The sequence below is a fragment of the Mixophyes fleayi genome, chromosome 1 (assembly GCF_038048845.1).
Source record: "Mixophyes fleayi isolate aMixFle1 chromosome 1, aMixFle1.hap1, whole genome shotgun sequence".
NCBI classification, from domain to species: Eukaryota; Metazoa; Chordata; class Amphibia; order Anura; family Limnodynastidae; genus Mixophyes; species Mixophyes fleayi.
The window spans coordinates 41,804,179-42,092,536 of NC_134402.1; the positions used below are offsets into that span (position 1 = coordinate 41,804,179).

The 288,358-nt window shown below is 39.6% G+C and overlaps 2 protein-coding genes across 3 annotated transcripts; one reads left to right on the forward strand and one right to left on the reverse strand.

Annotated features, from left to right (window-relative positions):
- The first annotated feature begins 19,945 nt into the window (after positions 1-19,945).
- Positions 19,946-50,222, forward strand: ZNF518B (zinc finger protein 518B). 2 transcript variants are annotated; one of them, XM_075194667.1, is made up of 3 exons: positions 19,946-20,139; positions 25,257-25,346; positions 46,268-50,222. In XM_075194667.1, exon 3 carries the CDS (start codon positions 46,506-46,508, stop codon positions 48,342-48,344), a length of 1,839 nt encoding a protein of 612 aa, XP_075050768.1. In that variant the 5' UTR covers positions 19,946-20,139; positions 25,257-25,346; positions 46,268-46,505; the 3' UTR covers positions 48,345-50,222. The 2 variants fall into 2 exon arrangements, with proteins under 2 accessions (XP_075050768.1, XP_075050767.1); XM_075194666.1 differs by lacking the exon at positions 25,257-25,346.
- Positions 50,223-54,928: 4,706 nt separating this feature from the next.
- Positions 54,929-213,644, reverse strand: CLNK (cytokine dependent hematopoietic cell linker). The gene is made up of 20 exons (XM_075188878.1): positions 213,581-213,644; positions 213,446-213,486; positions 178,168-178,204; positions 141,204-141,306; positions 130,491-130,597; positions 130,371-130,410; positions 128,156-128,244; positions 122,842-122,893; positions 115,439-115,492; positions 113,416-113,534; positions 110,720-110,842; positions 110,008-110,127; positions 107,130-107,219; positions 102,634-102,880; positions 101,654-101,769; positions 91,369-91,615; positions 89,872-89,978; positions 73,018-73,095; positions 69,463-69,618; positions 54,929-55,406 (listed from the first exon to the last, which is right to left on the reverse strand). Exons 3-20 carry the CDS (start codon positions 178,174-178,176, stop codon positions 55,254-55,256), a joined length of 2,010 nt encoding a protein of 669 aa, XP_075044979.1. The 5' UTR covers positions 178,177-178,204; positions 213,446-213,486; positions 213,581-213,644; the 3' UTR covers positions 54,929-55,253.
- Between the last annotated feature and the right edge of the window lie 74,714 nt (positions 213,645-288,358).

The following is a 288,358-nucleotide window of genomic DNA, read 5'->3' on the forward strand; positions in this document are numbered from 1 at the left end:
GGATGCTGAATTGTTACAATTTATTTTCCTGAGGTAAACACATTACTCCAAAATAAGCTATTATAAATAAATAAGCTATTAATAACACATTCCCAAGCATAGTGTTTAAATCCCAAATAAGTAACTCTTACAATTGATCCACTCAATTAATATGTAACTCCAAAATGACAAGATAAAGATATAAAGTACATTAGTTATCACCATACAATAGAGTCAGCCATTTGTTGTGGGTTAAACCAATTATGAGACTACAAAGGATCAATTTACTAGGGGCCACTGATATCATAGAGAAACTTCATGGTCAAATATTAATCAAACACTGTTATATACGATATTTATAGCCTACAATCGTATATGAATTGTTTATGTTAAGTCTTCAAACTCATATATAACCATGTAAACGAATATTAATCTGTCCCCCATATACAATTGATATCTCTCTTTCCTGTGTTCTTAATGCAGCAGCCAGCTTTTTGATACAATGAGTTACCCCGTGTCTCCGCAGGAGGAGTGGTAATGTTTTTCAGTTCTGTGAATAAAATTCAGTAGTTGTCAAGATGTCAGAAAGTTGTTGTCTTGTGAGAACTGTGTAGAGTGTAGCAATAGGGTGGTTAGGATGGCGGTTGAGGAATTTGATAAGCTAGCTTGAAGAGGTGGGGGGTTTTCAAAGAAAGCTTCAAGGTTTGAAATGTCGAAGTCAGCAAATTGGATAAAGTCATTTCAATTAATATCAAGCAGATTTGGTTGTCTTTGTCGGAAAAGATGCGTATTGCACGCTACAGCGTGGAAGGGCGTACGCAGCCACAACACGTGGCAATAGCGGTTTTTACACATTTACACACATTCGCACCAATACGCATCTTTGTAAATAGTACACATTAATTATAGTCGCAACACATAGTTATTTATGTCGAAATATAGTAGTGTTTATGTGTATTATTATAAGTTATATGCTCATTAGTAATACATATGGTACAGGTTAAAGAAAACGTGTCATGTCTGGTATCATATTGATCCCCTTTACATCAGCAGCTGTCCGGTTCATTCGGCGAAGAGATCGCACATTGCATACTCTAGTTATTGATGTTAGGGAGTAAACTTTTAATATGATGCTGACTATAAAATGCTAATGGACTAGTTGAAACTGGAATCTTGGCTGGAAGAAAGGAGCACATCCCCTGGAGAGATGACCCCCACCTTTGGATTCTTTAGTTTGAACTAGCCTATGATCTGCAACCCCCTGGACCTTCCTGAAATCTGGACCAATAGAAGCAAGCCATACCAGCTGCATTGTTTTACTGTATTTCTGTTTGCATATAAGCAGAAGCTTTACATCTAGTGTTCAGTCATCTTGACCACAGACTTCAGACCTGAATGACTGCTCACTGGATCCAGAGCGCCTGCGATAAGTAACGGCTGTACTTATTATTATTTCGCTTCAATTATTCTGCTACTTTTTGAGAATAAATATTTGTGCATTGGAAACACAAATCGAGATTCGACAATCGTTATTGGATAGTGACAAAATGTGCATAACAGAAAACAAGAGGAAAGTCTTGTTGTTCGAGGAAGGGAAGTCGGTGCAACCCAAAAAAAGTAATGGAAGCAGTTAATTGGTGTGGATGAGAAATGCAGATCTTAAGCAGATTGGAGGTGTTGAGTTAGGAGATATTTTGAGACAAGTGAAGATCTAAAAATAAAATAGATTGTAGGGCAGGGAGCAGTGTTCCCTCTAAATTAAGCAATCTGGCAATGATAGAGTTAAACCTGTAACTTACTAGGAGACATCCTGCAGATTGTGAATGCAAACATTTCGGGTGGAGCCCTCATTAGAGTGACCTTTTAACTCTTTCCTTTCCAGATTGCTCAGCTTAGAGGGAACACTGGCAGGGAGTCTAGTTTGTGGACGATCAGTAAGGATGGTATTCCAACAGGCGATGTGGGAGATGACTGCAGGACTTAAAATTTTTGCAGTGTGAAATATGTATGTTTCTTAGATATATCGAACAGGATTTAGATATAGATTGGATGTGAGGAACAAAAGATAGTTGTGTATCAGAGATCTGAGGCCAATGAAGGATAGATAAATTTGGCTACCATCCGCATAGAGATGATACTGAAATACAACGGAGTGTATTCATTTTCCAAGAGAAGTGGTATAAATAGAGAAGTCCAGAGGACCTAGCACTGAGCCTTGTGGTACTCCAAGTGATAAAGGAAGTGGAGAGAAAGTTGATCCAGAGAAACTAACCTGAAAGATCGATTAGATAGAGAACCAGGATAAGACAGTGTCCTGAAGACCTAGGAATTGTAGCGTTTGTATGAGAAGAGAGTCGTCAACAGTGTCAAATGCAACAGAGAAATCCAAGAGAATTATAAGCAAGTAATGGCATTTAGATAGAGCTTTGATCAAATGGTCAACCTTAGTCAGTGCAGTCGCTGTGGAGTGTTGGGAACAAAAGACTGACTGAACCTATAGGTTGTGTTAGGAAAGAAAGCATTTCAGGCAAGTGTAGGTAATGCTCTCAAGAAGCTTGTCTGGGAGCTGAGAGATGGGAGAGTAATTTGAAAGGTTGGGTCAGGTTATTTCAGAATAGGTGTAATCACCATATGCTTGAATAATGACAGAAAGATACCAATCAAGAGGGATTGATTACAGGTTTTATTTAAGGTTAGGATGAGCACAGGAGACAGGGATTGACTGATTTGAAAAAACAGTCAGTATTTAATTTATGTGCAAAACAGAATACTAATTTGCACCCCTTGCACCCCTTGCATTGTAACATGGTTTTGTCCAGGAGTCTTAAATAAGAAGTTTAAGATCCTTAATGAATCAGGCCCAGGGTGAGGATGTTACAATTAGTGAAAACAAATAGGAAAAAAATTGGGTGTGTTGCAGGGAGGTTAAAGGATGATAACATTCTAAAGATAATGCCATGAAAGGCTATTAAGAAAAGCATTTTTTAAACATTGGTATTTAAGAATAAAGGGCCAGAAACTTAGGGAAATAAACTTAGGAAAAGCAGAGAGAAAAATATAAAATAAAATAAAAAATACCTAGTTGAGCTATTCAGTGCAGTTAGAGAAGAAGTGCAGAGTCAGGGTGTAGTAGATGAAGATTATTTCTGGATGTCTTCAGATGTTCAATGTTTGTTCAGTTTTGTTACTTGCACTTTGTGAGAAAAATACTTAGGACCTGATTCATTAAGGAAAGTAAAGCAAATAAATGAGTAACATTTGAACCTTAGCAAAACCGTGTTACAGTGCAAGGGGTGCAAATGAGTTCATTATTTTGCACATAAGGAAAATTCTGGCTGTTTTTTCATGTAGGACATAAATACGTGATAGCTTTATTTTTAAACTGAAATTTATAGTTGATCTAGGACATGCTCTACCCCAATTATAAATCTGTCCCCACATTTTAAATTTACCTCCCGCTCCAATACAACATGGTTTTGCCAAGGGTCAAAGTTACTCATTTCTTGCTTTACTTTCCTTTGTGAGAAAATATGTCATTGGAGTGAGAAAATACAATTAAGCAACAAAATTGAACAAACATTGAACAATATCTGAAGGCTTTCAGAAATAATCTTCATCTACTACAACCTGACTCTGCACTTCTTCTCTAACTGCACTGAATGGTGCAAATAGGTATTTTTTATTTTACTGGAGGGCATTGGGACCCACTTGGCTTGCTTCAGACAGGCCTAGTGAGAAGAGAGGAGTGGAGTACAGAACTAGACAATTAGACCCATCTTTTATCTCATCAAACCCTACCTAAAAATAAATTGTTTTGCTTTAGGTGGAGTTATCCTTTAAAATTAAGACTGGTTTCTAGGTAGTTATCCATTTTCTACCCTAAAATGTATCTTTTTCTAGTATAGAGATTTTCTAGATTTCAGAAAGGCAATGTGGACCTACAGATCTAGGGCCTGATTCATTAAGGATCTTAAATTAAGAAGTTACTAATTTAAGTCTCCTGGATAAAACCATGTTACAATGAAGGGGTGCAAATTAGTTTTCTGTTTTGCACATAAGTTAAATACTGACTGTTTTTTCATGTAGCACACAAATATCAACTTTAAATTTCAGTGTACAAATAAGCTATCAAGTATTTGTGTGCTACATTAAATAACAGTCAGTATTTAATTTATGTGCAAAACAGAAAACTAATTTGCACCCTTTGCATTGTAACATGGTTTTATCCAGGAGACTTAAATAAGAATCTTCTTAATTTAAGATCCTTAATGAATCAGGCCCCTAATCCCATAATCCTACCTTGCACATCCAGCAAGACTGACCATGACTGAACCCTATCTACTGTAGACACAGGGCATCTGTTGCTTTTAGCCCAGTGTGCCACAAAAGTCACACCTCTTTTACACATTCTATCCCCACCTGCTGCATGAAACAGGACTGGATTACAATTTTGGGGCCAAACAAGAAGACAGAGTTTTTCAGATTTCTATTTTTTTCTTCCTGGTTACTTCTAAAATAAACATGGGGAAACAGATATCCACCTTCATGGGCAAATGCAAGATTTGAGGAGGAGGATTTCCATGCCACGCCACCAGTGGGTGTAGCCAGCATGCATGGGGGAGTGGCTATAACTTTATACAGTGCTAGGCTGCTCCCCAACTCTTCCTATCCCCTTCAAATACATGGGCAATGCTGCTTGCCCTACTGTTAGTTGCATGCAACTCCCCCTTCATGAGCAGAGCAGTGTGACACAGGACATACCTCCCAACTGTCCCTGTATTTGGGACAAAGCCCTGACTGAGTGGGTCAGTCCCCAAACTCAGTACTGACCCGCCAGAATCAGGACAGTTGACAGACTGTCCTGCTCTCTCCTACCTTTTCTCACTACTTGTTGCTGCTTCTCGTGTTCTAAGCTCAATTGCTGCTTGTCTGGATCGTGGAATTTTGTGTCCCTGTTTGGAAAAAGGACAGATACATGAGATATAGAAATCCCAGCAATGAGTGAACACTGTAAGGCTCCCTCCCTCTATGCAGTCCGACATTAAATAAAAAAAACACGTTTTACTATTAGTCCTCCCTCCTTGCAACCAACCCAACTGTATATTTGTAAATTAATTTTATTCACCTGTAATAAAAAGACCTATTTCCCCCAAACAACCCCAACATTAAATTAATAGTAATCACATTTAATAAATAAACCTATTTCCTCCCAAACATTAAATAATTAGCATTCACTCTTAAGAAATAGCAATCCTTCTCCCAAACTCAGCCAAACATTCAATTAATAGCATCCAAATCACCCCAACATTAAATTATTCATCTGACCCTAAATTAATAAATCTGCACCAATCCCACGATTAAACTAAATAGTCCCCATCACCAAATACGAATCCTTCCCACCAATAAATTAAACGCTCCCACCCAGGCCCGGCGCTACTAATAGGCAGCGCTAGGCAGCTGCATAGGTCGCCGGGCTCTGGGGGGCGGCACTGAAATACTACACATTGAGTAATGCTGCGCGGCGGCCACTGAGTTTACCTCCCATGGCCGCAGCAAAGCTTCAGATCCATGGCGGGGGTGGGGTGATTGATCGCCGCCCCCCACCCATGATTTGACGCACTGTGCCTCCCGCCCCTCTTCCCTCACTGACTGTTGGGAGTGATGGCATCTTCAGGTCCCGACAGTCAGTGAGCAGCCCGGCAGAGAAGAGTAGCAGCATGGAGAAAAGGTCCAACAGGTAAGTAAAAAAAATATGTTTAGCAGGGGGGTGGCATTGTTAAGCAGGGTGGGGGTTGGGTGCTGAAGGGGGGCATTGTTAAGCAGGGTGGGGGTTGTGTGCTGCGGGGGGGACATTATTAAGTGGGGGCGGCGGTGTGCTGCGGGGGGACATTGTTAAGCAGCGGAGGGCCAGTGTTCTGCATTGTTAACCAGGGGGGGGCAGTGTGCTGCATTGTTAACCAGAGGATACCTCCTCTCTAAAAATCCTATGCTTGCCACTGGGCAGCAGTGGAGTCTGGACAGTGATCTGCATGAAACATCACTGCATCTGGACCGTGGTGGAGGTAAGGCTTATCTTCTTTTTTTTTTTTTAAACAAAACTTAAGTTTGTGAGGGTGTGGGAAGTGGGTATTTCGTGTGTGTTGGGTGGGGTGGCGGTAGTGTGAAACTTTGCCTAGGGCGCCGAGACACCTTGCATCGGCTCAGCATTAAACGATTTGCCCCTACTCTTAGCCTACTATAAAATTAATATCTCACCCTCCACATTACATTAAGAGACACCCTCTGCACATACACTGCCCATACACACATATACATTAACAGCCAGGCTCTATTTTTATTACAGAATCCAAGTGCTGCAAGCTACATTTACACTGGGAGTATTAGAACTTCTACATTAAAGCCCCCCCCCCCTCCCTTACATGTGTGGCACCTCACAAATCAACCACAGCAATAATAATAAAAGTCGCAGATATATAATTATTTTATGTTTCTATATGTGTACATAAAATATAATTTTCCATTCTACCTAATGAACAGGAAGGTGCTGAAACAAATAGCACTGGTGATATAAATAGAGCAAAACAGTTATTAACCACAGCAGTGCTTTAACCTTATTTTGAGTATAACACCCAAAGATTAAGTCATGTTTGCACCTCTGGAATTGTTTTGATTACCTCCCTGTGTTCCTTGCATAGAAAACTTCATGACTGTGGTGAAACAATTTGTAAAGTCAATTAAGTTGTGAAGTGACAGTTCAATGTTTGTATGTTGACCTTGGGGTGAATAATACTTGCTGGTCTAAGAAATTAATTTACTGGTTGTTCGGCTTTGGCTAGAACATATTATGTAGTTGCAAAATACACAGGTATAAAAGTTTTTATTTTATTTAGCAAAGCACACAAGTTTTAATGACACCATTGTATAATTTTAAAATTCTATCTCTATGTACATAAACAAGTAAACTGCACGTATCTGGGCCCTCAATGTTTTTATTTGCATGTAAATAAAGTGCAGGAAAGATTTTTGAACATGTCATGGCCTCACAAGTGTACATGTAATACAGGAGGAAGTATTATTTGTTTCTAATGATCACACTTACATGACACACACACACACACACACACTATCACACTTCTGGTATCACAAACGGAACCCAATAGCCAGGTAGTTCTGAAATAAACAGGATTTATTTTGATATATAAATAAATCTCAAGAGTCCAACAAGAAATGTCCAAAGTCTCAACAAGATAAAGGTCTTGTAGAAGTATCAAGGAATTGTAGTCCAAATCACAAGGGAGCAAGGTTCTGTGGAAACATCTGGTTCAGACACAAACACAATACTCGAGCAAAGGCTTCATAACAGGAAGTGCCTTTTCTAGGCCCAAACAGGAAATGAGATCGAAGATGGAATTTTCATGAGACAGTCCCGGCCATCTTGGATAAGGGCTATTGTAAGGGCAAGTTCATAACAGAGATCCAAGATGGACACTTGATGAGGCAATCACGGGCATCTTGAATGAGGGCAAATCTAAGGGCAAGTACATAACAGGATGCCAAGAGTCATCTTCTGGCCCATACCCCTGCCAACGTAGCAGATACTGTAATTAATTTCGAAATATACAAGAGTCCAGGATCTTTTTGACTATAAATTCCTCATACTCATCAACTTGAATTGGCTCAGGAGGAGGCAATGAGCGACCAGGAAATGAATTCTTAACTGAAGGTTTTATTAATGACACATGAAAAACAGGATGTACCTTCATGGAATCAGGAAGATCCAATCGAAAAGCCACTGAACTAATCTGTGCAATGATCTTATATGGACCAATAAACTTACTTCCCACTTGGCAGATGGTACCTTCATCCTTAAATGTCTAGTTGACAACCATGCTTCATCACCAATATTAAAAGTTGGAGCAGCCCTTTGCATAAGAATCAGTCTATCTTCCACAGCAGGAATTGGAGAGTCACAAGGTAGATTAGGACATATATTTGGATGATATCCTAGATTAGCATAGAAAGGGCTAAATATTGTAGACGAATCTAGAGAATTATTGTATGCAAACAGCCAAGATGAGGATATCAACCCAATCATCTTGTTGGTGAGAAATATAACATCTAAGGTATTGCTCAAGTGTTTGGTTTGTTCGCTCCGTTTGTCCATTGGACTGTGGATGAAATGCAGTGGACAAGTTCACCAAAATGCCAAGGGATTTGTAAAACTGTTTACAAACTCGTGATGTGAATTGAACGCCTCGGTCTGACACCACATCATTAGGAACGCCATGCAAACTAAAAACTTCTTTTATAAGTAAGTCGGCTGTTTCTTTTGCTGTAGGAGTACCCTGGCAGGGTATAAAGTGAGCCATCTTTGTCAGTCTGTCGATTACCACAAAGATAGTGGTCATATTCTTAGATCTCGGAAGGTCTACAATAAAGTCCATGGAAATGAAATCCCATGGACGTGTAGGTATTGGCAAAGGTTGTAATAGTCCGAAAGGAGAAGACACCAGGAGTCTTAAATCTGGGACACGTTGTACAAGAGGATACATATTTTGCTACATCTTCCTTATAGTTGGGCCACCAGAATGAACGGCTTAACAGTTCTTGCGTTTTCTGGAGTCCTTTATGGCCTGCTAATTTAGAGTCATGGAATAGTTGCATGACCGTTAACCGTGCTTTTTCTGGAACGTATAGTTAATGTGCCAAATGCCAAACTCTGTTGTCATAAGTTAATTTAACATTTTTTAGAGGATTCATGAGGGTAGAATCCGTATCATATCCATTCTTGATCTCTGTTGAGGATTCTCCACATAGGCTCTTGAGAGGGCATCAGCTTTTCCATTCTTCAATCCAGGTCTATAGGATATTAGGAAATCAAAACAGCTTAAAAAGAGAGCCAATCGAGCTTGTCAGGGAGATAATCTTTTTACTGATTTAAGGAATTCCAAATTCCGATGATCGGTGAGGACTATCACTGGATGCTTTGCACCCTCTAAAAGATGTCTCCATTCTGAAAAAGCAGCTATAATGGCAAGAAGTTCTTTATTTCCCACATCATAGTTCCTTTCAGGAGCAGTCATTTGCCTTGAATAAAAAGCACAGGGGTGAAATAACATATTTTCTCCTATTCTTTGTGAAATTACTGCTCCTATAGCTGAATCCGATGCATCAGTTTCCAAAACAAATGGGAGTGTAGGATCCGGATGAATTAATATAGGAGCTGACGCATATTCGATTTGGAACATCAAATATCTGATTCATTGCATCCATGGAATTAGAAAGATTTTGTAATATTGGACTTTTTGCTTCTATCAAAGGAGAAGCCCATGCCAAGGCATCATCTTTCAACAATAAAAGAATACAACGTACTTTTTGTACATCAGTCAAAAAATAAGTAGGATGTAAATCAAAATGCATATTACATTGATTAATAAAACCTCTGTATTTTTTACGATCACCTGAAAATCGAGCCGAAGGTAATGGGAGTGTGGGCTGATGTACTGCAGCCGAATGTGCTACAGCATTAATTTCTTGAAGCCACTCTTGTATGTCTGTAACAACTCCATTTTGTAGCGCTATTTGATCTTTGAGTTCTTGAACATTTATTTGCAACTCAGTTACCTGTTGGTTTTGCAGTTGAAAATTATTTGTATACTGGGTCTCAAGTCCTTGAAATTTTGCATGAAATTCCTGTAGCTGTCTTAAGGCAGAATGCATGTAGAAACTCAGATCTGAAAGTCGCTGTAAAGCAGTTGGTTCTGTACCGGCGGGGTCCGTCATTTTGGGCTTGAGTATCCTGTCACATTTCTGGTATCACAACAGGAACCCAATAGCCAGGTAGTTCTGAAATAAACAGGATTTATTTTGTTATATAAATAAATATCAAGAGTCCAACAAGAAATGTCCAAAGGCTCAACAAGATAAAGGTCTTGTAGAAGTATCAAGGAATTGTAGTCCAAATCACAAGGGAGCAAGGTTCTGTGGAAGCATCTGGTTCAGACACAAACACAATACTCGAGCAAAGGCTCGAGATCCAAGATGGAATCTTCATGAGACAGTCCCGGCCATCTTGGATAAGGGCTATTGTAAGGGCAAGTTCATAACAGAGATCCAAGATGGAAACTTCATGAGGCAATCACGGCCATCCTGAATGAGGGCAAATCTAAGGGCAAGTACATAACACACACACACACTCTTACCTTATTCTTCTGGTGCTGTCTTTTGTCTCCTGGATCACCCATATGCTGACCGTGTTGGAGGAAGCGGTGTGAACACACTGCAGGGTAGAGAGAATACACAGCTGGGGAGACGTTCCGCAGCTACAAGTAGTAAAGTGGCTGGTGCCAGGGGAGGGGCCAGCCACTGCAAGAATACGGCACCACAGGCAGGAGAGGGGTTTCGAGACACTAGGAAACCCCCTTCCTGGGTGCGCGACTGACTTTATCACAGAGAAATATGATCTATGGAAACTGGGACGTAACGCCAAGTCAACTTTATCCGAGAGGCTTTGCCAAAAGTTGGCCAACAGTGTTTCATTATTCCATCCAAATTACAAAGCTAACATGCAAGCATTGAATAGCGTGTTGACCAACTATGGAATTCTGTTGCAGACAACAGGCGAGGAGAAGCAGAAGAGACCAGGTTCATCTAATGCATTGCGGAAAATGGCAATGAAGGTAGCATAAATTAGGTCATTCTACTCCCAAAAAGGGTAAGGCCCAGGCAAGTGCTTCACCAGAGAATAAAGAGATGATGTGGGTTACTTTTACTTGCTTGAAGATATAGTTCAAATTGAAAGGCACATTGGTTAAGTAAACTTCTGCATTTTCTGTAACAAGTTGGCAATATGAAAGGAAGGGTCCAAAAGAGCTAAAATAGATTACAGGATATAAGTAAGGTCCAAAACCACAGCAAACTGTCATGGACTGTTGGAGATGTATGTGAGTGTGATATATTCCAGAGTTAAACATCACAAAATATAAAATATAAAATATGAATGTTGATTCTTCTCCTCAGAAATGAATTGTCCGAACATGTGCCAAGCAGTAAGCCAGGAGGTAACTTACTGCTTAATGACTTCAAAGTCGGAGGATGGTTTATAGTGCTGATATAGCCTTTACCATTTTCCCTAGCAGACCCCTTGCTGTGGCTTATGTACAAGAATGCAGGGTAGATTTATCAAACTTTCTAAGGAAAAGTGGAGGTGTTACCCATAGCAACCAATAAGATTACCGCTATCACTTATCTCGTACATTCTAGAAAATGATAGCTAGAATCTGCTCTATTTGTTATAGGCAAGACCTCCACATTTCCTTTTTAGAAGGATTGAAGATCTACCACTGCCTGTTTCAACAGCCATAGATAAAACTTTATAACATAGCAAATGCTGTAAAGTAGCGTGGTCTTTCCAAAATGCATTATATATTTTTATAGAAAATTTGACATCAACACACACCTCTTCAAATTCCATGTTGTACAATATTTCTGTACATATCTAAAATTTGAGGAGTGAGGACTTTAACATAAATTATCCGCAAAGTTAAACCTTTGCGGGACCTCCATGGAGGAAAGTATCGCCTAAAGTATTAGATCTATTATATTCATGTTTGTTATTTATCTGTATGTAAATATGGAACCTGTTTATTGAATGCAAAATTACATTTCTATGAGCTACAGGCCCAAATATATTTCCAAATAAATAGTTATGAGTAAGAAATGTGCTTTGAATAGAAGTGCCACAGCCCCCACTTGCATACACATGCACCTCTCCCTGTGACATCACAGTTTAATAGTCCCTGAGACTGAAGTCAAAAAGTTACCCGGAGACCAATATGATGGAGTATGATCCATAAATGTACATGCTCAGAGATAATTATTTTTAAGTTTCTATTTCTGTATTTTCTCCTGTTACTTTTAAGAAGCTTGTTTTGCATAATGTTATTGCATATCACTTTGTTATTCTACTTGTATACATTAAAAATTGTGAGTATTCCTCAATTAGTAAAGTTTTGTCTTTATGTTCTTACCAGACTCCAAGCCAGACAGCTTGGCTATTATAACCTCTACATAACTATATATAACACAGGGTACTTTTTAGGTTAATGATAACGGTGGTTGATTTAACTTTTAATTGTAGTTTTGAGGGAATGACCAAAGGCTTCCTGTACGAGCGTCAGCTCTTGAAACAAACCTTGGTTGTGTCAGATTTGAATTAATAGTGAATACGAGATATAAAAAAGGGGAGGGGGGTTAATCATTTTTAAACAAAACAGGCTCAGGTGAGTGCTATTTTGTGACAAATGTGGAAAGCAGAATGTGAGGTCACAAGCTCAATGTGGACTTCCTGCTCTTAGTATTTGGCGTTGGCTTACCTGAGGTGCCGACTCTACTGGATGCCCCAGATTCATCTCTCTAAGAAGCGATTTTTAACATGATCAAAATACAAACACTCAGATTTACAAAGCTGTAAAAACCACCAGCAAAACAGCTGGTTGTGAGAGGCGAGATTGCTCAAACTGCAAGCTGATTGCCCCCATTATGGGGGCAATCATTATCTATTGTTTGAATGAATTTATAATTAACCTTAATTTATTTTTTATTACATTATGGGGTCAATATTATTATATTATATTATGGAGCAATATGAGTATAGTTAAATTAAGGGGACAATACTATTTGATTGCTAAAGGGGGCAATAACTATTTATGATGCACACATATGGCACTACATAATGCCTCCATAATATAATACTATAATATTGCCTCCTTAATGTAATGACAAATAAAATTTACCCCCATAAGTTAATTATAAATTCATTTTGCCCTTTAATGAGTATTGATTGTCCCTATAATTAGCATGTTTGAGCTACCGAGACAATCAGAGGTAGGTATTCAAAAAACCCTGTCTTTTCTCTGGCGGTTTTGATGATGGTCTTGATTAAACCTCTGTGGTTTAGTTGTGTTCAATCCGCCACACATCACAAACCTTTTAACATCCCAGCCTAAAACCGTCCTATATTAAATGCGGCAGTTTAGAGCACTAAACTGCTGGCGGTTAAACCGACACCAAACATGAGTGTTAGTAAATCTACCACTTAGAGTTTGAGTAAATTACCTTATTATTTGCTATTGATATTAAACCCTTAAGCAACTTGACTGTGAATTGTGAGCACTGCAAACGTATTTATTTAAAACATTTGGAAGTAAAGATGGAATCTTGAACGTTTCAAAATATTTTTTATATTACTGGTCCTTTTAGAGTGAGACATGATTGAGTTAACAGTGCTTAAAAAGAGAACTATTTTTAGTACTAGAGCATCAACTGAAATTACAGTGGAAAGTGGGAATGGATAGTTCACCTTTAGGGACAGATGATATGAGTTTTTATCTCATAGTTAAAGTGGCAACCAAAGACTGGAATTAAGAACATTTGAATCAGTAGGAGTACAACAGAAATTGAAACAGGTTATAACACCTGGGGGTAAATGTAGCAAGCTGAGAGTTTTCCGTGGGATGGAAAAAGTGGAGATGTTGCCTATAGCAACCAATCAGATTCTAGCTGTCATTTTGTAGAATGTACTAAATAAATAATAGCTAGAATTTGATTGGTTTTTCAAACCGGCCGGAAAAATCTCAGCTTGATACATTTACCCCCTGGAGGTTGAGTAAGGCTTAAGAAATGTTATTTTGAAATAAAGTTAAGCTGAGAGGGCTGCCGCCTGATTTTTCTTATTTGAATAAACATGTAATAATTAGGCAACCAACAATCAGCTTAACTCCTATTTCCTACTCTTCCGGAATGTCCCAGAGACTCCTGAATTTTGGAGAATTTTTAAGGAGAGTAGGCAACCCCCCCTGATTCCACCTTTCCTTCTTTTAAAGAGGGTGAAAAAGGTTCTGAGTTCTATCATCATGGCCCAACACCCCACTGATGATGATGATGCATTTACCTCACTCCACTGTGGAGCAGGGCAGTTGTGATGTCATCACACACACACACACACACACACACACACACGCACTTGTCCTTTGGATCGTCCTTCTGTATTCATAGGCCAGTATGACTTAAATTTACTCATGTTTCCGTATTTGTTTTAACATATGCAAATGTAAAACAACACAGAGAAAAACAGAAAGCAAATATTCCTGGTTTTTCACAAATGATTTCACCAGCTCTCTAGGCTTTGGCTAATGAGTAGTTATGGAAAAAAGGATATTATTGGTTCTGTTTAAACATACAGATTCATATATTAAGCTACTGCTTGTAAGCTATAAATAAAAATAAAAATGTTTATTTGAAAAAAGATTTATAAAGAAGTGGCAGTTGCTCAATCAATTTATAGGCTATAGCAGGTGCTTGTAAGGGTGGGGTTATCCTGAAAGGAACAAACACACAGAGAGATCCCCAGCACACTGCTATAGCCAGCAACAGATCTGCCATTTCTACTGTAGATAAAAGTGCAAAAGTCTTAGTTGCACACATTTGCAAATGTATGTTAAATACACCCACCACTCCACGGCGCTTTTGCTAATAGGGTGGTCCTAACTCTAAACAATGAGAGTCCCATATATTTGGGCCATACATATGTGTTTTTGAAAAAATGTTTGTAAGTTTTTTTTCACATTCTACTTATTTTACTCTAGGACAGACGGCTACCACTGAGCACCATGCACAGTTTTAAATCCTGGCTGTAAGATATAGTTTCATTCTTTATTATTATTATTATTATTATTATTATTATTATTATTATTATTCAGAATGTCTGATGTGACAATATTTTATTTGTTTCTGGGTACAGCTTCCTTGCTGTCTTCTGCCGGGTACATATGATTATCATGTGCTATACTATGCTAGCACATTAAAATATAGCTATACTATAATGTACTAACATAGTAAAGTACATTATAATGAGCGATAGCTGTCACAAGGGTGTGGAGAAGCTGGATGAAAGAACTCTGTCAGATGCTATAATTATAACATTTTACAGCCAGGACTCAGAGCTTTGCATATTGATCAACAATAACTGTTACAAAATATGTATACCTATTGTACTGTAGTAAAATAACTCACTCTAAGAGGAGATAAAGCAAAAATGAAGTGAAATATTGGTGTTATTCTGGCACAGGTTTGCCAAAGAGCCAATAGCACTGAAATAATGTATGTATTACTCATGACAATAAAGCATAACCCTTCTTGTAGCATATCATCACAAAGCAAGAAAGTTCAAGAAAAATAAATTCCCTTTTGAAGGAGTCTCACTTCAACAGACTTGGGGCCTGATTCATTAAGGATCTTAACTTGAGAAACTTCTTATTTCACTCTCCTGGACAAAACCATGTTACAATGCAAGGGGTGCAAATTACCGTATTTTTCGCTCCATAAGACGCACCTGACTATAAGACGCACCTAGTTTTTAGAGGAGGAAAACATACACTGGCCCCTTCACTCACACAAAATACACTGGCCCCTTCACTTGCACAAAATACACTGGCCCCTTCACTTGCACAAAATACACTGGCCCCTTCACTCACACAAAATACACTGGCCCCCTCACTCACACAAAATACACTGGCCCCCACTCTCGCTCACCAACACACACACACACTATATAACACACTGATCCCCACTCTTAGACACACATGCTATGTTAGCACACTGGCACACACACAGTATAGCCTCCAGCACACACACAGTATAGCCTCCAGCACACACACACTATAGCCTCCAGCGCGCACACACACACAATATTGAGCTTTCCCCATAACTTACCTTATTCCCTCCGCGCGCGATGTCTTCAGCACTTCGGATCCTCCTGATCGTTTGCCCGCCTATCTGTGAGGACCTAGCTATCACATGGGACGTGCACCACATGACAGGTGCCGTCCCATGTGATAGCTAGGTCCTCACAGATAGGCGGGCGGACGATCAGGAGGATCCGCAGCCTGGCCGGGACCTGCTTCTCTGTAAGTTTTCTTTTTTATTGCTTGCAGTATTTGCTCCAAAAGACGCACATACTTTTCCCCCCACTTTTTTGGGGGGGAAAAGTGTGTCTTATGGAGCGAAAAATACGGTAGTATTCTGTTTTGCACATAAGTTAAATACTGACTGTTTTTTCATGTAGCACACAAATACTTGATAGCTTATTTGTACACTGAAATTTAAAGTTGATATTTGTGTGCTACATGAAAAAACAGTCAGTATTTAACTTATGTGCAAAACAGAATACTAATTTGCACCCCTTGCATTGTAACATGGTTTTGTCCAGGAGACTGAAATAAGAAGCTTCTCAAGTTAAGATTCTTAATGAATCAGGCCCTAGGTTTTACTTTACCCTTTCAAGGATCAACAATAGGAAACAAACAAGGATGTGTGTAACAGAGTGGAGAGTGTCTCGTCTTGTACATTACAGTTTATATTGAATGGGAGACATATAGCTTGTTTTCATCATGGAGGCTGTATATGTGAGCACAATGTGATGGTCACCATCATCACCTGTTCCTCTTTGTCTGGAGTGTGTTTTTGATGTTTGGAACAGTGGATTGCATTGACTTTCGTTATATAAGTGAAGCTGTGCTAGTACCTTACTGTTTTTTTTGAAGTCCAAGGCGCGTGGCTCCAATCATTCAGTGCAAAACTCAGACTGTGCTGGAGGCTTGGACTTTGGACCCTCTCCAAAAGGAGAAGGACCCTGTTCCTTCCATCCCCCCCAGGAGTCAAAAGGCACCAGAGAGGGACAAGGGTCTTCAGGCCTTCCTTCAAAGCTAGGGAGAGGGCAGCACAGTGGCTTAGTGGTTAGCACTTCTGCCTCACAACAATGGGGTCATGGGTTCGATTCCTGACCTGAGCCTGTCTGTGTGTGTGTTAGGGAATTTAGACTGTAAGCTCTATTGGGGCAGGGAATGATGTGAGTGCATTGTCTATACAGTGCTGCGGAATTAGTGGTGCTATATAAATAAATAGATGATGATGATAGAGAGCTTCATGACATCCACAACCTCTTGAGCCAAAAGGCCCATTAGGAGGCAACAGTCTTCAGGCCTAACTCATCCACAAGGTTCGGTAGGGTCACTTCTCCCAGGGCAACCTTCCCCTGAGACTGAAGTCTTCAATCCCCTGTAAGGGGGGGAATCCAACAAATGTGGGAAGGATGGTGACTTATAAGGTTCCTTTCTTTCGCCTTCGAAAAACCTTCAAAAAACACAAACACAGAAAAAAATGTGCCAAGTGTATGTATAGTACCTTACAGCTAACATACAGACAGCACATTGTGGAACCCATAACTCAGATACTGTAAAATAATTTAGGGATGAGTCTTCTAACAGGACTAACTAAAGAGAGATCCTAACAAAGGGTCTGATTCATTAAGGATCTTAAATGAAGAGGATTCTTATTTCAGTCTTCTGGACAAAACCATGTTACATGTGCAAATGAGTGTTCTGTTTTGCACATAAGTTAAATACTGTCTGTGTTTTCATGTAGCACACAAATATCAACTTTAAATTTCAGTGTACAAATAAGCTATCAAGTATTTGTGTGCTACTGTAACTCCCCGTACTTAGATTACTAAATATTAATGAGCCTATACTAAGGCTTTATGATCGTTCAGATTAAGTCTAGATTAAGATTTTTGATTTCCGCTGGTATTATGTAAGAAATTTTAATGAACACATGTGGATTTTATATTACAAATAAGCCATTTTCATTTTTATTACATATTTTTTGCCATGATTCAACTAGAATTTTTTTTACCATCTTGAGCGATTGTATGATTATTACTATTAACTAACAGGTTTTTATTTTTTATTAATTATATGCACTCTCCATACCACAGTGCCGTTTTTCATATAGTTTTGTCTTTATTAAGGCTTACCGATATTCCTTTTTTTAAACAGCTGCTGTGATTGGTATTGAAGTAAAGTAAGATTATTTTAGAGCGCTGAATATTGTAAATAGTATACATTTCAATTATAAACTTAGTAATTGAGCTCAGTTTACTTACACCGCTGACAAACTGAAAATTAAATCTTAATAGAAGTTGCTCACATAAATATGACATTTTAAAATATTTTATTTTTTTCTATTCAAGGTCAGATATTCAGAATTGGAAATGCTTTTCGGGAGGCAATGTTTTCTTATGTTGGCCACATACAGGCTCATTTTTCCAATTCTGTTTTTAGTTTGGCCACATGGATTAGTGGCCAAATTGGACAGACGACTCCTTTCACTTTTGACTGCATCACTTCCATCCATACAAAATATTTAGGGATCACATATGTGGAAAAAAAATGACCAGATATTTGCCTTATATCTTCCAATCATCATCATTTATTTATATGGCGCCACTAATTCTGCAACGCTGTACAGAGAACTCACTCACATCAGTCCCTGCCTCATTGGAGCTTACAGTCTAAATTCCCTAACACACACACTAGGGTCAATTTGATAGCAGCCAATTAACCTACCAGTATGTTTTTGGAGTGTGGGAGGAAACCGGAGCACCCGGAGGAAACCCACGCAAACACGGGGAGAACATACAAACTCCTCACAGATAAGGCCATGGTTGGGAACTGAACTTATGACCCCAGTGCTCTAAGGCAGAAGTGCTAACCACTGAGCCACCGTGCTGCCCAATGTTTTAGATATGTAAAAGGAACTCATACTGTATGTCCCAAAACATCCAACCACCCCTTCCCATATTTGTTTTGTCCAGCTATGACATTGTCTTAGGCAGAATGGCAGCTGGAATGGCAGCTGTGAGGTGCCTAACTGCCTCCTTGAATTTTGGACCAAGTGCTCTAAAAGCAAAAGGGACTAAATATCCATAAACCAAAGGACATGCTCCCATAGGAGCAGTTCACAGGACTCCCAGATAAACATTTAATATATTTTTATCTTGTACATGTTTCTTTTTTTATTTCTTATATCAGCTCTTTCTGTATCTGCATATACACATTATGGAAGCTCCCACCTTACACTGAGAATGGATCAGGCTTTAGACAGATGAAAGCAGCAGGGGCAATTATGTTTTGGTGATATACTCACATTCCACATTATACTCCAAAAACCCTGCATACACTGATATTGTTGACCATTAATTACTACAGATGAGCCTGGTTTGCTATATACTGTAAGCTATATATTATGGAAACAAATACCTTAAAGATAAAATTAATAAGTAATACCTGGACCTAAACTTTATTAATTTCCTTGGCGCGCTAATATTTATGCAAACATAAATTAAATACATTCAACACTAGCAACAAGGCACATCTGAAATGCAAGCCAGGCATGTTAATGTTAATAAATCAGAATATAAAAAATGAATTGCAACAAAAAAATACAAGGCACATGTCTTGTAGCAACTGGCAAACAAGTCCATTATGCTACAATGGTCCTTGACAACTTCACCTTACATTATACATTATACAGTGCATTGATGATCCCAAGGCAGCAGAGCCAGCAAGACTACCACACAGTGCTTTCTATGGTACTTTGAGTAATTTATTTAAATTTTAAGTAGATATTGCAATGGCAACCATTTACCTAATCTTTGCCAATCTAAATAATATTAATATAATTAATATTAATAATATTGGCTAAGTGTCAACTCTAAACCTTAGGTTTCTATATTTGCAAATGTTTTGTATATCTTTTCTATCTACAAAGTGGGACATGAAGAGTTATTTTAATAAACCACATCCACAAGGTATGTTAGCCTTGCTATATGGAAACGATACACATTTTAAACACTAGGTCATTTCTTTCAACACTCTTACAGGGCAACACTTTCACCCAGACAGTTGACACTATTCCACCATAACGTTTTATTGTCTGAGCTCCTTGCTGACGTTCTTTGTCTAGTTGACCACCAGGTGGCACTGTGACATCCATCTCCCAACCTATCCCTATCTCTCAAGCTAAACTATCAGCCACGCCTCCTGTAGAGTTCTACTGGAGACATTGGGCCGGCCGGCCAATCGGCGAGCCGAGTTCTGGGTCTCTGACGTCAGATCGGACAGGGCCACGAGCCGCTTGTCTTGAGTCCACGGGGGGCTGTGCTGGCGGTGGTCGGTACACAGCGGAATTAAATGGTTTTTTGGGGATCGTTTGGATCTACAATCAGGACAATAGGAGGAAGGAGCGGCGGTGTGCACGGAGGTGAGTGGGGGTAACTGGCTGCGGTGCGGGGAGATTGCTAGCACTGAGCCCGCATGTTGCAGAGCAGGAAGGAAGAGGCGAGGTGGCATGTGCTGGGTTAATAGCAGCCGTGTGCAGGAGGCTGGGGGCGGGGTACAGGCTGTAGATCTATGTGGACAGAGAAGGGATCTGGCTGAGCCCAGCACCTAATGTTTCCCAACGCTTTTTGTATCCAGCACAAATTCTATTCAACTCAATGGTGATCCCAGCGGTGATCTGTGCAGGTGATCATTGCTGCAACTGTTTCACATAAACAATTACTTAAGGAACAATTTAATCTCTTTTGAAACTATTGCTGGAAACAAAGCAACTTTGTAGCTTCTATATTAGATATGTCTTCTAGATAGAGCTTTTTATAGATCCTTTGGCTGTACCAGTGCAGTTTATATACGATTTTATGTAACACTGAAACAATCCTAGGAATAGAATACAACTTGCATCTAAGTAACATGTATAAAGTTTCCATGCATCCTTTATTCCAACTTAGACTGAGGGGATCATTCATAACAGCCAGATCTAAGTTTAAAAAGCACTGATGTGTCAATCACGTTTTACTTAAGTAAAAATAATAGTTTTAAATCCTATTTAACCTTTATAGGTGCTTTAAAAGTGGAACAATTGGGAAGATCAGGTACCCGTCCCAGCTGCAGTTTGTTTTTTTAACATACATGGTATTTATAAAAGTATGTTGTAAATATGGGATTTTTACCCACATTTTTTTATGCCAGGCAAAATGCAACTGAAAACTTGTATTTAAAAATGTGACCAGTTCTAGTAATGAGGCTGGAAGGAGCATTAGACTAGTGATACAATTGATAGTTTTGGGGAACCATGAGAAATGCTGTTCTTGTGCTAATTGATATTACTCTTATCCAGGTACTGTAACAATTACAATGTGCTTGGACTGAGGCTAAACTCTACAAGTGCCTTTTATAGGTTTTAAGACCATTCCATTCATCTGTAATATTTATATTAGAACTTTATAGACAAATCTGCCTCTTGCATTAAATCTTAAAGTTGGTCTTGGGCCCCAAGTTTAGATTTTAACATATGTATTTACTTTTAACAGCGATAATAATTTCACTCAAATATAACTATTAGCAACAGTTTTAATTTTCCAATAACAACACTATAAATTTAAAACAATGATGGCAGATTTAATTAAACATTTGAATGGCTAAATGGGCTAAAACCTCTACTCATATTTGGCATGTCATTTTTTTCCCCACAGTTTTACACAAATGTAGCTGTCTGCACCCCATATTTGTGTGTATATATTTTACACACCGACATACAAGTGGTAGACGAAGAAATAGAAAAACTAATATGAAGTTGTGAAAAGTAAATGTTTCAGTTTCACGCATTCTGAGGTTGCGTTATACAGTCACGAAATATTGAGACTGAGAAGGAATAATTACAACCATGGAAGTATAATGGTTATTAGTTAGAATTTTTACTTGACTTTATACACTAGCATGCAATTGTTTGGAATCATTATAAAATAGCTTGTTTTTTTGAAAGAATTGATACCTTTTTTTTAATCAAGATACAATTAACTTAATTTAAAAATATTGTTAAGACATTACTAATAGTGCAAATGACTTATGTTTTGACATTACTAACTTATAATGTATTATTAACATATGACTGTAAAGCCCCATATTCAGCAGCCGTTACTCCAGTGTCCTAATTCTGGGTTCAAAAATGGTCAAAACAAAATGGCTTTCACAAGAAACCCATCAGTTTATTGTTGTTTTGAGAAATGAAGGCGATTCCATGTATCAGATTGGCAAGAAACAATTTCATTCAAAGGTGTCTACTACTGTCTTGAGAGAGAAAAGGGAAACTGGATCTCACCAGAACTGAAAAAGAAGCAGAAGGCCTTGATGCACAAGAGGATAAATACATCAGAGTCTGCAGCTTGAGAAAGATGCCTTATAGGTCCTGAGTTAGCGGCTTCTGTAAACAGTACACGCCAACTACCAGTGTCATTTGAAACAATAAAAAGATGGATCCCAGATGTTGGCTTTATAGGTAGAGTTGCAAAGATAAAGATGTATTTCAAACTGGCAAATAGGAAACAAAGGTTAAATTGGGCAAAAGAACACAGACATTGAATAGTAGATGACTGAAAATTAGTATTATAGACGTGTTTGGCTCCAAGTGTAGAACATATGTGAGTCATAGAGCAAATGAAAGGATGCTGAAGGAGTGCTTGATGTCTTCTGTTAGGGCAGATAGAGGTAATGTAATGGTATCGGGCGGTTCTCATGCTAGTAATGTGGGAGATTTACACACACAGAATAATGAAGGTCACCACTCTATTCTACAATGTCATGACTGTAGTCAGCGCTTGATTGGTTTGAATTTCAGCATACAGTAGGACAGCAATCCTAAGCATACGTCTAAGCTATGCCAAAACTATTCGGTAAAGAGACACAGCCGGAGTACTGTCTTCGAACTGGCCGGCACAATCTCTAGATCTGAGCTCTTGTGAGGTGAGTTTGACCATAAGGTCTTGGAAAAATGCCCTACGAGCCAGTTACACCTCTGGGAAGAGCTACTGAGGTTGTGGGTACAAATTTCCCCCTAAATATCTGCAGAACTGACACATAGATTGCCAAACGTCTGCCAAGCTGTAATTGTTGCAAATGAAGGATTCTTTGAATGTAAAGACTTATGAATAGAACATGACATTGACAATGTATTGACTATAATTTCAGGCCATCTTAATGATACCTTCATTAAAAAAATAAGGTAGGTTGTCAAACCTACCAAGTAGTCAAGAAACAGTACAGAAAATCGTAGGCAAATGAACGTGTCAAGACCTTTTAAAGCGGCGAGTGGGAGAGATGAGCAGTCCACTGGAGAGATTTTAAAGTACTCCCGTTTAGAGCAATTTTATACCCCAGTCAGCTCCACATAAAACTGTTCTACATAAGAGTACAATATGTGATCATACATACATCGGTGGATGGCTTTTCTAATGTTTGTTTCCTTCAAGGGCACAGGCCTCTTAGAATATTTTTCTCTCCAATATTAGGCGTAATCATATTTTATCTATTACAATGCGATGTCCTACATGTTTTCATAAGCATTTCTCTTGGACCTTCCAATGCTAACAATATTACCGGAGAAAAGAACACAGTATATAATGATAAAAAATATAGTGTTAGTATGTGAATATAAAACATTAATCGTTAAAATGTCTGTACCTATCTGTTTAGGGCATTATATGTATGGTAAAGCCATGCAAAAGTTACTATAAAGCCCTGATTATATATATATATATTATATTAGTATGTAACAACAAAATTTAAATGGACATTGTGAATTGTTAACTACATTTTTAATAAGTCTCTTAATAGAGCATTGGACCATGAAAGTCATTCAACTGATGTCTGGTTGATAGTAGTGGTAAAGGCAGTCACAGGCATTATTCCAGAATATCCCATGAATGCTTGATTGGGTTAAAATCTGGTGGCGGAAAACGACATGACACGTGGATAACATTGGTCTTGTGCTCATGGGTGCTATATACATATGCTATATGGATGGGATCATTGCATCTTGGACAAAACCCTCCTGTCAAGAATCAAATGCTGCAACAAGAGGTGAAGTAGATTACTCTGTACAATTAAGTAGCGATTACCATTGACTTTGCTTTCTGAAAAAATGGCTGCCCCCAATCCACGCCCCACAACATTAAGGAACACCTGGAACCCTTTGCTATTGGAAACCAGGATTAAGTGTTCTGTATGATGATGACCTGTATACACTTCTATTAGACTAGAACACCATGAAGGATGATGCTTCTGACCATATTAAGTTCCTCCACTACTCTGTAGTTTATTGCCTGTGCTTTTTCATCATGGAACTCGCAAAGCTGCATTGCAATGATTAATGCATGAGCCATACCTGTGTGGAACCCTTTCCTTTAAATACATGCTTGGTGCCCCTTATTTACACAGTTGTTTCCTACCACTACCTGTGTGTGTGTGTGTGTGTATATGTGTATATATATATATATATATATATATATATATATATATATATATATATATTTATATTTTCCCAGGCTGTTCGGCTCAGGGCTTGTGACTCCATTCCCCAAAGAGGCACAAGAGTGCTGTGGCTCATTCCAGCCCCCTTTTCTGGCCCTATTTGGTGGTGGGAATGGATAATTAACAAGATTAGGACTGATTTATAAGGGTGTCTTTATATTATGTATAAATAGTACCATCTTACGTAATCATTTTTGCTTACGTTGGCATGGTATGCCACTTACAACCAAGTGATGGTGTTTAGGTTTTTATCTTTACTGGAGCACATAAGACAAGTGGATCCTATGCTGATTTTGTGCTTGTTCAGGATCTCCTTACCTCTGTCATTATTATATTTGTAAGAATCTTCTATAAACCTATGTGTAACATTTTATGCCATGTTTTACACTTATGTAATATAATTAGTGACCTGAATAATGTTCTGTGATGGAATGCATAACTATCAGTGAAGGTAAAATCAACTTAGATCACCCCAAATGCAAATCGTTTTGTTTCAATTTGTGTTGTATCCGGCATACATCTTATTGTAAAGTGAAAATATAAAAGTGGTCCATTCGGAGCTCTTACTGCTTTGTGTCTTTATATGGTCACAGAGATCCTTGGTGACTTTCCTATATTCTACAGCATGGGGACCTGCTTTTCAGTATTATACATTGGGATTAAATGTGGATGTGTTAGAAATCCAACACCATTATTCCACCTGCTAATGACTTTCTCTGGCCATACATTTTCCTTTACCTTGTGCTCGTCTACCAGTCAAACATTCTTCTTTGTTATCGCATATTGATGTAGAGATTCTGTAAAATTATATTATTGTTATGACCATTTCTATTCAAATAAAAAATCTTTTACCAATGTGTTTCACCCCCCCCCCCCCAATAATTTTATATACATAGGAACATTTACACAACAAAACAATTGTTTTGGAGGGTAATTTTAAAAAAGATATGTTTTGTTAATAATGGGTAAAAATCTTTTGGGCATATTTTTGATCATTTGATGTTTTTTACACAGGGAATGTACACTCATACTGGACATTTCTAGACACCCAGGTTCACTCTTCGCAGTCAGGAAAAGACAGGAAGAACTATAATTTTAATCGAGGTAGGAATCCTGATCAGTATTACATTTGGGGGTAGATTTACTAAACTGCGGGTTTGAAAAATTGGAGATGTTACCTATAGCAACCAATCAGATTCTACCTATCATTTATTTAGTGCATTCTACAAAATAACAGCTAGAATCTGAAAACCTCATCATTTTTCTCCATCACCTCATCCTTCATCTTCATCGCCACATCCTTCATCAAGCTACTTAAAGTGTTAAAAAACTCCCCACTGTCACCCCTGGCAACCACCAACCACTCCCAACTGTCACTTCTCCTTCAAGAAATATATAGGTCAGTGTATAACTCTGCCCAGCAGGTGGCGCTGCAGCTTGTTTTTTTTTTTTTTTTTTCCACACACGCCACTAGGCATTTATATAGTAGATTCTATTCAGAATACAGTGTGTTTGACATCTAATGGATGAGAACTGCTTCTGATTGTTCTGGCCAGGTGCTCCTGTGCAGATGAGAGAAAGTGGTGCTTGGGAGAGGGTTAGGGCTTGTACCTACATACTGTTTTGTGAACAAGTAGACAGTGGGTGGGCAGGTCAACCTCACAAGTTAACCCCATTGCTGCTGATGCTCTTCTCATCCCCTGTGTTGTCTATTTTGACACTTTTTGGGCTGGTCACATTTCAACATCAATATCCGTAATTTGATTATGCAGTACCCACACAAATTAATCTCAGTTTTTATCAGCAGTCCTTGCATTTTCAGAATATAACATTCATTTGTTTATACCCCTTGAAATGGAAAAGAAAATCGACTGAAAATGACCAAAAAAAGTGTTCTTGGTTTTTATTGAAATTTTTGCAAGAAAGTGAACCAAAAGCAATTTTGTATGTCAAGAAATAATTTGCGGTTCTTGGTTTGCGTTGACATAAATTACACGTTTTGAAACCAGCAAAAAGCAGGATACCACATATTTTTTTTGCTAGTCTGCACTGTCTTGAATGAAATGCAAATGTAGGAAGATAAAACAAGGCATACTATTTGGAAAACTAGACAATCTACCACATCACATGAGGTTACTTCTGAGTCAGAATGGTGAGATCTGGGCATAATAACTATCCCCCGCTTCCCCGAAAGATCTCTCCCCCCAAATCTGGGCAGTAAAACACCCCTACCCCATCCCTTGACTGCTTAATGTTTTCTGTAGTGTAGGTGTTATTGTCTGGTGATCAAATAATAACTACAAAGTAGCCAAATAGCTTGAAATGGGGGCTTCCCTCTTTCATTTGATGGTACCCCTGAGTTTATTAAAGTCAGGATGGGGGGGGAAAACTCACCATACCCTGGCTCTTCAGGTTTTTCTGGCACAGTGAAGTTATCCGTATGCAACTCTTCTGACAGGAAATACCAGTGTTGGATGGTTATGTATTATTTCTACATTTTTTAACTCCTTCAGTGCCAAGGACGATGGGGGGGGGCTTGTTCTTGGCTCTTTAGGGGATATGTGGAGGACAAGTCCCAATTTTCCTTATCACTGAAGGGGTTAAAGAGATTGTCCACCATATAAAATTTTTTTGGACACTTGCTTAAATAAAGGTATTTTTATTTACTTTCCTGACCACCAATTTCTGATGCTGATATATCCTAACATTTAGCAAAGTCAAATGTGTTGAGGTTGCTAGTTAGACATTCCTGGCATCTATCCAAAGAATGTTTAACTATTAGTACATAAGGCCTCAATGACGTGGAGACATTCTGTAACTCCTATCTCAGTGCTTTCTACAGGAACAGTAGGCACGTTCTCCACACTACATGCTGGTGCATGTCGATGTATGGTGCCACGATTCCTACAATATAAGGAAACTCTGCTCCTATTTTATCGGCCACCAAGTGTGCATTCTGGAAACTACTGCCACTTTCAGTTGTTCAGTGCAGAACTAGAAGATATTAAAAGTGTAATGTAATACATTTTTGTATTTTAGATAAGTTTCCTGACGCACGTTTTCAAACTCTTGGGTGACAGCCCTTGTGTTATATTTTCATAAGAAGGCAAATAAACCATTGCTTACAGTGACTGGCAGAACTGGAAAATGTGAATACAAAATTATTGGTGTTCCCTTTTAGATGTAGAGAGATGTACACCACATAAATAAAATTAAATTTAAATGCAATTATTTTATGTGAAATCAAGGCATGGTATGATATCCAGAAAAGGCATTAAATCACTGGCTGTTTACAAGTTTAGTTCCCTTTGGGGTAGTCTGTTAGGCAAAATAAAATACATACCTTCCTTTTGAAGTCTAAATTAAATGCAGAGGAATCCTATCTAAACCTTGTCAACTACAGGGTTAAAAAAACAGCAATACCAAAGCACCTCCTATAATGCAGCAATATTTTCTTTTGCTCTCCAGTGTGTCAGCTGCAAACACACACCCAGATTCACATTGAGACAGAAACCTCAGATGCCCATTTAATAGAAGCTGATTAAAGATAGGTCATTAAGGGACTCTTCACCTGCCAGTCACACAGCCCACCCTCCCTATAACGAGTCATTTAAGAACCAAAACAACAGCATTCCAGGATTTGTACTTGCTGTATATGAAAATAGGCCATTAACCCCTTCGCTGCTGAGGCTTCTCTCACCTAAGTTGTTGCTATTTCGGCTGGTTACATTCCAACATCAATTATCTGTAGTTTGTCAGGCAGTACCAGCACAAATTATACCTTGTGGTCTCAGACTTTTCAGAAAACCTCTTGTCCTCAGTACGGGTCTAGGTAGAAAAGTTCAAATTTCAAATCTTTGTATTCACTTCAAATATATTTACATATGTTAATTGGGTCTCCTGTAAGGAACGTTTTTCCCCAAAGTAAACAAACCTAGTTTTTCTTGCCTTACCTCATAATTTAACCCTTAAATTCCCTTTATTAATGAGGTTTCCCACTTCTGAATCCTTTCTCGTTCTCCTAAGGCCTTGTTGCAGTGTGGTTCCCATAACTGTACCCCAGGTTTACATGTGTTCTAACTAATGACTGTGGTACCGTGGTGATTACATTGTATGCATTTATTCCCATTTTTATGCATCACAGGATTTTAGTTGCCTTTGCAGCCACTACCTGTGTGTGCGGCTTCTCCTCTTTTCCACCTCAAGTTTCCAGAATTGTATTCCATTTCATGTGAATGCAGCATAGTAATCTACATAACCTAGCTGCATAAACCTGTTTGTATCTGCATTCAGTGTTGTCTGCCTTTTCACGGGTCAGTTTGCCACCTCATCTAAATCTTTCTTTTGTAACTGTCCTCTTTTGTGTTACCTTACATAGCTTAGCGTCATCAGACAATATGGATACGCAGTTTCTAGCCCATATACAAGGTCATTAATAAAAATCTTAAAAAGGACATGGTCCAATAATGATTCCACCACTAATAATTTTAGCCAATTCTGCATATATTCCATTTTTAACTATTCTTTGTTTTCTATCCTTTAACCAGTGCTCTCCCTATATACATACTTCTTCCCCAGATATGTACATACTTCTTCCCCTAGTGCTCTCCTCTTATGTACCAGACTGTTAAGTGGAACAGTACTGAATGCCTTTGCAAAATCCAAATATATCACATCCGTTGCATTACCAAGATCCAGTTTGAAACACCATAAACTTAAAGCTACACCGTAGCATGCTAGAGCCTATGCAGGTATGGCCTCACCTATAACAATATACAGCAATGACAGAAGAGATAGGCAGCACAGAGTAATAACACAGCAGCTTATACTTTAATGTCTTGGCTTTTATTCAGGAGTGCATCTTTTAAGACACCAATGTTTCAGTTCAGAGAGGGACCATTTTTCAAACATTACATAGAAAAGCCCCCTATTTAAACCAATAGGCCTGACTTGTGGGCGTGACTGCTCAATTTTCAAAATTGCCACTGTATACATCTATAAGCAGATTACATTTTATTAAATTCATTATACCGGTGTATTAACACTAAAAAAAAAATGTGTATAGTTAAAAAAAATAAAATAATAAAAAAAAATGAATCTAATGATCACAATACTAGTATTCAAGTAAACTAGTAGAGTCACATGCTGCAACTAAGGTGACCAAATTGACATATGGGAGGATTAACCATCGTGATCTCAAGAAACCATACATTGAATGGTTTCTGGCAGGGTTGCCAACTCTGAAATGAAAAACAAGCCCAAACCAATCCTAAAAAGCCCCAAAAAAAAGCCCAACTTACAGAGGACAGGGGTGTTACTGTAATGAAAACCACAACGTGTATTTATTATTAAATACATATAAAGATTTTTGCAATCTGTCTTCAATGTTTCCTCAATAGAACATTGGATAAAATACCAATAAGATACTATACCATGTTTCATACAGCATCTGGTACAGTAAAACATTGACCAATTGTGTTCTCACTGCTATTAAAATGCATTGAATGAGAGTTAATAATTCCAATACTTTATTCATCTACTATGAATGGTGACCAGTCAGGGACAAATACAAGATTACAAGTGAATGTAATTAGAATAATACTCTGTTTCCATGCAGTCAGAGGACATGCAGTTTAACCTTAGGCAATTAATGTGTTAATATGTTAACCCTTAAACAAGGTCACATCTTAAATTCTGGAATGGTCCCGACTGTGCCAGGGTCAGTGATACTAATATTCTACATAGAGACAGAGCACATATAATATACAACAAGGAGGGTACCACTGCACTAGGTATCGCTATTCCAGTATCAAAATATAATTACAAATGTTAGAATAGTTTACTGGGTGGTAATATAATATACAGTATACATAGAGAATATTCAGTACAAGATACATATTACAGACAGATGTACTGACACAAGTGACTCCTTTCTCCATTTTGAATCCCCCTGGTTATTGGGGCCCTCAGCTATACCCACCCCATGCATTCCTGCACAGGTCCCCCCTAAACCACACATGGAGATCTGAATGTCACATGTTCTTAAATCCCCGGCTCTCACCTCTTGCTAGTTCTGCTGCTTCCTTCAGCTGAGAGCTCCCGCTAACACCCACCTGCCAACCGCTGAGGTCACGTCCACTTAAGAAGAGGCCGGCAGCGTCCAGCACTGAAGTGTTCATACACTCAACAAGGCAATAAAGCTTTTTTTTAAAAAAAAAAGTGCCGAGCTTGTAAAACCCAAAAAAACGCAACCCGCGGCAAGCTGAAAGATAACGCAACTCAAAAATAAAACAAGCAACTATGGTCAGGAAATAGCAGTCACAACAGTAAATAAACTGTAACACTTGGTTATCAAGGTAACCAAAATGGCTGCTGTACAGTCACATGACTAAACCTACCAATGGGTGTACCTAACATCTAATTCATAGTGGAGAAGACAGATAAGGTCTAAGGCACAATGAAAATGGCTCCATTTGTTCATGTATGTTAATGTTACAATCCAGTTAAACAGAAACCATAATACAGTACACAGTAAAACATTTCATTATGAACCGAACGATGGAATCGGATCACATAAGATGTATAACTACATGATGCCACAAGGATAGGTACAATAGCTCCATTTGTTTAAATGTAATACAGTGGTACGACTCATTTAAACAGAAATCACAATACATTCCCTTTGCTGTCACTAAAGGGGTAGGGAATGCTATTGGGTTTGTGCTCTTAATTAGATTTCCTCTAATGGTATGAATGAACACAACAAGCTATAATCTTTTATTTAGCTTTTATTTGTATGGGGTTTTCTTCCATGTAACTTAAGGGTCCATTTTAAGTAATATCCAGTATCATTAATCCTATGGTTCAGCTGCAGGTGTATTTATTTGATGTATGTGTTTGTTTTTAGGATTTGCTTGGGTTTTTCTTACCATTACCTCCTGTTGCCCTTCATAAAATATTCTATTATAAACATAATATTTCATTTGGATACTTTTTCAGATGTACATATATATTTATATACTATTATTATACAAAGAAAATATACCGATTCATTATAATATAAAAAAGATTTTGTAGTTAACATATACTATACTGTTATATATTCTAATACCTTTTGTCAGTTTGATAAGATCGCTAGGCTTATAATGAAAGGCGATTTTATTATGTGTGCATTATAATACATAATGCACACATAAAAAAATCGCCTTCCTGTTTGACTAGGCTGCACGATTATGTCGTATATAAACACATGGGGGTAAATGTATCAATCTCCGGTTTTGTCAACTCGCGGGAGTTTGGCGAGATGACCGCTTAAATTTAAAGCTTTAAATTTAAGCGGTCATCTCGCCGAACTCCCGTGAGTTGACAAAACCGGAGATTGATACATTTACCCCATGGAGTTATTTCTACTGACCATTGGACAATTTGACATCATGCAGTTATATAATGTAATATGTTAGGTCACTTGAATAGATTGTTGGGATTAAAATGGAAGTTGTTTTACTATGTGCGTAGTGTGATTCACCCATTATATCATATGTAAATTTTGATTGGTTCTTGGACGTCATCTACCTCCCGTCTCCTAGTAATTAGATGTTAAGTGCTTTCTTTGATTGGTTTAGTCATTTGATTGCAGAGCAGCCATTTTGGTTCCTTTGTTAACCAAAAGTTACCGTTTATTTACACTTGTTCACTATTTCTTGGTAAGCAAATGGGATGAGCATTCATTGTTTCGCCAAATTGTGTGATTGTATGGTGGTTATCATAGTTACATCAGCAACCAGATGCAGTTCATTGTGATCACATGATTGTAAAATCATCCTGTATGTTAATTTGAAAGCCTTTGTTACAGCATACTAGTTGTAATAAATTACTAGTAACCTAATAATTTTATTAATATATTTTTTAGACATGTATATTTTCATTTTTAAACACCCATATAATGAATTGAATTGGATATAATATGCTTATATGTATGCAACGTCACCTATTGAAAATAGAGTAGCCACTCCCACAAGGCGGGACTTTGGTACAGTTATAGGAGTTTTTTTCCATGTACTTTTTTTTGCGTAACCATGTGACAGGGTCTTTTTTTGACCCATAACATTGACATTTTACAAGATGCAATATTGAATAAAAGGCAGAACAATGTTTTTGCTGGTTAACACTGTATTATCACATTTTCTATAATATGTTTCAGAATCCTATCCCGTAGACACTCTTCACATGACTTATCCCCAGCAGTGGTTAGACTCGCAGGTCTATGATTTCCTGGTTCAGATTGGTACCACATCTGATCCACTGAACCAGTTCGGAAGTTCTGCTATAAGAAATAGCAGTCCATAAATGACGAAACTTAGTTCTTTTAGTCATGTGGGTGCTGTCTGGTCCTGCTGCTTTATCTTGTTTAGACAGCTGCATTGTATCTGCACCTTGGGTATTAGACAAGTAACATTTAATAGTGTCTATTGGTTATTGCTAAACTTTCGTGAATACAGACTGAAAAACATTTTAAGATCAGTTTTCTCTTATCTTGTAGGATTTTCGTTTACACTTTAAGTGACCTTATGTTTGTTGCTGTTTATGTATCTGAAAAAGATTTAATCATTAGATTAAATCACTTGCTTTCTTTTGCAATCCATTTTTCAGCTTTAATCTTTGCCAACATAGTCTCCCTTTTACATGTTTTTCATTTTTACAAATTTACTTTCCTTGACTTTCCCCCAAATTTCCTGGCCGATCATGACTTTCATCCAGCTAAGTCTGTCAAGCCAACTACATCATAGTTCTCTTCCAATATCATTAACTCTAGTTCACCTATTTTGTATTGGAGACTTGCTATATATTTCATAGTTTTACTGCGTTATTTTATGCACCCCTTTATTGCCATGTCTAAACCCTTCTAGTCCCTCCCCCTTTTACCTTCACTGAGCCCCGTTCCCTGTCTACACTATACTGCACACTGCTTCTGTCTTCACTTTTCCCCAGTGCCTAGTATAAAATCTCAAGCATTTTAGCCAACTGCACATTCCCCTTTGAGGTGCAGCCCCTCCTTGAGAGCCTGTGGCTGAAAGAGAACCTGCCCTTCATACAGCACTGTTCTCAGCCCTATATTAACCCCTCGGCTGTCTTTCATGTGTAGCATGTAATGCAGGTAGCATTTCTGAAATTATTGTATTGCCCTTGTTTTAGTTTTTGCATCCTAATTCCATGAAATCATTTTTCAGGGCTGCCCATCTAACTATTAACATTGGTACTGCATAGTGCTATAACAGTAGTTTATTTTTATTTTTTGCAAATGTTTACTACTGTAACTACATTTTTTGTAATGCAAAAACAACAGAATGCTGCAAATACAGGAATTGTTTTTTGGTTTTTTTCGTTTTACTTTTGGCTCATTTTGCGCTTTACTAGATTCTATACCAATTTCTCTTGGTTCTTTGAAAAACATAGAAGTGGAATTCAACTGTAATTTCTAAGGTCTTGCTGATCAGGTAGTTATGGCGGCGACCCATCTGCTAACTTGCAGTGCATAAATTCACTGTATAGGTTTGTGGATTCATACAGGGCCAGTGATGGCACAGAATATCAGTAATTTGATAGGCCAGCAGGGTGGCACAGCAGTTAGCATGCTGTCACATAGAGCTGGGGCCATGGGTTCTTTTCTGACCAGGGCACTATGTGGAGTTTGAATTTGATCTCCATACTTGCGCAAGTCTCCTCCTGGTGCTCCAGTTTCCTCACACAGCCCAAAACACACCTCAATGATTCATATCTGAAAACTTTACTTTTGAGGTTTAATGGTCATTTAAATACTTTACAGCTAATGGTTGGTGGGTCCTCGGGGAGCAAGTCCAGGGGTCTAAAGTAAATACCAGACAATTACATTTCTTCTAGGTATCATTGGGTGAAGCGGCGGAGATGTGTGATGTCATTAAGAGCAATGATGTCTGTCCTCCATTTTAAAACTACTTCAACTGCTACAGGGGTACCTTCATTTTAGACAGGAGTCTGCTCTTTCAATCTTGCACCTTAGTAGATATTGTCTGTTGATCACTTTTTATTTAGTAGATGTATGAAAAATATATTCCCAACACTGCTGATATTGCACTACCCTCAAAAATGTGCATTTCTATATTGGGTTATAATCAGTGGTCGAAGTGGGGGGGTATGTAAATTGTAAGTGCATAGAATTTGATAGTTTTACAATGAACACAGTAGGAGAAGTGGCGGTATGACATACCACTGTATACACCCCACTTCTACCACTGTATATACTGTATATATAATGTAAGTGACTGGAATGTGATAGTGTTACAATGAAGGCAGTAGGAGAAGTGGCGGTCTGACATACCACTGTATACACCCCCACTTCTACCACTGTATATACTGTATATATAATGTAAGTGACTGGAATGTGATAGTGTTACAATGAAGGCAGTAGGAGAAGTGGCGGTATGACATACCACCGTATACACCCCACTTCTACCACTGTATATACTGTATATATAATGTAAGTGACTGGAATGTGATAGTGTTACAATGAAGGCAGTAGGAGAAGTGACGGTATGACATACCACCGTATACACCCCACTTCTACCACTGTATATACTGTATATATAATGTAAGTGACTGGAATGTGATAGTGTTACAATGAAGGCAGTAGGAGAAGTGACGGTATGACATACCACCATATACACCCCACTTCTACCACTGTATATACTGTGTATATATAATGTAAGTGACTGGAATGTGATAGTGTTACAATGAAGGTAGTAGGAGAAGTGGCGGTATGACATACCACCGTATACACCCCCACTTCTACCACTGTATATACTGTATATATAATGTAAGTGACTGGAATGTGATAGTGTTACAATGAAGGCAGTAGGAGAAGTGGCGGTATGACATACCCCCGTATACACCCTCCCTTCTACCACTGTATATACTGTATATATAATGTAAGTGACTGGAATGTGATAGTGTTACAATGAAGGCAGCAGGAGAAGTGACAGTATGACATACCACCATATACACCCCACTTCTACCACTGTATATACTGTATATATAATGTAAGTGACTGGAATGTGATAGTGTTACAATGAAGGCAGTAGGAGAAGTGACGGTATGACATACCACCGTATACACCCCACTTCCACCACTGTATATACTGTATATATAATGTAAGTGACTGGAATGTGATAGTGTTACAATGAAGGCAGTAGGAGAAGTGACGGTATGACATACCACCGTATACACCCCACTTCTACCACTGTATATACTGTATATATAATGTAAGTGACTGGAATGTGATAGTGTTACAATGAAGGCAGTAGTAGAAGTGACGGTATGACATACCACTATATACACCCCCACTTCTACCACTGTATATATAATGTAAGTGACTGGAATGTGATAGTGTTACAATGAAGGCAGTAGGAGAAGTGACGGTATGACATACCACTGTATACACCCCACTTCTACCACTGTATATACTGTATATATAATGTAAGTGACTGTAATGTGATAGTGTTACAATGAAGGCAGTAGGAGAAGTGACAGTATGACATACCACCGTATACACCCCCACTTCTACCACTGTATATACTGTATATATAATGTAAGTGACTGGAATGTGATAGTGTTACAATGAAGGCAGTAGTAGAAGTGGCGGTATGACATACCACTGTATACACCCCACTTCTACCACTGTATATACTGTATATATAATGTAAGTGACTGGAATGTGATAGTGTTACAATGAAGGCAGTAGGAGAAGTGACGGTATGACATACCACTGTATACACCCCACTTCTACCACTGTATATACTGTATATATAATGTAAGTGACTGGAATGTGATAGTGTTACAATGAAGGCAGTAGGAGAAGTGGCGGTATGACATACCACCGTATACACCCCCACTTCTACCACTGTATATATAATGTAAGTGACTGGAATGTGATAGTGTTACAATGAAGGCAGTAGTAGAAGTGACGGTATGACATACCACCGTATACACCCCACTTCTACCACTGTATATACTGTATATATAATGTAAGTGACTGGAATGTGATAGTGTTACAATGAAGGCAGTAGGAGAAGTGGAGGTATGACATACCACCGTATACACCCCACTACTACCACTGTATATACTGTATATATAATGTAAGTGACTGGAATGTGATAGTGTTACAATGAAGGCAGTAGGAGAAGTGGCGGTATGACATACCACTGTATACACCCCACTTCTACCACTGTATATACTGTATATATAATGTAAGTGACTGGAATGTGATAGTGTTACAATGAAGGCAGTAGGAGAAGTGACGGTATGACATACCACCGTATACACCTCACTTCTACCACTGTATATACTGTATATATAATGTAAGTGACTGGAATGTGATAGTGTTACAATGAAGGCAGTAGGAGAAGTGACGGTATGACATACCACCGTATACACCTCCACTTCCACCACTGTATATACTGTATATATAATGTAAGTGACTGGAATGTGATAGTGTTATAAAGAAGGCAGTAGACGTGGGAGTATGTCATAACACTGTACTCCAGACCACTTCCACCACTAGTTATAATGGTATGGGACCAACTATTTTATGAGCTGGGTCATTTAGTTTCCTAAATGGTGTGCCTTGTTGACCTACCCATATAATCCCTACACCGTTTTGGCCGTATTTAGTGTTGTAAGCATTTTGTGCCCCACACTTGAGTATATAAATTCTGCTGTATAAAGATAGGTCCACACAGCCATATTTTTGCATCTGTCATGGAAATATATATTTCTACTCCACATGATGGGGTAAAGATGTGATTTCACAGTCTTCGTGGTAAATGCAAAAGTCTATTTACTTTAATAGTTACCCTGTTTGTACACAATTTAATGTAGTGAAGTGCCTTAGTAGTGCCTTGATAGTCATCTATTTTTTTTTTTATAAATCCAAAATTCTAATTACAATGAGCCGTGTCCCCATTCCTATCAAACTCCGCCCACAAACAGGTAAATTTTAGGTAAAACTTCACCCATTTTTTCTTTTATCAAGGCCTGACCCTTTTGTGATGCACGATTTAGGATTTTCTGACAAATTTGGGACAGTTGGAAGTTATATCAGCATGTATTTTTACAACCGGCCTCCAGTACCTGGGAAAGAGATGCTTTTTTTTTGAGTAACTGGGTGTGCTTCCAAATCTCTTACACTTGCTTGCCCCCCTGTACCACACCTCGAAGTATAAGGGCTGCAAGTCTAAGATGCTATGAAAGCTAGATTTGCATAAGTGTGTGTGCATGCGCAGTATGGTAATATTTACACCACAAAAATGGATGTGTGGCCAACCTCTAAATAAGGCCCTTTTCGTATTATATGCAAAATATGCCTTATTTTGTAGTGTTAATATTATTAGCACAACTTGTGTGTATGATCCTGAGTTTGTATTTTGGAAAGGTAGATGGCGAGACTGTAACCTCAGTATTTTAAGGCGGAGTTTAGCAAGAAAACAAACACATGTTTATACCATACTTGTCAACTCTCCCGGAATGTCCGGCAGACTCCCGCATTTCGGGTGGGTCTCCTGGACTCCTGGGACTGTATGGCAATCTCCCGCATCTGCCCACTTCCTAGTGAAGTGGACAGAATTAGGGCCAAAATGCTGCGATTCTCTGGGAAACCGGGTCCAAAAGGATGCAATTTCAGAGCCCCGCCCCCGCACATCCACCTCCCCTGGGAGGCTCCCGGAAGCTAACTGCAAAAAGTTGGCAAGTATGGTTTTATACTTGCCATCCTCACAAGTTTATTAGGAAAATAATCTCTTGATATTAACAATCATCATTTATTTATATTGTGCCAGCATATTCCCTAGCGCTTTACAATTGGGGGCAAACACAGTAATAAAACAATACTGGGTAAGGCTGGGTACACACTACAGAAATGTCCGACCAATGTGTTATCTATAACGATTTTACCAAGGACTGAATAAAAATAAATTCCTGATCAGCAGCCCTTTCATGTGTACACACTATACATGTTTTACGCGATTTACCTTCAGATCTGTGCTCTTCATCTGTCATAACCATCGGCTGAAAAAGATTGTGTGTGTATACACACTGCTGAATTGGAACAACATTGTTCCATCGTTGAGTAAGATTTTTAGTTCAGTTTAACTCTTTCTTTGTGTTTTGGAACGATCATGATTGCACGGTACACACATCATCCTCATCTATTTATTTATATAGTGCCACCAAGTCCGCAGCGCTGTACAGAGAACTCATTCACATCAGTCCATTGGAGCTTACAGTCTAAATTCCCTTACATACACACAGACCGAGAGAGACTAAGGTCAATTTAATAACCGCCAATTAACATACCAGTATGTTTTTGGAGTGTAGGAGGAAACCCACGCAAACACGGGGAGAACATACAAACTCCACACAGATAAGGCCACGGTCTGGAATCGAACTCATGACCCCAGTGCTGTGAGGCAGAAGTGCTAACCACTTAACCTGCGTGCTGCCCAATATCGGGCCAATTAGTAATTTATTGTCTGATTGGCCCGATCTGCTGAAAATACTGTAGTGTGTGCCCAGCCTTACACAGACAGAGTTAGGATGGTTCTGCTAGCGAACGTACAATCTGTGGGACAATGGGAGTTTGATACATACATTTTACCAGTGTGTGCTATGAAATTGGTCAGTATAGGTATATAGTAAATACTTTTTCAGTATTGGTTCTTATGATGAACATTATATGTTGGTAGGTCAGTTTGTGAGTACTTCACAGGCATGTGGAGTAAGTGATTTTATTTTTTAAATTTCAAACAATGTAAAATCTATAAACCTTGGTGGTGATTAAGAATGATGAAGCACATTATTGGGGCAGTTGCTGCTTTCATAGTGGCTTTGTATAATACTGTATGTAAGAATACTTCACATAGTCATTGTCTGAGCGCTTTCATAAATCTTCACGCTGACATGAATAAAAGCAGCCATAAAACACAGCAGGCGAAGGATTCCTTAATCCTTTGTTAGCACCGGGCTGTTGAACACATGGGAAGAAGAGTAAAATATGGGTCAGACCATTTTCTGAATGCTTTTCACGTTTTGGTGTGAGCAGGCCCTTAGTTTATTGAAGGTCTCTCAATGACTTTACCTATAGAGGTGAGCTTTTTTTGGGTGAGAAATAGTTAGGGCTCTTCGAAATGTTCCCAAGAAATAGTAAAAGAAAATAAAGAAATACAATAATAGATTTGAAAGATAGAATACTGTCTTTATAATATGGTGGTATAATATATTCTGTCAGGACAAGGTCATCTAGTCTTCACTAAACATAGTATTTGATCAATTTTAATCTTAAGCTAAAATTAAAATTGCTATATATTATTGGTCATTTTTTTTTCTTTTTTAACCAAAAAATAGTTCAACATGGAGAACCATGGGTTTGAGTCATTAAGGAAAGTAAGGCAAAAAATGGAGTAAGTGTTCTCCGGGACAAACCATGTTATAATGCAAGGGGTGCAAATTAGTTTATTTTGCACGCAAGTTAAATACTGAATGTTTTTTTTTTTATCTAGCACACAAATACTTGATAGCATTATTTCTACTCTGAAATTTAAAATTGATCTATGACATGCCTCACTTATCCCAACTATAAATCTGTCCCCCCATTTTAAATTTACCACCCCCCCCCCTCCAATGCAACATGGTTTCTCCCAGGTGCAAAGTTACTCCTTTTTTATGCTATGCTCCTTAATGACTCAGGCCCCATATGTGAACTTCATTATTTGTTCATCATGGTGTGCTACTACCTTTTTATAAAAACAGAACATTTTGGTATTTCAGTCTGGAGAATTCTGGTTTGTGTTATTACCATATCAATAAGAAAAGTATAAGAAAAGATTTCAGCAATCATTGCTGTTTCCTAGTCTGGATATTTGTACTATAAGACAGAAATAAAGTCCGATGCACAGTGTGCAATACATTTGTATTGTCATGCATTCAGGTGGGCTACATTCTCACTTGCATCAAAAATAACTAACAAAATAAAGTGTTACAATTTCTCTCCGTAAAGAGGTGAACATACTCCAATTTGTGTACAAATATTAAAGTAAGTTATATGTAAATTGGAGACTTCCAAATTATGAAAGCAATGGTTAAACAAAACAAAATAAATCCCTTTTTAAATAATTTCAAATCATATTGTCCAATCTATTAGGGTGCAAATAAATAAAAATGCCACTCAACAATAATGTGGATTATATTTAACAAACAATGACAAATGACGTAATATTTACTGATGGCATCCGAGATCATTAAATACTATGATGGTAACTCACAGCGCTAAATGGTCCAAATACATAAAATGCCAGCATCTAACATGGATAGCTGTAACATAAGAAAATATACATAGAGCAGTACAGTCTCAACATATTATGGAGATTAATAGGATGTCTTTTAAAGGTGATCCCTCTTCCACAATGTGTTCTAGGTGGCTGATTATTGGATAACCACGTGTGGGAATCCCCGAAGGGTATGTGCTTACAAGATGGTTTCTTTAAAATCTGCACATCAACCAAATTACTGGTGAAGAATACGAGATCCTTTGGTGCTGTAGTCTCCAGCAAAAACCATATGTACAAAAGATAAAATCATAACATAATACCGTTTATTACAAATGATACAATCATTTAAAACACAGAAATTGGTCTGCTTCTAGGAGCGTACCTCACAGCGGAATAAAAACAGCAGATAGATATTAAAGATGGGATCAGTTACCACACAACAGTCGGTTCTCAAAGCTGCATCATTCCTCCAGTAGTCCTAAACGATAGTCACCCCTGTTGAATCAACGCGTTTTCAAATCCAATGGATTCTTTATCAAGATCTTGATATCCAATAATCAGCCACCTAGAACACATTGTGGAAGAGGGATCACCTTTAAAAGACATCCTATTTATCTCCATAATATGTTGAGACTGTACTGCTCTATGTATATTTTCTTGTATATTTTCTTATGTTACAGCTATCCATGTTAGATGCTGGCATTTTATGTATGTGAACCATTCAGCGCTGTGAGTTACCATTTTTTATTGCTATACATGTCTTTGGGGAGCAGGTGGCTCCCTATATGTTAACTTGGGCTGCTCTCTGGTGACAAATCAGCGCCTATTCTTGATTTTAACTTTTGTAGACCATTAAATACTATGATGTTTGCAAGTTAATTATTTGAAAATAATCATTGGCAACGTCCATACAAAACAAAGATAAAAATTATTTAGAAGGATCCAATTAATGAATTGAAATAACCTTTTGTATCAAGTTTACATTCCAACGAGATCACTTTTAATTGAACTTTTTATACTGTACCTTTTTTTAGTGGAATTCTTAAAAGCCATATAACATTGTAATTATGAATTTTCTAAAAAGGTTTTGTAAAGTAATCAACATTAAAAAAACACCACTTTTCAACAATGTTTTTCCTCATGTAAACTCACTTATCAGTTGTCCCTGTGTGTTAATCATCGAACATGTATAAATTGTTTTAATTAAAATTGACCCCAATTGTTCACAACAGGCAGAAGTTCTATAGAATCTTTATTCAAAGGGTAATTTGATCTTTAAGGAACCTGTGAATTTAAAACTATAGAACAGTGTGTTCATTTTAGGGACCAATCTGATTCACTTCTCAAATAAATGGATTCCGCCTTGGTCCACTTGTAAGAAGATAATTTCACTATTATTGGAAAGGATGTTGATAATTCCTTTATAGATGGTACCTGGATTTTTGCAATTTCTTTTCTCTCCTTTTTGGCTTCTCTTCCCTCCACTTTATACACTGTCATTGGGATTTACACATAGCATTATGAAGCTAACCAATCACGGATTAAAAACCTTGGTCATTCAAAAGTAGAATGTTTCTTCAATTTTGGAGATTCTTCTAGTGACTTGAATATATTGACAGCATCTAGTACAGAATTAAATGATTATGTATCCATGTCCTTCCCTGGACAAAGCAATGTTTTGTGATTGGTGCAGTTACAGGGGATTGCAACATCGTATAAGCCAATAAGAAGCCTGATCAAGAAGAAAAAAAAGCTATTTCATAAATCCAAGTTTAGTGCAGTGATCATTTTATTCATTCATGCTAGAACTGCAATTTTTCTTATTCAATGCAATATTAAAGCTGACTGTTGCTTGTTGTTAATGACTATGATTTTTGAATTAAAGCATATTTATTTTGGATTTTATATGAATTTTAAGAACACAGGATTCCACTAAAAAGGGGCAATATAAAAGTTTAATCGAGAGAAGTGCTATCTTTGGAATGTGAACGCATACACAAGTTATTTTATACTCACAGCTGTTAAGTGTATTGTTTTAAAATAAAAATAAAAAAATCCTCTGACCTATGCACTTATCCAATATCTAATATAACTTTCACTTGCAAATCTCATGATTTTTTTTTTTATTAATGATCTATTGACACTATCAGCGACTATTATATAATTTTTCATGGTTTGTAATAGTATTTGTTTTTAGCAATGAATTGATAAGAGGTACAACCCTTTTATTTCGGTAGATGAAAGTGCTTAATTTTTATCTGATCACTCGTGTCACAGTTTGAATCCTCAATTCATGTATAACTAAAGTTTAAATATCTTGTACTGAAATTGTTACACCGTCCTACTCACAGATCTATATATGTGTGTGTATATATATGTGTGTGTATATATATATATATATATATATATATATATATATATATATATATGTGTGTATATAATATTCATATCGAATTGTTGAAATAAGTCCTAAAGGAGCGCTTTTGCCAGCTCCAGAAATATTACAATAAATATTCTACCATGAACCAAATGACAAACCACTATAGAGCTTGACATATATTAAAAATTATAGTTTTTAATCCGAATTAAATAACAAATTTAAATGATCAAACCCTTCTACTCCTTTTCTTTATATCCTCAACCTGCGGACAATAGGACTTTAAAATGTTAATAAGGTCACACAAAGGAGAGTGCATAGAGTGTATTAGTTAAAACATGAGTTGGCTAAAATAGATCAATACTGTTTACTAATGAAAGTGCTTATCTGTATTTACTAGGCAAAGACTAGGGGGTAAATGTATTAAAGAGCTATTTTTGCAAATTGCTGTTATTCGGCGACTTTGACAGCTAAATTTAAAACGGCAATGTGTTTAAAGGCAAGATTTGCTTTTAAGCACATTGCCGTTTTAAAGGTAGGTGTCAAACTCACCGAACATCAGCGATTAGCAAAAATCGCTCTTTAATACATTTACCCCTAGGTATTCTCAACCTACTGAAGTGAGAGGATTAACTACCCAAGCAGGAACAAATATTGTTGGCTCTTTGGAAGAACTGATAGATGTTTCTCTCCGCACATATCCAGTGGAAGATATGAGATTGACTAATATTGAGTTGTATTTTATAGTTCACTATTGACATTTTTATCTGTGCTTCTATTCGTGATTTTATTTTCTATTATCCAGTGATTGAGGGGCCAATGATTCTCCACTGTCACAGCCTAGCACAGACCCTTATGTTTTTCTAAACACTCCCACTTCTCTACAGTCACCAGTTGAAGGATCATGTTGGTGAGGTTTAGATGATTCTAGTCATTGTTTCTCATTATCAGTGAGGCAGGCAGAGGCACTGAATCCTGGTTAATCCTCCTAACTGATGGGGATGGCTGCTGGGATCTCACACTCACTACTGTGTATTACTTTTCTAAAACGCCTTTGTACACTTTTCACACACAGCTTAATGACTCTCTGCTATATTCATATGTCACACAATAACCCACGTTGGAGCCGTGCTTGTGATACCTTGTAGGGTTTCTGATTTACGAGCCTCTCCAGAGGATGTGCTGAATGTGATCGCAGATGGAATGGACATTATTGCTTCTCACAATGGTGGTAGATCTGTTTCATCTCCCTCCATCCCGTTTGATGAACTTTAGAGTGCATAGATTCCACGTGCTCATCTTTATAAGGACTTTTCCAAAGTTAAAGGAGCTTGGGCTTTGTACACACTATATAAAAGTTCTCCTGATGCGATATCCTTAACGATTTTACCAATGATTAAAAAAAAAACAAAAAAAGTCCAGAGTGAGTTATGTGTACACACTAAATATATTTTAAATGATTTACCTTTAGATCTGTGTTCTTCATCTGTCATAACCATCGGCTGAAAAGATCGTTACTCTGCTCACTCCATAGAGATCTATGGACCTTGCCGGTCATGAGTGCAGACACACTGCAGAATTGGAACAACATCGTTCCATTGTTCAGACATTTTTAGTTAAAAAAATCAAATGAAATGATGCAATGCACTTTGGAACAATCGTTCATCGTTGCAGAGTACAATCTAATACAGTATCGGGCTGGTTGGTTGTCGTTTGATTGGCACGATAACCGGCTGAAAACACTGTAGTGTGTACCCAGCCTTACTCGTCACCAGATTGGAAAGATCTGACTACTGTCTACTTAATATAGACCTGTTGATGTTGTTACTGGTTTTGTAACAATTTCCTGACTATTGGAGACACTTTTGTCATTCTTTCTTGCGTTTGAGATGCGAATTTAACTAAACTTGTCTCCTACTGGCCTTCTGTTCCCAACCCTCATTTTGCATATGTAACACACCTCTCGGCTTTCTCCCATACAACAGCTTAAAAGAACTAAATGCTGTAGAGGCATGTGGGAGATTCTGAATCCCCCCTGATGATTTCTTCAAAAAGCAGAAAATCCCAGGCCAGAATAAAGGAATATGGTAATCTAGGATATGCCATTTTTGGATTCTAGGAGACAAGATTGTTGTTGACACCAGCATTAGCTCACTGATGAATCCACTACAGTCAGCACATCCTTTCCCTCACTAGTTCAGAAACACAGAAGAGATGTGGCTGTCAATCTCCTGGACTTGTAGTGCAATAGCTGGGATAGGTCTTGTTTAACCCAGTTCATTGGATCCTAAAGCATTGCTTTGAGTACAGTGCATAGCCTATGACCAGGACAATATGTAATGTCATTGTGGGTTCACTGGCAAATATTGTACTTGAAGGGTGGCCAGATTGTAGAGTTTAGGGGACTGTATTCAGGGCCCCACATAGAACTTCAAATTACTAGATCCGATATAATTGTGGTCACCTATTAACAAAATACAACTTCCAGCGCTACATTTTCCAGCTATATCAGCCTAATGACTTATTAGCTTGGATGCTTTGCATTTAAGTACACAAAGTAGTAAAAAACTTGTTATTGGTGTAAAGTAGGAGTTTTCAAAATGCCAAAATGAGTCTGGTCATTACCAGACCATCCAAACAACAATTTGTTTCCACTGAGTTTAGAGGTGTTTTCAAACCTGATATCCTTTTGTCATAAGTCATGCTCCCACCTCTTAATTTGTGTATACATATATAGATGTAGTGTAATAATAAGCGTGTTTTTTAACAGTCATATATTTAAAAAAAACAAAACGGTTCTTTAAAACTCTTGATGTTTGATCTTTCTTTATTTAGACTTCGGAAGGGACGTGTAAAGTACAAGATTTGTTAAAAATGACTATTTTCTTCAACTTTAATGGGAGAATATACCAATGTCTCTGAATTAAAATAAACTAAAATGTCGAGCAAGAGTCTTTCAGACAGATTTGTTATTTTCGATACTTTGAGATAGGACTGCATATCTGCTGTGTAGATACAATTGTTTTCCAGTTCACAGACCTGAGTATATTCAAGGTCAACAATCAAACAAATCAGCCTAGAAGATAAACGTGACCGTGGATTTACCCTGTACAATAGCTAGTAAAATGGTACTTTTTCAATGGTATTTAGCAGTTTTTCTGTCTACAACAAAGGTTGCCATAATGTTTAATATTTAACTTTATATTGCAAAATGTGTTAAAATGTAACTGTTGTAGATTTTTAAGCATTGTTTGTCAGATAACTATTATTGAAATGTTTTTTCTTTTTTTTCTCAGGCCCTGGATAACCCGAGTACTTTGAAAAAAAGTCACTACGTAATTGAATAACTCACAGCAATCTAAAATAGGAAGAGAGAACGATTTTATAAACAAAATATATTCCTTTTCTAATGCTGCATTTGTGATTTTATGAGCAGTTCTCGGAAATGAATGAAGATGTAAAGGAATCGTAACCCCCCCCTCACCCTCTACCATTTCTTCAAGCTAACAAGAAAACTTTTGTACAAGGAACAGGATGAATAGCATGCTACAAATGCAATCATTAGAAAAGTACAACTGTGAAAAATGCAGATTTTCCACCAAGGACCCAAACAAGTATAAAAACCACGTGTCTCTTCACAATGATATCAAATATGCTTGCTCACATTGTACCTTTGTGTCCTACACGAAAACTGAGTTTCAAAGACATTTGGTGTCGCATACTGGGAAATTTCCATATACGTGTGAATACTGCGGATACGGGGCTATAAGAAACGACTACATTGTCAAACACATAAAAAGAATTCATGGCGATGGCAAGATACAATGTTCAGTGAGCACTGTTGAAAACGAGTCTAAAAACGCTTCCGTTAACATAGTACAAACACAAGTGAGAGGCAACCTACAAGAGATTTTGCCGAATAGCCCTTTTGTAACTGAAGACATTATCGATCTAACAACAGAGGTGGACAATTTCATCTTGACAAGTAATGGGTTCCATTCGAATGGAAATAATGTTGGTAATATACATGCCAGTCAAGTGGAAGTTGAAGTAATTTCGCCAGTAGACCAAAATTTGTACCCCTGGATGCCGTTAACAGTGGTTGCACCAACAACGTTTAGGGTGCCCGCCAACTGTATTGCTCAGGTCATGGAAGTGAAACCCATGAACAGTACATACCATTTAATTTTAAAATGTTTGGAGCAGGTTGACTCATTTGTGCCAAATGATGGAATTAAGAAGGAAAACGTATACGAACCAAAACGTTTGGCATCCATTGTCCCATCTGTGAAATGCTTAGAAAATCCAGGTAGATCTTCATCGCAAGAATGTACGGCATTTCTTGATGGTTGCAATGAGAATAAATTGCATACAAAAAATACCGCCACCGTACCAGAGGAGACTTCTAAACCCAACGTGATGTGTACAACTGCTAATGATAATGCAATTATTAATACTATCAATGGTATTACTGATGGAATCATTAATGATATGGATGCGGCTTCAGACGGACCAATTATTTCATCTGTGTTCTCTCTCAGTTCTGCTTCCCAAAACGTCATCGAAGGTATACATTGGGAATGTCCAACTGCCAGCCCTGAAACAAAGCCATCAAATAATAACCTTGATACCATGCACTCCTCTTTTATTATACCTGGAAGCAAACATGAACTTTCTATACCAGCGACTGAGTCAAATTGCCAAATGGAAATTGAGAAATCAGACAAGCAGATCCAAACAACCGTGCTAAAAACGGAGCACGATTCACCTGAACCTAAAACAAATGTATTTGAACAAAGTATTGATTGTGAAAAACAGTTTAGCAAGCCGGCACTGATCTATGACCGGAAGCCTGAAAGCCAGACATCCCTTTTCTTTCAGTGTAACAAGAAAAGTGGACGTAAATCAAGCCGTCTCATCAAGACGGAAACTGATCTGTTTAGTAGGCCTCAGACACTTTTCTTATCTTGTGATCGAAGAATCGTTATGCAGCCACTTTCCTGTGTAATGCAGAATGGTAACCAGTCGCCTTCTCCAGTGTTGGCTGTGAGTAAGGTTACAGAACAAGAATGGGCCACACTTAAAAAAGTAAAAAAGCAAAGTTCCAAAGCGAAGGTTAAAACCCTTCCTAAAAGACTTGCGTCCCCAACTTTGAGCGGTAGATCACAGCAGATTTTGAAAACTCTCAGACTGTTTCCTGCTAAGGTTGATCAATTGACACAAACGCCATACACCAATCAACCTGTAGTTGTATTAAACCATCCTGACCTGGAGTCCCTAGAAATATCATATATTATGAAAGCAATCAATCTGTTTAAGAGTAAAATGATAAAGATAACCTTGTCCAAGCAAATGTGTAAGAAAGATGTATGAAAAAAAACAACATATGGGCATAAGGGGGTGGAAGGGGTTAAGTGTTAGTCGGCACATGCATTTTCAAAACATTTTACATGTGCATTAAAGCCTCATCAAATTAGTTTCCAACGTATTATCTCTGGAGCATTTAAAATTACACACATTGATTAAAGCGACTACATAAATTTATGAATTTGCTCCTTAAGTTCTATGGGGAATACACTCTTCCAATTAAACCAGTTAGGGTGTATACATACTGGCATGTGTGTTCTGGTACCCCACCGTCTGAATATGTCTACATTCACCGTGTTTTTGGCGTAGCTGACAGGGATGTAACCATTGATATTTATTGCTCAGTATAGATTGACACATTTCATATCATGAAACCTATTGGAACATTACAATAGGCATGTTTATGGTACGTTCATCACTTACAAAGTACCAGCCTGTACTAACACTGCATTTAACTTACAGATCAATAAATCTGGTTACATCCACACTCACTTGGACAGAGAAGAACCTAATTAAGCGTTGCTCAATATTTTATTAATAAAGTTTGATAACAATGTAAAAGAAAAAACTCCAAATTTCTAGAAGCCGTTATAGCAGGTTTGATCAATGTTCCAGAATGCGCATTTTGAACTTGTTCAATGATCAGTTTTACTTGTAGTAGGAAAGTGCAAAAGTGCAAGAACTCTATCTGCTCGGTTACATGTGCAACTTGAAGATGCGACATAGTTGCTCCTACACAGATCACTGTCCACCCACCGATGCCAATGAAGCCAGTTGAGGCTGTTGCTAAAAGTACAAATTCCCTTTTTTTTACAGTTGTTGCCTTTATTTATTTGGGGGCTGACAACGTATTGAATTATGTGATTAAAAGGGACAGCTCAAAGAATTTAAATTCTAGAGGTCAACTGGGGCTATTATAGTTGCGGAGGAGAGAATTCCTACGGAAGTGTTTAAGGGAAAATGTACCTTATTTAGTGACCATTTATACTAAAAGTATTAGTGATTGCTTGATTTACCAGAGATGGGAGTACTGGTGCTTATATGCATTCTTTTCAAATTAAGGATGTCCTGTCCGTTTAACCAAGTCTTTGTTGTCTGAGTGATACTAAAACTTCCTTTGTAAGAAGAGAATGACATCACCTTAAAACAGTGTTTCTCAATCCTTAGAACCCCATAGCCGTACACATGTATCATATGCACAGATGTATTCATTAATGACTAGCACATTACTAGACTAATTAATTTGTGATTCTGTGAGGAGACCTGGAGAACGTTTCAGAAACGCTACAGCTAGTATAGATACTTGCCAAATTATATTAAACAGTTAAAGAGGGCTGTCTCCGCCTCCAAAATATTTTCGGCAGATATAAAAGTCACTCTCCCAATGAAGAGGGTAATCAAACCGCTAAATACAATATTGGGGAATTCGGAAATGGACTGGATAGAGTTTGTACTATGAAGTCTGGTTCTCTCATCTTGTCTAGAGTACAAAAACTAAAGATGCCACAATGAGTATTATGTGTGAAAATATTGTTGAGTTAATGGAGGTGGAAAGTATGCTCATTGTAACAAGTCCCCTTTAATATGTTTAACATTATTTGAGTTAATATTAACTTGTTCAAATTGAACATTAAAATGGTTTTATTTGCAGTTTTATAAGATGGATACTGTGATAGGTAAATTCAGGTTCTAGACTGAATTGTATCATAGATTCTGATGACGTTTGTCTTTAGTGTGTGTTTTATTTTTCGCCCTCCCCCCAACTTTTGGTTTGGTTTGGCTTTTATTTTGTGAAGACAAATGTTCTAGTTTATTTATGAAACAAATGTTTTGATTTCATGAGTCATGATAAATTGTTCTGAGGTATTTTTTACATCAAAAAATTTAATTGTGAAATAAAGTTTTTTGCAAAAATATTTATTTAAAGTCTTTTTCGGAATATTTTTTTTTTCTCTCTATAATTTTATTAACCCGTAGCTAGAAGATGTGTCTAATTAATAAAACACTTCTGTCCTTCAACTCTTGGGTCAAGAGGCAGGATCACTCTGCTTAATGAATCTTCAGTGTTATTGCACATTAGTAACATGGTCCATATGCAGATTATATTTTATGGCTTATGTCCCCTGATTAAGGGACTTGGGACATTCAGTACACGAATGTGCTTTTTTTTTTTTTTTTTTTTTTTTTTATAAAGGTTAAAACAATAGGGAAAAATAGTTTTACTGTTTTGAATAGATGAAAAGGTATTGATAATTTGTTAATAAACTGAAGTAACTATATAAAATATTTTCTTTTTGTTAAAGATGGAGTAAGCCATATTTATTTAAATAGCCAATTTAGTTTAAGACGGTATAATTTTCAAATTTCTATTGATCTCCTTTTGCACAAAAGTTGTTGAGTCTGAGTCATTAAGGAAAGTGAGACAAAAAAAGGTGTAAATGTTCTCTGGGACAAACCATGTTACAATGCAAGGGGTGCAAATTAGTTTATTATTTTGCACATAAGTTAAATACTGGCTATTTTTCATGTAGTACACAAATACTTGATAGCTTAATTTTTACAGTGAAATTTAAAGTGGATTTAGGACATGCTCTACCCCAACTACTTGTCCCCACATTTTAAATTTTATCTTCCCCCTCAAATGCCCAGGTACAAAGTTACTCCTTTTTATGCTTTGCTCTCAATGACTCAAGCCGTACATGTCTGCTGTGTTACTGTTGACATAAGTCATTTAATCTTAGACCTGCATTTGTTATCACTAGCCCCCACCCACTCCCCTGTTAGGCTCAATGGCTTTTTACTCTTCATTGTGCTGGGAAACAAATTTAGTTAATTTTTTTATTTTTTTTTATTTGTATATCTCATCAAGTCTTTAACAGTACTTCTAAACAAAAAGAGCACTTTCTATAACTAGTGCATCAAAACTATTTTAAACCGCAAAAACGAAACGCTTTCAGCTAACTTTACAAATAAAGGATATATTTGTTGTTAAACAGCCTGTTAAAAGTAACCAACTTAATGCCATAATTACTAACACTCTAGACTATTTTTTTTAATTTGTAGATTGTAATGGCAGACATTCTAGCATTCACTATATTGAGTTAACACATTTACATTTTTTTTTTTCCTTCAGGTAAACTGAATTCATCTGTTTTAAGATTACTTTAATCATTTTGACCATTGTGATCTTAATAAAGGGTTTAGATTTTTGTGAATATGGCTTTGCGTAAAAAGGGACATTAATAACACTTTTCATCTAACTCTGCTCTTGTGCATGTGGTCCCTCATTATCAAGGTGTTTTTGTTAATATGAAGCGCTACGCTCCGTCTCCCATCTTGGTAGTGGTGTCCCCTGTGATCGGTGAAGACAGGAAGTGGGGCAGCTTCCAGCCGTTCACAACTCTGTACTCAACATGCACAAACAGGAAATTGGGCTCTCAGCTGGTTCTTCCAGTGACAGTTGAACTGTAAAGACATCATAACTAGAGCTGTCTTTTTTTTACTGTATATAGATATATAAAGTGAGAGGGGGCACAAAATATGTATGAACAACTTGTTCTCTGACATTTCCCACAATATAAGCTTACTACAATCTGCATATATGAATGTACTATAATAGAGTTAAGTACATCATACTGCCTGTCTGTTAGTCAGTTTCAACTGTCAGCAACTGTATATACAGTATGTATATATCATATGTTACAACAAGTTCTGAAATAAAACCGACAAATTGGTTAATTCTAAAAGCTTCTTGTGGTTTAACATCTACCACCAATGCTGCTGACACCTCTTACATATAACGGCACAAGTACCCTGATAACACAAGTCTGCGAAATTTAAGGTATTGAAAGCTTTTTTAATAATACTTTTTTATACTCCTGTGTACATCAAGAAATAGTATATATAAAAAAAAAACAAAGACACATTTACCTATAAGGGGGTTACATACATTTTTAAGAAAAAACAAGAAGTTTAATTGTTCCTGACATATTTATTGTGAAATGCGAAGAAGTGTAGATGATATCACTGTGTTTGTCTTTATTACATAATAAAATAACAATAAAATCAAACAGTAATAGAAACAAAACCATAATTATTGAAAACGTTAATATCCTGTTTTTTGTTTGTCTTCAAACTTCGTTTTTTTGCTTTTCACCTATAAGTTTTTTTTCTGTGTATCATCCAGCAGTAGTCGGCAATCATAATGACGTCCCAACGGCCCTGGTATCTTCTTTATACATCTTTAACGTCTTGGTGGAACCGTTCACCCTGTTCTTTACTGTAGTTTCGGATTATTCGGGAAATGCTCAATATGGAAATTCACAAAATATACCTTTAAACTCATATTACAGCCAAGGTTTCTGTAACTAGTAAGCATTTGCCTGACAATTTCTTTGTAATTTGGATCCTTGATATTGCCTAAAAATTTTGACATCACTTGTTTGAACGAAGTCCACGTCGAAAGTTCCTCAATATTCTTTACACGCCCGAAATGTTCATCTTTTATTAAGTTTGTAATGTTGGGGCCTGTTAAAATGCGTTCCTTCAGTTTATCATCAGATATGTTAGGGAATTTGGTGCAAAGATATTTGAAAGTTTCTCCGTCTTTAGGCAGTGCTTTTATAAATGGTTTCATCCGTCCTAATTTTATACGTAGAGGTGGAATTAAAACTTTTATTTGGATCTACTAAACTGGATTTGATGACATTATTTTTTTCCAATTTCCAAACTTTTTAGAGCTGGCTAATTGTTTTTTTTGGCGATGTAAATTTTTAGCTCTGCTATCCCATTCACAGAGAAAACATGGGAATTTGGTGTAAACTTGTTGCTGGCCAAGTACCATGCATACAATTTTAAGATCTCCACATATTAACCAGTTGTGCCTTGCATATCTAATCAACATTTTTCAAATTTTCATATGTTTCTTTAAGATAGACTGAATGTGCTAATGGTATTGACGCATATGTGTTGCCATTATGCAATAAAACAGCTTTTAAACTTCTTTTTGACAAATCTATGAATGTATATGTACTTTGTGTGTATGTGGTGGTAGGCAGGGGTTAAAATGAGCCAGCACAGGGCAAAACTGTGTTGCATCTGTTGTATTTGGTTCCACCTTCAACAGCTGACCTTGTAGTTGTGTGTACAATGTTCCTTTAGACAGTATGGGGTTTAGGCCCTTTGTAAATTTCAGCTCCAGGCCCAGGTTGACCTTAATCTGGCACTGGGCGGGGGGAAGTTTTATGACGAGAACTGAATTGCAACGTTCTATACTACCGAATGAATTTATATAAGACAATGTTTTATAATAAATGTAGGCAGAATACATGTATTATTTTAAAGAATATGAAAAAAATGACTTATTCATAAATACAAGTTTTGCAGAAATGTGATGTGATATGCAAAATCTGGAGACATTTTCGTGTCCAGAAGCCAAAAATCTATAAGTATCACATAAATGCATTAAAAAAGCTTTTCCATCGCAGACCTGTGTGATAGGTTTCTACCAATAGTTTTGACTAGGCTCAGAGGACCTTTATTGCTATTGTTTATTTTCTGTTTACATTTATTCATCGGAAAGATAGCCAGAATTTTACAACAGCGCAAAGTATTTCAGGATATTTGTTTGTTGATCATAAAATGAGGACAGAGTTGCACGTGACCGGGGCAGTGTCATGATGTGGTAAGGGGAAGAGGGGCAAGAAAAAAAAGCTATAGCCAGTTTGATAATGGCAGTGTCCCTATAGGGATGCTAGTAGTGAAGAAGATGAAACCACTCTTAAAATAGTGCAGCCAAAGTATTCCTTGGCCCCTTTGTATGTGTTTTCTGGCCATATGTGTAGCCAATGAATGACTATACAGATTCACTAATAATTGTAAACCAGATGCTGCTGTAATGGAATATTTCTGCAGCAGTGACCACAGTATAAATGATCTGAGGATCACTATGTTAATAGGGAACTTCAGAACACAAAGAGGAAGGATTGGGAATATATATCCATGCAAATATACATTACCCTGTACTGTGGCCTAGAGAGGAGAGACAGCTGTTTTATGTGTCATTGTCATTTTAATCAGTCTAGTGTCATCTTTATTAGACTTGGGAGATCTGCTGTCCTCTAACCTTCTGATCAAAGACTGATTAACAGTTCAAAAGACTCTGCCATCCTCCTGTGGTCCTCACTTCACACCTATGCATATAATGAGCCAGGCGTTTGTATCTCCAGCTCACATGAATAAATAGCTGGCCTTTCAGAGTCTATATTCTATCATGCCTGACCACGAGAGCTAACTAATCTCAGTAGCTTGCCATTTAATTCAGACAGCCAATTAAGGTGTTCATGTTCATGCTCCTTCTGCATTCTACCCAGAATGCAATGTGAGAAAATATTCTCAAATCTCATTTTTATGCCTATTAATGTATAGTGAGTGAGTGACACTTGCAGTTCTGGTGTCTTCACTGAGTTCGTGTTATTCATGATATGCTTCAAAAATATATAGATACATTTATAGAATTCAGTTCTTTCAAAATCACACTTAGAAAAACAGGCTTTACAATGAAAATATTTTAATTATCTAAAATGTCTTTCCACTTAAACTATATATACATGTTCAGAAAAGCAGAGCAGAAGTTATTTATCAAGTAACAACATATTTGCCATAAGGTTGGATTTTATGAATAGAAGTGGAAGCTGACTGCCTAAACCATGAACCTTAAAATTAATTATTATACATACATTAAATGCAACAGTGGTCAATTTATAATCATACATTATAGTGGAGTGCTTGTTTGGTATCACCAAGCTTTAAATTAAATTATCAATTAGAAATGGGAGTGCCATCATTTTACTCAGGCACTAGAGCAATACAAGGCACATGTTGGCTTCAAGTTAATGGTAGAAATATAAACGCCCTTCAGAGAGACAATGAAGACCTGTGATTCGTCAGAATAGGTGGACGAGTTAGAAAACATTGCTGCCCTTGAAAATGCCTTCTGCTTTTTCCATCAACAAGTAACAGGGGAAAATTCCTATGGAATTCAATCATTTCCTTCACAGAGTTGAATTTCTGAAAATTGAAAAAAGAGAATAATAATTTTTGTTACGCAAATAGTGCTGGTTACAATTTCAATAAGAATATATTACTACTTTTTTTCCATCTGGTGGGTAATTACTAAATTGTAGGATGGCATAACAATCCATGTTCTCAATCACAAATATCTTTATAGGTATTTAAAGGAAGGTAATCTTCATTATAACACATTTTGGGACATGTCAATTTCAATGTTATTGAATTTTGCAGACAATTCCTTTTAAAAAAAATAAATAATTTTTTTTTGAATTTTTTATGATTCTCTGTTCTTAGATTCTGGTTAGCCTGCTTGTTATAGTTGCTGGGCTGTCCACAAAGGACTCTGCCCTAATCAAAAATTCTATTGGTGTTACGAGCCGCGGCGGTACTCACAGCCGCCGCGGCTCGCTTCTGGCTCTCCCTGGCGTCCCGGCCGTCACCTTGACGACCGGGACCTCATTTCCTCTTCCTGCCCGGCCGTCACCAAGGCAACGGCCGGACACCTCTACAATAGCGCTGCGTCTCAGCGGTAGGCGGGCGCATGCGCATGACAGGCATCCTGTAGGCTAATTTAATTAGTGAACTGATATTACAGGCATTAGCCTGCATCTGTGTATTTCAGGGACAAGCCCTGATTGGCCCTGCTCTGTATGAGTAATTAGCCTGCAGCAGTGTATCCAACTACTGATTGGTCTGTATTGGTAATTAATGCAATGAGGTCTGGTGCCTCATTGCCGGTTATAGCTTCTGCTACCCAGTCTGCTGACCTGCTTGTTCCTGTCTATTGAACTTCTACTGATCTCCCGTGTATGACCCTTGGCTTGGATTTGGACTTCGCTTGTGTATCCCGTGACCCTGACCTCTGGCCTGTTTACCCTTTCTCCTGTTTTGCCTGTGACCCTTGACACCGGCTTGTTTACTGGAACTGCAACCTGCTGCTGGCCCTTGACCTCTGCGTGGACCTCACTCCGCTGGCCTGGGTTCTCCCCAGCCGGTACACACTTCACGACCCTCTGTCAGTCTGCAGCCCAGTCTGTCCCCACCATTGGGGGCTCCAGTGAACACCTGATTGACAGAGTAGACTCCGGGTTGTGTTGTGCCGGCTGGAGGGGTTCCTAACATTATAACCGCCCATAAACAGACGTTCCGAAGACGAAGTTGAGATGGATGGAAGCGGAACTTCCCCGTCTCCGGCGCAAGCCCTAGCAGGCCATGTGGAGTCCCTGTACCAAATGATCCAGGGATTGTCTGAGCGTATGTCCGTCCAAGAAGAAGCCGCGAAAACCTCACAACCCACTCCGAGTTCCACCTGTGAACCTAAGGTGAATTTGCTGGATCGGTTCTCTGGAAATAGATCCCTGTTTCGGAATTTCAGGGAGAGCTGCAAGCTCTATTTCCGGTTGAGACCCCGCTCCTCTGGTTCAGAGCAACAAAGAGTCTGGATTATCATTTCCCTCCTACAAGGTGACCCCCAGTCCTGGGCCTTTTCTTTGCTACAGACAGTCCTGCCATGCAGTCTGTAGATGCTTTCTTTGAGGCATTAGGTCTACTATATGATGACCCGGATCGAATGGCCTCCGCAGAAGCTCATCTACGGGCCTTGAAACAAGGCCGGCGGTCGGCAGAGGAATATTGCGCTGAATTCCGTAGATGGTCCACTGATAGTGGATGGAATGACCCCGCCTTACATAGTCAGTTCTGTCTCGGCCTGTCGGAACAGATTAAAGACTCTTTGGTGCAATATCCATCGCCTACTTCTCTGGAGGATCTGATGCACCCCTCCATCAAAATCGACAGGAGATTTAAAGAGCGGAAAACCGAAAAGGAGACATCTTCACCTCCATCCGCCTTCATTCCTGTTTCCACGGATGGTGAGGAACCTATGCAATTAGGAGCGTATCGTCTCTCCACTGAGGAAAGAGACAGGAGACGATCACAAGGCCTATGTCTCTACTGTGGCACAAAAGGCCACTTCTCCCGTTCCTGCCCAAATAAGCCGGGAAAAGAGCGTGCCTAGGGAACGAGGGGAAAGTTCACCTAGGTCTACAGATTGTCTACCCGAAAAATGCTGTATTGATCCCTGCACAGCTCACGTTCAGTGCTCGTACTGTGGACCTGTCGGCCTTCATTGCTAGTGGAGCTGCAGGCAACTTCCTTGACATCGGGTTCGCCCGCGCTGCTGGAATTCCGATTGGTAAAACTCAAGTCTTCTATTACTGTCTGTGGCTTAGATGGCAGTCCATTACCAGGCGGCAAGATTACCTGGGAGACCCCGCCACTACAATTGAACATTGGAGTTCTCCACTCGGAATCCATAGTCTTCCTCCTTAACGAATGTCTGTCAGTTCCTTTGATTCTGGGCAACCCCTGGCTATCCCGCCATAACCCTGTCATGGATTGGGTAAAAGGAGAAATTGTCCAGTGGAGCTCTTATTGTACACAGTCTTGCTTGACCCTACCCCTGCATGTGATTCAGCCTATTCCGGAGTAACTTCCTTCACAGTATTATGACTTCTGGGATGTTTTCTCCAAAAAGGCTGCTGACACTCTACCACCGCACCGGGATTTCGACTGTGCCATTGAGCTCATTCCGGGTTCTAAATTACCCATGGGATGCTTGTACTCTCTCTCTGGTCCAGAGACCAAATCCATGCAGGATTACATTGACGGAAACTTGGAGAAAGGCTTCATCAGGCGATCCAAGTCTCCAGTAGGAGCAGGGTGCTTCTTTGTATCCAAGAAGGACGGTGGACTCAGACCCTGTATCGACTACCGAGGGCTGAATCTCATTACGGTCAAGAACACCTATCCCCTTCCTCTCATCTCCGTACTTTTTGACCAACTAAGAGGCGCAACTATCTTCACGAAAATTGATCTTCGTGGTGCCTATAACCTCATACGTATTAGAGCAGGTGATGAGTGGAAGACGGCATTCAACACGCTCTCGGGCCACTATGAATATCTGGTCATGCCGTTTGGTTTTAGTAATGCCCCTGCAGTATTCCAGGATTTGATTAATGAGGTGTTACGTGAGTTTCTGGGACACTTCGTTGTTTACTTGGACGACCTCCTCATATATTCAGAATCGTTGTCAGTACACCAGGGTCATGTCAGACAAGTCCTACAGAAATTGCGAGAACACCATCTCTACGCTAAACTCGAGAAATGCGAGTTCGAGGTCCAGAAGGTATCCTTCCTAGGTTATATAATCTCCTCAGAAGGTTTTTCCATGGACCCAACCAAGGTCCAAGCAATCCTGGACTGTGTACAGCCGAATAACCTCAAGGCGGTCCAGAGATTCCTGGGTTTTGCCAATTATTACAGGAGATTTATTGGCGGCTTTGCTGATATCGTGGCCCCTATCGTCACCTTGACCCGCAAGGAAAGCGATCCAGCTAATTGGTCTCAACAAACAATAATGGCTTTTGAAACCCTGAAGAAAGCCTCCGTGTCTGCTCAGGTCCTTAGACACCCGGATCCTAAGGTACCGTTTATTCTTGAAGTTGATGCCTCTGACGTTGGTGCCGGGGCCATCTTGTCACAAAAAGATCCCCATACTCTCCGCCTACATCCATGTGCCTATTTTTCCCGTCAGTTCTCTTCAGCGGAAACCAACTATGATGTTGGAAATCGAGAACTGTTAGCAATTAAATGGGCCTTTGAGGAATGGCGACATAGGTTGGAAGGCGCTGCACATCAGATCTCCGTTATAACGGATCATAAAAATCTACAGTATATACAGTCGGCCAAACGACTGAACCCTCGACAGGCTCGTTGGTCACTGTTCTTCACCCGTTTTAACTTTATAATCACCTATCGTCCAGGTTCTAAAAACGTCCGGGCAGACGCTCTGTCCAGAAGTTTCCTGGCACACCATGCCCCAGTTACTAGTCCAGAGCCTATTGTTCCTGTGCCTATGATCCATGCTGGGTTAATCCAAGACTTGAGCTGTACCTTACAAAGGTTCCAGAGGTTGGCTCCTGATAATACTCCGGTAGGATGCTTGTTTGTCCCAGTTCATCTAAGAAAAGCAGTCCTGGCTGAAGCACACAATAGTAAGTCTGCTGGACATCCTGGAGTCTTCAAAACATTGGAAATCCTTTCCTGTACTGTATGGTGGCTGTCTTTGTCTGCTGACGTCAAGAGTCACGTCCTGTCTTGTAAAGTTTGTGCCAGGAACAAAGTTCCCAGGACTCGCCCAGTAGGTCAGTTAGTTCCGTTGGCCGCTCCTGCAAAACCTTGGACACACTTGTCCATGGACTTTATAGTTGATCTGCCATCCTCTGCGGGACACAATACCATTTGGGTCGTGGTAGACCGGTTCAGCAAAATGTCGCATTTCATTTCATTAACCAGGCTTCCTACTGCTCGAGATTTGGCCGTCTTGTTCATTCAACACATCTTCCGTCTCCATGGACTCCCTACTGACATCGTCTCCGATCGGGGTTCTCAGTTCATAGCACAGTTCTGGAAATCCTTCTGTACCCTCCTTGGAATCAAGATTAGTTTGTCTTCCGCATACCACCCTCAGTCAAATGGGCAAACTGAAAGGATTAACCAGTGTTTGGAGAAGTTTTTACAATGCTACACATCGGAGTTCCATGACAACTGGTCCTCCTTTTTGCCCTGGGCGGAATTTGCCTGTAACAACTCCTGTCACTCATCTACCAAAACCTCTCCGTTTTTTTGCAATTATGGTTTTCACCCCAGATCTAACTCCTTGTATTCACTTCAGCCAGTCGGTATCCAGGAGATCCGCTCCACTGCCAGGGATCTCAGAGTTATCTGGAGGAAAGTACACTTATCATTGAGAAAAGCCTCACCTGTTGCAAAAATTTTTTCGGACCGACACCGTACCACCTGCTCCCTTAAGTTTGGCCAGAAAGTGTGGCTGTCTACAAAAAATATCAGCCTCAAACAGCCTTGCAAGAAGTTGGGCCCTAAGTTCATCGGGCCGTTTCCCATCATCAAGCAGGTGAACCCCGTCGCATTTAGGTTAAAAATTCCGGGCTCATTAAGAATCCCCAACACATTTCACTGTTCTCTTTTGAAGCCGGTATTATATCCGAGTCAAATCCAGTCTTCAAGTTTGCCTGGGAGAAATTCAAACAGACAACCAAGATACGTTGTTCAGAAGATCCTGGATTCCAAAAAAGTGCAAGGTCAGGTGCACTTCCTAGTGCAGTGGAGGAATCGTGGGTTAGAAGAGCGGTCTTTGATTCCACGGAGACAACTCCATGCTCCTAAGCAGCTGAAGGAGTTCTTCAGGAAATTTCCAAGAAAACCTGGGTGTCGGGGTTCCTCAACCCCTCCTCAAGGGGGGGGGGGTACTGTTACGAGCTGCGGCGGTACTCACAGCCGCCGCGGCTCGCTTCTGGCTCTCCCTGGCGTCCCGGCCGTCAGCTTCACGACCGGGACGTCATTTCCTCTTCCTGCCCGGCCGTCACCAAGGCAACGGCCGGACGCCTCTACAATAGCGCTGCGTCCCCGCGGTAGGCGGGCGCATGACAGGCAGCCTGTGGGCTGATTTTAATTAGTGGGCTGATATTACAGGCATTTGCCTGCATCTGTGTATTTCAGAGACAAGCCCTGATTGGCCCTGCTCTGTATGAGTAATTAGCCTGCAGCAGTGTATCCAACTACTGATTGGTCTGTATTGGTATTTAATGCAATGAGGTCTGCTGCCTCATTGCCGGTTATAGCTTCTGCTACCCAGTCTGCTGACCTGCTTGTTCCTGTCTATTGAACGTCTACTGATCTCCCGTGTATGACCCTTGGCTTGGATTTGGACTTCGCTTGTGTATCCCGTGACCCTGACCTCTGGCCTGTTTACCCTTTCTCCTGTTTTGCCTGTGACCCTTGACCCCAGCTTGTTTACTGGAACTGCAACCTGCTGCCGGCCCTTGACCTCTGCGTGGACCTCACTCCGCTGGCCTGGGTTCTCCCCAGCCTGTACGCACTTCACGACCCTCTGTCAGTTTGCAGCCCAGTCTGTCCCCACCATCAGGGGCTCCAGTGAACACCTGATTGACAGAGTAGACTCCGGGTTGTGTTGTGCCGGCTGGAGGGGTTCCTAACAATTGGTAGATATATTTAATGAAAGCTGGGATGTTTTATTATTCAATTATACCTAGTTTTATATTTCTCGCCATTGCCTTGGGGGTGGGGCTATGATGGTGTGAATCTCATCATCAAGGCTCCTCCCACTTTCCAAGTGAAGGTTCTAGGAGGGTGACCTGCTCTGCCAAGATTCTGGAAGAACTTGGCAATATTCAGACATTCTGGGGATTAAGCAAGTAAATTTATACCAGATGCAATTCTCATTGCTGTTCTGTATGCTTGCGATATTTAAAGGTAGCTATGTATACTTTATACATTATAGAATGGTATTGTAACGTTCAGATGTTATGTTAGGAGCGAGCTGTCCTACGAGTACAGAGGAAGGTCCTATTAACTGTCAAAATGTATCTCTAGTGTGTTAATGACTAAAGAAACCACAAACACTACACAACTTTTAATCACTTCAAGGACATGTTATCTAGCTACTATTGTAACATTTCTCCCCCCCTACAACTGTAGTTCCAAACTGAGAACAAATATATGAAACTTACTGATCCTATATCCATTTAGTATTCCATCCTGTGGTAAGCAAAGATTCTTCAAAAAGTTTAATGCTGGCTTTACATTTAAGTGCCATTAATACCTTTTTAAATAATTTGTGGGAATTGTAAATATTTTACATTTAATCTACAGCTATACTCTTAGTGACATCCATTAATAATGCTATAATATGGTTTACTAAAAATGATTTATTAAAAAATTAAACCTGGATTAATTTGATATATTATGACTTACAGCAAGCAATGTTTCCTTTTATTTAAGTTTGTATCAAACACATTCGGCCCTGATTCATTAAGGCTTGCAAAACAAACACAAATTGCGTTGTCTTTTTTTCTTTTTTTTTTTTAACTTATGTAAATTGAACCACACCCCATAAAATTTATTAGGATGTTATGACTGTGTACTGTACATAAAATGTATTTTTACAGTTGCTTCTGATTGCAGATTGTTCTCGCATGCATAGGAAACAGTCATTATTAGTAATGGGCACTTACACCAGACCTGTAACTGGTGCAAGTGATAAGATAGAAAAACACGCACCTGAGAGATGCCCAAAGCTTGAATTGAACATTGCTATGTGCGCTTTTATTATTATTATTAATATTTATTTATAAGGCGCCACAAGGCATCCGCAGCGCCGTACAGAGACAAACAAAATCACGATCACAATGGGAGACAGCACAGTACAGTAAACACAGCAACTCAGTACGCTCAATGCACAGCTAGAGAGGGCGGGGAAGGGGGAGGGAGGATCCGCAAACGACGGGGCCCAAGAAGGAGGGCGCGGAAGACAGGGAGACCCCCAGGGGGGAGGAGGGAGCGAGAGTGGACGTGGGGTGGAGGACCCTCGAGGAGGAGGGCTAAGTAGCTGGAGAGCAGAGTTAGAAGTGGTGGAAACAGGAGGAGAGATGGCCCTGCTCAGAGGAGCGTACAATCTAAGGGAAGGGGTGGACAGACAGAGAGACGCAGGGGAGAGAGGGAGAGTAGTGGGACAGAGGCAGAAGATAAGGTAGGAAGTTAAGTGGGAGACAGAAAGGCTTTAAGAAAAAGGTGGGTTTTTAGGGCCCATTTGAAGCTGGACAGATTAGGGAAAGTTCTGATGGAGGGAGGGAGCTTGTTCCAGTGGAGGGGGGCAGCACGGGCGAAGTCTTGGATACGCGCGTGGGAGGAGGTTATAAGGGGGGAAGAGAGGCGATGGTCAGAGGCAGAACGGAGAGGGCGGGATGGAGCATAAATAGAGAGGAGGGTGGAGATGTAGGGCGCAGTGGAGTTGGCGAGGGCCTTGTAGGTGAGTGTGAGGAGCTTAAAGAGGCTTCTGAAGGGGAATGGGAGCCAGTGAAGGGCTAGGTAGAGGAGGGAGACAAAAGAGGAGCGGCGAGAGAGGAAAATAAGCCTAGCTGCAGCGTTAAGGATGGATCGAAGGGGATCGAGATGAGAGTGGGGGAGGCCAGTGAGGAGGAGGTTGCAGTAGTCCAGGCGGGAGATGATCAGAGAGTGGATAAGGCATTTGGTGGCATCTTGGGAGAGGAAGGGCCGGATGCGAGCGATGTTGCGCAGCTGGAAGCGGCAGGATTTAGCAAGAGAGAGGATGTGGGGGCCAAAGGAGAGAGAGGAGTCGAGGATGACACCAAGACAGCGAAGTTGGGGGACAGGGGAGATAGAGGTGTTGTCGACAGTGATGGAGAGGTCAGAAGGGGATGGAGTATGAGAGGGAGGAAAAACTATGAGCTCAGTTTTGGCAAGGTTAAGTTTGAGGAATCGAGAGGACATCCAGGAGGAGATGGCAGAGAGGCAGGCGGACACCCTGGAGAGGAGGGAGGGAGAGAGATCAGGAGAGGAGAGGTATAGTTGAGTGTCGTCAGCGTAAAGGTGGTAGCTGAAGCCGAAGGAGCTGATGAGTTCACCCAGGGAGGAGGTGTATAGAGAGAAGAGTAAGGATCCTAGAACAGAGCCCTGAGGGACCCCGACTGGAAGGGTGGATGGGGGGGAGAGAGACCCAGAGGTGGTGACAGAGAAGGAACGCTTGGACTTGGCACGCCCCTACTGTACATTGACTACTTGCATAAGCCTAGTACCCTCCATGTTTTGCCCATGAATCAGTAGGCTCTAATAAGGGTCCTTTGTGCTCGAAGGTGAATTGGATGTTGCTGTGTTCACTGGCTTATGGTCCAGTTCTGGGCATGTGCAGAGCGATTTTATGCAAAATACAGCACATATCTGCATTTACGCTCCTTAATGAATCAGGCCCAGAATGTTACGAGCCATTCCTAATTGAGATGACTCTTGTGGTGTTGTCCATCTACTGCATTACCCACTGCATCCCAGTGAAAAAAAGCATTTCTTATTATTATTACATTTATCTGCATTTTTTTTGACCAATTTACATGTATGTTAATCAGCCTTTTAACAACTGGCCTTCTCACCCACCCAACCTATGCATCTGTCACTACAGCCCTAATCACAGCGTGCGTGAATTACATGTCTGGGAGTCAGGATGAATAGGGGAACGGCATGTATGTGATTTGGTCAAAACTAGTAATAAAACTGTAAAGTTATTTTTTTAACAAAATATAACCCACTTGATTCTGCCACCAGAGACGAGGTACTAACCCCACCTAATGGCAAATGTGCCCTTAAGTATGTCCTTAATATTTTACAGAAAACTATGTTACATAGAAATTTAACCTGGAAGCAGTAAGTTTTAGGGTTATGGGAAATGGGTGTAAATCTAATAAATATTATTTGCATGTGATACAAAACAGGAGTTCTTATTGAATTTGAGATTGGAAATTGGAGAGATTGTCATTGGGTATTCTCTTATGGTTTTGTAAGTTTCTTTTCAGAACAGAAAGTCATGTTTGTCTATAATTGAATAGAAATGTTACATTAAGCTGTCTGTACTTAGCAGGCGATAAGGGGGAATGTCATTTAAAATTTCTGAAATTCCATTCCATTAATCAATTTGTAGTTATCTTTTTTTCTTTAGGCGAGCCTAGTATTCAGTAACTTATGAATTAGAGATTAGTGTGAGAAGTTTACTGATTATATACACCAACATAGCCACATAAAAAACAACATGTGAACCAATGAAACGGGAGAGGAAAGAAAGTGAGTTCACATTCAAGTTTGCAAAGTTATCTGAACTACAGACTGTAGTGCTTTGGAAGGTGTGACAATACTCTCTGTGCATTGTTATACTCTGTAACAGGCATTAATATAAATAGTGTAGGTAGTAGGAAAAGCAAATACTTTATACTAAAATATTATTATTAATTTTTATTTATAGGGCGCCACAAAGTATCCGTAGCGCCGTACAGGGACAAACAATGGCACAGTACAAGGTGAAACAGCACAGTACAAGTAACAGTAAGCACTATAACTCTGGGGGCTCAGGCACAGCATGAAAGAGAGGGAGGGAGGGGAAAAGTGAGTATAGGCAGGTAACGATGGCCCAAGAGGGTGGGCACAGATGACAGGTTGAGAGTCACTGAGGGGAGTGGAGAGAAGCGAGAGGAGACAGAGGGCAGAGGGGCCGAGAGGAGGTGAGCAGAGTAGCTGGAGAGCGCAGTTAAAAGTGATGGAAACAGGAGGTAGGAGAGCCCTGCTCAAAGGAGCAAACAATCTAAAGGGAGGGGAAGACAGACAGACACATGGATGAGACGGAGAGACGGGAGAAACGGAGACGGAGTCGAGGAAGGGGGAGAAGGGAAGAAGGGATGAGAAAGAGAGGTATATAAAATAAAATACACCACACAATAATTAGAGATACTCCGGCTCGGTTTTCTGAAAACCGAACCCACCCGAACTTAGGGGATCCGAGTAGGCTCGCTAGCTGGCTCGGCACTTTTGCGCAAACTCATATCTGAATCGAGGCAAAGTGTTAATGTTGCGTGGTCGAGATCGCGCAGATTTTGGATTCAGTGCCATTGCTCACACAAAAACAGGAGGGGTAGCAGTGTTCTTGTCACTTCACGGAAATTGACTGGAAATGATTGGAAATTAATGTTATTGAGGTTGATAATAATTTAGGAATAAAAAAAGAGCCAAACTATAAGATTTTAGAAGAAAATAGGGATCCAAAGCCCGTGAGGCCAGTTTTGCCAAAACCAAAACACGGGGGTCAGTGAACATCTCTAACAATAATAGAAGGTCGCACTAAAAAAATGCACGGTCTCTGTCATCACCTTGTCACAGAAAAGGCGATTCTGGGAATATAATGTTATAAGACACATGAACAAGACTAGCATTAATGTACTTTTAGCAATTTTTTTTTTTTTTTATATAACTATTTTGATTGGTCATTCGAAAAATACAGAAAACACAACCATTGAGGCTTGTTGGGCGCAGTCCCCGCACTCACCATTGGTGCCAGGGGTCTCATTGCCGTGCGCATGTGTGTCCGCTCGCGTCTCCATTTTCAAGCAACGGAATGCTTCTCTGCACTTCCTGTCGGCGGTCAGCTGTTCGAGCTGTCTGTTCCACTATTTAAACCTGCCCCCAACACTAGGTAGGCGCCAGAGTATCTAGGTCTTCCTATGCTGCATCGTTCCAGGCTGTTTCCCTACTCTCTGACTGACCTCCTGTTTACCGATCCGGCTTCCTCTGGTTCTGCTTCTGAATCTCCCTTTGGCTGTTTGCTCCTGCTGAATCTGACCTTTAGGCTTGCTGACTCCGATTTGCCTTTCCCTTTGATACCAACGGTTTGACCTCTGCCTGCACAACCACGTCTGTTCACCATCCACTCCACTGATGGATAACTTGGAGGGCCGCGACGTGCTTGTCCCTTGCAGCACACTTCAAACTCCCATGCAGGGGTCCCTGGCGAAGACTGGGCGTGTTTAAACTTTGCGCAACCTAGCTTAGCAGCGCAATTATCAGCAAGTGGCCTTCAGGCCCTGCATCTCGTGACAAGGCTGTGATGTGCACAGCAGAGAACCACAGCCTGGTCAGGCTTAGGAAAAATGGTGGAATCTATTTTTAGCAATCTTACACTAGTGGCCAGACACACACACATTAATTTTGGTTGTACAATAGAATTCTTGTTTTAGGGCATAGATATTTGTTATGAATGAGCAAAAGAAAAATCCCATGTAATCAAATCTAGATGACTAAAATGAATCACAAATTATTGGAACAATGTCTGTGAATGGCCCTTGGCGTGTGTTCGTATGCCTGTGATTTTATAAGATTAAAAGCTCCATTTGGGCAGGTTCTGATGGACATGCTTAAAGTATAGTCTATTACGAAGTATTATTTGTATAAATATTCATAACAGTAATAATAAAAATCTTAACTATAATTTTAACAAGACCGAGTAAGCTCAAACTATTCTATTTTACACATACTCTGCAATAGAAAGTATTTTGATTTTTTTATTTCCAGAACAGATCAGATATTAACATAATGTGATTGTTCTCTGTGCCCTTAAATTGTTTATAGAGATTGTTTATCCAGCAATGCGTTTGTCCGTTGAGAAGAAAGAAAGAATAATCTATGAGTAACCAATATTATGAAATTGCCTGTGCAGAAGCCTGACACTAAATTGGCTTCCACAGACCTTTTACACTCCTTATCTTATCCTGCACACCAAGGATTTCACTTTTCGTTTGGCACATTCTGGTTTAAAGGTTACAACTCATGATGTCCCCTTCAGTTTTTCCATTGCATAAGAGCAAAATAATGTTTTCTATAATGTTAGCTGCTACTCGAGAGGCAATCACGTGTTTGTTGTCTTCCGATTTAAAATAAATAAGATAAAAACAAATGCAACGTGAATGTGAGAACTTTTAATGGTTATCTAGAATTAAAGAAAATACAATGAGAGCTGACTATTTACTTTTTCTGTTAGCCATTAATAGGTTTAGCATTTATCACAGGTTTTATGTTTTTGTGCTTTTTTAATTTGTGGACAAAAGTGCATGTTTTTTGCCCCTTACCCCTCCCATTATTTACAGGATATCTGTCTGGTTTAGGACAGATGAATTTTAAAATATTAACGATTCCTGATATCAGTTTACAGAGAAAATTTGCATTAATGTGTATGTAGTCTCCTCCCTGTTATCATTATTAATTATTGTAGCTATCACTGTTGTATATGTTTTATTTATAATAGTGACAGTTCCGTGTACCTGAGTATTAATGTGAAATGTATTAAAACATATATATATTTTTTTAAATGTATTTAAAATGATCTAAGAAGACCCCTCACCTGGCAGTGTGTGAACGGGGTACAATGGTCCACTGAGTACATTGTTAAAAGTAATAGCAAGGTCTAGACTGATTCACCTGCAAGATAACTGAATCAATCTGGACTGGTTAAAGGGACAAGAACATGAATTACCTCCTGTGACCTCTCTGTGTTATACTGTATATAAAGGGCAAAAATACTCCATGTAAGTGTATAACATCTTCACTATCACAATTAATAAAGATCCTGCTCTTTTCCAGTGAGACGACTTTACATGTTGTGTTCTTGTGACCTACAGATAAAAGCCAACGCTCTAATCCATCCCCCGACTGTCCTATGTTGAACCCGGTATCCTGAGCCAATGCCTTGCCCGTTACCCAGCAGTCCTGATCCAAAGTAAGCAAACAGGAGGATCAGCAAAGAAGTGCTGTAAAAGCTGCACACCAACTAGAAGCAAGCGGTTCCAGAGGATGGTGAAGCAGTCTGGTGGTGCTGGTGTACGGTTGATACCACCAATAAGCGTCAGGTGGCCAAGTATCACCATTAGAGATAATCAGTAATGGCAGGTTACAGCCAGTAAAGGAAACTCCAAAACGATCTGTAAGTCCCTGACAAAGTAAGCCCATCCCATGTCCACAGTATGCAATAGATGTATCTGTAAATATCACATACTGTATGTTCTTGGGGTATATTTTTAAGACATTCTATTGATAACTTTGTTTTGATTTTTCAAGGTTTAGGTGTAACAGGTTATGTATGTGTTTATTATGTGACCTCACTGAATACTGTACAATTCTGTGGGATTCCTCCAATTTGAGCAGACCACTGAACACTTGGAACTGTTCAGTCTGGTCACCCTCATTATGGCAGGATCTTAATGTTTGTGCTTAGCTTAAGTTGTACATGTGACCAGCATTATAAAAAGTAGAAAAACGTGCTAAAGTCAAATAGTTAACAAACTGGGAAACAAAGTAAAACTAAGTTTGAGCAATGGCTTAAATATGTCAAATGTAAAATATACCCTATTTCACTTTGACCTCTGTAGAACATAAAAAAAAGCATTGAGAAGGCTTTTTAAAAAGATATTGCAAATACATAGAGAAATTAAATGATATCATAATTTTTGCAAATGAATACGAAAATTGGGATTGGGACTCTATTCTGGGATCCCAGTGCCTTGCAACAATGGCTACAGTGCTAGCAGTATACTTCTGTAATATACTGGAAATTTGTTGTTTGACTTACATGGTTTCCTCGGAGACCTGTCCCAAGAGCATACTGTTGACTGTCTTCTAGGTAACGTATTTTGATGTGGTACACTTTATTTTCATAGTACACGGATAAAACATAAGGTTCATTAAACGAACAGTGACTGTTGTCCCTCACAAGGAATACTCCATCCTGTAATTACATATCAATGAAAACTTTTTTTTAAACTTTTTTTTTTTTTTGTCACAAACTAGTTTACGAGAACAATTCAGTGGATCATCATTTATTTTGAGGAATGTGTTAACTATACATATTATAAATGTCTGTCAACTCAATAAGGTTCATTTACTAACTAGAAAATATGAAGCAAATTTAATTAGGTGCAATTGTGCCTATTTGCCTGCCTATCTACACATAGGTACACATCCATTTTTTTGGTTTGGGAACTGGTCTCAAGCAAACACAATGTATCAGCGCTTGTGGGGTTGCGGCCTTGGATGGAAATGCTCATGGATGTAAAAAAGTAAAACCATCACTTTTACGACCTGCCAACTAGAACTTTATTTTTGCTTAACTCTACATGTTCAAATTTCAAATACAAATGTAACCAAATGGTAGAATGTAAGGCATACAAAACAATCATGGTGAAAAGACAATAGAAGATAAATAAAAACTGAAGACATACAGAAACAAAAGAAACTTGTAAAATGGTAAAACGTCAAAAACATTTGGCTTAAGTTTTTTAGAATAAAGGATGGAAATAGGAGGGAAAGGGAGAGGGAAATAGAAAGGTGGTGTAGAATAGTACCTTGAAAAGGTGTATAAGGAGTTTTTCCAGTGGGGGTGCTTCCAACCTAGTGGATAGTCGTAGTGGTACCTTGCTCATCTGCTACTAGAGAAGCAAAATGCTAAAGGGTGGGGAAAAAATGATGTAGCTGAAAGCATTTGAAAAATTTAGAGAAGAGGTTGGTGAATTTTGTTTCCAGATCCACCAAGGGTAGAAACGTCCCCTACTGTAAGAAGTCACCAGGAAACCTTGCTCCCACCTGAATACAAGTTGAATCTTGAGAGATTATAGCAGAGAGACCTGCTGGGAAACCAGAGTTATCCCAAAGAGGTAAGATACAGGAGTGATCTAGACTGTTTAGATAAGCCCCAGATACAAGAGAGGGATGTCCGCATTAGATAGTAAAATTCAATCTCCATCCAAGATCGCGAGGATGGAGGGGCGAAAGAGGCCACAATTTGGCTCAAATGGGCAGCCCAATAATAAATCCTTAGTTCTGGCAAGCCTCTCCATTTAAATTTAGTAAGTTTCTTTAGGAGGTCCAGCTTGGTGCTGGGAGACTTAATATTCCAGATGAACTTTGCTAAGTGATTCTGAAATAAGCAAGCTCAGATAAGGGAACCATGCTAGAACTTTTAAATCACTCCCTTGATTAAATAAAAGTTTTAATATATTAATTGTAAAATACTGCTTGTTCGAGCCTCACTTATATTTTAAATAGGTCATGAGAATGATGTAAGATCAGCTCATCCTTTTCTTACAAATTAGAAAGAGTTATAAATTTGTGGAGGTAGTGGGAAGGTGGTCTTGAGGAGTGTCATCATACCGAGAACAAGATTCTTTTAAAGATCTACTGGAATAGATAAGCTGCTGGACCTAGTGAATTCAACAGTGATTGTTGTTGCCATCTCTGTTCCTTGATTGGTAATTTCTGCTGCCTTCTTTGCGGTAGCAGCTGCCACCATAGCTTCTGTGAACTTGGGGAACAATTGTCCTGGCTTTGTGTCGAACAGTGAGTATGATGCCTATTAAAAATACTGGGTATACAGCTACTCCAGAACCAGAATATGAGGAGGTTCAGTTAAGATAAATGATGGTGACCAGTCACAGTATCATCATCATCATCGTTTATCTATAAGGCCCCACAGATTCTTCTTATAGTATAACAAATGTGAGTACAATAAGTATTATGACAGATGCAGATAATAGCAGTGACATAAATACAATTATGCATAATATCATCGCCTTGGACGGACTCGATCTAGCATTAAAAGCATAAGATAGCGCAGGATTCAGCTAAAGCCATGACGACAAGGTCGTACGAAGGACAGATATGATTCATGAGGAGTAGAGGACCCTGCCATTGAGAGCCTACAATCTAACCACACACATTTTCCCCACCATCAGCTACAATTGTTATCTTGCTACTTTATATATCAATTATTCCAGCACCACGTAAAATGTAAACTCATTTGAGCAGGGCAGTCTTTAAATTCTGTTTCATGTCATTGTATATAATATATTTGTACCATAATCTCCTCAATGCACAGCATTGCATAATATGTTGGTGCTTTAGAAATAAAGGATAATGATTACAACAACCTTTCAGTGTAGAGCACGCGTGGTTAGTGAAAAAAAGCATCTCATTAGAAGTAAAGGCCAAGGTTAAATCTCAGCGCTGGAGATATGTAGGAAACAGGACATTTCTGGAGAGAAAGAGGGTTGGCGGCCACTCTATATACCAGCAATGTTACTCCCAATACCCAAACTCTACTCCTTGAAGCTCATTTAAACATCTGGTCCTGAGAAACACAGCCTTGTATTGCAGGTTGGTACAGACTGAGGTGATTTCCTACTTTTAGCAGCCATTCTACAATGGCTCCCTAACTCTTCCCATAAGAAAAGCTTAACTTTGCATCTGTGCAGCCACCATCATCTTCATCCATATCCTCGTCATTGTGGGAATATACATTGAATTCGGCTGTGAAATGGGTAGATCCGGCACCAATATTTTAGCCAATGCTTTGCTGCAGTGTAATCTTCAGAAACCAGTAGGGTAGACATTTCAGCTTGATATTTAACTATACAGGGAGCTGATGACACTGGTGGAAATACCAGGGGTCTGGCTTCACAAGGCTCCAAAACTATTCCTTGGTGTCAACAAGGACATGGTTGGGACATTGGTAACATTACCATGATGATATCATCAGGACAACCAAGCAAGAGGAAATCAGAGAGATGCAGGGAAGATCTGAACGAAATCTTCCCTATAAATAACACTAATAGAACCATGCTAACTGGATCTAATACTAGTTGGCTTGTCATTTACTATTAAATAAAGTGAATACACCAAATTTATCTTTGCTGGTGGGGAAGACCTTTATGAAGTCTCCTGTTCAAGGTTTCCCTGTGCTTTTCACACATTAAAGGTATAAAATACAAAGCTTGTCTAGTGACGGTCACAGGGTTATAGTGACATGCTATTAACATGCATGGTGAAGAATGCTGATTCTAAGCTCTTTTGCATTGGTTTGGTTGTTCACTATTCTCTTGTGCAATGACTCTCAGAATGTGTTAAAAGTGCAAATGGGTTCATTTCTTACATCTGGTCAGAGGTGGTATTAAGACAAGGTTGCAAAAGTAACTTGCACACCCATCAATCAGCACACATTGCAATTCAGTTGCAGATGTGCTCATTAAGTTAATAGCTTAATGCACAGATCTGACACAACACTTCTGAAAATTATGTGTTTGCTGCCTGAGGAAATGAGAATAAGTTTATATAAATTAAAGTTAGATCTTACCTTGTTTTCTTCATACAGTAGACTTTCTGCATTATAGCGATTATATTTTTTAAGGTACCAATTAGTTGTTCTTAGCACCTAGAAATAAAAAAAGTTACAAAAAATGATATTAAAGGTGGCCACACCCACGCATACATACATATGTGTATATATATATATATATATATATATATATATATATATTTATGTGTGTGTGTGTGTATATATATATATATATATATATATATATATATATATATATATATATATATTTTGGGCAGCACAGTGGCTTAGTGGTTAGCACTTCTGCCTTACAGCACTGGGGTCATGGGTTCAATTCCCGACCATGGCCCTATCTGTGAGGAGATTGTATGTTCTCCCCGTGTTTGTTCTTGTTTCCTCCGGGTGCTCCGGTTTCCTCCCACACTCCAAAAACATACTGGTAGGTTGATTGGCTGCTAACAAATTGACCCTAGTCTGTGTGTCTGTCTGTGTGTGTGTTTGTGTGTGTCTGTGTTAGGGAGTTAGACTGTAAGCTCCAATGGGGCAGGGACTGATGTGAGTGAGTTCTCTGTACAGCGCTGTGGAGTTAGTGGCGCTATATAAATAAATGGTGATGATGATGATAAATATTCCTGTAATTTTCTTCAGATACGAACCCAGCATGAGGTGGCAGACAAGGAATCTGTATACAAATAAATACTGGAACAAGACGCTTTAGTGAGCCACCATTTCAGTTTATTCAGTAACTTCCCTGACACTGATGAAAGTTTCTGGGTAAACTGTATCGTTGGATCAGTAAAGGGTCATGTTTAGTATTTGGCTGTCTACAGATTCCCTGAGTGCCGTCTCATGCTGGGTTCGTATCTGCAGAAAATTACAGAAAGGCAGCAGGGTCAGTAATAATACTTTATTTTTGCGGGTGCCTGGTATTTGGATTATATCGCTATATATAGGAAGGAAAAAACAGAAATCACTGAGAGAATGCAAAACAAGTTAAGGATAATTTATTTTAGAATTGCTAGAAGCATTCCGAGACCTGTTTGGTCTCTTTTTCAAGCTTTGAGAAGTACTTTTTTGACTCGATGTTTTACTTATATAGGGTCACTGCCCATTTCTTTCTATTACATACATAATGCTACATTACCTGATCCAGATAGTTTGGAAATTACCATGTACTTAGCTATTAAAATTGTCTCAAAACTGGCCAAACACCCAGGTTCCAGTAAGACTGTGCAGGTACTTTCTAGACTAGTTCAATGGTCTATTTATAGAAGAGTGTTTGGGAAACATATATTGTATCCTGATACTGAAAATAACTCAGACCTCAGGGGGCTGGTTACCCTGTGAGGCTGTGTCCAAACTGTATAAAAAGAGAGAACTTGTACACTGAAATGTATCATCATTCTTGTTCCATCTGACCTGATCACTGGTACCTTAAATCAATGTAACTGCAAATAAACATCACTTGCTTCAAAGGCCTGCTTGAAAACATCTTCCATGCTGAAAATTCTGTGACCTACAGATTAGACTCAAAATCTAATCCGTTTCCGGCTGTCTGAGGTTTGGACCCAGCTTCCCACCACCACCGCTCTGTCCGCTACCCAGCAACTCTGGCCAGTGTGATCCACCAGAGTAACCCCAATCCATAGTAAGCGGTCAGGGGTACCAGCCAAGGTGTACCAGCGAGGGGGTACCCTAGCAGTGACAGTTACACAGAAAGAACCCGGTACTGGATGCTGGTAAGGAGTCCAGTGGTGGCAGCATTTGACAGTCCCTCCTACTGTGGTTAGAGGCCACATTTGGGAAAACGATAGGGAACGGTAGCAAAGTAAGCCCAGCCGGTTGCCAGCAACAACAGACCGGGAGGCATAGACTGTCCATCCCGTCACAGATTTCTGACAGCATGGTGGCTAAATGGTTAGCACTTCTCCTTTACAGCACTGGGGTCATGAGTCAATTCCCGACCATGGCCTTATCTGTGTGGAGTTTGTATGTTCTCCCGTGTTTGCGTGGACTTCCTCTGGGTGCTCCGGTTTCCTCCCACACTCCAAAAACATACTAGTAGGTTAATTGGCTGCTAACAAATTGACCCTAGTCTGTGAGTGTTAGGGAATGATATAGCCTTGTTTTTTTTATCTGAAAGATCTGGATATTTAGTGCTCAGGGTAATTGGCCAAATGTCATGGTGCACCATTTGTGTAATCTAATGAAAACCATATACACATGGTAAACCACATATACATGAAAGATACACAAACCGTTCCTGTATTATTTTGCCATGCAAACTACATGCTCTTTGAGCTATCTTACTTGTCGGAACAGGAAAAATAAATGATTAAAGAAAACATTACACTGATCAGCCAATCACAGGTAAGAAAACGCTCATTGTGTGTCGGATGCATCTCAGGAGTAGTCCGATTGGGCCATAGGGCTTTTTTAATTTACCATATGGATATTCCATCTTCACATTGAATTATGTTAGATCAAGAAAGGGTGAAGAATTTAGGTAGGTAATTAAGAAAACATAATTTATTTAGAATTTACGATGGACATAATAATTTATTAATTAAGGCCACAGTATTCATTTATTATTTGATATCAGGAGCATTAATATTTATTTAAAATACTATAGGGACACTAAGATTTATTTGGCAACTGCTGAGAGCACTATTCTTTATTTAATATAATACTGGGGGTACTTTTTTTCATTTAATATAATGCTAGAGCACTATTCTTTATTTAATTCACTACTGAGGATTATTCTTTATTTAATATATTACTGGGTGCACTATTATTTATTTATAAACTACTGGAGACACTATTCTTCAATTAATATAATACTGGACACTATTCTTTATTTAATATAATACTGAGGACTATTCTTTATTTCATCATCATCATCATCACCATTTATTTATATAGCGCCACTGATTCCGCAGCGCTGTACAGAGAACTCATTCACATCAGTCCCTGCCCCATTGGAGCTTACAGTCTAAATTCCCTAACATACACAGAGACACACAGAGAGAGACTAGGGTCAATTTTGATAGCAGCCAATTAACTTACTAGTATGTTTTTGGAGTGTGGGACGAAACCGGAGCACCCGGAGGAAACCCATGCAAACACGGGGAGAACATGCAAACTCCACACAGATAAGGCCATGGTCGGGAATTGAACGCATGACCCCAGCGCTGTGAGGCAGAAGTGCTAACCACTTAGCCACCGTGCTAAGTAATATACTACTGGGGGCAGTATTATTTAGTTAATATATTACAGTGGGCACTAATATATATTTATATATGATGGGTGCACTAGTCTATATATAATGTTCAATGGGGGCACTAGTCTTTATTTACTATGCTATGGGCAGTACTAGTTATTTTATTTAGAAGGGGGCACTATTAATTAATTATTTAGGACAATGACAATAATTGTTATCCATGCAATAATATGGGTTGCAAAGGCCACACATAAAATGCTCTGCTTTTCCATTTATAAACAGCATTACATAATATATACTGAAGAAATGTGGAAAGGTATAAAAGAAAATGTAATTTCCTGTTAAATAACTGCCTTGGAGTAAAAGATTTATCTGGGTGTAATTTTTCTGATCTCATCTATGTAATGTCAGTAAATGAGCTGTAGATTTTCAACTAATTAGTTAAGTAAACAATGCAAGCTCATACATCAAACAAAAAAATATTATCTGAAGCAAACAATACAGCAATACTTTTGTCAATATTGCATAATGTAAACATGGTAGTTTAAACACATAAACCAATGAAAAAAAAATTAAATAATAATTTTCTACTTTTTATTAACTTTTTACTTTTTCTTTTGTGCTTTAGTGTTTAGATGCTCGGATTGGCTACTTGTTAACCGAGCTACTACCACTTCAAATGTGCCTTCACATGGATATGAAGGAAGAAGAAACACTCTGAGCTGCTGTTAATATTCTGATTATCTGATTGGCTATTAGTTTTTGTAGCCCCTCCCACTCCATCTTCTTCATATCTATGTGGATGCATTAGTGAAATGCACCAAGAAAATAAGTGATCAAATTATTATGAATTTTTGCATATTCAAACATGACACGCTATATTGAATGCTCTTTGTAGATCATTTTTAGGGGGAAGCTCATGGGTTAGTTCTCTGTCTATAAGACGAACAGTTTCATTTTGGTTAGGCAAACATTATTTAGAAATTTGACAAGTGTGACCTTGAAAGGAAGTAAATAAATCCATTTTAGAAATGAATTCTGAAAAGACATAGTTGTGCAGAAAACCACTGGGTCGGACCACATTATTTAATACATTGTACTCAGATGATCACATGACAGACAGCATAAGGCTGAAGAATTTGAAATCTAAGGTTGCCAGAGAATGGAAAAGCGCTATATCCATGCACATAAGACTTTCATAGGCGAGGGATCCAGCGAAGCAGGAGAGGCTTCAGTTGGATCCCATTGCAAGAAACAAGTATCTCCATCCTGAGATAACAGTAGTGTTATTTTTGCAGCTTAATAAATTGACAAGTGCTGCTGTTCCCATAGAGGTCTATGGGAATAGCTCTAAGCTCCGATAATGGGGTTAAGGCCGGTGAAATCCCAGATTTTTCTGGTGATAAACCTTTGTTAAATAGCAAAAAGCTGTGAAGAAGGCTTTTGTCTGTGTTTACGCAGGCATTTTCGCTCTTCAATGCTTGTTAAATAGAAAATGTATCTTTATACTTTTATCTGTGGTGTGATACTCCCTCTCACGTTCAGTGATGATATCTATAATGACCTGTCCTTCCTCACACTGGACATGCAGCAGCTGTCCTGTCAGCACAAGACTCGTCACATGGCTTGCTCACTTGTATGGGTCACATCTTCGCTGCTCAACAACATCCCCTGCTGGCTCTGCGCATGCACAGAACATCCAGACCAGTCTTATGGATTCTGATGAGGTCATCAAGCTGCATCTGCCAAGGACTGCTGAAAGGACCTCTTCATCATAAATATTGGCAGGTAATTGTGTTTTCATTTCCTAGCTCCTTGAACGTATTCTGACCTTTGACTTAACCTCTGTGTACTGGTTTGACTTCTGGACCACACTTTTCCCTTGGTTCCCGGCTTGTGTATTTTTCCAACCTGTGTGCTGACCCGGCTTTGGACTTTGCCTCTGATCAACAATTTTTTTTGGAACACTAATTGAAATATAGCTTTCCTGTGTACTGATCTAGTTTGACGTTTTTGACTAAGTAACTCTCTATCCTCTGGAACTTGTTATATTTGTCTTCCTGTATACCGATCTGGCTTGATTAGGAAGAGCGCCTTTGGATATATCCAAATCTACACTCGATCCAGCGCTGCAACATGAAGAGACCTTCCGACTGCCTGTTCCAGCTCCCCTCAGCTCCCAGGCGCAGGGACCCAACTATCAGAGACTCAGGTAGCAAAGTTTAATTTCTTGTTATCGTGACACCGCCTGCACATCAAATAGGTCATATTCAAATTTTACACTAAGTCCCATAAGTTCTAGACATGGCCCTGGTGCTTACCAAACATATAAGCTAGTGTGACAATTATGTTGTGAGTACTAAGTCATTGATTTGACTGCAGTTGAAGCAAATTATGTGTATATCATTTTATGTTCTAACTTTGCTCATCTTTGTTACTTTGTCTTCCTCATTATAACAATGAGTAGAGTAAAGCTAGTGACATACAAGAGCTCTGAAGGTGTGCGCATCAAACTAAGCGACTATGGGGGATATTTACTAAACTGCGAGTTTGAAAAAGAGATGTTGCCTATAGCAACCAATCAGATTCTAGTTGTCATTTTGTATAATATACTAAATAAATGAAAGCTAGAATCTGATTGGTTGCTATAGGCAACATCTACACTTTTTCAAACCCGCAGTTTAGTAAATATACTACTATGATTATCTCGCACACAGGTGTGTCAGTATAGTATAGCATTCACATAACTATTTGCAAGTCAATATGTTTGATATGCAGGTGCTCAAATTACCTGTCTGTCACTAGCCCTAGGGAGATTTTAATTCTACAGTCATCAGGAACAATATGGTAATAAACCTATCCAAAAGATAAAGGGAGTTTGGGGAAATGTCTTAGAATGCTTTTATGGTTCTCCACATGCTAACTAGAACAATTTATCCTGAACTGAGGAGTCTAAACAAGGCTGAAACAGTCTGTCTGTAGGTGGATACTCTGTGTCAATATCGATCAATGTTAAGCTAAAAAACCCAATAAGCATTACATTGATTCCAAGAGCTGCCATGTGAGTGCCATCACCTAGAAGTCCTTATTCTTTATAGAGATTCTTATTTATTGTTTCTTTACAATCAGTCATTATACTTTTGCTGCACTGCTTCATACTTACTCATTTACAGAACATATTTTCAAACTTACTCATTAAACACATATAACTGACATGGACATCAAAGCAAAATAATCCATCCCTTAATTACATAGCACAATCTGCACTGTTCCTCACATAGGGCCTGATTCATTAAGGATCGTAACTTAAGAAACTTCTTATTTCAGTCTCCTGGACAAAACCATGTTACAATACAAGGGGTGCAAATTAGTATTCTGTTTTGCACATAAGTTAAATACTGACTGTTTTTTCATGTAGCACACAAATATCAACTTTAAATTTCAGAGTACAAATAAGCTATCAAGTATTTGTGTGCTACATGAAAAAACAGGCAGTATTTAACTTATGTGCAAAACAGAATACTAATTTGCACCCCTTGCATTGTAACATGGTTTTGTCCAGGAGACTGAAATAAGAATTTTCTTAAGTTAAGATCCTTAATGAATCAGGCCCATAGTTATCATAACAGACATGTTTTGTCTATCAACAGGAAACATAACGGCTTTCATGGTAACACAAACATTATCAGTAATGTTTAGCTGAACCTTGAGATGATAAGTAATTATTTTGTATCAATTATAAGTGAAAAGTTCCAAGACTAACACAATAGTTTGGCACGTAGTCTAAACAGATAATGTATAAGGATAGTCTTGGCAATAAGAAGGGTTGATCTTTGATGTGTAATAAAACAGGGGTTAGAACTAGGTTATCATCTTCCTTCCAGTATAACATGAATATAAATAATAATAAAAGATTACAGCCTATGTCTTCTCTGCCAAAGTGCCCATGCTAACCCCTGTTCACCGCCGAAAGTGCCTATCATGGGCAGATGAGCGCCAGAACTGGACCATAGAGCAATGGAAGAAAGTGGCCTGGTCTGATGAATCACGTCTTGTTTGCATGTGAACGGCCGTGTGCATTGTTTACATTGGGAAGAGATGGCACCAGCATGCATTGTGGGAAGAAAGCAAGCTGGCGGAGGCAGTATGATACTCCGGGGAATGTTCTGCTGGGACACCTTGGGTCCTGGCATTCCTGTGGATGTTACTTTGACTCTTTAACTGAATGGCAAGCATTGCATATAGAATTTCCTCAGTTATTCCATGTGATATTATTAGGTTTTTTTATTTGTTTTATTCCTAATACAATTTAACATACTCTGGAGCATGGGCAATATGTTACTTTGATACCCATTTTGTATATGTGTGAACCCCTCTCTCCAATAAACAGGATGACAATATTCGGGAGCCTCAGATCCCACAATCCCACGAACTCTGTGCAGAATTGTTGACTCATTGGATGAACTATAGCTTGTCCAATCAGCTACAGAGTCCACTCAGACTTACAATGTTTTCTGGTTTTTTTTTTAATGTGTCTATAATTTGTGCTTTGGAAACAAAATGATTTGTTCTTCAACAGCCAGCTGCACGTCAAGGTCAGTTCTTGCTCGCAGCACATTTTAAATCCTTATCTTCTAAATAAAAATAGCACAAATACCAAATAATACTATTACAGTACATTATTATTATTACAGTGCAGAACGAATTGATACACATAAACCAAGCCACATATTGTACATCTGCAGGTGTTGAACTTCTTATATAAGAAAAGCCCCATTTCTATAAACGTTTCACATGTGAAGTTAGTGATTAAATTTTCCATTGTTATTTTCTATGTATGTTTAGACTTCTTTGATGTAATAAATGGAATGATTTTTTTTTTTTACATGATATGTTATATTATATAACACTAACAAGTATTTGTGTGATATTATCAAAAAGTAAAGTAAATAAAATATAATAAAACGTTTTATGGTGGAAAAATGGTTATATTTGGTTATTCTGGCCAAACAGCACTAAAATCAGCCTTAATATTGAGCAGTTATCCTGATATAGCAGTGTGTGTGGTCTTAAAACTACAATGATGGGCCATAGTAATGCTAAAAATCAAAATTGATTACATCTTTATCGGACATGTCAGTAAAGGCAGTCATAAGATTTCTGCTTGACAAGATAAGAAACCACTCCTGATTGGCTGCCTGGCTAGTAATTAGCCGGGCAGCCAGACCTTAATTCATTTCATGTCAGGTGCTCCTCTGGAGCAGTGCGTCTGTTCCATCTGTAATTTCTTTTCTTTTCCCATTGGATTATGCCAAACTAAGACAGGATGAAGATGCCAGGAAAGTATTTATTATGGGCGCATCTTCATTTTATTATTATTCATCATCATCATCATCAACATTTATTTACATAGCGCCAACAAATTCCGTAGCGCTTTACAATTTATTATTACTTCAAACATCATGGGGACACTACTCTTTATAATATTATGAATGGGGATTTACTATTTTTAACAGGGGCAGTGCAATTCTATTATTAATAGGTGCAGGGGCAATAATATTTGAGTTAATTTGAATGGGGACACTAGTATTTTATTAATATTACCCACCTGGTACCCCTGGCCAGGAGGGGTTAGTGCAACTTAACATTGAGCCAGTCAGCTCTAGGGGTGTGAGATGATCATTTTTCAGGCACTTCACCTACAGGATTGGCCTATTGCTTAGTAGCCAAGATAACTGAAATAGCCTGTGGTTTGAACTGTCTCACCTGTCAGAACCATGTCTATAAAACCTGACAATTTTCTGGTGTTCTGATGTGCAGATTTGCAAGCCGGACATTCAGAAGTTGCATGGTTTGTATACCTGCCTTTTACAAAATTGAGATGAAGGTTTCAAATTGTGCGGTTTGACATGCCATTTTATATGCCAATTGGCCTTTAGTAAATCTACAGTTTAAATTCCCTAACTCACGAACACAAACTAAGTTCCATTAAGTCAGTAGCCAATTAACCTATTCCGGGGGAGTTCTGTTGGTGGCGGTAGCTGGAAGAAAGAAAAAAAAACAAAAAAACATACTAACGCGGTCGCGGTGGCAGCATCCATCCTCTGCTCTCTTATCCATTCACACTGACTGCTGGGCGTGACGTCATCGAGTCACGCCCGTCAGTCAGTGAGGAGCGCCGCAGCCAGGACCAAGCCAGAAGAAAGAAGAGAAGACAGAAGCTGACAAAGGTAAGCAAAGAAATGGAGAGTCAAGGGGAGGAAAGAACAGAAAGGGACAGAAGGGAGAGAGAGGCACAGAGGAAAATAAAAGGGGAAGAGAGGCACAGAGGAAAATAAAAGGGGAAGAGAGGCACAGAGGAAAATAAAAGGGGAAGAGAGGCACAGAGGAAAATAAAAGGGGAAGAGAGGCACAGAGGAAAATAAAAGGGGAAGAGCGGCACAGAGGAAAATAAAAGGGGAAGAGAGGCACAGAGGAAAATAAAAGGGGAAGAGAGGCACAGAGGAAAATAAAAGGGGAAGAGAGGCACAGAGGAAAATAAAAGGGGAAGAGAGGCACAGAGGAAAATAAAAGGGGGAAAGAGGCACAAAGGAAAATAAAAGGGGAAGAGAGGCATAAAAGTAAAAAAAAGGGGAAGAGAGGCACAGAGGAAAATAAAAGGGGAAGAGAGGCACAGGAAAATAAAAAGGGAAGAGAGGCACAAAGGAAAATAAAATGGGAAGAGAGGCACAGAGGGAAAAAAAAAGGGGAAGAGAGGCACAGAGAAAAATAAAAGGGAGAGAGAGGCACAGAGGAAAATAAAAGGGGAAGAGAGGCACAGAGGAAAATAAAATGGGGAAAGAGGCACAGAGGGAAATAAAAGGGGGAAAGAGGCACAAAGGAAAATAAAAAGGGAAAGAGGCACAAAGGAAAATAAAATGGGAAGAGGCACAGAGGAAAATAAAAGGGGAAGAGAGGCACAGAGGAAAATAAAAGGGGAAAGAGGCACAAAGGAAAATAAAAGGGGAAGAGAGGCACAAAAGTAAATAAAAGGGGAAGAGAGGCACAAAGGAAAATAAAAGGGGAAGAGAGGCACAGAGGAAAATAAAATGGGGAAAGGCACAGAGGAAAATAAAAGGGGGAAAGAGGCACAAAGGAAAATAAAAGGGGAAGAGAGGCACAAAGGTAAATAAAAGGGGAAGAGAGGCACAAAGGAAAATAAAAGGGGAAGAGAGGCACAGAGGAAAATAAAAGAGGAAGAGAGGCACAGAGGGAAATAAAAGAGAGAGAGAGAGGCACAGAGGGAAATAAAAGGGGAAGAGAGGCACAGAGGAAAATAATAGGGGGAGAGAGGCACAGAGTGAAAAAAAGGGGGAGAGAGGCAGAGAGGGAAAAAGAAGGAGGGAAGGCAGCATGGAGGGCGCAGTGTGAGCATAAGGGGGCACAGTGTAGTTGTGAAGAAGGGGCACAGTAATGTGTGTGTGATGGCACAGGGGGCTTGTTGCAATGTAGTGAGTGTGAGGTAGGTGGTGGCTAATTAATGGGTGCTATTTTGTTTGTACGGTGATGGTGAGGCAATTTAATAGTGGGGACTATTAATTTAAGATGGGGTGGTTTGGGGGCTATTGAATGTGGGGGTGAGTTTGGGGAGAATGAGGTCTATTTATTAAATGTGACTATGAATTATTTAATGGCAGTGATGGTTGCGGGAAATAGGTATTGCTGGGGCTGTTTGCAGGAAGGGAAATAGGTTTATATATTAAATATGAATACTATTATTTTAATGTTGGGGCTGGAGGAAGGCCTAATTATTAATCGTGGGCGCTATTGATTTAACGCCGGGGCTGGCTGTAATTTTCTAAATGTAGCCATTTTTCCCCCCAAATAGGTCCTCCAACATTCCAGGATCCAGACAAGCCGCAACTAAAGAAAGCAGCAGTCACAGGTGGTGAAAGTGAGAAGAACAGGTAGGAGAGAGCAGCAGAGTGTGTGAAATGTTGTGATTCTAGAAGGGACAATGGCAATTTTTGGTGAGTGTTGTGCCCAATGTAAGGTGTAGGACAAGACTGAACTCTTTGTGTACACACTGCATTCTTTCTATATTACACTGTGGTGCTAGATGTCATAAAAATCTGGAGTGCTGGTACATATGTCACGCTCTGGTGAATTCAGGACCTAGTGATTTTGATGTGCTAGCCATGCCCCCAAATATATGACCACACCTCCGAAAATGTTTGCACCGCCGTTAGGCTAGCAACACCCCAACGGCGCATTGACACTCCCCTGAATGTATGACCACACCCAGAATTTTTTTGCGCAGCCATCAGGCGACTATGAGGGGGGCCCCATGAATTTGTTGTACCGGGGCCCTGAATTCCTCTTGGCAGCCCTGCCTGGGATGGTAGCTAACTGTAGATCACAGTACATGACAGCATACGCAATGGCTATAGATTAAATGAACCAAAGCTCTTATAGAAGGTAAGTCCCCAATATTTGAAACTATGGAAGTAAGCCACTCTTTGTACTGGCCAAGTTAACCCTACATTGGAACTTTCCAAGTGTCCTACTTGCAGTTATGCTGATCATATTAAACATACTCTAAAGCCTCGGAAAGGGAATTTTCAGTATCCTATGTATAATGACAATATAATACTCCTCACATTTGTGACAAACAAAGTGAGAGACTGTGCCTTTAATCATATTATATTGTCCTAATGATCAGCCAGGTTCTCATTGACCCTCATTGGGCCTTGTCCTCTTGCCTATAAATATGACTAAGTAACACGAATATAGGTAGACATGGCCATTAATAGACCTCCATGCCAGCATAACAAATGCTCAACGACTTCCTCTCATAACTCCAAACAAACAACTACTCAACACTTTAGATGGGGAAAGGCAGAAAAAGATAATCAAGAGGGACACTGGGAAAATGAGTCATAATTCTTAATTGCCAGACATAAGACCATTCATCAAACTAACATAGTGAATGAGGATTCCCCACATATTTTATCCATATTTATATCATTAGAAGAAAGCATTGAAGAATCGGATGGCTTCTATATGAAATTACAAAAGATTGGATGTCAGCAAGACCTAGAGCTGACGGCCAGGCGAACAAGATTTAGGCCACCTAGACAACCAAGGGCATCACAAGAACCTACAAATTTGACTAATAACTGCAGATATCCCACCTCAGAGAATTACTGATATCTTATTGTGACTGGATCACTGATAAATAACTTATTTGTGGCTGGATCATGTAGAAATAATTTATTGTAGAAATGTATTTCAATCAGAGGTGCAGGCACCAATGTATAATTTGAAATGCACTTATTGTGTTACATTGGGATATGTTTTGTATGCAAGTGTCATTGTTTGGGTTTGTATCTTTGCTAGAGGAAGTCTGTTTGCTGATAGCAGGAAATGTTACGTAAGTCTTTATGTGAAGTGACAAAAATCTGTTTAGCCTGTATACCCAGCAGGGTACAGCTGCCTGGCTGTCTGGCAGTACTGGATCTCAGATAATGCAAGCATCACATTTTAGCACATAGCAAAGAAGTGTAAATATTGTTAGCTTTGCATTGCATTTAAATCCCTGTTTGGGTGAACAAATTGCATCCTGATTTCAAAAAGAGCCAGTGAGGCTGTGTTCAAATATAAAAAGCCCTGTTTTGTATTGATAATTTTTCTCTCTTGCTTCATCTGACCTGCTCCTGGTACCTTCAACCAGTGTGAGCAAATAAACAACACTTGCTTCAAAGACCTGCTTGGAAACTTCTCTATTCCTGTGACCTACAGATTAGACCCAAAATCTAATCCGTTCCCGGATGTTATTGAGGTTTGGACCCAGTTTTTCCGGGAACACCACTCTGTCCGCTACTCAACAGCTCTGGCCAGTGTGATAGGCCAGGGGGGATCCATCCACAGCAATCCTGATCAATCGGAAGAGGTCAGGAGTACCAGCCCAGGTACACCAGCAAGGGGTACAGATGTATTAATAACTCTTCTGGCACAAGCTACTAAAGCTGCTTACAGATGAACTGCAAAAAATCAATATGAAATAGAGGTGGCATTCCCATTCATTGTCCAACTATCCACAATGGGAAGCAAGTTATTCTCCAGGATCTGGAAGATCTAGAAAACTTCTATGACGGACTGGGTCTACCAAAGATTACTCTGCATGTCTGGCACAGCACTAATTTAAAGCTCAAAGGTCACCACAGTTTCCAAACCTGAAGTCCTCTTCCATGGACACCTACCTTGTAATCATATCACATACGTAGAATACCCTTTGATAATAAAAAATATATATATTTTTCACTCTTTCAGTCCTTCACCTGTTTCCTTTTGGTCAATTTTAAGTGCTTAAATTGTTTAAAATATACAGCATGATTCAGCAGCATTAGAGTTGTTAGTCAATTATACTATATTATTCTATGTTATGTTCTTAACAATTATTATATTTATAAGTGTCTAATAACCCCTATTACATCACCAGTATTTCACTTAACTGTAGCAGTTAATATGTTTATATTTTAGAAGGTTTAAATATATAAACTGCTTATTAATAAGCCAAGGTTGTTTTTGACACCTACCCCCGACTAACCGCATCAAAGCTCTGTTTCCTGATTTAATCCTCAGTAAACAGATGGGCTTTGTGCCTGCAAATGAAGCATGTGACCATACCACTAAAACGATTTATTTGATACACCACAGGTCACTTACACATGTCATATTTCTGTGAGCTAATTTTGAGAATGCTTTGGCAGAGTGGATTGGCAATTTATGATCAGTATGTTGGAGACTTGGGATTGGACCTTTTATGCATCAACTGAATTTTCTCCCTGTACAGGAAAACTTCTGCTAGGATTAAGATCAATGGGACCTTTCTTAACCTTTTTTCATAACCAACAGTACCAGATGTGGATGTCCATAATCACCTTTCATTTTTGTACAATGTATGGAAGCCCTAGCTAAGTCAGTAAGAGGTAAACCTCAACTTATATAATCTATGTCTGGTTTGGAGGTGGAAATCCGTGACTAACTCTCACCAAGCTCACTTTGGTTGTCTATGGCCTTCAACAGATATACGCCTTTTCCTGGCATGTGTCCCAAATCTGATACTTTGAATTCACCATAACCAAGTAAAATCATACGGTTATACAAATCTAACTTCATCCTAATCTAAAACAAAATTTACTCAGGATTGGTTGGCACTCCCATGATTTCTCATGGGTATGCAGAGTCCATGTTTTGAAAAAGAAAACCCTAATGAAGATACTATATTTGCTACAAACCTTCCAATATACATCCCACTAAAAAATTTAAAAGCTTCAGAATTGTGGGCATCGTTGAGCCAGGGAAGAGGGAGGTGAAAATGAACATACTCAACTACACATACCCAACTGTACTATTCAGACCTGTGACTTTTTGGAATTTAAGACTCCTTACTCACGAGGTGTGATGGGGGAGGGAAGGGGTGTTCTAGCGTATGCAATCTGCCATAAGGGGGTGTTTGAGCAAGTTTAAATGGATTCAGATTGGGACATGGTCACAGACACAGTTGAAAAAGCGGTTTTATTTGCAGGTGATCAGGGGCAGGTTAAATAGTGGATGATGATGAACACCTGAACAAACAATCCACTTGTAATTAGAGGTTTGCTAATGATTCGCAGGCTTTATTTGAGACTTTAGTAGTCGCTCGCCCATAGATTAGGATTTGCAGAGAAAAACATATAAAAAAATATATTTTTGATACATGTTGGGAAGCTGTTACTGCTGTATTAGCCAGGTTATTCAAGTTTAAATGATGCTTTATAGTAATTGCATTTGTAACATATAAAATGAAAGGTACATGTTAGTAAGTTAGACGTAAGTGTCTATGGGGTATGTTTGTTGTCAAGCGGACACATCTGCTACTCATTCTGACACACATTTCACTTCTTTTATTATTTTTGGATGTTTCCCATTCCATCGCTTTCAACTACGGAATATTGCTCACATCCTGCCCTTCCTTTCCCTTTCTCAGGATGCCGTCAAACCCATTATCCATACACTCATCATTTCCCATCCTGATTACTGTAACCTTCTCCTCACCAGCCTCCCCCACTCCCATCTCGCCCCCCATCGCTCTATTCTTAATGCGGCTGCAAGACTTATCTTTCTTTCATGCTAATCCGTCTCTGCCTCCCCTCTCTGCCTTGCACTACACTGACTCCCTTTCCCCTACAGAATCTTCTTTAAACTCCTCACCATCACCTACAAGGCCCTCTCTCATTTCACTGTCCCTATAAGTTCTCTCCATTCACAATCCCACCCGTTCCCTGTGCTCAGCCAATGACCTTCACCTGTCCAGCTCACTGATTACCTCATCCCATGCTAGAATTCAAGATTTCTCCCATGCTGCCCCACTCCACTGGAATGACATACCTCACTCCATCTGTCTGTCCCCTAATCTGAGCACCTTAAAATTGGCTGTCAAACCCCATCTGTTCCTTAAAGCCTACCAGCCATCCACCTAACCTTCTCCATCCTTGTTCTCCTTACCTCCCACTTCCCTATTTGCGCTCCTTGTGTGCTTGCTCCCCTCCACGGACTCCTCTTGTGCCTGCTGTCTATTATGCCTTCCTTTAGTAAGTGAGCTCTTACAAGCATGGTCCTCTTCCCTTTTGTCTCAACACCATTTCTTCTTCTCCAATGCCACTGTACTTGCTTTGCTTCGAGCTTTGGGAGTCTTGGTTTTACTCCTTTTGCTAGGTATGCCTATAGATTGTAAGCTTGCGAGCAGGGTTCTCTTACCTCTCTTTTTGTATGTATTACCCAGTATTGTCTTATTAATGTTTGTTCCCAATTGTAAAGTGCTACGGAATTTGCTGGCGCTATATAAATAAATGTTGATGATGATGATGGTCCACTGTTTGTATTATATTTTGTATGGCGCTGCAGAAATAAATAATAATTATAATAATCTGGCCTCATGGCTTGTCTACTTTCAGTTCTAAGATTTCTGCTCCTTTCCTCTGTAAATGAACTTGTCTAACTTTTTAACATCACTATTCCTACTATTAAACAGAGGTCCCTTTCATTTTACTTTCACTGTAAATACTGAATAGAAATACTTGCTTAGATGAGTAATCTTGTCTCCTTCTCTTCATCTTTAGTCTTACTATTCCTCCATTTGTTTTTTTCCTTTCATTTATTTATCTAATTTTACCTACTTTGGGAACCAGACTACTTTTTTTTCCTTTGTGTTTTTTCTAACCTGCTGAACACACAGTTCTTTTGTGAATTGTTATTTTTAATTTGTCCCTACAGAACCTGTGCTCAATTATAATGCTTCCACTCTGCCAAAAACTTAAAACCATCATCTGCCTTCCAGGTCGGTCCCTAGTGGGCTACCTTGGGCTGGGTCACTGGTCAACCTGCATTTGTTTCCATTAAAATGTTCCTAATAGGCTGAGTAGCTGAATCCCCCACCCCTGCCAAAAATTTGCTAGCCAACCCCTGCCTAAAATCCAACCTCCTTTAGTGTGATATGTGTCATCCTCTGTGTTTATACTAAATTACACTGATTGATGATCATTGGTACCCAAATTCTCACCAACATTTTCTTCTGCAGATGACCCACTCCAGTCCACAACAAGCAGATTAAACTCTTCCATTATTATTACCTTTTCTTTCATTGCCCTTTTGGTGATGCCCTCCAACAGAACCCTGCTCAGTTCCTCTTCCGGTCTGTAGACCATTCCAGTACGAAAAACAATGTTTTCATCTGTTTCTAGGGTTACAAGAGAGTGTCAGTTTTATCTCCCTTACCTTGAATTAATGATGATTTGATGTTTTTTTCTATAATGAGCCACTGCTCCGTCTTTTCACTTCCTAAATAAAGTATAGCTATGTCGCAATCATGATTTTCATGACACTGTGACTGCATAACAGCTACAATCTACAGGTCATCTTTTCTCATTATGGCCATAATTTCTGGAAATTCATTTCCTAAACTACAAACAATTGTATACTGTACATTGCCTGAATATATTTATTACTGCTTTTCCTTATTCTTCCTGTAGTCCTTCTGTCTGTTTTATTGAGCATATTTTTGTTTATGCTGTTAGCTATGTTGTAGGATACATTCCCTGCCCTATTAATATCTTAATATCTATATATATTAGAGAACAGCTTGATTTTTCCCTGACTCATTTTGCTGTCACACTCATCTACTTTAGATACTTGTTAATGAAGCCTCTGAACAGTTCACCTAATAAATTGTCTCTGCTCCAAGCTAGCTACAGGCAATCACTTTTATATCAACCCATATCCAACCATTACAAATATGTCCTACAAAACCAAATCCTTTCTTTTTAAACCAATTTACTAAGTTACACATTAAGGGCCTGATTCATCTTCGAACGGAATGTGAACGCAACTTGCGTTTAAAAGTATTTGCACGCATGTACGCCCGTATTCAAGTACAAGCGGATATCAAGAAACAGTTCAATTTGAATATGGGTATAAGTATGCTCTGGCTGTAAGTTAATTGCCATACGCAGATAGATAGAACACACTGCAGGATAAAGTCCCGTCAGAACGCATGCACACAGCATTTTACACAAGGTACATCACGCAACTGGCCCTAAATCAGAGGTGGAACTAGCGAGCTGTGGGCCCCGGAGCAGGAAGGTGGGTACGAGGGACCCAGGGCCCCAACCCTCTGCATCTGTCATGATTCGGGCCCCATTATCTCCATGGGCCCCGGTGCACTGCACCTGCTGCACCAATGGTAGTTCTGCCACTGCCTTAAATGCTCTGGCGTGAAGAATCCTGCCTTCCCCTCTTCTATATCTTGACAATATTATGAAAAAGACTCTGAGTTATCTGCACATCTAAGAGTGGTCCTTAGCTTCCTGAATTCTTTCTGCACTTTCATCATAAATGATAATGATGATGGAGTCCATCCATGTCCTCAGATGGATAGTCTATTTTATTCTCATATTTTGCTACTTTAACAATGTATAGACTCAGCTGAGATCCCTCTTAGCAGTAGTCCTGGGTAGGCATATTCCCTTCACTGTCTACTCCCAACCCTATATCCATTACAATGGAATCCCCCAAGAGGAGTATTCTACTTCCCTGGCATTCCATTTTCTTAATCATGTCCTTATATTTACCAGAAGTCGCAAGCTCCTCTTGCTCTTTGTAACTTGTTTCAGTTGTGCAATTCAACCCTGCAAAGGCAGCAGGTGAGTTTTGCAAGGCGGCTGCTGGTGGGGTGTGCCTTTGTCTCTCTTCATGTCTTGTCCTTACAGAGCTTATATTAGTCCAGTCAGGTGGTCTTCTGGGGGCTCTCTGAGACTTTGGTGGTCTCATTGATACAGCCATCCTACAGATCTCGGACTGCAGTTTAGCTGCCTCCTCCTGTAACAAAGAAAATTGCTTGCAGTTAGCTTGTATCTGAGTTTCCAGAATGTCTCATAAAAAAATAACTACATTACATCCACTGCACGACACCACATATTGTATAAAATCATAATGGTAGTGAAAGTGCTTCTGTACCTGTGGTCAAACTCATCAGGTTATGTTTCCAACTTGCAACACACATAAGCTATCAAGCGGCATGTAGCTAGAAAGCAAATCAGAGTGAGCAAGCTCAGTGAGTTCTGCTGCTTATTTAAATAGTCTAGAGAACAAAAACAACTGATTAGTTTCTAGTCAAATTATCAAAAGAAGAACGACACCACAAAACCTTGCCAAGACGTCCACGGGAGCCTGGGTCCATATTGAATTGGATCTGGGAGTCGGAGAGAGAACTTAAAGTGGGAGATAAATGTCACTTGGTATTTCCATCAGTCACTTGGGTGAAATTGTGCTTAATGGCAAAGATAGGTCCCAGACGGGCCAGACATTTATTATGTGGCCTGTTGGCCCCCATTTCAACTTAGAGTATACTGAAATTCTGAAATTAGAGATGAGGTGACAGATACAATCTGATCAATATTTCATGTGAATATTGAATCTTCAAATACTCCAAACAATTCTATGGAGCAGAATGAGTTTCACTATAAGATTGTTAAAGATCAATTCCAGCAGAATTCTGGGAGATTTGTTGGTGCTAATGCAACCCCCACACTACAAAAATACAAACCCCTTACACATCCTTTTTAATGTGGAACCATAGAGGATATGTTTAAAGAAGGTATTATGTAAGTAGTTCAAGGTATTCCAAAGTTCAAGGTATTCCAAATGAAACTACTAACCCCTGACTCCAATAAACTAGGCGCCAAGATTCGGGAGGTATCTTCAACGGTGCATCAGATCCCATGATTCAGAACTCTTTGCGGAGTTGTTTACTCATCGGATCAGTTTACAGATTTTAGTCAGCCTTCCAAAATTTTCTGTCTTTTGAAAATGTGTCTGTAGTTTATGTTATAGAATTAAAATGATTTGTTTTCCACCAGCCTGCTGCACATCAAGGCCATTACATGCTCTCAGCACATTTCAAATCATTATCTCTGGAAGAGAAATTCGAACAAATACCAAAAAAATAACAATCCCTAATTCTTAGATAAATGAAGAGTGAATTGATACACATAAACCAAGCCATGTATTGTACATCTGGAGGTGATGGACTTCTTATAAAAGAAAAGCCCCTTTTTTTTATAAATGTTTCACATGATTAAACTTTCCATTGTGATTTTATATTTGTGTTTATACTTCAGTCTACTTTGATACTGCAATGCATTGTATGATTTGTACCATGGTATATGTTATATTATATAACACTAAAAAGTGCTAAAGCTTACACTACAATATGTGTGTAATAATGTTAAAAAGCTAAGTAAATACTATATAATGAAAAGTTTTATTGTGCAAAAATCATTATATGACAGATATTTAATTATTCTGGCGACACATGGCAAAATCGGCCATGATGTTGAGAGGCTGTCCTGACTTTTTTTTTTGAGGCGGGGGGGGGGACGGGGGGGAGGTCGGTCATTGGTGGGGGGAGCAGGGTAGTTAAAAAAAAATAAACATACTCACGTGATCGCGGCGCCGGAGTCCCTCCTCTCTGCTCCATTCAGACTGAATGCCGGGTGTGACGTCATCATGTCACGCCCAGCATTCAGTCTGACTGGAGCAGAGAGGAGCAGAGAAGACCAAGAAAGAAGAGAGAAGAAAAGGAAAAGGTAAGTAAAGGGAGGAAAATGGGGGGGGGGGGGGCAGGGCACAAAGGGATTAAAAAATGGGGGGGGCAGCATGACACAGAGAGGTTAAAAAAAAAGAGGGGGGGCATGACACAGAGGGGTTAAAAAATGGGGGGGCAGCATGACACAGAGGGGTTAAAAATGGGGGGGGGGCATGACACAAAGGGGTTAAAAAATGAGGGGGGCATGGCACAAAGGGGTCAAAAAATGGGGGGGAGCATGGCACGGAGGGGTTAAAAAATGGGGGGCATGGCACAAAGGGGTAAAAAACGGGGGGGAGGGGGTGGCACAAAGGGGTTAAAAAACGAGGGGGGCATGGCACAGAGGGGTTAAGAACCGGGGCAGCACGGCACAATGGGGTTAAAAAACAGGAGGGAGCATGTCACAGTGGGGTTAAAAAACAGGGGGGCAGCATTGCACAGTGGGATTGAAAAAGGGGGGGAGCAGCATAGTATAGTGTGATGAAGGGGAGCAAGGTGAAGGGGGCAAAAGCAGCAAGGAGGGCGCAGTGTGATCATAAGGCATGGCGATGATGAAGGGGCACATTATTGTAATGTTGGAGCTGGAGGAAGGCCTAATTATTAATTGTGGGTGGTATTAATTTAACGCCAGGGTTGTTTGGAATTATCTAAATGTAGCCATTTTTTCCAAATAGGGCCCCCAGCATTCCAGGATCCAGACAAGCCTCAACTAAAGAAACCTGCAGCCACAGGTGGTGAAAGTGAGAAGAACAGGTAGGAGAGAGCAGGACAGTATGTGAAATGTTGTGATTCTAGTAGGGACAATGCCAATTTTTGGTGAGTGTTCTGCCCCATGTAAGGTGCAGGCCAAGACTGAACTGTTTGTGTACACACTGCATTCTTTATATACTACACTGTGGTGCTAGATGTCCTGAAAGTCAGGAGTGCTTTGACATATGTGACGCTCCGGCGAATTCAGAACCTAGTGATTTTGATGTGTTAGCCACACCCCAATGCCGCATTTGGCACGCCCCCAAATGCATGACCACACCTTTGAAAAATTTTGCACCGCCGCCAGGCGCAATTTTTTTTAGCATACTCGACTATAAGGGGGGCCCCATGAATTTGTTGTACCGGGGCCCTGAATTCCTCTTGGCAGCCCTGTATGAGGGTGACCGCTATCGGTCTCCGTGTGTGTTCATCCCCAAGTAAGCTACAAGTGTGGTCAAATTGAACATTGAATCGGTGTGCTTGATCGACTTATGTATGGCCTACGATATACAAATCTTCTCTATGGCATTTTATTAAACATTGCTGTATTGTTTTATTAGGTGCAATCCCCATATACCTTTCTTTTTTAAAAAATATGTTTATTAATTTTTTTAAAAAAAATCATACAAATGATTGACTCTTTGATAGATAAAGCACATTCTTCCATCAACAAAAGGAAATATTTAAAAAGAAAAAGTAGGATGGCCGTGTATGAAGCAGGAGTATCTTACTAAAATTTAACATAGTACAATCACATTCAAATAACACAAGAAAGTCATAGGCAGTGTAAATGGAATGAGTACATCACATACAATATGGTACAACATTGTCATACTAATGCTCAATAGTGCAAGACAGACTTTATTAAGAACGGTTGATAATATTAAACCGTAGGAGACTATGAGACAAATGTTAGGTTCTAACCCACTGTCTCTGATATTTATGTAAAGGTTCCAGTTTGTGTTTTCAAAGAATTGTAAAATAGATTTTGTGTAGATTCCAGTGTTTCTAGATACATATCTCACTAAGAGTAGCAATGTATTACTACTTTTTTTTTCTATCTAAAGGTATTGTTTTTATATTTATGGTGATTATCTGACGAATATCTAATTCCAGTTTCATGTAAAGAGGTTGAGGAATATCCATTTACGAAGGATGCTCTTTTTTGCTAAAGTAATTCAGCGCTGGCTTAATATCTTGATGAGGCAAGGAAAATTTGCAATTGTCAAAATTACAACAGGGAGGCTATAGGGTCTTCTTTTTACATAGTTTGAAATATTTTATTTATTAAAATCAAGAATTTTATCCCAAAATGTTTAATTTTACAATTACTTAGACTTGACATATAGTCATGATTCATTTATAAACATATGTTTCCTCTGTGATTGGGAAATGTATGATCTGTTAATAAATTTAAAGTGGACTTCCTGCAGAGACGAAGCTGCCAGAATTGACATCGTTTTCACAAAATGAGTCTATAAGCTATGAACCTCTACTGCATATGAAAGTTCATTCTGCCATATCTGTCTTGTGTGAGACTGACACTCCATGTCCTCAATAGATATTAAACTAAAAAAGATCACCTGGCACTGATTGGAACAATAGTAACACTCAAATGGAACCAGAAAACGCAGCTGTGCAAGGATGGTGTCACATCCCATAAAGATAATCTCAAAAAAAGAAGAAAATGCACAGCGCTAAGAGAGGACTCCAGAAAAGTGTATGTCACACGATACCAAGTACCTGAGTGATAAAAATTAAAAATATCCAAGGAAATAAAGGATACAATATACCATTTTAATAAAATAACCACATATTAAAAAACAATACTCAATGTCACAGAAAAATATATATGTATTACTGCAGTAATAAAAATAAATGGTTAGAAATGAGCCAAGATTATGTCATTATCCATAATAACAAACATATAGCATCAGTGGAGCGATATATGTAAATTTGTAACGTGTGGTCCGTTCGGGGCAAACCTGGTGCTCTATGGCCGTTACATTGATGATCTATAATATAAATGTCTAGTGGCGTGTGTTAGTCTGTCTGTGTGTGTGTGTAAAAAATAAAACCAAGCTGCAGCGCCACCTGCTGGGTGGAGTTATACACTGACCTACTAAATTCTTAGTGTGTGTGGAAAAAAAAATTCAGAAAGGGCTGAAGTTTGGTATACTAAGATGTTTTTAATTTGTTAATTTAATTTGTTAATTGTTAAAAGTGTTTATAAAGATTTAAAAAAATATATATATATATTTCTTGAAGGAGAAGTGACAGTGGGGAGTGGTTGGTGGTTGCCGGGGGTGACAGTGGGGAGTGGTTGGTGGTTGCCGGGGGTGACAGTGGGGAGTGGTTGGTGGTTGAGGCCTGGGCTATGGCCCAAATGCATGACAAGAACCTTTTTAACACCTTAAGTAGCTTGATTTGACTAGAATGCATGAGTATCATGCACGGGTTAACTTGCTTGTTTATAATTTGGGAAGGAGGTTATGATTTGGCAGTTCAGTTTGTTGCTTATTTAAATTCTAATGATTATAATCTAAAATTCACCCACCAATTCAGTTTGGTGGAGATTAATTTTTTGGATGTGACTTTTTCCCTAAAGGATAATCAGATTATATCCACTAACTACAGTAAACCAGTGGATTCCAGTTCATATTTGCATTATGATAGTGGTCATTATCGTCCTTGGGTAAACAATATCCCCAAAGGACAGATGAATAGAATCCGTTGAAAATGTACTAGGTTGGAAGATTTTGAAATTCAAGCGAATATGTTTCACCTTAATCCCTTGACTACAGTAGATCTACCTTCTCCAGAAGGGATTAGTGCTGGGAGGCAAAGCATGCAAAAATAACACTTAAATTATTGCATTGACACACCACAGGGCACTTACCAAGATACATGTCATACTTCTGGCAATTGACGGTTTTGGGCAGATTGGACTGGTAATTTATGACCAGGATGTTAGAACACTTGAAACTTTATGCATCAACAGAACTTCCTCCCTATAGAGAAATCCTTCTGCTAAGATTAAGACCAATGTGTTCTTTTTCCTAACACTCTGCCTTAATAAATGTCACTATAGAGGGATGCCCATAATCACCGTTTTTTTGTGCAATGTATGGAAGCCCTCTACAAGTCAATTAAAGGTAACCTCGAATATAAACTGCTAGTTTATTATTTTAGACTGGGGGCACTCATATTTCCAAGTGAGCAATACGAATGTTATTATGACGGGGCACCAGTAATTATTTAACTACAAGTGCAAGTATGCACTGGCGCCCATGTGCATGCTGGTGCTTGTAGTTCTACAAGCGCCAGCATGCAAGAAAACTCCTGGCCTGTCAGTGCATGCTGGCACTTGTAGTGCCACAAGAGATCACACTATATTTTTACAGTATTACCCTGGTTAATACCACTGGGACTATTCTTGTTAACAGAGACTGGTTTATTGATTCAATTAATAAGTAAGCAGCACTCTTTTAACCTGTTAAATATTTATAATTCTTGCATGTATCCCATCTGACCCCATTGTCTTGTCTACTTTCAGTTCTGAGTTCTGTCTGAATCTTTTCCTTTGTAAATGGTCTGTTGCCTTACATCTCTCCCTACTACTTAACTGAGGTGCATTGTGTTCTCTGTTTACTGTAAATAAGGAACAGAGCTACTTAGATGAGATGCGGTAATGTTGTCTCCCTACACATGACTCTTTTCTCCATCTTTTGTCTTACTGGGCATGATTCATTAAGGAAAGTTAATCAAAAATTGAGTGAGTTTTCTTACTCAAGTTTTCTGGTCAAAACCATGTTACAATGCAAGGGGTGCAAATTAGTTTTTTATTTTGCACATAAGGAAAATACTGTCTGCTTTTTCATGTAGCGCACAAATGCTTGATAGCTTATTTTTACACTGAAATTTAAATTTGATCTAGGACATGCCCTACCCCAACTATAAATCTGCCATCAGATTTTAAATTTACGTCCCCCCCTCCAATGCAACATGGTTTGATGGTTTTGCCTTACTTACTTTTGCTTACCTTTCCTTAAGGAATCAGGCCAACTATTCCTACATGAGTTTTTCTCCTTGCACTTAAATATCTAAAAGTTATTTTGTTTTCCTTAATTAATGACTGTGGAAATTTCTCCTCAGCCTGAGCCTTGTACATAGATGATTTCTTTCTTAGCTTCCATCTGCTTATGCAGATTTATACTGTATATACACTATATGGACAAAAGTATTCGGACGCTTGACCATTACACCAACAGGAACTGTATTGACATTGTATTCAAATACATATACTGTAATATGGAGTTGGTCCCCCTTTTGCAGCTATAACAGCTTCCACTCTTCTTGGAAGGCTTTCCACAAGATGCTGGAGTGTTTCTGCGAGAATTTGTGCCCATTCATTCTGTAGAGCATTTATGAGGTCAGGCACTGATGTTGGAGGAGAAGGTCTGGCTCGCAATCTCCATTCCAGTTCATCCCAAAGGTGTTTGATGGGGTTGAGGTCAGGGCTCTGTGTAGGCCAGTCAAGTTCTTCCACACCGAACCCATCAAACCATGTCTTTGTAGTCCTTGCTTTGTGCAGTGGGCACAGTCATGTTAGAATAGAAAAGGGCCTTCCCCAAACTGTTGCTACAAAGTTGGAAGCATTGCATTGTCCAAAATGACTTGTTATGCTGAAGCTTAAGATTGCCCTTCACTGGAGATAAGGGGCTTAGCCCAAACCCTGAAAAACAGCCCCATACCATTATCATCATCATCATCATCATTTATTTATATAGCGCCACTAATTCCGCAGCGCTGTACAGAGAACTCATTCACATCAGTCCCTGTCCCATTGGAGCTTACAGTCTAAATTCCCTACTATAGACACACACTCACACACAGAGACAGACAGACAGAGAGGGAGAGACTAGGGTCAATTTTTTTGATTGCAGCCAATTACCCTACCAGTATGTTTTTGGAGTGTGGGAGGAAACCGGAGCACCCGGAGGAAACCCACGCAAACACAGGGAGAACATACAAACTCCACACAGATAAGGCCATGGTCGGGAATCGAACTCATGACCCCAGTGCTGTGAGGCAGACGTGCTAACCACTAGGCCACTGTGCTGCCCATTATCTCTCCTCCACCAAACTTCACAGCTGGTATAATGTAGTCAGGCAGGTAACGTTCTCCCGGGCCGCCAAACTCAGTCTTGCCCATCTGACTTCCAAACAGAGAAGCGTTATTCATTACTTCACAGAACACGTTTCCACTGCTCCATATCCAGTGTCAGTGTGCTTTACACCACTCCATCCGACACTTGGCATTGGTCTTGGTGATGTGAGGCTAGCATGCAGCTGCTCGCCATGGAAACCCAATCTATTAAGCTCCCGCCTCACAGTTTTTGTGCTTACATTAATGCCAGTGGAAGTTCGGAACTCTTCAGCTATGGAATCAGCAGAGCGTTGGCGACATTTACGCACCATGTGCCTTAGCAGTCATCAACCCTGCAGTTTGATTTTACGTGGTCTTCTGCTTCATGGTTGAGTTGCTCTTGTTCCTAAATGCTTCCACTTTGTAATAATATCACTTACAGTTGACTGTGGAATATCAAGAAGTGATGAAATTTCACGAACCGTCATATTGCAAAGGTGCCATCCTATCACAGTACCACGCTTGAAGTCACTGAGCTCTTCAGAACGACCCATTTTGTATCTCAAATGTTTGCAAATGGAGACTGCATGGCTAGGTGCTTGATTTTATACACCGCTGCTAATGGGTCTGATTGAAACACCCCAATTCAATAATTAACAGGTATTTAATATATATATATATATATATATATATATATATAAATACAGTCAATTCCATAAATATTGGGACATCAACACAATTCTCATATTTTGGGCTCTATACACCACCACAATGGATTTGAAATGAAACTAACAAGATGTGCTTTAACTGCAGACTCTCAGCTTTAATTTGAGGGTATTTACATCCAAATGAGGTGAACGGTGTAGGAAGTACAACGGTTTCTATATGTGCCTCCTACTTTTTAAGGGACCTTACTGTTTTCTTCCAGCATGTAAAAGTATTTGGACACCACTTTTTGAGTCAGAATGGCAAGGTCTTGCTTGGTCATGACTGACCTTTCAAAAGATGCCTCAGTGACCGTTGCAGAACTAGCACTCATATAGAAAGGCGAAGGCCTGATTCTTTTCTTGCCACTGCGTGTGTAGAATGACATGTTGGCAATTTTTTTTTTCTGCAGTTAACTTTGCTTGGATTACAGGTCTTTTTTCTTTACCAAGGTAAAATGTGTTTCTACATTTTTGTTTCCCTGACTTAAAAACACAATGCACTTTAACATAGCCTTTAGCAGATGACGTAGAGGGATTACTATCATCATGACTGGTGCCCGCAGCTGCTTTGTGCTCCTGGTCTTCTGTGTACTGCTGTGAATTCATTTTGATAACACAGTACAATGTGACTGCAGATTTTGAAGAACACTGACAGCCCTATTATTTCTATTTCAGCATTGACAATTAGCAATGGAGCAATGGACCTCTTCTGTTTCTGTGTGAGCTATAACTCAGTAGAAGGTCACTGAAGACTTTTAAGAAAACTGCCACCCCTCCTCTTTCTGTTTTAGATATGACGCTGCCCAACTTCTATAGAGACTGCCAAGAACCGTGCTACTCCTTCTGTGTCTCTCTGTGAAATGGCGTTGGATCGCCATGGAGGGCGGTACTTATAGGGCTAGATTTACTAAGCTGCGAGTTTGAAAAAGTGGGAATGTGGCTTATAGCAACCAATCAGATTCTAGCTGTCATTTTGTAAAGGTACTAAATAAATGAAAGCTACAATCTGATTGGTTGCTATAGGCAACATCCCCACTTTTTTAAACCCGCAGCTTAGTAAATCTAGCCCATAGAATACAAATCTTGCGACATCCAATGATGCAATGATGACGTTTTGCTTCGTTTTCACTTCTGAGGACGTGCGAAGTACCACACTGGCTCGGCTTGGTACTCGGATCGGCAAAGTTTGGGTGGGCTCGGTTCTTTTAGTGGTGGTTGAAGAATACAGGTCAGTCTAGGACCTGCATACAATGAGATACTCTTGACATTGGGATGCAGGCTTAAATGTTTTGATCAAAATATGAACTAATAGTATCATGTTTTCATTTTGCTAACTTCAAACAGATATGCAGTGTTAAAGATAAGCACTGACAACAACTCCCTTTTTGTTTTATAATAACACTGATTGATCATCAGTGGTACCCACATTCTTGCCAACAATTGTTTTTGATATACTGTCATTATTTTTAAGTATTAGTCAAAAATGACTTTTTTCCATGTTGGCATGTTTTTATATATTTGTTTTATGTGTAACAAATGCATTTGCTATTAGTTATCATCAATCAAACTTTAAAAGCCTCCCCAATACAGCAAAAACAACTCCATTTATCACGCAGCAAAACAAATAAAAAAAAATTCAAGCCAATTAAAACAGTAATTATTACCTCTTCTTTCATTGAAATTTTGGCGAAGTCCTTCATTAGAACTTTGTCCAATTCCTCTTCCTGTTCTGGAGATCTGTAGACCGTCCCAGTATGAAAAACAAAGTTTCCCTCTGTTTCTACGGTTACAAAAGAGTCTGAGTTTTATCTCCAAAACTTTGAATTAATAAAGATTTGAGTTTCTTTATGTAATGAGCCGTCTTTCAACTCTTTCCTTTTTAAGTATAGCTATGTCTCAGTCATAATTTTCTGTCTAACAGCTACAGTGCATAGGTCATCCTTTGTCATTAAGGCCATTATTTCTGGAAATTCATTTCCTAAGCTACCAGCATTTCTATGCATTGCCTGAATATTTTTATTACTACTTTACTTATTAACATTGTTACCTATGTTCCTGTATACCTTACCCACTGTAGAGCCTTGCCCTATTAATGTATTATACAGTAGAAAACAGAACAGCTTTACTTTCCCTGACTCATTTCTCTGCCACCCACAGCTACTTTCAGTATATGCAACTAAAGCCTCTAAACTGTTCACCTAATACGTTGGTTCTGCTCCAAGCTGGGTACAGGCTATAACTTTTATATAGATCTATATTCAATCAAATATTACAACTATGTCCTAGACATCCAAATCCTTCTTTCTTACACCAATTTACTGAGCCACACATTAAATTCTCTGGTGCGAAGTATCCTGCCTTCCCCTCTTCTATATGCTGGCAATATTCTGAACAACACATTATCTGCACGTCTAAGAGTGGTCCTAAGTACTCTGAATTCCTTCTGCACTTCTCTTTCATCATGCCCGTCTATGTCATTTGTCCTCAGGTGGATAATGGCAAAGTTCAGAACTCTCCTGAGATCCCTCTTAGCAGTAGTTTCCAGTAGGCTACTCCCAAACCTATTTGGTTTACAATGGAATCCCCCAAGAGGAGTATCTTACTTCCCTGGCATTCCATTTTCTTAACCATGTCTTATATTTACCAGAAGTCACAAGCTCCTCTTGCTTTTTGTAACTTGTTTCAGTTGTGCAATTCAACCCTGCAAAGGCAGCAGGTGAGTTTTTCAAGGCGGCAGCTTGTGGGATGTGCCTTTGTCTCTCTTCATGTCTTGTCCTTACAGAGCTCGTATTAGTCCAGTCAGAAGGTCTTCTGGGGGCTCTCTGAGATTTTGGTGGCCTCATTGCTTCAGCTATCCTACATTTCTCAGACTGCAGTTTAGTTACCTTCCCCTGTAACAAAGAGTATTGCTTGCAGTTAGACTGTATCAGAGTTTCTAAAATGTCTCATAAAAAATAACTACATTACATCCACTGCACAACACTAAACCTTGTATCATATTATAATAGTAGTGACAATGCATTTGAACCTTCCTCCAGTCACTTGGATGGTTGCTATAACTCAAAACATTTGTGAATTTGTACTTTATGAGAAAGAGGTGTGCTAAGTGGAGTGGGCCATTATTTCATGGGCTTGGACTGTTGGCTTTATTTTTCCACAATAACTAATTTTGTGGAAGTACCTTTCCTTTAACAGAAAATATAAAATATACTAAAACTCTGAAATTACACATGAGCTAACGGATACAATCTGATCTGCATTTCATGTGAATATTGCAGTTTTGTATGTGCCAAACAATGTTATGGAACAGAATGAGTTTCACTATAGGCCTGTTATAGTTTGTTCCCAAAATAACTCAGGGAAACTAGCTGGTGTCCATACACATCTGATAAAAGTGATCATATAGCACGGGGATCTTAAACCATCAAAATGGCCCTACCACTTTAACTTTAGTGTTTTTCAGAAAGAACTAATAGTATGGGAAATGTATCTTCAGATCTGTCAATCATATTACAATCTCCTAAAATAAATAGGTAAAGTTCTCTGTTCTACTTTCATTTAACTTGTAAGGCAGGAGCTTATGTAGGTAGTTGTGTTATACCAATACCAAGGAGAGGAACCAGCAGACTGCCTTTGTTATACCAATACCAAGGAGAGGTACCAGCACACTGCCTATGTTATACCAATACCAAGGAGAGGTACCAGCACACTGCCTATGTTATACCAATACCAAGGAGAGGTACCAGCAGACCACCTTTGTTATACCAATACCAAGGAAAGGTACCAGCAGACTGCCCATGTTATACCAATTCCAAGGAGAGGAACCAGCAGACTGCCCATGTTATACCAATACCAAGGAGAGGAACCAGCAGACTGTCTATGTTATACCAATACCAAGGAGAGGAACCAGCAGACTGCCTATGTTTTACCAATACCAAGGAGAGGAACCAGCAGACTGCCCATGTTATACCAATACAAAGGAGAGGAACCAGCAGACTGCCCATGACGTACCAATACAAAGGAGAGGAACCAACAGTTTGCCTATGTTATACCAATACCAAGGAGAGGTACCAGCAGACCACCTGTGTTATACCAATACCAAGGAGAGGAACCAGCAGACCACCTTTGTTATACCAATACCAAGGAAAGGTACCAGCAGACTGCCCATGTTATACCAATACCAAGGAGAGGAACCAGCAGACCGCCCATGTTATACCAATACCAAGGAGAGGAACCAGCAGACTGCCTATGTTATACCAATACCAACGAGAGGAACCAGAAGACCACCTATGTTATACCAATACCAAGGAGAGGAACCAGCAGACTGCCTATGTTTTACCAATACCAAGGAGAGGAACCAGCAGACCGGCTATGTTATACCAATACCAAGGAGAGGAACCAGCAGACCGCCCGTGTTAAATCAAAGCAAAGGAGAGGAACGAGCAGACCCCTTGTGTTATACCAATAGAAAGGAGAGGAATCAGCAGACCCCCTGTCTTACACCAATAAACCAACAGACCGCATATGTTATACCAATACCAAGGAAAGAAACCTGTGGACCTCCTGTGTTATACCAATAGCAAGTAGAGGATCTAGAAGACTGTCTATGTTATACCAATACAAAGGAGAAGAACCAGCAGACCGCCTATGTTATACCAATGCAAAGGAGAGGAACCAGCAGACTGCCCATGTTATACCAATACAAAGGAGAGAAACCAGCAGACCGGCTATGTTATAGCAATACCAAGGAGTGGAACCAGCAGACTGCCCATGTTATACCAATACAAAGGATAAGAACCAGCAGACTGCCCATGTTATACCAATACAAAGGAGAGAAACCAGCAGACCGCCTGTGTTAAACCAAAGCAAAGGAGAGAAACGAGCAGACCCCCTGTGTTATACCAATAAAAAGGAGAGGAACCAACAGTAAACCTATGTTATACCAATACCAAGGAGAGGAACGAGCAGACCCCTTGTGTTATACCAATAGAAAGGAGAGGAATCAGCAGACCCCCTGTCTTACACCAATAATCCAACAGAACGCATATGTTATACCAATACCAAGGAGAGGAACCTGTGGACCTCCTGTGTTATACCAATACCAAGGAGAGGAACCAGCAGACTGCCCATGTTATACCAATACAAAGAAGAGGAACCAGCAGACCGCCTGTGTTAAACCAAAGCAAAGGAGAGGAACGCGCAGACCCCCTGTGTTATACCAATAAAAAGGAGAGGAACCAACAGTAAAGCTATGTTATTCCAATGCCAAGGAGAGGAACGAGCAGACCCCTTGTGTTATACCGATAGAAAGGAGAGGAATCAGCAGACCCCCTGTCTTACACCAATAATCCAACAGACCGCATATGTTATACCAATACCAAGGAGAGGAACCTGCGGACCTCCTGTGTTATACCAATAGCAAGTAGAGGAACCAGCAGACTGCCTATGTTATACCAATACAAAGGAGAGGAACCTGCGGACCTCCTGTGTTATACCAGTGCACTGGAGAGGAAAAAGCTGAAATAATTATACTAGAGTGTTCCCTAAACTGACTGAATTCAAAAGTTTCAGATAAGGGTACCTGAGTGAAAAAAGGTTGATAAACAGGAAATGAAGGAAGAAGAAAGTTTAGATGTTTAAATGTTAACGTCTCAATGTTCACCTGAATTGCACTAGAGGGTAAATGTATTAAGCTGAGAGTTATCCGGCAAGTTTGAAAAGTGAAGATGTTGCCTATAGCAACCAATCAGATTCTAGCTATCATTTTGTAGAATGTACTAAATAAATGATAGCTAGAATCTGATTGGTTTTTGAAACCCGACGGAAAACTCTCAGCTTGATACATTTAGCCCTAAGAGTAGCCAGGATGGCCGAAACACATACAACTTAGAAAATAATTTATATTTCTCTTTAATTAATTGGTAGATGCAATATTGTAAAGTTTTGTGCTTATTTTCTAGTTTTACAACATTTTTGTATCATACATATGAATTGTTACTGTGGTAATTCATTTACAGTAAGAATTCATTCACTAATAAAGGGGCTGGTGCACAGTGGGATGTACTCTAGTTTACATAAAGTATCTTGCGTGAATTGAATTATTCTGCCACTTGCGCCAACCTGCGCCTGGAGAGGAAGGTGTTGCAATAGACGCCTAGAACAAGAAGGGCATGTATGTATAGTTGCAAACAGATACAGACCGCAAAAAAACCATATGGCTCAGTATATGGGTGTAATTACGCAGTTTTTATGCATGACTTTTTTTGAAGGTAAATTAAGCCCATTTTACGGCCAACTGTGCATCAGGCCCAAACTGCGCAATAATTGATAGCAACCAACTGGCAACTACCTTTGATCCATCTAGTATAAACAACAAATGTCCAGCTGATTGCAGTAGGGCTTTGCACCTTTAAATTTTGTTCTATAGTTGCAATGTCTGCTAGTTCTCCTTTCTAGAACATATATATATATATATATATATATATATATATATATATAGATATATATATATATATATATATATATATACATATATATATATATATATATATATCTATATATATATAAATATGTCCAGTGGTCGAAGTGGAAATGTAGAAGTGGCGGTATGGAAAATGTAACAGGATATGCAGATGAATGGAATTTGATAATTTTACAATCAATGCAGTAGGAGACGTGGCGTAAAGCATACCAGCTTATTGTGCCACAATACAGCTTGGGTTATTCCTAAATATCAAGAAGTAAAAAATAAGGTCATAATACATACTTGCCAACTTATGGCAAGTATGATCCGGGAGCCTGCTGGGGAAGGTGGGCGTGCAGGGAGCGGGGCTCCGAAAATTGCGTCATTTTTTGACCCCGGGGGCCAATTAAGTCCAAAAAGCCGCAATTCACCTGGAATAGCGGCGTTTTGGACTTAATTCTGCCCACTTCACTAGGAAGTGGGCAGATCTGGGAGTTTGACACACTCTCCTGGGAGTCCGTGAGACTCACGTGAAATGCGGTAGTCTCCCGGACATTCCGGGAGAGTTGGCAAGTATGTAATAATATCAATAATATAATCATCATTTCTGCACATTTTTTTAAATGGTTAATTTACAATCATTCTTTAGGTTAGGAGTTATTAATGTAGATGCCTACCTCCTGCTGTAATTGCTGCCCCAGGTTTACTTCACTTTCACAGTCAACAGAACTTTGAAAACTGCTGCATTGAGTGAGTTTTGTTTCCACCTTTAGTGAGTGCAAAAATATAACACGAGTTACAATTTCCACTAGCACCAAAAATAACTATTTTGCAGTTTATTTAAAAATGCAAAAGTACTTATTCAGAGGGGTAATTACTAAGAATTATAATAGATAGAAGGTTTTAATCTACTTCACTGAAACATTATGTATTGAATATTTCAGATTGCTAGCAATGGTCTGTTGTAAGTCAGAGCGAGGTTGAACGAAAGAGACCGGTGAAAACCCCAGGTAGTTTTTTTTTATCCAATTTATATGAAAAGACTTGATTATCAGCTTCCAAAAATCAGATTTAAACTACATTCATAAGTACTATATTTATCCCATAAGGCATTACAAAAATAAATATATCAATGATTTGCAAATCATTCCCTTGTCAGGTAATACAATCATATTTTTGTATTATAAAGCAGGTAATACAGAAATATCTGTGTGAGTAAGGGATTACATATTCTTTATTGTTAAGCACCAGTATAATGCCACTGCAAAACATTTGATGCTGATTTGGCTATTATATTTTTTTTTTATGAACAACAAGGACACATTTTTACTGCTAGTGGAATGCCTAATTGTTTTCTATTTAATTATGATAGCATTCCTCTATCAGTAAGTCCTGAAAACCCATTGAAAAAAACAACAAATGCGTAACATATATCAGATAATTTTTTGCCTGCAAGTACTTAGCTAAAATGTACAGATGAGGGAAATAAATAAAATTTCACAGCAGATCTGACCATTTCACGGTGCACAGTTCCACTGATACAAGCTTTGAGTTCCATTTTTGCTTCACCATGCCTTTTGCACGTTTACATCACACAGAATTTATTGCCTATGGGTAGTGCTTGGACGACAATGGTCAATTCATTTTGCTGTATGGTCAAATTCTTCCAGCAAAGCATACAAAATTTCACAGACAAATCATCATCATCATCACCATTTATTTATATAGTGCCACTAAATCTGCAGCGCTGTACAAAGAACTCATTCACATCATTCCCTGCCCCATTGGGGCTTACAGTCTAAACAGGCCCGGCGCTCCCATTAGGCAAGGTTAAGCAGTTGCCCAGGGCTCTAGAGGGCGCCACAGAAATAAAATTACTTTAAAACTGTGCGGGGACCGCTGACCATACCTTCCACGGCCGCCGCACAGCTTCCGATAAATCATGGGGAGGGGAAGGGGCTATGGATCACCACCGCCCCCTCTCTGCTCTGTCTCCTCCCCTCCACTCACTGTCTGTCGGGCGTGACATCATCATCATCACGGCCCAAAAGTGTCAGTGAGTGAAGGGGAGGAGACGGAGCAGAGAGGAGCAGCTTTATGGCAGCAAGTAAAGGTAAGGAAAGACGTGGGGAGAGGGGGGGCGCGGATTGTGAAAGTGTGCCTGCGGGGGGGGCGCGGATTGTGAAAGTGTGCCTGCGGGGGGGGGGGGGGGGGGGGGCGCGGATTGTGAAAGTGTCTATATTTTCTAATTTCCTAACACAGACAGACATAGAGAGAGACTTGGGTTAATTTGATAGCAGCTAATAAACCTACAAGTATGTTTTTGGAGTGTGGGAGACAACCGGAGCACCCGAAGGAAACCCACGCAAACATGGGGAGAACATAAAAACTCCACACAGATATGTCCATGGTCGGGAATTGAACTCATGACCCCAGTGCTGAGAGGCAGAAGTGCTAATCACTAAGCCACCGTGCTGCCCACAAATGTGGAATGAGGGAAATATACTGTGGAATAGTTTTGAAAAGTTTCTTCATCTTTACTAGTAGGGAAATCTCCATGTGGTTCAGTAACAATACACCAGCACCACTCAGATATATTTCCTAGAATACTGCCTTCTTCTGGATCAACACCACTAGCATTTATGATGGATTGTGGACCAGTGTTTTTTTTTTTTCAATGGCAGCAATATGATTACAATTTTAAATTATTTGAATTATGATGATGATGATGGTGATGAGGCAAGCTTGCCTCATCACCATCATCATCATCATCATCAACATCATCAACATTTATTTATATAGCGCCAGCAAATTCCGTAGCATTTTACAATTGGGAACAAACATTAATAAAACAATACTGGGTAATACATACAGACAGAGAGGTAAGAGAATCCTGCTCACAAGCACTGATTCCACAGCGCTGTACAGAGAACTCATTCACATCAGTCCCTGCCCCATTGGAGCTTACAGTCTAAATTCCCTAACATACAGACAGAGAGAGAGAGAGAGACTAGGGTCAATTTTTGATAGCAGCCAATTAACCTATCAGTATGTTTTTGGAGTGTGGGAGGAAACTGGAGCATCCAGAGGAAACCCATGCAAACACGAGAAGAACATACAAACTCCTCGCATATACATGGTGGTGTGTGTGTGGGTTTGTGTGGGTGGGGTCAGATGTCTTTTAAAGAGGTCAAAGTCAGGTTTAAAAATCAGCACCTTTATACAATGTTCCTATCCAAGTGTTCATATTTAGCTGTAATATGAAATAATTGGTGAATTTACTTGGTATTGTCTATTCCAGAAATTCACCCTTAAGGGGTTAGCAGAACAAAAAAACAAACTGTGCTTACATTGAATGTAGCTTATATATAGTCAGACAATGCTATTACATAAACAAGAGAAGTATTTATCTGCAAGTACTAAGACCTCACCATTTGTTTTGTACCACTGTTCTTAATGGTGAAATCAGGTTTTAGTAACTTGTAGTGATTCTGTGAGCAACGTCCCCAAGTGAAATATTTCTGTTTAGACAAGATTCCCTCCCATAATACCTACTACATTGGGAGATGAAGCATTGTACTGTGGTTGCTGCGTCCGGTTGATATCATTCCTGCCCCGGGTGTTCCTACACGGCCTCTGTGTGCTAGTACTGGTAACTTGTTTTGTTTCTGACTCCTGCCGAATGAAAACATTACAACTCAGTGGACTTAGTTGAAAACCTAGAATAAACACTTAACAACAATGCAATTAAGACTGACAGGTGACCTGACCATTGTCTGTTATTTCTTTTCCCTCCTGAGGATAGTTGGTTTGGATCCCCAGGTAATTTTTACACATTCATTTTTAGAGAATTAAAAGTCATAGGCAGTTTGTATCTACCAGAGGCGTAACTTAAAATTTTAGTGCCAGGGGCGAGAAAGAAAAATGCTGCCCCCCTAGCCAGTTATGCCCTGGGTGATCGCTCCTATTGCGCAGCCCTAGTTATGGCCCTGGTATCTACTAGTGTGGTATTAACTCTGTTACCATAGCACAATATAAACAATATGTTATTATGTTGATATTGAATGCTGACCTGTCTGTCTCTCTTATATATAGCTGTGTGTTGACTCCACCCACTTCCAATTTCATTTCATTGTCTTATTTCACTAAAACTAATAAATGAAAGGTAAAAATCAGCATCCTGTCCGATCCTCCTCCAATGCAATGTTCCCTCTACAGTGACTGATATTTAAAATAAAGAGTTAAAAGCTTAATTAATCACACTTACCCCGTGATGAGTTGTGTCGCTACATGTCCTTGTCTGATAATATTGTATTAAGCTCCCATCTTTACTTTGATCTGTACAAGGTTTTTGTGAACGGCTTCCTCTACTCCTCGCTGATCCATTTTCCTGTTATGGATACATTATAGACACAATTTTATGTCATATGTTAAATATAAAGGAAATTACAAAAAAGCCCATGTTAAATGTTTATAGTCATGTAAATGAAAATAATAATGAATGTGAGCTATATATTTTATTAGACAGATGGCTGTTTGGCTGTTTCTCAAGGTCACATTTATTTGGCTGTAACATCTGAAGTCACATTAGTATGTTATAGATTGGCTGCAGCATCCGAAGGTACAGCCAACCTTGTTAAGTCTAATCATGCTTCCAAGGAGTAAATATCTCGGTTTCGGTGGTTGAATTATAGTGGACAATGAATTTACTCCATAAGGAGGCTATTTAATGCCCCGCTTTTGTTAAATAAATGGCTCTCCCAATCAAAAGTGAAAAGTCCCCCCCCTTCTTCTTTAATTCATGGTATGCTACATTTTCTCTTGTTACTAGGAATACAAGGTAATTTCTCCAAAATATGCTCTCTAACTGAGGCTGTAGGAAGACTCTGAAACATTGGGATTTAAGTTCAAATGTGCTTGAATCCCACTATAATCCATATATGGTTATTGTAATAGATAAAAAAATGGGCAGTGTGTCCCCATCAAACCCTTAACCAGCCTCAACAGAAGACAACTGAGGCTGGTTTCCCTTAATACAGGGAGACCACGAGCAGGAGGGTCTCCCTGCTATAGTGAAAGCCACCCCCAAGCAAAACAGGAAGGGTTAAATTCTACTATAATAGGGAGAGCAAGAGATTGGCTAAAGATAGGGTAGATAAAGCCAGCCCCAGACTGGTCAGTGCAGGTCCTACCACAGAGCAAGCCTGCCTGCCTTCTTTCCTTCCCTCCCTCCCCCAAATTTGAGATTCTTTTCAGACTGCAACAGTGTATATCTTCCTCCATTCATTGTGCCCCCTATTACACCTCTATGAGGTGCGAGCAAAAAATGATTGATGATCGTTACCCAAACATTATGCGGAAACACGTGATGCTACTACTGCACATTGCAGCTAATTGAATCAGCGCCTTGGTCAGACAATAGTATATTCCTCAACTCTGTATGTGGATCTCCCAAATTCTTTCTGACAAAGTCTAGATATTATGTGAATTTTCTTCAACATTTCTTTTCCTATTACCACTCTTTCCCACAGATCTGTGAATTTTCTGTGATATTGTTGTCCCATTGACAGTTTCCCACATCTATACCATGGACGACTGTAGCTCTGCCAGAGATACCACAAGTGCCAGTCTTGCATAGTTGTTCAGTTTGGAACAAATTCACAGTTGTACCAATTTCTAAGTATTGCTTTATGATGGACCCCCAGGGCAATGTTAAAAGAGGATATTAAATGTATTGGACTTCTATTCTTTGGATGTTCTTTGATCTTCAGGATGAAGCTCTTGCTTGAAAATGCACTAACTAACTGTGGGCCTCTCAAATACAGGTGTATTTATTTTGAAAAAAATGTAAACACTTTAAGCATACATGGTTGACTCCAGTCAATAAATTATGTCACCTCTATAGTTAACTGATTGCACCAGGGGCTTAATTAGATATATATTAACAAACAGGTTAAATACTGATGTAACCGGTTATTGTCTGTTTTTATTCATAATTCATTAAGAAATATTTTTTTTTAGTTTTTTTTATTACATTTTTTTTTTTCTTTGACATTGCAGATTGGTAGGAGTCTTGAATAAACTTTTTTTGATTCTATGATGTAAAAAATTCTAAAATAACTACCAAAGGGGGTAAATATTTTATAGCCACTGTAGCTGTATCCACTTTTTGCTGACTTACCCTTTCCTGATTAATTTCAATTTTCTTTCCTTGTGATCATATAAGATATGATCTACTCCAAGGGCGCATGATCACATATCTGGTTTTAGTGCGCATTATTTTTAATGAGTTTGGCAGATACATTTAGGGGCAGATTCAGTTGTTAAAATATCCGCGTGAGGTGCCTCTGGTACTGCTGCGACATACCTCGCTTGGATATTTTTTTACAGAAGTAACACTGATTGTGAGCAAAGATCCATGTTACTTTTTACCGCAATAATGGTTAAAATGCGCAATTGAATTCCCCCCCCTAAACTCATGACCCCAGTGCTGTAAGGCAGAAGTGCTAACCACTAGGCCATCGTGCTGTCCACAGTAATAAAAAGGTCCTGTGTGTATTGTTGCAGGGAGATTATAGGCCACCCGGGTTGTAAAAAAATAAGGAAAATTGAGCCCGGCAAGAGTTAATATTTCAAGGATTTTTGTTATGGTGAGAACCAGTCAAGGTGTAAATCAACTGCTGGGTGACTTATAATTTTTTTAAGCTTTAGAAGTGCTGGTAAAGCTTGAATGCTCCATTTCTTTAATTTCCAACACATTATTCATCATATTTCCTACACGTTGTATTGATAATTTAGTACATGGGGAATAAAAATGGACATGCTGTGTTCGAATTTTGTATAGACAAAAATGTACCGGTGTGCACTACCTCATAAAAATAATTTATGACTAGTAAATTTATTATGGGGGCAAAACAGATGTAAATCTGCCCCTGCATGTATATCATTATATTATTTACCTACCTCTTCACATAATTTGGGGGCAAAGGTCTGTGGCTGGAATGTCAAACTCGTTTCATTTTTTCTCTTGATTTCGTGTTTTGATCTTTCATTGCAACTGTCACGAGTATTTGATACACCACCTAAAAGCATATATATATATATATATATATATATATATATAAAATTGAGAATGTCAGTATTAAAAATCTAATCAACAAACATTGCAAAAAAATATGCAAATTTATACACCTGGGGGTAAATGTATCAAGCTGAGAGGTTTCCGGCGGCTTTGAAAAACCAATCAGATTCTAGCTATCATTTATTTAGTGCATTCTACAAAATGACAGCTACAATCTGATTGGTTGCTATAGGCAACATCTCCACTTTTCAAACCTGCCGAAAAACTCTCAGCCTGGTCATGCTTTATTAAAGAAGGATTACTTTAGCCTTAACTGACTTTACTATCTTCTACATCTGTGGGGGCTCAGATGTCAGGGACCCATGCAATACATGAGAGCTCAGTACTGGTAGTTGTACTTTAAACTGTTCCCGGTAGGCAACTCAGGAGCAGGAATCGTTATAGCGCCAGCAGAGGTGACCTCTAGCACCCTCATTTCTGATAGTTTGGCAGAGGGGGCACGCCAGCTAATCTCTTCTTAACAAATGCAGTGTAGATGATAACTTTAATGATGATTGCAGCTTAGCATCATCTTGAATGATATATATATATATATATATATATATATATATATATATATATATATATATAAAAAATAAATTAATAGTTCAGTTTGGAACATTTGATTAACTGATAAATGTATCAGCATTTGTGTCCGCTGAGTTCTGCGGACACTGGTTACCCAGTGACTGTTGACCCCCAGTTTGGACATCCACAAGTGGATTGCTATGTGTGTGCACAATGTAAAAGCTATGAGGAAATGAATTACCAAAATATTATCAGGACCTCATGTAAACCGATTAGAACATTTGTTCTCTTGACTATATACTACTCTGCATTTATTATTTTTATAATCGTCGAACCACATAGACTTCCCAAACATTAATGCCATGACACTAATGGTGTTGCAAAAATAAAATTTTCTGTGTCAAAATTAGAACATGTGCTAAAGAGAAAAAGGGGCGCTTCTTTAAATTAAATTAATGAAATGTGTACAAGTGAATAAAATCATTTGAGATGGCAGCCAAGGACAAATAAGACCAATGTGCAAGTGCTAATAAAAGAAAAAAAGTTGGCCGACGCTCAGAAACAAACAATATATAAAAATCACTATGTGTCAGCATGTACATAAAGGAGAATTTTGCGCACAATATAGCTATATTGGGGTTAGGCTCACCTGCCGGCGTTAAGGCATCTCCTGTTTGTTTCTGTTTTTTTCTTTTATTTGTACTTACACATTGGTCTTATTTGTCCTTGGCAGAGGTCTCAAATGATTTTATTCATTTGTACACATTTCAATAGTTTAAAGAAGCGCGCCTTTTTCTCTTTCACTATTTTCTAGTTTGTTTTATGGGAGTTGACCACTCCCTATAGGTTCTGCAGGCTTTATAATATGGAGGTTCAGGGGAAGGTTTTAAATGGAACACCCTGAATATAAATTTGTATCAGTAGCTTATGGACTCACCTACAGGAGATGCCTTGACGCTGGCAGATGAGCTTAACCTCAATATAGCTATATTGTGCACAAAATTCTCCTTTATGTATATGCTGACACATAGGGATTTTTATATATTGTTTGCTTCTGAGCGCCGGACAACTTTTTTTCTTTTATGTCTTAAGTCTGTTTGGATTAAAGGTGACTTAAAGTTCTGTACTGTACATCTACAGTAACCTTCATATCAAGAAGTCTTTCCCATGTTTCTAGGTACAACAGCAACATTTCCAAACAGGACCAGAGTGTTCTAACCGGGCACAATCCTGAAAAAGTCACTTTATGTGAATTACACTTAGGATTGTCTATGTATCTGTATTGCAAGTTAAAACATTCAAATGTACTATTTGACAAAATACTTCAAAGAACATTACCCAGGACTTGGAGAACAAGTTTTTCAGGTTTTAAACTTCGATTTACTTCTGGACCTGCAATAATTTTGAAAAACAATGTTAATTTTAGACTTTTTTTTATTGCCCCAAGTTATTTTACCAAATGCATTCAAATGGATTATTAATAATTACAATTTAATTCAGTTGTAACAATTTTTTACAAGCAAAATAGAAATTGCAAAACTACTGAATTTAAAAATGATATAACAATATACATATCTTTTAAATTGCACATAAATAAATAAAAACAGGTAGGGTTAAATATATAAAATGAAGCCTATACTATGTTACAGACTTGGATAGGAGCGCAGAAATATAAGGACATTTTTATAATAATAATTTTTTACATTCAATTGGTAATCAATTGTAAAGAAATACTTAAGTCTGAATTTAGTAATGCAGTGGTATGGTCATAATCTGGGCCTCCATAATTTTTAAAAGATAAAGTGGAGACGTATGTGGGGTTAGACGTGTGTGATTTCTGCACTAAGTGGGATTTTCTCACAAAGTGGACGAAAATGCACAGTTAGACAACACAGTTGGCCAAACATTGGACTACATTTGACTTGATTTAACTCCCAGCAATAAGCAACATCTGCCACAGCCTATTTCTGCACTACTTGTCTATTTATATGGAATACTGCTAAGAGGTAATTCTTAAAATACCCTTGCTTTTTGCTTTTACCCCTTTTATCACAATGTTTCACAAATTGCTTTTCTTAGTCTCATTTCATGGCATGATCTTTAGGACTGTGTCATCTTTCACCCCTCCACCAACACACAAATTTGTTCATATTGCACCTGCATTACTCCACTCACCTCTATTTAACACCCATGAACTGTTGTCCTATTTATTATCTCTAACAAGTACAGCCTCCACCTGTCGCCAGAAAATAAAAGGCCACACATCTTACAATCCCCTTGCCTATCTTTCGCTCACTCTGCTTCTATTAGCTGGTGATATATCACCTAATCCAGGTCCCCCACACTCCTCACACACACATACATCAGAACACTACCGTTCTATAGCAAACCTCAAACACATCACCTGTCTACCCTCTCTTCCCAAGTCCTTTAAATGTGCCCTTTGGAATGCACGATCTGTTTGTAACAAACTTACCTCCGTTCATGATCTCTTCCTCTCAAAAAACCTCAACCTTCTGGCAATAACAGAAACATGGCTCATGCAATCAGACACTGCCTCACCTGCAGCACTTTCACATGGTGGCCTCCATCTCACCCACACCTCCAGACCTGAAGGCAGACAAGGAGGTGGGGTTGGACTACTTCTCTCCCCACAGTGCACATACACAGTTCTACCAAATGTCCCATCACTCACGTTCACATCTTTTGAAGTACATGCTATTCGCATTTTTAATCCATTCTCCCTACGTGTTGCGGTGATCTATCGTCCCCCTGGAGCACACCAACAATTTATTGAGGATTTCTCTGCATGGCTCCCTCACTTCTTATCTTCAGACATCCCCACCATCATCATGGGTGACTTCAACATCCCCATTGATAACCCACCTTCCAAAGCTGCTTCCAAACTACTCTCTCTAACATCCTCACTTGACCTCTCCCAGTGGATTGAATCATCTACTCATAAGGATGGCCACTGCCTTGATCTTGTTTTCTCTAGACTATGCTCAGTTTCTAATTTTATTAATACACCCTTCCCCCTCTCGGATCATCACCTTATCAGCTACACTCTCACCCCCACTGCTCTAACCTCTCTACTGTCTAACTCTACCAAGCCTCCTCATACTCGTAGAAATCTTAATTCTATTAATCTTCAACAATTTTCCACCTCTCTCCAACACCTTCTCTCCCCTATCTCTACATTCTCATCCCCTGAGATGGCAGTACCTCATTTTCACCTAACCTTAGCAACGGCCCTTGATCAAGTGGCTCCAGCGACACTTCATACTACACGTCGACTTCGATGTCAACCGTGGCACACCAAAGCAACACGAAATCTTCAAAAACTGTCCCGTAAAGCAGAACGTCACTGGCGTAAATCTCGAAGCTCTAATGACTTCTTCACATATACTTCTGTCTACCACTCCTATCGAAATGCTCTGGACACTGCAAAACAAACATACTTTCAATCTCTTATCTATGCTCAGGCTTCTAACCCCAAACGCCTTTTCAATACATTTAATCATCTTCTCAATCCTCCCACCCCGAACCCTCCATCTACTATCAGTGCTCAGGATCTTGCTTCCTACTTCAAGGACAAGATTGACAAGATCAGACTAGAAATGGTATCCTCCTCCTCAACAAGCCATCAGCTCATTTCCTTCCCACTACCCTCTGACACCCTTTCTTCATTTGACCCCACAAATGAAGAGGAAATTTCTACGCTCTTCTTATCTTCCTACTCTACCTCCTGTCCTCTTGATCCTATTCCCTCGCAAATTGGTAGATCCCTGTCTTCTGTGCTCATTTCACCTCTAACTCAAATCTGTAATCTCTCACTCTCTACTGGCATCTTTCCATCACTATACAAGCATGCAGTGATTACTCCTATTCTAAAAAAACAAAACTCCGACCCAAACTCTCTCTCAAATTACCGTCCCATCTCTCAGCTCCCTTGCCCCTCCAAGCTTCTAGAGAGACTTGCCTACACTCGCCTCACACGCTTTCTTTCCGCAAACAACCTGTTGGATCCTCTTCAGTCTGGCTTTCGTTCTCAACACTCCACAGAGACTGCGCTGACCAAGGTTGTTAATGATCTGATCACTGCTAAGACTGAACGCCATTACTCTCTCCTAATTCTCCTTGATCTCTCGGCTGCATTTGACACCGTTGACCACTCTCTTCTCATACAAACGCTGCAATCCCTAGGTCTTCAAGACACAGTTCTATCCTGGTTCTCATCTTACCTCTCTAATCGCTCTTTCACTGTTAATTTCTCTGGAGCCACATCTGCTCCACTTCCCCTATCAGTTGGAGTACCACAAGGCTCGGTGCTAGGTCCTCTGCTGTTCTCTATCTATACCGCTTCTCTTGGAAATCTAATAAGTTCCTTTGGCTTTCAGTATCATCTCTATGCGGATGATACCCAAATCTATCTATCCTCTCCTGATATCTCGACATCTGTGTTGTCCCGTGTAACTGACTGTCTTTCTGCCATTTCATCTTGGATGTCCTCTCGTCAACTCAAACTTAATCTTTCTAAAACAGAGTTAATAATATTCCCACCCGCCAACAAGAGCATACCTGACATTTCTATCTCTGTTGATAACATGACCATAAATCCCACCCCACAAGCTCGCTGCCTAGGTGTAATCCTTGATTCACGCCTATCCTTTGTTCCCCACATTGACTCTATATCTAAATCATGTTACATACATCTAAAGAACATTTCCAGAATCCGCACATATCTCACACAAGACACTGCTAAAACCTTAATTCATGCACTAATCATCTCCCGCATTGACTATTGCAATTCCCTCCTTACTGGTCTTCCCAAAAACAGACTCAAACCCCTAAAATCTATTTTGCATGCTTCGGCAAGACTGATTTTCCTTGCAAATAGCTATTCCTCTGTTGAATCACTCTGTATGTCTCTACACTGGCTGCCTGTCTTCTACCGAATCCAATATAAAATACTTTTACTAACCTACAAGGCCATCAACAAAGCTGCACCAACATACATCTCCTCTCTTGTCTCAAAATATCTCCCAACTCGGCAACTCCGTTCTGCAAAAGATCTGCGTCTCTCATCCACCCTCATTACATCCTCCCATTCCCGGTTACAGGACTTTTTTCGGGCTGCACCCACTCTATGGAACTCTCTCCCTCGCACAATAAGACTCTCCTCTGTTCTACAAACTTTCAAGCGTTCTCTGAAAACCTACCTATTCAGACAAGCTTATAATATTCCTCAACCACCATCTTAACCTCACTACCTTTAGCCTGTTACACAATTTCACACAAGACAACTACCCCCGGACCAACATTGTTGTGTGACGGGATCATTTAGCTTATGAGTCACTTTTACCTTTGCAGTCTGGCTGGGCCAAGATGCAAAATGTATACTTAACCTCATGTGTCAATCTCCCATTGTCCCATAGATTGTAAGCTTGCGAGCAGGGCCTTCTCACCTCTTTGTCTGTTTTACCCAGTTTGTTTATTAGTTTATTACGTTTGTCCCCAATTGTAAAGCGCTACGGAATATGTTGGCGCTATATAAATAAATGATGATGATGATGATGATGATGGATGCGAGAGAGCAATCAAAAAGTGGCAAATGAATGGCAGAAACTCTCATATCTGCTCCATGCATGGCTGGTGGTTAAAGGGGTCTATTTTTGGTTGTATAATGGGTGGGAGTACCTGGCAAAGGCATTGAATATTTGGTATCTCATGATTTATAGTTTGCAGGATTTGTTATTCTAACTTTATAATGTGTAACATTAATATGCGGAATGTGTAATATTACATTGATGGGTTCAAGACTCAGCAAGAATCGAAAGGCAAAACTATAAAATTAACCTTGAGAAATCGGAACTGACTTTTACCATTGTGTTGAGGTTTGGAGGTACGAGCTAGAACCATTGTGAGTAGAAGAGACTAATAACAGTAAATGGTGAAATAATTGAATATGCCCCACTAGAATTAAGTATCTATCCTCCTTCTCAGCCACCATATTCTGTAAATGACAAAAATGTAGCATTGAAGAGTATGGCTTCCTTTTTATGTTTTGTGGATGCATTTGCAAAATTATTTTGTGAGAATGGTCTGTCAGACAGGCTAGAGGTGGCCAAGAAACTAGCCCCATCACTAGTAATCGCTACTTACACCTGGCCTATAGTTTCATAGTTAATAGATAGTTAATTTTAGTTTAGGTAGCTATGAGCTATTATTACTTCAATGCAAGCTAATCACACTTCTGTCATTGTCATCTTGTTTACAGCAATATGCCAATTAACCTACCAGAATGTTAGGAGAAACCGAAGCACCAAGCGGAAACCCACACAAACATGGGGAGAATATACAAACTCCCCACAGATTGTGCCCTGGTAACCATGCACATGACATATGAGCATGAGCAGAGAATGTTCATGGCTTAATATGTGTTTTCCCAAGATGGCTGCCAAGGATGGTAGCTCACTCACAGAGCTCTGACCTCAACCCCTCAATTATCCCCCATCTGGCCACTTCACCTTCATCTTCGGCCATGTGGGCCTTCATCCCAGGCAAGTATCTCTACTGGATGGTTACTGAACCTACCCACTGAATGCATTGCTCTCCCGGATCCACCTATCCTTGCCCTCCATCTAGCATCTAGGATCCTTTGTACTTCATGAGGTATTAACTCCTTGTGACTGGAGAGAAGTGACTTCGGAAGCGAGAGGTGGAATTATCAGCTCAGTTGTCGGTACTCTACCACCATTGTTCTTTGAGGGAGGTCGGACCTTGTGGTGCTTTCTGGATGCTGAGAAAAAGTGTTCTGTCTAACAGCACTGCCTACTCTATCTGCATCTGAACCCTCCTCACTTGAGATGATCAGACCTACTGCAAATGGCACTTGCAATGCTTCATAGGACATTTTGTGACCCCTTGAGACTGCCTTTGGGGCCTTGTTGCCATCACCCTGTCACCGAGCCTGTAGTTTCTCAGTGAGATTGGTTACTATTTACTCCATGCCCAGCTGACACTCTTACCTGGATCCTTGGTCTTTTGCTCCATCTGTCCTCTGCACCATCTAGGGCCCTGATTTGTCTAGGCCGTGCACCATTTGAGCCCCGCACCATTTGGGCCTCTTCACCATCTAATCCTCTGCAATATCTAGGCTCTGATCACATGTGAACCTACGCTCCTGCAATGTGCACTGGTTAACCTTCACTTCCTCAGTTACTGGCCTGTCCTCTAAGGGTAATGCCCCAAATTTTCTCCTTTTGTCTCTCATTACACACTCTCATTAGAATATAAGATCTCATGGGCCGGGTCTTTACCTTATGTCTCAAGTCTGTCCACTGTCCATTTACCTCGTATGCCCCTTGCCATGTCTTTTGCTGAATTATCTGTATGCCTTGCAATTAGTTTTGTTAATTGCATTCATACTTTTATAATTCTACTCAACTACACCCATCCATGTTCCTGTGTTTCTATGTAATATCTGTATGATTATAAATAAAACAAATGTAAGGAGAAAATGGCGCTGATGGTATAAATACTCAAAGTCTACAAAGTCAATTATAAGTGTAGCATCAAAATGTCCTGAGAGTCAAATAATGATGTTGTAACATCAAACGTCCAAAACTCCGGAAATAATGATGATGATGTTATTCTTCTATACTTGATCCAATCCACTAATATTGATCTCATAGATTGTAACAAACTCCTTCAAATACGAATATCCACTCCATCAAAATTGGAACCGGAGAAGGAAAAAAATATATGCTCCATAGTGTAAAATCTTCACATTTAATTTCCACACATAAAAACATCACATATATAAAAAAGCAGTTGAAAATATCATAGGACTGAGCCCTGCTACAACGGAGATAGATGGACTCTTACCGTCCTTCCTTTCAAAACAAGCGTGACTGATGGTAAATTCAATATCGCCAGCTGTGTCCCGGGTAACACTTCCGCGATCCACGTTGTGTGAAGAGAAGGGATGACTGAGAGAATCTCCGCTGTGTGCGTATGACGTCACTCACCCCCGTCTTCCGACGCGTTTCGATTGTAAATCTTTATCAAGGCGTCTTGATAAATTCAGACCGGGGGGGCCAAGACTCGACTCAGCAGCCTATTTTAATGGAAAAATATGCAGGTGGCCCAGTGACCCAGCCCAGGGTAGCCCATTATGGGACCGGCCCAGGGGCAGATGCCCTCCAGCCCAGCCTGCCCCTGCCCTTGCTGTACTTTGCCTATATGTCTCTGCCCCTTCTCTCCCCCGTTCCTTCTGTCATTTTTGTTTGAACTTGAATTACATGTAATGCATTCACTGACGTAAAATTCATTTCTGAGCACACGCAAAGCAATTTCACGCAACATACGGCACGCAGTGGGACTTACATCCAAAGATGAATCAGGCCCTGGATGTTTTGCTCTAAACATTCAAATGTGCCTTTTGTACTTGTTATCTATCACATTGTAAGCTCTTATAAGCTATTGTACAACTTTGATACCTTTAATATAGTCTGACTCAAACACCAATTAATATTTGTTGATTACAATATGTTACATTTAGCTTTTACAACAAAAGAGAAAACTAGAGTTTTTCAAATGCATTTTATATTTTTCAGATTACTATAAAATATAATATTCAAATTAAACGAAAAGCAGCCAAAAAAAGTAGAATCCACAATTAAATAAAAATAGAATACAAAACTACAAATAAATATAGTAGATTCGATATGTAATACCTTCAACTGACTGAGATCCTGAAATCCATGCATTTCTTTTGGACTTACAAGCCTAAAAAGGTGGAAGAAAATATAAGTAATTATTATATAGTTATATATTAATAAAACAAAATGCTAACAATCCACAAATAAATTATTCATTCTACCACTAAAGCACCAACGCGGTGTTCAACATTTTGTTGAATATTTCATGTGAACTAAGCTACTGGCCTCCTTTATTATGAATCGTTTTTGATCTATAATGTCTCCAACTGAATTCTTCACCACAAATATACAGTATAAAATGTATCACTTATTTTATATCTTAATCAATTACCTGCTAATTACCATCAAGGGACTATTATTTAACTCTCATTTTAGTAACATCATATCGTGGTGCTACTTATTTCGGTAATACTTATTGGTAATAAGAGCATCTTCCCTCTTTCCAGTCACCTCCTGGTTGTTTATTCATTGGTAAGGAGGATACACAGCTAGCATCACCAGGGTGGACTAATACTATATTAACTGATGGGATGTTTGTTATTTATTTTGTGGTATTTTTAGCCTTTTTATAAATACACTGCATTATTACAGCCTTTTTGTATGTTCATGAGGTTCTGTCATACAAGTTTCCATGAGGGATTGAAATGGGGGAAGACTTCATCATCATCATCATTTATTTATATAGCGCCACTTATTCCGCAGCGCTGTACAGAGAACTCACTCACATCAGTATCTGCCCCATTGGAGCTTACAGTCTAAATATCCTAAAATACACACAACACAGAGACTAGGGTCAATTTGATAGCAGCCAATTAACCTACCAGTATGTTTTTGGAGTGTGGGAGGAAACCGGAGCACCCGGAGGAAACCCACGCAAACACGGGGAGAACATACAAATTCCTCACAGATAAGGCCACGGTAGGGAATTGAACTCATGACCCCAGTGCTGTGAGGCAGAAGTACTAACCACTAGGCCACTGTGCTGCCCATAAAAGTTAAACATCTCAAGTGCTATTGGATTACCATATCTCCCTGATGGATGTACATGCCACTTAAAATTAGGGAAGACCATCAATGTCCTGCATGTTGATTATGCATATTCTAGTATGTGCATTGACTGTTTATAATTTACCTAATTCACCATGGGGCACCTTTGTTATTTATCTTTATACTGTGTATTATAACATCCAGGCTACCAACAGGGTTTAGAAAGGTTGCCGCTATCTCTACATATTAGGGAGTGACTACATGGATATATCTTGCTGCTTGTTCCTATTTTTCACATCCTTGATGTACATAGTGACTGTTACATATTCTATTTACCTACAGTTCAAGATTGAGCAAATACAAAGGGCCTGATTCATTAAGAAAAGTTAAGCAAAAAAATGCAGTAAGTTTGCACCTTGGCAAGACCATGTTGCAAATTGAAGAGGAGGTACATTTAAAATGTGGGGACAGATTTATAGTTAGGGTAGGGCATGTACTAGATCAACTTTCAATTTCAGTGTAAACATAAAGCTGTGAAGTATTTGTGTGCTAGATGAAAAAACAGACAGTATTTTCCTTATATGCAAAATAATAAAGTCATTTGCACCCCTTGCATTGTAACATGGTTTTGTCCAGGAGAGAATTTACTCCTTTATTTTACCTTACTTTCCTTAATGAATCTGGCCCAAAAAAGTATATCTCCATAGCACCTGTAAAAACACAGGTTCCACCTGAATAAAGATAATGTTAATAGCCAAAAAGTCTCTCTAGCTTTTGCCGATATTACTGGTAAAAATATGACATTTATATTCTATCTCCATTTTACTACTTTGATGGCTTCCCCTCCCCCTCCCCCTTGTCTACAGCTACAGCAAATTTGGTGGTTCCTGAATTTAGACTGTAAGCTCCAATGTGGCAGGGACTGATGTGAGTGAGTTCTCTGTACAGCGCTGCGGAATTAGTGGCGCTATATAAATAGCTGCTGCTGCTGATGATTTTTGCTTGCAACTCTGATTTAATCTCCAACTATGCTGCAGAATGTCATCGCGTGCAACTCTTACAGGACCTCATGCTGAATTGAATCTGCCCATTACAATTATCTAGCTGTGTATTGCCATTGGATCTATATGCTCTTTTTAAGCATGCTAAGTTTACACGTCAGATGCATTAAAACGCTGTATTTTGAGTTGGACGTATGTTAAGGTATGTGCAACTCAAAGTACAAACATACGACTGCAATTGTATTATTGCTTGGGACACATTTGTATGTTTAACTCTAAATCTACCCCTAAGTGTAAGTTACAGCCTGTACCAAAGCTTTAAAAACTACAACACTTTGACCAACTTTTTAATAGTTCATTCAAAATATTCCACAAATATTGTACACATAATTGAAAATCTGAACTGAACATTTGGTAAAGCAGACTTCACTCTCATAGAGACTTCTGTATAATAGTTCCCTGTATATTATCTGTCATTTTTAGTTCATTATAGTTAGCAGACAATATTATGTCTCCACAAAATGAATTGCTGTGACTGCATTGTACAGTAGATGGTCATGGCTTGTAGACATTGTGGCACCTATTATTCAATTAAAATGAATTCAGTTACCAATAATAAAAATGACCGAAGTGCTGAATGAGTAAATAAGTTCCTTAATTACATAACTCCAATTCTTTATCTGATTGTTTTATGAAAAGTTTTGATTTGTAATGTGGCTGTATCATAAAAACATGAACGTTATCATTATGACTTCTTTGTTTTTTTCTTGCTAGTGACACCTACTGGATAATTTATATTCAGATCAACATTTTTGTATTAACGTAAGAATTAGACTTGCAACACTATAGCAAATAATAAAATATGGTTCATACAAATATTTATAGAATAGAACAAATAACAGCACAGTATACAGTACATTCAAAAATATATTTTCTTAATGTACTGGCTAGTGAGAGAGCACTCAATACATTCCAGGGAATGCTTTGGCCTTAGTTTGATCGACAGATGTTTTTTGTTTTCTAAATTATAGCTATGAAAAACATTCCCAATCCACACGTTTCACTGTCGATCCAAGCACATGCCTGGGGGGTAAATGTATCAAACTGCGTTTGAAAAGTGGAGATGTTGACTATAGCAACCAATCAGATTCTACTTTTCATTTTGTAGAATATACTAAATAAAAGATAACTAGAATATGATTGGTTGCTATAGGCAACATCTCCACTTTTCAAAACCGCCGGAAACTCGCAGCTTGATACATTTCCCCCCTGGTCTATCCTTTTCTCTTTATTCACATCCCGTATTATGGGTACAATTCTGTATGAAAGACATATGTATCACATTGACAGTATTTAGAAACTGCAATGTTGTAAATATTGTATTGTATTATATGATTTACAGTGCTTATGATTATATTGTATATTGTACAACACTACTGGTGGGGCCAAATGCCTGAACATGTTGGCATTGCATACTCCGTACACTGCTTTTGGGGATTTCATTGTCATGCTGACAGTATAGAACATCTTACGTCAAAATTTATATACCAAATTTAAATTTTGGAGATAGATTCCCACTTTAATTTACTTTGTTTGTATCTGCTTTTCTGCAACTAAATATATTGCTTTGTCTTTCTGCTTCCTTTTGTGGTTTTCACCAAAACTTTTATACCACCTGGGCAGACTTTTTCCTCCCCAGATATAACACATAGGGGAAAATTCAATTATGTACGGAGTGCCTCCGGAACAATCGAGAAGGAACTCTGTGTTACCGCAACATCGCGGATATCTCTTAGCCCCCCATAGGGGTAAGAGGAGAAATCTGTGGTATTGCGATACCGTTGTACTGGAAAAAATGTGCAGCCACGATGTGCAGAGGAACATCACGGCTACTTGAATTCCCCCCATAAATGTTCTATAGATACAAATGTATCCATTGCATAACGTTGACCATTACATATACTAGGGTAGGAAAAATAAACAAATTAATATAAGGGTATTGACCAGGGCTGAAAATTACATTGATGGGACCTATAGCAAAAATGTTTTGGGAGGCAGTCCATCCTCCTGTGGCCCCCACATTGCTCTTCTGGTGGCAGACACATGCTCAGTGAAGACACGTCTGGGCACGCTCTGTGCGCACAGGAGATGATAGTGGGTACAGGTTGAGTAATTGCCACCATTGCAAAGAGGGGAACAGCTACGGTTTCTCCCTCATAGACACTGCGCCCCCTGCTGCAGCATTAGTTACACACTGGGTTTTGATTAAAAAAAAAGACAGGAAAATTTCAGAAAGATTAACCAATGTATTTAGGATACGGGCAACACAGTAGGACAAACTATTTAAGCCAAAGTGGGAATTTGTTAAGACGTCATTCGCGCTGATTTAGAGTTTATTAAAGTCTATTTGTGCCGTGTCAAAATGCATCTTGAGTAAATATTGACACATTTCCCATACACACAACTTGTCCCTGTATTATGAGAGTGTGGATCTTACTTGTGGACCCTTACGCTTAGAGAGACGGATATGGGGCGTTCATGTGTAAGTCGAGTCTAAGGGGTATATTTACTAAACTGAGGGTTTGAAAAAGTGGAGATGTTGCCTATAGCAACCAATCAGATTCTAGCTGTCATTTTGTAGAATGCACTAAATAAATGAAAGCTAGAATCTGATTGGTTGCTATAGGCAACATCTCCACTTTTCCAAACCCACAGTTTAGTAAATCTAGCCTTAAGTCTAGTAAAGGCGTGGAGACATGCTTCTTTGCAATGCATCCAGTTTTTAAATACCCTTATTGTTAAAATACATGTTTTAGGTGGCGTATCTTGTGTCCCATAGGCCTGATGCATTTATGTGTTGATAATGATGTCTGGCACCAAGTTGCATATATCTTAATATACTTGTCCAGACATATCTCAGTGACTATATTCTTGCCACATTTTTGTGATCTCTAAATCAGGCACTTTTTTATATTAATCATATTATATAGAATGCATGTGTTTTGGGCAATCACAACAATCAGAACCCCATATAAAATATTTGGGTTTTTTCCCTGCGGTTCTCCGTGCAGTTTTACAAATCATCTCTTGCTACACTGCACCATGGATCCCAGTTTGCAAAACCGGCATTAAAGTTTCAGATCTGCCAGTACGAAAAAATGTTTCTTGATTAGTATTTTTTACTTTTGATACATTTTTTTAGATTGTACGGTTTCTAAAACACACAAAAAGCCACATTTAATATTGCAGTTTGGAAAAACTCCACTTTTATACATGCTAGTCAATGTTTCTTTCCCTTTAAGCCCCCTTCTATTGAATGGGTTTTCTACATGTGTACTTACATTCCTTCCACGGTTCTCAGACTTAATATGTGTAGGAAGCCTTGGTGGTATCATATCTCGCATTTTGGTGTTGTTTAAAGACCTTTGATCTAGAAAAGATAACATACAAATGTAACTTACAGAACAATAAGGTATGAAAAAAACAATAATAGTTTCCATTGCATGCATTAATAGACATTAAGATTGGTATATAATAGTATGTCCTAGTATGTCCCTTAGACCACATTAATCAGTTGCATATACTTCTGACGCTGAGGAAGGTTCCTGTTTATCGCGCTTTGTGAATAATAACTAACCCTGATATTGTAATGTTGTACACTTTTCTTGTTTATTTTTTAAAATTTCAACTCTACTATGAAACACATAGTTGCCTACTTTTAAAACCTTCCCTACGGGAGATCCCGGAGCTAGGTCATGTGACAAGTGCAGGAGAGGGCCCCGCCTCCTCCTATGAAATGGTGAAATTCACATTAGGCCCCACCTTCACCAAGACCCGGGAGGATGCCTACTCCTCCAGCAAGAGTCCCCGAAATTCTTGAACCTCACGGAAATTCCGGGAGAGTAGGTTAAACATTTGAATGGTTTTAGTTGCAACATATTTCAATTATTATTGTAATTGTTGTTCTATTGTATTGAGCCACCATATTACACAGCGCTTTCCAGAGAATATTAAATCAGTCACATCAGTCCCTGCCCCAATGGAGAATGCAGCCTAAATTCCTTACCACGAACACAGACTAGGGTCCATTTTGTCAGCAGCCAATTAATCTACCAGTATGTTTTTGGACTGTGCAAGGAAACGAGAGAACCCGGAGGAAATTCACATCAAAATTATATTTAGTAATGGTATAAATAAAAGAGGCAAACATGATTCTCCTATTCAGCTTTGTTAATAAAAATATGGAAAGAGGTGCTTGGTGCAGTGGCAGAACTCAGCTCTCACCACCTGGGGGAGCTAGAGCGGCATCGCCGGCCCCTACCCAAATTTTGCACTGGCCCCCGATGATGTACTGATCTGCCCCTGCCTTAATGGCTTCCTGGTTATGGGGTTTTAAGCTGGGTACACACTACAGAATTTTCCACCAACTTTTTATGCCGATCGATTTTACATGCAATCGATGGTCTGATCGCTCGGTCCATGGACTGCATACACACTAGCCTTGTTTTAGACGATAAAGGGAAGAGCGGACGTCCCTTTAGCAACTTTTTACAGCCATGTTGTTGTGAGCAATGATTGTAATTTCGTACACGAGATTGGAACAAAAATATTTAACGGTACGACCAACCAAATGAGGCGAGAATCATCCATTTGGGTATACTTTCGACCATCGTGTCCCTACACACACTGACCCGACTTTTGAATGAGCGGTCGTATGTCGGCTGGTTGAGCCGATTATTGGACGAAAACCGTGTAGTGTGTACCCAGCTTTACCTGAAAATAGGGTGCTCTATCTGGTTTAGAAGGACTTGCTAAGGTTTCACTAGGGAGTTGCCTTTTCCCTGTGGTCACCAAAATATGGACTCTGCATTATACAGAGGTCACCAAAATACAGTCATACATTATGTCAAAAAGTACTTCACATGGTGTCCACAGTATTCAATTTTTTGCCATATCATTACACATGCTATGCAGGGTAAAACAAATAAATATTTGAAACTATAGCATGCAAGTTGAGTATTGACCTTTATAGATAATTATGAGACAATGTAATCCCTACTGTAAATTATAAGGATATTAGAAATCACCAAGCAGTTCCTATGAAGTCTCAAAGCTGCAGGACTAGTGCTTTTATACAAGTCACATATTTCTGAAGTCACTACTAATATCCATAATAATTTATAATTAGGACTGCTCGTTTCCTTATAATACACAAGATTTCCTAATGAGCACAGACATGATGACATCAGAACTCAGTTTATACAGATATTATTTATACAAGTTTATACATATATTAGTGTTACTTGTGCATTATAGGGCAATAAATTTATGTTCTCACCATATCACATATCAAAAATATTTGAATGTCTCTACAAGCTGCACATGAAGACTCATGTTATGCAACGAGCACAAAGCAAATGCTTTTTGTGATAAGAATGCATGCGAATTTAAACTTTTTATGGCACTGTGTTGCACCTGTCTGGATTTACCTTCAGGAAAGGTGGTAACATTAGTAATAGTTCAACATTCTCTGGCACATATGGAACAAAATAGTACCTGTGACTGATTGTGAGTCCTTACAATGAGATCTATGTGCCTGTAAAGAAGATATGTACACCGTTAATTCAGGTACAGTCTAAGCAAATGAATACAGCGTGTCTCATAGGTCATTCTTACCCGTGTGCTTGTCACCACTCTACTGCTGTGTGTATGACTGACGGCAGTGAGGAGATGTGGTGCATTAAAATGCTGGTTATCCGTGTCTGCCTGGAAATATCTTTTATCTGAAACAAAAGATAATGCACAGTTGTTTGATTTTTACTTTGAAAACATTTACTATTTACATATTTATTTCATTGTGTTTAGTAATGTTAATAAATATAGCATCCATATATTTTTAATTGTACAGACTGATACTATATCATCCTGTGTTTTAGGTTCAATACAAACAGAATTATTTTGAAAAAGTACATTACAGTTTTTTTTTGGAAGAAATGATTGAGTGGATAGTAGTGAGGAAGTGAAACAATTAGTGAGACAATGTAATGGTGCTAATTGCTGCTTGTACTCAACAGATTTTCATTAGCACTGTGCAGTAATAGTAAGTCATACAAGAGAAACACGATAAAGATATTGTTCATACTGCAGTTTACTTAATTTAAGTCCTCCATGGCACAACAATAATGGCTATGTCGCTCCCCCAAAGCTTAGTAGACAGGACAATGCCACCTAATAAGAGAGCACCACCACCCTAAATTATGTGTTGTATGTAGTCCTTTTTTTTACCCCTAAACAGAATCAATAATTAGAGAAGGAAGGAATGATGGTGTGATGATTATGTAGTATATCTAATGATTGTTATTTTCTGTTGAATTCATGTATGACAATGTGTATAGTAACCTCTCAAAGTATGCTTTGCTGACTGACCTAGGTTAAATGTGCAAATGACAAAGATTATTTTGAAGCTAGCTGGATAGATAAGGATCTCGGGGTTTTTTGAAAACCCAAAGATGTAAACCATCTAGCCACTTAAAACAGATCAGAAGGCAGAGATTCTCTGAGGTGCCCAAACATATATCTTAGTAATAGATAGTTTACTTCAGAAAGCTCTGTGTCATTTTGGAAATCAATCTGACTTAATTGAAACTGTAATTCCTAAGTTGGGTGTGAAGAGCCTGTAAGAAGAGTTTAAAATTTTCTGCTTTAGACATTGCTGTGTGCATTTTCATGAGGGAGTCTATCAAGACTGAAATGTTCCATCTTCTTCCATTGTGTTCCCTCACACACATCAAGTCTTCCTAGTAAGTAGTACTCTGATTTTATTTCCTATTTTAATTTCTGAAACACATTTGTGCAGCATATTGTATGTCTTGTTATTAATTTTTGTAAATAAGCCTTGGAAACATTTTTCAGATTAAATAAATTTTATCTAGCGTATTCTCCGTAATTCATTGTGTACTTACAAAGCCCAGGGAGGCTCATGCTACATGTGTATGTGATTTCAGTGTGAAACATTAGTAAGTGGTTTTGGTGACACCATAATAAATTCTTTGTGGTGGCAGAAAAGGTGTATTCATTGCTAAGTGACTAAGGTGGCACCAGTCATGGCCAGCTGTTCAGATTGCTGTATCTGGGACAGGCTGGGCATTCGTGACAAACTGGTTGGCAGCTTGGTGGGATAGATAATATTTTTCTTTTTATCATAAGACCTTAAGTGAATTAATGGTGTGTGATTCTAGAGAGAGTCAGCATCCTAATTGACTGGAGATTACGGTCAAGCCTTCCAAAATTTTAAAGGACATACTGCACATATAGTTTCTGTCGCCCACTTTTTTCTTGTTTTTCTTCTCTATGATTTATTTGGTGGAAGTGTGAGGTCCAGGATGGCCACTGACTATAAGCAGATAAAAAAGGATGAGCATTTGGCTTTGTGTGTCGGAAGAGGAATTATTGTCGTCCCCGTCAGGAACTGAGAGCAACTGATTCAAGCGCTTGTGGAGGCTGATCAGAAGCTAAGTGGAGAAAACCTCTCTGCTTCAGGAGAGCAGCCAGCACTGGACATTACCACAAATACATCTGTTGAACCAAGTGGGGAATCTACCCTGGACAGTTACCATCCTACTGCTCTCATTGCAAACCTTCCCCAGGAACTGGACGGTGAATATGTCGCAATTAAGAAAGCCTTGTTACTTCATTTCAACATAACTCCTGAGGCTTACCGGCGGAAATTCCGAGACACAAGGCGCAGTCCCTCTGATACTTATGCTGGACGGTTAGCGCAATTATCATCCCTGATGCATCAATGGATTGAGAAGCAAACGGATCTTATTCTCCAGGAGCAGTTCCACACACTGTGCCCAGCTGAGGTGAGGGAATGGGTTATGGATCGTGACCTTAAGACAGCGCCAGCTGCTGCTAGCCTGTCTGACAAGTACACAGTTACCAGGGCTCCTGTAATGAAGAAGAGTTGGGGAGCACCTGGGCAAACTACATGGAAAACGAGGCATCCTGGAGGATCACCCCTGAGTTCCCCATCAACCAAACCAGCCATTGCTGTACCATTTGGGGGGGTGAGGGAAAACCTGTTTTTGCAACTGGCCGCAGGTGTTTTACATGTAATGAAGTGGGACACATCAGTGTCATTTACCCCAAAAAGAAGAAAACAACTCCTTCTCCTGTGGGGGCCCTGGCAAGAAAGCCAGTGCCGGTCGTCCTGTGTGCAGGAGGACCCCAAGAACGCCCCCAGAGACAATCTGCAAGCGGTTAAGGTAGGACACCAAGTCGCACTTGGGTTGTTAGACTCTGGTGCAGACCTGATTCTTGTACATCCAGCTCTAGTGAGCCCAGAGAACATTATTCCCTGGAGGACTATTGCTGTGCGAGGAGTGGGGGGGGGGGGGGCTACATTCTGCAGTACCCCTAGCCAGAGTGTACCTAGATTGGGGATCTGGCAGAGGAATACAAGACATTGGGGTACTAGATAATCTGCCTGCCACGGTACTGTTGAGGACTGATTTGGGAAGGATGCACGCTGCTTATATAATTAAAAATAATATAATAAAAAGTGATGTCATTTCTACAAACTAACCTTAATCTTTCCCAGTGAACTCTGCAGACCCAGTGAACTCTGCAGACCAGCATAAAATAGGTGCAAACATATGTAATGAAATTTCATGTGCTGCTGAGAATACTCATGCAGATTTGCAGGTACCTGTGATGCAGAGGGAGGGATTATGTGTCAATGTGTTTGATGATAATTCTTAGGTTGGAGAGACTAACACTTTCAATTCCCTAGGTTGTGAATTTGATCAGGGTAAAATGTGTGAAATTGTGCCTAAATGCGAACCCATGTCTTCTAATGTTTATGGAGTCAGATTGATTTACATGTACCCAGTTCTGAAGGTGTGAAAATGTATCCAATGTCTTAGCAGTTATGACTCGAACAGCAGCACAGATGAGCTGAGCATTTACCCCTGAGAGTGTGGAGGGAAGTTCACTAGAAGTTAATCCCCCTCCACCCCCCCTCCCTCACTGTAGGAGCTGCAGATTCAGGCAGTGATTTGAATGAGCAACCTCATGCTGTGTGCAACACTAAGCTCAGAAGTGACGCTTTCAAATCAGAACAAAACACTGATCCCAGTCTATTAGCAGTGAGGGGGAGGGTCAGTCAGGCCTGTCTGGAAAGTTAGGAAGACAGAATTTTTGGGAAAAATGGCCTTTTGTACGGAGAGAAAAATGTCACAAGTATGCATCCATATCTAATTTCTGACAGGCAACTAGTTAGTTGTCCCTCCAAGCTACAGGGAAGGGTTGCTGAAAGTAGCCCATGAGATACCCCTAGCAGATCATTTAGGTGTTGCCAGAACTAAAGCTCCTTTGTACAGAATTTTCTCTAGCCTGGCATGCTGACTGCCATAGCCAAGTACTGTCACTCATGCCATGTGTGCCAGGTGATTGGAAAGTCTGGTGATGTGGGGGGGGGGGCCCTCTCATTCCCCTGCCTGTCATAACAGAACCCTTTGAACGGGTTGCTGTGGATATTGTGAGTCCCCTAGCCATTCCCAGTAACTCAGGGAAAGATTACATTCTGACTGTAGTGGATTATGCTACTAGGTACCCAGAAGCAGTAGCTCTTTCCTCCATTCGCTCAGACAAATTAGCAAATGCCCTTATAACTATTTTCTCCATGGTGGGGTTCCCAAAAGAAATGTTAACTGATCAAGGTCCCAGGTCATGTCTAACCTCATGCAGAGTCTTTGTAAAAAGATGCAGGTTAATCATCTAATTACTTCCCCGAATCACCGCAGGCCAACGTGCTGTGCGAGCGGTTTAATGACACCCTAAAACAAATGCTTAGGACTTTTGTGGAGTCGCAGGGAAGAGACTGGGAGAGGTTCCTGCCGCACCTCCTCTTTCCATACCGCGAGGTACTGCAGGAATCCACTGGCTTCTCACCCTTTGAACTCCTGTACGGGCGCCGGGTGAACGGCCCATTAGATTTGATTAGGGAAGAGTGGGAAGGGAAATTGATCACCCCAGAAACATCAGTGGTACACTATATACTGCAGTTCAAAGAAAAATTGCAGTCCTTAATAGGGTTGGCAAACTCTCCCAGTTCTTGGGCTGTCCCAGTGCTACTGATCCCAAAGAAATGTGGGTTACTCAGTTCTGTGTAGACTATAGGAGGTTGAATGACGCCACAGTGTTTGATGCTTTTCCTATGCCTAGGATAGATGAACTACTAGATCAGCTTGCCTGGGCACGCTACATCCCTATCATGGATCTCAGTAGAGCCATGATAAAACGTTTTAAATAAATTGTGTGTCTTTGAATATATTTGCTTTTTTGTATGCCCCTGTATGCGATCAACCACTATATTGCATTGAATGTGTTTCAAATGTATGCATTATGTACACGTGCCAAGCTGACAAGCACTGCTGATTACTAGAGGGTTAGTCAAGGGAAAATTGCACGTGCATTTAAATGTTAATTGCCATCCTGACAGTAAAGCAGAAGAAAGTTTAATCAGAAATACACAGTGAGTATCATCTTGGAGGTATGGGCAGTACTATTGATGCTGGACATGCTGACTGATCCCATTGTCACCCAAGGCACGTGAGTGCTCCGCATTTATCACCCCATTTGGGCAGTTTGAGTTTTTGGTCACACATACAGACAGGTAGAGACTAGGGTCAATTTTGATAACAACTAATTAACCTACTAGTATGTTTTTGGAGTGTGGGAGGAAACCGGAGCACCCAGAGGAAACCCACGCAAACACAGGGAGAACATACAAACTCCACACAGATAAGGCCATGGTCGGGAATTGAACTCATGACACCAGTGCTGTGAGGCAGAAGTGCTACCACTACGCCACCGTACTGCCTCATAATCCTCTATTAAGTCAGAGCTTACTTTTGCAGCAATATAAATTAACCATTCAGCACTGGAAGGTCACAGAACATGAAAATGCAGATAGCCTCTCACACCTAGTGGCAGAAGTGGTGAATTGGCAGGAGAGACAGTGACAGGTCACAGTTCTCCGTGCTCTAGATTTAAAAGAAGGTGTGATGATTATGTAGTATATCTAATGACTGATTGTTATTTTCTTTTGAATTCATGTATGACAATGTGTATATTTTATGTAACCTCTCAAAGTATGCTTTGCTGACTGACCTAGGTGACCTGTGCAATTAACAAAGCGACTTTGAAACTAGTCAGATAGATAAAGATCTCTGGGGAGTTTGAAGCCCCAAAGTTGTAAACCATCTAGCCACTCAAAACAGATCAGAGGTGAGAGATTCTCTGAGGTGCCCAAACATATATCTTAGTGATAGGTAATTTACTTCGGAAAGCTCTGTGTCATTTTGAAAATCAACTTAATTGAAAGTGTAATTTCTAAATTGGGGGTGAAGAAGGTAAGAAGGTAAGAAGGGGTTTAAAATCTTCTGCTTTAGACATTACTGTGTGCATTTTCATGAGGGAGTCTATCAAGACTGAAATGTTCCATTTTTTTCCATTGTGTTCCCCTCACACACATCAAATCTACCTAGTAAGTAGTATTCTGATTTTAGTTAGTAATAATAATAATAATAATAATAATAATAATAATAATGACTCTGCTACTGTAAAGTAATATGGATCTTGAATTCACAATAATGTAAACATATTCTGGGAAAGGGAAATCGAAGAATATAAACTGATATGTATCTACTATGTACCGTATCTCCTTATTAAGACAATTTTTATGAAAGGTAAATTATTTATTTAGCAGGGAAAAAAAATCTGAGAGGCATCCCTGCCTCCATCTGTTGGAAATTCCAAAATAAAAATATATTGTTACATCTTGAAAAAGGGAAAGAACAGAAGAAAACAACAAGTATTATGTTTCTGGTTGATGCACGTAAGATTATTTTGCTGTCCTGTGTCAGCTTTTGAACAAAGGCGGGTACACACTACAGGTTTATCACGCGATTATCGGGCCAACCACGCGATAAATGACTGTTAGGTTGGATATTGCATTAGTGTGTACCCTCCCACGATCATGTTTTATCATTCCAAAGCACATCGTATTGTTGGATTTGATTTTATAAACGGACTAAAAATCTCTATAAATGCAACCAGCAGTGTCTATAGATCTCCATACATTTTACAGAGTCACGATATTTTCAGCAGATGGTTATGACAGATGAAGAGCACAGATTTGAAGGTAAATCTTGTAAAACGTGTATAGTGTGCACACAGGAATCGGCATGCTGATCGGGACTTTCAGTCGTTAGTAAAATAGTTAAAGATATCGCATCGGGAGAAATTTTCTGTTGTGTGTACCCAGCCTAAGACAGAAAGAGGAAGTAATCCGAAATTATGTATTTTATGTATAGTCAGTGTAGTGGCAACAAAAAAACCCCTAAAATAATGTTCCATGTAGGTAACTTTAACCCCAAAAAATAATACTGCAGTGTCTCAGTTAGCAATTAAAACAAACTGTGTGACTTACTATACCCCATTTCAATATGTTGGGTAATTGTCAGACAATGTCGACCTTTTCAACTAAATTGGTCTTACAAGTATGCCCCTGTGCAGTGGCGGAACTACCATTGGTGCATCAGGTTTGGTGCAAGGGGCCCATGGAGATAGTAGGGCCCGTTAAACGAGCGAGCTGTGGGCCTCGGTTCCTTCCACCTCTCCTAGCCGCTTCCCTGCACTGGGTCTCAAGCTCACTAGTTCCGGCTCTGTCCTTGTGATCTGTCTGTTTGCATTGCCACTGAACAACTGGATCTGTGCAATTTGATTATAGTTTGGTGATTTACAATCAGGTCTAGTGACTAGTTTAGCCAATGTGATGCCAGCACTACATAGGCTCTTCTCTGACTAGTATTGCAATTTAACAGTCATTTATTTGTTAAGCAAAATTTAGAACTTGGTGCAGGGTTGTGGTTAAATAACTCCTTTTTTATTAGTTTTATATCTGTCCTTTTGTATACCTGTTGGTTTGCATTATGGGCTCAAAAACAAGCAGAATGTATCCAGACGGACATATTTTTTCTCCTTTTAAAAACACTATAGCCATTTGTTCCTCACACCCATCAATCCAGTGGGCAAATGCTGCAGCCATAATATCATGTAGCATGTATCAGTATTTGTTTTAAGAACTTCCATTAAGTAAATGTACAGGCATATTAGGAGGGTGCTGAAGTGTCTATGTACAGGCATATTAGGAGGGTGCTGAAGTGTCTATGTACAGGCATATTAGGAAGGTAGCTGAAGTGTCTATGTACAGGAATATTAGGAAGGTAGCTGAAGTGTCTATGTACAGAAATATTAGGAAGGTAGCTGAAGTGTCTATGTACAGGTATATTAGGAGGGTGCTGAAGTGTCTATGTACAGGCATATTAGGAGGGTGCTGAAGTGTCTATGTACAGGCATATTAGGAGGGTGCTGAAGTGTCTATGTACAGGTATATTAGGAGGGTAGCTGAAGTGTCTATGTACAGGCATATTAGGAGGGTGCTGAAGTGTCTATGTACAGGTATATTAGGAGGGTAGTTGAAGTGTCTATGTACAGGCATATTAGGAGGGTGCTGAAGTGTCTATGTACAGGTATATTAGGAGGGTAGTTGAAGTGTCTATGTACAGTCATATTAGGAGGGTAGCTGAAGTGTCTATGTACAGGCATATTAGGAGGGTGCTGAAGTGTCTATGTACAGGCATATTAGGAGGGTGCTGAAGTGTCTATGTACAGGCATATTAGGAGGGTAGCTGAAGTGTCTATGTCCAGGTATATTAGGAGGGTAGCTTAAATGTCTATGTACAGGCATATTAGGAACGTTGCTTAAGTGTCTATGTCCAGGTATATTAGGAGAGTAGCTGAAGTGTCTACGTACAGGTATATTAGGAACATAGCTGAAGTGTCTATGTACAGGCATATTAGGAGGGTAGCTGAAGTGTCTATGTCCAGGTATATTAGGAGGGTAGCTGAAGTGTCTACGTACAGGTATATTAGGAACATAGCTGAAGTGTCTATGTACAGGCATATTAGGAGGGTGCTGAAGTGTCTATGTACAGGCATATTAGGAGGGTGTTGAAGTGTCTATGTACAGGCATATTAGGAACGTTGCTTAAGTGTCTATGTACAGGCATATTAGGAGGGTGCTGAAGTGTCTATGGACAGGCATATTAGGAACGTTGCTTAAGTGTCTATGTACAGGCATATTAGGAGGGTAGCCGAAGTGTCTATGTACAGGCATATTAGGAGGGTGCTGAAGTGTCTATGTACAGGTATATTAGAAGGGTAGCTGAAGTGTCTATGTACAGGCATATTAGGAGGGTGCTTAAGTGTCTATGTACAGGCATATTAGGAGGGTGCTGAAGTGTCTATGGACAGGCATATTAGGAACGTTGCTTAAGTGTCTATGTACAGGCATATTAGGAACGTTGCTTAAGTGTCTATGTACAGGCATATTAGGAGGGTAGCTGAAGTGTCTATGTCCAGGTATATTAGGAGGGTAGCTGAAGTGTCTATGCACAGGCATATTAGGAACGTTGCTTAAGTGTCTATGTACAGGCATATTATAAGGGTGCTGAAGTGTCTATGTACAGGCATATTAGGAGGGTAGCCGAAGTGTCTATGTACAGGCATATTAGGAGGGTGCTGAAGTGTCTATGTACAGGTATATTAGAAGGGTAGCTGAAGTGTCTATGTACAGGCATATTAGGAGGGTGCTGAAGTGTCTATGGACAGGCATATTAGGAGGTTGCTGAAGTGTCTATGGACAGGCATATTAGGAACGTTGCTTAAGTGTCTATGTACAGGCATATTAGGAAGGTAGCTGAAGTGTCTATGTACAGGCATATTAGGAGGGTGCTGAAGTGTCTATGTACAGGCATATTAGGAACTTTGCTTAAGTGTCTATGTACAGGCATATTAGGAGGGTGTTGAAGTGTCTATGTACAGGCATATTAGGAACGTTGCTTAAGTGTCTATGTACAGGCATATTAGGAGGGTGCTGAAGTGTCTATGGACAGGCATATTAGGAACGTTGCTTAAGTGTCTATGTACAGGCATATTAGGAGGGTAGCTGAAGTGTCTATGTACAGGCATATTAGGAGGGTGCTGAAGTGTCTATGTACAGGCATATTAGGAACTTTGCTTAAGTGTCTATGTACAGGCATATTAGGAGGGTGTTGAAGTGTCTATGTACAGGCATATTAGGAACGTTGCTTAAGTGTCTATGTACAGGCATATTAGGAGGGTGCTGAAGTGTCTATGGACAGGCATATTAGGAACGTTGCTTAAGTGTCTATGTACAGGCATATTAGGAGGGTAGCCGAAGTGTCTATGTACAGGCATATTAGGAGGGTGCTTAAGTGTCTATGTACAGGCATATTAGGAGGGTGCTTAAGTGTCTATGTACAGGCATATTAGGAGGGTGTTGAAGTGTCTATGGACAGGCATATTAGGAACGTTGCTTAAGTGTCTATGTACAGGCATATTAGGAACGTTGCTTAAGTGTCTATGTACAGGCATATTAGGAGGGTAGCTGAAGTGTCTATGTCCAGGTATATTAGGAGGGTAGCTGAAGTGTCTATGCACAGGCATATTAGGAACGTTGCTTAAGTGTCTATGTACAGGCATATTATAAGGGTGCTGAAGTGTCTATGTACAGGCATATTAGGAGGGTAGCCGAAGTGTCTATGTACAGGCATATTAGGAGGTTGCTGAAGTGTCTATGTACAGGTATATTAGAAGGGTAGCTGAAGTGTCTATGTACAGGCATATTAGGAGGGTGCTGAAGTGTCTATGGACAGGCATATTAGGAGGTTGCTGAAGTGTCTATGGACAGGCATATTAGGAACGTTGCTTAAGTGTCTATGTACAGGCATATTAGGAAGGTAGCTGAAGTGTCTATGTACAGGCATATTAGGAGGGTGCTGAAGTGTATATGTACAGGTATATTAGGAGGGTAGCTGAAGTGTCTATGTGCAGACATATTAGGAGGGTAGCTGAGGTGTCTATGTACAGGCATATTAGGAAGGTAGCTGAAGTGTCTATGGACAGGTATATTAGAAGGGTAGCTGAAGTGTCTATGTACAAGCATATTAGGAGGGTATCTGAATTGTCTATGTACAGGCATATTAGGAGGGTGCTGAAGTGTCTATGTACAGGCATATTAGGAGGGTGCTGAAGTATCTATGTACAGGCATATTAGGAGGGTAGCTAAAGTGTCTATGTACAGGCATATTAGAAATTGTGCTGAAATGTCTATGTACAGGCATATTAGGAATGTGTTTAAGTGTCTAAGTGCTTCAAACATACTCCATAAAAAGGTCCTTCTAGACAGGTTCTGTACAGTAATTATATATCCATATTGATAATTACATATTTATTTACCTGCATATACAGATGTCTCATTGGATTTTGAATGGTGCATGATTTTAAAACGTAAATTTCCTTCAGGACTTACAGCTTCATAGTCTGGTTCTATATCTTCTTCCTAGAGGATAAATGGTTACAGAATACTGTAAAAGAAATGCGCCCATTTTTGTGGTTATTTAGTACAATCAAGAGAGACTGTTCAAGGGTAAACTTTTCAACATTATGCCTGCTGCTTATTACTGCTGCTTATTAGCAATGTCAGAGACACGGATGCTGAGCACTCCAACTTTAATGGTAATAAGGGCTGCTAGACATTTTTGGACCTGATTCATCACGGAATGTAAATCCCTATACGCATTGTATTTTGCATAATATTGCACTGAGCATGCCTAGAAACAGACAATGCGCCAATGAACGCAATTCATCTTCAAACGCAAAGGACACTTCCTACAGGCTACGATTCCACGGGGGTGGGAGGGGCATATGCACGTAGGCAATGTATAGTAAGAGCCTGCCCAGGTTGAGCACACACAGATTTGTCCAGTTCAAGCTCTGGCCATCTCTCAGGTATGTGATTTTCAGCTGTATCACTTGTACCAGCTACAGGTCTAGTGTAAGTGCTGGGTGATTGAACATGTGTTTGCAATCAAGAGCAACTGTAAACATGCATTTTATGTACAGAAGTCCTTAATACCACCCCTATAAATGTATTTAATGTGAAAAAAATGAAAAAAACGGGAAAAAAAATATTTGGGAATCCGCCCTTAAGGGAGGGGGTACTGTCACGATCTGCCTGCAGCATACTGCTTTGCCTGGCAGCTCCTGCCTCCTGGACTATCAGACTTTATCATTTATGTTCATTTTATGTGTTAGCAGCAGTACCTCTGATCACCAGAGGTGCTGCTGTTGTGCCTGTTGTGCTCCTAGTTCCTTAGGAGTTAACACTGCTTCCCTCATTATCTCATGCACCTGGGTGTGTTCCATTTATACCTGTCTCTCCTAGCATTCAGGGCTGGTTATTGTTGTCCCATCCTGTTGTTCCTTTCCTCTGCTGTGCTTTTGGTTTCATGCTGCCTGGATCTCTCCATATTACCACTTACCTTCATCAGCCATCTACCCGGTATTTATTCCTGCATATTCCTGTATATTCAGTATTCAGCAATAAATTTTGTGTGTTTTCACCTCATTCCTGGCTCCTGAGCTGCACTTTTATTTGAACAGTGACAGTATAACCAGCTTAAGAAAAAAAAAACAGCTTAGGAGTCGTGTGGAAGATATTTATTTTGGGACCTTTTTCTGCTATTCTTTTTTCATTTGGTTTTTGCAATATGTCTGTTTCACCAATCTTGGATTGCCACTGCTACAAACTTTACAGATGGACATTATCTTGCTACGTTCTCAGCTTGCTAGATTTTCCTCTTTACTTGTGGACCCTTTTAGGAGACTGTCTGATTATGTCTCTCCTAATACAGAAGCTGCTGGTCTGTCTTAATCCACCTTTACTGCTGCTGAACCTGTGCAAACAGCACCTCTTAATTGTGCTTCTACAAATTTGCTGTTTAGTAAGAACTATGGGGTAACTAATTCCCAGTTCACAGGTGGTCCACGCCCCCATCTGACCAAAGAGGAGCGACGGCGCAGAATAACAAATGAATTGTGTCTTTACTGTGCCAGCAGTGAGCACTTCTTACAGGACTATCCTATCCGTAGACCACGTCAGCTTACTGAACCATCCCCTGTTGGTTCCTTTCTGCATTCCAAATTTGTTTATGCTCCACCATTTCTGTTCTCTGGGAAGAGACCCAATCTGCCAGTTCCAGCCGCCTGTCCTGAGGCGCCACCTCCAGCCGCCTGTCCTGAGACGCCAGCTCCAGCCGCCTGTCCTGAGGCGCCAGCTCCAGCCGCCTGCCCTGAGGTGCCAGCTCCAGCCGTCTCTCCTGAGGCGCCAACAACCTCTTTCTCCTGTTGCGAGCTCCCAGCCTCTGTCTCCTGTTGCGAGCTCCCAGCCTCTGTCTCCTGTTCCGAGGTGCCAGCCTCTGTCTCCTGTTCGGAGGTGCCAGCCTCTGTCTCCTGTTCCGAGGTGCCAGCCTCTGTCTCCTGTTTCGAGGTGCCAGCCTCTGCCTCCAGCCCTGAGGTCCCAGCCTCTGCCTCCAGCCCTGAGGTCTTAGCCTCTGCCTCCAGCTCTGAGGTGTCATCATCTTCCTCCAGCTTGGAGTCTGCTGCCACTGTGTCAGGTCCTGAGTCTGCTGCCACTGTGTCCGGTCCTGAGTCTGCTGCCACTGTGTCTGGTCCTGAGTCTGCTACCACTGTGTCCGATCCTGAGTCTGCTGCCACTGTGTCCGGTCCTGAGTCTGCTGCCACTGTGTCCGGTCCTGAGTCTGCTGCCACTGTGTTCGGTCCTGAGTCTGCTGCCACTGTGTCCAGTCCTGAGTCTGCTGCCACTGTGTCCGGTCCTGAGTCTGCTGCCACTGTGTCCGGTCCTGAGTCTGCTGCTATGGTGTTTGGTCCTGAGTCTGCTGCCACGGTGTCTAGTCCAGAGTCTCCTGCCGCTGCCTCTGCACCCGAGTCCACTGCCACCGTGCTACCCAGTTCCGAGTCTTCAGCCGCTGTCTCCAGTTCCGAGTCTTAAGCCGCTGTCTCCAGTTCCGAGTCTTCAGCCGCTGTCTTCAGTTCCGAGTCTTCAGCCGCTGTCTCCAGTTCCGAGTCTTCAGCCGCTGTCTCCAGTTCCGAGTCTTCAGCCGCTGTCTCCAGTTCCGAGTCTGCAGCCACTGTCTTCAGTTCCGAGTCTTCAGCCGCTGTCTTCAGTTCCGAGTCTTCAGCCGCTGGCTCCAGTTCCGATTCTTCAGCCGCTGTCTCCAGTTCCGAGTCTGCAGCCGCTGTCTCTCTTCCTGAGCTACAGCCTGCTCCAGAGGGGGCGCTGCCCTTAAAGCCTGCCCCAGAGGGGGCGCTGCCCTTAAAGCCTGCTCCAGAGGGGGTCCTGTCCCTCCAGTCTGCTCCAGAAGAGTTGCCTGTCTATGCGGTTCAGCCCGAGTTGCCTGTCTATGCAGTTCAGCCCTAGTTGCCTGTCTATGCGGTTCAGCCCGAGTTGCCTGTCCATGCAGTTCAGCCTGAGTTGCCTGTCCATGCAGTTCAGCCCGAGTTGCCTGTCCATGCGGTTCAGCCCGAGTTGCCTGTCCATGCGGTTCAGCCCGAGTTGCCTGTCCATGCAGTTCAGCCCGAGTTGCCTGTCCATGCGGTTCAGCCGGAGTTGCCTGTCCATGCGGTTCAGCCGGAGTTGCCTGTCCATGCGGTTTAGCCTGAGTTGCCACTCTATGCGCTCAGCCCGAGTTGCCACTCTATGCGGTTCAGCCCAAGTTACCACTTGGTGCTGTCTGCTTTGAGGCTTCTCACAGCGCTGTCTGCTCTGTGGCTTCTCACAGTGCTGTCTGCCCCGAGGATTCTCACAGTGCTGCCTACCCCGAGGCTTCTCACAGTGCTGTCTGCCCCGAGGCTTCTCACAGTGTTGTCTGCCCCGAGGCTTCTCTCAGTGCTGTCCCTGCCAAGCCTGCCGCCCAGTTCGGGCCTGCTGCCAAGCCTGCCGCCCAGTCCGGGCCTGCTGCCAATCCTTTACTAAGGCAGTGATCAGCAAGTTTGTAACTCCTCCCTCTATGCCATCTTGCGGGGCCTCTGCATTGTCAGCAATATCACCTATCTCTCCTGGCCAAGAGATACCATGGTGCTCCTCCCAGTTGGCTCAGGTCCCAATCCCGAGGAAGTCCCATAAAAGGGGAGGACGTAAAAAGAAAGGAGGTTCTGCAGTGCTTCAGCTTCCATCTGGCATGGTCTCCTTTGCCTCTCAGCCCATGGACGAGGGCTTTTCTGCTGGGCCCCCAATTCTGGACTATGACTCAGATGAACTCAGACATTTTTGGTAATTGGGCATCTGGAATCCGCCCTTAAGGGAGGGGGTACTGTCACGATCTGCCTGCAGCATACTGCTTTGCCTGGCAGCTCCTGCCTCCTGGACTATCAGACTTTATCATTTGTGTTCATTTTATGTGTTAGCAGCAGTACCTCTGATCACCACAGGTGTTGCTATTGTGCCTGTTCTGCTCCTAGTTCCTTAGGAGTTAACACTGCTTCCCTCATTATCTCATGCACCTGGGTGTGTTCCATTTATACCTGTCTCTCCCAGCATTCAGGGCTGGTTATTGTTGTCCCATCCTGTTGTTCCTTTCCTCTGCTGTGCTTTTGGTTTCATGCTGCCTGGATCTCTCCATATTACCACTTACCTTCATCAGCCATCTACCCGGTATTTATTCCTGCATATTCCTGTATATTCAGTATTCAGCAATAAATTTTGTGTGTTTTCACCTCATTCCTGGCTCCTGAGCTGCACTTGTATTTGAACCGTGACATGTACCTACTTGCAATTTCCGTCTGTTATTAAATCAGGCAAATTGTGTTCACTTTGCATTCCTTAAGGAATCAGGACCTTTCTGAAGAGGGGGGGGGTGTTAAGGGCAATGTTGGGAATATAGGAGTAACTTTTAATTGTAAATGAGTAGATTTTATGTATGGTGTTTCAAGTCAAGGATAAACCCTGTACCTAGATATCTTCAGTCCCAAAATGTCCAAAGCATTCTGGATAATAGGTCACATACCTGTTTATATCATGTTCATGCAGGTCATGCTCACCCCGTTAATAACCCATTTGCACCATTTAATTTTTTGGAATCAATTTGTCACAGAAACTAACACTTCCAAATATGACATTCACATTTTCACAGGACAGTCACAATTTTAGTACTTTAAAAGGAGTCCTGCCAAAAAAGAGTGCGACCTTATGGTAAATAAGTGTGTCATGGACGGAGAGAGCATGGGTTGGACAGATCAGTACATGGCCTAATTTGAACCAAATTTTCAATCTGGTATGCTATTAGATAAAAAGTGTTATGACCCTTAGTAACTGATCAGAAATGTTCTAGAAAATACTAGAGATTCTGAATAGTTGCTAATGGGCAACACACTTTTTTTGCATAGTTACCTGTGTACCTGTTTTCATAGATATCCCTTACTTACACATTATAGGCCTCATTTAAAGATGGACGTGCCAAATTTTTTTGGGCGTAAGATATGCAATTCTGTAACCGTATCTAGATTTTTGTGTACAATAGGCTTACTTACCATTACGCCTGAAGCGGCAGAATGGTGGCCGGCAGAGATGGGCGAGCGTAGATTGAGTGCAATAATGTTCACATAATTTTGACATAGTAATACGTGGAAACATGCCCAGTTACACTCCTTAGGACACGTGTCTCTAGTGAGTGCTGGAAGGTAGGGGGAATGTTACTCAATGATGATGGTGTCAGGTGCCGTCCCCGCACCTCCTCGCTGGCCGGGGATGGACGCCTTCCTTCCCCACTGGAGAGCCCCATTGCTACAGCAACAGGACGCGCGCCCTGCCTTCCTATCTGCCTCACCACTGCCCACCAATGAGGGCTTACTTCCTCCTATTTATAGGGTGCCAGAGCAACTAAGTTACTAGCCTTCAGCACTTCTAAGTTGCTAGCCTTCAGCACTTCTATGTATACTTGCTTCCTGATTGACTATCTGTGTACCAACCCGGCTTTCTCTGACCCTGTCTTAGATATCCCTCTGGATTTGTGCCGTACTCTCCGATTTGACCCTTGGCTTGCTGACTACGCTCTGTCTCCTGATTTGGTACTTCATTTGCCCGCACACTTCCTGACCTCGGCCTGTACAACCATGATTACTCATTGCCATCTCGCGGATAGCTTCCTGGGAGGGCCGCGACCTGCACGTTGTTTGCCACAAAACCCAATCTCCCTTGCGAGGGTCCCTGGTGAAGACCAGCAGTGTGTTAGACTCCACGCCTCCTGATGTAGCAGTGTCAATATGTTGCAGGTTAGCCGCATTCCTATATTGTGACAGATGGTGACTATCAGCAGTACTATCCGTCTGCTTCAGACTGGCTGTTTGCATACTGACCTCTCCACATGATTAGCTTTGTGGTTATTTAATAATATATTACAGCATTTCTATTTGTATTACTTATTTGTCATTTCCAAACTACTGCAGGCAAGAGAATTCACATTGGAATTTTTAAGGGGTAAACAATAAGTCATGGGGAGGAAGTTGTATTTAATTACATGTTATATGAAAAATGTGACACATTATTATTTATTATTGAATGTTTCACATTCAATAATAAAAGTCAAAACACCATTCTCTCCTGTGTGTATGACGCTTTACATTATTATATTGTGTACAAATAGGATAAAGTGGCTTTCTACTAGTAACAAACATAAGCTGCATTTCTATGTTCTACACATCTTAACATACATCTGATTCTACATACACACGTAAGTACGTCTTTTACTGCGTACGTTTCGTGTGCAAATGCATCCAACTTTAAACGAGACTCTATATATGCATCATTTCTCAAATAGAGAATAGTAACATATTAGCCATAAACAATGAGAGAATGAAATATTTATAAACTTCATACCACAGATTCATTTTTTCCATGCACAAAACCTCTCAACAGGCATAATCACAATCTCTTGCCATCTAATAAATAAAAACACAGACAACTTCTATTTTGGCGAAATAGGTCACAGTTTATTAATAATTATGTATAAACCTGGTAAATTAGCCGTAACTTAGAATTTTAGCGTCTGGGGCGAGAAATTGAAATGCCGCCCCCGTAGACCTTGATTTTAACCAAATGAACCTAAAATATTCCTAAATTGTGCCCCCCTTCAGCGTTGCGCCATGGGCGGTCGCCCCCTGTCACACAGCCCTAGTTACGGCCCTGCCTGGTGGGGACGAGAGCACTTGCTTTCAGCTAACCACTAAAAGCTATACCAAACAGTATACGGCCATAGAGCTACCACTGGTACCAGGACCTAGTCCTTTACGATTGGCCGGTGCTAAATCTGGAGTAATTGTGACTACACTCCTTCTGGGCTCACAATGAAGTGCTGTACAATGCAGGACAAAGGGTCCCCACACAGGGTAACCAAGAACCAGGGTGCATTAGCCCAATCAGTGATAACACCGTATATGTCCTAGTTGCTGACTGCAAGAACTCTCCCACCTAACTGCTATATAAATAAATGGTGATGAGGATGATGATGATAACTGTGCCTGCTCTGCAACCGGAAAAAGAAATGTTAACATATTAAAACCACAAGGGTGGGTGGGAGGGGATTTCTGCGATGGAAGAGGATCCATTATCCTTTGCGTCAGAATATATGGACACATATCCAAACCACTCCCACAGGATTCTATTGGCTGGAGAGAGATATCAATTTAACCCTTAATAGGTAAGTACTTGATTCCTGAACATGTGGATAAGTTTAAGGCTGTTTGGCTTAATGTGCCTCACTTTACATAAAAATAACAAAAGTCATTTAATGGTGAGTAAATAACTGCAGACAAGCAAGTCCTATTCCTCTGGCAGATTACGAATGAAGCTTTTGTCCTATGTTATATAAAGTGTATATAAATGTGGAACAAGCATTAGCTGGGAACACAAATTATACAGGAGTTAGGTGTGTGCGTAGACCTTCATTACATTGCAATGTAACACTATAAAATGTTAATAATATTCATTTTATAATAAATCCGATATTGTTTCTACTTTTAATTTTTTATTATTCAGTTAGTAAGGAGGACACCTGAACTGAACTGTCCTCTCCCTCCCTAATAAAAAACCTCTTCCCCTCGAAATGCACATATTAGGGTACATTCTGCAATGACTTTTTTGAAACCAGATTGAAGTCTATGAGAAGGGTTTATTGAATATATTACTGCTCCATCTCCCAATCACCATCTCGTTCTGTTGCCCTTTTCTCACTCACTTTTCAGTTACAGTCTTCCTTTCCAACTCACTCATTTTCTCTGTTCTCTCCTCCCCCCTCCCCCCACACACATCTCTTATCTCCAGGGTCAGACAAAGGAAATTGAGAGTCTGCTTGCCAGCAACACTTCTGCCTTTGAAGCAAACAGACATAGATTCAGACACAAAGGGCCTGAGCCATTAAGGAGAGCAAGGTAAAAAAAACAGGAGTAAATTTGATATTGGACTAACCATGTTATAATGCAAGGGGTGCTAATTAGTTTATTTTTTTGCACATAAAGAAAATACTGTTTTTTTTTAATGCCCTACCCCAACTATTAATCTGCCATCATAATTTATCTCCCCCCTCCAATACATCATGGTTTTGACCAGGAGCAAACTTACTCCTTTTTTTTGCTTTGCTGTCCTTAATGACTCAGGCTCAGAGATTTTAGAACAGCAGAATGTAGTAAAGTTAGTAGCACCATACAACTAAAAAAAGAGGCGTGTTTAAGGTATATGTGTTAATAAATCATACCTGGTTTATTTAGCACAAGATGGGTTAATGTTCAGTCTGCAGGATAAAGAAGAAAGTAATACTCTTTTATGAGCAGCTGGGTTCTTAATTCTCCTCCAGAGTCCTGACATAGTACCTTTCTTTTCCTGTGTAATGAATCCCTTTCTGCCTTTGTCTTCTCTATTTTTATTCATATATAATGTTATACGGATCAAGCGTTATTTATGCATCCCTAGTACTCTTCATATAGTATGTCACCTGGCAGAAGACATATGTGACACCTGGCAGAGGACAGACAAAACCAACTTCTCTCTTGAATAATTGTGCTTTTATTGTACACATTACAAATAACACAGCACAGTATTGTCAGGATGACACCAGGAAACTCTAACTCTGGCTAGACACAGTCCTCCTGCATAGTCACCGGCCAACTAGCTGGCTTCGCTTTCGCCGCGCAATAGAACAATACAGGTTTAAATACAATAAACCCTTCCCTTTAGTCTGATTACCTCATTAGACCCTGTCCTCCACCTGTTTATGCTAAACCTAGGAGTCTCACTCTGCAAGAATTTAACCCTGTTTGCATCTTCTACCAGCATACTCTATGGGATCTCTCCTGCCCATATGCAGTGGTTAGTATCTTCCAAAAATGGTCCAGGGTAAGACAACCAATGAACCTGCAACAGGGTCATGGATACCCAAGATATATATGGAGAGTGAAGGCTAATCCATCTGTCCAATCCCACAGAAGAACTACTGTAACACAAATTGCTGAAAAAGTTAATGCTGGCTGTGATAGAAAGGTACTTAAATTCACATTTACTTTGTTGCACTAGTTTCAATTTAATACTGTTCACACTTCCAATTTCAATGTTGTATTATATTTGGACCATATCGAAGATTATTATTTATTTAGAATATATCTTCTTTATTTTCAGGTGAAGGTGCCACCAACTGGTTTATAACATTAACAGAAGAAAAGAAGAAGGTAAACGGAACACTGGATAAATGGTGCACAGGAATAGTCTACATTATTCTATTAACTGGCCTAACATCTAAATGCAAAAGTATCATTAAAATATAACTTTTATTATTAAAATTGTTTAAAATAATATAAAATCTGCGAAATATATATGTGTACTAGTGAGAAAATAAACGTGATTTAAAATACTGGCTATGATTACAGATCTCTTTATTAATCACAAGTTGGTAGATACCACCTATAATTATGTTTTTATGATAGGATGTAAAACCTGTAGTTAGAATCAATATATTTTGTTAAGGAGACATTGAATAGCCAGTATTTTAAATCACATTTATTTTCTTACTGGTACACATATATTTCCCGGCTTTTATATTATTTAAAACAGTTTGAATAATCCAAGTTATATTTTAATGATACTTTTGCATTCAGATGTTAGGCCTGTTAATAGAATAATGTAGACTTTTCCTGTGCACCATTGATCCAGTGTTACGTTTACCTTCTTCTTTTCTTCTGCTATGATAGAAAGGTGTCAGAACACACAGTGCATCGCAGCTTGCTGCGTAACCACAGACTGGTCAGTGTCCATGCTGACCCCTGTCCAGCACAAAAAAAGTGCCTACAATGGGCACATGAGTGCCAGAAATGGACCATGGAGCATTGGAAGAAGGTGGTCTGGTCTGATAAATCACATTTTCTTTTACATCATGTGGACAGCCAGGTGCATGTGCCTCGTTTAATTGGAGAAGAGATGGCACCGGGATGCATTGTGGGAAGAAGGTGAGCCGTTGTAGGTAGTGCGATGCTCTGGGCAATGTTCTGCTGGGAATCATTTGATCCTGGCATTCATGTGGATGTTACTTTGCCACGTACCACCAGCCTAAACATTGTTGCTGACCAATTACACCCCTTCATGGCAATGGTATTCCTTAATGGCAGCGGCATCTTTCAGCAGAATAATAAACCCTAACATACGGCAAAAATTGTTCAGGAATGGTTTGTGGAACATAAAAAAGAGTTCAAGGTGTTGACTTGGCCTCCAAATTCCCCAGATCTCAATCCGTTCGAGCGTCTGTGTGATGTGCTGGAAAAACAAGTCCGAGCCATGGGCGCACCACCTCGCAACTTACAGAACTTAAAGGATCTGGCTGCTAACATCTTGGTGCCAGATACCACAGGACACCTTCAGAATTCTTATTGAGTCCATTCCTCGACGGGTCAGATCTATTTTAGCGTCGCGAGGAAGACCTACACAATATTAGGCATGTGGTTTTAATGCCGTGGCTGATCGATGTATATACCTAACATAGCACACTTTATTATTCAAACATATTGGTCCTGAACAGTATATATATATATATAGTGTGTATATATATATATATATATATATATATATATATATAGTGTGTGTGTGTGTGTGTGTTAAGTGGCTGGAACAGATGCGTGGCTGCCAACATCGTGGGCGGGCGCTGGCAGGGATGATTTGGCCAGCAGTGTTTTTTTTTTCTTTTTTACAGACCGTGCTACAGTGGGAGCCCCTCATTACTGGTTGCATGTTGCCACACATAGAGGCTACGTGTGACCTCTGTTTTCTCAGGGGATGAAGCTTCTTCTTGTGCACGCCCCCTGATCTCTGCTCCTCCACTGGGTGCTTGTTCCTGTCCTACATAGTAACATAGTAACATAGTTGATGAGATTGAAAAAAGACACCAGTCCATCAAGTTCAACCTATTTTGGATCTCCTGCGATCCTTCACTTATATTTGAAATTGATCCAGATTAAACTACCCCCAATCTGTTTCAATCAGGAAAAATCCCTTCAGACCCAATATTGCAATCCTATTTTTATCCTATATCCACTACTATCCTTCATTTTAATTAATGGTAGTATCCCTGGATATACTTTTCTGCAAAAAAATTGTCTAACCCTTTCTTAAACATATCTATTGAATCTGCCATCATAACCTTCCCTGGCAGTGAATTCAACATCTTGACTGCCCTTACTGTAAAGAACCCCTTGCTTTGGTGGCTGGGAAACTTCTTCTCCTCTAACCTTAGGAGGTAACCGCGTGTCCTGTGTATAGTCCTTGGGGTAAAAAGTTCCCATGGAAGTTCTCTGTATTGACCCTTAATGTGTTTGTACATAGTAATCATATCTCCTCTTAGGCGCCTCTTTTCTAAAGTAAACATGTCTAAACTGGCTAACCTTTCCTCATAACTTAATAACTCCATACCCTTTATCAATTTTGTTGCCCTTCTCTGAACCCTTTCTAGTTCCAAAATATCTTTTTGATAGAGTGGTGCCCAGAACTGTACTCAGTATTCCAGATGAGGTCTTACCAGCGATTTATAAAGTGGCAAAATTACACTGATTTCCCTTGCATCCATGTCCCTTCTTATGCATGCCAATACTTTATTTGCCCTGGCAGCTGCTGCTCGACATTGAGCACTATGGCTGAGTCTACTGTCTACGAGCACTCCCAAATCCTTTTCCATTATAGATTCCCCTAAATTAGTCTGTAACGCTCCGGTCCCACAAGTAGTACCTGTTCCGTTACCCGCATGTCATTGGTCTGGAAACTGCCATGTTCCAGCGTCAGACAAACTTCATTCATTTCATTCAGCTATACTCAGCTCGGGACATGTGCAAATCTATTGCACTTCTGGACCTCCCCTCTTTTCTCATTGGCTGAGCATTTCTGGAGCACTATTTAAACCTCCTGGATTCACATGTCTGATGCCTGTTCTTCAAGCTGACTTCCTGTAGCCTGTGGTTCTGGTTCCTGTGCTTCTTGTGGATCTTCCGCTAGTCCAGCCTGCTCTCAGTTCGTGGCCTGTGTTGAACCATCGCTGCTTCAGTACCCTTCTAACCATCTCCAGTGTACTTCATCGTGACAGCTCCGGTTCTCTCATTGCTACCACTCAGAGTTGCTACTCCTATTGTGACTCATCAGCTGTTACCACGGGTTACCTCCGCTACTTCAGTCTGCTCTCAGTCTCTGCCTGAGTTGAACTATCGCTGCTCCAGTACTACTACTGCCATCTTCAGTGTACTTCATCGTGACAGTTCCAGTTCTCTCATCGCTGCCACTCAGAGCCACTTCTACTATTGTGACTCATCAGCTGTTACCACGAGTTACCTCTGCTGCTGCAGTCTGCTCTCAGTCTCTGGCTGTATTGAACTCCTGCTGTTCCAGTACTGCTATTTACCTTTATCTCAACTGTACTAAACCGCTACAGCTCCCGTTCTCTCACCGCTATCACTCAGTTATCTCCACTTCCTCGTTTGGTCTGGACAATTCCAGTTCTGTATTCCAGCTATTCCAGTACCTCTACCTATTACCCTTGTAACAGCCTCTGTTTCTCCTGGTTGCACCACAGGACATCTACTCCCCTATGTGCCTTATCTATAGCTGCCCATGTCACCTGGCTCCTCCACACCGTTCTGCTGTACACCCACTTACAGGACCGCGACCTGCATGTTTGGTGCCGCAAAGTCCTTATCTCCTTGCGGGTTTTCCTGACGAAAACCACCGGCCTGTTAGACTCCACGCCTGTGGGTGGGCTAAGCAATGTCCAGCAGAGCCTAGAGATCAATTTCCTATAAGCCAACCGTGACATATTCCCATTTCATTAATATATTACATGCTTGTTTTTGATCCCTAAATGCATAACCTTACATTTATCTATGTAAAACCTCATATTTCATTTGGCCGCCCAATCCTCCAGTTTATTTAAGTCCCTCTGTAGAGAAGCTACATCCTGCTCTGATTTTATTACCATACAGAGTTTAATGTTAGCTACAAAAATGAAAACTTTACTCTCTAAACCATCACCAAGGTCATTGATAAATATATTAAAAAGTAGTGGCCCCAGAACGGAACCTTGAGGTACTCCACTTAAGACTTTTGACCAAGGATTCCCCAAGGGAATTGCACTAGTGTACTTGTACCTCTGTACCCCCAATTGTTCTGTTAACAGATTAAAATCATTTACTTACATAAAAATGTTTTATTCCTTGAATAAGCATCTTTTAATGTCTAAATGTTTTAAAATATTTTTACAGTTTTTTAAAAGTAAATTTTATCTATTTTTTTCCAGTTTAGTGAAAGTGAAAGTCCAAATCTGTTAAGCCAACTCAAAGGCTGGACTAACAAAGTAAGTAAGTAAGTAAGTAAGTAAGTAAGTAAGCCTTTACTGCTCTGGGCCAGTAGCTCCAGGACAGCTGTGCATATGATATGTTTTTGAAAAATTGTGGTGAAAAGTGATTTTTTTTTATCGGCGTCATAAGAATCGATGAAAACTTTTTACGTATCACCACTAAGAGTCTGTTCATGATAAATAGGCCCCTATATCTTTGAAGTGGAAATCTTGATTTTAACAGAAATAATATGAATCATTCTCCCTGGCCACCTTGACAATGTTATTTTTGACAAGCGATATAAAAATTACTTGACTATAAAAACAGAAATAATCGTTAAATTGTGTGGAACTACAAAGAACAGCATGTACTGCCAGAGGCAAAGCTAAAACTTGTAGTTCCTAAATAGTTGGAGAGTCCTAGGTCACTCTGTTAGCCATCCACATAATACACAAACATTGTTTTATGGTCACATACAAATGCATTCCCCCACTGGGCCCTTCATGCCCCAGTCCAATGGGCTTCCTGCTTGGCAAAACAAAAATCCAAAAGACATTGCCCCAGTCCAACACTGCCCCTGTTGGGTATTTTCCCTTCAACCCCCCCCCCCCCCCCCCACCCCCACACCATATAAAGGTCACACTCCACATTCGGGATAGGGGGGCTGGGTGCTGTAGCAAGTGCTAGCACTGGGCACCAGGACTCCATGCTACACCGCTGGTCCTGAAGCAAGATAAGGCTTAATACACTGTTAGATGCTTCTGTCTATAAACAGGTCAGATTTGTGTTTCCAGGACATATTTGAAAACAAGAGGTGACTCCCAATGTATTTCTTCCTGGTAAAAGCTTTTATAAATGAATAAATACAATGCAATATATTATGGGCACATGCAGGCACTCATATTGAGCTAAACGCAAATATACGGAACGAAGAAGCAAAACAATTGGTCTGAACCAGTCATTCCCAAAGTGGGCAATATTGCCCACCAGTGGGAAAATGAAGTCGCATGGGGGACGATGAAGAGTTAAGATTACTTTGGGGGGGGGGATTTTATATGAGTTTGGGTGATATGTAGACTTTGTATACTCACTTTTTTATAAACTAACGAAATTCAAACAAGAAATATTAAAGAATAATCAAACATTGTATTAAAGTCAAAAGACATCTTTTGCTACAGGTACGTAAGATGATCCGATACGGAACGAGCAAGTTCAGTACCTACTACTTCATCCGTTGAGAGAATAGCAAAGATAGCATTAAAATATTAATTTTTAGGTGGTGTTCAGTTTATAAAATTCATTATAAGATGGCATACTGTACACTTTGTTTCTGTCACTTCTGTGAACCCCGAATACCCCGCGCCATAAGTGTTAGTTGCTTTTTACTGATCCAACTAAGTAAGTCGGTGAAAGTAAAGTGAATAAAAAATTACACCTGATTCAATCCCTTTTTTGTTAGAACTCAGTGGCACACCCAGGGGGAGTTTCTAGTAGTCCAGAAACCCCCAAAATAAAATAAGGAAGAAAAAAAAAAAAGACTTAATACATTAAAACACAGAGGGGCAGCCGCTCTCTGCACTACATGTGTGTTTATTACTTACAATGTAAGTAATAAACACATATGTAGTGCAGAGAGCGGCTGCCCCTCTGTGTTTTACATGCTGACTGTATCCTCATCAGGGTTGCCAACTCTGAAATGAAAAACAAGCCCAAAACAAGCCCAAACAATCCTAAAAAGAGCCCAAAAATGCAAAAAAAATTATTATTTTTTTATTTATGATACAACTATCAAGATAATATTAATAGTAATGGGATCTGCAGCAGTTTCTGCAGTTACAGTAACTAAAGATGAAGATTCAGGAGTTATAGCTGCACTTTAGGGGTTTGTTTTCTCTGTACACTACAATATATCCCTAGTGTTACACTATAATTACACAAATCATGTTCTGTCTGATCACATATAGTTTACCTACCAACACTTGAGGTCACGCCCACGTAAGAGACCAGCAGCGTCCTTACACTGACTAAAGCGTTATTATACACAAGGCAATAAAGTTTTTTGAAAAAAAATAAAAATGTTGTGAAGCCCAAAAACCCGCAACCTGCGACCACCAGAAAAAACTCGCAACTCTGAAAAAAAACAAGCCCGATTCCGCTTGTTATAACCGGAATTGGCAACTATGATCCTCTGCACCTCCACTGTGTTTCCTGTTTGTTTGGTTTTTTTTTTTCAAACTTTATTCGCAGCACTTAAGAAACATGCTGCGAATAAAGTTTAAACAAGAAAAGAAACCTACTAGAGCTGCTCCTCGTTCTGCATGGAGACAGCACACAACCTGAACAGCCTGGACAGTTTCTTCTGGGGATTACAAGGTGAACCCCCCTTTCCCTAATATAACCCACATGTATTACATGTGGGTTTATTAGGGGGTCTGGAGATGTAGCACACTAAAGCAGTGCGCACTTTTAATGATTTGTACTCTTAAAGACTTGAGGGTGATTATTAGCACATTACAGTATATTTCAGTTATCATATATATACTTTTTGTGCCATCTATTAACGCTTTCGTTCACGAGACAAATAAGCCCCACCCACAATGACGACATAACCCCGTATTTATTACTTCATTCAGATTCAATCAAAAAAAAATTTTTCAGCTCCGAAAATGGTTGATTTGAAGACAAAATGCAGAGGGTACAGTGTCGAGTACCTAAAATTTGGATTTATTGAGTCGCCTTCCAATAAAACGTTACCAATGTGCCTTTTATGTTACAAAACTTTCAGTAATGAAGTTATGAAGCCGGCTAGATTGCAAGATCACTTAGTTAGGGTGCACGCTGAAAAACAAGGGATTATTATACTTTCAATCACTCCAGGACCAGTTTTTGAAAAGACCCACAGTATCTTCACAAATCTCCGTTTGATACATTGAAGAAGATTTCATTGAGTAACAACACAGTTCAACGTAGAATAGATGAAATGGCTCAAGATGTCGAACAATCTCTCTGTGAAATTTTGCAATCGTCTCAATTTTCCCTGCAACTAGATGAATCCACATTGCCAGAGAACGGAGTGTTATTGCTAGCTTATGTACGTTTTGTAAAAGAGGGGATTTATTTTCATTTGCTAGAAAACTGAAAAGCGACACGAAAGGGGAGTCTATTTTTCAGGAGACATTTTCTCAAGAAAAAACTATACACTTAACAAACATATATGTAGCACCTAATGGAGATCCAGCAATCGTAGGATGTCATCGAGGATTCATAGCGTTCCTGAAGTAGGCTGTTCTAAACGTTCTTGCTGTGCATTGTGTGATTCATCGACAGCATTTAGTAGCAAGGCACCTCAGCAAGAATCTTCCCCAAACTCTACAATTCGTCATTGCTGCTGTCAATAAAATTAAGTCTAATCCGCTCAACAATAGGATATTCTTGAAACTGTGCGAAGAAAATCATGAGGACTACAATAATTTGTTGCTGCACACGGAAGTTCGCTGGCTATCCAGAGGCTCTTGCCTAAAAAGATTTTACACGCTCTTTGATTCTGTGTTGGAATTTCTTGCAACAAAAGATCCAGATTTAAGAGCGAATTTGATAAACTACAAAACAAGAATTGCTTATCTGACAGATTTATTCGAAAAATTCAACGAAATGAACTTACAGCTGCAAGGAGATAACTTGAATCTGATCAAAACAAAAACAATAATTTCATGCTTTGTCGCAAAGCTCAAAATGTACAAACAAAATATGGACATGTCAGAACTTTCACAATTTTCAAGATTATCAACCAACAATCTCACCAATAAGGATCTCGTTTTATTTTGCAAACATTTGGAGGCCCTTTACAAAGATTTACATCACGTTTTGAAGATATCCTCACACTAGAAATACCAAATTGGATCTTGGATCCTTTTTCTGCTACAGAAGAAACTGACAAGACAACCTGCAAGAGAAACTTATTGAACTGATATCCAATGAAGAACTGAAATTTAAATTTAAAGATGGTTATCACATTTTTTGGTTACAAAATCAAATGCCTATGTTGTATCCTGAACTATGGAAGGTCGTAAGGAAATATTTTATTGCATTTCCATCGTCCTATTTGGTTGAAAGGGGATTTAGTGCAGTCACAAATCTTGTGACAAAAAAAGGGAACAAGCTGCACATCACAGAACGATCTGCGATTATTACTGACGTTGATGTAACCAAACATGAAAAAAATGGTCGATGACCATCAGGTTCAACCATCACACTAATTTTTTTTGTATTTTGTAATTTTGTATTTTGTAATTTCACTAAATAACTAGTAATCAGTAGTCGTTCAACATACCCTTTGTAATTTTTTTAATTTCCAGTATTGTGTTTTCTATCTGAAATAAATGATTGATTCAAGGAAGCAACTATCCTAACCATTGACTAAATAATATAACTTTATTTTTGTTTCATCACAGAACCTATGCTTTGAAAAACGTAGTTAGTCATATCAGGCACCATAATTAGATAGGTATTTCCAAAAAATCTACTTTCCGATAAATCATATAAGGGGTGACTGAGAAAAACAACGTCTCCTAGGGAGCAATGGGCTCAGAAAGGTTGGGAACCTCTGGTCTGAACAGTTGCATTTTTACGTGTATATTTTGAGTTGACCCCATATACAAGTTTCAACCAAAGACAGCACTCAAAAATGCATTTAATCTAACTAGGCACCCTGATACTAGGCACCCTGATACTGATTAAACTAAGATGTGATATAGAATTGTTTGAATAATCAATTGAATAATCAAATGTTTTATGCTTCTTGGCATGTGCTTATGCAAGGCCGCACCATCTTGTACTAGTGATTATTTAGAAGCATTTAAAAATATTGATAAGAGAATTAGTGTCGCCAAACCTCAGAGGTAGGACCTCCTTTCAACATGTTGTGGTCAAGTAAGCACATTCTTTGAGTAGAGATACATGTAATTAATAGTTATCCAGTCCTGGTAAATGCCAAGCTAAACACCCGTCTATGTACACGTGCCAAGATCATTGCTTATAAAACATATGTGCAAATGTATCATCGTTACCTTCTGATCTGATTAGAGTCATTGGCCTGTGTACACAAGAATTGATAAACTTGACTCAATTCGTCATCAATTTATCTGAGATTTCCTCCTTTGAAAAACAACCAATCAAAGGACCACCTCAAAAGGTCATAACTACTCTACCTCTCCAGGATCCCTGTTTCATAGACAAAAGATCCACAAAACGCTGTGCCCAATGTTCAGTGTTGCTGGTGGTAGCCAACCTGGGTTGTCTGCCAGGATTTTGGGGTGATCAAAGAACTTCATGTCACTTACCTATCATCCGTTTCACTAGCCAACCTGAACTGACCCCATTATTTTAGGTATACCGACAAAATAGGGTCACCCAATCACAAATTCCAGCCTATGGTCTATTTTGTACCTAGCCGAGTGTTTTAATAGATGGGGACCAAAGAAAAGTGGATGGCCTCTCTGTACTTATTACAACAAGCCCCAGCACAGACTTTTCCGAGCCATCCTAATATCTAGGATGCTTGTGTACTGGGAAAAATGTCCATAAGACCCATCCTCATTGCATAACTGGCCACACAAAATAAAAATCCACTCCTCATTCCCATCCTTATGTTTAGTTTTAATCTTCTTTTCTTCTAATCTTCTTTCTTTTGACACCATCTTATTTCTTCTGCTGGTTTGCTTTTGCAATTACCACTGATATTTAGTGACATTACAGTGTATTAGCCACATCGTCCAGCAAACACATGTAAACAAAAGCGAAAATATGGCCAAAATAGAGCACAAAAAAAAAACAACAATCAAAAAAAGTAAAGCGAATCAATATTTTAAAATGACATGGAGCTGTTGGGAGCTCTAAAGTTAGCCTAATGATTTAGCAAGACTCTGTATAGTATACAGACTGTTAATTTTCTTATCTGAGAAACAAGGTCACTTACAGTACAGCATAGACCAGCTGTCTGGATCAGAGTTAAGGAGTATACAGGGAGAATTAATACCTTATCTCTAAGGAGAACACTGCTACATGTTTTCAAAGTATATGTAGTTACTTAATTTCCTGTGTAAGATGTGACTTTTTAAAAGGCTTGCCAATTAGAAGCTGCTATATACTTGCTTCTTCTCATTGCTCTGCACGCAATAAAATAATAAACACTTTGGGCTAGATTTACTAAGCTGCGGGTTTGAAAAAGTGGGGATGTTGCCTATAGCAACCAATCAGATTCTAGCTTTCATTTATTTAGTGCTTTCTACAAAATTACAGCTAGAATCTGATTGGTTGCTATAGGCAACATCCCCACTTTTTCAAACCCGCAGCTTAGTAAATCTAGCCCTTTATCTCTGAACCAGCAACTCTGTTATTCAACTGCGCTAAAGGCAGTTTCACACCAATATAGCTTAATTGTACAGTAGTCAGAAGACTACTGTGCAATTACAGACTGGATGTACAATATAAGCAGATGTTTAAGACCTTTCTTTAATATTGAAAAATAACAATCTCCATGAATTTATTTGTATAGTCAAGTCTAACACATATGTGGTCACTCAGTGGTTGGGCTAAGTAAGCCTTACTGGAAGGAGCAACTCAGTGGTGGAACTATTGTGGGTGCATCTATTACGAGGCCTGATGGTGGGGGTCCCAACAGTGCATGGTCACCCTCCCGCTCTGAGGCTGGTGCTCCCTGCCTAATGACCCTTCACCCAGCTGATGCACTAGCAGCCCAATCTTCTGATGGTGCATGTGCCAGACCATGCATGCTCAAGTCGAGACCCCCGGCTGGCCTTTGGCGATGCACTGTTCCACCTCCTGTAGTAGAGTAGTGCCGTGAAGCTCTTGTCAAACTAGTGTGGGAAGATTGTGCTGTCTAAGCGGTTCTCTATTTGAAACATAATTATACGTTCAGTTTGTTTGTTTTTTCATTTTGGAGTAAGGATCTATTTGGAATAGGAAACTCATTTGAGCTAATAAGACATGATATTTCCTCACTAATGATAACATCTAATGTTATGAGTAGTTTTCATTCTCTCAAACCAAACCCAGTTAAATGGATTTGCACGCTATTGTTAGGTGAATCAGTCCTGGCAATGGTAGCTCTGTATAATAATGTTTGTATGTTGCATGCAAGGTTACAGATCTTTGAAAATTCACTTTGCTCACAATTTAAAAAAAAAAAAATACTGACAACCACAAATCTTTTCTGAATGTATTAATTAAAAGACAATAATTAAGGCAGCACGGTGGCGTAGTGGTTAGCACTTATGCCTCACAGCACTGGGGTCATGAGTTCAATTCCCGTCCATGGCCTTATCGGTGCAGAGTTTGTATGTTCTGCGTGGGTTTCCTCCGGGTGCTCCGGTTTCTTCCCACACTCCAAAAACATACTGGTAGGTTAATTGGCTGCTATCAAATTGACCCTAGTCTGTCTATCTGTGTATGTTAGGAAATTTAGACTGTAAGCTCCAATGGGGCAGGGACTGATGTGAATGAGATCTCTGTACAGCGCTGCGGAATTAGTGGCGCTATATAAATGATGATGATGAATAAAGGATTCACAACTATTTAGTCACAAAAACACAGGGGTAACACACTTAGGTAGTGTCTGTGGGTAATTAAGTAGTGCCTGAAAAATGTCATATTTTTAGTGATGGCAAAAATATAACTTATTTTTTACGGACTGTCAGTAAATTTAAAGTTAGCAATTTAAAGATAGTATTGTCTCTCTCTATCTAATGAAACTGTTGCTAAAAACTTAATTACATTTTTAATTGTGCATGAAAAAAATCGTTCAGTATATGAAAATGTGTTCCCTAATATGACTAGTATTTGAATACTTTCTATATCAGACAGTGGGGTAGATGATGCATGGATTATGAAAATGCATAACAGTGTAATCAATGTTTTTATATTTTCAAGAATACATTGCACTCAATGTTGCAAGCCATAAATACATATCATTAACGAAAAGAAAACTTTTGCAGAAAAATTTAATATATTCTAATTATACAGCCAACAATGCTGTCTTCTTTTGTTGCAGGACATAAACAGGAAAAGCTTTATTATGTTTTCATTGCAGTATCTTTTAACCCATTAGTCCCATATAAGCAGAAATGCGTTAGTATAAACAAAGTATTATTATTATTATTATTATTATTATTATTATTAATAATATCTTTTACTTATAAGGCACCACAAGGGTTCCGCAGGGCAATAAATACAGGTTTAGACTACACAACAATACGACCAGCGTTCACAGCCTAGGGTGGTAGTGGCAAAACGGGGTGGGAGGGGGGACAAACAGCATGGGGTCCCTCCCCAAAAAAACACTACCAGCACTAGGCCATGACAGGCTGGTGATGGGAAACCCGTAGCATGGGGCCACCCCTGTCATGAACCCTAGCCTGTTCAGTATGAGGCTGAATTCCTTAGGGGAATTGGGTCTGAAAACAAAAAGTGGAATCCACAGAATTGGATAAAGAGGCATTGTGGAACTCCAACACTTGAACTATATTCATACAAGATCACCTTTTGGTAACTAAGGTCATTTTAACTCAATATTGGGAGGTCTGCTTTGGACTGCTGGACGAATTCATCTGCTGCCTATAAGTATATATGGTGTTGAGCTTAAATGTCCTAACTAAGAGTTAACTAATCTAACAATTGTAATACTAAAGTTTAATTTGTGTTCCATTTTCCTCTGTATACATTTGAAATTCAGAGGGGGCTTAAGATCATGGGTACTCGATTTTTATCATTTTACCCCATTTGGGTTAGTCTTCACAGTTTATAAGTATTTGCTTAGCTTAGCATCCTGGGCCATAGATAGTGTATAGACAATGTTATACCACAAATATGCATATAAGGATATTCTCTGGTTTCATTTTATATTTTGCTTCAACTCTCCTTATCACAACACTGCATTTCAAGGAGGATTTAAACAGTTTGTCGTCAGTGTTTTTGTATTTAATCAATACCACACTTGAGTCCTTATTCACTATCCCAATTTAACAAACACATTGTTTCCCTCTCGCTAGGGCTCTTTACAGGTAGCCCTTTCTCATCCCTATATTTTCTATTGGGAGGATCTGACCTCCAAAACCTACTTCTCTGTTCCTCTGAATTCCATTAACTCTTACATCTTCCCACATAGAGATATTGTCTTCATCCTACAACAGTACGTCGTCCACTTCTACAACCTAGCGCTACAACTATTCATAAATTAAAGGGGGGGGTATCATTTTTTTTTTCTTTTTGCAAGCTACATTTTTTTGCATCATTATACAACCTTCATTGGCTTATAAAATATTCCCTATATTGTATTTATATGCCCATAACTCCGAGTACAATGGTGGCCATTATGTTGAGAACGTTGCTTACCATTGATATTTCCACTTCTAAGCAGGACATGAAGCATAGATATATACTCTTGGTGGGTCGAAGCTACAAGAAGTCACTCCAGTAAATATATTTGCTCCTAATACAGGTCAAGCTTTACTTCTTAAGAAGGTCCTTGCAACTGTTGAAAAGCAATAGCGGGGGCTGTTCTGATTTTATGTACATTTTAACCCAGTGATAGTACATGAATTAGACAGGTCAGCTCCACCACACTCACATTTGTTGCCCCTAGAATCTAAGCACATGAAAGATTCCAGACTCTCAGACACTTGGCATACACAGTACCCAACCGCTAAATGTTATGTCTTTTATTCCAATCTGCACCAAAGTTAGTTAAGAAGTGATTTAATTCTGGGGCATGGTACATTCATTCAAACTTTGATACTAATTGATAACATCCCTCTGAAACCCTTTTAAAACTGCCTCACTTTAAACTGAGGTTAAATCATGCTAAAGACTATTTTGTGATTAAATTAAAACTGGATATTTCGGTGTCCACAGTATGGAAGGCTCAAAAAGCTGTTGCACGATGCAAAATAATTAGTTTCGCCGCCCATTCGAAACACAAACAGAGAATTTAATTAACTCATTATGTAGTCAAATATGGACATTTGAGCAAACGCTTTCTAAATGTCTGTATAAACAGTAGCACTTATAGAAGAACTCAAAGAGTTTTAATGGCTGAAACAGAGAAATATATTATCGTTAAACCAAAGATTTAATGAACAAAGTAATGTCAGATACTCTACTGGCCAATGAGCTGGAGATGGGTAGAGCTTCCTAAACAATACAGAGTATGAAAGTGGAATACACATTATGACTCTAGAAAGATAAATAAGTTTTTGGAAAGTTATTATAAAAATCTTTATAATATTAAGCGAGGGTCAAAACCTTCAAGGGCAGCACGGTGGCTTAGTGGTTAGCACTTCTGCCTCATGACTTGGGTCATGAGTTCAATTTCTGAACATGGCCTTGTCTGTGTTGAGTTTGTATGCTCTCCACGTGTTTGCGTTGGTTTCCTCCAGTTGCTTCGGTTTCCTCACCCACTCCAAAAACATACTGGTAGGTTAATTGGCTGCTTTCAAATTGACCTTAGTCTGTCTTGGTCTGCATTTGTGTATTTTAGGGAATTTAGACTGTAAGCTCCAATGGGGCAGTGACTGATGTGAGTGAGTTCTCTGTACAGAGCTGCAGAATTAGTGGCCAGGGCCGGACTGGCCATCTGGCACTTCTGGCATTTAACAGAAGGGCCGATGGCTGTATGGGCCGGTCCGGTCCCTGCGATTCATGTCCCGCAGCTTCTTCTTCTTCTTTTTTTTTTTTTTTTAACTTCCGCGCGGCTGCGCGATGTGACGTCATGACGTCACGCAGCTGCCTAGGAGCCGTCAGTCTGTTGAGCGCGCGGGGTTGTTGAGGTGAGTTGGTATGTCCGGGGGATAAGGACAGGTACTGCAAGGGAGGGGAATGAGTAAAAATACACGGAGGAAGTGATTGACAATGGCTGCAGGGGAAGGGGGGGTGTGTGACAATGGCTGCAGGGGGAAGGGGGGGGGTGTGACAATGGCTGCAGGGGAAGGGTGGGAATGTGACAATGTCTGCAGGGGGAAGGGGGGGGTGTGTGACAATGTCTGCAGGGGGAAGGGGGGGAGTGTGACAATGGCTGCAGGGGGAAGGGGGGGGTGTGACAATGGCTGCAGGGGAATTAGGGGTGAAAATTTCTGTATGGGGGCAATGGCTGTAGAAGGGGGAAAATAAAAAATGGGCTAATCTGTGTGGGAGACAGTATATGACTATAATGTGTGTGGGGGACAGTATATGACTATAATGTGTGTTTGGGGACAGTATATGACTGTAATGTGTGTGGGGGACAGTATATGACTATAATGTGTGTTTGGGGACAGTATATGACTGTAATGTGTGTGGGGGAACAGTATATGACTGTAATGTGTGTCGGGGGACAGTATATGACTATAATGTGTGTGGGGGGATAGTATATGACTATAATGTGTGTGGGGGACAGTATATGACTGTAATGTGTGTGGGGGACAGTATATGACTATAATGTGTGTGGGGGACAGTATATGACTAATGTGTGCTATTAAGTGAATGTGGGGCTGTTTGGGGAAAATTAGGTATATTTATTAAATGAAATTATGTATTATTAAATGCCTGAGATGGTTGTGGGAAATGTTTATTTTTATTAAATATAAATGCTATTTAATTTCTTGCTGGGGTTGTTTGGAGGGAGGGAAATCGATTTATTTATTAAATGGGAATACTATTAATTTTATGTTGGGGCTGGTTGTAGGGAAATAGGTCTTTTTATAAAATGTATAAACTATTTAATGTCAAGGCTAGTTGGAGGGAAATAGATGTATTTATCAAATGTGAATACTATCATTTTAATGTTGGGGCTGGAGTAAGGCCTAGTTTTAAAGCGTGGGTGTTATATTGATTTAACACCGCTGCTGGTTGGAGTTTTCTAAATTTTATGTAACCATTTTTTTTTCTCCAAATAGGGCCCCCAACATTCCAGGATCCAGACAAGCAGCAACTGATCTAAAGACACCAGCGGCCACAAGTGGAGACAATGACAAGACAGGTAAGAGAGACCAGGACATTCTGCCAACTGTCCTGAATTTGGTGGGTGACTGTCCCGCTTAGTCAGGATTTGGTCTGACTACAAGGACAGTTGGGAGGTATGTACTGCTTCACATTGTACTGCTTGTGAAGGCAGAACTGTGTGCACCTAATAGTAGTGCTCACAGTATTGCCTGTGTATTTGTTGAAAATGTGTCTAATAACCATATTACATCATAGTAGTCCCCCTGTCTTAAGTGCCTAGGGCCTCCCGAGCCTTAATCCAGCTCTGGTTAGCAGGAGGGAGCGGATAGCTACTCCCAGTTCCTGGATAGGACACAGCCTGCAGAGAAAGCCGAGGGAACTCTAAGTCTCATGAGATTTATTAATCTTGTGAGACTAAGTGCTTCCCTGCTCACTCTACAGGAAGTTCCTACCCTGCTGGATGTCAGCAGCATCAGAAGCATAGATAAGTGCAGTGGGCTGGGGGTGTTGTAATGTGTATCTGGGGTGGGGGGTGGTATGATAGGCAGGGCCTGATAAATGTAATGTTTTCTTATAATGTATGTATCAATGCCCCATGTTGACCATGCCCTCAACATAATGTGGGCACGCCCCTGGCGGCGCCACTGCTGTGCAGCAGCACACAGTTTTGTCCTGCTCATCAACAGAGATGGGCCTGTATGCTTGAAATGCCAGGGCTGATTTTTAGTCCCAGTCCGGCCCTGTTAGTGGCGCTATATAAATAGCTGATGATGATGATGATGATGAAGGCCAGGTGACCTCAACATCTTTAGAATTTCTATTTCCCCTTTCTTCTATGCTCTTTTAGCTCTTACCTTACCCCCATCAAACTTTCAGTAAGAGCACAGAAGTTTCCCTACTTGTTCCCCTTCTATTTTTATATCGCAAACACTATTTTAAGAGATACATTTCTGGTTATTTATGCAGAATCTGCACTTTATTTGTATGTGAATAATCAAGTTTTTGTTATGCTTTGACAATGTTTAATAGCTATATATTCCCACAATGTCACAACGTATATTTATTTTTGTTAATGGGAAAAAACAAAAAACAAAATCATAAGTCAGCTTGCAAATTTAATTTTGTTTTGGAAGTGAAGTATTTAATACATCAAGTAATATACAACACATTCAGTTACCAAAACACAGATATCTATGTCAGCATTGCTAAAATCTATGCAAATATTAAAGTAAAATATAAAAACAATAAAAGAAGATGATAGGCAAGCAAAGCATGGTAATACCATAATAATGTATTAAGATCTGGATATTTAATGTTATTATTATTATTATTATTATTATTGCTCTTTCAGGTAATGTTATGTCTCAATAACATTTTAGATGGGCATTTCTGCTTAGCCAACTTTGCCTCAGTGTAGCTGCCGGCAGTTCCATGAGATGGCAGCAAAGAGCTAAAAAAAATTTCGTTTGCAAGGCTGAAAAATCAATCATTGAACAGATTATATCTAAAACTGTAACATGATAGATGTTTGTATAGGCAATTTCCACGACACAGTGCTTAAAATAGTTGAAGGTTGTTATTTCACGGCCAAACTTGCTTATGTTAGCAGTGTTACAGTACTTATTTGTGGGGGGAATAAAATCTCTAATTTAGAATTTATGCTAATTGTTCACTTTATAGCTATGTGCTGTAAATGATTGTTTGAGAACAAATACAGAGATTAGCACTTTATTTTTTGTGTTGTCCATTATTTAAATACTATAGTGTGGATTATAGTTTTAGCTATTATAGTATTTATATCGTTTTAGGGTGTAGGGAGATGAGCGGTCACCCTGTGATTTCCTTCTATCCGGGCTTCGTTCTGGTGCCTTAGATGAGAATGGAGCAGAAAAACATCTCCTATGGGACATTGAACAAGAATAAACCCCAAACTAATGAACCCCCCCACCAGTCAGTGTAAGAACTACCCCCACCGCAGGGGGTGCGTCTACAACCAGCCATGGAGGCACGGCAATGCCAAGTCACCGTGCCACATACTTTACACCTCTGGGTTCATCACGGAGGGGTGGGGAAGTGCATCTGAGGAGGGGCAGTCAGCTCCGTGTTAGTAGGAACGAATTATTTAACAGTGATTCACAGTAAAAGTGATAGTAAGCTTATAATATGTAATGTAAGACTTTTATGTACCTATCATATATTAATTATTGTGCGGCTCATTTACAGCTGAAACTTAAGTCCATATAAATATGTGATTTATATAAAACTTGTCACACTTACGTCCATTTTTTAGGAGCGCTCCAAAGAGGATTTTGCACGGCACCTAGGCCATTTTGTATGCTGTAAAACGTGGCTCACGTTGTGTAGATAACAGGTTCCTTATATACTTTACAAAGTTAGTACTTACAGTCACCAATATTCACCATGTTACAATATTTCTCTCCATGCAATCTTGCAGTTATCCTTTTGTGGGAACTATCTTCATTGTAAAGATTTAAATTGATGAGATTTATCACTCTATGGGGCATATTTAAGAAGCACTGCTTAATATGAAAGAAGTTTCAATCCTCATCGCATTCATAAAGATTGAACTATCTTTTATATTTATTAATAAATATAAAAGATAGTTCAATCTTTATGACAGCAGTTATGTTCAACTGTGAAGTTTTTCACTTACCTTCTCGCAGCCTCTTCAGTGCGAAGAGAAGGGTCTTCACGGCATCTTCCTTAAATTCCTGGTGCGCCTGCACCGATTGAAAGTATCGACATGCGCACAGAGAGCCATTGTAGTGTGACCGTGACTCATGTGACAGCGAGGGATCACATGATCCCTCCGCACATGCTCTGTGCAGCTCTGCTCTTCGGAGCAGAGCTGTCTTCAGTGAAAGTTTTCAATGATGTTAATGTACGCCAACTTCAGCACTGTTATGGTGACTGCTCAGTAAAACGAAGAGAGATGCGAAGCAGCAGATATATGCAATAATCTAAAATAACAATGCTGCGGTTAATCATTTTTGGGGATTTAACGGAGGATTTAAGTTTGATAAATAGGCTCTTATATATTCATAAAATCACTGCATGTGTGGATAACTTTAGAAAGCTTCCTCCTTACTTATCCCTCTCTTTTTATCCTATATTTCTAGTTGGTAATTCAGTTTTTAAATTGTACTCGCTAATAAAGGGGCTATGTTATCTCTTATTCCTCTATTATTATCATGCCTAACCAATCGTAGTTTTTTAAATAACAATCAGGGCCCTCTCTATTACTTGTCATTTGATAAAAGTAAGGTTGTTGGTGTATATGTCATTATCAGCCAGCTATCTGGTAACACACTTTATAAATAGTTGATAATAATATTGCTTGACTTAGTGTAGTTGCTGATGATTAAATGTTCAGAAAAAAAACCCCCAAAAACTAAAAAGTAAGAGATTTAGTAATAGAAAGTGTTTTTCCAGTCAAATTAACTTTAAAAAAAATAAAAAAAAAATACAGGCAGTGGCAGAACTACCATTGGTGCAGCAGGTGTGGTGCAGTGGGGCCCATGGATATAATAGGGCCTGCTGCACGGGGAACTAGTGAGCTGTGGGACTCGGTTCCCTCCTCCCCGCTTCCCTGCACCAGAGCCCACAGCTCACTAAATACAGGGTACTATAGGGCAATAATACTCACCAGGGCGGTAAAAATAGATTTAGAGAGTGTGGCGGTTTTGGGGTCCACTGCCAGGAGGTGAGAGGGCTCATCAAAAGAGTAGAGATGAGGCCACTTCTGAGCCACGCATATGCATTGGACGCATGCTCCGTATCACGCGTGTGCAGAAGAATCCCCCCTGCTCTGGTCTATCTAGAATCTAATTGGTTGCTATGCAACACCTCCCCTCTTCTATTTTTTTTTTTAGAAAACTTCATAAATCTACCCTTTAATGTCAGTCTGCCATTAGTCTGGAACCCCAAATAGAGATGATAATAGAATATATATTATAATGTACACAAAACATAAATGTCTGCATCCCATCTAGGAGCCTACAGGCTGAATACCGCTGATCTGGGGTATCAGTTCTCCTGCAGATTTAATGTGCAAAAAACTGACAGTATTGATTTATCATAGAGGCAATGCTGTGACCCTTCGTACAAAGCAGTATCACTGCCACCATTTAGTGTTTGAAATGTGTTGGAGAGGTGTGTTGCTGGATATGAACACTAGATGGCACTGGAAATATATATAGCTTGAGTATAACAGTTCTTTTCGCACAAAGAATTATTGGTAATTTTACAATAGAGCAAACCAATGTATTACTAATCGTTCCATGTTAAAGCAATCACTAACAAACATAATTAGAACACCATTTATATTAAACAAATTGTGTAAGAAAAAAATATCATCCATGGCTAACATTATCAAAGGACCTAAAACATGAGAGATCAGAGATTACACACTGGTAAACATTGTCAATTATGCTTAGAAAAAAATCTTTGCTTTTTTTTTGTTTGTTTGTTAAATTAAAGGCTTTATTAATCAGTGGAAGCAAATAAACTGATTTCAACAATAGTGAGCTTGGGATGCAGCCCTCCGAGCCTTCAGCTGCGGCCCCAGCTCCTTCCTGCACTATTGTCAGATTTGATTGTTATAGCAAGTAACACTTGTTTAAAATCCTACTCTCCTAGAATGTCCAGAAGACTCCTAGATTCCTGGTAGGTCTTCCAGAGTCCCGGGAGAGCAGGTCATTCTCTCGCATCCGTGTCTCCATTTACACTTAATCGCATTATTTTGACCACGCAGCAAAATGGCAAGTTGCGTTGTGCGGACGGGCCAAAATGACGTGATTCGCCACACCATGCCCCGCTTTGCCGTCACACATCACCTCCCCTCAGGGCCGGGTTTACCGCTAGGCAACCTAGGCACTTGCCTAGGGCACAGCAGTCCCCAGGGGGCCCGACAGTCAGTGTTTAACTTATGTGCAAAACAGAAAACTCATTTTCACCCCTTGTATTGTAACATGGTTTTGTCTAAGAGACTTAAATAAGAAACTTCTTAATTTAAGTACCTTAATGAATCAGGCCCAAAGTCTTGTTTACAGCAATGCATTTGTAATACTGGTTACTTCCACGAGTTAACTGAATTACTGTTAAAATACATTGCTCTGTGTTGTGCTGGTGCTAACCAATGAGCTCACAAGCTTAATAAAATGTTGCATCTTGTATTTTTCTCTTTATATATTTTACTCCTACTCAACACATGAAAAATGCTGATGTGATGTTGTTGAAATATGAAATGCATTGTTGTGAATGATTGTGAAAAGATTGGAATTTACAGTATGTCGATCTCACGTAAGCATTTTTCTTGAGAATTACAGTGTTACCTAAAGCACCTTTACTATTGTTTTCTCAGCCTCATGAGTCGCCTCCTATTGTAACAGTAAGGAGTTATTTCTGCAGCAAAGCTAAGGTTTTTACTGGGGTGAATGTTGAAAACAGAAATTTCTATTTGACTACACTCCTTGGCAGAGCCTTCACCAAACACTAGATAGATTGACTAGTTGGGCATAAGTCCATTATCATGATGCTTTAATCGTGTTCTCATCTACATCAAATGGAGTGGGATGTTTTGCAAAAAAAAAGTGTAAGGACCCTTTCTGCATAGGTGAATGGAGGAAATTTTGGGAAAACATAAAAAATAATTCTACTGCAAATCTGAATTGCATTTTGCAACATCCTTTTGATTGAAATAAATAAATTATACTTGCCCTCTCTAGCTTGTTGCATGTGTTGTGTGCATATTTACTAGAGATGGGCGGGTTCGGTTCCCCGAGAACCGAACCCACCCGAACTTTGGGTATCCGAGTACCGAGCTGAATCCAAATCGAGGCCGAACATCATTGTGACGTCCTCGGATCTCGGGGCTCGGTTCTCGCGATACTTCAACATTATAAATACATGCCTCCACAGCAAGCCATCGCCATTTGACAGAGGGAGAGAGCAGGGAGTAGTCACAGGCTGATTAGAGCAGGGACAGAGAATCCAATATTCTTCTTGCAATTGCACTAACAAAAATCGCTAGAGAAGAGAGGAGGATAGAGGTTTATTATTTTTTGTTAATATTTGGCACTCCCCAGTGCTTTTGGGGTGTCCCCCATAATTGTGCATAAATATTTCTGGCTGTCAAAAGTCATATCTGTCAGCAGTATCTACCAACTAATTTTTAGCACTCCTCAGTGCTTTTGGGGTGTCCCCCATAATTGTGCATAAATATTTCTGGCTGTCAAAAGTCATATCTGTCAGCAATATCTACCAACTAATTTTTAGCACTCCTCAGTGCATTTGTTGTGTCCCCCATAATTGTGCATAAATATTTCTGGTTGTCAAAAGTCATATCTGTCAGCAGTATCTACCAACTAATTTTTAGCACTCCTCAGTGCTTTTGGGGTGTCCCCCATAATTGTGCATAAATATTTCTGGCTGTCAAAAGTCATATCTGTCAGCAGTATCTACAGAATAATTTTTAGCACTCCTCAGTGCTTTTGGGGTGTCCCCCATAATTGTGCATAAATATTTCTGGCTGTCAAAAGTCATATCTGTCAGCAGTATCTACCAAATAATTTTTAGCACTCCTCAGTGCTTTTGGGGTGTCCCCCATAATTGTGCATAAATATTTCTGGCTGTCAAAAGTCATATCTGTCAGCAGTATCTACCAACTAATTTTTAGCACTCCTCAGTGCTTTTGGGGTGTCCCCCATAATTGTGCATAAATATTTCTGGCTGTCAAAAGTCATATCTGGCTTTCTCCATTTAAATTAATATTGTACAGTCTATAACGGCTGAATTTTTTTGTATTTTCGACAAGTGGAGGGGGGCCTATAGAGGCAGAAACCAAACTGGCTTTGTCCATTTCAATTAATATTGTACAGTCTATAACGGCTGAATTTTTGATTTTTTCAACAAGTGGAGGGGGGCTTATAGAGACAGAAAGCAAACTGCCTTTTTCCATTTCTTTACATATTTAACTATAAGTTTAGGGTGTAATATACATCCAAAGACGATGGCTGCATTGCCAATATACATAGATGGAGAGGAAGACAATCTGTTTTGTGTGTAGAATAAATGAAGGCCTACCAACGAACAGTTAAACTGTTTTTTGGATGATTTATTACCTCTACAATTAGATTACTTATCTCTAAAACAGTTGGAGCACTAAATTGGGTTATTTTAGGCCCAAAAACATTGATTTTCCAACAAAATAGCAAAACAAAACCAAAAACAAAACCAAAGCACGCAATGGCGGTTTTGCAAAACCAAAACCAAAACCAAAACACGACGGTAATCCAGATCCAAAACCGAATCCAAAACCAAAACACGGGGTCAGTGACCATCTCTAATATTTACAGTGATATCTACATCAGGTATATATAGCAAACATGCATTGTTTTTTATACAGGAACATGACTTAGTACAACATTTATAAGGGCTCTAATTTATAAAGCTTTTGATCTGCAAAGAATCGAGGGCAGGTGTACAAACAAAATAGCTGCACAATTTGATGAATTGTCTGGCCATGTATAAACAAATTAGGATATTGATTGTCAAATGTGCCGGAGCTGTAAATGGTTCTTCCATTCATCTGAATTGAAGCACAGAATTGAAATGCTCCAGGGGCAGACATTATCATATGATGTCCAAGAGAAGTACAACAGATAAGTAAATAAAAGGTGTTATATACAGTGGTAAAGAATGGTAGTGACGTGTCTACTAAAAGTAATTACAGTAGCTATAGAATAAGGAAGCTCAAAGTATTGAAGGCTGGGAGAAAATCTGATAGACCAATGGGATGTATTGCAGGATAATAATCGCATCCACCCACAATCCATTCTTCTCAAAATCACTCAACACACAGAATCCTGGCTCACCTCCTCTGACACTACATCCCCTGCAGCTCTCTCTTTCAGGGAACTCTCACTCAGCCACATTCCCAGACCCAGAAACAGACAAGGTGAATGAGTAGGTATCCTACCTTCTCTATACTGCACCTTCCAAGTCATAACCCTGGAACGCTACCTCTCAGTTTCCTATTTCCTAGACAACTTTGCTGCCTGGCTCACTTATTTCATATCCTTTGACCTGCCTACTCCCATACTAAAATGATATCAGCATTCCCATCGACAAACCCACAGTCTCTGCTGCCACAAAAGGTCTCTCACTTACTTCCTCCTTAACTTTCCTCCTCTCCCAGTGGACTTCATCCTCCACCCACTTTGATGGACACTTCCTTGACTTTGTCTTCTCCCGTTTCTGCTTTATCTCTAATTTCTCCACTTTGGCCTTCTCATTCGACCGAACACAATCAACTTTCCTTTAGCCTCAGGTTCCCCCTACATCCAAATCCACACACACAGCAACACCTAAATACTCTTGATCCACTTCTCTCTTTCACTAACATTTTAACTCTATCCTATGACTACCCTGATTAGACTGTCATTCTACAATAAAACACTCAATTCAACCCTAGACAAGACAGAGCACCAGTCACCTCATATAGTCTCTGATAATCCAAACCTTAACCATGGCACATCAAACAGACCTGCTACCTGCAAAATTGCTCCAGAATTTCTAAGCACAACTAGAGAAAATCTCACTCCTATGCCTACTTCCCTTACTAAATTCATCTCTCCATCATACAACACTACCTTTTCACTTGCCAAGCAGCATATTTATCTAATACCCACCCATTCTTCTGACCCCCATTGCCCCCTTTTTCACCTACAACTTGCTCTATACCCACCTGTACCTCCGCCTCTTCCTACCTCACAACCCATGATTTTGGTACTTAGTTCAAAGACAAAATTGACACAATTTGAAAAGATTTCTTCATGCCATATCCTGTACATCACATCAACCTTCTCCTACACTACCCAATCCACCCTCAGTTCATTCACTCCAGTAACCGAAGATAAAATACCTGCACTCATACCTTCATCTCACCAGATATGCAGCATTCCCCTCACCCATCTTTCACAATCCATCTTAAATGCTGCAGCAAGACTGATCTTCCACATCTACCGCTCCACTTTGCAAATCCCTACATTGGCTCTCTATGTCTTCCAGAATTCAACTCAAAACAACATCACACCTTCATACATCTCAAATCTTATTTCAAAACATTCTCCCTCTCCCACTCTTAGATCTACCTATGATCTGAGCCTTACCTCTTCTCACTCCCACCTACAAGACTTCTCTTGTGGTGCTACCCATTTATGGAATTCCCTATCACGTCCAATCAGACACTCCCACAGCCTTCGGATCTTTAAAAGCTCTTTGAAAATCCATCTCTTTATTAGAGCTTACCCTACTCCCACTGATACTATTCACACTAATGCACCCTCACAACTGTCCAAAACTCCATTCTGAGCCATGTTTACTTTTCCAATTAGAATGTAAGCTCTCTCTTGAGCAAGGTTTTTACTACCCTTTGTTTTCATGTCTGCATTTATTTTGTCTACCGTGTAAGTCCCTCTTATAAGTATGTCCTGTTTTGCCCACTGTCAGACACTGTGGAGCACTGTTGCACCTTACAAATCAATGATAATAAGAATAATAATACTAATTGTAAATTCACCAGAAATCTGGAGTCTGCATTATTTAGTTGTGAGGAAACGGGGTGCTACTGGACTGAGAACTTTTTATTCCTCACCCATTTCTCACAGTTTACTGTACTTTTCAATTAATCCTTGGCCCAGTCTAATTATATACACCAGAGCATCGGTGTATTTTGTGTATTATTAGTTCATGTTATTAGGTACATTTTGCCCTTGCTATTACCTGCAATACTGTATTAGAAATGTAAAGAATATTGACATATTGTGTGAAAATAACGGGACAGCAGAAGTCATGTTGCTTGTGTTAGCTAAGGTAATTATCATTTGTCTCAAATATTCATTGTCATGGAGTATGTCTTAGATCTAGTTTGTAATCAGTACAATGTCTGAGTGAGTGGCTTGACATAGCTATCTGGCAGCCCAAGTTAATTAGCTAGGTCAACAGGTAATCTGAGAGGTAATTAGGTTAGAACTTCTAGATGATATGCAATGTGCCTGCACAGTAATATACTGGCTGAAATAGCATTGGGAAATGTACTAACATGTATCAATATTGTATCAAAATGTACCACAGACTCAGATTGGGTAATGTGGCAGATACAATGTGTTAAATGTCTTGTTGTTTCACGCAAGTGTGAAGTGTCATTCCTTGATGTTATATTGTAACCCTTTGTTTAGTGTATTCAGCCAAATAGCTAACTGATTCAAGCCATTACATTGTATAATCAAGGTAACAAAGACAGTATGTCTAAAAGTTAAAGTATCCACTGGTAGACCCCTGCTGTAAGGGGGAGGATTGAGACATTTGACCCTATTCCCCTGTGTAGACAGCCAAGAATATAAGGAGAGTGGAATGCCAAGAGAGCAAAAAGGACTCTGGGTAGGTATTGCAGTGCCGCTGGACGAAACCCTAAAGGGATATGGTCTGTATGAGCCAGTAACCCAGGCTGAGCGACTCGTAACTGTCCAGCTAATAGGTAGTGGTAATATTACGGGAGGATAAGACTCTGAAAGAGATTGAGATTATTAATTTGTAGTGCTGACTGCAAGAGGCTGCTGGAGGAAACATGCTACCATTTACCCTGTATCTTGTGAACATCTTGGTGGTGGTGTTGTGCTGTTGTAATAAAGCCTTATTTCTGATATATTCTGGTCTACCTGAGTGAGTTGAATCCCACAGAGAGTAACTGCCATCCCAGCTAAGGGTGGTATCCTCACATAAATCAATAAAGATTTTGGGGTTAAAACTGTAGAATCATCAGATATATGTTGGTTTGCATTGTAAAGTCACTAAAGGAATATCACATGCAATGGAGATGCACGTCTATCACATCTAATCACATCTAATCACATGCATGTCACTTCCTCCCACAAGATCAACACAAGTATCTCCTGTTGCTGTGAGCGTTCCCATAATCTAATTAACTACAGACTGTTGTATCACTAACATTTGAAAACTGAGGATATCTCCAATGAGTAGGAGATGAACATTTAATATAATAACATACTCAGACTCTAGTCAAATGCACCTTAAAAATGTTTCTACTGTTAAAATTGCTAAAAAAACATATTATATTTGACTTCACAGTCATTGCTGAGAAAACAGGTTAGAACTTTTAATGTGAAGCTAGTCCCATGTTAATGTTTATTAATGGAAATAAACACTAGATGGCATTGCAAGCAAATAGGGCTCCATTCAAACTGATATTACAATTTATTCAATATTTTATTTTATGCAAATGATTATTAATATCTTGGTTTCAAAGTTTTGTTACTAAGCATTTCAAATTGCTCAGTGTTTCTTAGAGATAAAAAAAAGAAATAAAAAACTTTGAAATTATTTGGATTTCGAAAGGTAAAAAATAGTCAAATACCTGGTATAATTTACATAATATAAGCAATTAAAATATGGTATTTCTCACCTGATTCATCTTGTCGTTGCCTTGAATTATCACATAGCTTAAAAAAATTGGATACACATTATTAGACAGGATAATAATTTAGTTTTCAAAACATATAATATGAACAGAGAAACAAACTGATTCTCTTTAAAGGAACATTAACCCATGTTGTTTGTCTTGGTTTCCTTGTGCCAAGCACAGGGGAATATATAGTATATTCTAGACTAGAGGTGAGAGAACAGGCAAAAGTTTAAAATTCCATAGATAGAATCGCCAAGTTCCACTTTGCTTTACAATTCTGTACTGTATTTGTAAATTTTGTATTCCGCAGAGTCTATAAATAGAGTTGCAATGACAATTCGTTCTAGCAATAGTAGTAGACGTACTAAAAATGTTTGTTTAGATAAACAAATTTAAGTTGTAAGTTCTGTATCAGAAATAGGTGACATTCGAGATGACACACAGAAATACAAACTACTTAAACAACTACAAATTGTAACATTCTACTTGGTGGAAAGTTTCAAACTGAACAAAATCGAAAACATTTTCCAGCAGTACATCATCTTCATCATCATCATTTATTTATATAGCACCAGCAAATTCTGTAGCACTTTACTATTGTGAGCAAACATTAATAAAACAAAACTGGGTAATACATACTGTGCGAGGGAGGGAATTCGATAAAGTGGGTGCAGCCCGAAAAAAAAGTCCTGCAACCGGCAATGGTAGGATGTAATGAGAGTGGAAGAGAGACGCAGATCTTGTGTAGAACGGAGGTGTCGAGTTGGGAGATATTTTGAGACAAGTGAGGAGATGTATGTTGGTGCAATTTTGTTAACTGCCTTGTGTGTTAGAACAAGAATTTACACTTAATTTGCTGAAAAAAACAGGCAACCAATGCAGAGACTAAGAGAATGGCTCAGCAGAGGAAGAACGGTTTGCAAGGAAAATCAATCTAACCGTTGCATGCAAAATTGATTGTAGGGGTTCAGGTCTGATTTTGGGAAGACCAGTAAGGAGGAAATTGCAATAGTCGATGCGGGAGATGATGAGTGCATGAATTAAGGTTTTTTTCAGTGTCTTTTGTGAGATATGTGCATATTCTAGAAATGTTCTTTGATGTATGTAACATGATTTAGATATATACTGGATGTGGGGAATAAACGATAGTTGTGAGTCAAGGATTACACCTAGGCAGCGAGCTTGCGGGGTGGGATTAATGGTCATGTTATCAACAGAAATAGAAATGTCAGGCAGGAAACTTCTGTTTTTGGGTGGGAATATTATTAATTCAGTTTTTGAAAGATTGAGTTTGAGTTGGCGAGAAGACATCCAAGATGAAATGGCAGAAATACAGTCAATAACACGAGAGATCAGGAGAGGATAGATAGATTTCTGTATCATCCGCATAGAGATGATACTGAAATGCAAAGGAGCTTATTCGTTTTTTCAAGAGAAGTGGTGTAGAAAGAAAATAGCAGAGGACCTAGGACTGAGCCTTGTGGTACTCCAACTGATAAAGGAAGAGGAGTAGAGGTGGATCTGGAGAAATTAACACGGAAAGAGCGATTAGATAGGTATGATGAGAACCAGGATAGGACAGCGCCTTCAAGACCTAGGGATTGTAGCATTTGTATGAAGAGAGAGTGGTCAACAGTGTTAAATGCAGCAGAGAGATACAGAAGAATTAGAAGAGAGAAATGGCTTTCAGTTTTTGCTGTGATCAAATCTTTGACAAGCTTGGTCAGCGCAGTCTCTGTGGAGTGTTGAGAGCGAAAGCCTGACTGAAGAGGATCCAGTAGGTTTTTTGCTGTAAGAAAGTGTGTGAGGCGAGTGTAGGCAATTCTCTCTAGGAGCTTGGAGGGGTATGGGAGCTGAAAGATGGGGCGGTAATTTGAGAGAGAGTTTGGATCAGAGAGAGAGAATACAGATTTTAGTTAGAGGTGGAATGAGCACAGAAGACAGGAACCTACTAATTTGTCAGGGCATGGGATCAAGAGGATAGGAGGTAGAGTAGGAAGATGAGAATAGAGTAGAAACTTCCTCTTCATTTGTGGGATCAAATGAAGAGAGAGTGTCATAGGGTGTTACAAAGAAATTGAGCTGATTGCTTGTCGAGGGAGATGATACCATTTCAAGTCTGATCTTATCTATTTTGTCCTTGAAATAGGAAGCAAGATCCTGGGCACTAATGGTAGTTGGAGGGTTTGGGGTGGGAGGATTGAGGAATGTGTTAAAAAGGTGTTTGGGGTTAGAAGCCTGAGCATAGATGAGAGATTGGAAGTATGTTTGTTTTTCAGTGTACAGAGCATATCTATAGGAGTGGTAGATACCAGTATATGTGATGAAATCATTAGAGGTACAAGATTTACGCCAGTGACGTTTTGCTTTACGAGAAAGTTTTTGTAGGGTTTGTGTTACTTTAGTGTGCCAGGGTTGGCAAGGAAGTCTACACGGAGTATGGAGAGTCGTTGGAGCCACTTGATCAAGGGCAGTTCTAGGGAAAAGGGAGTACTGCCCTATCAGGGGAGGAGAATGTAGAAATTGGGTAGAGAAGGTGTTGAAGAGAGGTGGAAAACTGTTGAAGATCAATAGAGTTGATATTTCTACGGTTGTGAGGAGGCTTGGGAGAGTTTGACACAGGGGAGGGTAAAGAACAGGGGATGAGCGAGTAGCTAATAAGGTGATGATCCGAGAGGGAGAAAGAAGTGTTAAGTAAATCAGAAACTGAGCAGCATTTCAGAAAAAAAGTACATTCATCATAAAATACAATGTTCAATCCTAATTTAAATAGCGATAGGTTATGTTATTTTCTAATGTTTGCAGCCTGAACCACTAGTATCAAAATGTTTTGTTGGTTTTTGGAGAAACGGAGCTGTACATACTGTAGCCGATATGGATACAGGATTTGCTAACAGGAGATAATTTCATGTTTCCATCTATTATCCCATTTATTACTTTGTATTGTACTGATAAACTATTCTAGTTTAAGTCCTTGTACAAAATACAATGGTGAATATTATAGCTGCAGTCTAGAACAAATTCTGCCAATTGATTTTATGATGTGACTAATCTGTTTAGTTGTGCTTGACCTATTAATTGCTTTATAAGTTTAATATCTTCAACGATCTGCAGAGTTCCCCTATTTTATTGGTATTCTTTTTTTATTGTGTTGTTAATATGAAATGAAAACTATATAATCAAATACCTAATTTATATTGAGCCATAGTTGTTAATTTTCACCATTTCTCATTAAAGGTATCTATCTCTATTTTTTTTTTTTATCACTCTTTGTTTTGTTTTTACTCTAAAATATGACCTGATTTATTTTTATTTATCACCAATTTAGAGCTGGAATACTAGTCCTGTTGAATTTCAAAATGTATTTGTAATTTACCCAACATTTCATTTTGAGATCTGAAAGATACTAAAACCATTGCATACAGCCTGATTTGTGTATTGTTTGTTTTGGTTGGTAATATATTGGCCCCAGAATGGATATAAATACCTACTACCTACTTTAAAAAAAATATCCATTTATTTATACTTGCTGGTTTTTTTTTGTTATTCAAGTATGATTTCAATGAAAACAATATATACTAATCGTCTGCAACCTGTCCTGTAAATGGTAATTAACCCTTTTGAAGGCTTTAGACGGTCAACAAGCACTGTGCTCGTGGACTCTGCATTATCCAAGACCACTAAATCAAGTCCACAAGTGTCCTGCAAGTGGAGTAACCTACCCTAAAACAGTTTAGGTACCTGGTCAATTTAGAATGTCAAATAAGTATACAACTGGCTGAACACCATGTGATAAGGCTTCAACTACATCTTTAAAATGGATTTCATTTCAATATTGTCCATACCAAATTATTTATTTATATTGCAAGTGTGATTTTAAGATCTCCTGCCTAATTTCCAAAACTGTTTTATATTTTTATAATTAGAGAAAGAGGGCAGTGTCACTGGTATTACTGTGCCTTGTAAACCGGCTGGGTTAGTAATATCAGGCAACTTTAAGAAATATTTAACAACTCAATTGTTTACTTTGGGTCAAGGAGCTCACCCTTATTGTTATACGTTTCATACGATACTTGACCCTTAAAGGATTTTCCAGTTCTTTTATTCAATTCCAACATTGTTTAGGATAATGGGTTGACTCACATTTAGTTCTGTCATGTTTAATTTTTCTTGTGGACCTAATTGACCTTTTACATTTAATTTGTTTTGAAATGAACCCAATCTTCATACCTTTTTATTTTATTATGCTCTATTTCTACCACCAATTTTTTTTTCAAATGTTCATTTATCCAGGAACAACGTATTTCCTAGTTTTATCTAATTATTAACTAGCCTATTACAGGCCTTTAAGTAAGTTTTGAGAATTTTTTAACCACCTAGTTTAAATGTGGGATTAAATGTAATTTTCCCCATTAAATGCTATGTAAATAATAAAACTATTTGGGTGGTAGTTATTTACATTTCTTTTCAAAATAGTATTTTCCTCCTCAGTTATTACATCTAAATATTTTTCAACACAATATACTGAGTTACAGTTCCCCAAAACTCCCCAATCAAAATTTGGTGGTAAAATAAAACATTGTTTCGACATGAAAGCACTTAGAGTGACGGATCAGGTCCAGGGGCCTGATTCATTAAAGATCTTAACTTGAGAAACTTCTTATTTCAGTCTCCTGGACAAAACCATGTTACAATGCAAGGGGTGCAAATTAGCATTCTGTTTTGCACATAAGTTAAATACTGACTGTTTTTCCATGTAGCACACAAATATCAACTTTAAATGTCAGTGTACAAATAAGCTATCAAGTATTTGTGTGCTACATTAAGAAACAGTCAGTATTTAACTTATGTGCAAAACAGAATACTAATTTGCACCCCTTGCATTGTAACATGGCTTTGTCTAGGAGACTGAAATAAGAAGTTTCTCAAGTTAAGATCCTTAATGAATCAGGCCCCAGATTATTTCCCTGAGTTTTTGTTATATTTTACATAGTATTGTTTTTTATTTGATTGACATTTAGTATATCACTTTTTTTTCCAATTTTAATTGCCTGGTTTTGCCACAAGCATCTATGAAATCACAAATTAATATTTAATCATCTGACATTGATGCCAACTTTTATGTCAATAATTAAAATGTTGTAATATTTACTTGTGGGGGAGAATATACTATACTTTATAGTAGCATCAATTTTTCAAATTTAACACAAAGACGTTCAGTTTCCTCTAAGGTATTCTAATATACGACTTCTCCATACCCAGTTCATCAGTGATAGATAAAATATTCCCAACGTCCTGCTTTGCCCTCTCTACAAAGATTGTATAAGAAAAAGAAGAAAGAATACTAACTGTAAGAGGCACACCCTATATACATAGCTAATAAATCAACCCAAAAGTATGAAAATGGAGAAAAGGATTTTCTATTAAACCTATAACTCTGCCTGCTGTCTTGGATATGAAATAATAAACACACACATTGAAAAATAAATTTTATTAATGATGATTAAAAGCCTTAAAAGCGAAATATTAAAATATGTGGATGTGGAAAGCTCAGGAGTATGGGGTCACTTTCAAAAATTATAGACTTTTAATGCCGTTTCAGGATTCAATTAATAATATGGGAACTCCAACTGTTTAAACTGCTCTACTGTATTAGCCTCTACCACCTCTGATGGGAGGCTAATCCCCTTATCCACTACCCTTTCTGTGAAGTAGTTTTTCCTCTAATTTCCTCTTAACCTACTTCCCTCCAGTGTCAGCGCATGTCCTCTTGTTCTAATACTTCTCTTCCTTTCATCATCATCATCATCATCTTCATCATCTGTTTATTTATATAGATAGCGCCACTAATTCCACAGCGCTGTACAGAGAATTTATTCTCATCAGTCCCTGCCCCATTGGAGTTTACAATCTAAATCCCCTAATTTACATACACACAGACCGAGAGAGACTAAGGGCAATGTAATAGCAGCCAATTAACCTACTAGTATGTTTTTGGAGTGTGGGAGGAAACTGGAGCACCCAGAGGAAACCCATGCAAACACGGGAAGAACATACAAACTCCACACTACTAAGGCCATGGTAGGGAATCAAACTCATGACCCAAGTGCTGTGAGCCAGAAGTGCTAACCACTAAGCCACTATGCTGCCCACCAACTATACATATTAAGATCTTTCAGTCTTTCTGGCTAAGTGTTGTGCTGTAGACCATGCACCATTTTAGTTGCCCTTCTTTACACAAATACTTGATAGCTTATTTGTACACTGAAATTTAAAGTTGATATTTGTGTGCTGCATGAAAAAACAGTCAGTATTTAACTTATGTGCAAAACAGAATAATAATTTTCACCCCTTGCATTGTAACATGGTTTTGTCCAGGAGAATGAAATAAGAAGTTTCTCAAGTTAAGATCCTTAATGAATCAGGCCCAATGTCATTTTATTGCAATTTGATGTAGTATAATTGTTGACCAAATATTTCCATACTATCTATCACTTTTAAGTGAGATAAGGTAAATGTATTTATTTGTGAACATTGATAGTAACTAAGAGAAATCTTTCCCTTCAATATTTTTCTTATGTGTTTAATTTCCCCAAGGAATTGTCATACAGACAAACAGAACCCAAAGATTTGGGAACAGATGACGCTAAAACATCTAATGATACCGAGAGACCTGTGGCCACCCTGTGTGTCTATCGCCCCACAACATGCCAGGAATACGTACATCAAAGTGACTGGGGTCTCAACAGACATGTAGTCATCTATGTTCAAGAAGATATCTTCCTGGAAGATAGGCTGACAGGACAGCAGATCCTCAGAAGGAAGATATTCATAGAGTCCTATGAGGAATTCACTGCTGATCCTGATATGGCTCCATCATCTGAATGGCACTGAGTGTCCCGTGGCTGAGGGGCTCACTTCTATAAATCTATATTTAATGCAGTAAAGATATTATATTTAGCATTCACAAATGTTCAAGTTCATTGTGTTAATCCAACATAATGTTGGTGTTCAAAAAGAAGGGTCAACACTGTAAATATTGACTCTTTGCATAAACTTAATGTAATTGTCAATAAAAGCCTTTGACAATTATGAAATGCTTGTAATTGTACTTCAGTATACCATAGCAACATCTGACAAAAAGGTCTAAAACACTGAAACAGCAAACTTTGTGAAAACCAATACTTGTGTCATTCTCAAAACTTTTTGGCCATGACTGTATCTCTTACATTTACATTTACCTATTATATATCTCTTACATTTACATTGACCTATTATATATTGTCACGAACGCCCAGAGTGTTCCAGATACAACAATCTGAACAGCTGGCCGTGACTGGTGTCACCTTAGTCACTCAGCAATGAATACATCTTTTCTGCCACCACAAAGGATTTATTATGGTGTCCTTACGTTCACCAAAACCACTTACTAATGTTTCACACTTAAATCACATACACATATAGCTTGAGCCTCCCTGGGTTACGTAAGTTCACAAAGAATCACAGAGAATACGCTAGATTATTATTATTATTATTTATTTATAAGGCGCCACAAGGTTTCCGCAGCGCCGAACACAGTACAAACAATGGACAGTACAGGGAATAACAGTACAGAACAATAAACAAGTAGTACCAAAACTTCAGAGGCTCCAGGCAAAGCAAATATAATGGAGTAGAAGCAGAAGAGAAGGAAGAGAGACAGTAGGGAGAAGGGCCCTGCTCATAAGAGCTTACATCCTAAAGGGAGGGGAAACAGACGGCCGGCACAAAGGGAGTAAGAGGGGGGGAGCAAGCGCACACCTCTACAGAGGTGGAACCAGGTGGATGGGAGCGAGCATGGAGATAGGGTTAGGTGGAAGGCTGGTAGGCTTTAAGGAAGAGATGGGTTTAGAGTGCCCGTTTGAAGGAGCACAGGTTAGGGGACAGACGGATGGAGCGTGGGAGGTCATTCCAATGCAGGGGGCAGCTCGGGAGAAGTCTTGAATTCTGGAGTGGGATGAGGTGATCAGACGGGACGAGAGGCGACGGTCATTGGTCGAACGCAGGGACCGGGCGGGAGTGTGGATGGAGAGGAGATTGGAGATATAGGGGGCAGGAGAGTGGGAGAGGGCCTTGTAGGTGAGGGTAAGAAGCTTGAAAAGGATACGGTAGGGGAAGGGGAGCCAGTGAAGGGCAAGGCAGAGAGGTGAGGCAGAAGAGGAGCGGCGGGAAAGGAAGATGAGCCTCGCAGCTGCATTGAGTATAGAATGAAGGGGGTGAGGCGAGAGCGGGAGAGGCCAGTGAGGAGAAGGTTACAGTAGTCCAGCCGGGAGATGAAAAGCGCGTGGACAATGGTTTTGGTTGCTTCATGAGAAAGGAAGGGCCGGATGCGGGCGATATTACGAAGTTGAAAGCGACAGGATTGGGCAAGCTATTGAATGTGGGGGGCAAAAGAGAGGGAGGAGTTGAGGGTGACGCCCAGGCAGCGGAGTTGGGGAACAGAGGAGATGGTGGAGTTGTTAACAGTAATGGAGAGATCCAGATGGGATGAGGACTTGGAGGGAAAACAATGAGTTCGGTTTTAGCAATGTTAATTTTGAGAAAACGTGTGGACATCCAAGAGGAGATGGCAGAGAGGCAGTCAGATACATGAGAGAGGAGGGAGGGGAAAGATCAGGAGAAGAGATGTAAAGTTGAATATCATCGGCGTATAGGTGATACTGAAGGCCGAATGAGGTTATGAGAGCACCAAGAGAAGAAGTGTAGAGTGAGAGGGCCAAGAACAGATCCCTGAGGGACTCCTACTGGGAGGGCAGAGGGGGGGGGAGGATGAACCGGAAATGGATACTGAAAAAGAGCGGTTGGTGAAGTAAGAGGTGAACCAAGTAAGGACAGAACCAGAGAGGCAGAGAGAGTGAAGGGTCTGCAAGAGGAGGTGGTGGTTTACGGTGTCAAATGCTGCAGATAGGTCCAGGAGGATAAGCAGGGAGAAGTGACCCTTGGATTTAGCAGAGAGGAGATCATTAGTTACACTGGTCATGGCGGTTTCAGTAGAGTGGAGGGGGCGGAAGCCAGATTGGAGGGGGTCAAGGAGGGAATAGTCAGAGAGGTGACAGGTGAGGCGAATGTAAACAATTCACTCGAGGAGTTTGGAGGCGTAGGGGAGAAGAGAAATGGGGCGGTAATTGGCGAGTGAGTAAAATTTATTTAATCTGAAAAATGTTTCCAAGGCTTAGTTGCAAAAAAATTATAACAAGACATACAATATGTTGCACAAATAAGTTTCAGAATATAAAATCATTACTTAGTTAAGACTTGGTGCGTGTGAGGGAACACAATTGAAAAATATGTGCCATTTCAGTCTTGATAGACCCCCTCATGAAAATGCTCACTGCAATGTCTAAAACAAAAGATTTTAAACCTTTCTCCACATAGCTTTCACCCCCCACTTTTGGAGTTTAGCTGTCAATAAGGACAGATTGATCTCCCAAATGTCACAGGGCTTTCAAAGTGAGCTATGGATGTCCTGAGCTCTGGAATGTTCACAGGACATTAAGTTCTCACCTCTGCTCGTTCTGCTTGGCTAGATGGTTTACAGCCTATACATATGAAAAAACTCCTCAGGGATGCTTATCTATCTAACAATTAGTTGTTAGATATACTACATAATCGTCACATATATCTCTTAGATTTACATTTACCTATAATATATCTCTTACATTTACATTGACCTATTATATATCTCTTACATTTACATTGAACTATTAAATATCCCAGGAAAGCAAAAAATGACCACCCGGTGTTTTGGCCAGGAGATATTTTTTATATGGTACATTACAATCAGGGGAGGGCTGGCAAATTACAGCCAGGGGAACAAGACTCATCAGCAGCCTATTTTAAAGGAAAAAAATGCAAGTGGGCCAGTGACCCATTTCAAGGTAGTCCACCATGGGACCAGCCCAGGGGGCAGTTGCCAGCCTGCCACTTATTACAGTCTCCCCAACCACAACGTTCTAGCCCCAATAGAATTCTAGATACATATAACATAGAAAATTCAACTTTAAGAAAAAAATATTGGGTTATATAATAACATTTCTCAAAGGTGCAAGTCTGTGCTAAAACCATAACAACCAATCAGAAAGTAGCTTTCATCTGTGCAATGTAGGTAAAGTAATAAAAGCAAATATCTGATCGGTTTCTATGTTTTTAATGCAGATTTGAAGCTTGGAGCAATGTTGGTAGATGATTGGGGTTGGTGTTGGTTTCGGGTCCACAGAGCTTTGCAGCCAGATAGGTCTACACAGAATTGCATTGTGTATCAGCATCTTTACTATAATATTATACTTTACTAGTAAGTAAGTCATCTATGCACTGGAGCAATACATTTGCTGACTTACATATATGTACTTATTTGTGTACCAAGAGCATATACAGCTGTATGCCAGCCGTCTCCTTCCTCTGCCAGCCAATTCACTTTCCTTTCTTCTGCCATTCTCCCCAAGTGATAACCACCACGGGGCTGATGTATAATTCACAATCTTTTCCTTATTGGTAAAATTGCTCTTCTCAGGTCCTGCGTTACAATTTCACCCTTCCCAGTTTTCACGTCCGCTCAATCAGGTCCCCCATTCCCCGAACCACTGGCCTCAACAATTTTATACTCTTTATAGCCTATGGGACACAGGTGATGTAGTTTGGTGGTGCAGTGAAATTAGATGTTTCAATAATTTGGGCGCCAGACCATCTCTATATGGCAAAATATAATATCTTTATTTACACTCCTTCTTCACTCCAGCACTTTCTTAAACTGTTGCAATAATAAATTAAATATATACAGCTCCCTTTCTCCTCCTGCATGGATGTTAATGGTTAAAATAACCACTTTGGTGGTAAGGTGATCATTACCCCAACGCTAACTCCTTACACCTCCTGCACATTACTTCCACTTTCACTCAGCCGGTCTACTCTTTCACTCCCAAGGGGACTCACACGGATGCTGACAGGTGAGACATCTCCCTCATCCCAGCAACTGCTCCACAAGCAAATGCAGCTCTATCATCCTCTCTCTCAGTGTAGCCTCCAGCTGCAGCTACCCTTCTCTGCCGGGGTAATAACACTTGGACATTCTCCAATGTACTCTCAGCCCTGCTTCCCTGTCTCAGGCACAGGTTTAATTACTGGTTTGTAGCATATATTGCATTTCCCCTGAAGACCTGGGACCTCTCTCCTCCTCCTCATGGGTCCTGTCTTCCCCCAACTCCACACAGGCTCTGATCCTCCTATGCCAGCCTTGTTGCTAAACAACCCTCCCATTGTGTCTCCTCTGGGTCCTAGTGCTGATCCACACACTCAGCCACCGGGAGGTGTCAATAACAACACCAGAGGGGGTGTTACATAGAAAAAAAATAAAATGGGATTTATTTATTGAATTTTTCTAAATTACAGTGAGCTAAATACACTGTCCCTAGTAGATCTGAGACAGGACAAAAAGCTCATACTGTAAAATATGTCAGTTAGCTTGCTGTGACATAACTGTCTATGACTTTGTGTGTGAATCCATCAATCCTCATAGTCATTTAGCAGAGCAAAACAACAAGCTTTCACTCACACTACCGCATCAGAAATACACAGTATAGATAAACATTTCCATACCCATAAGGGCTCAAGGATGAGGGTGCGCAACACCTGGCCGCTATATGCAGCCCTCAGATGAGCACATCACACTTACTGCAGGGCTGTAAGTTTTCAGCGACAGGGAGCCGACACAATGAGAAAGGCACCAGGCTTCCTGCAGTGTACCTGACGTGCACATGTGACATCAGGACACTGCATAGAGGAGCCTGCAGCGAGAAAAGATGCAGGAAGAAAACAGACAGACAGAAGAAGAAGACAACAGAAGCAAGAAGATTGCAGATCAAGGGGATGACAAAATAAGAAGAAGCAGGATTCAGAGACAAGAGAAGCTGCGGAGCCCTAATATAAGTATTTTGCTGTAAGGGGGCTGTAAAAAACAGGGTTGGGGGGGTTGTAAAGACAGAGGGCTGGAGAGGGGGCTGTAAAGAACAGGGGGGAAAGACGGGGCTGTGAAACAAAACAGATAGGGAGAGAGGGGGTTGTATAGAACAGGGGGGAAAGAGGGAGCTATAATAATTAATTATAAATAATAAATAAGTACTATATTCAAAAAGCCAGTGATGTGTTTATCAGCAATAATAATCTCTATTAAATTTGGTGGAAATTTGTATGCCATTAATTTGATTGTGGGGCTGACGGGGGAAATAGTCCTTTGTATTAAATGGGAATGCTATTAATGCTGCGACTGGTGAGGGGTGAAATGGGTCGTTTTATTAAATGTGAATGCTTTTAATTTAATGGGGCTGGTTTGGGGTTAGGAGGCTTATTTATTAAATGTAAACACTAATGTACCGGTAGGTATGGTTAGGGGGAAGGAATGCAGGTACTATTTAATTTAATGTTGGGGCTTTATGGGGGAAAATAAGCAATATTCATTAATTGTGAATGCTATTAATTAAATTATGATTGGATTGAAGGAGGCCTGTTTATTGAACAAAATATGCTAATGATTTAATGTCGGACTGATTGGGTGGCCTAGTGTTTAATGAACGCTCAACTTTCCAGTAGGTGCATAGTAACTATGTCTTTTCCAAACAGGGAACCCAACATTCCAGGATCCGGCCAAGCAAAAAACTGCGTTTAAGACATTGGCAGCAGCACCAAGTACAATGTCCCCTCTGGCTGTGCGTTCCCTTGAGTGTGCGGGAAAGGGGGAAGGGCAGTGCTCTGTCTTGCCCAGGACACTAAAATGTTTAGTTACGGCACTGAATATTTTCCTCCTAAGATGACAACTTGCTACTACTTTCAGCTATTAATTGCTTAACAGTACATACAATTTCATGTATATAATATAATGTGCCAATTATATAACTTCCTAAATTGTATGAACTGCTTTTACATTCCGTGTTTAATTCATAGTGGCTCATGTAACAAATTTTACAGATACACATAATTCATTTTATATCACATCTCATATTGTGTTCTATTTAATAGAAGTAACAACAGTATTTAGTACAATGAGCATTCTCACCGTTATATATATATATTGTTTTATCCGTGTGCCCATCTCAGGGCACATAGGTAACATTTCTTCATAGTGTCACTAAGAAAAGAAATCACAAGGTCATCTACTCTGTGGCTTGGTGAGATATCCAGTTACTTATTTCCTATCCTGATAACATCAACGTACTCAAATTCTGTCAAAATCTGACTTTATGCACATTTTGGTATCACGACCAACAAATGATCAACGAAGTAAAAAAAAAACCCTGATTCTATCTAAAAAGGAAACAAAATAGGGAAGTTCAATTCTATTCACTTGATTAGATTTACTACTTAAATATTTAACAGATGTATTATCATTCATAGTAAACGTCTTCCCTTACTGACTATGCAGTGAAAACGGTTGCTATATGATTTGATCTAAAGCGTGGGAAGTTCATGAGTGTCTGCTATTCATTTAGATATTTTGTGATTATCTTTTGATAAAGTTATCAGGTGGTCACCAGCAGAGCCGGATTTAGACCTCATAGGGCCCTAGGCAGGATACTGTTTTTGGGCCCCCTCCCTGAAACAATCCATAGCACTATATTTTTGCAGCCTACCATATACCCCTATAGTTAAGTAGAAGTGAAAGCATGTGCCGCCGCATGCCTACCATATACCCCTATAGTTAAGTAGATATGAAAGCATGGCACGCCGCCAAAGGAGGTGAGGGCGTGGCTTGCATCTTTGGGGGCGTACCTAACATGTGAAAAGAGCAAGGCCACCCTGCTGCAGAAAAAGGCACCCCTAAATAATTACCAAGCAGTCCCGTTTTTTTAAGTAGTTGGGTCAAAACAACATAATAAATATTGAAGTCAGGGCAGAAATACTTACTTAAGTTGTTTGAAAAAATAATATGCATAAATCCAAGTATGTGCTCTTGTCACTTTTGTCCCTCTATCATCACACTGTGCCCCTTCATTGTCACTTTTGCCCCTTCACAATATCACATGTGCCCTTTCCCCATCACCTCTGTGCCCATCACCATCCCCACCTCTGTGCCAATCACCATCACCACCAATGTGCCAATTACCATCACCACCTCTGTGCCCATTACCACCTTTGTGCCCTTCACCATCACCACTTCTGTGCCAATCACCATCACCACCTCTGTGCCCTTCACCATCACCACCTCTGTGCCAATCACCATCACCACCTCTGTGCAAATCACCATCACCAATTCTGTGCCCCTTCACCATCACCACCTCTGTGCCCTTCACCATCACCACCTCTGTGCCCATCACCACTTCTGTGCCAATCACCATCACCACTTCTGTGCCAATCACCATCTCTGTGCCCTTCACCATCACCATCTCTGTGCCCTTCACCATCACCACCTCTGTGCCCTTCACCATCACCACTTCTGTGCCAATCACCATCACCACTTCTGTGCCAATCACCATCTCTGTGCCCTTCACCACTTCTGTGCCCCTTCACCATCACCACTTCTGTGCCCCTTCACCATCACCACTTATGTCCCTTGTTTTACTTACCTTTCTATTGCGCGCTGCTCCTCCTCCGTCAGTCCAGATGTAAAAAAAAAAAAAAAAGAAAAAAGAAAGAGTCACGTGATCGCTCGTCGGGTCCCGGCAGCCTCTCCTCCTCTCTCTATCACTGAGACACTGAGAGGAGAAGAGGCTGCCGGGACCCGATTCGCAGCACCCGAACCCCCCCTCCCCCGACTCGCGGCACCCCCCCCACGAGTTGCGGGGGGGGGGGTGGGGGGGCCCTGCCGCGAGTCGGGGGAGGGGCCGATTTTTTTTTCATTTTTTTAAAAATTACTCCTGTCCCCCCCAGCTGTGCCCCCCGAGAGCCGCTAGGCCCTAGGCAGGTGCCTAGGTTGCCTAGCGGTAAATCCGGCCCTGGTCACCAGACCTCTTCATGAGGAACATGATTAGACTGCACCAGGGCTAAACGGAGTCATGGCACATAAAATATATGATATCATGTTATAATATTTATCAGCTCACTAGAGAAATAAAAGTTTACAAAATCTATTTTGGAATTCTGCAGCCAGACAAACTATTTTGTTAAGCTGTATTTGTAATATCACTTTTTGTGCAATGATTACAGCTGGGACAACAACTATGACTTTTTAGCTATTGTGTGACTTAGATGAAGCTGCCATAGTCCAGTGGTATATGGGCCTATACAACATATATGCAATACATGGTATATCAGTATCAAGCGACTGAGCATCTGGTTTACTTATTGGGGTAATGCCTGCTCCCCTTTTCTCTCTGCGCAGCGCCACGGGCTTGCTCCTTGCCCGGTGCTGCCAATACAGTCTTTGGATGAAGCACGCCATCTTCCCAGCGCCTATTTACCTTCACAATTTTTAAATCAGCTGTGGTGGGACATATGACAATAGTTTATTAAGTCTTTTCCATCCTAGTAGACTATTGGCTACTGTTCCAGTGTGTCCCTGGTAATACAATCTTTTCCAATGTGTTCCTGGTAATTGTATCTGCTCCAGTGTGTTCCTGGTGAATCCATCTGTTCCAGAGTGTTTCTAGTAAGGCTATCTATTCCACTGTATTCCTGGTGTCTTCAGCCATACGCTGTATTCCTGGTGTCTTCAGCAATCCTCTGTATTCCTGGTATCTTTAGCTATCTGCTGTATTCCTGGTATCTTCAGCCATCCTCTGTATTCCTGGTATCTTCAGCCATCCACTGTATTCCTGGTATCTTTAGCCATCCGCTGTATTCCTGGTATCTTCAGCCATCCACTGTATTCATGGTATCTTCAGCCATCCTCTGTATTCCTGGTATCTTCAGCCATCCTCTGTATTCCTGGTATCTTCAGCCATCCTCTGTATTCCTGGTATCTTCAGTCATCCGCTGTATTCCTGGTATCTTCAGGATACCGCTGCATTCATTCTGCACCTCTTAAATTCACTCTTAATTCCAATTACCTGCCGGTCACTTCTGGTACCTGTATGAAGGACAGCTAAATACATGAAGATAGCAGGAAAGTCCATACGTCCTTGTGGTGTTCCCTGTTGAATATCTACATAATGTTCGATTCCGCCTGCACTATAGATAGTGTCAAACCAGATTGACTGTTCGAATTCCAAATTCATTGTGTGTCCCTGACAATGGATCTCTATACAGCGTAACAACTTTTGTTGGAAGCTCCAGAAATTATTAGAAACTTGACTGTCCAGTAAGGACATGCAGAAAGTGCCTTCAAGTAGCTGCTGTGTTTAATCAGCCATCTGTCAGGCACCGTGTGAACATTCGGTCTCCTAATTACACAATGTAGAATGATGTTTGTGTTGAGATCACATAAAAGTGACAATGACAGGCAACAGAAGTAGTGCAGTTCTTTGTTCTTATCACACAGAAATAGATCAGTCTGAAACAGTTTCCCAGTGGGTAGGTCAGAAACTGTACCTACAATGTAGCCAGAAAAGGCGGTAGAAAAAGCTTTCCATTACTAGAACTTATGAATAGAGAACTGAAAGTTGAATTTTCAGCTTCCTTTCTCAATACTGCTTAGAGACAGACAGAATGAGGAGACATCACTATAAACCATACTTGCCAACGTTGCGGGGGGCGGGGCCAAAATGACGCAGTTGGCCTCGCCCCGCCCCCTCCCGCCCTCCAAACCGGCGTGAATCACCGAGAATCGCGTCACATAACGCGATTCTCTTTGAAATCCAGGATGCGGGACAAATGCCAGCTCGCCCGGAAGCCCGGGAGACTGATCCGAATTTCGGTAGTCTCCCGGACTTTCTGGAAGAGTTGGCAAGTATGCTATAAACTATATAACTCGTACATTGTGGTCTCAGCTGCCAATAATAGACCTATTAAATAAGCATTGATGGACTTTATTCTTCCGGCATTCAGGCTTGTCAAACACATGACATTCCGTTACAGGGACTGTGAGTTAGAGTCTACGCATTATTACCTAACATCATACATGCCAACTCTCCCGGAAAGTCCGGGAGACTCCCAAAATTCGGGTAAGTCTCCCGGGCTCCCGGGCAAGCTGGCATTTCTCCCGCATCCCAATCTCACCGAGAATCACATCATTTGACGCGATTCTCGGTGAATCACGCCATTTTGGAGGGCGGGAGGGGGCGGGACGAGGCCAATCGCGTCATTTTGGCCCTGCCCCCCGCGACACAAATTACGGTTTTGTGGGGGGCGGGGCCAAAATGATGCGATTGGCCTCGTCCCGCCCCCTCCCGCCCTCCAGTCACGCCCCCTCCGGGAGTTTCCGGGAGTTGGTAAGTATGCCTAACATCCACCAATCCAAAATATACAGGACATGTTCCTGTATGGGGAAACTGGAGTCACAAGACACTTTCAACCAACACTGGATATTAAGATATAATGAATCATTAATTGCTCATGCTCTTGTAAAAGACATAACCTTATAGCCACTGCAGTGCTCGGCTTTTGCATGCACAGTAAGACAAAGCAGATTTTTGTGACCAGCGGTTGAACTTATGTTCACTGCAAACTCTGGAACACTGACAGTATTTCTCTGCCATATTCCTTTTCTTGCTGTATGAATGGCTGAAGTGTTTGTGTGTTCCTTGGCAATGCAAAAGCACTGACTATCTAAAGCTGGGTACACACTATAACTGTTTTGTTATCTATAATGATTTTACAAACGACTGATAAAAAAAAGTCTCGATCTGCATGCCGATTCATTCGTACACACTATACACATTTTGTGATACCTAAAAAAACCTGAGTACCCTGAGGCGTATCTATATGTAAATATGTGTGTACTCATGCCTATGTTCATGTACCTGCCTGTTTGATGTGGTTACATTTGTTAATTGTTATAAGTGTTTATAAAGATTTAAAAAAAAAAAAAAAAAGAATTCTGGAGGGAGAAGTGACAGTTGGGGGTGGTTGGTGGTTGCCGGGGGTGACAGGGAGAGAGGAGTGTGATACTCAGGACCGCTGGGAGAGATCCCTGTGTCTGGATAGACTGAGATTGAAAAGATAGGGACAGAATGAAAATCGGACAAATTGATATATAAGCAGATTAAAAGTGAAGAAAGTGTAAGAAGAGAAAAAGTGAGCACAAGAGAGGAGTGAGTAAAAAGGAAAGTGCTGAAAACAAATAAGCAGTAGAGAGATCTGTGAAATCACACTAAACAGAGACTGAGCTCAGGGCCGTCTTTCCCATTGGGCACAATGGGCAGGTGCCCTGGGGCCCTGCAGTCCAGGGGGGCCCGTCGGAGGCAGCAAAAAAAAAAAAACCTGAAGAAAAAGAAGACAATACTTACCTTGCGGTCAGCTGGCGATCCGGCTCCCTCCCTGGTCTCCTCCTCCGTGCGGCGCTCGCAGTGCATGTCCGGCGTGACGTCATCACGCCCGCCCGACATCCATTGCGGAGCGCGACGGAGGAGGAGACCATGGAGGGAGCCGGATCGCCAGCTGACCGCAAGGTAAGTATTGTCTTCTTTTTTTTTCAGGTTTTTTTTTTTGTGCTGCCTCCGACGGGCCCCCCTGGGCCCATATATATAATCACTTTTATATATATATATATATATATATATATATATATATATATAGGGGCCCCGGTGCACTGCTTTGCCTGGGGGCCCAAAATGTTGTTAAGAGGGCCCTGACTGAGCTATGTACTGAGGACAGTGTGAGAGGAGAGAAAATAGAGAGGTCTGTGAATACACACAAAAGAGACTGTGTAATACAAAAGATCACCAGTTTATTTGTCTTGAAAAAGTAATTTATGTGCCCCAACCACGTGCAGCACTTCTACAAATAATTATTGAAATATACAATGTAGGTCTTAAAGTTCTGTTGAGAAATTAATCTCCTAATCGTGTTAAGTTATGTATTAATGTTAGGTAATTATATATATATATATATATATATGTATGTGAAGATTAATAATTTGCTCTGGCAGAAACATCCATAAATATAGAATTCCAATAAATTATTAGTGTTATTAGTATGGGAAATGTAAAGGTTTGTCAATTGTAGTTTTAAAGTGATAAGATAATGTTTAAAAATAGATATCAGAATAATTAATAATAATAAAAGGAAGTTAGTTAAGAATACACTTGTGTCATTGGAACAAGCTCCCCCGCTCCATCAGAACTTCCCCTAATCTGTCCTCTTTCAAACGAACATTAAAAACCCACCTTTTCCTAAAAGCCTTCCAGTCTCATGCCTAAACTCCCACTGGTCGGCTTCCTCTCTTTCTCATCCCTTCTTCCCTTCTCCCCCTTCCTCGACTCCGTCTCCGTCTCTCCCGCCTGTCTGTCTTCCCCTCCCTTTAGATTGTACGCTCCTTTGAGCAGGGCTCTCCTACCTCCTGTTTCCATCACTTTTAACTGCGCTCTCCAGCTACTCAGCTCACCTCCTCTCAGTCCCTCTGCCCTCTGTCTCCTCTCGCTTCTCTCCGCTCCCCTCAGTGACTCTCAACCTGTCATCCGTGCCCACCCTCTTGGGCCATAGTTACCTGCCTGTACTCACTTTTCCCCTCCCTCTCTTTCTTGCTGTGATTGAGCCCCCAGAGTTATAGTGCTTACTGTTACTTGTACTGTGCTGTTTCACCTTGTACTGTGCCATTGTTTGTCCTTGTACGGCGCTAAAGATACTTTGTAGCGCCCTATAAATAAAAATTAATAATAATAATAATAATTTTTAAATCTCTGGATAAATCTCCTTACCTCTCTGGTGCATAGAAAATCTCAAGTGTTAAAACCAGAAAGAGAACAATCTAATACTGGTAAGGTGCAATTTCAACGTATTACTCTAAATAACACCACACTGGGTATTACAATTTTACAAGATTTGCCTTCAGATCTGTGCTCTCCATCTGTCATAACCACCGGCTGAAAAGATCGTGACTCTGTAAAGCCTATGGAGATCCTGATCGTGAGTGCGTACACACTGCCGGATTGGAACAACATTGCTCCATTGCTGAGCGAGATTTTTAGTTTAGTTTAAAAATCAAATGCAACGAAACAATGTGCTTTGGAATGACAATTGCTCATAATTGCAGTGTTCACACTAATGCAATATCGGGCTGAACAGCCATTTATTGGGTGATTGGCCCAATAATCAGCTGAAAACCCTGTGATGTGAAACCAGCTTTACAAATGCGGCAAACGACTTACCCAATACCTGCTGGTAGCATTTAAACAAACACACCAGCTGTGAATCACAGTGAACTATCTGAGTATTTCTACAACTAGATAGCTAACGACGTTAACGACAGTTACAAAAAACAACTGTGTTTTGCAGCAGTCAGTGTGTTGTAGGCAATGTGTAAATTGTGTAAGAAAAAATAGGAAACGATCAATCAGCTGAGCAGTGTGCAGTAAAGTTTACATAGCTGTGTGACAGAGAGCATCCACAGACATTTCCTCTCTACAATCCAGGAAGAATGAATCTTTATGAGTTGTAACCTCTTTTTATAAGGCCATAAACATGTGACATTTGTTGATACTTGTTTATTGGCTCTTTTAATTTTCATGCCCTGTGATTGGCCTCATTCTCCAGATGGCATAAATTAGGCATGTTTTGGGTGAACCTGTACCGAATTGCTAACTTGTTTGCAAATTGCTGAAAATCTGAAAAGTTTAGAATTGAAAAAATCAATTCTCCGAACTCTATTGAGAAACAGGGTCCATTAAAAACAACAACAAAAAAACAGTTTTCCTGTTTTTGATTTGGGTAGATTTTACACCAGAGTTTCCAGATGGCTGTAGGGTAACCTGATCCTATCTGCACCATCGCATAAAGAAGAATTAAAGAAAGGATTCACTGACAGTGAATCCATTCTCCCATCTCTAATAGTAAGCACATGTGCCAATATATGTTTCACATCTGAAATGTTTTTGTTTTTAGTACACATTTTGATAAAGTTTTCTTTTAAGGAGCCTTCTCCTGCAAACATGCAAAGGATGTTGCTAGGTCCTTGGGTGTGGTGATGGACTAATGGCAGGGCCACCTTACCAACATTATGGGCCCCCGGGCAAAGAAGTGCACTCCACCTACACAACCACAGAAATATATATATATATATATATATATATATATAGCAGAGCAGGTATATTAAAAAAAAAAAGTGAATATATATATATATATATATATATATATATATATATACACACACATATATATATTTTCACTTTTTTTTAATATACTTGCTTTGCTACCCTTGAAGTACAGCAACTAAAAAATCAAATCGCCCCTCCACTTACCTTTCAATCGCCTTGTTCTCCGATTGCACCCCCTTCTTCTTTTCTTTTTTCTTCTTTTCTGTTTTCTGCTTCTGCTTGAATTCCGCTTGCTTCTCCGTTGCTTCTCGCTTCGTGTTTCCTCCGTGCTGTGCTCCTGAATGAAAATTTGGGGGGTGATAACGTTACGTCCAACATTCAGTGCAAGCGCAGCACGGAGGAGGGGTACAGGGAAAGAGCCGGATCTCCACCTGACCTGACAGTGTGACCGCAAAAGGTTTTTTTTTTTCGGGATTATTTATTTTAATTAAGAAAGAGCCCTGCCTATGGGGCCCACTTGCCCGTGGGGCCCCCGGGCACTTGCCCATCGTGCCTAGTGGAAAAGACGGCCCTGACTAACGGAAACAATCACCATCTCCAAAGTAATTCACACAAAAGGTCACAGCAGTTTAAGCACTGTCACATATAATAAGGTTGTGCAACAAATCTCCTCCTTTAGTGTGCGTCTTTGACAATCACCCTAAGTATATTACGTGATAATATACTGCCTACTGTAAACTAAAAGGAGATAAATTACCAGGACAGGGTCAGAAACTGCATCACCGTATAATAATATTTTATGTCACTGGATTCCTATGACTGTAGGAATTGACCACAACAGCAAATGCAGTAAAGGTGTTGTCTGCTAAAAGTTGTTCAGAGCAGAGCACATGTTATCAAGGTCTAGTGTCAGACTGGGTCATAAACGGTCCACAGGGGAAACCAATGGTTGGGGCCCACCTAATGACATTTAACTCTGCAAATCGCTGTGGGTGCATGGCCAAATGAAAATTCTATATTTACATTACACATTTAAAGGGAAATATGCAAATATGTGTAAAATAAAATGGAGAAATGTATTCTTAATACTACCTGCAATTGATGAATATATGTGACCTCCTGATTCTCAGTCTGTGCTGCTGCTGGATTCAGGCTTGTCTAGTCCAGGGCCTCTGATGTAACTCAGTTCCTGCCATTTGCTCACACTCTCCTCTCTCTGATCACCAACTTTTCCTATTGATCCAGCTCCTTCTTTAGTTTTCAGTCCTTAACTCCCCTGAACCTCATATCTTCACCTTTGTCGTTCCTGTTTCCTAGCCTTAATGTCTTTTCCCACTGTCTCTTGTAGACTTTTCTGCCCCCTCTCCCTTTACCTTCCCCACCCAAGAAAGGATGTTAAATATCTAATATATAAAAGCCAAGCGGCGTGTGTGTGTGTGTAAAAAACTACCGGGTGACAGAGTGCTCAAGCTGCAGCGCCACCTGCTGGGCGGAGTTATATACTATACTGACCTACTAAAATATTAGCATTATCTAATATATAAAAGCCTAGCGGCGTGTGTTAGTGTGTGTGTGTGTGTGGAAAAAACTATTTTCTCAGAAAGGGCTCATCCAATTGACCTAAAATTTGGTATACTGACATTATTTGACAAAAAAATTATAATAGTGAAGTCAGTTAACTTCCATCATCCCCCCATCCCCCCGTGGGAGGGGTAGTAAAGGCTAAATTTACGAGTTGAGGGCTCAAACTCATTTTCGTGAGGTAATTTTACCTCATGAACACACATGCTGTGTTAGTGTGTGTGTGTGTGTGTGTGTGTGTGTGTAAAAAACTACCGGGTGACAGAGTGCTCAAGCTGCAGCGCCACCTGCTGGGCGGAGTTATATACTACAGTGACCTACTAAATTCTTAGCATTATCTAATATATAAAAGCCTAGCGGTGTGTGTGTGTGGCGATGAAGATGGCAAGAACCTTTTTAACACCTTAAGTAGCTTGATTTGACTACAATGCATGAGTATCATGCACGGGTTAACTTGTAGGTATATATATATATATATATATATATATATATATATATATATGAAGAAAGGAAGTAGGAGAAGTGCCCACGTCATTTTCTTGACATTTAGAATATATGTAAATAATATCAGCATTAAGGGGATTTTTGGCTGACCACTAACATTAATATTTTGACCTTACTCTGAACTAACTACTGAAGTCTTTTTTTTAATTCATATCTAGCTACTTAAGTATAAGGCATCTGTTATTTTCAGGATACATTTTATTGTGCAAGGCAACTTCATCGGTTTGCCTACCTGTTGTAGAATAGGAATAGACTTGTTTGAAGGACACTTGCTTGATGGCAAGAAAGTATTGTTACGTGGTCCTTTGGGCAATATAATCTGTGCAGATCATATGAGCTATGTCTAAGCATGGATTACCAGTTTCCCATTTGCCCATCCGATCATTCAAATACTGTATGATGATGAGAATAAGAAGTGCATTTTTTTTTCACTACCTAGGTTTGAAGATACTCCCTACGCCGGTAACAGTGTCAACATCACATTCAATTCCGACCTCCTAACATTTTACTACAATCCTTTTTTTTAATTAAATTTTGTATCTAAATAACTGCTCAATTAAACCTCATTTAATAATGGGGTTGTTTTTATTACATGTGGTATTTTTGTTAGCTTTGGTGTTTTTTTATTGTTATACCTAGAAATGTGCCTCTCTATTAAATTGCAGCCGGAAGGCACAAGATATCCCATTAGAAGAATGGGATGAGAACTGACCTCCACCTGCTCAGAGATGGTGAAAATATCCAGACCTTTCGCAGATTGGAAATGGCTGTGTGCCATTCCGAAAACCAAGGAACAGACATAAAAAAATGCATCCTATCTATTCATTGATCTCATTAGGATGCTCACTCCACAAAATAAAATCTTATTTTGCACTGCTCCGTAAATTGGTGTGTCTACGCCATAGTTTAAAAGAGCGCCCGCAGTCTGCTCAACGTCTCCCATCGGCCTGTGCATATATCCGCTTCTTCACAAATGCATCCATTTAGCTCTTAAAACCTATGCCCTTTGGTGGAAAACTATATGTACCAACGCAAATCAAGGTGCGTGACATATCATATATAGACTCACAGAATTGCCAACATATAACACAGACCGACTAAACATTTTCATGTTCTGCCCTGAGAGCCTGTTTGTCTAGAAACTGCCTTATCCTATACTATAGAATATAGTATTGGATATAGATGGTGAAAAAATATATGCTTTTTAGTTTTATATTTAGAAATGTGCTTCTCTATTAAATTGCAACCGGAAGGCACAAGATATGTCCCATTAGACGTATGGGATGAGCACAGACCTCATGCCGTCCACATACCTTACCCGGCATGGGGACGGCAGTTGGAGTAAGCTGTACAATGGCTCATCTCTTAGCCCAAACTCCCACTTTTCCTTATATAAAAAATATAACGCTTTGGATATTTCTAAATACTTTTGGAAACGTCACAACAGCGTTGAGGATCAACTTCTTACCAAAAACAGGCTGTTTTTAGGATTTACAGAACTACCATCTATGTCCAGCTGTGGGACCCACAGAGCTCAACTGGTATTGCTGTTTAAACATCTGTTCAGCTACTCACTCAGCTCAGTTGTAATTGCTGTTCCCATCTCTCATTGGCTGCTGGAACCTCTGCACCCAACTGTCAGGATCCTCCTGGACCTCGTCGTGTCAGAGCGGCAGAAACTGCCTACTCCATTAACCCCAGCCAGAGGGCGGCAAAGTGTCCTTCACCTCTTCCATTGCCCACACAACTTGGATCAGTTGATCCTTTCTACGTTCTCATTACCTATCCTAATCAATACACATTTATTCACATCTCTCCATCATACACCTACTCAAATTACAGTCTCTCCTATTTACTGTCACCATATTTCTCTCCAAACTCCTTTTCTTACTCCATCATCCTATTCCTCCCTGCCCAATTATGATTTCCCCTTCACTTCTTCCCTCCTTGATTGTCTGTAAACATGAACTGTTTTGTCTCCTGCACACACCACACTCACCACCCTACATAAACAGAAATAAACCTCACACCCAAAAATCCTCCTCACATGTCCTCTTTCTCACCCTGCTCCTGCTCATGGTTGCTGATGATATCTTGCCTAACCCTGGGCTCCGTACAATCTCCATTATCTGCTCACGCTCCTCGCTCCACCCCCAAACCTTTCCATCCATCCCATACTTCCAATCCTGCCAACCTTATCCACATATCTCCACTACCCTCTCTTCCCTTCTCCTGTGCACAATGGAATGCCAGATCTGTTTGTAACAAACATCCATCCATGATCTATTAATTTCTAAATCCCTCAACCTCCTTGCCATTACAGAAACTTGGCTCAACTCCTCTGACACTACATCCCCTGCAGCTCACTCCTATGGGGGACACTCCCTTAGCCACACTTCCAGACCCAGAAACAGACAAGGTGGTTGAGTAGGCATTCTACTCTCTCCAAGCTTCTCCAATTTACCTTTCCCACTCTCCGACCCCAACCTCCTTTCCTTCAGCTTCACCTTACCTCATGCCCTTCCCACTGCAGCCAAACACACATGTACACAACAAAACCTAAGTACTCTTAACCCAATCCACTTCTCATTTTCACTAAAACAACTATTTTCTCCAATGACTGCATTGTCCTGTCCTAATCAGACTGCCTCTTTCTATAACACAACACTCACTTCAATCCTAGACAATGCAGCTCCAGCTACTACATATAGTCTCTGATGATCCACACCCCAGCCATGGCACAACAAACAGATCCGCTACCTGAAAAAGTGCTCCCGCACTGCAGAGCACCACTGGAGGAAATCTCGTTCCTATTACGATTTCCTCCACTATAAATTCATCCTTTCATCAAATTGCCCTTTCAATTGCCAAACAAACATTCTTCAAATCTCTAATATCCACCCAGTCTTCTAACCCACGTCGCCTCTTTGCCACCTTCAACTCACTTTTCTGCCCAACTGCACATCCTCCTCCTTCCGCCCATGATTTTGCCACCTATTATAAAGACAAAATTAGCACCATTCGACAAGATATATTTTCTTATGCCAAATTCCACTCACTCCACTCACTCTACCCTCCTTTACCTACACTCCCCAATCCACCCTTAATTCATACTCTCCAGTAACTGAAGACGAAGTCTCTGCACTCATTTTATCATCTCACCCTACAACGTGTCCACTCAACTCTTTTCCCTCCCAACTTCTCCGCTCCCTCTCCTCAGCTGCATGCCCATTTCTAGCTTACCTCTTCAACCTGTCTCTCTCCACTGGCACATTTCCATCCTCTTTTAAACATGCGCTTATCTCAGAAATTCTAAAGAAACCTTCTCACGATCCAGCCTCTCTCTCCAACTACTGCCCTATATCTCTCCTTCCCTTTGCCTCCAAACTACTTGAGCGATTAATGTACAAACACCTGTCTCACTTTATTTCCTCTCATTCCATTCTCGACTCTCTGTAATTAGGTGTCTGTCTCCAACATTCCACTGAAACTGCTCTCACAAAAGTGATCAATGATCTACTTACTGCAAAGTTTGAGGGCCATTTCTCCATACTCTTTCTCCTGGACCTCTCTGCTGCATTTGACACTGTTGATCACCCTCTTCTCCTACACCCTTCACTCCATTGGCCTTAGTGACACAGTTTTTTGACCTATGAGACCGCTCTTTTAGTGTTTCTACCTCTGGCACTTCCTTCCCTCCACTCCCACTATCTGTTGGAGTCCCCCAAAGCTCTGTTCTTGGTCCTTTAATTTTTTCATTGTATATCTCTTCTCTTTGGGCAATAATTCGCTCATTTGGCCTCCAATACCACTTCTATGCTGGAGACATCCAAATATATATCTCTTTCCTTGACCTCTCTCCTTCTGTACTATCTCGTGTAACCAACTGTCTTTCTGCTATCTCCACATGGATGTCCCAACACTACCTTAAGCTCAACATGTCCAAAACAGAGCTTATTATCTTCCCTCCTGCCAGAGTCACCACCTGCCTTCAAATCTCCCTCACTGTCAATAACACCACAATTTCCTCGGTCTCCCAAGCCCACTGCCTTGGTGTCACACTTGACTCCACCCTCTGCTTTATTCCTCACATCCAGACTCTCTCCCAGTCCTGTCGACTCCACCTTAAAAAGATTGCCAGAATACGCCCATTTCTTACTCAACATGCTACTAAAACTCTTATCCTTTCTTTCATCATTTCCCATCTTAATTATTGCAACCTGATGCTATCTAGCATTCCTGACACCCATATATCCACATTTCAACCCATCCTAAATGCTGCTGCAAGACTGGTCTTCCTCTCTCACCGCTCCACATCTGCTGCACCTTTTTGCAAATCCCTACAATGGCTCCCTGTGTCCTCCAGAATCAAACTCAAATTACTCACCCCTACCTACAAAACCCTCAGCAACAACACCCCTGCATACATCTCAAATCTCATATCAAAATACTCTCCCTGCCGCCCTTTTAGATCTACCTCTGATCTGCACTGTGTCTCGTCTCTGGTAACCACTTCTCACTCCCTGTGCTGCTCTCCACTTATAGAATTCCCTACCATGCTCAATAAGACTTTCCCACAGCCTTCAAATCTTTAGATTCTCTTTGAAAACCCATCTCATTTTTAGAGGTGACCTTATCCTCGATAATACTATTCACACTATTGTACCCTCACAACTATCCCAATCTCCACTCTGAGCCACACTCTCTCCTCTTGTTTAAGCTGTGCCCACTTTCCTTTAGAATGTAAGCTCTCTATTGAGCAGGGTCCTTCATACCCTTTGTTTTCATGTCTCCATTCATTTTGTCTGCCTTGTCTGTTCTTGTTTTACGTATGTCCTGTTTGACGTATGTCCTTGTCTTCCTTACTGTACGGCGCTGCGGAGCCCTGTGGCGCCTTACAAATCTATGATAATAATAATAATAATAATAATAATAATAATAATATGTGTCTCTGCATCAGCTCCATCAATTTGTCAGATATCTTGTCAGTATTCATCACCTTTTATTGTATTTGCTTTTGTACCACTACACATTTCATTGTGTCACTAAATCCTAATTTATCTGGACAATCTTTGTCCCTTGTTAAAACGGACTATGCCGTGTCAGCCATCACTATCATTTGGGGCTTACACCTGCCCTGTATCTGGTGCAAATGGTATGGCTGAAACCAAGTGTACTTACGAGAAATCCTGGACCTGAATCGGCCACACCAGTCATAACGCCCTTAGCGCACATGGTCTGCGATAGTAGGCTATACTAAGTATATTTGTGTTCGATCATGAATTGCATGCTGTTGTGTTCATTGGCGTAAAGTCCCTTTCTAAACATGCGCAGAGCTATCTCATGCAGGACACACTACGCAACATAGACATACGTCCGGACATGAATTAGACCCTCAATGCTTAAGACCTTGGAACATTTCCCAGAAATGAGGGAAATTGCAAATGAAAAAGTCTAACATCTTCATAATATAATAATCATATTAGGCATTTTATTAGCATTATTTAAAGTGAAGAAATAAGAACAATGTGATCTCCTGGGGTAGATGGGCAAACCATAAAGCACATGCAGAAAACACAGGCATGCGCTGTAAGTAGTTTGCAGCTAATTTTATTAATTGTTGATAGCAGGAAATATGATAGTATAGAAAATGATTTTTCCATATCGGGGATAAGAAAAACAAGCAAAACATAAATAGAAAATCAAAGCATATGCACCTCTAACAGTAAGTGGGCCTTGAATCCAGTTCACAAAGCAAACACCTTCTCAAACAAATTCACATTTTACTCACACTGGTTTTGTCAGAATTTCTCTCTAAGGTCAACATAAGCTCTAGCCATTCCCTCCAGGTGGGAGATTTACTAATGTGTCATTTTTCTTGCGTGTTTCAAACCCCCGCACACCGCCAGCGATTTTGACGTCCAAGCCACAACATTTACTATCCAGTGGTTTGAAAGGCGAAAAACCAAAACCCCTGGGGGTGTACAGTAAGGTGTGACGGATCCAAAACCCCTAAACCACATGCACCATTAGCAATGGTTAAAAAAGATCAAGAAAGAAAACAAATCTCTCCCTCCACATCTATAACAAGAAGAGCTACTCAACATCAGGCTCAGTTGTTTCGGCCCCCGCACCTAGATGTGCCCAGATCATTGCTAAGTAGCGCTTAGCCAATCCTGACCGGTGGGTGCACAAAAAATAAAGAAAAAAACTTGTGCCACTTGTATTAAATGAGGAAAGCATGTGTCCCCTTTTATTAAAGGAGAAATAACTGTGCCCCCTTGTAGTAATTAAGAAATGATTATGCCTCTTATATAAAATAATACATAATTGTGCCCCCTATATTAAATAAGATATAATTATATCGTCCATTACTATTTTGTATATTATGTTCCCCCTAATATTTTCTGTTGTGCAGTATTAAAAGATATTTATATACAGTCTTCTTCTGTTCTTGATCCAATTAATTCATAGAAAGGATAAAATAAATCCACATAGACAATGCGGACTGCTTTGGATGAGCTCCTAATGTGCAATGAGTTAATACCCAGAAAGTGGGTATATACATCTATGCAGACATGCGCAATTCTGACAACCACATCCACTTGCTCCTGGAGAGACGGGGAAGAGTCATCCTAGGTCAGGTACAGTAGAGAACTATTTTTGCAAATGCAGCTCATGCAGACCTGCATAAACACCCTTTGTTGGTGGGGATAGCAGGGTAGTAAAAAAAATAAAATATATATATACTACTCACCTGATCGCAGCGCCGGCGTCCCACCTCTCTGCACTGTTAACACTGAATGACAGGCGTGACGGCATCAAGTCACGCCTGTCATTCACTGAGGAGCAGCGTGGAGAGGACCAAGAAAGAAACAAGAAGACAGAAGAGTAGAAAGAAGCTAAAAGAAAGGTAAGTAAAAAAAAAGGAATAACGCATAAAGGCACACTATGAGGAAAAAGGAAAGAAGAGAGGCACAGTAAAGAAAAAGGGGGGAGAGAGGCACAGTAAGAAAAAAGGGGGGGAAGAGAGGCATAGTAAGGAAAAAAGGGGGGAAGAGAGGCACAGTAAGAAAAAAGGGGGAGAAGAGAGGCACAGTAAGGAAAAAGGGAGGAGAGAGGCACAGTAAGAAAAAAGGGGGAGAAGAGATGCACAGTAAGAAAAAAGGGGAAGAAGAGAGGCACAGTAAGGAAAAAGAGGGGGGAAGAGAGGCACAGTAAGGAAAAAGGGGGAGAAGAGAAGCACAGTAAGGAAAAAGGGGGAGAAGAGAGGTACAGTGAGAAAAGAGGGTGAGAGGCACAGCATGAGAAAAAAGGGGGGAGAAAGGCACAGTATAAGAAAAAAGGGTGAGAGACACAGCATGAGAAAAAGGGGGGGAGAGGCACAATAGTGGGGACAATTAATTAATTTAAGATGGGGTGGTTTGGGCGCTACTGAATGTGGGGGTGAGTTTGTGGAGAATGAGGTCCCTTTATTAAATGTGCCTATGAATTATTTAATGGCAGTGACGGTTGCGGGAAATAGGTATATTTCTGAAATGTAAATACTATTAATTTATTGCTGGGGCTGTTTGTGGGAAGGGAAATAGGTTTATTTATTAAATGTGAATACTATTATTTTAATGTTGGGGCTGGAGGAAGGCCTAATTATTAATCATGGGTGGTACAGATTTAACCCCGGGGGTAGCTGTAATTTTCTAAATGTCCCCTTTTTTTCCAAATAGGGCCCCTAACATTCCAGGATCCAGACAAGCCGCAACTAAAGAAACCTGCAGCACAGGTGGTGAAAGTGAGAAGAACAGGTAGGAGAGAGCAGCAAAGTCTGTGAGATGTTGTGATTCTAGTGGGACAATCCCAATTTTTGGTGACCGTTCAATGGTGTACACAACAATGCAGGTTTTTTGTCTGTAGGAGGGTGGCCCGGCCACGCCCAATGATGCATTATCAATGGTATTTTAATTTGCGGTATCATTGCGAGTTTTAATGTGCATCATAAATTTTATTTTTAAAATGCGGTATCATTGCTAGTTTTAGCGTGCGGTATCATTGCTAGTTTTAATGTGCATTATAAATTTTATTTTTAAAGTGCGTTATCATTGCTAGTTTTAATGTGCATTATAAATTTTATTTTTAAAGTGCGGTATCATTGCTAGTTTTAATGTGCATTATAAATTTTATTTTTAAAGTGCGGTATCATTGCTAGTTTTAATGTGCATTATAAATTTTATTTTTAAAATGCGGTTTCATTGCTAGTTTTAGTGTACGTTATCAATGGTATTTTTAATGTGTGATATCATTGCTAGTTTTAATGTGTGGTGTCAATACCCATTTTAATGTTGTGTTTTGATGATTGTTTTAATGTACAGTATTTTAGTTTGTGGAAGCAAATGTTTTTCTTATGCAGACAACCTAAGCGAGCCCTCTGGGAGAGCTGTAAGTGTCATACTGTGGGCTGTAGGTGATGTAATGCAGGATGTGTCACTATGCCCTTAAATTTAGATCTTAGGGGCCCCCCTGTCTTAAGTGCCCCAGCCAGAGCCGTAACTAGGGAGTTGCGGACGGTGCCATCGCCCAGGGCGCAAGTCCAGGGGGGCGCAGCCGCCCGACACCTGCCTCTATGCCCAGCTAGTGAGCTTTCCCCACAAGCAACAACTCATTCCAGGCATCAGAAGCAGTCACCGAAAGCAGGACATCCCTTGAGAAAGTCATGTGATTGGTCGGGACTCTAAACACACCCCCTAACAGTATACTGACAACAGGAAGTAGCGTGCGTTCCAGAGTGGAACGCACGCACCGCTGGACTGCAGAGCTACTTCATTGCCAGCCTTCACTGCCGCTGACACATTTAGCATTGACATCTAGTCAAGAGGATTTCCACGATACCCACACAGCAAGTATATCGGCGGACAGTGCGTCCAGCTGAACAAAGATTGTGACATTCTTTATTATTATTTACCAATTTTGATTAGTTTTTCATGTTTATTTCATACCTGGCATGTGCAGGCTGTTTTTTTTATGGGTTTTTTTTGTATGGATTTCCTATATGGACTCCATTGACCCTCTGGATTTCTGTTAAGGATTCCTTGGACTCTTATAACAAGCCCTATCCTTTTTATTTTACCTATTGTTTATTTTTGTCTTTAGTGGTTTATATGGTTTTACACATACCTCAATATTCTCCTCATTTAGAAATAAATTTATATTTGTATGATTATAATCCATTTGCATTCATAATTTTAATTGATCCCATTTGACATACAGATAATGTTTATTTATTATTCCATATGTGCATTTCCATGACATTTATTGCTTTACGTTTTTAGACCTGCCATTTAGGACCAGAAAACATTATTATCTGTGTTTAGCACTGGTATTTGCTCTCCTTTAATTTATCTAGGTAGGTTAGGATCACTTGCCATATACCAAGCTGCTTCATAGATAGTAAAGTGCCAACCACACCCCCACATTAGGTTGGACACACCCACTTGGCAAATGTCACTCCCATTTAGATGGGGGGCGCCGGTGCCCTGTATCGCCCAGGGCACTAAAATGCCTAGTTACGGCACTGGCCCCGGCCCCCCCTCCCCCCCCCCCCCCGAAGCCTTAATCCAGCTCTACACACCCTCACTTTCACCACTGAATATATACATATCTGTATGGGCCAAATCATTTATTACATATGAGTTCAATGAACACTGTAACTGCACATTTCTAACAAATGCATAAAATACAATGTAACAAAAACATAATATCCAAACAGTCTTTTCCACAGGAATTGTGAGAATGTCATTTAGCTCTCAAAACCATATGATAAAAGCAAGTATAAAACCTGAATCAGTCAACGTTACTGCACTGAGGAATTGAAAGTAATCACAAGAAAAAGCAGAACTATAAGCCCAAAGATCAATCAGCAATTGTCACTAGCCAAAATGTACACAGTTAGAACTAGGAGTACAACTGTTTACATTCATAAAAACCAATCAGGATATAGAATAACAAAACAAAGGATCATGCAAAACCTAATATATTTCATACTTTTGAGCAGTCTTCTGCTGTTCAATTGCAAATGGAGCAATAGTTTTCCTAGTAAAAAAATCTCCATAACTATATGATAAGCTGTATTTGTAGGTGTTAATGCCATTAAGATGGCCTAAGATCATGTCATCTCCTTGTTGATAACTGTATACTCCTTTCTTGTCACTCTCTTTGTTCTTTCATGAATTTGTGTCCATGTGCAGGCGGTGATCTCACTTTACTTCAGGAATGTACCACAAAAAAATCACCAAATTCCACACAATATTGAGAAAACCAGATCAGAGCTTTCACCGTCTAGGTCAGTGTTGGCTAACCTGTGACACGCCAGATGTTGTGAAACTACAAGTCCCAGCATACCCTCCCAGCAATTAGCTGCTATATATTGGCAAAGCATGCTGGGACTTGTAGTTTCACAACACCTGCAGTGTCACAGGTTGGCCAACACTGGTCTAGGTGAAAACCAGACAAGTGGAATCCCTGTTTAAAACTGCAAAGGGCTGCAAGAATATTTTAATTTAAAATAGAAATGTAACTCTAGAGTTAATATAAATTACATTGCAATCTATAATACAGAGCTAACCAGATACCTGAAACTTGTTTTACCGTGTTTATTTCAGCCAGATCATCTCTATTCTGTGTCATGTCACTAAGTTGCCTATTTCTGATCAAACTTAAATTGTTCCCGTTCAATTTTAGTTTCTTATAGCAATGATAAGAATTGAATTAACGTGGTAATTCATTAAAATTGATTAGCTGGGACAGCGGCTCCAAATAATCATCATCATCATCATCATCTATTTATATAGCGCCACTGATTCCGCAGCGTTGTACAGAGAACTCACTCACATCAGTCCCTGCCCTATAGGAACTTACAGTCTAAATTCCCTAACATACACACACACACAGACACAGACAGAGACAGACTAGGGTCAATTTGTTAGCAGCCAATTAACCTACCAGTATGTTTTTGGAATGTGGGAGGTAACCGGAGCACCCGGAGGAAACCCACGCAAACACGGGGAGAACATACAAACTCCACAAAGATAAGGCCATGGATAATAAGTGAATAATCTATAGGAAAGTGATTGCAATTTCTATGTCCAGGCAGAGTTTGCGATGGAGAGAGCACGAAGACTGTCGGAGAGGGATCTGTAGATTCCTCTCCTCCGATGCTCTCCCCATAGGTCATATTAACAGATAACTCCATCTTCAGATGGTATTAGCTATTGGGATCAAGATCCTAATTTCAGATCTTGATCATTAGGGAAAAATCGCCGTCCCCATAGACACCTATGGCGACTGTATTTGCGATTGAACAATTGAATCGTTACTATTTCTATGCTTTAATCCCCAAAACTACAGTTTTGTAGGTTAATAAATAGATCCCTAAGAGTGGACCTATCATCAGGGAAACAGTGTGTTTTTATTACTAAGTTCAAGTTATTTTATCATAGTTAAGAAAGCGGCTTGGACAGACTGACCTTTGAATTGTGAACACATATCAATCAATATTCAATGTCATTTTATTCTGTGAGAAAACAATTTTCGTAAAATATCTAAATGACCCATCTGAGTATAATTCAGGGCATCATGTCTCAGTCTTTTACTTCCTGACCGTCAATGTACTAAGCAGTGATTCCAGTCTTTCTAATGTTCTGACATTTCTGCTGTCACAGATGCCTCACAATTTACCTTATTGCAACATTCCAACATTAAAATATTGTAAGAACCAAACCAGAATCCTAATTAGATAGAATATTTAGGCAACAAAGTAAATTCCAGCTAATGTGTTACATTCACAGCTAAATTATAGTTCACATATAACTCCCATTCATATCTTCAACTTATTTCAATCGCTTCCCCCGAGAAAGCTGTTTGCTTCACATCTGCAAGAAATATGTCCTGAACCACTGCTTGTCAATCACTGGTGTACAGTGAAACCTCTGAGTTACAGTGATGTACTTTGTACAATATACATTACTATTTTTGTTGCAACGGCAATTGCAATAGAGTTTCTGAAGCAGAAAGCACAGAGCTACATAGAGAACGGATGATACAAATACCTTTTGCACGTAGGCGGGAAAGAAGCAAGATATTTTGACACCTGTCAAAAATAAAAGAGTTTAGTTATATTTTTGTTTCACATTATAAAGGCTATTATCTATAATACAATCACTAGAGGAAGCTCTTATATTTACCTCTCAGTAAATGTTAAGTGACCAGTAGAACTAAGCATTTTGTGAATTTAGAAAAGTCCCTGTATGTGTTTTACTTTCCACGTGACCAACACAGAATATACTGTCGCCACCTATTTCCTCTCTGTACAGGACCTTCCAACCACACTGACAGAAACACACCACATCGGTCACTTGTAACACATGCTGCAGAGATGCACATGCAGATTATATGGCTTTTATAAGAAAAAAGCTTATAAATGAAACATGAAGTTTGCAGTGTGTTCTAGCCACACACGCACATAGATTAGAAACTTTTATTTTAACCTTTAAGTGGATAGTATTACAAACATGGGAACACAAGGAGAGAACCGTGAATTTCTCCATTTAAAGGGAAGATTCCTGCACTTTGGTTACTGGCCGGATTTCAGTCAATCTTACTTCTAAGGAGGTTTGGGCTAAATTTGTTTTAAAGGGATGTGTTAGTTAAATGCAGGCAGCTAACTGAACAGACTTATTGGTCATGCTGGTGAAGGTCTTCTCAAATGGAGAGACAATACATAGTACTATAGTACCAGAACTGGTTTTGCTTAGTCTATCAATTAAGCAGACAAGCAATGATAAAGTGATTTATTAGACCCAATCACTTCCCTTTCCCATAGACTTCACTGGGTCTTCCCGGTGGGATTTTATTCAATAATCTTTATTATAGAAATTATAAAATGCAAAGTACTACCACAGTTTCTACATGCAAGACATAGAATGACAGAAAAATCTAATCTAGTACAATTCCGTTCTATTGTGGACAATGGGATAAAAGAAAAAGCGAATGACAGAGAGGAAAAGGACACCTACAGGCACCATTCTCATAACTTGACACATTAAAAATGACTAGTTGCATTTATTTATAAAGTACACTAACCATAGCTAAGTGGACCAATTTATAGCATCTGTGAATGTCACCAACAGACTCAATAGCCTTTCAGCTCAGCTATAGAGTCTGTTGATTATCTTCTGTACTTAATTTGTATTGATGTTTCACAGAATGTGACTGACTAATCACTTGTACCCTCAGCTTTCTCCTGACCAATCAAGAGCATTGTCAGCATATGAGAAGCCACTCAGCTTCTCTCAGACCTTGCCTGTACAACAGTTTTCCTTGTTGAACACAAGCGTCCTTTTGGCTTAGAACGAGTGTGGTATCTGCTGTGATTGGTCAAGGCCAGAAGGCATTTATGGTTCCTTCCTTCAATGAAATGTAGAACAGTGTGAAGCTACAGGTGTCCTGGGAATTGAGAGAGAACTGTATCTTTAGTCATCTCACAAGTGAAGTTATTGAAAAATTGGCTGGTATAAGTTTTTACAAAAAAATGTTTCTTACAGAATTTTGGCCTAGAATAAATTACTTCATTCTGGTCTGTAGGTGTTTGAACTTTTTTGAAAGTCTGAACGCGAAGATGAGTGATCCTGTAATGCAGATATTACCATCTACCCACTTCTTACCAGCCAAGAATATACACTCATTGTTCATTTGTCTAATCCCTACACGGATATCAAGCTAACAATTGCCTTATTGCTACGGTACTATGGTAATATAAGGAAGTTAATTAAAGGGGGTGTTACGGTGCTTATACATAAGAACGGAGATAAAGGAGAGATGTGTAACTGGAGACCAATTACTTTTTTGAATGTGCTTTGTAAGGGTCATGTGGAAGTGATGGCGGATAGAAAGAGCAGCGTGACTGAACCAGGCGCTGAATAAGGATTAGCTGTCTGCAGTGCCTGAAAGGAGATTTACAGATGATTTGATATTGTCAAGATATACGATTGGGGACTGTGCAGAAAGAAAGAACGGATTGTTGTTGTTAGTATTGGATTTTGATAAGGCTTTTGACAAGGTGTCTAGTATGTCAAAGTGTTAGGCTAGGTACATACTGCAAAAACTTTTCACCGATTTGTTATCACTAACGATTTTACGAGCAACTGAAGCTCCAATCAGTCTGCCGATTGATGTGTACACACTATACAGGATTTACCTTCACATCTGTGCTCTTCATCTGGTCCAAAAGCAGTGTAGTTATTTAAAGAATGACAGCACAACATGCAAACGAAATAAACTTTAAATGTTCCACAATGTAATTATAAATCTTATTAGCTTCTGTGACTCTGAAACAAAATATTTAGTCTCAGAACGAATGGAGGAATTATCACACCTAGAGCACTCTCTACATTCGCTGTTTGAGGAACTAACAGCAGTTGGTCAAGGAATCGGTCATGATTTTCATACACACTGAAAGATCAGAAGGCAGTTGGAACGAGACCAACCAAATGATCCAACAAATGGTGCTATGGAATGACTATCAGTCATCGTTGTACACATTACTGCGATATCTGGCTGACTGGTCGCTTTTTGGGTGCTTAGCCTGATAATCGACTGAAAACACTGTAGTATGTACCCAGCCTTAATACGAATAGGATTCCCACATTACTTTGCTAAAAATCTTAAAAGTTTGTATGATAATGTACTAAGTTGAGTTTTGGTGAATGGGAACTTAAGAGAGAGAGTGAAGATTGTGAACTTAGTGTAAATATTAGGAAGTAAGACAGGATTGTGTTTGAGTGATGGAGGCGTTGTTGCAGATGATTAAGAGGGATACATATTGAGGTTGATTGAAAAGCAGAGTAAGACGGTTTTCATAAACTGTAAAATGTATGGTGGATGTGCTCTAGGGGCGTGAAATTGTATAAAAGAGATTTTGGAAACTGCTGTCATTTAATGGTGTGAAGTTCAATGAAATGATAGAGGATTTTATTATAAAGCATGATCTGAATCATGTACACATGATGCATTTTAAGGAGCAAAAGAAAGTCATTAAAGTTTTGCATGCTAGGGAAAACGTAAGCAATATTAATATGTTATGGTGAAAAAAGTGCATAAGTGTGGAAGAAAATGGGAACTAAAGGGATGGCAAATAGTTAGAAATATGTTTTATGGATGAGTATGCAATGGGTTATTACCAGTGAGCGAAGTACAATGCAAAATATTTGTTGAGATCAAATGAGTGGGATATGGAGGAAGAGATAGTTTTGTGCGTTTGTTTGCATATGAGGTATGAAAGTATTTGGGTGGGATATGTAAGAATTGACCGTTGTGATTTATATGTCTTGGAAAGTTGTACTGTTTGGCTTAGGGGTGTGTGGAAATATAAAAACAAAAATATCATCGCTGATGATGGTATGCATGATGGAAACTTTATGGGATGTATGGAATCTATGCGAGTTTAGGAAAGAAGATAAAAATGAGTGTGTTAGGAAAAGTTCATATATGCTATTTATGGAACAAGAAAGGAGGTGCTGGTGTGCATGATGCAGAAGAGGTGTGGAAGGGAAAGAAGTGGATGCATGTAATTAAGTTACAGATAACTGAGTGTTATGTGACATTGTTGGTTGATTTTTGGTGTAAAGATCTAATGTGATTCAATAAAAAATTAAAATAAAATAATTTTGATGCGTTGCGGATACTTTACATGGAGGCTAAAGTGATTTATATCCATAGGACAGCAATGAAGTATCTTTCAATAACCTGAATTTTGCATATAAAAAGCATGTCCTGGACTATGTTGCTGGACGTTGACTTAAGCCTGTTTGCCTTTGCTTCTCTGCTGCCAGCTTGTTCCTGAATTCCCCTTTTTCACAATAGTTGGTACCAGGATTGATTGATATAAGCAGCCACTTGGTGAATCTCATTTGGTCACAAGAAACTGTGGTCTCTAGGAAATGAAGTCCAAGTTTCCTTGTGGGGACTGCTGGCAAAGACAAAGGAGTAATGCCAATCATCTGAGGCAAAGCAGGTCCATGTCCGAGCCCTGTCTTTGTACCAGATAGCCTGACACTTCCATCTCTCTATACAAATTGAGAATCTTATAAGAAGTCCTAGGCCTGGCTTCATTAAACAACTATGAATATATAATGGATCCAACCTGTTTAAAGAAAGCATAGGGATGGGGAGAGTCTTTATAAGGTAAAATGTTTTGGGGAGAATGGCCATTTTGGTTACATTTGTATGACCTAATATGACAATGGTTGGTAACTTTGAATTGTAAAGTATTGACTTTATGCTATCAAGGGAGTTATTTAAACTACAAATAGAGAAAAGACTGGCCAACAAATATACTCCTAAGTACTTTATTTTATTTTAATTCCAATCAAATGATTCTGCATCTCTAACAAATGGGCTGCCTACTTAGAGAGGGAACTGTTGCAATAGGAGCCATTGGAGGACAGAATACAGCACAGTCACAACCATTGAGACTGCCTGAGAAGAGGCAGATCACAGTGAGAGTGAGGACAGTGGGGAAGAGTACTGCAAAGTCAGGCAAAAAAATAGAGGACAACCACATCACAGAGAGATTGGACGGCTACACACACACCTTAGCAGAGCTGCAAGTTTCACAGAAAAAGCTGCATTAATAGAGAGAGCTGGCAATGGAACAGCTGCCAAATCACATCTGTTATTTCCAAAGTGTAAGCTGCCAGTGATTCAGTCCAAGCTGCCAGAGGTATCACAGGGATCCAAGTCCAGTTCAGGAGTCCAGGGAGATTCTGGGTTCTGCCCAGAGGAACAAATAGATTTCATATCCAGCCCAGAGGTAGAAAGTGAGTTCTGGTCAAGACCAAAGGTCCAGGGAGGGCCTGGAATTGTTCTAGTAGTGTGAAGATTGTTCTGTTCTCTTTCCCTGCTGCTACTGTTTCTAATACAACAACTATACTATAATTCTGTGAGGAGAGTCACTGGAGAACCATTAGGTCTTTGATACATGTTTAAAGAGCCATCCATGTTTCCATAATTGTTCAGTGTCTGCTGCAAGCATGAGGAATGTGCCTTATACGGCACAGTACCATACATAGAGTTAATTGAAAATACTGGGGGCTATTTGAGCCAGAGCATTTGCCTTGAACTACCTTACACTGCCAGTACTACTCCTCCCCTCATCCTTAAAATTCAAAAGCACCGCCACTATCTCATTTTCATCATACTCATCGTTATTGAGACTACAACCTTCATCCTCATTAATTTTTTCAGAGTGAGTGTTGTTTACTTCGTCATCCTTAACAAGAGACATGTAGTTATTCTTCATAGTTGTTCTCTTCTACATCATTGTTGTAAAGGTTGCTACCTATATCTTCTTTAGATTCAGGGCAATATTTATGGTCTTGTACATTTAACAGATGTTATTTTCTCCATTTCATCATCATCATCATCATCAGCTATTTATATAGCACCACTAACTCCACAGCGCTGTACAGAGAACTCATTCACATCAGTCCCTGCCCCATTGGAGCTTACAGTCTAAATTCCATAACATACGCACACAGACAGAGAGAGAGACAGAGAGAGACTAGGGTCAGTTTTGATATCAGTCAATTAACCTACCTACATCCCTTTACTTTACACAGCCTTAATAATATAATTAATGTGCCAAATGGTTTATCCCCTTTCCCTGGTGTGAGTTGTCACAAATCACTTGTAGAGTTCAGCAGCAGTTTCCCAAGTTAACCTCTTGTGGACCTTGTCAAGTTCTACACTTTGAAGATATAATACATCTTGGGTAGTGGAACTGCATTTGAGAACTTGAGAAAATGGTGAAATTAACCTAACCAGCAGGTTTACCACACCTCTCCCCATTAGGAGAAGTGTGAGGCCGGGCAAACCAGTGGCTACATATATTGGGCCTGATTCATTAAGGATCTTAACTTAAGTCACTTCTTATTTCAGTCTCCTGGACAAAACCATGTTACAATGCAAGGGGTGCAAAAAAGTATTGTTTTGCACAAACGTTAAATACTGACTGCTTTTTCATGTAGCGCACAAATACTTGATAGCTTATTTGTACACTGAAATTTAAAGTTGATATTTGTGTGCTACATGAAAAAACAATCAGTATTTAACTTTTGTGCAAAACAAAAAATTTGTTGCACCCCTTGCATTGTAACATGGTTTTGTCCAGGAGACTGAAATAAGAAGTTTCTTAAGTTAAGATCCTTAATGAATCAGGCCCATTATTTCTATAAATCAAAACAATTTGTATTTAAACATCGACAATTGTCTTATCTATTTGTAAAGTCATAGAAGACGTTTTAATGCAGGATCAGTCATTAGTTGTGAAAAGAGATTTAAAGAGGACCTTTTAATAAAAAACAGGCTCTAAAACATGCCAAAAAGTTGCCATTAAATGATATAAAATAAAAAAAACGTTATTTGTGCCACCAGTGACTTCCATAATGTAATTATAATACTAGATCAATGGGTTCCCTATTGTTTTTTTGCCCCTGAGTTTGCAGGTGCCATGTCTGGGCAGGTAGGTTACTTTTATAGTTCTCCCCCCATGTTCTGACTCTTTACAGTTGTCTTCAGTGTAGTGGCTGAGAGGTTCTTGATGACATCATCAATCCCCAGTTTGGTTACATCATCAGGTCCCACCACTGCCCAAGCCCTCCACCCCACCCACCCTACACCCTCTCCTACTGGCAGTAACTAGCTAAGTGGGAGTTTTATTATAGTATTATTTTAAGTATTTTTATTTTTTTTAACCTTAAAAGTCCCACTCCCCCATCACTGAAGGGGTTAAAGAGGAAATTAACATAAACGAACTGGTGTTTAAAACATATTATTAGCCAAATATTTACAAGAACAAAATATATATATATTTATGCAAAGTATGCAAAACATAGGTTTCTGCTCAGCAGTAAATAGTAGATAATATGTAAAATATTGCCCACGTTTGCAGTTATTTTTAGTTCCGTAAGGTGACTTGGTTAACAGCAACTGCAAGACACAATTTATTCAAACATGCTTTGAATTGCTATCACTTGTCCTTGACATACAGACCAAGGTTTGTGTTTTTTCTCCTTTAATCTGGTTGTAACAGAAGTTGCTTATCAAATGGTCCTCTGTGCATCAATTGAATTGAACAAGCCTCAACAGGAGCAAATCCAAGTGCAGAATTGTAAAGGATTTTTCCGAAGTAAAGGAAGGTTTTAAAGAGGAAAATGTCCTGTATTGGCACAAAATTATATTCCTGTCCAATTACTTATTCTCTCACAGTAAAACATAACCATTATCTTGGATGACACATGCTTTGTAAAGTAACACAAACGCCTTTTGGGTCAATTAAAGTTTTTATATGATCCATCTGGTAAATAGGTTTGGCATGTACTCAGAGACACTAAAATCAAGTATATGCTCCCTACAAATCTCTAAAATGTTTCACTATGCAGTTTTAAATCTGATTCTAAGTAAATTACTTCCCTGTAATGGCTGTAATTAACAATACAAATTGATCTAGGCGCTAAGTGATTTACAGCATTTGTTGTATTCCTTAGACTGAAACAGCTGTATTCATATTGAATTAGTTTGTTTAATTTGGAATGCTTGCTAATTCCAGAACAGTATAGACTCGCTTAGCGATGTTTTAAATGTGAAAACTTGCGTCTGATATCTTGATTAATGAATGGGCCATTAAATCCAGTATAGAGATTAGCCAGGTTTTGGAATTACTATAATTAATACTTCTGACATGAAAGGGGATAAAATCCCTCCCAACACTATTTGGCCAAAATTGTTGAGAATACTAGGAATAAAGAAACTGTCTGCATTACTTGTATAATTCCAGTGGGGTACCTTCCAAAACTCCAAACCCTCCAATCGTAACATCAATTTCATTTTCTGCAATGAGGACAGCAGGATATTCCACATAGTCTGGGGGTAATTTGAGTAGATTTCTTTAAGTTTTCTAGTAACTGGTGATCCATATAATTTGCCTGAGATGTGTATTCCTTTTTTTTTTAAATGCAAATCATAAAAACTTTGGCAATTTTATCGCTTGGAAATTGTTTAGAGCTTTGATCATCCATAATGTCTGGGGAAGTCCTATTTGATAGTTCTGCCCTGGTCGAAAAGTCCATAAAACTACCATTCATGTCTGTTTGAGTAGTCGGAAATCGGACTTATTAAGGGGGTGATCAGTCCATTCCTTCGGCCTCTTCAGCCAATTGATCATCATCTCTTCAGCAAGTGACTTTAGATATATACATTCAAGATCATGACACATTTGTTCAAATTGAGACTCTTTTCACACCAGGTTAAATTTATTTAGAAGCCAGTCAATGTAAAGCTGAGTCTTTAAATGAAGAGAAAATGTCCGGAGTGCATTTAGTGCAGAAATATATTGTTAGAGGACATGAGCACTGTCGAAGTCGTATAATTGGATGAACGAAAGTATATTGGTTTAATATTGGTTTGCCGTGCGATTGCGAAGCGTACGCCACGTAACACGTGGCGTGATGCGATCGCACGGTAAAATACGCACACACTCGCATTACAACATTTAGTTATCTATATAATTCGTATTCATATTGGTACCGTTACACTGTAATTTATGTGCAGATAATATTTGGTTTATTAGTAGTATATATATATATATATATATATATATATATATATGTATATATATATATATATATATATATATATATAATGATTATACGTACGCTTCAGTGATATATATGGTTCAGGTTGTGGGAAAGGTGGCATGTCTGGTATCATACTGAAACCCTATTCATCAGCAGCTGTCCGGTGCAGTCGGCGAAGAGATCGCACATTGAATACTTTAGTTATTGATATTAGGGAATAATCCATTGTATGATGCTGGCTATGAAAGGAGCAGACCCCATGGAGAGACGACCCCCACCTTTGGATTCCTTAGATTGAATCAACCTATGATCTGTTTACCCTGGACCCACCCAGCATCTGGACCTATAGAAACAATCTACGTCATCTCTATTGTTCAAGTGTAACACTGTACTGTATATAATCATAGCTGCACACACCCTGGCCCTCAGTTAACTCTGACACAGTATTCTAACAGATATACTGTCCACCGGGTCCCGTGGGTGCGCAGCGAGCGCATGCGATAGCATTGGTATGTACTTATCTTTTGGTATTGGCTGTGCTGTACTGTACTTTATCATAAAATAATAATGTATTGAATTGTTGACTATTTACATCTGCTAAAATAAACCACCTTGTGATTTGGAAACACATACAATTGATTGGGCAATGCTTATTTTAAAACGATAGAATTACTTTAATAGCACCTGCATGGATTCTTTTTAAATCCTGATCCAGCCATAATCTGTCTCTGAAAAGATTTTACCATACAGATCCACAAATGTGAACAACATTTATAATTTTGTAAACATGAACAATAAATGCAACAAGCTATAAGTCAAAAGTATACATACAATATATGTAAAAACATCAGCAATTGGTCAGCAGGATATCCAATAACAAGGATATGGAAAGAAGTTATTAATGGAAAAGAGTAGGATAGATGGGATAGAACAATCTCAGATGTTAATGTATAAGAAATATAATAAAAAGTGATAGCATGGAAATGAAATTGGTGATACCCTTTGTAACTGAATGCAAAACCCCAGCAAAATCAACTAAAGATGTTGAAAAAGAAAATTGGTTTATTTTACATAAAGACCATATTTTGAGAATAATTAGTCCCAGAACAGATTCAAATTATTCTTAGGAAAGGGAAGATTATTAAAAGTAGAGAAGCTCCCACTATATTACCAGATATAAATAAGAAAGATAGTTGATAATACAAACAAAAGTATGCTAAATACCACCAGGATGATAAAGGCTAGCATAGCACAGCACATGCGTAATATCAGGAAAGACTTTGAGAAGCATAGTGTCTAGTTAGAAAAAAATCCAATGTTAGGTAGTACATTCAAGGGTTTTGGGATTAGGAAAATATAACCCTTCCTAGAGGAAAGGGGATGGACTGAGGGAATTACAGAGACCTGAGGACTATTGGATTTACAATATGGGCGCCACTAATCCTGCAGCGCTGTACAGAGAACTCATTCACATCAGTCTATCTACTGTTTTATGTACAACCTTGCTAGCATGTAAAAAAAATTGTGTACCACTCTCTCCCCTCAAGTACTAAGCCGGTATCGGTAAAACTGGGGGGGGGGAGTGAAAGCATTTGGTCCCACCCAAGAAGTGCAGATACCAGCACTAGGATATGCTAGGCCCTGCAGTGTGGGGTCCTACTGCCATAGTGACAACCATACAACCATAGCCTGTTCAGCACACAGCTGAATTCCCTAGGGGGATTGGGCCCATAAAAAATAAAGCAAGCTCTAGCTCTTGTGTGGTGGGTGTGGTGCATCCAGGGCCGCTAGGATCGGTAGTGCACCATTTAAAAATACTGCAAGAAAACACATACACACTGCATAAAAAATATTTCTTAGAAATAAATACCCCCCTACACAGTCCCTCATTCACCAATTTATTGTTCACCTAATTCCTAGGGTGGTGGGGGGTTGCTCTTTATTCATCTCGGTTGGAAATCCATAGGTTAAAAATAAAAAATCCAGAGACAGCGCCAAAGACTTGGGGGTATATTTTCTAAACTGCATGTTTGAACAAGTGGAGATGCTGCCTATAGCAACCAATCAGATTCTAGCTGTCATTTTGTAGAATGTACTAAATAAATGATACCTAGAGTCTGATTGGTTGCTATAGGCAACATCTCCACTTTTTCAAACCTGCAGTTTAGTAAATATACCCCTTGATCGCTAAAGGCTGCAAAGAGAGTGACTGAGAAATGGCCTATTAGTTGTATTTATTACAGTGCTGCTTTTCCACGTTCTGACATTGGAGCATTGGAAAGCCGTACTGCAATAAATAAAAAATCCAGGTCCAATTTGTGATGTATGCAACTATTTTGTGAAAAATGCACTTGCTTTTATGGCCAGTTCATGGACTATCTCCTTAGTATTGCAGCATAATAAGGGGGTGAGGTTGTCGGAATGCAATTTATTTTTTATTGTTGTTCATATTCCCATGTCTGTCTGTGTCTGTGTCTGTGTGTGTGTGTCTGTGTGTTAGGGAATTTAGACTGTAAGCCAAATGGGGCAGGGACTGATGTGAGTGAGTTCTCTGTACAGCGCTGCGGAATTAGTGGAGCTATATAAATAAATGGTAATAATAATAATAAATAATATATTAAATACTGATACAGCCTTCTTGTATATTTACTACGATCATTTAAAATTTTGCTGTTTTTTTCTAATTGATGGTACTTTATATTGATGTTATTAATACTATCAGCTTTCATGGTGCATTTTCAGAGACCTATAAATCTATTAATTATGAACACAGATGTCTGTATTTTCATCATACTCTTGGTAGCTCAATAAAAAAGCATAATTCTGCATATTAAATAAAAGTAGGGTATAAAGGGTTGGGGAAGAGACAGTGTAGAGTAGAAAACTATTCCACCCCATCAATCTCCCACAAAAAAAATATAAAAAAATGAAAAGGTTCTTTTATGACAATTGCTATGTAAGGCAACAACAGTTAAAGTACAGAGGAGAAAACCAAGTCATCAGCTAGGAATATATGGTCTGAAATAAATTAACTATACACCCTTATCCTTTGCTTCTGGTCACCTAATTCAAATCTGACGTGGGACACTCATAACAGTTTAGATTCGATGATGGCCAGGCTTCACTTGCAACTAGGTTAACTATCACCATTAAAATGGAATTAATATGGAATGCAATGAAATTGCCTATGAAGACCCAGATCCAACACAATCGGCCAGTTATAAACACTTTTAATTTCTTCGAGCAGTCTGATGTCTTTGGCTTAAATTTGCAACTAGCAACCCAGAAGGAACTCATAGACATTAAGAGCAGAGTTCAAAACTCACAGTTTCCAATTATAACAACTCCAGCCAATTTTCTGGTCCAGAAGCCAAAATCAGTTCCAATTCCAGTAAAAAGCAAAAAAAAAAAAAAAAAATCAACATGTGCAAAACACTAAGTTGATATATTGAATGTTTTGCAAAACAATTGTTTTAGAATTGCAGGAAACAATCACAGTTTTACTCAAAATATTTGCACAAGACTGCCAAGTGTACAAGAGTATAACTAGAGGAGATGATGTGGTTCTTCAGAAAGTCAACAAGCTAAACATTATGAATAGTGAGTGAAACAGATGCTATGTCGAGTGGATTACAATAAATAAGTTGAAAAATTGTATCGAATAAAGAATCTTCACAGATTCATCACACCAAGCACAGCATTTTTACTATTTATTTACAAAGATTGGGAGGGTTCAACCATCAATTTTGGGACTTAAAGCTACTCAAATTATTATTTTTTATTAAAAAGAGTTCACTAAGTCAAGACAAAGTCTGACCATTGAGGGCATCGGGGAGAGCGGCGCTCCAGACTTAATGAGAACTTGTCATGGCTGGCGAGGACTGAAGCAGTGGCATGTCCTTACCCACTAGGTAAATGCCTCACCTTACCTGTCCTGGCAAACCACTTCTCAAGGCTTGCCCTTCTTGACACTTCTGTCTTCATCAGGCAGAATCAAGCTCACGGATGAAGGTTTCATACCAGCTCCCAGCATTTCTTGGTAACAGATTTCGGAAGTTCTGGCAGGGCAAAGACTGGTAGTTAATTGTGTTTATTTATATGGTCCCTTTTGGACCATATTCTATTATTCTTCTGTGTATTAACCTAGGTTTTGGATTACTGGACTTTCTGCTGTTTAACCCTTTGGAACCTCATTTGCTTAATATTGTTACGCTGTGTACCAGTTGGCTTTGGATTGCTGGACTTGATGCTGTTTAACTCCTTGGAACCTCGCTTGCTTAATATTGTCTCGCTGTGTATTGGCTTGGCTTTGGATTATTAGACTGGCTGCTTCTAAACTGTTTGTGACCTTTGCTGGACTCTATCTACTGTACTGTGTACCAACCTATAGACTATGCTATGGTAAACTGTGAAGTTTAATTCTATTTTTGTCTTCCTGTCTGCATACTCAGCTTCATCAGGGACTACACTTCCAGACACCTTTTTGTCAGCACTGCTCCGGAACCATATAGCATTTCAGAATAACACCTGGTCCTCTTGTTACACCGTCTGTCTACACTCCAGATCTACCTTGCTACAAGTCATTGGAGTCCAATCACCGGAGACAGATAACTGACTGTGCTTACTGTTACCGTGACAGAACTCCACATGTTATATTAACTCAGCAAACTTCACCAAATACTAGATGTTACATTTTGGATGTGGTCAGGGGTGGATTGGGAACTTAAAGTGGCCCTGAAAAAAGACTGAAAGTGGCCTCGTTTAGAGGTAGGCGGGGCCCAGTATGTGTGCGTGTCCGCTGTGTCTGTTCCTGTATAAGTGTGTGCTAAGTGTGTCGTACCTGTATGTGTGTTCCCAGTATATGTGTACGCAGGGCCAGATTAACCGCTATGTAACCTAGGCACCTGCCTAGGGCCTAGCGGCTCCCGGGGGCCCAGGTGGGGGGGACAAGTGAAAATATAATTAAAAAAATAATAAAAAATTGTGGCTGCGGGGTTGCCGCGAGTCGGGTCTTTTATTTTGAGAACTGTTTCTTGTCACTGGGGGCAGGGTTGTGATAGATCCGGCGGATGTATTCTTCTGTGATGTCCGGCTTGTGGGACTGCCTGTGCTGACAGCTGATGTTCCTGTCTCTGCTGGCGCACTGAGTAGAAGGTGAGCACACAGGTGGTTCCTACACTATGCACATATGTAAATGTAACAAAAATAATATGTATTGAGGGTATTATGTGTGGTGTGATATCAACTGGGGCTACTATGTGGGGCATGATATGATCTGGGGGTACTATGAGGAGCATGATATGATCTGGGGGTACTATGTTTGGCATGATATGATCTGGGGGTACTATGTGGGGCATGATATGATCTGGGGGTACTATGTGTGGCTTGATATGATCTGGGGGTACTATGTGTGGCTTGATATGTTCTGGGGGTACTATGTGTATAATAATATGATCTGGGGGTACTATGTGTATGATAATATGATCTGGGGGTACTATGTTTATGATACTATGATCTTGGGGTACTATGTGTGGCTTAATATGATCTGGGAGTACTATGTGGGGCTTGATATGATCTGGGGGTACTATGTGTGGCTTAATATGATCTGGGGTACTATTTTTATGATACTATGATCTGGGGGTACTATGTGTATGATAATATGATCTGGGGGTACTATGTTTATGATACTATGATCTTGGGGTACTATGTGTGGCTTAATATGATCTGGGAGTACTATGTGGGGCTTGATATGATCTGGGGGTACTATGTGTGGCTTAATATGATCTGGGGTACTATTTTTATGATAATATGATCTGGGGGTACTATGTGTATGATAATATGATCTGGGGGTACTATGTGTAGCATAATATGATCTGGGGGTACTATGTGTGGCTTAATATGGAGTCAATGTAATATACCCCGCACTATACATTGGGAAGGGGGGGGGCAGACTCTTTCGTTTGCACTGGGCCCCACAATTTCTGATGGCAGCCCTGCGTGTGTGTGGGGGGCCCACTGTGTGTGTGAAGGGGGGGGCCCAAACCGATATCTTGCCTAGGGCCCCATGAGGTGTAAATCCGGCTCTGTGCGTACGCAGTGTCTGTATCTGTATGTCTGTACCTGTATGTGTGTGCCCATCATCTTAATCATTTATATAGCGCCACTAATGCCCAGTGTCTGTACCAGTATATGTGTGCCCAGTGTCTGTACCAGTATATGTGTGCCCAGTATATGCGTGCCCAGTGTCTGTACCTGTATGTCTGTGCCCTGTATATTTGTGCCCAGTGTCTGTATGTGTATGTGTATGCCCAGTTTATGTGTGCCCAGTGTCTGTACCACTATTCGCATGTCCAGTGTATGTGTGCCCAGTGTCTGTTCCAGTATATGTGTGCCCAGTATATGCGTGCCCAGTGTCCGTACCTGTATGTCTGTGCCCAGAATATGTGTGCCCAGTGTCTGTACCTGTGTGTGTGTGCCCAGTATATGTGTGCCCAGTGTCTGTACCAGTATTTGCGGGCCCAGTGTATGTGTGCCCAGTGTCTGCACCGGAGTATGTGTGCCCTGTGTGTGTACCTGTATATGTTTGTCCTGTTCTTGTCACTTTCACTACCTGTGGCTGCTGATATATTTAGCTCATTTGCTGATTGTCTGGATCCTGGAATATTGGAGGCCCTATTTGAGGGGAAAAAAATGGGTACATGAAAGTTAGAAAACTCAAACCAGCCCCGGCGTTGAATCAATAGCACCCACGGTTAATTATTGGGCCTCCTTCCAGCCTCAACATTAAAATAATAGTATTCACATTTGATAAATAGATCTATTTCCCTCCATCCAGCCCTGAAATTAAATTAATAGCATTCCTATTTAATAAATATACCTATTTCCCACCCTACAAACAGCCCCAGCAATATATGAATAGCATTTGCGTTTAATAAATATTTTAAACCATTACCTACAACCATCCCGGCATTAAACAATTCACATTCACATTTGATAAATAGCCCTCCTCCCCAAACTCAACCCTACATTTAAGTAATAGCCCGAAACCATGCCGGCATTAAAGTCCTGTCACCTCACCTTAAATTAATAGGTTCCACTATTAAATTAAATAGCCCCACCATCACCTCACAAATAAATTAATAGCACCCACCATTTAATAACTAGCTCCGACTCTCAGTCAATCATTAAATGAATAGCCTACCTCCCACCAAAATTACAGTAGAGACCTCTCTTGTCAATAATTTGATAGCATTTATATTTAATAAATATACCCATTTCCCGCATCCATCACTGCCATTATATAATTCATGTTTAATAAAGAGACCTCATTCTCCTCAAACAGCCCCACATTCCATTAATAACCCCAAAACCACCACAGTATTAAATGTATGGTCCTATCACCCCATCTTAAATTAATAGGCCCACCAATAAATTAAATTGCCCCACTATAACTCCACAAATAAAATAGCACCCATTAAATAATAAGACCCTACCTAAACACCACCATTAATTAAATAGCCCACCTCCCACATTATATTAAGACCCCCCACATTACATTAAGAACCCCCCTCACACTCACACATTACATTAAGAACCCCCATCACATTCACACACTATGTTAAGAACCCCCACCTTGCTTCCATCCCTCACACTCACACAATATATTAGCATACCACTCCCCTCACACTTACCCTGTTTCATCCACTGTGCTGCAGACAGCCTCTCTTGTCGATCTGCATTCAATACTTGGGATGGTCCCAGAGGAGGTGCCAGCCACCAACTATCCCCCAGCTCACTGTCACCTGGCCTGGTCCGGAGGGCTCCCTGACAGAGGGTTGGAGGGTACTTGCCACCCATCTCCCCCAACCTTAAAAACCAGGAGGCTGATAACCACCCCATAGCCTCCATACGTAAATAAATAATTTTTATATTCCTTAAATCCCCCCTCCACAAAAAAAAAAAAGATATTAGGCGGCCTACTTGGAGAAGTCCTGGTAGGTTCTATGGTAAATCTGCCCCTGGATGTAGTTACACATTAAATTAGTTACTTTAAACAGATCAGTGTCAGCTTGCATTATCTAAGATAATATGTGAATAATAATTTATATATATATTTTAAACTATATGGTTTCATTTTTGTTTGACATGTATAATGTATCTCTCATTTCACCAGCCAAGCAATTGAGCAACTAAAAAATATATTTAGGAAAATGTGTTTTTTTTTTTTAATTATTATTTTGATATTATAAATTGCTATCTACAAGTACAGTGGAGTATTATTGAGTGATATTTAATGCTCTTGTGGAAATGAGCTGCATGAGGCAATGATAATTTTGAATAATCAGAGGTTCCTTTATTAAAAACAAAGTACAGATGAGTTTATCATAATGCTATGTGGCATAAAGAATCATGCAATCTTATAATAGATCTGCCACTGAGCCCACAATGGGTTATATAACTTAACAAAGATATAATGACACGAGTAGTACATTCTTAAACTTTATCCTACATTGTTAAAAGAAGACATGCACATTACATAAAAAATATCTTCCACTGAAAATACAAAGAAGCATAATATAATAGCAGATATATAGAGAAGAACAGGTTTGACTATTGTCTAGTTGTCACATACATTTGACACTTGACAGGACATTTACTATAGCTAACATATTTTTTCTCTTGAGAATCAAGGCCAAATTACTGTAAAAACTGTATTTGTCACGTATTTTCACACAAACATCTTTCTATTCTGCCCCTAAATTGAAAGAAGTTTGTTCTATGTAACACTTACCATTTAACTCTAGCAATGTATCCTTCTATTTATAGGAAATTACTTAATATAATATATTATCATTAGTTACTGTGCAAATAAAGTTGACAGATCTGGGTGCCTGGCTCATTGTCAGGTGGGGTGAAACTAATATCTCCCATTCTACTGTTGGGGGTTTAATCACAGCACTGATGATGCCAGGTGAGGGGAAAGAGAACGATCTAGCGCCCAGCCTGAAACAGGCAGTCAAAGTCTGGTGGCAAGGTTACCTGGTAATAAATCTAGTTGCCTGTCATGGAGCAGTGGAGAGCAGGAGGAAACCCAGTGACCCTGTAGCTATGGGACCAGGGGAAGATTCAAAATTATCCTGAAGGGTTATCTGTGCACTAGATTAGGGGTTCTTTATAACATTATTTATTGTGCCTATTTGAACTTACTTTTCTTCTATCTGTAGCCTATCAATACCCTGGCCATCAGATAAAGTGCAAATTGGAAAAAAACATGTTATTTGAAGCCTATTCTTTTCTCTTGATCTGTTGAAGTCGAACTGAGAAAAAGTTTCAGGGGAGAAATAGATTGGCAGTTCCCATCCATCAGATACATGAAAGGTGGTGGTAATAATCTGTACAATTTTCCCACTGCTATTTGAATGGTTGAAACTTTTGATCAATATCAACTTGGTGTCACAATAGGGTATAAGATGAAGTACACTTGCTGGAGTTAGCATAACTGAACTTGGAGGCGCGGAGTCTAACGCACATCTCTGGTCTTCACCAGGGACCCCCGCAAGGAGGTTTGGTCTTAATTGCTAAGGACGCGCATGTCACGGTTCTCCGAGTCAGTCGCCAGCGAAACATTGATGAAATACAAGAGTAGTCAGACGAACCAGGGTCAATACCAGCCAAAGGATGCAGTACAAAATCGGAACCAGAGGATAGTCAGATAGGCCAAGGTCAAACCAATGGAGCAGAATAGAGCCAATACAAAAATACGTAATACAAAGTGAGGTCAGACAATGTGGGTAAGATCCAGAAATGATCAGGAACAGGAACAGAATCCAGAAGGAGTGGTAGGACAAGCCAGGTCAGAACCAAATAGCCAATAACACAAAGAGAGCGCTGGTGTAGAGGAGACCTGATACTCTGGCACCCTAATAGATCCAGAGCAGGTATAAATAAAAGCAGGCTGAGGCTGATTGGTTCTCTCCCCGATGGTCAGTGGCATCACTGACCGCCGACAGCTGATCCGGAGCGTCCCCGCTGCCTAGCAACAGGGACGCAAGGAGAATGTTGGTGCTCTACTGCACAGCAGGAGAGATGCCGACTGGGGAAGCTGCGTCTCGATGCTAAGTGACAAGACGCGCCCGGCTGGAAGAGACAAGCTGCCGTCCCCGAGCAGAAAGAATACTGCGGGGACGGCGCCTGACACTTGGATTACATTTTATGAAGACATTATACTACTATATATTATAGTACTACATATAGAATGAGGATTGTTAAATACATGGCTCAGTGCGTTCCCGGATTGACTTTGTATTTACCTCTAGAGCAGTAAGGCAGAATAGGCATGCCATGGTTCCCTGCTTCTTCTCAGACCACAGAGTCATTCTCTTCCAGGAGGTTCTGATCCAGGCTCCTGGAAATTGAATTGTGCTCTGCTGGAAAGAAAGGATGTGTTAGAGGAGTTGAGGGATGGCTCCACCACATGGAAGAATGACAAATGTTATTTTGATTGCATGTCTGACTAGTGGGAATATGTTAAGGTCAAAATTTGCAGTTTCTTTCAAGCTGAATTTAGACAACAGGCATGTGAGAGGAGGATAATCTTTAGGAGACTGTAAAGACAACTGCAGTCCCTGCTGGATCTCCAATTTTGTAGCTGGGATTGAAAGGATGATCTGGTGGAGACCAAGGGGGGCCTGAAAAGGCACTTCACAACATCTTCTTTTCCAAGGTGGCGAAACTGGAGAAGGATGAGAAATGTAACTCTTTCTTTTTCAGAATACCTCCACTCCGGCCACATGCACCTGACTGAACTGCGAGATGAGACCGGCATTCCCTCAAAGGAGAATGAGGGTGTCATTGGAGTCATCACAGCCTACTACAGCAGCCTATACTCCCCTAAGACTACTGACAAGCCGGTGATTCATTCCTGTCAGATATCAATAACACTATTGATCATGAAGGTAAAGAAGTCATGAATACCCCCCTGGTGCTGAAGGAACTGCCCTCTGCAGCTAGATCTTTTAGGCTGGGTAGGATCCGGGCAGTGGAGCTATCCAAGTGGAGCTCTGTGTAGCGCTGTGGGTCCTCATTGGCCCAGACCTGCTAGAGCTGTATGAGGAGATGATGGTGGAGAGAAGAATGCCTCCTACTCTGAGGGAGGGAATGAATACGATCCTGTACAAACGCAAGGGGGAGAGGTATGACCTTAACAATTGGAGTTCCAACTCTCCTGAACGTGGACTAAAAGATCCTCCTCAAGGTACTAGCCAACAGGCTAAAGGATGTCATAGGGGAGATAGTTCATCAAGATCAGGCTTATGGCATTCCTGTTCGCAGGATTGCAGATAGCCTTATGCTGCTGAGAGATATGGACCATTACATCAAAGATCACCATGTACATGTGGCCCTGATTGTGCTTCTCATGAGTTTATGCGTAGGGCTTTGTGCAGATTTGGTTTGGGAGAAATGTTTTGTTCATATGTTTGCCTGATGTACCTTGACATTTACAGCTCAGTGTTGGTGAACAGTTGAAAGACTGACCCTTTTTCTGTTGTGTCTGGGGTAAGACAAGACTTCCCATCTTTCACCTCTCCTATTTGTTTGTGGTATAGAGCTCTTTGAGATGTGCATAAGACAGAATCCAGAGATAAAAGGCATCACAACATCGTGTCCAGACAGTCAAGAGGCCAAGTGCTCACTCTATATGGATGACATCATTGTCTTCTGCACTGACCAGTGTTCGGTGACAGCACTCGTCCAGACCTGGGAGAATTTCGGCCGAGCTTCAGGGGCAAACTCTGGGAAGTCAGAGCCGATACTTTTCGAGTAGTGACATCTGTCATCCTCCGCCCCTTGACAATCAAGTTTGGTGGAGAGAAAGGGGTTCTGAAGTGTTGGGAGGTAAGGCTGGCAACTGTGTGACAGAAGATTGGTCTGTGAAGCCTAATTGACCTCACCATTGAAGGGAAAGCACTGGTGTTACGCAACAAGATCCTTCCCATTCTGCATTACCAGAATAGAAACAGCCCAGCATATTTTTTGGGACTGCCCCACTGCACAGACACTATTGGAAGCCTTGAAACATAAACGTAAGGACAGTGTGCCCAGGACTTGCCTTTCATACCATTCAGTATTTTATAGATTATTTCCTGTCACCCATGCTCTTCGGGCAATCCAGGTGCCCTGACGCCTTATGAACTGTTTTAAGGATGCTACATGGCTAGCCAGGAATCGCCTCATTTTGAAAAGGGAGAAGATGACCATCCAGGACTGTCGCAGGCTGATCCACAGCCTGTTAAGAGACTATAACAACATTGACAGTCCTGAGGAAGAGGAAGATGATTGATTTTGTATCTGCCTACTCATTCTCTCCCATGTCTTTTAATAAAGCTTTCGGCTTGTGACTCCCTCTCACTTGCCCTCAACACATTTCCCCATCACTGTTTGAAGTTTTGTTGATATCTTTTGCCTTAACTTATTAACCCTTCCCTTATATGTGTCTGTCCTTCAATAAAGCTTTGGTCCAGTGATCCCTCCTTTCCCCCTTCACCTACCTCCCCCTCACATCCATTGCTTATTTGGAACTGTTGTGTAGTTAAAGTGATGTATGGTTAGTGCAGTACTTGATGTATTGTGTAGGATGTCCTATCTTGTACCTTACATCTTGCATTGTACTAAAAAGTATGTCTGATTATGTTTCACAGTGTATTGTGCTTCAGCTGCGCAGTAACGCAGTACATTTGAATGTAATTTGTTGTATGTTTTTTGCACCTTTATACAAAATAAAGATACTTTTTCAATAAAAAAAGAGGGTTAATTAATACAAAGGGGTAAATAAAGAACTATTTTTTAAAAGGTAATGGATGTTTGTCTTTTACTTTTTATAATTGTCCAATGCATTGGCCGTAACACTTACATGTAAGGCCTCTTACAATTAGCATATCCCAGTCTCCATCACTGCATTTGTTTGCTCCCCAACCACATCAAGGAGATTTGGCATATCAGTCATCCATTTCCCATCAGTAGAAGGGACCGAGTAAAGCACTACACTAGAGGCCATTTACCTCCCAAAAACTTGGGGGGGGGGGGGGGGGGTAAACTTGACAACTCACTGCACCAGTAGGCCAGCCCACCTTCTTGTCCAGCTGCACACCATGAAATGTACTTTCTTCAGGCAATAAATAACGTTAAAGTGCATAGGAGAAGGGGAACGCTATAAAAGAGCTCAGGTTTTAAACCCCTGCCTTCAAAATAAATGGGGAATCCTCACATTAAAGAAGGGAATCCCTTCTTTCAAATAAAGGTGCATCTGTTTAGTTATTGTGTGCTGGTTATTTTTGCTCAGCAGACAATAAATGACACTGAGGTAAATAGAACAGGAAGATCTAAATGACTCAGATCTCAACCATTCTGACCCTGACGAAAATTGGTTACTCTCAACTTAAAGAAGAGAGTCCCTTGTTTCAATCAGGGTGCCCCATTTTTATTTTCATTTAAAAAAAAGATTTTAACTGAAAGGGGCATCTTGTAGTGAAATGAGGGTATATTTACTAAACTGCGGGTTTGAAAAAGTGAAGATGTTGCCTATAGCAACCAATCAGATTCTAGCTGTCATTTTGTCGAATGTATTAAATAAATGATAACTAGGGGCCTGTTTTTTCATGTAGCACACAAATATCAACTTTAAATTTCAGTGGTCAAATAAGCTATCAAGTATTTGTGTGCTATATGAAAAAACAGTCAGTATTTAACTTATGTGGAAACAGGATACTAATTTGCAGCCCTTGCATTGTAACATGGTTTTGTCCAGGAGACTGAAATAAGAAGTTTCTTAAGTTAAGATCCTTAATGAATCAGGCCCATGAATCTGATTGGTTGCTATAGGCAACATCTCCACTTTTCCAAACCGCAGTTTAGTAAATATACCCCATTATTCTGATCTCCACATCTGCCCCTTAAAAAAGGGGCCCAATAGTTTTAAAGAGTGATATCCCCTCTTTCAAACTAGTTTACTCCTTTTTATTTCTTGTCTGGTGGTCAACAGTGAGCACCAGTCAAAAACCCCAAAATATTTATGCAAATACAAGAGGGTCTGTATATTACTCATGACCATCACACAAAGAAACACATATTTATTTAAAAGAAAGTGGTAGGTGTATATTTTTATATTGGCAACCCTTTACGTTAAGTCAACCCATACAAATGTATGTTATCTGATGAAGGTAATGGCCAGGGCATTGACTGATTACATGGTGAACAAAAGTCAGTAAGTCCCAATAGGCTCTATTCTTGTTGGGAGACCAGCACCTGAGAAAGGTATGACAATCAGTTTTTTTGAACTGTGCGCCAAACTTTTTAAGTAAGTAAATGAAAAAAAAATCTGCTATTGTTCCGCTTTTTGAAAACAATTATGCATCCCAGCCTTGGAATAAAAAGGAAATTGATGGATCATTAGATGCATCGTCTGTTTTCTAATTCCAAAATTGGTTTAGTTTTTGTGCCTCCGTGAACTTTACAAACTACTCATCTCATAAAAAAAGCAATTAGTAACCTAAAAGTAGTAGCATGTGTACTCTCCCATGCCATGAAAAATGTGTTATTGACCATATGGTATATTTGAGATAGATTTAGCATAATGATTACTGCAAACATCTACATTGTTATAATTCTAGCACTATAATCAACAGATTGTATGTATAATATCCTCCTAGTGAAACAGTTCAATGTCCAGAATCTTTATAATAACTGCTAATTCTGCTGGTAAATATTAAGTTGATCCTTTCGGTTTTATGTAAATATCAAGGTTCTCAATGAATCATTATTCTAGTTTGCAAAGTAAGTACCTTTTCTACTCTTATATTGTGATGCCTTTTATCTCGGGATTCTGTCTGATGCACATCTCATCCTTGAGCGTCCGCAAATGCAAAGGACACTTGCTACTGCCTACGATTTTGGGGAGTGAATGCGGCAGGGGAGGGGCATTTTGCTGAACTCAATGTACAGTAAGTATGTGCCAAACTCGAGCGCACGCAGCCACGTCCGAATCCAGCTCTGAGTGTCTCAAAGATACTTGTTTTTCTGCCTGCCGTATTTCTTGCTCCAGCAAAACAGCTCGTCTAAGTCCTGATCAGTAGTGGTGACAGTTTCGTATGCATGCTGTAACATGTGTTTGGAATAATGTGCAACTGTAAAAATGTATTTTATGTTCAGTAGAAATGAACAACACCGTAATAAATGTTTACATCATTAATGCCTATATTATTAACAGGTGACATTAATTAAAAAAAAAATTCTTGTGCATTCTTTTGTGAATTTATGATACATATAGGTATTGAATGTAACCTGCATCATCTTGTGTAGTAGAGCACAGCAGACCTGCCTCCGAGTTCAACAGCGCACGTATCTAGAGATCCGTGCCTTTATGAGTTCGGGAGTGCGCAAAGCCTAAATACATGCGTTTAATACTAAACGTAGGTTATCTTGGTGAATCAGGTCCTGTGTCTATTAGTTCACTGCAAGTCTTAAGCTAGAGACACACTACACAAAGTTTCTCCTGATGCGATAACTTTAACGTTTTTACCAACAAGTGAAAGCCCCGATCAGCATGCCATTAATGAAAACACACTTACACTATTTTACACGATTCACCTTCAGATCTGTGCTCTTCATCTGTCATAACCATCGGCTGAAAAGATTGGGACTCGGTAAACTGTATGGAGCTCTGCCTACACTGCCGGTTATGAGTGTGTACACACTGCAGAACTGGAACAACATCGTTCCATTGTTTACAAAGACTTTTAGGGCTAGATTTACTAAGCTGCGGGTTTGAAAAAGTGGGGATGTTGCCTATAGCAACCAATCAGATTCTAGCTGTCATTTTGTAGAAGGTACTAAATAAATGAAAGCTAGAATCTGATTGGTTGCTATAGGCAACATCCCCACTTTTTCAAACCCGCAGCTTAGTAAATCTAGCCCCTAGTCTTTTATAAAATCAAATGAAACGATACGATGTGTTTTGGTTCGATAAGTCATTATTGTGTGAGCGTACACACTAATACAATATTGGGCATAAAAGTCGTTTATAGTGTGATTGGCCCGATAATCAGGTGAAAAACCTGTAGTGTGTACCCAGCTTTATACTATAAACACACAGGGCCAGATTAAGGGAATGGAGGCCCCTGTGCTAAGGGGGCCTCCATTCCCACGTGAGGGCCCCCCCCTGTGATCCTAGCCGCCACCCCCCCCCCCCCCTCGGTGAGCCGAGCCGCCCCCTAGGCACTTACCTCCTTCTCCTGGCATTGCAGACCTTCCCCGGCGCGCTGTATGCTCTTTACTGAGGAGATCTCATGAGAGTGAGACTCACGAGATCTCCTCAGTAAGGAGACTACAGCTCGCCGGGGAAGGACCGCAGTGAAAGTGCTCAGCAGCACTGATTGGGCTGGGGGCGCCCCCGACCGATTAATACTGCTGCTGACCACTTTCAAGGGCCCCCTGGATGCCATAGGCCCCTGGGCTGTAGCCCAGTTAGCCCTAGGGTTAATCCGGCCCTGTACACACATTTTAGTTACAAGAGGTGTGAACATTTATGAGCCCGGATTGGCATCTGTTTACTATATAAGAGTAGAGTTTTATTTATTTTACCCCTGATGAAGCTTTGTTACGGCAAAACCAATAGGGAGCTGCTTTATTCTTTATACCTTGTCTGCTAATACTACCATCTCTGTGATACAAATGAAGTTACTAGAGGTAAAGTACCATCAGGTATTATGAGTCACAATCTATATGCCTGATAGCCGCACCTATCTTGTCACTACCAGTAGCTCCAGATGAGGTCACTGAGAGAGAGGGATATCATATCAGTTAGGGTGTTTCAAGCTTATATAGTTAAGCATTAAAAAAAAAAATATATATATATATATATATATATATATATATATATATATAAGTAAAACAGGGATACTCTACACTCTCCAAACACATAATTAATGCTGTACTAACTACTTGTCTATATAAAAAACAGGGAATGTTAGCTCCATGTATTGCAATATATGTTAAGCTGACCAACTCACGCCAAAGTCTTCCCATTCTGGTCAGTCCTAACATGATCAACTGTTATGCTTTTTTATCTGGGCTAAAGGCTTCTATATATATGTATGGCCTATAAATATATGTATATATAAAGACAGTTGTTGTCAGCACTTATCCTTAACACTGCATATCTGTGTGTATCTAGCAAAATGAAAACATGAGATATTTGTTCCTATTTTGATCAAAACATTTAAGCCTGCATCCCAGCATCAAGGGCACCTGATTGTACGCAGGACCTACACTGACCTATATGCGACCTATATGCTTAGACACCATTAAAATGCAGATTAAATCAGATGCACTCACCTTCCAAGTATAGGGACTTATGTGAGCCACCACCAAAGAGCCTTATATAGGCTTCATAGACAGCTGTAAAGACTATATAAGGCAAAACCAGAGAAGAAATATATGTATATTTTTCCAAGCCAAGGGAGGGTTGTTCCGCACACCCTAATTTCCAACTATATTAAAGGTGAACACTGCTGTGACTGGAAATATAACACACTATCCAAAATGCAGGTGCAGATTCACACTATAAGCACTTAGACGTATTTATACATAATTAGAGGCACATATACGTTATACTTTGCAGTAATATAATGTAATGTTTAGAGGGACTAAATTAGGTAAACTGGGTCCCATTTTATAAAATTATAATTGTTAGCGGGGAGGGCTGGCAAATTTTAGTCTGGGGGACAAGACTAGACTCAGCAATCTATTGGGAACATTTTATAGGGAAAATATTCAGGTGGCCCAGTGACCCAGCCCAAAGTTGACTAGTGTGGGACCGGCCCAGGAGGCCGATGTCCTCCTGCCCCCCAGCCCAGCCTGCCTCTGATTGTCAGTGTAGGTATCTATCTGGAAGAGGTCACCTTGACGTGATAGATGGACATAGTTTGATCAAAATGTGCACTAAGAACCTCATATTTATTCTAGAAGTCCTATTATCATCATCATCACTATTTATTTATATAGCGCCACTAATTCCGCGGCGCTGTACAGAGAACTCACATCAGTCCCTGCCCCATTGGAGCTTACAGTCTAAATTCCCCAACACACACAGACAGACAGTCTAGGGTCATTTTGATAGCAGCCAATTAACCTACCAGTATGTTTTGGGAGTGTGGGAGGAAACCGGAGCACCCGGAGGAAACCCATGCAAACACGGGGAGAACCTACAAACTCCTCACAGATAAGGCCTTGATTGGGAATTGAACTCATGACCCCAGTACTGTAAGGCAGAAGTGCTAACCACTGAGCCACTGTGCTGCCCTATTATAGAGTTTTTATTAATGCAGTTAAACATATATCTGTCTCTAATTATGCATAAAGGTATTCTTAGGGCCTGAGTCATTAAGGAGAGTAAAGCATAAAAAAGGAGTAACATTTGCACCTGGGCAAAACCAATGTTGTATTGGAGGGGGAGGTAAATTTAAAATGTGAGGCAGATTTATAGTTTGGGTAGGGCATGTCCTAGATCAACTTTATATTTCAATGTAATAATAAAGCTAGCAAGTATTTGTGTGCTAGATGAAAAAACAGCCAGTATTTAACTTATGTACAAAATAATAAACTGATTTGCACCCCTTACATTGTAACATGGTTTGTCCCAGAGAACATTTACTCCTTTGCTTGCCTTAATGACTCAGGACCTTAGTGTTTAAAGTGTATATCTGCATCTGCATTTCAGATTGTGTAATATAGATAGATAGATAGATAGATAGATAGATAGATAGATAGATAGTCTTGATTTGCTATAGTATAACCTTTAACCAGACTCTTCCCTGGCATTTTTTGCCAGAGGACAATGTTGGCAAGATACATGCTAGTGCTTTCCTACTTTCTCCCTGAATCCACACCTATTCTAGCATTGATTAGTCATTTCCCCTCTCTCGTTATCTCTTGTTTTATCAGGTACAAGTCACAATATCCATTTCAGCCCATACCATCTCAGGGGAGTATTCATTTTCCTGTCTTTGTCACAAAAAGACACTGACGTGTATTTATTTATCTTTTATACAATGATTCAAATGCAGAAAAGGCGACGGGCACAGTCAGTGTGATGGAGATTTTAAAACAGCCACAAATTATTGTTTTCTGCAGAGTTTAAAGCTTTATCATATCTTACCATGAATATATATAGCCCAGGGAAATGTATTTATAATCATTTATTTATATAGTGCCAATAATATTATGCAGCACTGTACGGAGAGGTTGTAATGAGTCACATCAATTTAAGCCCCTTTGGAGCTCACAGTATAAAATTCTCTACCACACCTATCGGTATATATTTTTTGGACTGTGGGAAGGAACCAGAGCACCCAAAGGAAACACACACAAACACGGAGAGAACATGCTAACTCCACACAGATAGGGCCCTGCTCAGAATCGAACCAGTAACCATAGTGCTGCGTGGCAGCAACGCTAACCACTGTGCCACAGTGCTGCTTGTGTCTTTCTTACAGTGTAAACATATACTCATCCACTGTACGTTAAAGCTATAATAGGCAACATGAGGTATTTTAGGAATCTGATATTCGACTTTTCTTAGGGGGGCACTCAATACAATTATGCATTACTTTCATAGAAATTGTCTGTGGCCTTCTACCCTCAGGTTCAATGGTTTGTCCTGTTTTATGGACAAGTATCGACAATGATGCAGTCTATATGTGAGGTATACTGGATCGGTTTACTTGAGTGAATGGAGCAGGAGATACTAATAGATGAGGCTTAACTGCTATGCAAGGATGTTGTAGAAACAAAGTAGAACTACAAAAACAATGTCATGGCATTTTTATGTTAGTGTTATTTTATTGTTATATATAAATGTGATACATTGGTTTAGTGCACTCAACAAAATTAATAAATAGCTAAGAGGGATATTCGCCACAGTTCCCCTATAAGAGAACAGGTAAGAACACAGTTAGTCTGCAGCAGCAGGCTGCAGACAGGGTTACGTTTTCCCTAGGTTCTCTTTATACACACACACACACACACACACACACGTGTTCCACATGGGTGTAATCAGGTTGCTTTGCTGTGATTTGTTGTAGTGCTTGGGTGGAGGATAAAGGCACTGTCTGTATGTGTGCGTGTGACCACCGATGCCAGTAAGTGGCCGGCTTGCAGACAGGGAAGTTATGTCTAGCCAGATGTGGGTGGTGGGAATTTTTGTGTTACTGTTTCTGGATGACTGCTGTACCATTGCTGGAACTGTTTACCATCCTGACAACTGCTAATAAACAGTTAAATGGTTTAGCATACCTGTGTCCGATTCCTGTGAATGCTGTACTTTCTCACACTACTTAAAAAGTACCCAATGCAGTAACAACCCAAATATAAAAACATGGGACTGGATGGACTTTTGCTGAAGGCTTGATCTGGGCTTACAAATGCCACAGAAAGACAAATAATTTGGACTGTTCTGTTGCAAATCATTAGAATATTTTATGCTTGGTCACTCAGAAGGACCCCAACAATTAGAATTTTGCATCTATAAAATTGCATTTTAATTCGCTTAATTTGTTGCTCCCCATCTTTTCCCCAAACTTGTTGCCTGAGACAGCTGCCTGCGGTTGTATCCTTATGTGCAGACCCTTTTGTCATTCAAAATTAATCAGATTGAAGATGATTTACAAAGTGTGTAATGTAATTGTAGGATTAAAGTCTACTGATATTATTATTATCATTTATTTGTTAGGCGCCACAAGGTATCACAGTACTAACAGTAGACTATACAGGGTGAAACCATACAGAACAATGAACAAAAAGAACAAAAACTTCAGAAACTCCGGCCAGTCATATGCAGTAAAGACGGAGCGGAAGAACAGGTATGGAGACAGGAGGGGAGGGGGTACTCTAGCTATGTTAGCATACTGTGAGATCAAAATTGTATGAGAAGAAATGTTTTTAAATGATTGATCTGACTAAAACCACCAGATTGTAACATGTGTGCCTGAATTGTATTTGGATGTGATTACAGAAATAATGTTGTTCATTCAAGAAGAATAAAAATAGTGTGTTTCTAGCTTGTTTTAAAGTCTAGGGCAGGCCTGTCCAACCTGCAGCCCTCCAGGTGTTGTGAAACTTCAAGCCCCAGCATGCTTTGCTAGTAGACAACCTGTTGATAGCTGGAAGGGCATTCTGGGACTTGTAGTTTCACAACATCTGGAGGGCCGCAGGTTGGACAGGCCTGGTCTAGTGTATAGGGGAAACAGTCTCCCATTACGGCAACTATTTTAATAATGTCAACCCTGCTAAGCTATCGAAGTCTTTAATTGTATATTTATGAAGGTTTCAATATTCATATTTCATTAGCCTGTATTGTATGATTATTTAAATGAGCACAAGTTTTACTAGAATGATTACAATTCTTTCCATTGTGCTTGTCAGAAACATTTTGAGCCTGGAGCGCAATATAAGAACCTTCATATATTAAAATAGTTTCATTTTCATGTTAAGTTTGTTAAATAAATATATATATATATATATATATATATATATATATATATATATAAAAATATATATATAGTGATATTGACACCCAGCTGATATCAGACATAAATAACTTCTTGCTGGAAAAGCTGTTGTTTATTGTTTATGTCACAAAATAGCTGAACAGACTTTGTCGGGATGACACCAGACGGCCCTCGCTTTAGCTATACACACGTCATAAGTTACCGGCCAATAGCCAACGGCGGTCGTCCTGCCCATAAGATCAAACAGTTTTATCCTCCACCCAAACACTACAAACCAATCACAGAAAACAACAAACCAATTACACCCATGTGGTGCACCTGTGTGTTTGTGTGCTACAAGAGAAACCCAGAGGGAGCTTAACCCTGTCTGCAGTCTGTTCCTGCAGACAGGGTTAAGGTTTTGGGTTTTCATCCATGCCTACATAGGAGAGTTGTGGAAAATACCCTTTGTTGTCACAATATATATTGCACTAAAGTGTTTGTCTTTAATTGTGTGGAATACATGTTCAAAGGTGTTCCTCATGTTATCCCATATGTATATTATATAAGTTCCATCTTCAAGTTTATCGATATAATACATTATTGTAACTATTCATCAGTTAATTCTTATTGATTAATTTTGAATCAGTACCATTGGTTTTATAATCCTGTGTGTTTATGTAATTTGTATCTGTGTATATATTTGTACATCAGATTTGGATTGTAGGGCACTGTTTCTTTTTGGTTATTATTTCCATTGTTATGTCTCAAAGGTCATACTTCTGATGGTAACTTATCATGGGGTGGGGCTCATGACAGTCATTACTTTGGCAGAGAAGACATAGGCTGTAATCTTTTATTATTATTTATATTCATGTTACATGGGAGGAAAGATAATAACCTAGTTCTAACCCCTGTTTTATTACACATCAAAGACAAACCCTTCCTATTGCCAAGACTATCCTTATACATTATCTATTTTAGACTACGTGCCAAACTATTGTGTTAGTCGTGGAACTTTTCACTTATAATTGATACAAAATAATTACTTATCATCTCAAGGTTCAGCTAAACACTACTGATAATGTTTGGGTTACCATGAAAGCCGTTATGTTTCCTGTTGATAGACAAAACATGTCTGTTATGATAACTATGTGAGGAACAGTGTAGATTATACTATGTAATCAAGGGATAGATTATTTTGCTTTGATGTCCATGTCAGTTGTACATGTTTAATGAGTAAGTTTTAAATGACGTTCTGGAGGAATGACGAAGTGCACCAAAAGAATGATGACTGATTTTGAAAAAATAATAAATACTGTAAATAAGCAGAGTAAAGACTTCTAGATGATAACACTTACATGGTAGCACTTGGAATTAATGTTATGCCTATTGTTTATTTTTGTTCCATGAATTTATAGTGATACAGAACATCCACCTACAGACAGACTGTTTCAGTCTTGTTTAGACTCATCGGTTCAGGATAGATTGTTCTAGTTAGCATGTGGAGAACCATAGAAACATTCTAAAACATTGCGCCAATGTCCGTTCATCCTTTGGATAGGTTTATTACCATATTGTTCCTAATGACTATAGAATTAAAATCTCCCTTGGGCTAGTGACAGACAGGTAATTTGAGCTCCTGCATATTAACCATATTGGCCTTCACATAGTAATATGAATATACTATACTGACTGACACACACCTGTGTGCCAGATAATCATAGTTGCTTGGTTTGATGCACACTCCTTCAAAGCTCCTGTATGTCACTAGCCTTACTCTTCTCATTGTTAGTGAGGAAGAGAAAATAACAGAGATGACCAAACTGAAAACATATATTTAGGTGGCACTTAAAATATTATATATACAATTTGCTTCACCTGCAGACATGATGGAGAGGGGCCCTTTTAAAAGTCTTTGGCAGATGCAGCTGGATGACCTCATGAGAATCCATAAGACTGGTCTGGATGTTCAGTGCATACGCAGAGCCGGCAGGGAATGTTGCTGAGCAGCGAAGATGCGACGTCTCCTTGGGAGTGAGCGGGCCAGGAGAGAGAAGCTGTGGGACCCATACAAGTGGGCAAGACATGTGAAGAGTCAAGTCCTGACAGGACAGTTGCTGCATGTCCAGGGTGAGGATGGACAGGTCACTATAGATATCCGCACTGAACGTGAGAGGTGGTATCACACCACAGATAAAAGTATAAAGATACAGGGCTCTATTTAACAAGCATGGTATCATCATCATCATCATCATTTATTTATATAGCGCCAACATATTCCGTTGCACTTTACAATTGGGGACAAACATAAGAAACTAATAAACAAACTGGGTAAAACAGACAAAGAGGTGAGAAGGCCCTGCTCGCAAGCTTACAATCTATGGGACAATGGGAGATTGACACATGAGGTTAAGTCTACATTTTGCATCTTGGCCCAGCCAGACTGCAAAGGTAAAAGTGACTCATAAGCTAAATGATCCTGTCACACAACAATGTTGGTCAGGGGGTAGTTGTCTTGTGTGAAATTGTGTAACAGGCTAAAGGTAGCGAGGTTAAGAGTGTGGCTGAGGAATATTATAAGCTTGTCTGAAGAGGTAGGTTTTCAGAGAACGCTTGAAAGTTTGTAGACCAGAGGAGAGTCTTACTGTGCGAGGGAGAGAATTCAAAATGCCTGTGTAAACAGAGACAAATGGCTCCTTTTGTCGCTTTTTGCTTTATAACAAAGGTTTAACACTGGAGAAACTGGTGCTAAACCTTACTGGGGCTTAGTGCTGTCCTCATAGACTTATATGGGAACAACAGCACTTGTTAATTTGTTAAGCTGCAAAAAGCAAAGTAACGCCAAACTTGTTTTATACAATGATCCAACTGAAGCCTCTCCTTCGCTGGATCCCTCGCCTGTGAAAGTGTTATGCACATAGATATAGGTTAGGTCAGTGGATTCCAAACTTTTTCAGTTCAAGACACCCTTAGGGCCTCCATAATTTTTTCAAGGCACCCCTATGCCAAAATATTTACCAAGTAGTCCGCACACAGAGCACAACTCGTATTCAGCACTATGTATTTTCATAATTGTATTTGTTGAATAAACTTGTTACTTCCTTTCAAAGCCACAGTTGTCAAATTTCTAAATAATATCTACCTAAACAAAATGGAAATAGTCGTCTTATAGACAGAGAACTAACCATGAGCTTCCCCTAACAAATGATCTACAAAGATAGCGTGTCATGTTTGTATATGCGAAAATTCATAATAACTTTATCACTTATTTTCTTGGTGCTATTCACTAATGCATCGATTATATACAACTTGAACCACACAGCTATGAAGAAGAGTGGGGGTGGGGGGGGGGGGGGGCTAGAACAACCAGTAGCCAATCAGAGAATCAGAATGTTAACAGCAGATCAGTGTTTCTGTTTCCTTTATATCCACGTGAACGCACATTTGAAGTGGGAGTGGCTCGGTCAACAAGTAGCCAATCCAAGCATCTAAAGCACAGTGGAGTGATGCGAAGCTCCAGTGAAACTAATACAGTGGTCATTCAAAAGTAAAAAGTTACAAAAAGGCAGAAAATTATTTTTATTTTTTCCTTCATTGGTTTATGTGTTTAAACTACCATGTGTTCATTTCGCAATAATATTCTGTTTCCGTTATGCAATATTGGCAAAAGTATTGCTGTATTATTGGCTGCAGATAATACTTTTTTGTTTAATGTCTGAGCTTGTATTGTTTTCTTAGCTAATTCGTGAGAAATCTGCAGCTCATTTACATAGATGAGATCAGAAAAATTACATCCAGATTAAATCTCTTAAATTTCAAAGCAGTTATTTGACAGCAAATAAAATTTTGTATCCTTTGCCACATTTCTTCAGTACATATTGTGTAATGCTGTTTATAAATGAAAAAGCAGAGCATTTATGTGTGCCCTCTGCACCCATATTAATGCATGGATAAACAAGTGTTGATGGTGTCCTAAAAAAATAATTAACAGTGCCCCTTCCCAAATAAAAGAACTATTAGTGTGCCCACAGTATATTAAATATAGAATGGCTCCCCCATAGTATATTAGATAGAGAATAGTGTCCCCTCCTAAATTGAAAAACTAGTAGTGTGCCCATAGCATATTAAATAAAGAATGGTGCCCCCACTGAATATTAGATAGATAATAGTGCCCCCATTGAATAATAAATAAAGGATAGTGCCCTTATCATATATTAAATAAATAATAGTGACCCCAGTAGTATATTCAATAAAAAATAGGGCCCCTAGTAGTTTAAATTAATAAAGAATAGTGCCCGTGTCATATATTAAAAAAAGAATAGTCCCCCCATAATATATTAAAGAATGGTGCTCCCCATACTATATTAAATTAAGAATAGTGCCTCCAGTAATTTATAAATAAACATAAGTGCCCCTGTAGTATATTAAATAATGTCCCTGATATCAAATAATAAATTAATATTGTGGCCTAAATTAATAAATTATCATGTCCATCATAAATTCTAAGTAAATGATGCTTTCCTAATTACCTACCTAAATTATTTTTCTTTCTTGGTTCAACACAATTCAATGTGAAGATGGAATATTCATATGGTAAATAAAAAAAGCCCTATGGGCCAATTGGACTACTCCTGAGGTGCACCAAACGCATAATGAGCGGCTTCTTATCTGTGATTGGCTGAGCAGTGAAATGTTTTCTTTCCCGTTCTGTTAGGCAAGATAGCTCAAACAGCATATAGTTTGCATGGCAAAATAATACAAGAACGGTTTGTATATCTTTCATGTATATGTGGTTTTCATTAGACCACACAAATGATGCCCCATGACATTTGGAGAATTGGCCTGAACGCTAAATGTCCAGATCTGTCAGATGAAAAAACAAGGCTATGTCATTCCATGAGGTTGAAGCAGAACAAATGGAGCATAGTGATATTTGCTTTTAGCTCACACATCACAAGCCTCAATATATGCATCAATCTCTCTTCTATAAATAGACTACTAAACTAGTCTAGAAAGTACCTGGCCAGTCTTTTTGGAATCTGGGTGTTTGGCCAGTTTTGAGTCAATTTTAATAGCTAGGTGCAAGGTAATTTCCAGGTAATGTATCACTGTATGTTTTATAACTTCAGTGCCCTATATAAGACTACACAGAGGATTATTCCACTGTTAATAATTAACCCAATGACAAAAATCATTGTAGTGCTCCTCAGCAGACCTTCTACTCTGTCTCAAAGAGCGTAGTGTAGTCTCTGTGGTGGGGATCAGTTTGTGTCATTGTACAGGATAGAGATTCAAAGACTGTATCAACCAAAGACTATGTCATGTATTACTAAATGTAAGACTTTGGGGCAGAACGGTGGCTTAGTGGTTAGCACTTCTGCCTTACAGCACTGGGGTCATGAGTTCAATTCCCGACCATGGCCTTATCTGTTAGGAGTTTGTATGTTCTCCCTGTGTTTGCGTGGGTTTCCTCCGGGTGCTCCGGTTTCCTCCCACACTCCAAAAACATACTGGTAAGTTAATTGGCTACTAGCAAATTGACCCTAGTCTGTGTGTCTGTGTGTCTGTGTGTGTGTGTGTGTGTGTTAGGGAATTTAGACTGTAAGCCCCAATGGGGAAGGGACTGATGTAAGTGAGATCTCTGTACAGCGCTGCGGAATTAGTGGCACTATATAAATAAATGGTGATGATGATGATGACTATCATACCTTCTGCTCAAATTAACCTGCTTACTTTCCTCATAACTTTTCTGATGCTATTAATGTTCATACTGCTGCGCCTAGTTTCAAAGAGCAGAACAAATATGAAATATCAAGTTGCAGAATGATATTATTAAAATAAGATAAAGGGATGAAGAGGACACACTTTTAGAGGTGCTCTTTCCAATGCAACAGCCATTTCCACACCACAAAATAACTGTATTTTTGTACCAGCTCTGAGTTGGAGGAGATCGGGTTTTGTGCTATACTTTTAATGGCACGAAATGCTATGTTTAATAAAAGGGATGATTACAAAGTGACAGGAGGTAGAACTTTTGATATAAAATTTTATCTCTTCAGATTATTCCGCTGCTTCACAAACCTAGGCACACTGGTGAGGTGCTCTGTGAAGACATCTCCCAAGAGCACCTTGTACCTCAATGTACCACACTGTACCCTGAGTAGACCATCTAGGCACAGGTGCAAGCCCAAGGTATCTTGCGTTGCGTATAGGATGCAGTTTGTAAATAGTAAGTGGTGATCAACTATATAACAGTAAAGGAGAAGGACACCTATGTGTTTTTTATTTAATTATTTAAAATATAGAGATGTTTTTCTCAATTGCTTAGACTAAAAACAAGACGGGGATTGTTTAGACTAAAAACAAGAAGGGGTAGGAAAAAGGTGGGTTCCAAGATGAGCACGGAAAGTAGAGTAAACTAGAGCAAAGAAGGGGCTATCCAGAAGTGGACAACAACTGTAAGCTTCATTATACAAATAAATGTTTTCACTGCTTGTTCAAGTACAGTATAGACAGGAAAACAAACTGATTGGTTCCTATGAGTTACAGATCCATACTTAGCATTGTTTTTATACTTCCCCAAGTATTATTAGGTGGTTTCTGCGGATATTTATAATATAGCAAGATGCAAGAAGTGCTAAGTGTTAAATGCACAACAAACCTCTCCTAAAGAACCAGCAATATATATAATAAAACGAAGACAGGCTGGTGAGTACTTTTTAACTTAAGAAAGACTTTAGAATAGAGTGCCATTTACTGCAATCACAGACTGTATCTGAACTACTAAAATAGAAAATTGAAAATTGATCCATAGATTTACAGGTCATTGCTAGACATAATATTTATTTGATCTTTATTGTGCTGCATTTATTTATTTACTTTATTTTTTATGTCTTTTAAATTCCATCAAGCATAAACACGACTAATAAAGCTGTTTAGATGTCCTGTGAATACTAATTCATTATCCAGGGTCTTTCCCTCACCTGCAGAAATAAATACATTATTATGAATTTATGTGAGGGAACGTGGCTCTTGTTTATATTGTGTCTGGACGGCCAATACAATTTCACATTTCCCATTCCAATGACATGATAGATTTGTTGAGATTTATCTTTAACTTTAAATTACCATGGAAACATATAACACTTTATTAAGCTGTCACATCGTTACAGGGTCTGAAAGAATGATTGCAATCGGCACAAAACAATTCTCACTAGATGTATAACTTGGCCAATGCCATATACAAACAATCATTTTCTTTGAGCTTGTATGGTGCATTGCTATGAGTCTTACTGATTCCTTAAGGTACAGTTGTGACAGATACCTACTTCTAATCTAGGATGAATCTATAGTTATGAAATGGGTTCCAGCTTCGTAGAGCTATTGTTTTTTCTCCTTTACAGGTCATATGTCTTCTTCCTAAGTTCTGTTGCAAACAGGAGGTAATATCAATAATACGACAAAGCGATTACTGCTTTTGTGTGAGCGGTGTACCAAATGGTTAATTGTACTGCAGAGAAGGAGAGCGATAGAGTGAGACACATTATATTTGGTCCTCTTTCCTGTGCACATTTTCTTCTTACAAAGTAAGAATATAGATCAACTGACATGCAAAACAACAGACGTTGGATCCTATATGTTGAGGTCGTTTGTAACTTAATCACCATAGTAAATTTAGAATTGTTGTTCTACCTTGGATTCACCAGGAATATTTCTTTTTTAATTTCTAAGTCTAACTGAGCAAAAGTAATATTGTTTTTCCAGAAGAGATATGGCTTTTATTTGGTAGCATAGTCTTTTAAATATATTTTTGTATTATCTAGAATGGCTGCAAGCCAGTGATGGCTGCATAGTTAGTGTGTATAGTTCTACGTGTATAGTTACTACAGATGTTCACTGACGCCCGTGTTCTGGTTTTGGTTTTGGTATTGGATATGGATTAACTTCTCGTTTTGGTTTTGGCAAAACCGCCCTTGCGTGTTTTGGTTTTGGATCCTGACTTTTTTTCTAAAATCCTTATTTTTTCCCCATAAAATCACATTTTTTTGCTTTTTTTTCCCCCCTACATTATTATTAATCTCAATAACACTAATTTCAAGTCATTTGCAGTCAATTTTGACCACCTAACATGTCACAATATTATTTTCATACACTTTCCAACAAATACTGCAGCGACCTGGCTGGATGCTAAGCTACAGAACAAAGACTCAAAAACACGGCAGTTCCTACCACATCTAGAGAACATTGCCACACAGCAGTGTCAGTAAAGAAAAGTGGTGCAATTAGCAATGGAGCTCTACCCCCAGACCAGGAGGCAGACAAGGATGTGGGGTTGGACTACTTCTCTCCCCACAGTGCACGTTCATAGTTCTACCAAATGTCCCATCACTCACGTTCACATCTTTTAAAGTTCACACTGTTAGTATTTTTAACCCATTCTCTATGCATGTTGCTGTCACCTCCCTGGACCACAATAACAATTTCTTGAACACTTCTCACTTCTTATCTTCTGGCATCCCCACCATAATCATGCATGATTTCAACATCCCTAATGGTAATCCAAGTTAATGCTGCTTCCAAACTACTCTCTCTAACATACTCATTTGACCTCTCCCAGTAGATTGAATCCGCTACTCATCAGGATGGCCACTGTCTTGATCTTGTTTTCTCTAGACTATGCTCAGTTTCTTATTTCCTTAACACTCCTTACCCCCTCTCGGATCATCACCTTATCAGCTTCTCATTTTACCCCAGTTCTTTACTCTCCTCAGAGTCAAACTCTTCCAATCCTCCTCAAAGCAGCAGGAATATTTCCTCTAGTGATTTTCAACAGTTTTCCACCTCTATTTAACACATTCTCTCCCCAATTTCTACATTCTCCTCCCCTGATCGGGCAGTACCTCATTTTCACCAAACCCTAGCAACTGCCCTTGATCAAATAGCTCCAGCGACTCTACATACTCTGCATAGACTTCATTGCCAACCGCAGCACATTAAAGTGACACAAACTCTACAAAAGCTTTCTCGTAAAGCAGAATTTCGCTGGCATAAATCTTGTACCTCTAATGATTTCATCATATCACTCCTATAAAAATGCTCTGGACACTGCAAAACAAACATACTGCCAATCTCTCATCTATTCTCAGACTTCTAACCCCAAATGACTTTTTAACACATTTAAATCTCTTCTAAACCCTCCCTCAACAAACAGTCAGCTAAATTCCTTTGTAGCGCCCTCTGACACTGTCTCTTCATTTGATCCCAGAAATGAAGAGGAAGTTTCTACTCTCTTCTCATCTTCCTACTCTACCTCCTGTCCTCTTGATCCCATATCCTCACAAATTGGTAGATCTCTGTCTCCTGTGCTCATTCCACCTCTAACTAAAATCTGTAATCTCTCTCTTTCTACTGGTATTTTTCCATCACTATTCTATCTAATCAGACAATCATGCAGCAGCAACTAAATGCATACAAGCATGCAGACATGGAGGTATGTTGTTGTTGAGACCAAGAATAAATGTGATCTATGTGACTTTGACTGTGGAATAATTATTGGTGCAAGAAGGGGTGGTTGAGTATCTCATAAACTGCAGATCTCCTGGGATTTTCATGCTTAACAGTCTCTAGAGTTTACAGAGCTTGGTGCGTAAAACAAAAAACATCTGGCAGTGGCAGTTCTGTGGCCAAAAACGCCTTGTTAATGAGAGATGTCAGAGGAGAATGGCCAGACTGGTTCAAGCTGACAAAAAGGCAATAACTCAAATACCCATGCGTTACAACAGTGGTATGCAGGAGAGCTTCGCACAACGAACCTTGCAGTGGCTGGGCTCCAGCTCCAGAAGACCTCACCAGGATCCACTACTGTCAGCTAAGAAATGGAAAATGAGGCTACAATGGGAACAGGGTCACCAAAACTGGACAGCAGAAGATTGAACAGAACAGTCTGGTCTGACGAATCTTGATTTCTCCTGGCAAGGTCAGAATTTTGTGTAAACAAAATGAATCCATGGATCCATCCTGCCTTGTGCAACAGTGCAGGCTGGTGGTGGTGTAATGGTATGGGGTCACATTAAGATCCTTAATATCAATTGAGCATCTTTTGAATGCCACAGCATAGCTGAGTATTGTTACTGACCATGTGCATCCCTTTATGGCCACAGTCCACCCATCTTCTAATGTCTATCTCCAGCAGGATTACGCTTCATGTCACACGTCATCTCAAGCTGGTTCCTCGAACATCACAATGAGTTCAGTGGCCTCCACAGTCACCAGATCTCAGTCCAATAGAGCAGTTTTGGGATATAGTGGAATGAGAGATTTGCATCCTGAATATGCAGCAACTGTGTAATGCTATCATGTCAACATGGACCAGAATCTCTAATAAATGTTTTCAGTACCTTGTTGGATCCATGTTGCAAAAAATGTAGGCTTTTCTAGGGACACAGGGGAACCCTACCTAACACTAGAAAGGTGTACCAAATAAAGTGTCCAGACTATGAGTCATTAAGGTAAGTAAGGAGAAAAAAGGAATAAATATTCTCTGGGACAAACTATGTTACAATGCAAGGGGTGCAAATTACTTTATTATTTTGCACTTAAATTGACAACATATAAATGGGGAGTAGATAAGGGGAGTAAAGAGTTGGACCATTGGAACCTTCAAGGAGGGACTCACCAGATCAGAGGATCCCTGCTCTGAAGTCAAACTGTATTCTATCATATCTTATAGTGCACCATAAACAAGGATTTGGTTATAATCCACAGTATAGTAAGCTGAATAGTCTTTCAAGAATTGTCATTCCTCATTCACTACATTTTACATTTGGAAACAGAACAGTTTGCTGAATTCATGCAGACATTAAGGGGTAGATTTACTAAACTGCGGAGTTCAAAAAGTGGAGATGTTGCCTATAGCAACCTATCAGATTCTAGCTGTCATTTTGTAGAATGTACTAAATAAAAGATAACTAGAGTCTGCAAAATATAATTTGTCTGCATTGCCATGGAAGCTTTGTAACTCATATCATTGATGTACAGAATATGACGGTAGAGACAAGTTATTTTCTGTCTCCTGTTTTTGCATTTGAGATTTTTGCTTTATTCACAGCAAACACTGATAGTGCTGTCATTGCCAATATTTCCATCACCGCCCTGAGATATCCTGTGGATTTTCTTTGCAAAGCATTACAAAACATATTATCATTAAACTGTTTTCGGAAACATTTGAAAATATAAGCATTGCCATGGAGATGTATATATTGTGTATTCTGGGATTTTAAAGCGCACCTGTCTTGCAGGTTTGAAAAACTTATCATTAACAGTAAAGCCTAACTGCAAAGTAGTTAATGACTTATAGTCAGTAATGTATCCTATTTCAGGGGCAAACGCAGGATTTGTAGAGGGGGGTTTCCACACCACGCCGCCAGTGGGCATGACCAGCATGCATGAGGGCGTGGCTATAATTTTAGACAGTGTTTGGCTGCTCGCCAACTCTTCCTATCACCATAATATACATGGGCAATGCTGTGTGCACTACTGTTAGGTGCACGCAGCTCTCCCTTTTCAAGCAGAGCTGTGTGAGGGCTGGAGCAGGGTCCAGCCACCTCAATTATACAGTGCCCCAGGCTTGGAGGGGGGTTTCCAGGCACTAGGAAACCTCGCTCGGTTTGCCTATGTATTTATTAAATGTGGATGTTGTGTTACATAACATGACATGAATAAAACAGCTGCTGGGGAACTACATGTTCCAGCATGCCTTGTCAGTGCGACATGTGAGCAAAGGCTATCATGACAAAGGTGGTTTTAACTTTTTTTAATTTATTTTTTTACTGATTTATTTATGCTGGATATAGTATTACTGTGATGCAAACATTTATCCACAGACCACATTAATTCTATATCCAAACTACATAAATCAGTAAACAAATAAGCAACATGCTGCCACTTAACTATTATGTGGGCAGATTCCATTGGTTTCTCTGTTCAGTTCTTTATGCCCCAGAGTAACATGAGCCTGGTGATAATTATATGACATTGAGCCCTACTGTTTGGATCTTTTGTCAGACAGCTTCTTAGATGCACAGGTGCCCATTCAGTCACATGAGCTTCATAATGCAGGTGCTCTGTCTCCTGGGCCATGCACCTAATGCCAGGTAAGTACTTGGTAACACAACCAAAGCATGCACCCTAATAGGCACATACCGCAAATACACATAGTAAACATAAAAATAGTAATACCTGGCCAAGGATTGAACACCGAGCGTAGTGAAAGCAAGAGCTCCTATACAGGTGTGGTTCAGGTTATCTTGTATAAAAATGCTGGAGAGCTACGGTTGCCTATTATTATTATCACCATTTATTTATATAGCACCACTAATTCCGCAGCACTGTACAGAGAACTCACTTACATCTGTCCCTGCCCCATTGGAGCTTACAGTCTAAATTCCATAACACACACACTAGGGTCAATTTGTTAACAGCCAATTAACCTACCAGTATGTTTTTGGAGTGTGGGAGGAAACTGGAGCACCCGGAGGGAACCCACACAAACACAGGGAGAACATACAGACTCCTCACAGATAAGGCCATGGTCGGGAATTGAACTCATGACCCACTTGCTGTAAGGCAGAAGTGCTAACCACTTAGCCACCGTGCTGCCCGTAATCATGGCAAGCATGGCTGCAAGAGGAGACCTCTGGGAAAGAGGGGTTATTGTTAGGACAGGTTTGGCGGGAGCTTCAGTGACCAAGCCCTGTTTATGTGTAATATTATCTTCTGTGTGTGTTGGCTGTAGCATTGGTGGCAATCGGGGGTGGCCTGCTGGGCCAAAAAAATAAGAAACCAATGGTTTACTATTGTTGGGTCTGCTGTCTGTGACTCACCACACATGGACAGCATAGTCGGCAAAAGCGTGATGTGAGCGAAGGGTAGGGTGTCCATTGCTGGCATCACGGAGGCAGCTGCTCATACAGAGGCTCATTCTTCTGATGGCTCTCTGAATGAGAATTAGAAATCATGTTGTGTCCGAATTTTCCCTGCACCCAGGTGTTCATTGATAAAGGCGAAGGCAAAAAATAAAAAAAAAGTGATGTGAAGTGGAGAGGTGTAAATTCAAAGATAATTCGAAATGTGTCTTTTGGTGCACAAAAGGGTCTCCCACCGACAAACTCAGACTTTTGAACATATATGAACTTTTAACAAGATCATACTGTCTCGCAGCCCTTTTTTTTTTTTTAACCGTCAAAGAACAAGGTGCAAAATATGCCATAAAAAAGAAAAGAAGAATAGCCATATAAAATTATATCATAGTTTGTAATGTGGAAATAAAATGCAATATGAATAAATAAAATTGAGTCCTGAATAATTAAATGCTATACTACTACTACTACCCTGATACGGAGACTATATAAATACCTTAATTTAACCCCATCAGGATCATCATCACTTATGAGACGCCACAGATTCTGCAGCACCGTACAGTCAGCAATACGCAAACACAACATAATTCAAATAGATATTGGAACAAGACAACTAACAATAGAAGATGACACAACTTAGAACATAAAAGGGTCAATAGGTCAATGAGATGAGGACATGAGACGGGAGGGTGAGGAAACAAATAGAGACTAAAGGAGTGATGAGAAACAAGTGGAATGGAAGCGTGAAGAGGAAGCTGTCTAAGGATGGGGCAGGATAGGCCAGCATGAACTAGTATAAGTACAGTATAAGTGTTTTTGCATATTCAATAGGATTCTCTTTTGAATAACCATTTCCCTGTTGCCCCTAACTCCTAAAGAGACATGTTCAATAGCTTTATACTTAAAGTGTCAAGATTTTGTTTCTGTTTAAAAATAACATGTCTGGATAAACTAAGGGCCTGACTCATGTTAGGACGTATCTCACGCAAAATAGCTCAGCACATAAATGGACATTACGCCAATGAACACAATTGCATTCAATCTAAGTCTGAACAGATGACACTTATGACTCCCAACGACTTAAAAGACGGAACGGGGGAGGGAAAGGGTGGAGCGGGTGAGGGAAGGGGCGGACTTACATAGGTCATGTACATTGAAGGTATTCCAACACAGATACGGCTGATTCAAGTCCTGTGTTTGTCGTAAGTATGCTTCTTTTCAGCCATATCTTTTGCACCCACTACAGGGCAGGTTTAAATGCTGACTGATAGTGATAACCGACGTGGCATAATAAGGGGAGAGAAGTGGGTGGGGTATTGGGGAGGGGGAGAAATGGGGGGAATATGCAGGAGTATCGGTACAGACAATATACTTGGTTTGTTGGAAATGCATCAGATGATTATAGCTTTTTGCGGTTTTAAGAGATATAACATTTAAAACCACAAAAAGCTATAATCATCTGCTGCATTTCCAACAAACCAAGTAAATTGTCTGCACCGATACTCCTGCATATTCCCCCCATTTCTCCCCCACCCCAATACCCCACCCACTTCTCTCCCCTTACAGGCATCTCAAGTTGCACCAGGACAGAACCAACCACAAACATCACACAAGGATGTTTAGAAGACTTACTGAATACTCTCTCAGTTCAGCTGTTGGACCCAGTTGGCGGGAGTCATTAAGGCACACATACTGAGCGCAGCATGCCTTTGTTTTAAACTTCACATACCTCGACTGTGTGTACCCCTGAAGTCAACAAGGAATAGATCTCAAGATACATGTGGTGAGGACTACGGGTGTAGGTTTACTCTGCTCTACTAGACCAGACACTGCAGGATATGCACAATGTGGAATATAAAATCTCAAACTAATGCATAGAAAAAAAAAAAATTCAATTAATGTTACATGTCAATATTATAGTCATGAATTTTTTTTTTCATTTTTTTTCTTGAAAAACATTTATTAGGGTGTCCTTAATGTCTACTCTATATTACAGTTGCTCCTGTTTGCAGACACATATTATAGCATTCATACGATACTGACATCACTAGGAATCAGGATTTAGACTAGCCCTGTAACTGGTGCAAGAGATACGGCAGAAAACCAGCGCACTTCTGACTTGGACATGGCTGCACAGGAACGCCGTTACTGTACATTGCCTAGGTACATCCGCTCAATCCCCACCCCGTTCCGTCCCTGAAATTGTAGGCTGTAGTAAGCGTCATTTGTGTTTGAAGATGACTTGGACGTGGCTGTGTTCTGTTGTGTATTATCCAGTTCTGAGCATGCGCAAACTGATTTTGCGGACGATACGCACAAAATTTGCAGATACATTTCTTAATGACTCAGGACCAGTGAGTTCAACTGACATTGCTGTTATAATCTCTGTTTTTCCTTTGGTAATTTGCACTGCCTCAATGGTGGAAACTGCCCTTCGAATATGGGGGAAAGTGGTCCTGGCTCTGTTTCCAGCATCAAGCATGGCTACACACAGCTACTCCAACCTGGCGGATAACCACAAGAGTGCCCATTATGGCACATGGTAAACACTGCGCTGCTTTTGCTTAAAATGGAACATTGCTAACTTTACAATTCCATAATTGTAGTATTCCTATAATTCCAGATATTGGTAAACTCAATGCCATGGCACATACTGGCTGTATGGGCACCAGGTACTAATGACCTCTTCTGAGCCACCTTTTGCCTACATATTGTACTTTGATTGACCTCTAATTGACCTTGCGTTTGCCGTCTGAATTTGTACTTTGCTGCTCTTCTGTAACAGAATTAAATTAAATTGAAAGTGAACTCAATATTCAATGAATCATCAATATTTGGTTATTCAATAGTATGTCCTTAAGTACATAAAGGATTAATGCTGTAAGCATTGCGCTTTCCAAGTTTTCATAATGCTTTAGAAACTAATCTTGGCTTTATGTATTGTACTTGGTTTGTCATGCTTCATTTGGACTGTACATAGATTAATTTCCAGCTAAACTCGCCTCTCAGATTAGTTGACTTTATATCTCTTTTATTTCTTCATTAAGGTTTAAGACATCATGAAAGGTCACCAAAATTATTTTGAAATTGAAAAATAAAATGCCTGACTTGCTTCAATGGTTTCATCAATCATGTATTCACAAATTTATCTGGAAATAGCAAAGGTGCCACCTGCCTGTAATGTATTGTATTTGGATCATACGCACAGTTCAAAGAGAATTATACAAACAACGCGCTGAACACCTAATACACTAGCAAACAATATCTAATATACATATAAAATGTTAAATGTCAGCATAAACTATGTAGTTTTGGTCTATTAAACTACCACATAATGTATTTTAGGTCTTACATATTGACTATTCAACAGAATATAATTTGTATTATGCCATTTGGTGGGGGTCCCCAATGTTAAACGCATGTAGTCATGCACAGCTGTCTATGGTGGCAGCGAAAACTTGAGCAAGGATTTAAACTTCTGTTTAGATTGTACGTGTTGACTGTGACTCTTAATTAAATATGTATTAAGATCTAGCACACATTGGGTTTGCCAGCACAGGGTGTGTTCATAAATAGCATCTTTGGAGTATTTCTTAAGCAAAATAGTGTGCTTAGAACTTTCATGGCTCCTATTACATATATAATGTCACAGTGCTGTATAAAGTCCTCTGGTTTGTGTTATGAGAGTCCACTAGTGTCAGGAGTTACCTCATGGTATAAGGTTTGGACTACATGATCAGTTTTAACCTTCAATTGCATACATTAGACCTCTGGCCAAAATTGCATGGTACCTGTTTGGAGATTTTTATACCCCTGGCTTCCTATGGAAATAGTACAAGTCAGGGGTGCACGCAGGGGGGGTTTCTGGCTCTCCAGAAACCCCTCCCCTCCGCGAAGATCGGGGGCTAAACATGTGCAGCAGCTCTCTATATTTATTTAATTTTTCGGGGGGGAAACCCCTCCTTTTAAAATCCTGCGTGCGCCCCTGCAAGTGTAGCATTGTCCTAAGACAATCATAAACGATTGTAGAACGCCAGGGGAGAGCATCTCATTTCGTTGGTTTCCAGTTCACCAACAGGAAACGTGTAATGTTTAGCCACTGGCATGTACAAGTAATCACCCATGTAGAGCCTAAGCCTAACAAAGCAGTTTCAAACAAAGCAAACTCTCTTTTGTGGGTGATACTGTAAAGGACTGTGGTGTGTTACTACATATAGAAAATATTATTGGGAGAGCTTGGCAGCATGCAGGAGATGGGCGTCTCCATATCCATCAAATGGCTATCAAGCATAAGAGAGCCTTGAATTCTGCTATTAAGCATTTTCTACTACTATATAACATTGCAGGATGCACAGGGTAGAAGAAATAGATGAGTATGGTGAAACATAATATGCTAGGAAACTGACCGCAATAGAATTAGATCATATATATAAACCAAAATAAGGACTATATACTTCAGATTGGTGAATTTATATTAAAAGACAAGGTCATTGATACCACAGGCAGCATAACTGACATGCTATGCTTTATGAGTTGAGCTTTTTCCTATGTATGTGCACCACTTTAAAGTTATAGGGCTAGCTATAGCGTTATAGTGCTGGCTATAGCGTTATATGGCTGGCTATAGCTGTTTGTGACAGCGAGGAGAGGAAATATTCAATTAATCTTTACTTTTTAACAAAGCGGTGGTGATAAGTGAAGCGTATATGGAATGTTGTATTTAATTTTGGGCTTTCGTTTGACTTTAATACAAGTTTATCTTTATTATTACCCCCCCCCCTTTTTTTTTAACAACTTACAGCACATCACATCTTGATGGGATATTCTTTGTTGTGTTTGCATTTTTACAAGAACATAGATTTCAATTTCTAAAACATCATTTTCAGCCTTGTGTTTTTCTATAACACCCAACTGTGTAATGCAGCGACTTGGCATCTGCGTAGCCCACAGAGGTGCTTAAATTCGGACTGTAACGGAAGCAATAATTTGTAACTCAATCAACCATAAAAATAGTGAAATAGATTTATGACTATGCTGTCAGAGAGATATGAAGGTCAGTTTTCGGAATAGAGAGTGCAGTTAGTTGTACAGATATAGGATGATGTTATTTATAATTCGCTGTCATATTGGGGAAAGGATACACATATTAAAGCAGGATTGAATGGCTCATAATTTACTTCAGTTTTATGGATGTATGCGTGGAAGCAATACATCAAATCTGTTGGAGAGCCTGGTTTTAGAGGCCTAAATAAAATATCTGGCTGAACATGAATGGTTTGTACCTTTTCATCTTATGCAGCAGTGATTGACATGTGTTCAATACCAATCCAATGTGCTGTCTATTTGCTTCAGTTGCACAATATTACTGCACTACTTTAGGGCTTTTAGCATGATATTATCTATACGTTAACAAGTTGTTAAACATCTACCTGGGGCTTGATTTCTAATTAGGAACTGCTTGAGGCCTTTACCTAAAGGATGCTGTTGGTGAATGACCGACTTTCAACATTTGGCTGTGTCATGATAAGAACCACCAGGGCATATATGACGTGTGTGTTAAAGGATTAATAAATACGTAACCACAACCAAAAAATAACTTCCCTCTAAATATAATCTCACACTCACTGTTAAACACAAAGTCCGGCCACCACAAGATTTTCTTCAAAAGCTGACACACTATTGAAGTCTTCACTTACTCCCTGACTCATCTGAAAGTGCAATCACATTGTAATATAATCAGATACTGCAAACCAAATAATTCCCTGCATGATTGCAGCGTTACAAAAATCAAGCCTATCTGAAGTGAATTATTTAAGAACACAAAGACAGAACGTTATTAAATTGAATTTACTATGACAAAACGACACAACGCTTATTGAATAAAAATGGTGATGACAAATTGACATGCACAAATATAAATGCAAATCAGTTTCTGTAGCATAAAACAAAAATGAAAACAAACAGCATAATTACAATCACATAGTTTTCAGATAATCTGGTACTTGTGGTGAAGGATAGAAGGTGACAATTGTCAATAGCAGACTGACTATAAAAAAGAATTACGATTTCTAAAATCATGTCACTACTTTTTAAAGTTTCTTTCTCTTGGGAATGTGTTTTTGTGCTAATCTGTTTTACAACATTTTTTTACAAGAACAGTTCTAGTAATAGGATCTGCAAATATATCATAATTATCTTCTGAAACAGCGGAGATATCATTAATTCCACTAAAAGATGTATATTTTTTCACACATATAGATATGAAACATGATTATGTTATATTGCTTAATGCTTGAGATACTAGGGATACTAATCCTATATGTCCATTATGTGGCCTATATATGTCATTGACACAAATGAACTGGCTAGTTCCACTGGTTAAAAATTTATACAGAGGATTTCTCAAACAAGTAGTTTGGAGTGACCCAAATATGGTCCTTTCTAGCTAAGTAAAATTTTGGCCAAGCTTTTATGATGATTCTCTAAACACTTTACTAGGCAATAAAAATAATAAATAATGGTTGATTGGGCTTCTGTTACAACAGGGCATCTCTAAACCAAGCAAAGATAACAGAAAACAGGTCCCCGATGTATGCCCATCTCCTTTATCAAAATTGTTACTTACATACAGTGATTAGCTAAAGTAACAGTGATTAGTTAAAGTAACTTCAGATTTTAGAATAGATCATGGATACATTAATATATTATTTTCCTAATTATTCTGATTAGGCTATGATATAGACTGTCATATAATTAGTTGCTTTTCATTGGGTTTTGACTTCCTATTGCAGTGAGGGGATTATGATACAAAAATAGACATACAATCACATGAAACAGAAGCTAAACACGGCCTTGCCACCCCTAAGAGGTGTGGGCACCACTTGATACATAAGGTTGGATAACAATAGTAGCTGTTGGTGAGGATACATATTCCTGGATACAGTCATTGTGCTACTTCCTGGCTCAAGACAGTTGACAATTACAGGTGCTGATCGCTGGCTCTGAGCAGTTGATGGTTACCGGCACTATGCTAGTTTCCTGCTCTAGGGGCTTGATTACTACAGATACAGCGCTAGTTTGTGACTCTGGGCAGTTAATGAATATAGACATTGGAACTTTAACAAAAAAATATAATCAAAAGCACTGTTTCCTGTAAGAATAGTTATCAGGAAATTATAGTGTTAAATGCAACAAAACTATTGTGCATGCTTGTACTGAATGTCAAGATAAAGGATAGTTCCATTTTCAAATAAAATCTACACTTGTGAATCCTAATATTTGTTTGGCTTTGTAGTTTTCCAAAATGTAATCTTGGTGGGTGCATCAACCATCATACACTGCACGCACTAATCACACTAAATATGTGGTATGCCCCTGAGGACCTCATTTCCAAGGTGGACCTTCTGGCTTCCATTTTTGCATGCTCAGTTTAGACATTACCAGACAAACCTAATGCTGTATAGAGGTGTATATAAGCAAGTAAAGTACACATAGGATAAATCCACAATTGGTCAGATAGCGTTGTATCTTGTAAGCTAAAATACTGAGTAGCATTGTTGTATTGGCAAATGTGCATGTTTGAACCCAAAAGAATTAATAGAAGCATATTCTAACTATTTTAATGGTTTAAACACTTTGGGCCTGATTCATTAAGGATCTTAAATTAAGAAGTTTCCTATTTAAGTCTCCTGGACAAAACCATGTTACAATGCAAGGGGTGAAAATTAGTTTTCTGTTTTGCACATAAGTTAAATAATGACTGTTTTCTCAATTGTAAAGCACTACGGAATTTGCTGGTGCTATATAAATAAATGATGATGATGTAGCACACAAATACTTGACAGCTTATTTGTACACTGAAATTTGTGTGCTACATGAAAACATGAAAAACAGACAGTATTTAACTTATGTGCAAAACAGAAAACTAATTTTCACCCCTTGCATTGTAAAATGGTTTTGTCCAGGAGACTGAAATAAGAAACTTCTTAATTTAAGTTCCTTAATGAATCAGGCCCTTTGTTTTAATTAAAGGAGCAACGTATGCCATTAAGTCAGAGGTGATTATATCATACCAGAGGGACCAACCTAAAGCTAAAATGGTCAATTATTGATAGAATTGGCTTAGCGACAAAAATATAGGAACCTTTAGTCCCCAGACAGGGGGGTGGGGGAGGAAGGCTGATCATGGAAGAGCGAATTGCTGTGCATTTGAATAAATAGGGTTGGTATATGAGAGGAAATTGAACAACTGGTGAAGATATATAAATTGGGATATGGGGATTTAGTACATAGAGGTTATATACTGTATTGAAATAATGTAAGAGAAAAGAAAGATTAAAAAAAATACACCAGGCCATACATAGGTTTAAATGTCTCCACTCCCTGAGATTGTGAGCTTTGCAACTTCTCAGGAGGAACTGACTTCATTTACTGCTGTTTCAGTTTGGTTCATTTTAGCTGTCAATGTGTATGTTATGTTCTTATAGTAACGCTGTACATTTTTTTCGTGGGACTTTTCTGCTGACGGTTAGCTACCATGATCCCAATGTTGATTCGACTCACCCACTTCCTGACAGCCTCTTACAATCTGTTTAGCAGTCGTCCTTTATAAAGCACATTCCGGGCCTGATTTATTAACAACACAAAACTAACGTATCGTACGTCGGGCATACGCACATCCGTATTCAACAAGGAGCAGTTGTAAAGATACATTTGTTGATCAATATGGGTCTAGGTCCGCTCTAACTGACAATACACTGCAGGCTATATCTGAAACATATCTGGATTACCAAGTCCTAAAAGAACGCACAGAAAATAAAAAAAGCTACTCAATGAATGTCACCTGTTAATAATAAAGTCATTAATGATAAAAGATTTCTTTTTTGTCTCCATAGAATACATTTATTAAGATGTTCTTAATGTCTACTGTACATATAATGAATTTTTATAGTTGCTACTGATTGCAAACACATATTCTAGCATGTATATGCAACCACCATCGCTAGAAATTGGCACTTACAACCGACCTGTAGCTTCTGCCTCACAGCACTGGGGTCAGGAGTTTGATTCCCAACCTTATCTGGCCTTATCTGTGTGGAGTTTGTATGTTCTCTACGTGTTTGTGTGGGTTTCCTCCGGGTGCTCTGGTTTCCTCCCACACTCCAAAAAAAATACTAGTAGGTTAATTGGCTGCTATCAAATTGCCCTTATCTCTCTTGGTCTGTGTGTGTGTATGTTAGGAGATTTAGACTGTAAGCTCCACTGGGGCAGGGACTGATGTGAATGAGTTCTCTGTGCAGCGCTGCGGAATTAGTGGCGCTATGTAAATAAATAGATGATGATGATGATGATGGCGCATGTGATATGACAGATAAACATGTACCTTTGAGATACCCAAAGCTTGAATCGGAAGCTGCTGTGTGCGCTCGAGCTTGGCACGCCCTTACTGGTGAAATAGAAAATAATATCTCTAGACACAGAGTCAGATGAAAAGCAAATCCTTCTTCATTGCGTGTTTACACGGATGTCTAGTTCATACAGGAACAGACATACAACTAGGAGTGTACCTACAGTTTATATAGCCCATTGGCTGGCAATTAACCAAGCTTTATTGGTTATAATCCATCCCTACAGTGAACAAAGCGTGCATTGCTACAAGACTGTGAACTTGTGCCCGTGACACATTAATCCTACCATAACAAATTGTTTGCCTTTTATTGCCTATTCGGGAATACATATCCCGGACACAGAACAATTGTTAACTATTCTAAACATCATATCTATAGATTACGTAAATATTACCGTGAACTTCCTATAATGCTAACTTATACAAACTAATATGGCTTATACATAGAGCATCTTAGCTGTAGATAATTGGTTCATTGTTTAGGCCCTTCATGACCAGAGTTCTCCCTTCAAGCATGAATACATCACAATACATACAGTCATATAGCAGGAAGAAGTATATATCTGACATCATTTAGCTCCTAGAAGGGACATCATCGGTCATAAGATCATCAGTCATAAGTTCATCGTGTCTACAGTACATGTGAATAAGAGTATGATATAAAATATTGTTCTAACCATTACCTTAGTCTCAGATATCTGTCTCACACTGTACATTGACTATGTGCATACCCCCCAGTCTCTTCCACATTCTGCCCATGAAATCTTAGGCTGTAGTAAGGGTCCTATGTGCTTGAAGATGCATTGGACGTTGCTGCTTTCTCTGGCGTATGCTGCGCTTCTGGGCTTGCACAGTGCGCTTTTACATGAAAGAATACGGCACGTATCAGTATTTACGCTCCTTATTGAAGCAGGTGAATCAGGCCCTGGATGCGCATTGCAAATCTACCCAGCACACTTCAAGATGCACACCTACTCTCTATTTTTGGGCGATGTCTCTGTCAACTTAAATTCTACCTAGGTTTTTCAGGAGGTGTAAAACTCGTAAGCGGTGCTCTGTCCAAAAATGTAATCATCACAGCAAATATCCAACCTCCTAACACCTTAGTACCACCCCCCACCACCCTTACTTTGTAAAAAGAAAAAAAAATTCTAGTTTTTCATAAAATACAGCCAAGTTGAGCCTCATCTATGACTTAAAGTAATCATGAGAGTGAGGGGCATCGTGACTTCCATTATTACATTGTGCACTTCTGTATCCTTTCATAAAGCAAGGTATAGCCTTAAAAATGGGCCATCTATTTATCTCATTTCAGTTGTCTCACTCCACAAAATTAAATCTTGATTTTGCAATACTTTCAAAATGCTTCACTCCTCTAATCAACTAGTGAAAACTTCTCCTCTTCTGCAAATGTGATCATCTTGTTCTGCAAACATAAACACTTTGGCAGAAATCTAAGGGCACTTTCATAAATCAAAGTGCACACCAAAGAGAGTTTTGTAATAACCTCGTCAGCTTTGAGCTTTGATCACACTAAAGTCTCAATTGTCTCTCCTACTAAGCAAGGACAGTAGAAAGTAGTGTCTGTCTACCTATTGTTGGGGACCCTAAGTTAGATGACAACTGGTGCCTGGTTCATCAAGGTATGTATTGTGAGCGCAACCTGCGTTTAGTATTAAATGTACATATTTAAGCTTTGCGTATTCCCAAATTCATTAAGGCACGGATCTCTAGATATGAGCACTGTTCAAATCAGGGGCAGGTCTTCTGTACTCTACTACACAAGAAGCTGCGGGATACGTCCAATACCTATGTGGATTATAAATTCACAAAAGATTGCATAGGGAATTTTTTTTTTTAATTAATGCCACCTGTTAATAATAAAGACTTTAATGATAAAACAGTGCAAAAATAAAAGAGTTTTTTTAAAAAAAAAAATCCAAATGAAATACATTTATTATGATGTTGTTACTGAGCATAATAAATTTTTATAGTTGCTCGTGATTGCAAATACATGTTATAGCATGCATACGAGACTGTCAACATTACTGATCAGGATAAGACTCGCACTTTAGCTGGAGCAAGAGATACGGCAGAAAAACAAGTAACTTTGAGACACTCAGAGCTTGATTCAGATGCTCTTGAGTTTGACACGCACCTACTGTACATTGACTATGGCAAAATGCCCCTTCCCCACCCCATTTACTGCCTGAAATCGTAGGCTGTAAATGTCCTTTGTGTTTGCAGACGCAGCGGACAGGGCTGCATTCACGGATGGATTTCCCGATTCTGGTCATGCATAGAGTGATTTTGCGGATGATACGCTCAAAATCGGTAGATGCGTGCATTGATAAATCAGGCCCCTGGTGTGCAGGATCTGAGAGTAATTATATACCAGTATAGGGGTGTACTGTAGATAATGATAGAACTGTTATGTGCGTATTGTCGCTAACCAATAACGATTGTCGAACCTCGATTTGTGTTTCCAAAGCACAAAGATTTATTCGCAATAAGTAGAATAAAATGCTCAAGTGAAGTAATAGTAAATACAGCCGTTACTTATCGCAGGCGCTCTGGATCCAGTGCAGTCATTCAATCCTGAAGTCTGGGGACAAGATGTCTGCACTCTGGATCACAAGCTGCTGCTTATATACACAATCAAATACAGTAATACAATGAAGATGGTATAGCTTGCATCTATTGGTCCGGGTCTCAGGAATGTCCAAGGGGTCGTCAATCATTGGCTGGTTCATCCTAAGGAATCCAAAGGAGGGGGTCATCTCTGCAGGGGGTATGCTCTGCTCTTCCCGCCAGGATTCCTTAGTCTTAAGTAGTTCATAATTCCCTATCATTCATAAATTGCGTATGCACTCTGCGATTTCCTAGCAGAGTGAACCAAACAGTAGGATATGTAATAAGGTTCATTATGATACCACTCATGATGTTATTCCTTTAACCCATTCCGTGTATTTCACTAATATGCATTTAACTCTGATATAACATATAAATACTACTATATTTCGACATAACTGACTATGTGTTGCAACTACCATTAATGTGTACTATTTTATAAGTATGCGTGTTTGTGCGAATGTATGGTAAAAGACCAATTACTGTTGCTGCCACGTGTAGTAGATGCGTACGCCCTTTCACGCCGTAGCGTGCCCTTGTACGTCGTAGCGTACCGTACGCATCTTTTCAGACAAAGACAACCAAGTTTGCTAGACTTTAATTGAAATGACGTTATCCAATTTGCTGACTTCGACAGAACCAAAACAAAAATACCCACAATCCACAGATGTATTTCTCCAACAGTATATACGGTTAAAGGATTTCACCATAATGTCCACCAGTTTCCTGTAAATTTGCTCTCCGAGTTTCAACTTCAGTTGGATGTTGATTGTTCACTGGGTGTTCATCTACATGACGCTATCTCGTCTTTTCAGCCAATAGAGATGCTGCAAAGTTCGTGAGAATGTTGTTTCTGTATTATGCAGGACCATCATAAACGAGGCTCAAACACAACCACTGGTATAAATACACCAGTTGATATTGCAACTGGGAATTTTTACATCTATATAACCAATATATACCAAAAGTATAGACAAAAACTGGACTTTGGGTTTACGACAGTACTGAATGAAAAAAATGGGAAATTGTACTCCAATATCCACTCAATAGATTGGGACATAGCTATGGCATATCTATGATTAGCATACTTGGGGCTAGATTTACTAAACTGCTGGTTTGAAAAAGTGGAGGAGTTGCCTATGGCAACCAATCAGATTCTAGCTGTCATTTTGTAGAAAGTACTAAATAAATAAAAGCTAGAATCTGATTGGTTGCTATAGGCAACATCCCCACTTTTTCAAACCCGCAGTTTAATAAATATACCCCTGGGTGTCCTGGCTCGAGGATATTTCACTCGGTAAACAGTAATAGGGAGAATAAGTATTCAGACATCCTACAATTATAAATAAATAAGTATATTTTTTAAGAAAAAATCATTCTGATCTTATGTCTTCTTTAATATATAAAGATGCAATCACAACCCCCATAGTCCGTTAACACTTCTTACAAAAAAATTCTTTATCTTTCTTTTCTCTTACATTATTTCAATACAGTATATAATTAATGATTGGATTAACATGCGCCATTAAACCAAAGGTGAAATTATAATTTTGAACAATATTCATAGGTAACCCCCAATCTGATCAGTTCTACAAGTTGAATGCATTTTGATGTATTCTACTGTATCACCCTCATGAGAAGCTGGCAATACACTAATTAATCATAAAGTATTTTACTATTGAAAAGTATAATGAGCGCATGGCAATATTACATTATTTATAATGAATATTTGAATGTGCAGTGTTGATAGTAATTTGGTATTATTGATCGTGTGTAGGAAATGACCTAATTATCTCAGTCATTCACTCATCTCTCCATTAAGAAAATGCTCATTTATTTGTGCATTAACGTGACCGAAACACACTCACACACACACACACACACACACACACACACACATACACACAATGTTTTTATAAGTAGAAAAATTTTATTCAGCGTATAGCATCCATTTCACAAAAATCTACCAACATCTTGTATTGAAATTCAAAGAAAATGAGAGTAATTTAAGATAAAAAAAATCTCACTGCTAAATTCTATTTAATATCTTTATGTTGACTGTTTCAGAATTGTATTTTTATCTATTAATTCTTAGCCAATGTTTTTATAGTTATCAGTAGAATGTTTGCACAACATTTTGAGCATTCCCCTGAATCAGAGTGAGCAGTGTTTGTGCTGTGTTTGACATTGACGATTACACACAAGGTTGTATAATGCAAGAACTGGAAGGATAATAATAATATAACCTTTGTCTGTGATCTGGAGGACCTGGTATGGTGGGAAGGACAATAGAATATGACACAATGGGTGCTACAGGTTGAATAGATGGAACCCAATAAGGATGCAAAACAAAAGCTTTATTTGTTTCTCAAATAAATACTTCTCCCTCTATGCGGCGCCCTATCTTCAGCTGACTAAAATGATGTACTAACTGCACCTTGTGGAAGAAATACCTATAACTTAACGCCAGTATTATATGTCTAACTAGCACTGTCATATCGTCATAATAAGTATCATGTTAATATGGCTTCCGATTATAACATCAAAGCCCTGGGGGACCTGTGACTCCCAGGCAGTAGGTATTGTTTGGCATAAAAATGTGAGTATTAATTACAAAATTTGTTGATAGATCTAATAATGACATTTTGTCTTTTTATATTGTACTGCACTACAAATAGAGTACTACAGTATAAAAGTCCTATTCAGTGCCCAGGTTTTAGTGTATAAAGATGTTAGAAAGTAAAACAGAAGATGTCATCTAAATACCTCCAGTACCTTCTGTGGCCCTGATGTCCCTGACTCTAGTTCCCTGCTACTGAAGCATACCACTCGAATTTCCCAATGGAATATGAATACATTGCCTTTACCAGGTAACTCCTAGTTTCCAAATATTTCCTGCCTCCCTGGCCTTTTCCACTCTACAATTCAATCTTCCTGTAACTCCGACTCCCAACCATGGGTGCTTAGTCCATAACAGTCCAAAACTCTCTATCACCTCTTCCTGTTTTCCCCTTCAACTCGACTACCCTTCATTCAACCCTCCTGCAACAGCAACAGCAACTCATCCAGAATCTGCTCTTCAGACACTACTTATTTTCCACTCTAAGGACTTCCACCTGGTAATGGCTCCTAGGAACCCCTCGTCTGGGCATCTGACTATCACTACCACTGCCTGTACCAGCTGAGGCTAAAACACTACCAATGCTTCAATCAATTGTTACATGAACTCCATCCTGTGCATCTCATTGTTCCATATCCATGTAACTACGCATCTAGGACAGTGAAATAAGAAGAAGAGTAGTGGTAGCTGCAGCAGGTGAAGTTTCTTACTGGCAGGAAACAGAGGTTGTTCTCTTTTCAACTGTGTTGTTTAACACACTCGAGTAAGTGTGAAGTTTTGCTTATATATTTTTTTTTTTGGGGGGGGGGGGGAGATGTTGTATAAGTGTTCTTAAACAGGGCATCTGAATACCAGTTATGGTTATGCCTCTACAATAATGAAATAGCACACCCCACAAAGCAGTAATTGAATGTATTGATGATAGGTTTGATGTCAGAGAACATTGTATCATTCTTAATATTATTAGCAGGTTACTGATAGTAAGAGGGAATAAATAAATTATTAATTACCTTCCAAAATTTTGCAGAATTTTTTTAATGAAAATTGTCATAATAATATTGGGGTTTTGCTAGTCATGTTTGCCTAGTGCTTTAAACATGAAGATCTTTAGTAGAGCCACTTACTTTTCATCACTTCCACAAGACATACTTTATATGAAGTAGTATAGGTCAATAGGATCTGAAATAATCCTGGGAAGGTGAACCTCAGGCACTATGATTCTGCTGATGCATGGATAACGCAGAGTTTTAGGAACTCTGATTGAAAATACTCAAATACAGAATTACTGTCAGTTATGAAATTAATTCTAAATTAATTCTACACCATGGATAGTTGGATAAGCCATCGTGCAGCGGTCCATGGCTACAATGTTTGAATATCCTTGTGTACAGGACTTTAGTATATAATTTTACATAAAAAATACACTATTGCATGATCACTAAAAATATCAGGTAGAATACCATAGCAGTGGATTTGGCTAGGGCGGGATGAAGGGATCCAATCTAGCAGTGGATAACTAAAGGAATTAAAATCATCATTATTATCTGGGATTTTTTTAAATTAAATTTAGTGATTTTAATTTGGCACGAAATTTGCTGTTTTCAAGTTAATTCAAATTCAAGTCCCCCCCAGAACCTACAGCTACCTCTTTGAATCTGAACAAAATAATGCAGACAATGTTGGTTTGGTTTTCGTGGGTAGACATATATGACAGCAATAATAAAAGGATTGGGGAAGTAAGACAAATGTTTCCAATTAATTATGCAAATGGAGATGGAACACAGGTGTTACTTATTCCAAAATTGAAGGAGTCCTCTGCATAGAATAAGACTCCACCTCCTCTTCATCTTATTGTTAAGCCTAAAACCAAGCAGAAATTAAAAAGTCTAATTCAGCAGATATCAGAGATATCGGTTGCATTAGGTAAACTCTGTCTTTCGGAGCTTGATGCCATTAACTAATGACATCACAACTAAAGCATTACCAGATAGGAATCATTGGATCCCTCCTGTCAGGCTGGATGGTCCCACATGCAGCTCAGAACTTAGAAGTCCCTTCTTTTGCCGCTGCACTGAAAGAAGTGTCAATGGGCCACATTCATCGCCAGGACAACCTCTTATTGGATGCTCTCCCCAGAATTGCTGTAATGGTAATTTGACTGTTACGTTATCTGTTATCACTGTGAATACCAACAGATGTTACTTAACAGGGTAAACATTTGGATATTGTTAAGTAGATCTCTTCATCCTATCTCTCCTAAAAAATGAATATCCTTGGAGTGGCAACAGATGCATCCGCAACCTAAGGGCTCAACTACGTTGTTGAAAATATTATGATTTTAGGCTTATGCATAAAACATCAAGCCCTTAATTCATCCTGTAATAGACAATGAATATTTATATTGACTGATGCATAGAGATTAGTAATTTGGGGAAACTCTGTAATCCTACAGATACATACAAGACAGTACTAAGATAAGACGCAGAAAGATACAATTAATTGTAAATGTTATAACGGACTCTGATATGTAACTAAGATGTATTATGATAAAGCTACTGAGAAATATATCTATACTGATATATAAAATGTTTTTCTGAGATATAAATAAGATGTTAGAAAATAATCTGTAAAATATTCTACAAACTATAAAAGTATTGCAATATGTCAGTGTTTCATGATAGATTTACACAATGTTGGGGATTTACTGATTGTCTTTTGGTTTCACTTACTATAGTAACCTGCTGTTACTAACCACTACTTATGGTACTTCATGGCTTTTAGGCACTTATTCACTTTAATTATCAAGTCCACACCACCATGGTGCCACAGTGGTAGGAGAGTAGTAGCTGCCACCACTAGACTCCTTCACTAAAAAAATGTTTGCTTCAGAGAGGTGTGTAAATGCTGTAGTACTGTTTTGCTGGTTATTCTGTCCGGGTGCTCCTCACTGCTTACTTTAGATGAGGACTACTGGATAGCAAGCAGGGAGCTGTCTTAAAACAAAAAGATAATTGTTGTCAGCGCTTATTCTTAACACCGCCTATATGTTTATATCTAGCAAAATGAAAACATGAGGTATTGGTTCATATTTTGATCAAAACATTTAAGCCTGCATCCCAGCATCAAGGGTACCTCATTGCATCCAGGTCCTACACTGAACTATATGCTTCAAACACCACGAGAATGCAGTTAAAATCAGATGCATTCACCTTCCAGGTATAGTGACGTACGTCTAGCAAGGGCTGGTTTGTGAGCCACACCCAAATGAAACATAAATCAGCTTAATAGACAGCGGCTAAGACATCATAAGGCAATATTTTGAGACAAAACCAGAGTTGTCTCAGGATGCTGTGTTCAACATACACTGGATAGATTATCATAATAGTATTGTTAGGAAGAGAGATGTTTATTGCTGAGGGATAGCTCATAAAAGAGCTTGAAACACCTAATAAAATCAGAAAGATTTCCAATGGGCACTGATCTTTAGTCACCAACCACCTTACAATTATTAACTGTTTAAAAATGGAAATACTATCAATATGATTACTGTTTTATAGTTAAATACTTTGGGGGAGAAAATTGAAGCTCCTATTGCTATGTAGCAATATAAAAATCTTAAAACACAAAGGAGCACTAAATTCCTTTCCAAATCAGCTTATAATAACCATCCAAAAAAGATCACAGTATACTAAAATTAGAATATTTATTCACGTAAAATAAACATGTATAAAGTAAAAATTACATTTACCTCTAATCATTGTGTGACGTTCATTCACAAGTATGAATACGTCTGTTTCTGTGGGATTTTTTTTTAAAAAAGGGTTAATTGTGTTTTATATTTTATATATGAATCTATGTTTAGAGGTAAATGTAATTTGTACTTTATACATGTTTATTGTACGTGAACAAATATTGTACTTTTAATTTACCAAATAGGCACTTAAAATACTGGACCAATCCTAGGGTGTGATATGTGCAGTTTGTCCTACCTGGGAGAGGGGGTACAGAGCAGTTAGCCATTCAATCGGTACAACAATCAACTGGGCCAATGTGAAGGGACTTTCTGCTCATGTACAGCTCATTTATCCTTAAACCAGACAAGAGTCAATCAGTTTGAAAGCTTTTGTGCTCCCAACAAAGTGATACAATATACTAATGGTTGGCGTCATGGTGTAGCTCTGGACACAGGGAATAATGATGTCCAAAAATGTGATTTACAGTATTCTATGATTTTCCCAAAAACAACATATGCGTCCACAGTTTGGTTCATCATTGGGCCAATGATGAACCAATCCACACACATTCGTGCAGTTTTTGTGGCCAGACCTTTCAACAAAAGAATGTGGTTGTCAATGTAATGCCTTTCCCCATTCCTTGTGCAAAGACTTAATTACCATGTCACATCCTTTGGAAAGTATAGAGCAAACTATGCAAAAACACAGGTACAGTCACTGGACACTATGTGGACAAAAGTATTTGGCCACACCTGTTAATTATTGAATTGAGATGTTTCTATCAGACCCGTTGCTAGAGGTGTATAAAATCCAGCACCTAGCCATGCAGTCTCCATTTGCAAACATTTGTGATACAAAATGGGATGTTCTGAGGAACTCAGTGACTTCAAGCGTGGTATTGTGATAGGATGCCACCTTTGCAATAAGACAGTTTGTGAATTTCATCCCTGCTGGATATTCCACAGTCAATTGCAAGTGATATTATTAGAAAGTAGAAGTGTTTAGGAACAACAGCAGCTCAGCCATGAATTAAAATCACAGAGCAGGGTCAACGACTGCTAAGGCGCATGGGGTGTAAAAGTCGCCAACGCTCTGCTGAGTCCATAGCTGAAGAGTTGTAAACTTCCACTGGCATTAATGTAAGCACAAAAACTGTGCGATGGGAGCTTAATAAAATGGCTTTTCATGGCTGAGCAACTGCATGCAGGCTTCACATCACCAAGACCAATGCCAAGCGTCAGATTGAGTGGTATAAAGCACACCAACACTGGACTGTGGAGCAGTGGAAATGTGTTCTGTAGAGTGACGAATCAGACTTCTCTGTTTGGCAGTCAGATGGGCGAGTCTGGATTTGGCAGATGCTGGGAGAACGTTACCTGCCTGACTGCATTATGCCAACTGTGATGTTTGGTAGAGGAGGGATAATGGTTTGTTTTTCAGGGTTTGGGCTAGGACCTTTCTCTCCAGTGAAGGGCAATCTTAATGCATCAGCATACCAAGTCATTTTGGACAATGCTATGCTTCCAACTTTGTGGCATCAGTTTGGGGAAGGCTCTTTTATATTCCAACATGACTGTGCCATAGTGCAAAAAGCAATGACTACAAAGTCATGGCTAGATGAATTCAGTGTGGAAGAACTTGACTGGCCTGCACAGAGCCCTGTCCTCAACCCCATCAAACACCTTTGGGATGAACTGGAATGAAGATTGCGAGCCAGACCTTCTCATCCAACATCAGTGCCTGACCGACAAAAATGCTCTATAGAATGAATGGGCACAAATTTCCAAAGAAACACTCCAACATCTTGTAAACAGTCTTTCAAGAAGAGTGGAAGCTGTTATTGATCCAAAAGGGGGACTAACTCCATATTAAAGTATACATATTTGAATACAATGGCATTACAGTTCCTGTTGGTGTAGTGGTCAAGTGTCCAAATACTTTTGTCCATATAGTGTCTATCCATACCTGTGAATGGGCATCACACATAAGAAATATTAGCACCTTAATACATTTTCTGCATATACATTATTACACAAAAGGCGCACAGCACTGACAAAATCCAATAATTTAAGTCTTCACAATTTTGTATGGGAATCATCATCACTTTCTGTAGGGTAAAAGATAATAAGGTGTTAGCCACCAGAAGGCAGACAAGACAGAAATCTATTGGAGTATAATATACAGCATAATACACATAACTTGTACTAATATATGTAAAAACTCCTGTACATATTATCTATATAAATGGAGAGTTATGATGTCATCATGTGTTCATTAGGAAAACATATATTATAAGGAATAATGCACCCCTACTGTAAATTATTATGGATATTATAAGTCATTTGGGATCTACATGAGCTGTATAAAAGCACTCAGCCTTCAGTCTTAAGCATTGTGTCTTTATAAAGTCACTGAACTCCTCTATGACTTCTATTATCAATATATTAATAGCATAAGTACGGCTTTATGATTACCTTATTTCTATGATGCTCTTGTCTAAGCAGGGCCCATCGGTTGCATCGTATCGGAGTCATATTGCAACACATCCACCCACCATGGTAATACACCTGTGCATCTGTTGGTTGCTCTGGAAACTGTGACAGTTTGGGTACTCTCCCTGTGCACCTTCTGGATGACCTGGAACATGTGACCTGCTGGGTGGTCTAGAAACTGTGATAGTTATTTTTAGCCACAGATATCAGCATGTCTATGCCCAGCAATGTAACTTCGATGGAAGAAGTTATACATATATTGTAGTGTACAAAGAAATTCTTTACTTACTTTAATATAGTGATTGATAATATAGTTATTTATTCATTATACTCTATTATTAAAATTTATACATGTAATGTAGTGTATAAAAAAAGTTATTAAATTCTGTTAATAAAATAATTTAGTCATTACATTTCCCTTTAATTTAAGGCGGTTACCACCAGGTTTCTCTAGACAATATAATTAGAGAAGGAACTTACAGTAGTTGCTACATTTTCCTATATATATACTGTCTGCCGTATGTGAGAGTTGCATAATGTGTATCTCAACTCCTGCTCACTCAACACTCTATATTAGAAATTCTTTTTTAATAAACAAAGATTCAGACACAAACCTCAGTCATCTGGTAACACTTCTTACAAATTCAGATTATTGGAATACCATAGGAATTAACCTTTAGAATGCCAGATTGGAAGTTACTTGAACAATATTAGAAGTTTCTCCAAAAAAATATATATATATATTATTTCATGCCAATGTTTACTACAAGGACATAAACATTATATCATTCTGGGTATAAATTAAGACATTTACATTATGATCTCATCCAAAACTGATCACATTATGGACCACATTTAGAGTCGGACGCAAAGTCCGTTTTAGGCGCATACAACAAAAAAACACTATCATACATGTGCAGAAAGCACTAAATCCGCCTGCATCTTGGACGCAATTAACACTTGCGACAGCTTGCAACTCACTACGAGAGAATGGGAGGAACGTAGAATTGTGAAGGCGTGACCATGTAAATGCATCCTAGTCGCAGTGAGGCGCAGACGCAACACATGTCAAAACAGGGCTAAAGCTGTATGGCAGGAATTAGGTGGCGCAGGCGGTTAGCTAGCTGCAGGAACTGCTCACAGCTCGATATGGTATTAAGAGTGGGACGCAACTGGAGTTGCTTGCCACTCGTAATACCCTACCAAGATGCGGCACACTGCCACTCCTACACTTCTTAAACGGACTTTGCGTCCGACTCTAAATGAGGTCCTATATGTGTTAATCTCAATTTTTTTTCTCATTCAGCATTGATTCCCAGATGAAAAACAGTTGTGTAAAACAAAGGGCTATGTAATAAGGATGCAGATGACAATAAATCAGTCAGCAATGAAGAGGAAACAGCCAATCTGAGCATTGCATTTCTGCGATCCACAAGTTGAAAGCATTTCCTGGAGTTCTACCAAATCAACATTAGACACCAATGCACTAATTCATTTCAAAGTAGTTTATTCTTGGAAAGCATCATTAGTACATTACATTATTCATGATATATGAGTTTGATATTATTGGTCATCTATGGAAAAAGATCTAATCATCTGAGACATTCGCTCAACTCCCAATTTGAAAAAGGCTCACTTATTTGAACGTTAATGTCACTAGAACACAAACACATACACAATATATTTTAACTTCACAACAATGAAAATGATGTTAAAAATGAGTGTGATCTAAGGTTAAAAAACACAAAGCTTAAATTCAATTTAAATTTAGAAATAAATATTTACAAATAAAAAATAAAGTTGTATCCATTATCTATTAGGCAATGTTTCTTATAAATATTGGTAGGCTGTTTGCACAAAGTACATGTTTTGTGCACAGACATAAAATATAGTTGACATACACTTGGCGCGCACCTTTTCACATCTCACAGGAGATAGGAACTCCTATTCTCCCTTCACTGGATAGATGACCCTTATCTCTCTCCTCAATTGGAGTTCCTATAGTCTGAGAATCAGACTCATGGAAATATAAAACAAATGGAGAAGTAATAGTGCAGATTGTCTAAAATGAGCATATAAAAGTCCACAAAGTTCCCGGAAAAAGAGTCTGTGCTTTATTTGTGGAGAATAGTGGATACTCCTCTGCATACATCAGGCTGCACACTGAGTGGAGCCCCACATCAGATCAATTACTTTTTATTGTTACATGTTTTGTGCAGCTTTCCATAGTCAGTATACATATGTTAGCTGCGTTTATCCTGTGTTTGACTGTGACTGTGAAAATGCACACAAACGTGTATAAGGCAGGAAATACTACGACTACTACTACTACTACTACTACTACTACTACTACTACTACTACAGGGGCAAACGCAGGATTTGTAGAGGGGGGTTTCCACGTCACGCCACCAGTGGGCGTGACCAGCATCCATAGGGGGCATGGCTATAATTTTAGACAGTGTTTGGCTGCTCTCCAACTCTTCCTATTCCCATAATATACACGGGCAATGCTGCGTGCACTACTGTTAGCTGCATGCAGCTCGCCCTTTTCAAGCAGAGCCGTGTGACGCGGGGGCAGGGTCCAGCCACCTCAACTATACAGTGCCCCAGGCTTGGAGGGGGGTTTCCAGGCACCAAGAACACCCCCTCCCCTCGGTTTGCCTATGTACTACTACTAATAATAATAATAATTTTAAAATATAGTGATGATGGTTGTGATAATAAATATCACAATATGGAAAAGACAAAACAATGTTTGCCCTTTAAGTAGCTGAGTAGTTAATTGATACTTTTCAATAAAAAAAAAAAAGAGATGGCACTTTCCAGCAATAGTGCAACTGTAAGGTGTAAATTGTGATCCATTTAATGAATAGGGGGGAATTCAATTCCCCCCGAAGTACCGCCATGTTAAAACTATTACAGTTATTACGGTAATAGTGCGCGTTATTACCGTTATTACGGTAGTTCTAACGCCGGCTTATATTACCGGGTTACCAGAAAACCGGGTTATATTGCCGTAATAATGGTAATATCTATAATACAGCGGTACTTCGGGTGGAATTGAATCCCCCCCCCCCCCCCCATAGAATTGAATCCCCTATACCTTTCCCCAGCCAGAAAATCCATTTTTTTACAGATAAGAAAAGGGCTTTATGCCTTCCTGTAAAATAAGAAAAACCTTCCTAAATATACCTTCTCCTTCCCCCATTTATCTAATTGAAATAAATCCTTGAGTCTGTGAGCTTTTTTCACGTAATTGCACAGAGCATATGATGAAAAAAGATGCAGATTTTGCAATTCATAAATGACCCTTGCTATATTTAAATATTATATTTGCAGCAGGATAAGATACCTTTTCTGTATAAGTTTGAAAAAGTTTATGATTCAATGCAAAAATTCAACATTTCGGGTCATATTAGTGACAGGTTTTTTAGAATGGAAGAAATTTAGAAGAAAAAAAAAGTGATGTTTTAAAACGTCTTCGGTGATCACTGAAGCAGAAAGCAATAAGTAGAAAAAGAATGTTATTCTGAGCAACATATTCATCATAGATACAGTACTGAGCTATATACACATATCGGGCAGAGATGAAGGATCCAATTTAACTAACAATTCTACACAAATATGAATTTACGACTCCGTTATGCACATTCTCTGAACGTTGTAATAGTTTAAATCACTGCAATATGACAGAGTGTTGCAGCTGTAATGAAAAAGTAAGCAGCTTTTATAATGCTGTGAAAATTGAAGAAAATTACACGTGAACTACTTTTGGAAACAATTTCTTTTTGTCTTTTTTTCTGTAAATGCAATAAATTTGTGATCCTTTTTTTAAAAAGTCCAAACATTTTTTTTTACAGAATATTTACCCCGATAAGTGATAGATGATTTGCAATTAATTGTTATTAACCTTTCTTCAACTATTTATTTGTGATTTCAGCTTTCATATTACGTATCAAATCAGTTTGAAAACACTCATATCACCAATTCTTCCCTATTCACTGCAATAGCAGTAAACTGTACAATTACTGCTAACTTGTTGCACAATATTCAGGGTCAGATTAAGGGTTCAGGTTAATACACTCATTGTGCCCCTCACTTTCCACCCCAGGCTAACATACGGTAGGTAAAAACTAGCTACTTTAATTTAAAATCCAGCTTCCTTCAACTAACACCCCCCAATGTTTATGTTCCTGTGTTTACGAAATTCCGCTCCACTTGGCTTTTTAAAAGGGTCAAAGGAATCTTTGTCACTCATTTTGTTTTCCTTAAAATCAGAATTGCATGTAGAACGGAGGCATAAACGAGCGCTACTGAGGGTGGGGAGGGGACTGTCCCACTTGTGATCCCCTAAGGATTACTCCATGCCTTCAGCCTTTACCATGGGAATACATCAATATTAAAACCTTTCTACATTTTTCTTTTATGTTTTCTTTTTACTTTGGAGAGCAACAATTCTCTTATATTTTAAAATGGATTTCAGTTTACACCTCTCTCTCTCTCTCCCCTCCCTATCTCTCTCTCTCTCTCTCTCTCTCTCCCTCCCTCTCTCTCACTCTCTCTCTCACTCTCTCTCTCACTCTCACTCTCTCTCTCCCACCTCTCTCTCCCCCTCTCTCTCTCCCTCTCTCTCTCTCCCTCCCTCTCTCTCTCTCTCTCTCTCTCTCTCTCTCTCTCTCCCCCCCTCTCTCTCTCATACTCTATCCCTCTCACTCTCTCTCTCACTCTCTCTCTCTCCCTCTCTCTGTCTCTCTCTCAATTTTTCACCTTGAAAAATGTTGCGCCCCTCCAAAGTCTTACGTCCTAGGCTGCAGCCTACTCAGACTATTGAATAATCAGGCCTTGACAATGTTGCATCATAGTGCAAAATGTTGCTGGGGGTGCAGCGGCTACGGGTACAAAGTAGGCGGATTTCCTACTAAAACAGGATTTTGTCTTGTGAGAAGAGAATAATTACATTAGATAAAGGGGTGATGAGGGCAGATTTACAAAAGTTTCTGGAGGAGATCAGGTCACAAAACACAGCACTGTAAAGATAGTGAACACTTGGTACCTGTGATATAACAAACAAGAATATAGTGTGCTGCACATTATGGCAAAAGAGTAAATAGTTGGCATGCATAGCGTGGAGAATAGCATGAAGTGAAAGTCATTTTGTGAAGCAAAAAAAATTTCTGAGGCACAGTGAAAAAAACTGTTTTGGTCCCACTGTGCTCCTTGATTTCCACAAGTACTCCTAGATATTTACCATAGTGCGTAGGTTTGTGAACCAAGATGGCAGTGCTTGCTGAAGAGCAGAGGTTTGCGTAGGTAAAAATGAAGCGGTAGGTGGAGTGTTCCTCTTGAAGTATGGAGTAGACACAATGGTTGCATAACAACAAGATTAGCATTTGTGGAGCGAGATTTTTGAAATCAGATAAAGAGCAGGGGGTGTGATTTTTAGGGCAGTCCCTTGCTGTGCAGAGTGGGCACAACCATTTTTACTTATTTTATGCACCAGCTTCGACTCTCGTCCTTTTTCCTTCTTCTCCTGAAATACAGCTTACTTACGCCAAGCATACAGCACATACACGTACGCCCATGTTTATAACCATTTGCTTAGTTTGCAAAATATATATTCACTATTAGGCTTCAATAAAATATCAAAAACCTCTCTAATAGAAACAACCCTCCATCTGACATAACTTAAAAAAAAAAACGAAAAACAAAAAAAAGATTAAACACACACACAAAATATATTATATGCACGTGCATCAAAGAAATCACTTATCAGAATCAGCAAAGCATTCTCAAACAACCAATCACAAGCGGTTCACTCTTGTTGGCGACCATCATCATCCTCATAAGTTATTTGCACCTGCCATTGACCACCCAAAAATAATATGACTTGGACAGATATATATACACCTGTGTTCACCGGTCTGCATCTGCTCACAATTGTGCGAATACGTTGTTAATGCACTTGGCCTACGTTAGAAGGCCCCTTCCCTTTGTGTCTCACCTCTACAGGCACAAGACTGCAAGAGTGCCAGTCACAGAAATTTGCAGACGTGCCATTGCATGTGGCCACTTTTCGGGACATGAGCACACAAGATACACTACGCAAACTGGCGTAATACTTGCTCTGCATGGAAGAAGAAATTACTTTTGCAATATGCTTCATCATTTTTCCAGACTCATAAATAACCTTTTCAGGACTTTCAAGCTTTGAAAGACTTTGTTAGATCTACATTATACTTACAGGCAATGCTGTATCAGAGATTCCTTGTATGTCCGCTATGTCTGCAATCACTAATTACAAGTTGATGGTATTCCATCTGAAATTAATAAGCAATTAGTAAACAAAAGGGACATTTAATGGCAGTTAATACTAGAGTATATTCTGCTATAAGATTTTATATATTCCCATAGATGCAACTAAAATTATGCATCTGAATTCAGAATTGCTAGGTATTTCCATTCATTTTCTGCTTACAGCATCAGGAGAACATTATGTGCTCGATACAATATCCTATTCACATTCTGCGTGATACATTTTTCCATTAAAAAAAGATTTACCATGAAGTTCATCTTGGGATTTGTATAATAAAAGAATTCTTAACAATACCTCACAGCAATCCCACCACCCACCATAAAAGTGTAATTTTGCTTATATAAATAGCCTTTGATAATTGTTTTCCTAAAGAGATCTATTATAAAAAAATATTCCTAATTAACTGGTACACTAATTTTAATATAAGAGCACAGTTCATAAAAATAAGTTCTGAGAGCCATGCTAATAAAGCTGTGTTTATAACTTACTGTACGCAATTTATAATATTAAATATAAATGAATTGGGATTGCAGAAATATAGAACATTTTAATATCCACAAGCTGGAATTTGATATAACATTGTATTATGCTACAAAAAAAAATTTGAGTTTAAGGAGACTAATCAAATGGAAGCATAGTGCCAAAACTGGTTTAGGATGATAGATGAGCGCTATTAGAAGCTTAAACATAATTGTTCCTGTGTAATTGCTGTCTGTATTTTTCCTTATTAGTGGTGGAAGTAATTAGCACACATCATGGTGCTTGGCCTGGGTGCTGAGTCTGGTTGGCTAGAGTGAACACATTGCTTATTCTGCGATTACACTGAGGTTTCAGCAGATAAGAACATACACAGGCAGACAGCAGTGATCTGCTGGCTACATCCAAGATCATGCCCACAAACGGTCATATGGTTTCATACTATTTGCTTCTCTCTGGCATTATGACCTTTATGTGGCCGTACATCATCATCATCAGATATTTATATAGCGCTACTAATTCCGCAGCGCTGTACAGAGAACGCACTCACATCAGTCTATTGGGCAGAAACCTATTATCAGGGCACTTGTGCCGTTGTATGTAATAGGTGTCAGCGGCATTGGTGGTAGATGTTAAAAGCACAAGAAGCTTTTAGACTTAACCGATTTGTTGGGTTTATTTTAGAAACTGTTGTAACAAATTATATATACATATATACAGTGGCTCACAGTTGACACTGACTGTAATATACAGACAGTATGAAGACAAACTTAATATATGCAGATGGTAAGCTTATATTGTGGGCATTGTCAGAGATCAGGCTGCTCATACATCTTTTGTGCCTCCGATCACTTTATATATCAATTTATAAGTAAGTTGACGCTAAAAGGATGCAGCTCCTGTTATATATACGCCTTTACCGTTCAATTGTCACTGGAAGAACCTAATGAGAGCTGAACTTCCTGCCTGTGCATGATGGCTGGAGGCTGCCCCACTTCCTGTCTTCACTAGATAATCGGGGATACCACTACCAAGATGGGAGACTGACCGCAGTGCTCCATATTAACACCCCCCTCACTTAGTGATGGCTTCTGTTAACAGACAAAAAAATATATTAAATATTAAAGAAAGTAAAGTAAAAAAAAGAGTAAGTTTTCTTCTGGACAAAACCATGGTACAATGCAAGGTGTGCAAATTACTTTTTTATTTTGCACATAAGTTAATTACTTAGGGGTATATTTACTAAACTGTGGGTTTGAAAAAGTGGAGATGTTCCCTATGGCAACCAATCAGATTCTATTGATTCTTTGCATGAACTTAATGTAATTGTCAATAAAAGACTTTGACACTTATGAAATGCTTCCAATTGTACTTCAGTATAACATAGCAACATCTGACTAAAAGGTCTAAAAACACTGAAGCAGTAAACTTTGTGAAAACCAATACTTGTGTCATTCTCAAAACTTTTGGCCATGACTGTACACGTAAAGTTAAAAGGATGTGCTTAGATGGATTTGTTCCTAGAGCAGTCCTGTCCAAAAACGAATCATAAAATCAATTTTATTGGTACTTCCTATTAAAAAATCTTAAATATGTAATTTAATTTGTCATCATATATTGCTACACTGGTCCAATGAAGGCAAAATTGATTAAAAACAAGAGAGAAGATTGAAAATAAGTGAGATTAAAATCCTAGACGAACCATTTGGTGGAACCCGATGTGACGGTGTGCGATGTTATAATCAAGGTTCTACTGTCATTCGATCCTATATAAATCTAAAGCTATAAATCATAAATATATGAGATTGCAATAAATATTTATATTAATATTGTTGTCTTGTTTATTAAATAAACCTTACACACGATTGTGAAGATACTTGGTTTTTTGGGCCCAATTCTACCCACTTCACTCTGGCTGGTCACCCAAGGGTGCCTTCCTAGTGGTGGTAGTCACTTCAGCGACAACAGTAAATCTGACATCAGTTTGACCAATGGGAGAAGTGCGATTTTGAGCTGTCCTACCTGGACGTGAGAACGACAGCTTGGAATGACTCTTGGCAACAATTCCGCCCAATGAACATACCGGCGTGTGCAAATGATTTCAAGTTAAAGTGCGACCCAGACATTCTCGGTCTTAAGGTGGTCATTTAAAGAAAGCGCCGCCTCTACAGTGTACAGTAAACAAAAACTATCACTAGAATATTATGTACACACAGTAAATAAATGTCAGGCAGGTTCACCACATCATTTGTCCCTTACCCCACTAGCTTGGATCTGCCAATGTATTTCACTGGTAGAGCAACCAGCCACCCTGCAGCTTCCAGCCATCAATTTCCATAATGAACATCACCTCCCCCCCTGGAGTTGCTCCTTATATCTAGGGTCAAATTTCCACAGTGTTTTCCCCTCCCTGGGAAAACCCCTGGGTCTCTCCTTGTTAAACATTGATGAGTCCTGGACTAGTGGGTTGGAGAGGGGAGTGGAGATGAGCTGCACTTCCACAAAAACTCCCCTGCTAGATTGTAGATCTAATGTTTTGAATAGTCTTGTGAAAACAATAGATACTAATTAGCCTTCCCCCTCACCAGTATCTTTCAACCTGACCCCTACCTATAACCCACCTGGCTTCACTTTCAGGACAATGTCTAACAGCTTCCATGCAATAGCAACAAGATACAATAAACAATATACATATTTATAATAAGCTACAATGTCCCCTTATCCACATGTAATTACACACTGCAGTTTTACTCTGTTGAGCTGGGGAACAAAAGCAAGGGCTATAAAAAGTACACACTATAATCCACACATTGTTAGAAATGAGTGACAGGCTGGTTAAGGTGCTATCAATCTAGTTTCGTCACAACAATGTACGTCCTTCTTGACTTGATATCCCATCACACGCACTCATTATCAAAAATGAATTTATTACATATACCTAGTGTTGTGAAGTTGTGGTGCAGTGATATGTCATAGCCCAAATAGGGAAATTACTTACACACCTATGAGTGTAGACTTAGATATATTGTCTACCTAAAGTATGTACTTTTTGTTCAGGGATTGAACAATGTAAATTGCTCTATACAGTCTTATTATATTCTCTTGAATGATGTTTCTTATTTACAATTGTTATGCATTGTTATAATCTGTTCTTGTATTTGGTATCACCAGAGTTTGTTATTGATACTCGCGGATAATGCAAAGATGGCTAAATTACAGTTATTCTGATATAAGGGGTATTCAGTAGCAAACATATTCCTAATCCCATCTAACTAGATATTGTCAGGCGCCGTCCCTACTGATCTCCTGTCAGTCGGGGACGGACGCCTGCCTTCCGGGCCGTAACGCTCTGTTGCTAGGCAACAGACTCGCTGCGGCTTCCGCTCCTGGCTCCTGTCGGGCGCATGCGCCCTGCTCCGTCCCGTTGTCTAGCAATGGGACGCTACCTATTTCCCCTGATTACCGCCTCCTGGCTCCTCTAATCACCTGATATCCTGTCTTATTTAAACCTGGCTCTGGTGCCATTAGGGTGCCAGAGTAACAGGTTCCTGACCTGGTTCTTACTGCTCCGTTTTCCCTGATTGTGCTTCCAGTGATTCTGCTCTCTCTTTGTGACCATTCCTGTATATGTGTGACCCATATTGTTCCTGCAACCTCGGCTTGTTGAGTATTCCTCTGGATTCTCCCTGGTACCTTGCATTCCCGATTGGCTTGACCCGAACCGTCTGACTTTTCTATAATGCACCGGCAACTGGCTAGTAAGACTGCGCCCTGTGTGCCCTGTGCAGCGAAGTCCAAACCTCCTTGCGGGGGTCCCTGGCGAATACCAGGGGTACGTTAGACTCCGCACCTGTTAGTTCAGTAGTGCTAATACCTGTTAGTGTTCTGCTCATTGTAGTCCTCAGTAGGCCTACGGCCTGAGAGTTTACTCTGGCCATGACTGACGGTTCTGGGGAACCCTCCGCTCGAGACCTCCTCCTCCATTTAGGACAGCGAGTGGAACAGCAAGAATCTAACCAGGCTCAACTCCTGCAGTGCATACAAGGAGTGATGTCCCGTCTGGATTCCCTGAATCTTCCCCAGGCAGCTTCTCAGGCTCCTCCTTCACCTCCTAGCGTTAATTTCGCTACCCCCAGGACTCTACGGATTCCCACTCCTGAAAAATATGATGACAATCCCAAGAAATGTCAAGGATTTC

Coding starts and splice junctions, on each gene's coding strand:
- ZNF518B (XM_075194667.1), top strand. CDS start 46,506: ATGAATAGCATGCTACAAATGCAATCATTAGAAAAGTACAACTGTGAA.
- CLNK (XM_075188878.1), bottom strand. Junction 101,770..102,633: donor AGAGGAGCTTGTGACTTCTG/GTAAATATAAGA, acceptor TTGTAACCGTAG/AAACAGAGGGAAACTTTGTT. Junction 73,096..89,871: donor AAAGGGCAATGAAAGAAAAG/GTAATAATAATG, acceptor TTTTATTTCTAG/GTGCTAAGAACAACTAATTG.